Source organism: Oncorhynchus nerka, linkage group LG4 (genome assembly GCF_034236695.1).
Source record: "Oncorhynchus nerka isolate Pitt River linkage group LG4, Oner_Uvic_2.0, whole genome shotgun sequence".
NCBI classification, from domain to species: domain Eukaryota; kingdom Metazoa; phylum Chordata; class Actinopteri; order Salmoniformes; family Salmonidae; genus Oncorhynchus; species Oncorhynchus nerka.
Genome location: NC_088399.1, coordinates 17212282 through 17455778, shown reverse-complemented (window position 1 = coordinate 17455778; position 243497 = coordinate 17212282). Strand labels below are relative to the sequence as shown.

The 243497-nt window shown below is 44.1% G+C and overlaps 8 protein-coding genes across 22 annotated transcripts in view; 5 read left to right on the top strand and 3 right to left on the bottom strand.

Annotated features, from left to right (window-relative positions):
- Nucleotides 1-1129: 1129 nt before the first annotated feature.
- LOC115115531 (uncharacterized) lies at nt 1130-20043 on the top strand. The gene is made up of 9 exons (XM_029644010.2): nt 1130-1381; nt 2263-2441; nt 14811-14915; nt 15058-15207; nt 15427-15666; nt 17077-17452; nt 17658-17899; nt 18261-18436; nt 18706-20043. The coding sequence occupies exons 1-9, from the start codon at nt 1261-1263 to the stop codon at nt 19589-19591; spliced, it is 2475 nt and encodes an 824-aa protein (XP_029499870.1). The 5' UTR covers nt 1130-1260; the 3' UTR covers nt 19592-20043.
- Nucleotides 20044-31875: 11832 nt separating this feature from the next.
- Nucleotides 31876-60635, top strand: LOC115115532 (volume-regulated anion channel subunit LRRC8A). The gene is made up of 3 exons (XM_029644011.2): nt 31876-32099; nt 46306-48427; nt 54923-60635. The coding sequence occupies exons 2-3, from the start codon at nt 46316-46318 to the stop codon at nt 55196-55198; spliced, it is 2388 nt and encodes a 795-aa protein (XP_029499871.1). The 5' UTR covers nt 31876-32099; nt 46306-46315; the 3' UTR covers nt 55199-60635.
- Nucleotides 60636-70395: 9760 nt separating this feature from the next.
- phyhd1 (phytanoyl-CoA dioxygenase domain containing 1) lies at nt 70396-79638 on the top strand. Its single transcript, XM_029644023.2, has 11 exons — nt 70396-70525; nt 70986-71144; nt 72844-72919; nt 73036-73083; nt 73215-73270; nt 73487-73549; nt 73646-73667; nt 73786-73914; nt 74109-74225; nt 74655-74781; nt 79493-79638. The coding sequence occupies exons 1-11, from the start codon at nt 70493-70495 to the stop codon at nt 79539-79541; spliced, it is 879 nt and encodes a 292-aa protein (XP_029499883.1). The 5' UTR covers nt 70396-70492; the 3' UTR covers nt 79542-79638.
- A 308-nt stretch (nt 79639-79946) lies between these two features.
- dolk (dolichol kinase) lies at nt 79947-85120 on the bottom strand. Of its 2 annotated transcripts, none has more exons than XM_029644021.2 (2): nt 85040-85120; nt 79947-84207 (listed from the first exon to the last, which is right to left on the bottom strand). In XM_029644021.2, exon 2 carries the CDS (start codon nt 84045-84047, stop codon nt 82476-82478), a length of 1572 nt encoding a protein of 523 aa, XP_029499881.1. In that variant the 5' UTR covers nt 84048-84207; nt 85040-85120; the 3' UTR covers nt 79947-82475. The 2 variants fall into 2 exon arrangements, with proteins under 2 accessions (XP_029499881.1, XP_029499880.1); XM_029644020.2 differs by lacking the exon at nt 85040-85120 and adding an exon at nt 84315-84505.
- A 43-nt stretch (nt 85121-85163) lies between these two features.
- On the top strand, nt 85164-104725 carry nup188 (nucleoporin 188). The gene is made up of 42 exons (XM_029644019.2): nt 85164-85378; nt 86063-86117; nt 86233-86306; nt 86403-86487; nt 88246-88326; nt 88683-88727; nt 88851-88943; nt 89300-89419; nt 91160-91371; nt 91753-91867; nt 92048-92248; nt 92586-92675; nt 92853-92918; nt 93031-93150; nt 93241-93367; nt 93508-93663; nt 93864-93990; nt 94169-94256; nt 94999-95075; nt 95170-95284; nt 95604-95724; nt 95933-95999; nt 96253-96378; nt 96825-97065; nt 97387-97593; nt 97777-97946; nt 98324-98461; nt 99550-99748; nt 99944-100021; nt 100103-100188; nt 100378-100523; nt 100645-100823; nt 101250-101450; nt 101594-101686; nt 101940-102092; nt 102191-102328; nt 102482-102556; nt 102686-102901; nt 103112-103243; nt 103361-103431; nt 103512-103641; nt 103800-104725. Exons 1-42 carry the CDS (start codon nt 85353-85355, stop codon nt 103965-103967), a joined length of 5208 nt encoding a protein of 1735 aa, XP_029499879.1. The 5' UTR covers nt 85164-85352; the 3' UTR covers nt 103968-104725.
- Nucleotides 103275-176609, bottom strand: cdk5rap2 (CDK5 regulatory subunit associated protein 2). Of its 7 annotated transcripts, none has more exons than XM_029644015.2 (50): nt 176451-176609; nt 169312-169376; nt 168059-168123; nt 166804-166914; nt 160146-160222; nt 159323-159446; nt 158843-159015; nt 158247-158454; nt 152231-152365; nt 147829-147948; nt 147542-147634; nt 146978-147196; nt 145935-146105; nt 144859-144969; nt 144469-144606; nt 143991-144170; nt 143614-143808; nt 143261-143452; nt 142832-142964; nt 142538-142680; nt 141954-142070; nt 141487-141630; nt 140916-141028; nt 140374-140516; nt 135823-135972; nt 135403-135509; nt 135032-135151; nt 133255-133359; nt 132805-133028; nt 132254-132689; nt 130508-132155; nt 129818-129931; nt 128947-129095; nt 128372-128754; nt 127802-128034; nt 126285-126336; nt 124641-124837; nt 122502-122897; nt 122234-122359; nt 121986-122099; nt 121587-121776; nt 112476-112597; nt 112170-112382; nt 110893-110955; nt 108513-108787; nt 108164-108307; nt 107567-107705; nt 105973-106019; nt 105782-105836; nt 103275-105289 (listed from the first exon to the last, which is right to left on the bottom strand). In XM_029644015.2, the coding sequence occupies exons 1-50, from the start codon at nt 176501-176503 to the stop codon at nt 105153-105155; spliced, it is 9162 nt and encodes a 3053-aa protein (XP_029499875.2). In that variant the 5' UTR covers nt 176504-176609; the 3' UTR covers nt 103275-105152. The 7 variants fall into 7 exon arrangements, with proteins under 7 accessions (XP_029499875.2, XP_029499877.2, XP_029499878.2 ...); XM_029644017.2 differs by lacking the exon at nt 176451-176609 and adding an exon at nt 171281-171428; XM_029644018.2 differs by lacking the exons at nt 169312-169376; nt 176451-176609 and adding an exon at nt 168871-168895.
- Nucleotides 176610-226088: 49479 nt separating this feature from the next.
- LOC115115538 (tumor necrosis factor ligand superfamily member 15) lies at nt 226089-228574 on the top strand. The gene is made up of 4 exons (XM_029644024.2): nt 226089-226715; nt 226845-226887; nt 227020-227061; nt 227484-228574. Exons 1-4 carry the CDS (start codon nt 226509-226511, stop codon nt 227912-227914), a joined length of 723 nt encoding a protein of 240 aa, XP_029499884.1. The 5' UTR covers nt 226089-226508; the 3' UTR covers nt 227915-228574.
- Nucleotides 228575-239325: 10751 nt separating this feature from the next.
- sh3glb2b (SH3-domain GRB2-like endophilin B2b) overlaps nt 239326-243497 on the bottom strand; it is a 69837-nt gene continuing 65665 nt past the window's right edge. For all 8 annotated transcript variants that reach the window (XM_065017279.1, XM_065017280.1, XM_065017281.1 and 5 more), the window contains one exon: nt 239326-240932. In XM_065017279.1, the coding sequence (XP_064873351.1) occupies nt 240825-240932 (108 nt within the window). In that variant the 3' untranslated portion in view covers nt 239326-240824. The remainder of the gene's footprint in view (nt 240933-243497) is intronic.

Sequence of the window (243497 nt, the reverse complement as noted above, 5' to 3'; positions counted from 1 at the left end):
AAATACAATGTAGACATTGTTAATGTTGTAAATGACTATTGTAGCTGGAAACTGCAGATTTATAGAATATCTACGTAGGCGTACAAAGGCCCATTATCAGCAACCATCACTCCTGTGTTCCAATGGCATGTTGTGTTAGCTAATCCAAGTTTCTCATTTTAAAAGGCTATTCTTGTTCTGAGAAATTAAGGCTATTCCACGTGAGAAATTGCCAAGAAACTGAAGATCTTGTAATACTCCCTTCACAGAATAGCGCAAACTGGCCCTAACCAGAATAGAAAGAGTGGGAGGCCCTGGTGCACAACTGAGCAAGAGGACAAGTATATTATTGTCTAGGTTGAGAAACAGATGCCTCACAAGTCCTCAACTGGCAGCTTCATTAAATAGTACCCGCAAAACACCAGTCTCAACATCAACAGTAAAGAGGCGACTCCGGGATGCTGGCCATCTAGGCAGAGTTGCAAAGAAAAATCCATATCTCAGACTGGCCAATAAAAAGAAAATATTAATTTGGGCAAAAGAACAGACACTGGACAGAGGAAGATTGGACAAAAGTTTTACGGAAAGACTAACCTAAGTTTGAGGTGTTTGGATGACAAAGAACATTTGTGAGACAATGAAAGGATGCTGGAAGAGTGCTTGACGCCATCTGTCAAGCATGGTGGAGGCAATGTCATGGTCTGGGGGTGCTTTGGTGGTGGAAAAGTGGGAGATTTGTACAGGGTAAAAAGGATCTTGAAGATGGAGAGCTATCACTACATTTTGCAACTGTTCGAATCCAGGCTGCATCACATCCAGCCGTGATTGTGAGTCCCATAGGGCGGAGCATTGTAAAATAAGAATTTGTTCTTAACCGACTTGCCTCGTTAAACAAATGTGCCATTTACAACTTTTTATTTCTTTTTTTAAATCAAAGACATATATAAATCTTTGGTGGAAAGCATAGAGATAAATAAGCACTCAGCTTTATATCTGTGCCATTATAGCGACAGCATGACCATGCGAAAATGGCTTGTTGGCCTCTTATCATTCTCGATGGTAAAAACACGTCCGCGGGTCTAAAGGCGTCTCGCGCCGAACTGCGCATTGACGTCTCAAACCACAAACCCCGGCCTGATCGGTCTCGCAAACGTTACCAGAAGCCTCGCGATGTTGTACCTCTGGGTTTAGAAACTCTGTGCTGGTACTTAGCTAGCTAGCTACATTATTTGAATGTTTACATGACTGTTTCTCTGCGTTGGTAACAGATAATAATCAAAAATGAGCAACGAAGCTGTCTTTGAAACAATTGAAGAGGTCAATAAGCATATCTCACACGTCGAAGAGTCAACCTGTGTGAAATATATTTCTTACCGTGTGGACAAGCGCTTCAATGACCAAGGTAAGCTAGCTAGCAAGCTAAAGAGCGTCACATATATAACAATGAGACAGACATTTCACCGGATGTATATATGTGATGCATCCTGTTGGCGTTTACTCTCTACCAAATATGGTGATGAGAGGAATCCCAGTGGCCGGCAGTGAGAGAAGATGGAGCGAGATGGATTTTCGCCCAAATTCTGCAAATTTTCTCATCGATGAAACATTTGATCTTTATACAGTTCTTTCAGAAGTATAATCTGTAACAGAGTGGACTGTGTTTTGTAGACTTCACCCTTTGCCAACGTTTAAAAAATATACGTTGTTTAGGAGTACAAGGGTACTTCACAGAGTAGTCGTTCCCTAAATGAGATATGCAAATCAATGCGCCAATAGGATCTCAGTAGCTCGTGCTTGGCTCTGCCCACCTCCTTGCTTCTTCTGCTCACTATGATTCATTTGCTCCTATTGGAAACGACAGGCTCTAGTCTATCTTGGGTTAGTTATAAAAAATCTTTGAGTGTTCTGGAGCAAACTTGCATTGATCAAGCTACTGCTATCTTTTAGCCCTTCTATACTATTTAGCTACTGATACTACTATACTAAGTAACTATTGATTGATTATTATTCTTATGTAGCTAGTGATGTATATTATGCAAACTACTGGGGTGTGTTCATTAGTCAGAAACCGTTTACTCCATACATAAAATGTTTTGCAAAATAAAACAAGTTTCTATATGACAAATTCAGGTAGGTCCCTCCCTGTTTTGTTCTGTTTGCTCTGTAAGCTTAGGTTGGTACCTAGACTGTAAACGATTTCCATTGCAAAACGGGTTGCAACAGAATCCGACTAATGAATACACCCCTGGACTCATGGCTCTTTCAATGTGTTCTGCTAAACAGGTTGGAAACCACAGGACCACAAGAACAGGCTATACTGGGAATGGAAGTACGGCAAGGGTACTCCCTGTATCCCCTTTGACGGTGTACCGTTTGTGTTCATCGGACACAAGCTAATGGGATGCCACAGGGGCCGGGCAAAGTGTGGAATCAAGAAGAGGCAGGAACTTCAGGATCAAAGGGTGCTAATATCTATGATATTCTGAAACGCCTTTTAAGTGTTCCATGTAAATGATTAGGACGTATTGTGCATCTGAACCTGGATCAAATTCATTAGGACACATCATAGCAAAACTTTTCAAAACATTGTGCAACGGAAAAAGGAAAGGAGCTTTTCTTATTGGAGTTCAGGTTGTCCCACCTTATTTCAGTACATTTTCTTCCATATGGTGCCTAATCAAATAACATTTTATTGGTCAAATACACATATTTAGCAGATGTTATTGCAGGTGTAGAAAATGCTTGTGTTCCTAGCTCCAACAGTGCAGTAATATTTAACAACAATATGCACAAATCTAAAAGTAAAAGCATGGAATTAAGAAATATATAAATATTAGGACAAGCAATGTCGGAGTCCGGAGTGTGTGTGTGTGTGTATACACTTCCATTCAAAAGTTTGAGGTCACTTAGATATGTCCTTGGTTTTGAAAGAAAATCACTTTTTTGGCCATTAAAATAACATCAAATTGATCATAAATACAGTGTAGACATTGTTAATGCTGTAAATGACTATTGTAGCTGGAAACGGCAGATTTTTTAAATGGAATATCTACATAGGCGTACAGAGGCCAATTATCAGCAACCACCACTCCTGGTTTCCAATGGGACATTGTGTTAGCTAATCCAAGTGTATAATTTTAAAAGGCTAGTTGATCATTAGAAAACCCTTTTGCAGTTATGTTAGCACAGCTGAAAACTGTTGTCCTGATTAAAGAAGCAATAAAACTGGCCTTTAGACTAGTTAGGTATCTGGAGCATCAGCATTTGTGGGTTCGATTACAGGCTTAAAATGGCCAGAAACAAAGACAAAGAACTTTCATCTGAAACTCGTCCGTCTATTCTTGTTCTGAGAAATGAAGGCTATTCCATGCGAGAAATTGCCAAGAAACTGAAGATCTCGTACAACACTGTGTACTACTCCCTTCACAGAACAGAGCAAAGTGGCAATAACCAGAATAGAAAGAGGAGTGGGAGGCCCCGGTGCACAAGTGAACAAGAGGACAAGTACATTAGAGCGTTTAGTTTGAGAAACCGATGCCTCACAAGTCCTTAACTGGCTGCTTCATTAAATAGTACCCGCAAAACACCAGTCTCAACATCAACAGTGAAGAGGCGACACCGGGATGCTAACCTTCTAGGCAGAGTTCCTCTTTTCTTTTTATTGGCCTATTCTGAGATATGGCTTTTTCTTAACAACTCTGCCTAGATGGCCAGCATCCCAGAGTCGCCTCTTCACTGTTGACGTTGAGACTGGTGTTTTGCGGGTACTATTAAAAATCTGCTGTTTCCAGCTACAATAGTCATTTACAACATTAACAATGTCTACACTATATTCTGATCAATTTGATGTTATTTTAATTGACAAAAACATGTTTTTCCTCCAACAACAAGGACATTTCTAAGTGACACCAAACATGTGTGTGTGTGTATATATACAGTGGGGCAAAAAAGTATTTAGTCAGACACCAATTGTGCAAGTTCTCCCACTTAAAAAGATGAGAGAGGCCTGTAATTTTCATCATAGGTACACTTCAACTATGACAGACAAAATGAGAAAAAAAATCCAGAAAATCACATTGTAGGATTTTTAATTAATTTATGTGCAAATTATGGTGGAAAATAAGTATTTGGTCAATAACAAAAGTTTTTCTCTTTGTTATATACCCTTTGTTGGCAATGACAGAGGTCAAACGTTTTCTGTAAGTCTTCACAAGGTTTTCACACATTGTTGCTGGTATTTTGGCCCATTCCTCCATGTAGATCTCCTCTAGAGCAGTGATGTTTTGGGGCTGTTGCTGGGCAACACAGACTTTCAACTCCCTCCAAAGATTTTCTATGGGGTTGTTATGACTTCTATGAAGGGTGAGTGGAGGAGTCAATCGCAGAGAGCAGGTAATTCCGTACGTGGATCTTTTATTCCAAAGACAGCGGAGACACGGACACGCAAAACACAAGGGCGCATGAAACAACCCGTCCTAAATACACAGGACCAAATCTGTCTGGAAAAATAGAGATCACGCTAGTACACCAACACCAATAAACAGAGAACAAGTCCGCACAATACCCAGTGGGCCTAGTGCCCTTAAATAGCCTACAAACAAAACTAACTCAAAACAGGTGTAACCAATTAGACCCAATTAACAGAAACAAAAGGAAAGGGAATCGATGGCAGCTAGTAGGCCAGCGACGACGACTGCCGAGCGCCGCCCGAACAGGAAGAGGCACCATCTTCGGCAGGATTCGTGACAGGGGTTGAGATCTGGAGACTGGCATGGCCACTCCAGGACCTTGAAATGCTTCTTACGAAGCCACTCCTTCGTTGCCCGGGCGGTGTGTTTGGGATCATTGTCATGCTGAAAGACCCAGCCACGTTTCATCTTCAATGCCCTTGCTGATGGAATCTCACGATACATGGCCCCATTCATTCTTTCCTTTACACGGATCAGTCGTCCTGGTCCCTTTGCAGAAAAACAGCCCCAAAGCAAGATGTTTCCACCCCCATGCTTCACAGTAGGTATAGTGTTCTTTGGATGCAACTCCGCATTCTTTATCCTCCAAACACGACGAGTTGAGTTTTTACCAAAAAAGTTATATTTTGGTTTCATCTGACCATATGACATTCTCCCAATCTTCTTCTGGATCATCCAAATGCTCTCTAGCAAACTTCAGATGGGACTGGACATGTACTGGCTTAAACAGGGGGACACGTCTGGCACTGCAGGATTTGAGTCCCTGGCGGCGTAGTGTGTTACTGATGGTAGGCTTTGTTAGTTTGGTCCCAGCTCTCTGCAGGTCATTCACTAGGTCCCCCCGTGTGGTTCTGGGATTTTTGCTCACCGTTCTTGTGATCATTTTGACCCCACGGGGTGAGATCTTGCGTGGAGCCCCAGATCGAGGGAGATTATCAGTGGTCTTGTATGTCTTCCATTTCCTAATAATTGCTCCCACAGTTGATTTCTTCGAACCAAGCTGCTTACCTATTGCAGATTCAGTCTTCCCAGCCTTTGACAGCTCTTTGGTCTTGGCCATAGTGGAGTATGGAGTGTGACTGTTTGAGGTTGTGGACAGGATTCTTTTATACTGATAAGAAGTTCAAACAGGTGCCATTAATACAGGTAACGAGTGGAGGACAGAGGAGCCTCTTAATTAAAGAAGTAGTTACAGGTCTGCGAGAGCCAGAAATCTTGCTTGTTTGAAGGTGACCAAATACTTATTTTCCACCTTAATTTGCAAATAAATATATTAAAAATCCTACAATATGATTTTCTGGATTTTTTTTTTCATTTTGTCTGCCATAGTTGAAGTGTACCTATGATGAAAATTACAGGCCTCTCTCATCTTTTTAAGTGGGAGAACTTGCACAATTGGTGGCTGACTAAATACTTTTTTGCCCCACTGTATATATATATACTGCTAAATGACTTAAATGTAAATGTTAAATGTATATATATATATATATATATATATATATATATATTGTGGCAAACCTCTTCAAGGTTAGGAGCGTTTGTCACAAACTAAGTGGTAAACTGTCACCAAATCACCCAAGAATGAGAGTTCTTTCGAACAGGACAGTACCTGTGTGTTTGTCCTGGTCCACCCAGGCCGTAGGCGAGGTCAAGGATAGCAGGGTTCGGTACACGAATCGGGTTCTCGGTAGGTCCAGGTCCAAACGCCAACAGGTAAATCCAAAACAATCCAGCTCATACACGGTAAATCCAGCCAATCTCTATAGTCTCTTTCTCTATTGTTCATAGCTCCTTCCAGCACTCTCTCTCCCTCTTCCTGGTTTTTCTTGACCCTTTATCTGTGAGTCGGCTCCACCTTCTGAGGGTTCCCCTTGCTTCTGGGACTTGTAGTTTTGGCGGTCGGCCATTTTGTGATCTGTAGTTCTGACAGGGGTGGCCATTTTAGTGATCGGGCAGAGCCCGTTTATTAGTTCTGCTCTCACATATCTGCCACTTATAACTCGACCCCCTTCTTTGCCACATATCTCTCCCCCCTAGATCCGACCTAGGTCGGGCTACCGCAGCAAAATATGCATGCATGCGGGATAACCCATCCGCGTTTCCCATTTCCTTCCCTGCTCTGTGTTTCAAGTCAAAATGAAACGGTTGGAGACTCAAAAACCACCGCATCACCCGAGCGTTCTTCTCTTTAGCCCTATGCATCCAGGTGAGTGGGGCATGGTCACTGATGAGGGTGAAGTGGCGCCCCAGCAGGTAGTACTTCAGGCTTTCTAGAGCCCACTTTACTGCCAGCGCCTCTTTCTCAACGACTGAGTAGTTGGTTTCCCGTGGTTCCAGCTTCCTGCTTAAAAACAGGATGGGGTGTTCCACCCCTTCTACCTCTTGGGATAGCACTGCTCCCAAGCCGACCTCTGAGGCATCCGTCTGAACCACAAACTCTTTCTCAAAGTCTGGTACCACCAGCACTGGATTACAGCAGAGAGCCTCCTGTAATGTCCTAAATGCTTTGGTGGCCCTTTCATCCCATTTGACCATGTTTGGCCCTCTGGCTCTAGTCATGTCGGTAAGTGGGGCGGCCACTGTGGCATAACTTGGGATGAACTTCCGGTAGTAACCGGTCAGCCCTAGGAAGGCTCGAACCTGCTTCTTATTTACTGGTTTCGGCCATTCTCTAATTGCCTTCACCTTCTTATGTTGGGGTTTGATTAACCCTCTTCCCACAGTGTATCCCAGGTACTCTGTTTCCTCTAACCCACATAACACTTGGCAGGGTTTGCTGTGAGCCCTGCCTTTCTAAGGGCATCTAACACTGCCTGTACCCGGGGTAAGTGGGATTCCCAATCTGGGCTGTAGATCCCCACGTCATCTAAATAAGCTGCGGCGTATGCTTTGTGCGGTTTTAGGACTTTGTCCATGAGCCGTTGAAAGGTGGCTGGGGCCCCGTGTAAGCCGAATGGCATGACGGTGTATTGAAACAAACCGTCAGGTGTTGCAAAGGCTGTCTTTTCTTTGGCCCTGGGGTCAGAGGAATTTGCCAGTACCCTTTTGTCAGATCAAGGGTCGTAATGTACCGAGCATGACCGATTTTCTCCAGTAGTTCATCTACTCGGGGCATGGGGTAGGCATCAAACTTCGAGATTTCATTTACCTTCCGAAAGTCGTTACAGAACCGCAAAGACCCATCGGGCTTGGAGACCATCACAATTGGGCTAGACCACTCACTATGTGACTCTTCGACCACTCCAGCTGTCAACATTTTCTCAGTCTCTGCTCTAATCGCGGCCCGTCGAGCCTCGGGTACCCGATATGGCCTCATACTCACTTTTCTCCCTGGTAGGGAAACGATATCATGAGCCGTAACCTCAGTTCGGCCAGGTACCTCTGAAAACACATCTCTGTTTTTCTGGATCAGGGTCTTTACTTCCTGTACTTGCGCTGGGGACAGAGTGGGTGAAATATTTACTTCGGCTGTCTCCTGAATGTGTGTGGGGTATGTGACCATTAGTGTTTCTCTCTCTCTCCATGCTTTTAACAGGTTTATGTGATAAATCTGTTCCTGGGGCCGTCGACCTGGCTGTCGGATCCGATAATTGACCTCTCCTATTCTCTCCAGTACTTCATATGGTCCTTTCCATGTGGCTAGTAGTTTACACTCTACCGTGGGGATCAGCACTAACACCTTATCTCCCGGTTGAAATTCCCTCAGGGTAGCCTGCCGGTTATAAGTGTGCCGCTGGTGTTCCTGTGTTTGTCTCATGTGCTCTCTGACGATGGGCATGACTGTGGCTATCCTATCTTGCATTTCCGTGACGTGCTCTATGACACTAGTATACGGGGTGGATTGGTGCTCCCAGGTTTCCCGGGCGATGTCTAAGATTCCCCGGGATGCCTCCCATATACCAGCTCAAGGGAGAAAACCCCAGCGAGGCTTGAGGAACCTCTCTAATGGCAAACATCAGATACGGCAACATGCAATCCCAGTTTTTCCCATCCTTATCGATTACCTTCCTGAGCATTGACTTCAGGGTTCGGTTGAATCTCTCAACCAGCCCGTCCGTCTGAGGATGGTAAACCGATGTCCTCAACTGTTTCACCTGCCACAGTTTACAAGGTCCGCCATAAGGCGGGACATAAAGGGGGTCCCCTGGTCGGTAAGGATCTCCTTTGGAACCCCTACCCTGGTGAACAAGAGCACTAATTCCTTTGCGATATTTTTGGAAGTCATCGTCCGAAGGGGAATGGCTTCTGGGTAGCGAGTGGCATAATCTAGAATGACCAGAATGTATTGGTGCCCTCTGGCGGATTTGGGTAGTGGGCCCACTAAATCCATCGCTATCCTCTCAAATGGCGTTTCGATTATGGGGAGTGGCACTAACGGGCTTCTAAAAGCTGGTCGGGGAGCTGTTAACTGGCACTCCGGGCACTCTCCACAATGCCGAGCCACTTCAGCTTGAATTCCTGGCCAGTAAAACCTCCTTACAATCCGGTCTCGGGTTTTATCGATACCAAGGTGTCCACCCAGAATGTGCCCATGAGCTAGATCCAGTACTGTCCTCCGGTACCAGTGGGAACCAACAACTGTTCCACCACATCAACCCCTATTTTCGAGACTCTGTACACCAAACCCTTTTTCATGATGAAGTGGGGAAAACTATTAGGCATCATCCCAACATTTATGGGAGTACCATCTACGACCTGCACATCTGCTCTGGCTTGCTGCAGCGTTGGATCCTGGTTTTGGGCCGTCCCAAAATTAGTCAAGGACCCTGCCAGGTCTGCTGGTTCTAGATCGTCGTCCTCTGGATTCAGATCGACCCCAGCCCCACTAGTACTGGGCTGTTCGTTATCAGCGAGGTTTGCCACTTCATCCTCCTCCTCCCCTACTAGCACCTGTGATGTTGTCCCCTGGGAGACCTCTTTTCTTGGCTTTGGTTGAAGGCCCCATGCTTCTTCCTGCTTGGTCAGGGTTGTTGGCTTCTCAAATATGCCATTCTTGTGGCCTAACCGCAAAGTTAGGAAAGTCTCGACCCAATATTACATCATATGGCATCTTTGGGACCACGCCGACCTCATAATCCAGCAGACCGTCCTCTGTTTGTATGCTCACTAAGGCCGTGGGGTACAGACGGGTATCCCCATGAATGCATGTAACACTGATATCCTGTCTTGTATCCAGTTTATGATTCGGCACTAGGCCTGCAACGACCAGGGTTAGCATACTGCCGGAATCCAGCAGTGCTTCAACCTCTTTCCCTTCAACCTTCACCCTGCACATATGTTTGTTTCTTGATCTTTCAAGTACAGTGGTTACAACAGGACATGCATACCGTATATCATCTTCATTTTCACCAAGGTTACATTGCATTGGCTCTTCTTTAATAGGGCAGTAGGCTGCAATATGTCCTGGTTGATTACAATTGTAACAGATAATAGGGGTTCGGGGGGAGACCCCTCGACCCCAGTCCCGGTTTCCGTTTTCCCTTAGTGTCTTGGCCTGATTCTGATTCTTTCCTCATGGCCCCACGCTGCTCTCTTCCCCTCTAAATGTTGGGACAGCCTTACCCCGTTCGCTGGTTCGCCCATGCCTGGGGAACGGGAATCTTTCCTCCTGTGCCTGCTCAGCTGTTCTTGCCGTACAATACCGTTCAACCAGGCCCACGAGGTGGTCGGCGGAAAGTACCTCGTTCTGGCCAACCCATCGTCTCACTTCTTGGGGTAGACCTCGATGAAACTGGTTGAGTACGATGGTCTCGACAATCTCGGCGGATGACCGGGTCTCTGGTCGCAACCATTTCCGTGCCAGGTGAATCAAGTCGAACATCTGTGTTCGTGGGGGTTGTCCCGGTCGGTAAGACCACTGGTGGAAGCGATGTGCCCTCACGGTATCAGTCACTCCCAGTCTAGTCAGGATCTCTCCCTTTAGTTTATCGTAATCCTGTGCATCTTTCAACTCCAGGTCGAAATACGCTTTTGAGCGTCCCCTGCCAGGTATGGTGCCAGAAGCCCTGCCCATTCTTCTTTCGGCCACTTCTCCCTCTCTGCCGTCCTTTCGAAGGTGGTAAGATATGCTTCCACATCATCCTGCGCTGTCATTTTTTGAAGAAAATGATTGGCCCTCCTTTGGGTATTTGCAGCTGGTAATTGAGCCCCAATTTGGTCCGCTAGCCCCTTTAGGCCTTCTCTTAACTCCCGGGTGTTTCTCTCTTGCTCTTCTGTGAGCAGCTGGTTGGTGCGGTGCTGGATCTGTAACGTGTCCTGATACATTCGCATTGCATCCTGATGAACTATTTGTTGAGCTCTAGTTGCCTCTTGTTGGGCGGCCGCTTGTAACAGGGCCTGTATGGCTCCCTCCATACTCATTTTCCTGAAAAACTGTCCTAACCAAACAAAGCCAAAACAAAAAAAAACCTGACTCCCCTTTGGAGTGCTAACTGAACATTTTTTTTTTTTTTCTTCTACCTAACCAGTGATATGTTAGTCCATGCCTGCATCCTCCACCACGTGTGGCAAACCTCTTCAAGGTTAGGAGCGTTTGTCACAAACTAAGTGGTAAACTGTCACCAAATCACCCAAGAATGAGAGTTCTTTCGAACAGGACAGTACCTGTGTGTTTGTCCTGGTCCACCCAGGCCGTAGGCGAGGTCAAGGATAGCAGGGTTCGGTACACGAATCGGGTTCTCGGTAGGTCCAGGTCCAAACGCCAACAGGTAAGTCCAAAACAATCCAGCTCATACACGGTAAATCCAGCCAATCTCTATAGTCTCTTTCTCTATTGTTCATAGCTCCTTCCAGCACTCTCTCTCCCTCTTCCTGGTTTTTCTTGACCCTTTATCTGTGAGTCGGCTCCACCTTCTGAGGGTTCCCCTTGCTTCTGGGACTTGTAGTTTTGGCGGTCGGCCATTTTGTGATCTGTAGTTCTGACAGGGGTGGCCATTTTAGTGATCGGGCAGAGCCCGTTTATTAGTTCTGCTCTCACATATCTGCCACTTATCACTCGACCCCCTTCTTTGCCACAATATATATATATATATATATATATATATAGTACCAGTCAAAAGTTTGAAAACACCTACTCATTCAAGGGTTTTGCTTTAGCTTGTAGAATAATAGTGAAGACATCAAACCTATGAAATAACACGTTGAATCATGTAGTAACCAAAAAAGTGATAAACAAATCAAAATATATTTTATATTGGTAATTCTTCAAAGTAGCCACCCTTTCCCTTGATGACGGCTTTGCACACTCTTGGCATTCATGAGGACTGCCACAAGAAAGGAAGACCCAGAGTTACCTCTGCTGCAGAGGATAACATTTTCAGAGTTACTAGCCTCAAACAGAGATCAAAAGACACATCTCAACATCAACTGTTCAGAGGAGACTGCGTGAATCAGGCCTTCGTGGTCGAATTGCTTCAAAGAAACCACTACTAAAGGACACCAATTAGAAGAGACTTGCTTGGGCCAAGAAACACAAGCAATGGACATTAGACCTGTGGAAATCTGTCCTTTGGTCTGATGAGTCCAAATTTGTGATTTTTGAGAGTAGTAGTTGGTGAACGGATGATCTCCGCATGTGTGGTTCCCACTGTGAAGCATGGAGGAGGAGGTGTGATGGTGTGGGGGTGCTTTGGTGACACTGTCTGTGATTTATTTATCATTCAAGGCACACTTAACCAGCATGGCTACCACAGCATTCTGCAGCGATACGCCATCCCATCTGATTTGCGCTTAGTGGGACTATCATCTGTTTTTCAACAGGAAATTACCCAACACACCTCCAGGCTGTATAAGGGCTATTTGACCAAGAAGGAGAGTGATGGAGTGCTGCATCAGATGACTTGCCCTCCACAATCCTCCGACCTCAACCCAATTGAGATGGTTTGGGATGAGTTGGAACACAGAATGAAGGAAAATCAGCCAACAAGTGCTCAGCATATGTGGGAACTCCTTCAAGACTGTTGGAAAAGCATTCCAGGTGAAGTTGGTTGAGAGAATGCCAAGAGTGTGCAAAGCTATCATCAAGGCAAAGGGTGACAACTTTGAAGAACCTCAAATATAAACTATATTTTGATTTATTTAACACCTTTTTGGTTACTACATGATTCCATATGTGTTATTTCATAGTTTTGAAGTCTTCACTATTGTTCTACATGGTAGAAAATAGCAAAAATAAAGAAAAACCCTGGAATGAGTAGGTGTGTCCAAACTTTTCACTGGTACTGTGTGTGTGCGTGTGCGTGTGTGTGTGATGTATAGACATTATGGACAGTATGTGGATAGAATATTTAGTTTGTAGAATACATAGGATAGAATAGTGTATATATACAGCAAAAGTTGAATAGGATGGCATTGACTAGAATACAGTATATGAAAAGAAAAGAAACGTACTCTCACTGTCAACTGCGTTTATTTTCAGCAAACTTAACTTGTGTAAATATTTGTATGAACATAACAAATAACAACTGAGACATAAACTGAAGTTCCACAGACATGTGACTAACAGAAATTGAATAATGTGTCCCTGAACAAAGGGGGGTCAAAATCAAAAGTAACAGTCAGTATCTGGTGTGGCCACCAGCTGCATTAAGTACCACAGTGCATCTCCTCCTCATGGACTGCACCAGATATGCCAGTTCTTGCTGTAAGATGTTACCCCACTATTCCACCAAGGCACCTGCAAGTTCCCGGACATTTCTGGGGGGAATGACCCTAGCCTTCACCCTCCGATCCAACAGGTCCCAGACATGCTCAATGGGATTGAGATCCGGGCTCTTCGCTGGCCATGGCAGAACACTGACATTCCTGTCTTGTAGGAAATCACGCACAGAACGAGCAGTATAGCTGGTGGCTTTGTCATGCTGGAGGGTCATATCAGGATGAGCCTGCAGGAAGAGTACCACATGAGGGAGGAGGATGTCTTCCCTGTAACACACAGCATTGAGATTGCCTGCAATGACCACAAGCTCAGTCCGATGATGCTGTGACACACAGCATGATGCTGTGAATCGATCCTGCTCCAGAGTACAGGCCTCGGTGTAACGCTCATTCCTTCGACGATAAACGCGAATCCGACTCTCACCCCTGGTGAGGCAAAACCGCGACTCGTCAGTGAAGAGCACTTTTTGCCAGTCCTGTCTGGTCCAGCGATGGTGGGTTTGTGCCCATAGGCAACGTTGTTGCCGGTGATGTCTGGTGAGGACCTGCCTTACAACAGGCCTACAAGCCCTCAGTCCAGCCTCTCTCAGCCTATTGTGGACAGTCTGAGCACTGATGGAGGGATTGTGCGTTCCTGGTGTAACTCGGGCAGTTGTTGCAATCCTGTACCTGTCCCACAGGTGTGATGTTCGGATGTACCGATCCTGTGCAGGTGTTGTTACACGTGGTCCGCCACTGCGAGGATGATCAGCTGTCCGTCCTTTCTCCCTGTAGCGATGTCTTAGGCGCCTCACAGTACGGACATTCTAAATTATTGCCCTGGCCACATCTGCAGTCCTCATGCCTCCTTGCAGCATGCCTAAGCCACGTTCATGCACATGCGCAGGGACCCTGGGCATCTTTCTTTTAGTGTTTTTCAGAGTCAGTAGAAAGGCCTCTTTAGTGTCCCAAGTTTTCATAACTGTGACCTTTATTGCCTACCGCCTGTAAGCTGTTAGTGTCGTAATGACCGTTCCACAGGTGCATGTTCATTAATTGTTTATGGTTCATTGAACAAGCATGGCAAACAGTGTTTAAACCCTTTACAATGAAGATCTGTGAAGTTATTTGGATTTTTACAAATTATCTTTGAAAGACAGGGTCCTGAAAAAGGGATGTTTCTTTTTCAAATCAAAATCAAATCAAATTTATTTATATAGCCCTTCGTACATCAGCTGATATCTCAAAGTGCTGTACAGAAACCCAGCCTAAAACCCCAAACAGCAAGCAATGCAGGTGTAGAAGCTGAGTTTACATATGAAATGAGTAAAACAGCATTTAAACATTATTAGTGACCAGTGTTCCATTATTAAAGTGACCAGTAATTCCATGTCTATGAACATAGGACAGCAGCCTCTAAGGTGCAGGGTTGAGTAACCGGGTGGTAGCTGGCTAGTGACAGTGACAGGTCAGGGTACTGGGTGGAGGCCGGCTAGTGATCGCTATTTAACAGTCTGATGGCCTTAAGATAGAAGCTGTTTTTCAGTCTCTCGGTACTGACCTCGCCTTCTGGATGATAGCGGGGTGAACATGCCGTGGCTCGGGTGGTTGTGGTCCTTGATGATAATGAATATGACCCTGGTTTCATCAATGCTTCAAGGTAGTTGTTGGGTTCACAACCAATCTCAACAATTCCATTCTCACCTGCCACTCATTTTGGTCTTTCAGGCAAAAGATGGCAAGGAAAAAAGAAACCTGTTGCTGAAAACCAAGAAAGTAGCATGCCCTGCTGTGTTCACAATCAGCCGCATTGTGAAGTTCCCTGGATTCAAGGTACGGGTGAAACTGTGTTTATGTTTATATATGTTTATTATGTAACTCCAGTGCACCACAGTCAACATTAGAATGTACATCAGACTAATATACATAATTATATCTGTGTGTGTGTGTGTGCGCTCGCTCCATACTGCATCAGTTGGAGAAGGACACATCACGGTTGAGGAGGGTCATGTCTATTTCCATCAAACAAGCTCTCCAGACAGACCCAGCCTCAGTGCAGTGGAAGATACAGTATTTCCTCAAAATACCCCGTGTCACTGACCACAAGGGCCATCCTATTGGAAAGGTATTACTATGTTATTACTATACTATGACCATGGGATCTATTGCATTGGACTCTCTTTAGGCTACATAATTAGTATCTGTATGTCTGTTCGGTACACAGATGTAATAAAACCTTGATGTCTTAAAATTCCCTGTGGAATGCAAGTATCTGACCCTGTAACAGTAGTTAGGGGTATTTTCTCCCTACTTAAAAAAAGCCACTCTCTCCTCGTTCCCTCAGGGTGCAGATCAGATGGACGACAGGGTCAAAGGTTACATCCGAGCGTTGGTGCAGCAGGGGGTGAGGAAGGTGAAGGAGGTAAAGAACCAGATGGTCCAGTACGTGCGGACGGAGCTGTTCCAAGACACGACCCCGCCGCCGCTGAGGCGCTTCTTCCCCACAGAGAAAACCATCCATGCCGTCATGGCTCAGGTCATCGCGGAGGAACACTACAGTAAAATAGACCTGGTCAACCTGCTGGTGAGAAGGCTGTGCTGCACTATCATTCCCACCTATTCATCAGATATTTGGATTGTCTTCTGAGATAAGGCCATTGGGGCTGGTGGTGTTAGCTGTATGTTTTCACTGCAATTCATTAACAATTTGTATGCATGTCACCCACCCTCTTTGAAACACTTGTTTAAAGGGGCATTTTACTCACTATTGTTTCATTAGTCTTTTTGATATAGTCCCAAAACATTCTGCATGTTAACATTCATGCTTTCAGTATATATTGCTTTCAGTGTCCTGATGCCCAAAATCAAGGATAAACCGACAGTTGTGCAGAGCACATGAGGCATTTATACGTTATATTCTTCTAGAATCAATGGGTAAAGAATTGAAGAATTGAAATGACAATTGAATAGCTTCCCAAGTCTGTAGCTTTCAGTTTGGATGATTGTGTGTCAGTGCCTGTTTCTGTGCATGATAGAAAGACTTGACAAGGCTTTATCATACAATTCAGGAACGCACATGCAGAGTTTTCCACGGATTCAAGAAAAATGAAAATTCACATCTTTGTGGTGCGTTATCCTTACATGGGAAGAGCAGAAAGCCACTGAAAATGTTTGTCATCAGCCCAGATCCTGGAGTCTTTCCAGAGACTCCTTTCTCCACCAACAAAGGTTGTGTTTACTAATTGATCTTTACACATCAGATCTTTTTCAGAACTGATCTGATTGGTCAAAAGACCTGTCTAAACGCAGTCACTGAATTGGATACATAGTCATTGCCTCCATTGCGATTGTATTTATATTTTAGTAATTTAGCAGACGTTCTCATCCAGAGTTACTTACATGAGCAATTAGGGTAAAGTGCCTTGCTCAAAGGGCACAGACAGATTTTTCACCTAGTCGGCTGATTCTAACCGGCAACCTTTCTATTACTGGCCCAACGTTCTTAACCGCTAGGCTACCTGCCACCCTACTTGTTGACAGTAGATGCTGGCCATTATTATTTAAATCTACAACAACTGGGTTGAGTGGTGTCATTCTCTCGGACCCCAACACTCTCTCCCGGAGCCCATTCCCCAGACAGAACAGCAACACCAGCAGAGCTAAAGCACCCCTCATTCTGGAACTGCTTTTTAGAAAGTATGTAGTCTGAAACTTCTACACACTTGGTGTGGTGAATTAATACATGTGTGTGATGTAACAGAGCACAGATAAATATTACTCCATAACACGTCATTGGGGTTGGTTAAGTTCATGGGAATATCACTGCTGTGGTTTAGAATAAGACAGACATGTTATAGCAAAAGTCAAGGTGCACAACCATATATAAAGCTCACGCTGGCGCAAAAGGAGTTTGGTTAGCACTGAAATAATTGAAAGGACGCAAAAGTTTCACCTCAGCTATTAATCATAACAACCCCCCCCCCCCCCCTCTTAGACCTTGGCAGAGAATTGGAAGGCAGAAGCTCCTAGAATCAACTTCCTGCTTAGGGTTCAATCAGAGAGCGAGAACCTGTTGCTCTGCTACCAGACGGACTGGCAGCGGCGGCTGCTTCGGCAGTATGGCAAGGAGGTGTGCTTCCTGGACGCGGCCTATAAGAGGACGCGCTTCCCCCTGCCACTCTTCTTCCTGTGCGTGCGCACCAATGTGAGCGTGGCACCGGTGGGCCTGTTTGTCGTGCAGTCGAGGAGCGCCGAAGCCTTGGGGGAGGCGCTGGGGGTGTTCAGGCAGTGGAACCGGGGCTGGAGCCCAGCCTACATCCTCACTGAACACTGCCCTGTGGAGATGAAGGCGGTGGAGGCAGCATTCACAGGTGAACAGTGGTGAGGTTTTAATGTTAGCTATGAGGTGGGAAAAGCAAGTTAGCTTCATACTGTGCTCTCAGCACTGTTGGCTGTGAGTTTCAGGATTTTCTTTTGAAAAGACCTGTTGGTCAAGAAAATGTTTAATCTGTTACAATCTCTAAATACTAGAACATTAGGGGGTTAGAATATGCTAATTTCTCATTCCAATCTCAGGTGCTCAGGCAGTCTTCAGCGATCACCTGCGGGAGAGGACCTGGACCAAGTGGCTGAGCAACCGGTCCCGAGCCATCACCAACCAGGAGGGGATATTTGATATGATGAAGGCCATCGCTGGTGCCCTTACCAGAGAGCAACACCAGGGGGCAGTAGAACTACTACAGCAGAGCCCCATCTGGTTGGAAAAGAGACAACTTTTCAAGAACTGGTTCACTAACAAGTGGCTGTCAGAGGAGAAGGTTTGTAGTGCACATGTCAATTACTGAAATCATAGGGGCAATGGGGTCAGGTCCTGGACCTGCTGTGTCATAACCTGCGTATTAATGAAGGTCAGGGTGGTTAGACAGAAAGCAGATCTCAGACCTGTGCTTAGAGGTGCTTTCATCCTGAAGCAGACAGCATGTTTAAACCACACCTACTGTATGTAGACAATCTGTAGAAGTAGCAGTAGCAAGTGTGTTATGTTTTTGCTAGCTGAATCCGTGATACAGTATCTAGCTATAGATCCATAATATGCTAGCTATAGGTCCATAATGTGCATCCTAGTCTAATGATGGCGCATACAGAGTTAGCTACATGCTCTTGTTTTTGTTCATTCAGAGATGGGCGAACGCTGTGAGGGTTGATATTGTCAACTTTGTGTCTATGGTGAACGGAGGTCTGGAAATGCAGAGCGACTTTTTCACACATAATAACATGAAGGTCCATAAAAAAGACACCCTGAGCCAAATGCTACAGTTTCTTGTTGATGACTACTTCCCACAGATGCACCAAAGGTAAGTTCGTTTTAGAATAGGATTCAATGTCATTTAGAATAGTATTCACTGTCAAAAGTGATCTTCTGTTGAGATATCTGCAAAATTTATGCCATACACCATATAATTTACAGTGCTTATCTTCTGCATTGGGGTTAAGATGTAGGATGTGGACTCATCTTGACATTTGACTACTTTTGTAAACTTTTATTTTGGAGTGTAATTCCCCTTTAATGTAAGTGTTTTGATGTTTGGTCAGTCAAAACCTGCTACACTCCCTGAATCTCCAGGTACACAGACCTCAACAGCCAGTCCTCTGGCGAGTACAACCTCAACCCCACTGTGCCTCCGTTCCTGTGGCATCGCCCTTGGAGTGTGGTGGCCCTGGTGATGGACAACATGTCCGCGGCCCTGCAAGACCCCGACATCGTGGTGGAGCAGGCCAGCGACACCGCCGACGGCACCTTCCGGGTGAAGAGTCGGGCAGAGACCACGGCAGCGCGGTCCTACGCGGTCAGCTTCGGTTCAGAGTCCACCTGGCCCTCCTGTGAGTGTGAGGTGTGGAGGGACCAGCGCCTGCCCTGTGAACACTTCTGTCACGTCTTCAGGTCTGAGCCTAATTGGACCTGGGAGCACCTGTGTCCCAAATACAGGGACCACCCTCTGCTCACGCTGCATTCACAGACCACTCACACCACAACAGAGGAGATAGAGGAAGCCCTCAATGGTCTAATGCATCTCTCCCCAGCTTCCCCAGTCTCTCTTCAGTGGGATGGGCCTGAAGAAACAGTGCCACTGGTGCAAACTCCTCAAACTCCACAGTTACAACTGCATAGTATACAAACACAGTGGGTGGCCCCACAGGCTTCACAGGGTCTGCGGGAGAGGGAGGAACTGCAAAAGGAGGAACTGCAGAGGGAGTGTGTGGCCAAACTCAAATCCATCATGGAGAATGTGAGCGGGATCAACGACATTGACCACCTACAGGAGCTCAGGCAGAAACTGGACGTTCTCCAGGCTCAGAGTGAGGCCATGCTGGTTCAGAAGGACGCTAGCGTCAAAACAGTTACCACCCCCACGGGGAAGAGAAAAAGGGCAGGGGTGGAGATTATCGTGGCCATGCCCAAACGCATCAAAGTGCTCTCCCGGGTTGATGTAGAAAATGTTCAGAAATAGCTTTCTTCTAAAGAGGGAAAATAAAGTACTGTATTAATCAGGTTGTCGCTCTTATTTCTTGGGTGATGTACAAATAACTCTTTGTTAGGATGTTATCACGTATCCAGTTCTAGAAAGTGTTTGGCTGCTTGATCACAAGGGTCAGCTTGATGTAAGATGCTGCGCACGTTCACAAACCTTTCCATAACAAATTAATAAATTAGTTATATTGCACAGTCCAAACTATTTAGAAATTAGCCAAGTATCTCAACTCCATGCTGATTTCTTCTGCGGAGTTGAGTGGAGCCTAGAGTTTTTGGAGTAAACCTCCAACCTTCTTCGACTCGCTGTATAATCGATACTTCAAAATTGTAAATTCTTAAACCCTTACCGTGTATCTATTTTTTTTCCTCTCTGGCTTTCTTTGTTTGCTGAAATCCATACCTTTTAAATAAAAAGTTAATCAAATACAACCACTGACTGTTTCCTCATTGAAATTCATTTGGCATATTTGCTATGTGAGTTGCTATGTTAGAGCAACAGCCAGTGGCATCATGCCCATAGGGGGCAAAAAAAGCACGTGCCCCCTCAGATTTTTCCATTTGATTTATTTTTATTAAAAACGAAACTTCAGTTTTAAGCCCACGCTTTATCCTAATTATTTATAAAAAAAGATCTGTCAGTGAGTGGTATTTTGCATCGGCAGCACACTGAATGGACCAGGCAAAGAGTACCACCAATGTGTTGAAGGAAACGATGTACAACTGGCGACTGTGTCAGTGTGCATGTGCCCGATGGACAAGGACATCCCGGCCGGCCAAACCATCCCCGAACCCGGACAATGCTAGGTCAATTGTGCGTTGTCTCAGTCCGGGACACAGTCCGGGATCGAACCCGGATCTGTAGTGACTCCTCAAACACTGCAATGCCTTAGACCGCTGCACCACTCGGGAGGCCAATTTCCTGGTGATTTCACAGCCTTTAATGTCCAACAACGAAATAAATATATATTTACTGTATATATATATATATATATATATATATATATATATATATATGTACACAATAAGAGTCAAAAGTTTGGACACACTGACTCATTCAAGAGTTTATTTTTTATTTGTACTATTTTCTACATCGGCGCCACCGATCCCTTTTTCCTTTTCATTTAGTCTTATTGGTTGCACCTGTTTCGTTTCTTTATTTATGTCTATTTAAACCTGTTAGGTCCGCCTATGTTTGTGCGGGATTGTTACTTTGTTGGTTGTGGATGTGTTTTCGTGTTTGTTTTCTCCAGACTGTTTGGTCCTGTGTTTGGGCTGGTCTGTTTTATGCGCCCTGTATTTTGGCATAACCGACTCAACCTACCACTCCTAGTAAACTCTGACAGAATATATCAAAGCTATGAAATAACACACATGGTATCATGTAACCACAAAAGTGTTAAACAAAACAAAATATATTTTATATTTGACATTATTCAAAGTAGCCACCCTTTGCCTTGATGACAGCTTTGCACACTCTTGGCATTCTCTCAAATAGCTTCACCTGGAATGCTTTTCCAACAGTCTTGAAGGAGTTCCCACAGATGCTGAGCAGTTGTTGGCTGATTTTCCTTCACTCTGCGGTCCAACTCATCCCAAACCATCTCAATTGGGTTTAGGTCAGGGGATTGTGGAGGCCATCTGATGCAGCACAGGTAGTCACCTGGAATGCATTTCAATTAACAGGTGTGCCTTGTTAAACGTTAATTTGTGGAATTTATTTCCTTCTTAATGCATTTGAGACAATCAGTTGTGTTGTGACAAGGTAGGGTTGGTATACAGAAGATAGCCCTATTTGGTAAAAGACCATGTCCATATTATGGTAAGAACAGCTCAAATAAGCAAAGAGAAACGACAGTCCATCATTACTTTAAGATATGGTCAGTCAATCCGGAAAATGTCAAGAACTTTGAACGTTTCTTCAAGGGCAGTTGCAAAAACCATCAAGTGCTATGATGAAACTGGCTCTCATGAGGACCGCCACAGGAAAGAAAGACCCAGAGTTACCTCTGCTGCAGAGGATAAGTTCATTAGAGTTACCAGCCTCAGAAATTGCAGCGCAAATAAATGCTTCACAGAGTTCAAGTAACAGACACATCTCAACATCCACTGTTTAGAGGAGATTGCGTGAATCCGTCCTTCATGGTTGAATTGCTGCAAAGAAAACACTACTAAAGGACACCAATGAGAAAAAGAGACTTGATTGGGTCTATAAACATGAGCAATGGACATTAGACCGGTGGAAATCTGTCCTTTAGTCTGATGAGTCCAAATGTGAGATTTTTGGTTCTAACCCGTGTCCTTGTGAGAAGCAGAGCAGATGAACGGATGATCTCTGCATGTGTGGTTCCCATTGTGAAGCATGAAGGTGGAGGTGTGATGGTGTGTGAGTGCTCTGCTGGTGACACTGTCAGTGATTTATTGGGATTCCCAATCACGGTCGGATGTGATACAGCCTGGATTCGAACAATGGACTGTAGTGACGCCTCTTGCACTGAGATGCAGTGCCTTAGACCACTGCGTCCGTGTGTGTTAACTATTTAACTGTACTAGAACACTTGAAAGGCTGCAAAAATGTTTAATATCGGTTATTGGTATCGCTTTCTTTGTCAAGGAAAATATTGGATATCAGTATCGGCCAAAAATGTCATATCGGTGCATCCCTAGTACGTACATATCCCAACCAGAAGCCATGGATTACAAGCAACATCTGCATCAAGCTAAAGGCTAGAGCTGCCACTTTCAAGGAGCGGGAAACTATTCTGGACACTTATAAGAAATCCCACTACGAACCATCAAACAGGCAAAGTGTCAATTACAGGATTAAGATTGAATCCTAAAGAGAAACCCAGCCGCCAGTTTCCCAGTGATGCAAGCCTACCAGATGAGCTAAATGCCTTTTATGCTCGCTTCGGGGCAAGCAACACTGACGCATGCATGAGAGCACCAGCTGTTCCAGACGACTGTGTGATAACGCTCTTGGTAGCCGATGTGAGCAAGACCTTTAAAACAGGTCAACATTCACAAAGCCGCAGGCCGTGACAGATTACCAGGATGTGTACTCAAAGCATGCGTGGACCAACTGGCAAGTGTCTTCTGACATTTTCAACCTCTCCCTGACCGAGTCTGTAATACCTACATGTTTCAAGCAGACAACCATAGTCCCTGTGCCCAAGGAAGCGAAGGTAACCTGCCTAAATTATTACCGCGCCGTAGCACTCACGTCGGTAGCCATGAAGTGTTTTGAAACGCTGGTCATGGCTCACATCAACAACCTCATCCTGGATACCCTAGACCCACTCCAATTCGCATACCCCAACAGATCCACAGATGACGCAATCACACTCTACACTGTTTTTTCATACCTGGACAAAAAGAAAACCTATGTGAGAATACTGTTCATTAACTACAGCTCAGCGTTAAACACCATAATGCCCACAAAGCTCATCACTAAACTAAGGACGCTGGGACTAAACACCTCCCTCTGCAACTGGATTCTGGACTTCCTAACGGGCCTTCCCCAGGTGGTAAGGGTAGGCAACACCACATCTGCCACGGTGATCCTCAACACTGGAGCCCCTCAGGGGTGCATGCTTCACTGTTGGCGTTGAGACTGGTGTTTGTGGGTACTATTTAATGAAGCTGCCTGTTGAGGACTTGTGAGGCGTCTGTTTCAGAAACTAGACACTAATGTACTCGTCCTCTTGCTCAGTTGTGCACCGGGGCCTCCCACTTCTCTTTCTATTCTGGTTAAAGCTCATTTGCGCTGTTCTGTGAAGGGAGTTGTACACAGCGTTGTACGATATCTTCAGTTTCTTGGCAATTTCTCGCATGGAATAGCTTTAATTTCTCAGAACAGACTGATGAGTTTCAGAAGAAAGGGCTTTGTTTCTGGCCATTTTGAGCCTGTAATCCAACCCACAAATGCTGATGCTCCAGATACTCAACTAGTCTAAAGAAGGCCAGTTTTATTGCTTCTTTAATCATCACAGCTGAAAATTGTTCTAACATAATTGCAAAAGGGTTTTCTAATGATCAGTTAGCCTTTTAAAATGATAAACTTGGATTAGCTAACACAACGTACCATTGGAACACAGGAGCGATGGTTGCTGATAATGGGCCTTTGTACGCCTACGTAGATATTCCATTCAAACTCAGCCGTTTCAAGCTACGAGAATAATTTACAACATTAACAATGTCTACACTGTATTTCTGATCAATTTTATGTTATTTTAATGGACAAAAATGTGCTTTTCTTTCAAAAACAAGGACATTTCTAAGTGACCCCAAACTTTTGAACGGTAGTGTACTTAATATATATATAAACACACTACCGTTCAAAAGTTAACACCCAATTGCCTTGTGTAAAAAAATTATTGCCGTCTTTCACTCAATAACCTTTAGCTGCAATGACTGCAAACAAATGCTTCCTGTAGTTGTTGATCAGTCTCTCACATTGCTGTGGAGTACTATTGTCCCACTCTTGCATGCAGAACTGCTTTAACTCAGCGATATTTGTGAGTTTTCAATCATGAACTGCTTGTTTCAAGTCCTGCCACAACATCTCAATTGGGATTAGGTCTGGACTTTTTGTGGGTTTTTAAGCATGAACTGCTCGTTTCACGTCCTGCCACAACATCTGTTGTTCAACTATTGTTCTATGCACAGATGATTCAAAAGTATAACTTTTTGGACGACATGGGTACGCCTATTGGGGAACCCTGGTGTAGAGTGACACACATCGTCTGATTTTATTTTAGCTGCTGGTGATGGACAGGAGGAGGTATGTATGTAAATTAATTTGATCAAGCTATGAGCCTAATAATTCCTTCTTGATAAATAGAAAAAAGAAAAAAGAAATCTCTGTAATACTAGCCTCCAAGAAATGTTATGAAGTTGGACATTCATAGATAGCGAATTCAAATTCACTGAATTCATTGATATTATCCACTGTGGAATTCATAGACATTTTCCACTGGGAAATTCATAGATAGAGCTATGCAAAGATTGACAGACTGGCAATAAATAGATCCACAATTGATAAAAAAATTATTTCTTATTCTTGGGTTATGATACTACACTGAACAAAAATACAGGGGCGTAACTTTCACTGGGGACAGGGGGACATGACCCCCCCCCCCCACCCCCACATTCTGAAATTGCATTTTTGCCCCCTTCAGTTATATTATAATACAAAATGCAGCCTCCGTGTGCTTTCGGACCAAGTGGATGCATCAGAGCTGTCGGGTAGGCTGTTTTACGGTTTCAGCAGGCTGGATTTAGGACCACACGGACACCACAGAGCGTGGGGACAGGCTGTGTTAAGGGAAAGCTTCTGAAAGCCTGGCGTATAGGACCAGCATGGGAGAGATGATCAGAGGCAGCTGCTGTCTGTCGCTCATTTTCTCAGAGTTGTAAGCAGAGCAGAGCAGAAACTGCCAACTCTTTAGTCGACTGATCTAGCTGGAAAGGTAACTGTTGTTTGAAAGTTTAAAGTATTTATTCCTAGTGCTGAGCTAGTAGTGTATGTAACTGTCATGTTACGTTCGCTAATGTTTCATCCCCTCTCGACTGAATTGAATGAACTACTAGCAGCTAGGTAGCTAGCTAGTAGCTACCACGACCAGTTCAGTACTAGCTAGCCTCTAGCTCTCTGTCAGGTAGCAGTATCTAACAGCTGTAGTGTGTATGGTAATGTTTTGTATCCTTTGTTTGTCCCGTTTCAACAGAAGTACATTTGTTAATGTACCATTAGTTAGCTAGCTCACTAAATTTAGCTATTAGTTTTGTCTCAATTACCCTAGACTTGAATCAAACGATGAAACCAGCGGCCAAACCATTGAAAACTGATATAATTTTTTATTAGTCAGTATAGCAGCGTAATGTTATTGATCTGTCCTTTTCCCTAGCTAATTCCCTACTTTTCACACTGAGATTGTATAAACAGCTTTACATGCTTCACTGTCATGGTGCATAGTCAGTACACAACACTACTCTGACACATGCCAGATGGATCAGGTGGTGACAGAGGTACCTGCAGGGTCAGACAGCCAGGGAAGACCAGTCTATGGAGCTCAGGTGAATTTTGTAGTATGTTATAACAAACAGTGAATGGATACAAAGTTCCATCGTGAGTTGATGGGTATACCTACAGTAGCTACAGTACAGCAGTTTAAAGCTACAGTCTGGGATCTGGGAATAATGGGCATTTCAATTATTGAACTATTTCTATTCTTGGATAATATAATGTATAAATGTACACGAAGTTAATTATTTGTCTTGTCTCCTCTGAGAAGGATCAGATGGGGGGGTCTCATCAGGGTCAGGCAGCCAGGGAAGAACAGTCTGTATCCCTTGATACATTTTGGAAATCAACTTGAGGTTAAAGGCTTTTCTCGATGGTACAAAACATGTAAAACAAAATTTTGAGGAAGACCTGGGAGACGTTATTGATGAAGAATGGATACAGATATGTTAGAATGCCCAGTCATGTTCATATAATCTCAGGCATAAATTACTGCAGTTTAAGACCATCCATAGAACATACTACAGTGGTTTGCGAAAGTATTCACCCCCCTTGGAATTGTTCTATATTGTTGCCTTACAACCTGGAATTCAAATTCCTTTCAGAACAGGTGTATATATACTGAGATCACATGACAGATCATGTAACACTTAGATTGCACACAGGTGAACTTTATTTAACTACTTATGTGACTTCTGAAGGTAATTGGTTGCACCAGATCTTATTTAGGGACATCATAGCAAAGAGGGTGAATACATATGCACGCACCACTTTTCCGTTTATTTATAAATAAATAAAAATGGACTACTTTGTGTATGTCCATTACATGAAATCCAATTAAAAAATATATTTAAATTACAGGTTGTAATGCAACAAAATAGGAAAAATGCCAAGGGGGTGAATACTTTTGCAAGGCACTGTACATGCCAGTGAAACTGAATATCATGCACTCAAAAAATGAAATGAATGCAGGTGTAAAACACAAAAGGGGACATATTTGCATATGTTACGGTCTTGTGAAGGCTGGCTGAATTCTGACAAAGAGTATGTTCTTTTATTCCAGCATGTCTACATATTCTCACTTCTCCCTATTTTTGTTTTCTTGGAAATGTTAATACTGGAGACTTATCAAAAGAAATTGTGTAACCTAGCATTTATAGCAGCTAAGAATTGCATTGCATTAATTGGAAGGTTGGTTATCCTTCCACAATGGATGGAATAAATGTCAAGTTATGTATCACTAGATTTGATTTATTACAAGATTAAGGGCACACTGTACAACTTCAATAAGGTCTGGATGCCTTATATGGAACACTGCACGACAAAGGAGTCTGTATTGAAAACATGCCCACGTCATAGGAGATATCTTTTTAGGCAATCCCTGCTGAGCTGCTTAGACCTGGCCCTGGGAGTCTGCTGTGCTGTTGGATGTCACTCTGGCCTTTGCCTAACACACCTGAAACCAATAATGAATGTTTCACTAAGATCCTATAGCTGTGTGGGGTGTGTTGGGTTGGGGCGCTGCAGGGCCGTGGACCCCTAGGGGCAGGGCGGGGTGACCCAGCTATATTGTGTGCAAGTAAAAAGACCTTTACAGTACTATTAGGCCTATGATATAAATGATATGGAGGATTTACTGTTTCTGTGTGTCAATGGGTAGGTTTATGTGTTTTTATTAAACTGTTGTTTCCAAAACGCTTGAGACATGAAAAAAAGATGGGAAGGAAGTTGCTGGGGAAAGAGTTGAGTTACTGACTAGACTGGTGGGGGTCGGGCGTGCAGGCGGCTCGGACCGGGTGAAATTTGATATAGAGGTTGTCTTAATAAAGACAATCAAAAGTTTTCTTTGTACTTTAAATTTAAGAGTTGTTCATTTGTTAGGCAATTGGTTAAAGGTGAAACACAATATTGATTAATGAATTATTATAGATCTAGTTCAGACTTATCAATCACTTAAACATATTTAATAATGATCTCTAACTTAGCTTGATGACTGGGCATTTTTGTTTACTTTTTGTTGTTCTAAATAGAGACAGCTAGAAGGGCCATGGGTCATATTAGATTGTGTAGGAATGAAGGAAATAAGCTTTAGATGCCCCAAAAAACAAGAGGACCCCCTGCCAAATTAAGTCTCCCCATTTCTAAAAACCAAAGTTGCGCATCTGAAAAAATATAAATGCAACATGTAAAGGGTTGGTCCCATGTTTCATGAGCTGAAATAAAAGATCCTCAATGTTCCATATTGTTCAGATGTCTCCAGTTTTGAGGGAGCACGCAACTGGCATGCTAACTGCAGGAATGTCCACAAGATCTGCTGCCAGAGAATTGAATGTTAATTTCTCTACTATAAGGCGTCTCCAATGTCATTGGCAGTATGTCCAACCGGCCTCACAACCGCAGGCCACGTGTAACTATGCCAGCCAAGGACCTCCACATCTAGCTTCTTCACCTACAAGATCATCTGAGACCAGCCACCCGTACAGCTGATGAAACTGTGGGTTTTGCACAACCGAAGAATTTCTTCACAAACTGTCAGAAACAGTCTCAGGGAAGCTCATCTGAGTGCTCGTCGTCCTGACCAGGGACTTGAACTGACTGCTGTTCAACGTCGTAACCGACTTCAGTGGGCAAGTGCTCACTTTTGATGACCACTGGCATGCTGGAGAATGGCCACTGGCATCCAGGTTTCAACTGTCCCGGGCAAATGGCAGACAGTGTGTATGTCATCATGTGGGGGAGTGGTTTGCTGATGTCAACATTGTGAACAGAGTTCTCCATGGTGGCAGGGGGGTTATGGTATGGGCATGCATAAGCTAAAGATAAACACAATTGCATTTTATCGATGGCAATTTGAATGAACAGAGTTGCCGTGATGATCCTGAGGCCCATTGTCATGTCATTAATTTACTGCCATCACATGTTTTCAGATTGCAATAAATAGCTGTCCTCGTCACCCCCCTCATCCATCCGCATGTACTTCGTGCCCCCTCTCGGAATAATGTGCATGACGCCCCTGGCAACAGCATGGAGGAAAAATGTGCTTGTATTTGATTGTTTTATTAAAAATTATGGATTTCAGCTAACAAAGAAAGGCATGCAACAACAGAGGAGAAAAATAGGTAGGTCCACGGTAAGGTTTAAACAAGTATTGACTGCACAGAGGAGGTTCACTCCAAATACTGTAGTCTCCACTCAGTTCAGATACGTGGCTATTTAGAAATCAGATAATAAGCACATTAGCTTGCTCAGCCTGATTGTCATGAATAATTGGCATCATCAATAACTTTAATCAACGCATTTCCCTTCCAGTGAATTATAAGCTTTATTACTACAGCTTTTCAGGGAGCATGTGAATGGGCGCGTTCAAGCGGATAACTTTTGTCAAGTCGGTGACAATTGTTACATGCTGACCAGACCTGACACGGTCGCAAAATACATTTTGAAATCCATGTTATTCAATTATTGCGCCAACGAGCGTCTGCGATGCCAAGGGCTAAAATAGAACACCCTTTCTATTTCTGACACAGAAATTTATTTGGTCCCCCTACACCAAACTCGATCACGACACGCAGGTTAAAATATCAAACAAACTCTGAACCAATGACATTAATTTGGGGACAGGTCGAAAAGCATTAAACATGTATGGCAATTTAGCTAGTTAGCTTGCACTTGCTAGCTAATTTGTCCTACTTAGCTAACTTGCTGTTGCTAGCTAATTTGTCCTGGGATATAAACATTGAGCTGTTATTTTAGCTGAAATGCACAATGTCTTCTGCTTTTTCATCTTTGAACTTATATGGTGATTGGCATCTACACTTTTACCACGACAACCGGCAAAACATTTTGTCTTTCAATCACCCACGTGGGTATAACCAATGAGGAGATGGCACGTGGGTACCTGCTTCTATAAACCAATGAGGAGATGGGAGAGGCAGGAATTTCAGCGCGATCTGCGTCACAAATAGAAAGGAGTTCTATTTTAGCCCTTGGCATCGCAGACGCTCGCGAGCAGTGTGGGTGCTATAATTGAATAACATGGATTTCTAAATGTATTTTGCGATGCTCGCGCACGCGACGTGTCTGGTCTGGTCAGCATGTTACACGGAACCCAAACCAGTTGTGCGCGTGCGCCATCGTGCATTAATTTATTTTGTCCCCCTATACCAAACGTGATCACGACACGCAGGTTAAAATAGCAAAACCAACTCTGAAACAACGACATTATTCTGGGGACAGGTTGAAAAGCATTAAACATGTATGGCAATTTAGATAGTTAGCTTGCACTTGCTAGCTAATTTGTCCTATTTAGCTAGCTTGCTGTTGCTAGCTAATTTGTCCTATTTAGCTAGCTTGCTGTTGCTAGCTAATTTGTCCTATTTAGCTAGCTTGCTGTTGCTAGCTAATTTGTCCTGGGATATAAACATTGAGTTGTTATTTTACCTGAAATGCACAAGCTTCTCTACTCCACCAATTAATCCACACATAAAACGGCCAACCGAATAATTTCTAGTCATCTCTCCTCCTTCCAGGCTTTTTCATCTTTGAATTTATATGGTGATTGGCATCTAAACTTTCATTGTATTACCAGGACTACCGGCAAAACAGTTAATCTTTCAATCACCCACGTGGGTATAACCAATGAGAAGATGGCACGTGGGTACCTGCTTCTATAAACCATTGAGGAGATGGGAGAGGCAGGACTTTCAGCACGATCTGCGTCAGAAATAGAAAGGGTGTTCTATTTTAGCCCTTGGCATCGCAGAAGGTTGTTGGCGCGCGCGAGCGAGCAGTGTGTGTGCAATATTTGAATAACATGGATTTCAAAATGTATTTTGCTACGCTCGCGACGTGTCTGGTCTGGTCAGCATGTAACACGGAACCCAAACCGGCTGCGCACGTGCGCTATTGTGCATAAATTTATTCCCCCCCCCACACCAAACACGATCACGACACGCAGGTTAAAATATCAAAACAAACTCTGAACCAATGACATTAATTTGGGGACAGGTCGAAAAGCATTAAACATGTATGGCAATTTAGCTAGTTAGCTTGCACTTGCTAGCTAACGTTAATTTGTTCTATTTAGCTAGCTTGCTGTTGCTAGCTAATTTGTCCTGGGATATATACATTGAGCTGTTATTTTACCTGAAATGCACAAGGACCTGTAGTATCTGGGATCTACATCTGTTTATATTAGTTACTGTGCTGTTACTAAGCAGTAATGCATTACGGCAGTGTTACGTTACTACACCTAATAGGAAATGCACATGCGCACTGGAATGCCGGGAACTGTAGAGCACGAGGGGTTTTTGACTAAACGACAACTAACTGTACTCCCGTCTCCTGCCTGGTCATTTCTCCACAACACAAATATTACAGTGGCGACGAGGTGATTAAACTACATAAACGGACATTGCTTGAAGGGAAGAATGTTGCGTGAGTAATGAAACTCAAAATAATTATGTAATTCGTCAGTTATTTTTTATTTTCTTTCGCCAGAAGAGTAGGCTAAGCACTGCTAGCACTGCTAGTACAGTATTCAGGAGCTGCCAAGTAGCAAGACTATTGGAGTCCAGAATAGCGACACTCCCCTCTGGTGGTTAAATAAAATAAACTGTCATTGAACCCATTGAAATTAGGCGATCTCAGTGGAGAAATATTGTCAAGGAAAAAAAAAAAAGGAAGAAGGGACGTACATTAATACAAATGAGTGCAGTGAATTAAGTAATTGCAGAAACTTCTGAAGTGAAGAAGTAGATGAATATTCAGAAAATTAAGGAATATAAGGAAACTGAACAATTAACTGTGAAAATGGCAACCATTGGTCGAGTACCAGAGTTTGAGGCTACAAAAGAGGATTTTGATTCCTATTTGGAGCGTTTTGAGCGTTGGCTGGCTGCAAATGAAATCAAAGATGGAAAGAAAGCAGACGTATTTCTCAGTGTTTCTAGTCATCTCTTCTCCTTCCAGGCTTTTTCATCTTTGAATTTATATGGTGATCCATCTAAACTTTCATTGTATTACCATGACAACCGGCAACAAAGTTCGTCTTTCAATCACCCATGTGGATATAACCAATGAGGAGATGCAAGTGGGTACCTGCTTCTATAAATCAATGAGGATATGACTTTCAGCAGATCTGCGTCAGAAATAGGAACGACTCCTATTTTAGCAGTGTGGGTGCAATAATAGAATCACATGGATTTCTAAATTTATTTTGCGACGCACGCAACGTGTCGGGTCTGGTCAGCATGTAAGACTTACCTCTCAAACGAGCCCAGTGGAAACCCTCTGGTACCATGTTATTATGATCCAACTTCCTGGGTGTAGACAGCTGCCTCTCCCGAGTATTTTCTGTTGCTGCGAATGGTGTGTGAACGTAAATATGTCCATTCTGTGAAACATTAAGAAATGTATCACTTATGTGCGGAAGAGGCGAACGACCGTTATTGTAACAAATTAGGTGAGTACAAACTTTAAAATGCTACATTACGACAGTCCATATCGCAGCATGTTCATAGCGAAATATCGACTCTTGTGTATATACATCGTTTCTGCCGCCCTAGGAGAGACAAAAAATGTGCCACCCTCCCCCGCAAAACTAGAATAGTGTAGCCTACCGTGTGGCCCGCAATGGAATTTTATGTCTACACATCAATGTAGTAGGCCTATCGTTTAAGTCGGCAGCTTCATTGGCTTTATTAGTCCTGATTTCCGTGACTAATTATTTTGGCTTTGAATATCAACTACCCAACTTTATCAGGATTTATCCTGAGAAACCATGAAATCAATGTACACATCAATTTACACAGCGAGACATGCATAAGTATTTTTTTCTCTCGCTATGATGCAGTTCCTCAAGAATTGATAAATAGGTCTACAAACCTGAAATCACTGATTAACATGACAATTTAGCACACGGGGCGAATTTCCTGGACAGTTTAGCCGTTGTGAGAGTCCTGATTTATCTATTTTTAATTCCAGATATTGTCAATTTTACTTTGATTTGTCCTGTTTTTTTTAGGATAGGCCAATATTGTTTGGTAACATGTCATATTCACAACTAAGCGCATTTGTATTGATTGGGCGCCGTTTAGGTTAGGCTATTTGATCTGATTAACGTGCATGATGTAAAACGTTTATCTCATGATATTGTGATTAAATGTAATTCTCCAGCCAGTAGGCTACAGAAAACGATACTCTTCTACCGTAGGCTAGTAGGGGTTTTCAAACTTTTTGGGGCCGGGGACCCCTTTTGTGTTGACGAATTCATAAACCTCATAATCAGCACAACTCGAGTGAGAAAGAAATAGCATACAGGGAAGGGAGTGCATCGCCGGAAGAACCAAGTATATCAGGCCCTGGGAAAAACATTTTTAAAGGCCAGCTTCGAGGCATTAGAGAGAAATTGTTGGTTTTCAAGCAAATGTCCTGCAATTCTACACATTTTGCCATGAAGCAGAGAGAATTTTGCCATTTCAAAGCCTAAAGTAACTGTCCAGTGTTCCATGAAATATGACCTATAATTAGTTATACTATGAGTGAAATAGTATTCCGCACAAAAAAATGCAAATAAGTATGATACAAAAATTTTATTTTCTGTTTTGGAATGGTGTGGGTGTACCCCAACAACATAATGGTGTGAGCATATATCAGTCATTCAAAATATTCATGCAGGTAGACTGCTGATTGGCCAGCATCCTCCTCAATTAGGAAATGGAAAGCATTTTTGAAAAAGTATGTTTGAGATAAGTTAGAGATGTAAAAATAATAATTCTCCAATTTATGATTTGACCACTAAGTATAGGATGAGTCAACAACATTGTTTGAGTTAATAGAACATGAACTTTTAAGTGAGATTTTCACTGGACAGTTACCTTAAATTACAGTGCATTATGTATATATAAAATTAAAATAAATACTTTTGGGAATACAGAAAGTATTGTGTTAAAATGTATAACTGGGGGAGTACTGTGGATTCCAATATCCCTGTGAGCCTCACAGGCCCATGTTTCCCATGGTTAAGAACATAAATTGTAGATTAATAATATTGTATTACTAAACTTATTCCATGGATCCCTTGGCCTGAATTTGTTTAATCTGTTAGTAACCTTCATTTGAAATTTATTTTTTATTTTGAGATATATTTTGAGATCTGTCCACAGACCCCCTGCAGTACATTGTCCTCGGACCCCACTTTGAGAACCCCTGGGCTATTGGCTACATGATTTATGTTTTGATACTTTTTTTTTTTTACATTGGTGGAGCACAGTACAGTGGTGCTTCTCTCCAACAGCATCCTGGAGAGGCATGCAGGAATGGACAATATTTGACAAAGTTGGTACTGCTTATCATGGGGTGGCATCAGCGTTCACCTAGAGAAACTTGCTAGTATTCATGTGAATATTCTAAAATCTGCATTAAACAAATGAGCATTTTCCTACCAGAGTTTAGCCCTGCTGCTGTTATTCCTTACTTCGTTTGTCATTTGCTGCACAGCCGGTAATACACTTGTGTGACCGGTTCATACATAAAAGATCCTCCATTCAGGCTGCAAAGGCGTCGGTTTCTTTCCTTACCTCGATTTAATGGCCATTCGGTTGGGAAAAAAATTCTGAAAAATATGTGTACTGTCTTTATTAAAACAAAATGTTCCACCACCATGTTAGGGTGGCTAATGGTACTTCCTGATGTTGCCCTAGGTTGAAGATAACAAAATAATTAGTGTTCGAAAATAAACAATTCATTGGACCAGTGCCGGACTTAAAAACTAAGTGAATGTTAGCAGTACAGAAAGTTCACCATCAAAGTGGAAAATAAACACAATCATAGTGAATTTCAGCGAACTACTCAACAAACTCGTACCATACCTGTTTTATTCATTTAACATTTTTTCAAAATCATCTACAGCCACTTTATTACTTGCTTTTCCGACCGCCGGTCATTTTTTAAATGCTAATCCTGTAGAATTTTATTTTACCTTTATTTAACTAGGCAAGTCAGTTAAGAACAAATTCTTATTTTCAATGACGGCCTAGGAACAGTGGGTTAACTGCCTTGTTCAGGGGCAGAACGATAGATTTGTACCTTGTCAGCGCAGGGATTCGAACTTCCAACCTTTCGTCTGCTAGTCCAACACTGTAACCACTAGGCTACCCTAGTGCCAGAAGCTGTTTATGACTTCAAGCCTATCAACTCCCGAGATTAGGCTGGTGTAACCGATGTGAAATGGCAAGCTAGTTAGCGGGGTGCGCGCTAATAGCGTTTCAAACGTCACTCGCTCTGAGCCTTCTAGTAGTTGTTCCCCTTGCTCTGCATGGGTAACGCTGCTTCGAGGGTGGCTGTTGTCGTTGTGTTCCTGGTTCGAGCCCAGGTAGGAGCGAGGAGAGGGACGGAAGCTATACTGTTACACTGGCAATACTAAAGTGCCTATAAGAACATCCAATAGTCAAAGGTTAATGAAATACAAATGGTATAGAGAGAAATAGTCCTATAATAACTACAACCTAAAACTTTTTACCTGGGAATATTGAAGACTCATGTTAAAAGGAACCACCAGCTTTCATATGTTCTCATGTTCTGAGCAAGGAACTTAAACGTTAGCTTTCTTAGATAGCATATATTGCACTTTTACTTTCTTCAACACTTAGTTTTTGCATTATTTAAACCAAATTGTACATGTTTCATTATCTATTTGAGGCTAAATTGATTGTATTGATATATTATATTAAGTTAAAATGTTAATGTGTTAATTCAGTATTGTTGTACTTGTCATTATTACAAATACAAATGTTAAAAATTGGCAGATTAATCGGTATCGGCTTTTTTTGGTCCTCCAATTGTCGGTATCGGTGTTGAAAACTAGAGGTCGACCGATTTATGATTTAAGTTTCTACAGTACCTTCCTAAACTTGAATACTAACCCAATTCTATGTCAGGCAACTGTCAGGGAAACTTTGAAATGCAGTTGCAGTTCTATTAGACATTCTTGGAGTTTAATTAAGTAGGTGTGCCAGGGGACCAGACAGATGGACAGAGAGGAGGGATATTGGGTGTACTGTTGTTGGGCAGATTTCCATATCTTTTATACTGTCTGAACCTGAACAGACAGGACACATCTAGTTTACTCTGACCCACACGGGCAAACAGAAATGATTTATCAAGCTGCTATATAATGATCTGAGTGACGTACCTTTAAAGTGTCAGATCTGTCTGATAGTACTCACTGTGAAGCTACTGTACGTGAACTGAAAGGCTGTGTGACAGGGTGTTTGAGTCACCCGGGCTCGCACACAGTATCAGTAATTTATGCGCTCTGACGCAAACGTAGAAGTCTATGACTGGAAATATGAGAACTAAAACATCACTTTCTAGGCAACTTGATTTTGAGATTTTAAAAAATAAGAGTAGAGTGAAACAGACTAGTTTTTGTTCGTCTCAGTGTTTTAACTAGATTTACTTCTCACAAACTGGCAGTTGCTGCATGAGCGGGCAGTGATCCAAAGAGAGAGAGAGGCAGACTTAAGATGGCTACATGGCTCAGGCTCCTGCCTGGCATACTGATTTGGACTGGATGAGCCTCTGTTAGCGTCCATCAACCACATTGCATGGGGAGGGGCAGATGGAGAGTGGGAGAGACAGAACTGAAGAAGTTATAAACTAATATCTACACCACATCTGACCTCAAGCATACAAAGAGGAAACAGGAAATGTCTTATTGCGAGGGTTATCTAATCAGCAGTATCACGGGCTCTGCTGAGGGTGGGCACTCTAAGCTTCAGTATATTCAGTTTTGGGATATTTTCATGAAGTAGCGTATCTGGGTTAAACAGCAGTGTTTCCCCTATATGCATTTATGCCGCTGCTAAATCGTGGCAGCCACAGATTTGGTTGTGTATGCAGTTTTTATACAGTACCAGTCACAAGTTTGGACACCTACTCATTCAAGGGTTTTTATTTTATTTTTTACTATTTTCTAAAATGTAGAATAATAGTGAAGACATCAAAACTATGAAATAACACATGGAATCACATAGTAACCAAAAAAGTGTTAAACAATGTCTAATATAAAATATATTTTGAATTCTTCAAAGTAGCCACCCTTTGCCTTGATGACAGCTTTGCACACTCTTTGCATTCTCTCAGCCAGCTTCATGAGGTAGTCACCTGGAATGCATTTCAATTAACAGGTGTGCCTTGTTCAAAGTTAATTTGTAGAATTTCTTTCCTTAATGTATTTGAGCCAATCAGTTGTGTTGTGACAAGGTAGGGGGGTATACAGAAGATAGCCCTATTTGGTAAAAGACCAAGTCCATATTATGGCAAGAACAGCTCAAATAAACAGAGAAGCAACAGTCCATCATTACTTTAATACATGAAGGTCAGTCAATCCGGAAAATTAAGAACTTTCGAAAGCTTCTTTAAGCTAATGTGCAAAAACCTTCAATCGCTATGATGAAACTGGCTCTCATGAGAACTGCCACAGGAAAGGAAGACCAAGAGTTACCTCTGCTGCAGAGGATAAGTTCATTAGAGCTACCAGCCTCAGAAATTGCAGTCCAAATAAATGCTTCACAGAGTTCAAGTATCAGACACATCTCAACATCAACAGTTCAGAAGAGACTGCGTGAATCAGTCCTTCATGGTTGAATTGCTGCAAAGAAACCAGTACTAAAGGACACCAATAATAAGAAGACTTGCTTGGGCCAAGAAACATGAGCAACATACATTAAACCGGTGGAAATCTGTCCTTTGCTCTGAGTCCAAATGTGAGATTTTGTGTCTTTGTGAGACGCAGAGTAGGTAAACGGATGATCTCCATATGTGTGGTTCCCACCGTGAAGCATGGAGGAGGTGTGGGGTTGCTTTGCTGGTGACACTGTCTGATTATTATTTAGTGTTCAAGGCATGCTAAACCAGTGTGGCTACCACAGCATTCCAACAAGTACTCAGCACTTGAGCATGAAGCTCATGAAGCTGGTTGAGAGAATGCCAAGTGTGCAAAGGGTGGCTACTGTGAAGAATCTCAAATATAAAATATACACTGCTCAAAAAAATTAAAGGGAACACTTAAACAACACAATGTAATTTCAAGTCAATCACACTTCTGTGAAATCAAACTGTCCACTTAGGAAGCAACACTGATTGACAATACATTTCACATGCTGTTGTGCAAATGGAATAGACAACAGGTGGAAATTATAGGCAATTAGCAAGACACCCCCAATAAAGGAGTGGTTCTGCAGTTGGGGACCACAGACCACTTCTCAGTTCCTATGCTTCCTGGCTGATGTTTTGGTCACTTTTGGATACTGGCGGTGCTTTCACTCTAGCGGTAGCATGAGACAGAGTCTACAACCCACACAAGTGGCTCAGGTAGTGCAGCTCATCCAGGATGGCACATCAATGCGAGATGTGGCAAGAAGGTTTGCTGTGTCTGTCAGCGTAATGTCCAGAGCATGGAGGTGCTACCAGGAGACAGGCCAGTACATCAGGAGACGTGGAGGAGGCCGTAGGAGGGCAACAACCCAGCAACAGGACCGCTACCTCCGCCTTTGTGCAAGGAGGAGCAGGAGGAGCACTGCCGGTGCCCTGCAAAATTACCTCCAGCAGGCCACAAATGTGCATGTGTCTGCTCAAACGGTCAGAAACAGTCTCTATGAGGGTGGTATGAGGGCCCGATGTCCACAGGTGGGGGTTGTGCTTACAGCCCAACACCGTGCAGGACGTTTGGCATTTGCCAGAGAACACCAAGATTGGCAAATTCGCCACTGGCGCCCTGTGCTCTTCACAGATGAAAGCAGGTTCACACTGAACACATGTGACAGACGTGACAGAGTCTGGAGACGCCGTGGAGAACTTTCTGCTGCCTACAACATCCTCCAGCATGATCGGTTTGGCGGTGGGTCAGTCATGGTGGGGGGTGGCATTTCTTTGGGGGGCCGCACAGCCCTCCATGTGCTCGCCAGAGGTAGCCTGACTGCCATTAGGTACCGAGATGAGATCCTCAGACCCCTTGTGAGACCATATGCTGGTGCGGTTAGCCCTGGGTTCCTCCTAATGCAAGACAATGCTAGACCTCATGTGGCTGGAGTGTGTCAGCAGTTCTTGCAAGAGGAAGGCATTGATGCTATGGACTGGCCCGTCCGTTCCCCAGACCTGAATCCAATTGAGCACATCTGGGACATCATGTCTCGCTCCATCCACCAACGCCACGTTGCACCACAGACTGTCCAGGAGTTGGCGGATACTTTAGTCCAGGTCTGAGAGGAGATCCCTCAGGAGACCATCCGCCACTTCATCAGGAGCATGCCCAGGCGTTGTAGGGAGGTCATACAGGCACGTGGAGATCACACACACTACTGAGCCTCATTTTGACTTGTTTTAAGGACATTACATCAAAGTTGGATCAGCCTGTAGTGTGGTTTTCCACTTTAATTTTGAGTGTGACTACAAATCCAGACCTCCATGGATTGATAAATTTGATTTCCATTGATAATTTTTGTGTGATTTTGTCAGCACATTCAACTATGTAAAGAAAAAAGTATTTAATAAGAATATTTTATTCATTCAGATCTAGGATGTGTTATTTTAGTGTTCCCTTTATTTTTTTGAGCAGTGTATTTTGGTATAACACTTTAAAAATATATATATATATTTTTTTTTAATGAGTAGGTGTGTCAACTTTTGACTGGTACTGTACATCTTGTTGAGTGCGGTCTTAGTGCTAGCATCGGGTTGTGGTGGTAAATAGTAGAGGTTGACTGATTTAGATTTTTTTATATTTTTAAATTAGGGCCGATTTCAAGGTTTCATAACAATCGGTAATCTGCATTTTTGGACACCGATTATGGCTGATTACATTGCATTCCACGAGAACTGCGTGGCAGGCTGACCACCTGTTACACGAGTGCAGCAAGGAGCCAAGGTAAGTTGCTAGCTAGCTATAAACTGTTTTTTATAAGATAAATATTCACATAATCACTCGTTAACTACACATGGTTGATGATATTACTAGGTTAAGTAGCGTGTCCTGCGTTGCATATAATCAAGGTGGTCGGTGCCTGTTAATTTATCATCGAATCGCAGCCTACTTCGCCAAACGGGGGATGATTTAACAAAAGCACATTTGCGGAAAAAGCACGAACGTACCTAACCTTAAACATCAATGCCCTTCTTAAAATCTATACACAGAAGTATCTTTTTTTTTTTTAAACCTGCATATTTAGTTAAAATAAATTAATGTTAGCAGGCAATATTAACTAGGGAAATTGTGTCACTTGTCTTGCGTTCATTGCACGCAGAGTCAGGGTATATGCAACAGTTTGGGCCGCTTGGCTCATTGCGAACTAATTTGCCAGAATCTTACGTAATTATGACATAACATTGAAGGTTGTACAATGTAACAGCAATATTTAGACTTAGGGTTGCCACCCGTTCGATAAAATATGGAATGGTTACGTATTTCACTGAAAGAATAAACGTTTTGTTTTCTAAATTATAGTTTCCGGATTCGACCATATTAATTACCAAAGGCTCGGTGTTTCTGTGTTTATTATAATTATAATTAAGTCAATGATTTGATATCTGATAGAGCAGTCTGACTGAGCGGTGGTAGGCAGCAGCAGGCTCGTAAGCATTCCTTCAAACTTCACTGCATTTGCCAGCAGCTCTTAGCAATGCTTGAATCGCAGCGCTGTTTATGACTTCAAGCCTATCAACTCCTGAAATTAGGCTGCCAATACTAAAGTGCCTATTAGAACATCCAATGGGCAAAGGTATATGAAATACAAATGGTATTGTGAGAAATGGTCAACGTGTCATAATTCCTGTAATGACTACAACCTAAAATTTCTTAACTGGGAATATTGAACCACCAGATTTCATATGTTCTGAGCAAGGAACTTAAATGTTGGCTTTTTAACATGGCACATATTTCATTTTTAGTTTCTTCTCCAAGACTGTTTTTGCATTATTTAAATCAAATTGAACATTTCATTATTTATTTGAGGCTAAATTGATTTTTTAAATTTATTATATTAAGTTAAAATAAGTGTTTAATTTTTCATTCAGTATTTTTGTAATTGTCATTATTACAAATATATATTTGTAATAACCAAATATGATTTTTCAACGCCGTTACCGATTTATTGGAGGACAAAAAAAAAACAATGCCGATTGTTAATCGGCCGATCGATTAATCAGTATCGGCTTTTTTTTGGGGGGGGGGGTCCTCCAGTAATCGGTATCGGTGTTGAAAAATCATAATCGGTCGACCTCCTAGAGAGCTTATAAAAATATAGATAAACTCTCTTGGTGAATAGTGTGGTCTACAGCTTATCATGAGATACTCTACCTCAGGCGTGCAAAACCTTGAGACTTCCTTAATATTAGATTTTGTGCACCAGCTGTTATTAACGAAGACACAGACCGCTGCCACTTGTCTTATCGGAAGCCGCTGTTTTATCTTGCCGATGCACAGAAAACCTAGCCAGCTGTATGTTATCCATATCGTCGTTCAGCAACGATTCTGTGAAACATAAGATATTACAGTTTTTATGTCCCTTTGGTAGGATAGTCTTGATCGGCGCTCATCTAGTTTATTAGCCAATGATTGCACTTTGGCTAATAGTACGGAAGGAAGAGACGGGTTACCCACTCGCAGTCGGATTCTTACAAGGCACCCTGACTTAGGTCCCCTATATATCCTTCTCTTCACTTGACCTTGTCAAGTGTGTAAATACTTCATGTCCAACTCGTTAAAGGAAAAAAATCTTTGTCCAGTATGAGGAGACTAGTCGTTGTTCTGATATCCAGAAACATGTACAAAACAAGTTACAAATAACGTGAAAAAACACAATAGCACAATTGGTTATGAGCTCGTAAAACAACATCCATCTCCTCCGGCGCCATTAGATGGCATAAGAACAAGGCTTAACAAGATTTAATCCCTCAATTTCTTTAAGTCACTGAGCAAATTTCAGGTCTGCTGAGTGCAAACTTGAACATTGTGAAATTTCTGTGCAACTTCCGGCGCATGTTTACTGTGAACACTGAGGCTATATCCGTTTTAAGTGGTCAAGTAAGCTACCGTGGCTATTTGATTATAATGTAGGCCTGCCAGCGTGGCCTACCATCAAAAACTATGGAGAACTCCTGAGTGGCGCAGTGGTCTAAGGCTGGCTTTCGGGTTAAGCGGGCATTGTATCAAGAAGCAGTGCGGCTTGTTTGGGTTGTGTTTCGGAGGACGCACAGCTCTCGATCTTTGCCTCTCCTGAGTCCTTACGGGAGTTGCAGCGATGGGACAAGACTGTGACTACCAATTAGATACCACGAAATTGAGGTAGAAAAATAAATAAAAAACTATGGAGAAAATGCATCCCATTTTAACATTGAAATAGGTGTTGTATGGGTCAGCCTACAGTAGCGGCCAATGTGTGGTGTTCAATGTAGGCCTACAGTCCATGAGTCTTAACTTAAAAAACATGCAGGGCTTGACATTAACCTGTTTATCCACTTGCCCTTCAGACAAGGAAGTGACTGAAATAGTTGTTTGACGCAAGAAACCACTTTACAAAATAAAATGCGTCATTATTACCATACCCTTGTTCCAGAGAATCAAACCAATTATTCTACCCTCTGCCAACTGGTTACTTAGCTTATTCAAGCCTGGCTCAAAATACTGCCCCTTTAAGACACAAAAAGCTATTTTACCTGACTTGCTTTTTAAAGATGTCTAGAAATATACATGTTTTGTGCTCTTGTAGGAAGCAATTACTCCCCTGTTGCTGACTACAAATAATCTAAAGTTGGGCTAATAACTCACTAACTTGCAAAGGATATGACCAGAATTACACATGTGCACACGTCGCTACATGTAGCTCTCACTTTGATCTCAAAACAAGCACATTGACTCACGACCAGTCATGCTGTAAAAGCAGTCTAGTTCAAAGTGAATGGCACATCCATATGGCAATGGTCAATTTGCATATACAGTGCATTCAGAAAGTATTCAGACCCCTTGACTTTTTCCACATTACGTTACAACCTTATTCTAAAATTGATTCAATTGTTTTATTTTTTCTCAATCTACACACAATACCCCATAATGACAAAGTGAAAACAGTATTTTTAGATTTTTTTTGCAAATGTAATAACAAATAAGACCTTTTCATAAGTATTCAGACCCTTTGCTATGAGACTTGAAATTGAGCTCTGGTTCATCCTGTTTCCATTGATCATCCTTGATGTTTCTACAACTTGTTTGGAGTCCACCTGTGGTAAATTAAATTGCTTGGACATGATTTGGAAAGGCACACACCTGTCTATATAAGGTCCCACAGTTGACAGCGCATGTCAGAGCAAAAACCAAGCCATGAGGTCGAAGGAATTGTCAGTAGAGCTCTGAGACAGGATTGTGTCAAGGCACAGATCTGGGGAAGGGTACCAAAACATTTCTGCAGCATTGAAGGTCCCCAAGAACACAGTGGCCTCCATTATTCTTCAATTGAAGAAGTTTGGAACCACCAAGACTCTTCCAAGAGCTGGCCGCCCGGCCAAACTGAGCAATCTGGGGAGAAGGGCCTTGTTCAGGGAGGTGACTCAGAAACCGATGGTCACTCTGACAGAGCTCCAGACTTCCTCTGTGGAGATGGTTGTCCTTCTGGTTCTCCAATCTCTGCAGCACACCACCAATCAGGCCTTTTTATGGCAGAGTGGCCAGACGTAAGCCACTTCTCAGTAAAAGGCACATGACAACCCGCATGGAGTTGACCAAAAAAGCACCTAAAAGCGCACTCCGACCATGAGAAACAACCTGACACAATCCGTACAGTGAAGCATAGTGTTGACAGCATCATGCTGTGGGGATGTTTTTCAGCGATAGGGACTGGGAGACTCAGGATCGAGGGAAAGATGAATGAAACAAAGTACAGAGATCCTTGAAAACCTGCCCCAGGGCGCTGAGGACCTCAGACTGGGGCTAAGGTTCACCTTCCAACAGGACAATGACCCTAAGCACACAGCCAAGACACTGCAGGAGTGGCTTTGGGACACGTTTCAATGTCCTTGAGTAGCCCAGCCAGAGCCTGGACTTGAACCCGTTCGAACATCTCTGGAGAGACCTGAAAATGGCTGTGCAGTGACGCTCCCCATCCAACCTGACAGAGCTTGAGGGATCTGCAGAGAAGAATGGGGGAAACTCCCCAAATACAGGTGTGCCAAGCTTGTAGCGGCAAGTGGTTAGAGCGTTGGACTAGTAACCGAAAGGTTGCAAGTTCGAATCCCCGAGCTGACAAGGTACAAATCTGTCGTTCTGCCCCTGAACAGGCAGTTAACCCACTAGGCCGTCATTGAAATAAGAATGTGTTCTAAACTGACTTGCCTAGTTAAATAAAGGTAAAATTAAAAAAAATACCCTAGAAAACATGAAGCTGTAATCGCTGCCAAAGGTTCTTCAACAAAGTACTGAGTAAAGGGTCTGAATACTTACGTGAATGTAATATTTACATTTCTCAACTTGTTTTTCCTTTGTCATTATTGGGTATTGTGTATAGATTTTTTTTTTTTTGGGGGGGGGACTATTTAATACATTTTAGAATAAGGCTGTAACGTATCAAAATATGGAAAAAGTCCAGGTCTGAACACTTTCCGAATACACTGTAGGCCTAATGCAGCTCTGATTTGGTTATGGTGCACCGGTCTGTGTAGAGTACAGGCCTGAGTCGTGCCTGTCAATGCAATAGAATCCTACCCCGATGTGTTCTGCCTACCGCAAAATCTCTTGCATAGTTATTTTTTGTTTTGGTATGTTGCCTTGGAAGGGGTTAAATATTGCGTTGATTCTATCACAATTCCCTCAGTAAAGAAACGTTGATAGTTAAAACTAACGGGGAAAACTCTAAAGTTGAGTGAAGTTCAATCTTGTGCTTTTCTGCACGGGCTGATATTTCTTCTGTGCGGCAGTCCCAGGGGAGATGCACGCCCACGCACAGCTTAGAGGGAGCATTGAACACAGGGCATAAGCCTTGGCAAAATGTGTGTAATTGCAGGAAATTTGCTTTAAAACACCAAAATGTCATCTCTGCGGCCGAGAGGCGGGCCCCTAAAACTGTGCCATTGGCCACGCCCCTAACGCTGCTTAAAAAAATACTAGGGGAAACACTGAAACGGTACAGATGCAGAGGACTTTGTACTTGACTGGTTCATCTCCCAAGGAATGTCCTATTAAATGGGTGGTTTTCCCCATACACCGTAGTAGTAGGGCAATTCCACAGTCACAGAATTTGTTTAACTTTTTAAATCAATGGTCTCAACGTAAATATGTTACCGTGGAATTGGCAAGTAGTAGTAAATTCTCAGGCCTGAAAGTTTTCCTGACCAGAAAAAAATGCAAGTCCTTAGTAATAGGCTATAACTACAGCCAAGAGTTTTTCCTGGTCAAATCACTTGATCAGAAAAAACTCCTGGCCCCAACAATGTCCTAATAAATGGGTTGTTTTCCTGTTTCTCAGAGATCACTGGTGGTGATAGACTAATGCTGAGCTAGACATAACAGGTTAAACACCATGCCTTTTCTGGCAAAACAACTTTGCAGCCATGATCATGGATTCCTCTTTGGTTTTATTATAATCTGTGACATTTTGCTGTTGCCCCATTGAATACCATAATTAAACCTTGCGCATTGAGTAATGTTTCTTCAGAACGTAAACAAGAAGAAACATGTTCACTCTTGCAGCGAGTCACTGTTTTCATAATGGACTTTTAAATGTCAAAGTTCAGGAAAGCTCTCCTTCCTTACAATGTCAAGTCCTCCTACATGATGTGTTGTCCTTTTTTATTACTTTGATTTCACATTGTTGTGAGGTGTCTTTTCACAGAACATTGATTCAGAGATGTTACTAACTTTAGTGTGTTAATGCGTTCTGTGCCCCTCTGTATCCAGCTTGCTCTGCATTCGCTGAGCCACATGGTGTTCTGTCTGCTCACAGGATGTCTGCGTTGTCCCTGATGAGTAGCAGACTCTCCATAGCTGGGAAACATAATAACTGCTTTCCCTGCACCAACCTGGCAACCCACAGACATAATGCCCCTAGTCATCTGGGAATGGGTACAGAGTTCTGATCATATTTCCCATAATAAGCTTCCTAGGGTTTTGCATTCTGATATAAATAAGATGTTGGGTTACAGATGAGAAAATATAATAATTGAAGCAATTGTGGAGTTGTTGTATTAGATATAGTTTAATGTAAAGAATGGTCTGTGTTTGAGGCACAGGTAACTGATTTGGTTCTGGGTGCTGAGATTAGCTGACTCACAACATTGTAAAGGAAGTCACATTTAATATACATAGGTCTGTGGTTTAGTTCACTGGAACTGGAATAAAGTAACCACACACAGGCAGTCGGGTTTGTTTAGCTGTCTGCACTTGTGCTGAAAAATCAGTGGTTGAAGAAAGCTTATAAGTTCTTTGAACGCACGCTGACATGACGTGTCTCCCCACGAGTATCTGATGAGCAGGTTCTGTGGTTCGATGAGCTATGTTTGTAGTTCAAGATAAAGCATGTTGGAGAAAACCTGTAAATATTTTGCTCTATTGAACTTTGAAATATACTTGTGGCAATGTGAATGTCTTGTATTACATTTAGTCTCTCTTCTTTCCCTCTCCATAGGTAAACCATCATGATCCCCATCACAGAGCTCCGGTACTTTGTTGACACCCAGCCGGCGTACCGCATCCTGAAGCCATGGTGGGACGTCTTCACAGACTACATCTCCATCGTCATGCTCATGATCGCAGTGTTCGGGGGCACGCTGCAGGTCACCCAGGACAAGATGATTTGCCTGCCCTGCAAGTGGGTGGTCAACAAGTCCTGTGAGTACCTCAATGTGAGCTTCCCAGACCCATTTGCCTCTGAGCCCAAAGGCATCAAGTACGAACTGGATCGGCACCAGTACAACTACATTGACGCGGTCTGCTACGAGAACAAGCTGCACTGGTTTGCCAAGTACTTCCCCTACCTGGTGCTACTGCACACCCTCATCTTCCTGGCCTGCAGTAACTTCTGGTTCAAGTTCCCCCGGACTAGCTCCAAATTAGAGCACTTTGTGTCCATCCTGCTCAAGTGTTTTGACTCGCCCTGGACAACCAGGGCTCTGTCCGAGACGGTAGTGGAGGAAAGCGACCCCAAGCCCCTGGGGAAGATGAACGGTTTGGTGGACAAGAAGGCATCTTGTGTCAGCGAGGATGTGGAGGCCAGCATTCCTATGCTCCAAAGGACTAGGTCCCGCATCGAACAGGGCATAGTGGACCGCTCCGACACCGGCGTCCTGGACAAGAAGGAAGGCGAGCAGGCCAAAGCTCTGTTTGAGAAGGTGAAGAAGTTCCGGATGCACGTTGAAGAAGGGGACATCGTTTACCGGCTCTACATCCGCCAGACCATCATCAAAGTCGTCAAGTTCATCCTGATCATCTGCTACACGGCCTACTATGTGCACTACATCAAGTTCAGTGTGATCTGCAAGGTGGACATTGAGAAGCTGACAGGCTATAGGATGTACCACTGTGCTCACCCCCTGGCCACCCTCTTCAAGATCCTGGCCTGTTTCTATATCAGCCTGGTGGGGATTTACGGTCTCATCTGCATGTACACCCTCTGCTGGATGCTCAGCCGTTCCCTCAAGCGCTACTCTTTTGAGTCGATCCGTGAGGAGAGCCATTACAGCGACATACCCGATGTGAAGAATGACTTTGCCTTCATGCTGCACATGATTGACCAGTATGACCCGCTCTACTCCAAACGGTTTGCCGTTTTCCTATCGGAGGTGAGTGAGAACAAACTGCGTCAGCTGAACCTCAACAACGAGTGGACGCTGGACAAGCTGAGGCAACGCATCACCAAGAACTCCCAGGAGAAACTGGAGCTGCACCTGTTCATGCTTAGCGGAATCCCTGACACAGTGTTTGACCTCCTAGAACTGGAGGTGCTCAAGCTGGAGCTCATCCCTGATGTCACTATCCCCCCCATCATTGCCCAGCTGGTCAGCCTGAGAGAGATGTGGCTCTACCACACACCAGCCAAAATCGAGGCCCCAGCTTTGGCCTTCCTGAGGGAGAACCTGAAGTCCCTCCACATCAAGTTCACAGACATCAAGGAGATCCCTCTGTGGATCTACAGCCTGAAGAACCTGAGTGAGCTGCACCTCACAGGGAACCTGAGCGCAGAGAACAACCGCTTCATCGTAATCGACGGGCTACGGGAGCTCAAGAGGCTCAAAGTGCTCCGTCTGAAGAGCAACCTGACCAAGCTGCCTCAGGTGGTGACGGACGTCGGGGTCCACCTCCAAAAGCTGTCCATTAACAACGAGGGCACCAAGCTAATGGTGCTCAACAGCCTGAAGAAGATGATGAACCTTACAGAGCTGGAGCTGTTGCGCTGTGACCTGGAACGAATCCCGCACTCTATCTTCAGCCTGCACAACCTGCAGGAGATCGACCTGAAGGACAACAATCTCAAGACCATCGAGGAGATCATCAGCTTCCAGCATCTGCACCGGCTAGTAAGCCTGAAGCTGTGGTACAACCAGATCGCCTACATACCCATCCAGATCGGCACCTTGACAAACATGGAGAGGCTCTACCTAAACCGCAACAAGATTGAGAAGATCCCGGGCCAGCTCTTCTACTGCCGCAAACTGCGCTTCCTGGACCTGAGTCACAACAACCTGACCAGTATACATGCCGATGTGGGCTTCCTCCAGAACCTGCAGTACTTTGCTGTGACGGCCAACAGGGTGAGTAGAGATCTAGTATTTGAGTGTCCCTGAGAAAATGTTAGCTAAACACCAGTGGCGGCTGCGGAGGAGAGAACGGCTCGTAATAATGGCTGAAATGGAGCGAATGGCATTAAACACATTGGAACCACGTTTGATGTAATTGATACCATTTCACGTATTCCACTTCAGCCATTACCACGAGCACTTTCTCCCCAATTAAGGTGCCACCTGCCTCCTGTGCTATACACCTAGAACTTTCTTCTTTCCTCTATCTAGCTATTTCATGGTCAGGTCAAATGGTCACCAAACACTTGTTAAGGCCTTTATCTGTGTGTCACAGGAACATTTTAGACATTTTTCTTGAAACACCCTTCTTTCTTCCTTCCTCTTTCACATGTGAATGGGGTCAAAGGTCACACTGGGTAACAGGAAGGTAGGGGTTAGCATTATGAAGACTGTTATGTTGGGGTTAATGGCCCTAGGGTTGTTCCACCTCAAAGCACAAGAAAGAGGATTTTGAAACCCACCATCTGAGATTGAGCTGAAATTGTCTGTAGTTAAACAGATAAGATTAGGCATTCCTGAAACATTGTGTTGAAATATAATTTGATCTATGTGAAATTAAGCTAATTGATTGCACCCAAATTGTCTAATTTAACTTATTGGATTTATATAATCGTCAATAAATATAGTACCTAACATCCGATTTGGACCATAATTCTTTCTAACAATGAGTGAGACCAATAACAATAACATGGTGAAAAGCCACCCATGGACCACAATAGCTTTTGCTTATGTGGTCACAATTCAAGCCAGTCAGTCATCCATGAAAGCAATTCAGTTTGTCCTTCTCTTATCCTTAATCTGTGTCCAGGAAACAGCCCCTCTGTGTGTGGTTTATCCCCTTCAAAAAAAAGGTCTATTAGTTAGACCATTCCTGGTAAATCCAGCAGTTCTAATGACTTCAATGTTATGGTCTCTAATGGTCTTTAATGGTAAACAACCCAAACATACAGTGGCAGTGTCCAAATGTTTTTATTTATTTTTTTATTTCACCTTTCTTTAACCAGGTAGGCTAGTTGAGAACAAGTTCTCATTTGCAACTGCGAGCTGGCCAAGATAAAGCATAGCAGTGTGAACAGACAACACAGAGTTACACATGGAGTAAACAATTAACAAGTCAATAATACAGTAGAAAAAAGGAGAGTCTATATACATTGTGTGCAAAAGGCATGAGGAGGTAGGCGAATAATTACAATTTTGCAGATTAACACTGGAGTGATAAATGATCAGATGGTCATGTACAGGTAGAGATATTGGTGTGCAAAAGAGCAGAAAAGAAAAATAAATAAAAACAGTATGGGGATGAGGTAGGTAAAAATGGGTGGGCTATTTACCGATAGACTATGTACAGCGGCAGCGATCGGTTAGCTGCTCAGATAGCAGATGTTTGAAGTTGGTGAGGGAGATAAAAGTCTCCCATACTCCATACTAGCCACAAAATATTATGCAATTTTTAAAAATAGTATGTCCAATTTATAAAATAGTACTCGAATGTGTCATCTAATGCACTATTGCGTTGACTCCTGCCATTCGTTCATTTTGGTACAGTGCATCAATTTATCAGCTGTTGTAAAACACTTGAGTCGGAAAAGACGAGTGATTTCCACTAGATCAAACCCTGAAATTAGTATATGCAGTTTAAGTATGTAGTACGCTACTATGGGTGTTCATTCAATCAATCAAATGTATTTATAAATCCCTTTTTACATCAGCCGATGTCACAGTGCTATACAGAAACCCAGCCTAAAACCCCAAATAGGAAGCAATGCAAATCTTAGCACGGTGGCTAAGAAAAACTCCCTAGAAAGGCTGGAACCTAGGAAGAATCCTAGAGAGGAACCAGGCTCTGAGGGGTGGCCAGTCCTCTTCTGGCTGTGCCGGGATGAGATTATGACAGTACATGGCCAAGATGTTCAAACGTTCATAATGACCAGCAGGGTCAAATTATTATTATTATCATCATCACAGTGGTTGTAGAGGGTGCAACAGGTCAGCACCTCAGGAGTAAATGTCAGCTGGCTTTTCATAGCCGAGCATTCAGGGGTCGAGGGGTTGAGTCAAAAATGGCATGTCCGGTGAACAGGTCAGGGCTCCATAGCCAGAACAGTTGATACTGGAGCAACAGCACGACCAGCTGGACTGGGGACAGCAACGAGTCATCAGGCGGTGTCTGAGGCACGGTCCCAAGGTTCAGGACCTCTGGGGGAGAGAGGGAGAATTAGAGGGAGCATACTTAAATTCACACAGGACACCGGATAAGACGGGAGAAATACTCCAGACATAAGACTGAGCCCCCTGACCCCCCCCCCCCCCAACACAAACTATTGCAGCATCAATACTGGAGGCTGAGATAGGAGGGGTCGGGAGACACTGTGGCCCCATCTGCTGATACCTCTGGACCGGGCCTATCAGGCAGGATATAACCCCACCCACTTTTCCAAAGCACAGCCCCCACACCACTAGAGGGATATCTTCAACCACCAACTTATTACCCTAAAACCAGGCTGAGTATAGCTCACAAAGATCGTTCCCACGGCATAAACCTGAGTAGGGCGCCAAACCCGGACAGGAAGATCACGTCAGTGACTCAAGTGACTCACCCCTCCTAGGGACGGCATGGAAGAGCACCAGTAAGCCAGTGACTCAGCCCCCGTAATAGGGTCCGAGGCAGAGAATCCCAGTGGAGAGAAGGGAACTGGCCAGGCAGAGACCGCAAGGGAGGTTCGTTGCTCCAGTGCCTTTCCGTTCACCTTCACACCCCTGGGCCAGACTACACTCAATCATAGGACCTACTGAAGAGATGAGTCTTCAGTAAAGACTTAAAGGTTGAGACTGAGACTGCGTCTCTCGCATGGATAGGCAGACCATTCCATAAAAATGTTGCTCTTTAGGAGAAAGCCCTGCCTCCAGCTGTTTGTTTAGAAATTCTAGGGACAATAAGGAGGCCTGCGTCTTGTGAACGTAGCATATGTGTAGGTATGTATGGCTGGACCAAATCCGAGAGGATAGGTAGGATCAAGCCCATTTAATGCTTTGTAGGTTAGCAGTAAACCTTTAAATCAGCCCTAGCCTTTACAGGAAGCCAGTATAGAGGTTAGCACTGGATTAAAATGATCCGTTTTTGGTTCTAGTTAAGATTCTAGCAGCCGTGTTTAGCACTAACTAAAGTTTTAGTGCTTTATCCGGGTAGGTGCAAAGTAGAGCATTGCAGTTGTCTAGAAGTGACAAAAGCATGGATGAACTTTTCTGCATCATTTTTGGACAGAAAGTTCCTGATTTTTGCAATGTCACGTAGATGGAAAAAAGCTGTCCTTGAAACAGTTTTGATATGTTCGTCAAAAGAGAGATCAGGGTCCATAGTAACGCCGAGGTCCTTCAGTTTTATTTGAGACGACTGTACAACCATCAAGATTAATTGTCAGATCCAACAGAAGATCTCTTTGTTTCTTGGGACCTAGAACGAGCATCTCTGTTTTGTCTGAGTTTTTAAAAGTAAAACATTTGCCGCCATCAACCTTATGTCTGAAACACAGGCTTTCAGGGAGGGCCATTTTGGGGCTTCACCATGTTTCATTGAAATGTTCAGCTGTGTATCATCCGCATAGCAGTGAAAGTTAACATTGTTTCGAATGACATCACCAAGAGGTAAAATGTATAGTGAAAACAATAGTGTTCCTAAAACGGAACCTTGAGGAAGACCAAAACTTATTTGATTTGTCAGAGGATAAACCATCCACAGAGACAAACTGATTTCTTTCCGACAGATAAGATCTAAACCATCCCAGAACTTGTCCTTGTAGACCAATTTGGGTTTCCAATCTCTCCAAAAGAATGTCATGGTCGATTGGTGTCAAAAGCAGCACTACGGTCTAGGAGCATGAGGACATGGCCACAGTTTTTTTGTAATGGTGTTGTATTTAATGGTAAATGTCACTAATCACTGCCTTGCAGTGCCTTGCAGACTGCCTTGCAGTGGTTCATAATTGTATTATTTTATTAGGTTTGTCGCAACAGTTTTAGTCACTAGCCCATTCCTCCATCACAGTTTTGGGCTTGGAGGAAAAGTCTAAATATGGAATTTGCACCATCGGGATAGCCATCTCATAAAGCTGCCATTTGTTAAACTGTTCAAGGAGAGTTGGCTTGAAGCATTAGGTTGCTAGAAGGACAAACTGAATTGCTTTCATGGAGGACTGTCTTGACTTGGGAGTGATCACACAATGTATTTTCATCATGAGCAAAAGCTATTGGTTTTCTACCCAAGGTTGCAAATTATTTTTTTTGTAGTCGATGCATTTAAAAACTCAAGAGCCCATCAAAATTGATAAAATGGTGTAGCAGGAACAGCAGCATCTATTGGGCAAAACATGGTACTTTCAGAGTAATATATGGTAAATATTGACTAAGTGACTTTTAATGGCAAATTTTCCATAAAGGCCGGAAAAACATCAGATTCACAGGGAATATATTACATAGGATGAAGAAACAATATTCCAAGCCGCAGCTCCATACTACTTGTCAGACATAGAGACCTAATGACCTTGTGTACCTATTGTAGAGTTGTGTAGTAGACTGGAATGTCTACATAGTCTGTGCCATTGAGATAAACTGGTCACTTGAATAGTTCAATATTCTGAAAAGTAATCGCCTATCCTGCTAATAATGTTTCAAATGAGTTAAAATAGGGGAAACTGCTGGACCTACTACACACAGTTGGTTAACTGAGACAATGTGCCAGAGTTCTAAAAGTATTGACAAGCAGTTATATTATGCTAATGAGTTTGTCCCTGGGGTGATTTTCATGGCAAACTGTTTTCATTCTGTATTATTTTGGTTTTATATGTACTATTCCCCACCCTGTTAGATGCAATTCATCTTCGTTAAGCAGATGGCTGGAAAAGGTTTAGTGTGTCCTGTACAGAATACCTCCGGGAGATGCAATCTTACAAACAATTCACAAAACTCCCGACTGAGTCTGAGATCATTAACATGAACTTTGACTTATGTGAATTCTTGTCTGAGTGCTGACGAGAATAATGTAAGTGTAGGCTAACTCTTGTAAATGAAAGTGTAACAATTTAGTGGAATGTATCATGTAAAATATAGTTTGTGTAATATCATATGTAAATACATTATAGGATTTCATATATTTTAATCATGTACATGTGAAGTGACTCCGCTATAGCAATGGCCATTTTGTGTTTTTGCATTGGCCGATTTGTGCATTTTGCATCAACGACACTCTGACCATTGTGACTTCCTGTACAGACAGGCTGACTTCAGTCTCCTTACAATGAATTTGCTTGATTTTGGTGGACATTGTCTAATGCTGAGCCAGTTCATTAACTGAACACACCGTTCATCCAATACATTTAAGAATCAAGTTTAGTGTGAAAAATAAGGCCTTACAAGGAATTCTGGGAGGTTATACAACATGTTCCCTATTGTGTACTGGTGGTCATCTGCTGTGTGAGGAATCCAATGGTTTGAGTAAACAATACTATTATGTTTTTTTAGTTTTACTGCACTCACTCATATATGTAGTTCCATACTGAGAATAGGCCACAAACAGGGTGGTATGCTGCTCAAAATAGCCCCGTTTACAAGGAACCCCTCTGGTGTGTTCTGTGTTTTTACGCCCTTCTCCAGAGTCTTCTCTTTGCCATTAGTACATTATCGACCCAAATGAGTTGTGAAATTTGTAAAACGTTATTCCCAGGTGGGCCCCTAACGAGGACCCGACGCTCACCACTGTACTCCAATGTTCTAAAGTGTTCTAGGTTTTTGTTTTTCTCTTGAAGAACAATGCCTGGATAGCTCCAGCTGCCTTCTTCACTGTTTTGAAGCTAAGAAAAGCATTTGTAATTTGAAAGGCTATTTTAAGTTCGGTGAATCAGCTTACTCTGATTTATATTTTGGCTTAAATTAACAGCATCTATGTAAAATGCACTCATTGTGCTGTTGCCTCAACAGATGACTGAACTATTAATAACAGGTGTTGGTGTGAGCATAAGTAATTATACAAATATGTATGGTACTCGAAGACTGTGACTGTATGTCTGTACCTCTATGGCTCGATTGGCTCCCTTCTTTAGGGCAGAGTGCCTAGGTTTGTTTCTGATTGGCTTAAAGTCCTATGGGCTGGTGTGACTGTGTTTCGATTGGGTAGCTACGGTTGGAACAGTATGTACTGAACTCTCCTTTCTTCTCTCTTTTGCCAAGTCTGTTCTTGAGAACATAGTTGTTCACTGGGGAGGAGTTCAACTTTAAGCACCTTTCACAGCCTAAAGCAAGAAACAGTATGCCTGTTTAAACCATACACTATAGTATGCATAACCTATGCACAAATACAATTCAATTATATTTTATGAAGTCAAAAACAGACAAATGAAACATCTCTCCTATTTCAACATTCATCCTCACTCTGATCTCCCTCCTTGTCACTGTCAGATCGAGTCGCTCCCGCCGGAGCTGTTCCAGTGCAAGAAGCTGCGCACCCTGAACCTGGGCAACAACTGCCTGCATACTCTACCATCGCGCTTCGGCGAGCTGACGGGCCTGACCCAGCTGGAGCTGCGGGGTAACCGTCTGGAGTGCCTGCCCGTGGAGCTGGGGGAGTGCAGGCAGTTGAAGAGGAGCGGCCTGGTGGTGGAGGAGGACCTGTTCAAGACACTGCCCACAGAGGTCAAAGAACAGTTGTGGAGGGCCGACAAGGAGCTGGTCTGAGGAGAGAGTCCAGAGAGAGGGAGCCTAGAGAGGAGGAAAGCGGGAGAGAGGATTGGGCAGTGGAGGCTGATGTCACTTTCAATTGGAGGCCATTCTCAAATGTCTCCCTCCTTCCAGCCTCCACTAGTATGGGGTAGGAGAAAGGGGGGAGATGTGTCTGTATTGCTGGACACGCATCCAGAGAAGGATGGTTGGTTGGTTGTTGTCTTGGCTCTCCTGGCTAAATTAGTCTTTTTTAGGGTAACTGGTAGGACTGCCACAATTACAGTATAACCGTGTAACCGATGAAGACAGTCACAACCATTTAAAAAAATAAACATTTGGCTGAATAACCACAATGCAGCAGCATCAGCACACAGAAATAGAACAGTCTAGGAAAATCTAATCTTGGTAATTTGACTGGTAAATTTGTAGATACACTTGCAATGGCTGCCTGATATTGTGACGTAATAATTTCCATGGTAATGTAGAATGTTCACTCAAATTATGTTAACTAATGTAGCTCATGCAATGTATTTTTTTGTAATATGAGTTGATTGAATCAAATCGCAGCACAAATTACTTCCTGCTTTTAAACTATGGGTACACTGTCAATAGCCACCACTCCACCCATTATGCCATAATTTACTTGAATTGGGATGCCTGTTCTATTCATTATATTTCTATGGCAGCACATGCAGTCTGGAGGAGAGGAGAAAATGTAAATCTACCAAAAAAAAAATATATTTTTTTCTATTCAAACATTTATTACGGTGACCGCGGTAATTTGGTTGGCCAATTACCATTATCCAAAATTCCATGACCATCACATCCCTAGTCACAAGGTCACAAGATGTTTATTAACAGACTAACCAGATGGAGACCTCTCCTCTCCAACTTTGTGGTTCTTTTCCCCCTTTTTCTTCTATGAAATGATGTGCAAAGTCGATCGTTGTCGAATGCTGATTAGGAGAGAATGAGAGACAGAAATGAAATGCTTGTGAGATTGAGGAGTTTGTTTGTTTGTACGGAGTCATCTCAGTATGGGTCAAGGTTGTCAAACTCATTTTGCTCTGGGGGCGGCATTTGGTCTTTGAGGTCAATCCTCCCGGACTGTCTAGCTTCCATTATCATTTCTACACCGTTTCCATTTGGTTTTAGTAATTTTAAACTATATTGAGTATGTTTCCCCACCAAAAGGAAAACAATATTTATATATATATTTTTTTTTTCTCGAACAACTGACAGGTATGTTTTGACATTTCTGGTATAGACAGTGGCCACAGAAGGACTACATAAAATAGTTGGTGTGAAAGGTTCATGTAGCCTACAAAGCAATATATGTGTGTGCTCTGTTTTCCATCTTCACTTGGAAGTATACAGTCCACTAGTCTGTTTATCCAAACGCCAGTGAGAGGACGCAGGATCTGACTGGTTAATGTAACTCTATGGCCGATGTAACCAAAGCAGGGCCCTGTTTTATTAGGCACCAAATAGTGGGAAATGGACTGAAACTACCTGGACTTGTCCAAAAATAACACACATTTTTGTTTTCTGCAACACATTTAAAAATGTTTGTTACCGTGTGCCCTAATGAAAACAACCCAGATATTTGCACTCCAAAACAGTGACCGTGGATACATCATTGGCTTATACAGAACACATTTGTGAGGTATATTCTGCATGAATATCGAAGAGATACTTTTTTATTGAATGGACTTGGAGTAGACAACATTAGAGGTCAATTGCCACCAAAGGTGATTCCTTTAAGACCAGCCAGGCAACTCTTGTTACTTATATGGCCTTCCCTTTCTGGTGCTGTAATGTCCCACGCTGTGTCATTACAACCATGTTCATGATTTTGCTAAATATGCAGACAAATGTATAGCTTATAATGTTGTACATTTATGTTTCAAGAATTTACATGGTATTATTATTCTTACCAGCTGTTCCAAGTTATTTTCAAAGGAGAGGGAAGCCTCACTTTGGAGGAAAGTGAGCTGAATTCATCTTTACAATGTAATAACTACATACATAACTGCCCTTTTTGCAAGGTTACCAATGGGTGTTTTGAGTCCAGCTCTGTTCTGAAAAGGCCTCAGTCTTGGATTTGTTAGTAAAGGCTAGACCCCAGCTCTAAAAGGCTGGAGCAACGCTCACAGAGTAAGAGTGCATCAGAGAAGAACAAGCAATCCCAGAGCAGAGGCTCGCTGGTCGAGACTTGGGTGGTTGAATACAGACCTACTTTAATGTTGAAGTATTATTCTCTGACATGTTCCAAACTTTTTTAAACATTTAAAAACTGCAAACAGGTACACCCCAGGTCATTCCTTAAACGGGCTGTTATGATTGATGTGGTTGAGCTATCATAACAAACTGTTTTGAGAGTACCATAGGACTATCTCAGGGCTTCACTGGAGAGCTCATTGATTCACAGCTTTAATGTGGCACAGATTTGAAGGGGTAAATATGGAAACAGTTAGCGCTGACTGAATCGGAGAAGAAAATTGAGATTCTGATAATAGAACAGGATAATATATTTCAGAATATATTGTTGTGTATATAATTGCTGTCACTCTTTAAAAGCCATATAGTGTCATAAAGAATCATGTAAGCCTCTTTCAGTTCAGCTGATGTAGTGGTTACATGCTATTCTTCTGTATCACGTCTAACTCTAAAAATGTATTGTTTTTACACTGAACTATTTGTATCTAACCAGATCTAATGCTCCAGCTTTTTTATCTTTTTCCATAGTCCTCCCCAACAAATTAAAAACCTGTTTTTATCCTGACCCGTACTTGTACTGACCTTCAACACAGTGGGAACACTGTCACTTCCCTTAATCACAAGATTAGGCATTCCCCCCTAAAAAGCACATAGAGATTTCAAACTTCTATTTCACAACCCCCCCCCCCCCCTCCAGTATGTCACCATGGAGGAAACAGGTGGAGGGTGAGGTCAGCAAAGTGTTTACAGAGCAGTGGAACTAGGAAGTGTGGTAACATTTTATTTGGATAGTCAATCTGTATATGTTCTACAGACTAAGTTCCATTTCAGCTAACGATCTGCTAGCCCTAACCAATTACATTATATTTTAGTCATTTAGCAGAGGCTCTTATCCAGATCTACATACAGGAGCAAATAGGGTTAAGTGCCTTACTCAAGGGCACATCAACAGATTTTTCACCTAGTCTGCTTGGGGATTCAAACCAGCGACTGGTCCAACGCTCTTAACTGCTAGGCTACCTGCCGCTCTAACCTTAACCCTTAACTTAGACCTAACTGTAACCGTCGCAAGCAGTTGCTTATCAACAAAGTGTGACCGGAAGTGTGTTTGACCCACAGAAAAGGCTTCCCCCGATTTTTAAGTCACTGTATCAACGGTTTCTGTTCGGCTCAAGGTACATGTTGCATGGTCTAGGGTCAGATTGCAGTACCCTCATTATGAGCTTAGTCATTAGGTAATTTAATAATATCTGATCCTGTGGTTGGAGACAACTTCTACTGTACATACCCCCCCATCTGTATAGGACTGTGCCAGTATGTTCGGTACTGTAAGTAGTCATGCCATGGTCACAACAGTTGATCGCAAGGGTAGCAGGTAGCCAAGCGGTTAGATCTGGAGGCGAAAGAAACGCACACCTTTTTAGGTGAGGTGCTGGCCAGCGGAGTGGAACACTTCAAGGCGAGGAGCTCAGATGCAAACATATTTGTCCAGCGTTTTGACAGACAAGCTGTCTTCATCAGGAGATAATGTAGCATCTGTATAGGACTGTGCCAGTATGTTATGGTACTGTAGGTAGTCATGCCATGGTCACAACAGTTGACTGCAAGGGTAGCAGGTAGCCAAGCGGTTGAGCATTGGGCCAGTAACTGGAAGGTCACTGGTTTGAAGACCTGAGCCGACAAGGTGAAAAATCTGTCTGTGCCCTTGAACAAGGCACTTAACCCTAGAGTGCTCCAGAGGCACCATATTACTATGGCTGACCCTGTAAAACAACACCTTTCACTGCACACATCCTATCTTTATTTTATCATCCCATCAGCAATGTGACTGTTGTGAATGTTATTTTACATGTATGCATCCCAACATTCCTTTTATTTAATGTGTTTTCTCAGACTGGTCAGAAATGGTGTTCAGTGGTCGAGCTATGCAACGCTTGCCTTATTTCAACAGTCCTCCTGTGCATCCAGTGTGGGTGGAGCGCCCTCCTGCGGGAGGTCTGAGTAACAGAGGAAAGTGTTCACTGTCATTTTCTCCATTTGTTTTGTAATGTAAAATAAAAAATGCTGTAAGGTTATGTGTATTACCATCAAAATATTAGAATTGTCTGACTCTTAATGGCCAGTCATTTAACCACATTGTGTATCATTTGGGTAGCATACCAAAACTGTCGAAGCAGCATTGATGCTTCTCATGATTATGTATTTAACCTAGAAACGATTCCCCAAAACAGGTCAACTCTTATTGTATATGCATAAATAGGCAAACTACCTACTTTTTAATAGGGGGTTCATGATACTACACTATTGTTTATGATAGAGTTAAAAAGTTGGTCTAAAAAAACCACAGCCTATGGAAACCGTTCAGGGAGTCCGAGAAAGGCTTCTTATTACATATTGCACTTGGCTGAGTTGATAACAGCCAAGTTATCACCTAACTAATGCCATCTTTATTCATTGTGTATTCATTCATCGTGTTATTTTTCCCTCTGCGATGTTATGAAGGGTCGTAAGTAAGCATTTCACTGTTAGTCTACACCTGTTTTTATGAAGCATGTGACAAATACAATTTAGTTTTGTGATATCTCCGTAGCATTAACAATTGGCATGGCCATGGCATGCTCTCTCAATATTGGGTAGGGCTATGGAAATGCACATTCTGTCAAACAATGCTTTTTATTTCTTATAAGCCATGCTTTGGGTGGTCAACAGGACAATGATACATATTTCTGTCAGCCAACTGAATGAGATCAGTTGGTACAAGCCTGTATCGATCTTTCTTTGATGTTTTGCTGGCTGGCATTGTAAGGGCCCTGATGTGTGCTGGCTTTTGTTCCTGTCAGGTTTTGGTTCCTTTCCATCTGCTTGGACAGTCTGGTCAACATCTCAACCCACACATTTCATGCCAGGTTCACATACTGTACGCCACCCACATTGGGCGGCACTATAATGTTGCTCTTGTTTCATTTAAGTGTAAAAACCTGGACCTGTCAAGTTAATGGGCAAATGACAATCTGTATCTCTTCTACATCAGTGTTGCCCATGTAATGATAGGTTTTCACTTCGTTGCCAAAATGAGTGAACACTGGCTTTCTTAGTGGAGAAATGAATGCCCCAGACTCTTGTAACAATGGAATAATTGAGCCTTGACAACACCACAACAGTTGCTTTACTGTGCCTTTTTTTTTTCTTTTTTTTTTACCATTCTGATATAAATTATAAAGTAAGACACTTATCACTGCCTCCATGTATTTATTTCCATTAATGACTTGCCTGCTGATATCAACCCCAATTCAAAACAATTGTCAATGGAGAATCTCCATTCAAAGTACCTTTTTAGTCCAGAACTATAGGCCTAATCTAGGAAACCAGCCTTTAAAATCTCAGCAACAGCCGATGTACAACAATTTTAAAGAATGCCCACTATCCAGTTCAAGCGTTTGGAGTGGATGGCTGTTTGAATGTTAAATAACGAGAGAGAGGCATTGATGCGATTAACCAGTCTTGTTCAGTACATCACAACACATCCGGGTATCGCAAGCACCCTGGTAAAACACAAGAGTTGCAGTAATGAACATTTACCAACAGATGGCATCACTGTGCCATCTTACACCCATAACATCTTCCATTTAATAAAATAGGACAGGAGGTGTCAATTCACTAACAAAACAAACCTAGTAACAATTTCCAACATTAAGTATTTTTTATTTTAGTATTATTATAATTTTTTTCTCAGGTAACACCACATTTTGATATTCTCTTCCGCAGCGTGAAAAGACAGGGGGCTTGTCTGGGAGGACTGCGGGTTCCCACACAGGCATGTCACCTGAATGTCTAAGGGGAGAATTGATGGGCGAGGGAGTGGCGACCTGTGATCCCCTGGCTCTTTGCCCAGTGCCTCAGGCCCCATGTGACTTGCTGGGGTTCTGTCTTTTGTCATGCGACCCCTTTGGCCATCAGGGTTCTGAGTAGGTGCTGGCTCAGCAATCTGAAGGTCAACCCTGTTACGATGGTACAGTGATCCATTCACTTCGACCAAGTAGGAGCGTGGTGCCACTTTCTGTACACAGGATCTGAGTCTCCAGAGGCCTGTCCGGTTCCCTGGTAGTGGCTTCATTCGCACCGTTTCACCCACCCTGAGCTCAGGTAAGTCTTTTGCTGATTTGTCGTAGATGAATTTGGAAACCTGTCTTTTGTGACGTAGCTTCACCAGCACGTCTGTCACCACACATGGCTCCAGAAGAGTGCTGGCTACTGGCAGAGCTGCTTTTAAGCGCCGTGCCATGAGGCGCTGTGCCGGGCTGCTATCCATGCCTTCTGTCGGGGTATTGCGCCACTGCAGGATTGCTTTCCAGGCATCTTTGCCCTCTCGCAGAGCCTTTTTGCAGAGGTTCTTTGCGATTTTTACTGCGGACCCCGCCTTCCCATTAGCTTTTGGGTGTCGTGGTGATGAAGTGACGTGCTCGAATTCCCAAAATTTGCTGCAGGATGGGAACTCAACTCCGGAGAATTGGGGTCCATTGTCTGAAATTACCCTATCTGGCTGGCCATAGCGGGCAAACTGAGCCTTGCAGCGTTTGATCGTTGTCTCTGCTGAGAAGTCGGGGAGGAGGTCAATCTCCCAAAAGTCTGAGTAATGATCGACTACCAGCAGAAAGTCTTTGCCACTGTACTGGAAGATATCTAGACTTACTATCTGCCAGGGGCGCATCGGTAGCTCGTGGGACATCATCATCTCTCTCTGTTGCTCAATGGCATATTCATTGCAGACTGTGCATTTACTGACCGTCTTTGATTTCACTCTGCATTCCTGGCCAATACAGTGTGTCACGTGCTTGTCTGTAACAGGCCTCACCTCCTATGTGACTTGTGCACGTGCGCCAACATCTCAGGGCGCAGAGACCGGGGAATAACGACTCTCCGACACTTGAATATTACTCCGTTTTGAACACTGAGCTCCTCTTTGACTGGCCAATATTCTCTGACGGCTAAAGCAGTTTCTTCCCTGCAGTCGGGCCAGCCCATCAGAATCACAGACCTCAATGCCTGGAGTTGCTCGTCCCTGTCTGTGTGCTGTCTGATAAGGCGCTGGTCCGTAACATTGAGGTAGTCAGCCTGGTTGATGTGTTCAACATCCACTTGCTCTGTTTGCAAGCTGCACACTGCGTGTTGTTCATGCATGGAGCGTGTGTGAGTACCTGATGCAGTAGCCCTGCTGAGCGTGTCACTCACATACATCTCTGGCCCTGGCTTATACACCACCTCGAGGTTGTAGTTTTGTAGGGCCAGTAGCATGCTCTGCAGTCGTTTTGGGGCATTCAGAAGAGGCTTGCAGAATATAGCAATTAGGGGCTTGTGATCTGTCTCTGCGGTAATATTGTCGCGACCGTACAGGTAGTGGTGGAATGCAAACACAATTCTGAGGCACTCCTTCTCTATCTGGGCATAGTTCTGCTCTGTTGGGGTGAGTGCCCTAGAGGCGAATGCCACAGGCTGGCCCTCCTGCATGAGGCAACAGCCAAGTCCATACTGGCTTGAGTCACTCTGAATCGTGACAGATTTTGACACATTGTAGTATCGCAGTACAGGTGTCTGGGTGACCAGTTTTATTTCCCTCACCGCTGCGTCATGTTTTGGGAGCCAATGCCAGATGGTGTCCTTGTCCATGAGCCTCCTTAGTGGCTCACACACTTCAGAGAGCCGCAGTAGGAATTTGGCCAGGTAGGTGACGAATCCGACGAAGCGCTGCACTCCCTTCACGTCAGATGGGTGGGGCATTTCCAAGACAGCCTTCACTTTTTCAGGATCCGCCTTCAATCCGGTGGAGAACAAGATGTGCCCATGAAAGCGGACCTCTGGCACTTTAAACTGAAGCTTTTTTATGCTTAGCCTTAGCTTGACCTGTCTGCATCAGGGCCAGCAGCTTGGCGTCATGGTCACATTCTGCCTCCTCATCACTGTCCCCACAGCCCACTACGAGGATGTCATCTGCTATGGGTTCCACACCACTGAGTCCCATCAACAGCTCATGCTGTTTCCGCTGATACACCTCTGGAGCCACAGCGACACCAAACGGAAGCTTCAACCACCTCTTCCTGCCCCAGGGTGTCCAAAAGGTGGTCATGTAGCTGCTGGGCTCGTCAAGCTTGCACTGCAGGAAGGCATCTCTGGCATCCACGAGTGTGAAGACTCTGGCCTTTGGGAGCTTGTAAAGAACATCCTCCAACGTGGGCATAAAAATGTAATGTGAACGTCGCAGAGCCCGGTTGAGGTGTTTAGGATCAATGCATATCCGTAGCTTGTCTGGTTTCTTGACGATAATCATATTACTTATCCAGTCTGTAGGCTCGGTGACGGATATGATGTGGCCATCTGCTTCGTATTTGTCTAGCTGAGCCTTCGTAGCTGTTTTCATGGCCACTGGTACATTGCGGGGTGCACACTGGACAGGCTGGATTGCTGCGTCCAACTCAAAGTGGACTTCCCCGGGAACTGACTCGACCGGTGCGTTGAAGACATCATGGTACTTGCTTAGGAGTGTCTCCTTGCTCAGGGGGCCAGCCTGGACTTGTCTATAATGTTAAGATCAGCTGGGATGGTGAAGTTAATAAGCCCAAGGCGCTCGCATGTAGAACCTGACAGTAATGGCTGTTGACTAGCCTCAACTATTTCAAACTCAAGGGTGTATTTCACAAAACACAGGCCTAAAGAGGTCATGAACTGGCCTGAATACAGTTTCAGCTTGGTGCTACTCTGTGTGAGTTTGTCTCTGGGCGCGAGCCTCCTTTTGTCTTTAAGGCTCATAATGTTGCATGTGGCCCCTGAATCTAGCTGGCATTGCTGTGGTTTATTATTAAGTAGCAGAGTGACAAACCACTTTTGTCCTTTTGCCCTCACTGCCCCTATGCACTTGCTAGTATATACATCCTCTGTGCTGTCGTTCCCTTCATCTGTGTTTGTTTCCATGGAGTGTACTTTACCCTCCTTTCTCTTGCTTTTCATGCAGACCCTTGCGAAGTGATTAGCTGTACCACAGGATTTGCATATTTTTTCCATAGGCTGGGCAGTGTTCTTTTCCTCGTCCATGAGAAATGCCACAATATCGGCATGTATTGGGGTTGTCTACTGCAGAGTTGGCTGTAGTATTAGCATTAGCTGTGGCAAAGGGGAATTTTGTTACTGGCTGCCTGAATGTAGCATTGACATTGTCCATATGTTGCCTTTCTAGCTCCATGGACCTTATCCGTATATCAGTAAACTCTGCTGCACGGCATGTCTCCACTGCCAAGGCCAGCGTCAGGTCACGTTCTCTCAGCAAACGTCTACGGGTGCCCTCATCAGTTATGCCAAGCACAATCTTATCTCTGATCAGTTCATCTCTTAAAGCACCATAGTCAGTGATAAAGCTGTCAATGGACTCCCCATCCTCCTGTTTGTAACGACCGAAAACATAACGCTCGTAGATGACGTAAAGTAATGTTCAAGAGCATCAAGAATAGCTATAGCGTTACCTTGCTGAGCTGCTGTTAGGTTCAGGTTGTGTTTGTATACGTGTCGGCATTCAGTTCCCATTATAGTCCTCAAAGTGGCAGCCACTACCTCATCGTCCTTTTCCAGAAGTCCCGTTGCTAGCGCATAGTCCTCCCATTCACCTCTAAACGTATCCCAGTTCGTGCTCCAATCCCCGCTGAGCTTCATAACGGCGGGAGCGGGAATGTTCGCTGCCATGTCTAACAACACTGAAGCTAACTAGCAAACTTTTTTTATTTTTATTTGACCTTTATTTAACCAGGCAAGTCAGTTAAGAACACATTCTTATTTTCAATGACGGCCTGGGAACAGTGGGTTAACTGCCTGTTCAGGGTCAGAACGACAGATTTGTACCTTGTCAGCTCGGGGGTTTGAACTCGCAACCTTCCGGTTACTAGTCCAACGCTCTAACCACTAGGCTACCCTGCCGCCCACTCTAGCGAAGGCCAATTCCGGGCAAAATTTTACACAAATAAGCATTTGTTTGGTAAACCAGAACAGGTGACTCTAATTTGCGGAAAGCATGGTTAGTTATCCGACTCTGACACCATGTTTGAATGTTAAATCCAAGATGGCGTAGCAGTCAGACGTCTTGTCGTGTCGTGTCCCTTGTATATATAGTTTTTTTTACATATTTTTCTTCGCATATCTTTTAAAACATTTTGCTAAACCTCAACTTCTAAATACTCTCCTGCAACCCGCTCACCCAATGTAGCTATTTTTTCTAAAGTATTTATATTTACTTAGGATCCGGAACCCCTCAACTGAAGCTAGCCAGCTAACTACCAGCTATCAGTCAGCAAACCATTGCTAGCGGTCTTCAGCTAACCGGTCATCAGCTAACCTTTAGCTCGGAAAGCTCTCGCCAGTTCGAACAACGCGACTCTAACCAGAGCATAACGGACCTATTATTTTTTTATCCCCGGATTCCCACCGGATTCCCACTGCAAACGGAACATTTTCAGCTGGATCTTCACAACTAGCTAACTAGCTAACCGCAACCCCGGATGATTACTCCTGGCTAGCGTTTCCACCCACTTAGCTTGAAGCTAGCCCGGCCAGAGCTCCTGTGCTACCACCGAAGCATACTCCTGGGCTACAATATCCGGACCCACGACCGGTCTATCGATGTCACCGCATGAAGAGGCATAAACAGACTCACCCCATCGCGACGCCCCCCAAAGGCTAACTTTCTAGCCCTTGCTATCTCCTTGCTTGCTAATTCGGCCTGCTAACTGCTAGCTTGTTTAGCCCCGGTTCGCTAACTGCTACCTTGTTTAGCCCCGGTCCGCTAACTGCTACCTTGTTTAGCCCCGGCCTACTAACATTCTGAATCGCCGCGTCCCAAACACTCACTGGACCCATATTTACTTTCAATCTCTTTTCGATTTTTAATTTGTTTATACCTTATCACCTGCCTAGTCAACGCCATTTTACCTGCTGTTGTTGTGCTAGCTGATTAGCTGTTGTTGTCTCACCTACTGTTTTAGCTAGCTCTCCCAATTCAACACCTTACTGTATGCCTCGCTGTATGTCTCAAATGTCAATATGCCTTGTATACTGTTGTTCAGGTTAGTTATCATTGTTTTAGTTTACAATGGAGCCCCTAGTTCCACTCTTCATACCCCTGATACCTCCTTTGTCCCACCTCCCACACATGCGGTGACCTCACCCATTACAACCAGCATGTCCAGTGATACAACCTCTCTCATCATCACCCAGTGCCTGGGCTTACCTCCGGTGTACCCGCACCCCACCATACCCCTGTCTGCGCATTATGCCCTGAATATATTCTACCATGCCCAAAAATCTGCTCCTTTTATTCTCTGTCCCCAACGCTCTAGGCGACCAGTTTTGATAGCCTTTAGCCGCACCCTCATTCTACTCCTCCTCTGTTCCGCGGGTGATGTGGAGGTAAACCCAGGCCCTGCATGTCCCTAGGCACCCTCATTTGTTGACTTCTGTGATCGAAAAAGCCTTGGTTTCATGCATGTCAACATCAGAAGCCTCCTCCCTAAGTTTGTTTTACTCACTGCTTTAGCACACTCTGCTAACCCTGATGTCCTTGCCGTGTCTGAATCCTGGCTCAGGAAGGCCACCAAAAATTCTGAGATTTCCATACCCAACTATAACATTTTCCGTCAAGATAGAACTGCCAAAGGGGGAGGAGTTGCAGTCTACTGCAGAGATAGCCTGCAAAGTAATGTCATACTTTCAGATCAAATCAAATCGTATTTGTCACATACACATGGTTAGCAGATGTTAGTGCGAGTGTAGCGAAATGCTTGTGCTTCTAGTTCCATACCCAAACAGTTCGAACTACTAATTTTGAAAATTACTCTCTCCAGAAATAAGTCTCTCACTGTTGCCGCCTGCTTACCGAACCCCCTCAGCTCCCAGCTGTGCCCTGGACACCATTTGTGAATTGATCGCCCCCCATCTAGCTTCAGAGTTTGTTCTGTTAGGTGACCTAAACTGGGATATGCTTAACACCCCGGCAGTCCTACAATCTAAGCTAGATGCCCTCAATCTCACACAAATCATCAAGGAACCCACCAGGTACAACCCTAAATCTGTAAACAAGGGCACCCTCATAGATGTCATCCTGACCAACTGGCCCTCCAAATACACCTCCACTGTCTTCAACCAGGATCTCAGCGATTACTGCCTCATTGCCTGTATCCGCTACGGAGCCGCAGTCAAACGACCACCCCTCATCACTGTCAAACGCTCCCTAAAACACTTCTGTGAGCAGGCCTTTCTAATCGACCTGGCCCAGGTATCCTGGAAGGACATTGACCTCATCCCGTCAGTTGAGGATGCCTGGTCATTCTTTAAAAGTAACTTCCTCACCATTTTAGATAAGCATGCTCCGTTCAAAAAATGCAGAACTAAGAACAGATATAGCCCTTGGTTCACTCCAGACCTGACTGCCCTCGACCAGCACAAAAACATCCTGTGGCGGACTGCAATAGCATCGAATAGTCCCCGCGATATGCAACTGTTCAGGGAACCAATACACGCAGTCAGTCAGGAAAGCTAAGGCCAGCTTCTTCAGGCAGAAGTTTGCATCCTGTAGCTCCAACTCCAAAAAGTTCTGGGACACTGTGAAGTCCATGGAGAACAAGAGCACCTCCTCCCAGCTGCCCACTGCACTGAGGCTAAGTAACACAGTAACCACCGATAAACCCATGATTATCGAAAACTTCAATAAGCATTTCTCAACGGCTGGCCATGCCTTCCGCCTGGCTACTCCAACCTCGGCCAACAGCTCTGCCCTCCCCGCAGCTACTCGCCCAAGCCTCTCCAGGTTCTCCTTTACCCAAATCCAGATAGCAGATGTTCTGAAAGAGCTGCAAAACATGGACCCGTACAAATCAGCTGGGCTTGACAATCTGGACCCTCTATTTCTGAAACTATCCGCCGCCATTGTCGCAACCCCTATTACCAGCCTGTTCAACCTCTCTTTCATATCGTCTGAGATCCCCAAGGATTGGAAAGCTGCCGCAGTCATCCCCCTCTTCAAAGGGGGAGACACCCTGGACCCAAACTGTTACAGACCTATATCCATCCTGCCCTGCCTATCTAAGGTCTTCGAAAGCCAAGTCAACAAACAGGTCACTGACCATCTCGAATCCCACCGTACCTTCTCCGCTGTGCAATCTGGTTTCCGAGCCGGTCCCTGGTGCACCTCAGCCACGCTCAAGGTACTAAACAATATCATAACCGCCATTGATAAAAGACAGTACTGTGCAGCCGTCTTCATCGACCTTGCCAAGGCTTTCGACTCTGTCAATCACCATATTCTTATCGGCAGACTCAGTAGCCTCGGTTTTTCGGATGACTGCCTTGCCTGGTTCACCAATTACTTTGCAGACAGAGTTCAGTGTGTCAAATCGGAGGGCATGCTGTCCGGTCCTCTGGCAGTCTCTATGGGGGTGCCACAGGGTTCAATTCTCGGGCCGACCCTTTTCTCTGTAAATATCAATGATGTTGCTCTTGCTGCGGGCGATTCCCTGATCCACCTCTACGCAGATGACACCATTCTATATACTTCCGGCCCGTCCTTGGACACTGTGCTATCTAACCTCCAAACGAGCTTCAATGCCATACAGCACTCCTTCCGTGGCCTCCAGCTGCTCTTAAACGCTAGTAAAACCAAATGCATGCTTTTCAACCGTTCGCTGCCTGCACCCGCACGCCCGACTAGCATCACCACCCTGGATGGTTCCGACCTTGAATATGTGGACATCTATAAGTACCTAGGTGTCTGGCTAGACTGTAAACTCTCCTTCCAGACTCATATCAAACATCTCCAATCGAAAATCAAGAGTCGGCTTTCTATTCCGCAACAAAGCCTCCTTCACTCACACCGCCAAACTTACTCTAGTAAAACTGACTATCCTACCGATCCTCGACTTCGGCGATGTCATCTACAAAATTGCTTCCAACACTCTACTCAGCAAACTGGATGCAGTTTATCACAGTGCCATCCGTTTTGTCACTAAAGCACCTTATACCACCCACCACTGCGACTTGTATGCTCTAGTCAGCTGGCCCTCGCTACATATTCGTCGCCAGACCCACTGGCTCCAGGTCATCTACAAGTCCATGCTAGGTAAAGCTCCACCTTATCTCAGTTCACTGGTCACGATGGCAACACCCATCCGTAGCACGCGCTCCAGCAGGTGTATCTCACTGATCATCCCTAAAGCCAACACCTCATTTGGCCGCCTTTCGTTCCAGTTCTCTGCTGCCTGTGACTGGAACGAATTGCAAAAATCGCTGAAGTTGGAGACTTATCTCCCTCACCAACTTCAAACATCTGCTATCTGAGCAGCTAACCGATCGCTGCAGCTGTACATAGTCTATCGGTGAATAGCCCACCCATTTTTACCTACCTCAGCCCCATACTGTTTTTATTTATTTACTTTTCTGCTCTTTTGCACACCAATATCTCTACATGTACATGACCATCTGATCATTTATCACTCCAGTGTTAATCTGCAAAATTGTAATTATTCGCCTACTTCCTCATGCCTTTTGCACACAATGTATACAGACTCCCCTTTTTTTCTACTGTGTTATTGACTTGTTAATTGTTTGTTCACACTGCTATGCTTTATCTTGGCCAGGTCGCAGTTGCAAATGAGAACTTGTTCTCAACTAGCCTACCTGGTTAAATAAAGGTGAAATAAAAATAAATAAATAAATGACGAGATTGATGCGAGTAACCAGTCTTGTTCAGTACATCACAATACATCCGCGTATCTCAAGCACCCCGGTAAAACACAAGAGTTGCAGTAATGAACATTTACCAACAGATGGCCTCACTGTGCCAATTTACAACCATAACAATGGCGTTTTGGGGATGAATTATTGCAGATACTGTTAGGCCTTGGTCCCGAGCAGCAGCATCGAAATGGTTAACATCGAAAATCCTATTACTTAACTACTGTTACATTTTAATCGAGTTGGACGTCTACATCACGTGGTACTTCTAAGCAGAGACCAGGAGAACCCGGTTAAATTGGATACGGAGCTTAATTTGGAGTTTTCAGCATGGACTTTCTAACAGATCAAGATGCGAAAAAGGTAAGCCTAAAATATTTATAATTATTTTGTATTGTATTTACTGTCATCCTTCGTAGTCATGGCTCTCATAGCGATGGCTATCGTCACTTATATAATTTCAGTAAATCCGTTACTTATCCTGTAGGCTGCACAGATATGAGAAGCATTTAATTTTTAGGCTACATTTTGTACAACAATGTGACATTTTTGTCCATACAGTGAAAATGCAACTTGCATGCCCGTGATTCAAGTGATTTACAACGTAGCACATGCAGCCTACTCACTGAATTCATTGTAGACCATCAGCGACCCTTACATAACTTCAACTGCTGCCAAGACCTCGGCTACAATTCTAATTAAAAAACGAAACTAACGTAAACACATTTTGTGAAAATCCAAGTAACAGCCAAAAAATGTATTTCTATAGGACTCTAGTGTGCATATACTGTGGTGGTGAATACTTTCTGGACCTTTTCAACAGTACTACGAGGACGGGTACCTGGTCCTGGACGGGCTCCTCAGCCCGGCGGAGTGTGATGAGCTCCGGCTGAGGATGGGAGAGATCGTGGACCGGATGGACGTTCCAGAACATTGTCGGATCCAGTTCTCCACTAATCACGACGAGCAGTTGAAAACACAGGTTAACATCCCACTGTGCAAAACTAGTTGATTCAACGTCACTTCCACGTTATTTCAAGAAAAACATTAAATGTGTTGACATTGAATCAACTTGGAAAACTGATTTCGATTTGCAAAAAGTAATCAATGTAAGGGACATTTTTTCTCACCCAACTTTTAACCTAAATCCAGTGAAAGGATTCGTGTTGAATTCACATTAGTTGACAACTCAACCAAATGTAAATCAAAACGAGATGTTGAGCTGACATCTGTGCCTGGTGGGATTGCACAGGAATTGATTGAATTGGTTTGCTTTCTGCACCATTTGACCCAACCATGTGTCTTCTCCATGCCTACCTATTAAAATGATAAAGATGCAGGTAAGGTTCTTTATTCCCTCCTATGCATTTCCTCCCTCTAGAATTATCTTTATAATAATTCCTTTGCCAATGTTCATGTGTGACCCTGCTGTCACCTGTGTAACATTATCGCATTCCACACTGCCCTTCCCCACCTGGACAAAATGAGCACCTATGTGAGAATGCTGTTCATTGACTTCAGCGTTCAACAACACATTTGCCACGCTGATCCTCAACACGGGGCCCCCTCAGCGGTGTGTGCTTAGTCCCCTCCTGTAATCCATGTTCACCCACGACTGCATGGCCAAGCACGACTCCAACATCATTAAGTTTGCTGACGACACAACAGTGGTTGGCCTGATCACCGACAACGATGAGACAGCCTATAGGAAAGAGGCCAGAGACCTGGCAGTGTGGTACCAGGACAACAACCTTTCCCTCAACGTGAGCAAGACAAAGGAGCTGATCGTGGACTACAGGAAAAGGAGGGCCGAATACGCCCCCATTCACATCGGCGGTGCTGTAGTGGAGTGGGTTGAGAGTTTCAAGTTCCTTGGTGTCCACATCACCAAGAAACTATCATGGTCCAAACACACCAAGACATTCGTGAAGAGGGCACGACAACACATTTTCCCCCTCAGGAGGCTGAAAAGATTTGGCATGGGTCCCCAGAACCTCAAAAGGTTCTACAGCTGCACCATTGAACATCCTGATTGGTTGCATCACCGCCTGGTATGGCAACTGCTCGGCAGCAGACCGTAAGGCACTACAGAGGGTAGTGCGTACGGCCCAGTACATCATTGGGGCGAAGCTTCCTGCCATCCAGGACCTATATACTAGGGGGTGTCAGAGGAAGGGCCAAAAAATTGTCAGTGACTCCGGTCACCCTAGTCATACACTGTTTTCTCTGCTAGCGGTACCGGAGTGCCAAGTCTAGGTCCAGAAGGCTCCTTAACAGTTTCTACCCCCAAGCCATAAGACTGCTGAACAATTAATCAAAAGGCCACCTGGACTATTTACATTGACACCCTCCCCCTTTGTTTTTACACTGCTGCTACTCACTGTTTTATCTATGCATAGTCATTTTACCCCTACCTACATGTACAAATGACCTCGACTAACCTATACCCCCGCACATTGACTCGGTACCCCCTGTATATAGCCACGTTATTTTGTTACTTTTTATTTTATTGTTTACTTTAGTTTATTTAGTAAATATTATTTAGTAAATCTTGAACTGCATCATTGGTTAAAGGCTTGTAAGTAAGCATTTCACAGTAAGGTCTACACCTGTTGTATTTGGCAAAAAAAAAAAGTGATTTGATCTTATAGCTGGAATACCTTATCCTTATCTATCTGCAGGGAAACGCTGACTACTTCATCACCAGTGGAGATAAGATCCGCTTCTTCTTTGAGAAAGGAGTTTTTGATGATAAAGGTGAGGCCTTATTATGAATCAAGGTTAATCTCTCATCTCACTGAAATGTGAAGCAATATAGAATGTGTTGGATTTATTTGACATTGATTGACAGCTAAGTGTCACTTGCTTTATAGGAGATTTCACCGTGCCAAAAGAACGCTCTCTCAACAAAATTGGACATGGTGAGTTTCAAATCTTTGATTAGATGTGGTGCTTATCTTTCAAAAGTTTTGCCAAATTTTGCCAAGATCTATCAGATAGATTTAGTATCCAGTAATCTACAGTATTCATGATCCATTTTCATCTCCAATAGCACTCCATGCCTATGAGCCTTTATACAAAACTGCCACTCATTCACCCAAGATTCAGGTGAGAATTCCTTCAGAAGCTAGTCAGTAAAGGACACAACAGAAACTGTTACAGTTAGACTAACACTGAATAATACAGACCAAACTCTTATCTGTATTTTTTTGAAACTGCACTGTTGGTTAAGGGGCTCATAAGTAAGCATTTCACTGTAATACCTGTTGTATTCGGCACATGTGACTTATAAAATTTGATTTGATTGCTCTGTTTGTCTCCCAGGGTATAGCCAAGAAGCTTGGTCTGAAGAGTCCTGTGATTTTGCAAAGCATGTACATTTTCAAGGTAGAGTGCACACCAGCTTTTTACCTTTCACTAGTCTGACTGTTTCTTTAGAAAGTGTGGTAACTGGTTCTGACATTACTCGGTTGTGTTTTTCAGCAACCAGGCATCGGTGGAGAAGGTAATAAAATGACTGAAACAACTGTTTACGAATACTGTAGAGTTTCTGTGTCTGTGATTTTGTGTGTGTGTGTGTGTATTTTGAACCCCATATGGCACTTTGCCTGCTTGTTTGTCAGTGACACCCCACCAAGATGCTACATTCCTCCACACGGAGCCCCTGGGCAGGGTGATGGGCGTGTGGATCGCCCTGGAGGATGCCACCCTGGACAATGGCTGCTTGTGGTTCATCCCCGGCTCACACAACAGTAAGGCACTAATGATGACCTTTGACCCATATTAAAAGTCCATTCATTATTCATTGGTGCTGAGACACGGGACTGGTTATTTATCTCTGAGATTGAGACTGCCTTCATCAGTCTCAACCAGGTTTTGAATAACAGGGGTGCCCCCCTAAGGAGTCAGCATGCATTTCAAACCATGATCTCCCCCTTCCCTCTAGATGGTATCACCCGACGTATGGTTCGGACCCCGGAAGGCACTTATCCCCTGACAGACTTTGTTGGGAGAGAGGCAACCTATGACGATAAGCTGTTCATACCTGCACCTGTCAAAAAAGGTATGTGGCTCATTTCTACTGCTAACTGTCAACTGGCCTGTAATGGTGGGTCGCATAATATTTACATAAAATAAACCAAAGTCTGCCTCGCTTTTGACATCAGGGACACTGACCTCAAAAGGGTTGGTTAATAACTGCAAAACAGACCTCAGTTTGTAGTGTCTGCACTGTTGTCTTTTCCACTGTGTGAGAGGGAGCAGGGTGGAGTGGGGGTCAAAGGGTACTGAGTGGTACAGACCGAAGCACACAGCCAGTTAACACTTCATTGACTTTTGAGTCTTTAGTAACCGTTAAAGCTGAGTTACAATCAGAAAGTATCAACATGCACAGTTGACTTGAAAACTGGTCTGTCAGGTTCATGACTGTTCCGTAGAGAAACATTGATAGCAGGTTAGTAAGTAACTGTCTATCTATTTTGTCTCTGCTCAGGTGGGGTGGTGCTGATCGAGGGAAAGGTTGTCCATAAAAGTGAGCAGAACGCGTCAGAAAAATCACGCCATGTCTACACTTTCCACATCATGGAGTCTCAGGAGACAAAATGGAACCCTGAGAACTGGTGAGTGTATGACAATGTTCTCTTCCTATGAAGTCAAACACACATAATCCAGGAAAATAGGTAATAGTCAATGCTCAATTAGGAACTGGGTGGTTCGAACCCTGAATTTCTTATTGGCTGACAGCCGTGGTATATCAGCCCATATACAATGCATTCGGAAAGTATTCAGACCCCTTGACTTTTCCACATTTTTCTACATTACAGCCTTATTCTAAAATGGATTAAATCGTTTTTTCCCCCCTCATCAATTTACACATACTACCACATAATGATACATCAAAAACAGGTTTTTGCAAGTGTATTAAAAATAAACTTAAATATTACATTTACCGTAATTTCTGGACTATTAAGCGCACCTGAATATAAACCGCACCCACTGAATTATTTAAAAAATATGTATTTTGTACATAAATAAGCCGCACACGTCTATAAGCCGCAGTTGCCTACCGGTACATTGAAACAAATGAACTTTACACAGCCTTCAAACGAAACACGGCTTGTAACAAAAATAAATAGGATTTAACGAAACACGGCTTGTAACAAAAATTAAACAGTAGCCTACCAAGAAAGTCATTGGTCACTATCTTCCTCCTCCTGTGCACTGAAACCACTGAAGTCATCTCCTTTGGTGTCGGAGTTGAATAGCCTCAGAATTGCTTCATCCGATGTTGGATCGTTTTCATTGTCGCTCTCGTCACTTTCATCCGGAGGCAAATTCCCCGCTGAGCTCATGCTGCCCCTTCAACACGCAGCAGTCCAGCCTTTCGAAACCCGTTGATGATAGTGGATTTTTTGATAATGCTCCACGCTGTCAGGACCCACTGGCAGACTTGACCATAAGTTGCTCTTCGCATGCGGCCCGTTTTAGTGAAGGATTTCTCCCCACTTGTCATCCAAGCCTCCCACTGAACACGGAGCGCCACCTTAAATGCACGATTTACACTGATGTCGAGTGGCTGCAAATACTTTGGGGCATCTGCTTTTCTTCCCTCTGAAAGCTTTTGTTGTCTTTTTGCACTGAGTCAGTTCCTCACGCTGCTGTTTCCAACATCTTATCATCGACTCATTAAGGCCAAGCTCCCGTGCAGCAGCTCTATTTCCTTTTCCAACAGCCAGATCGATCGCCTTCAACTTGAAAGCTGCATCATATGCTTTTCTCCATGTCTTTGCCATGATGAGGGTGACAAAATTACTACCGTAATCAAAATGATTGGATGTTTGAGCGCGCTCGATTTACGTCACATTATGTGACGGTGCTCAGTTTTTTGGCTGCATGAATCTTGTGAAAGCGGGGGAAAATCCATAAATTAGCCGCGTCATTGTATAAACCGCAAGGTTCAAAGTGTGGGAATAAAGTAGCGGTCTATAGTCCGGAAATTACGGTACATAAGTATTCAGACCCTTTACTCAGTACTTTGTTGAAGCACCATTGACAGCGATTACAGCCTTGAGTTTTCTTGGATAAGATGCTACAAGCTTGGTACACCAGTATTTGGGGAGGTTCTCCCATTCTTCTCTGCAGATCCTCTCAAGGTCTGTCAGGTTGGATGGGTAGTGTCACTGCACAGCTATTTTCAGGTCTCTCCAGAGATGTTCGATCAGGTTCAAGTCCGGGCTCTGGATGGGCCTCTCAAGGACATTCAGAGACTTGTCCCGAAGCCACTCTTGCGTTGTCTGGGCTGTGTGCTTTGGGCTGTTGTCCTGTTGGAAGGTGAACTGTCGTCCCAGTCTGAGAACCTGCTCCAGAGCACTCAGGACTTCATCAAGGATCTCTCTGTACTTTGTTCCAGGCATCTTTCCCTTGATCCTGAGTCTCCCAGTCCCTGCCGCTGAAAAACATCCCCACAGCATGATGCTGCCACCACCATGCTTCACCTTAGGGATGGTGCCAGGTTTCTTCCAGACGTGATGCTTGGCATTCAGGCCAAATAGTTCAATCTTGGTTTCATCAGACCAGATCATCTTGTTTCTAATGGTCTGAGAGTCCCTTAGGTGCCTTTTGGCAATCTCCATGCAGGCTGTCATGTGCCTTTTACTGTGGAGTGGCTTACTTCTGACCACTCTACCATAAAAGCCTGATTGGTGGAGTGCTGCAGAGATGTTGTCCTTCTGGAAGGTTCTCCCATCTCCACAGAGGAACTCTGGAGCTCTTGTCAGAGTGACCATCGGGTTCTTGGACACCTCCCTGACCAAGGCCATTTCTCTCTATTGCTCAGTTTGACCAGGCGGCCAGCTCTAGGAAGAGTCTTGGTGGTTCCAAACTTCTTCAATTGAAGAATAATGGAGGCCACTTTGTTCTTGGGGACCTTCAATGCTGCAGACATTTTTTGGTCCCCTTCCCCAGATCTGTGCCTCGACACAATCCTGTCTTGGAGCTCTACTGACAATTCCTTCGACCTCATGGCTTGGTTTTTGCTCTGACACGCCCTGTCAACTGTGGGACCTTACATAGACAGGTGGGTGCCTTTCCAAATCATGTCCAATCAATTGAATTTACCACACGTGGACTCCAATCAAGTTGTAAAAACATCTCAAGGATGATATATTCCATTTTAGAATAAGGCTGTAATGTGGAAAAAGTGAAGGGGTCTGAATACTTTCCAAATGCACTGTATACCACGGGTAGGACAAAGCATTTATTTTTACTGCTCTAATTACATTGGTAACCAGTTTATAATAGCAATAAGGCACCTCGGGGGTTTGTGGTATATGACCAGGCACTCAGCGTTGCATCGTACATAAGAACAGCCCTTAGCCGGGGTATATTGGCCATAGACCACACCCCCCCGGGCCTTATTGCTTAATTATAAACTGGGTGGTTTGAGCCCTGAATTCTGAATGGCTGAAGGCTACGGCACATCATAACGTATACCACAGGTATGACAAAATATTTAGTTTTACGGCTCTAATTACATTGGTAGCCAGTTTATAATAGCAATAGGGCTCCTCTGGGGTTTGTGATATGGCCAATATACCACGGCTAAGGGCTGTGTCCAGGCACTCCGCGTTGCATGTAAGAACAGCCCTTAGCCGTGGTACACTGCTCAAAAAAATAAAGGGAACACTAAAATAACACATCCTAGATCTGAATGAATGAAATATTCTTATTAAATACTTTTTTCTTTACATAGTTGAATGTGCTGACAACAAAATCACACACAAATTATCAATGGAAATCAAATTTATCAACCCATGGAGGTCTGGATTTGGAGTCACACTCAAAATTAAAGTGGAAAACCACACTACAGGCTGATCCAACTTTGATGTAATGTCCTTAAAACAAGTCAAAATGAGGCTCAGTAGTGTGTGTGATCGTTGGTGGATGGAGCGAGACATGATGTCCCAGATGTGCTCAATTGGATTCAGGTCTGGGGAACGGGCGGGCCAGTCCATAGCACCAATGCCTTCCTCTTGCAGGAACTGCTGACACGCTCCAGCCACATGAGGTTTAGCATTGTCTTGCATTAGGAGGAACCCTGGGCCAACCGCACCAGCATATGGTCTTACAAGGGGTCTGAGGATCTAATTTCGGTACCTAATGGCAGTCAGGCTACCTCTGGCGAGCACATGGAGGGCTGTGCGGCTCCCCAAAGAAATGCCACCCCACACCATGACTGACCCACCGCCAAACCGGTCATGCTGGAGGATGTTGCAGGCAGCAGAACGTTCTCCACGGCGTCTCCAGACTGTCACGTCTGTCACATGTGCTCAGTGTGAACCTGCTTTCCTCTGTGAAGAGCACAGGGCGCCAGTGGCGAATTTGCCAATCTTGGTGTTCTCTGGCAAATGCCAAATGTCCTGCACGGTGTTGGGCTGTAAGCACAACCCCCACCTGTGGACGTCAGGCCCTCATACCACCCTCATGGAGTCTGTTTCTGACCATTTGAGCAGACACATGCACATTTGTGGCCTGCTGGAGGTCATTTTGCAGGGCTCTGGCAGTGCTCCTCCTGCTCCTCCTTGCACAAAGGCGGAGGTAGCGGTCCTGCTGCTGGGTTGTTTCCCTCCTACGGCCTCCTCCACGTCTCCTGATGTACTGGCCTGTCTCCTGGTAGCGCCTCCAGGCTCTGGACACTACGCTGACAGACACAGCAAACCTTCTTGCCACAGCTCGCATTGATGTACCATCCTGGATGAGCTGCATTACCTGAGCCACTTGTCTGGGTTGTAGACTCCGTCTCATGCTACCACTAGAGTGAAAGCACCGCCAGCATTCAAAAGTGACCAAAACATCAGCCAGGAAGCATAGGAACTGAGAAGTGGTCTGTGGTTATCACCTGCAGAACCACTCCTTTATTGGGGGTATCTTGCTAATTGCCTGTAATTTCCACCTGTTGTCTATTCCTTTTGCACAACAGCATGTGACATGTATTGTCAATCAGTGTTTCTTCCTACGTGGACAGTTTGATTTCACAGAAGTGTGATTGACTTGGAGTTACATTGTGTTGTTTAAGTGTTCCCTTTAATTTTTTGAGCAGTGTATATTGGCCATATACCACATCACCTCGGACCTTATTATTTAAATGTACACCTTTTTATTGGTTAGTGAGTGTTCCAAATGGATCTTCTTCAGGTCTTTCACAGAATAGCACACATATGAGACATTGGCGTCACGCTGTACACTTCTGATACATTGAAATAAATACAGTAAGAGATCAGGGGGTTATAAGAAGGTGTTGAGGTAAAGGTGTTCCTCACTCTTTTTTGACAGGTTACAGCCCACAGAGGACCTTCCTTTCCCTGCCCTGTACACCAAGTAATCCTGGTTCACTCTGTCTGCCACTACACTGAATGGATGGACAGAGGCAGACACCTTCACTTGTCCCTAGAGAAGATTAGTAAAAACAATTATCAGAATTGGGCTGCCTGTGTGTGTGCACGTGCTTCAGGGTATTAGTCAGAAGACATGTAGTTAGGCTTTATAAGATTAGTGAACATTTAGTAGTAGCACACTGAAGTGAGCAGTGTTTGTGTGTAGAACAGTTAATTCAAATCACGTGTTTTAGCAGTTAATCTCATTCAGATTCCCTTAAGTATCCAATTTATCTTCTCTCTGATCAGAAACAGGTTTGCCTCATCAAGGTATGTCTTCCTGATAGATCAATGTGAGACATTATGCCCACAAATATACCCTGCTATCTCTGGATGAAAAACAGACAAACATCTAGCATAAAAGGCCTTTAATGATGCAACAATCTGCCATGCAATACAAGTGCTTCCTGTCAAAGGCAAGAACAAGCTCATAAATTATCATTACGGATTATTGGAAAAGGCAACAAACAAAATACTACTTATTTATTACAGATTCATCAAATACTGTCAGTTCCATGCTGAGAAAACAAGTAAACAAACATTATAAAAAGAGAAGGTCTCTCCAGAATGCACAGTAAACTGGAGGAAGGGGAATTGGAGCCTGGCTGTACCAGACTCAATGTGCACTCTATGGTTTGAGTGCCAATTTCGGTCTAGTTTAACTAGGTTATGGGAACGCAGAGGCTCCTATGGACCACAGGAGGTTGGTGGTACCTTATTTGGGGAGGATGGGCTTCTGGTAATGGCTGGAGCGGATTGGTATCAAATACATGGTCTCCATGTGTTTGATGCCATTACATTCGCTGCATTCCAGGCATTGATTCATCATCCCCTCAGCAGCCTCCACTGCTATGGACAGTTGTAGTTTAACGTGACGTCTGACTCAGAGGCGTTTACACAGGCAGATCAATTCTGATAACAAGCTGATCTGATTGGTCAAGACTAATTAGTGGAAAAAGATCAGAAAAATTGGGCTGCCTGTCTAAACACAGCCAGATAGCGAAAGATACATCTACAGATAACTAGTATAGCATCTCAATGTTAGCTGATTTAATTTTAAAAGGGTACATGTAGTTACTTTCATTACACCATAAATACATACCTTCCTGCAGCGTATAAACACTATCAGGAAATGAATTTAATCACTTCAAAATTTAACAAAACATGAATTCAATATGTTCATGACATGTGGCCCTGTTATATCATCTCTACAATTTATTTCCAATATACAAATCAGATTTTGGGGGGGATGAAGGTTAAGGAAATTCATGTATATTTTGGAGAGGGTCCTATCAAAACACCCGGATAAAAGACAAAGGATTCATAGAAAACTGAAAAGACATTGTAGGGTAATTTCTGTATACAAGTTACAGTAAAGGATTTCAAAATGTTTAATGTCATGCTATAGTGTATAAACTGCTGCCATATTGAAGAATCAACCAGTCTACTTCAACACAAACCATGCTGTCAGCTAGAGTATTTACAGTACTAGGTAATGTGTGATACAAAATATACTTCTTTAAGGCAAATATGTCCCGCAATCAGTCCGTAATATTGCCACAACAAGAAATGCAAATAAATTATAGTCCGATGAAATTGTAACAACAAAAAAATGCTCTGAAAAACAAATGATCAAATTATGTTCTTCAAAAGGCTGTACAAAGGTAGCTTTCCTTTAGCAAAAAAAAGAAGCCCATCACAATTTGTTAAAACGTGCCATTAACCAGTGTCTGCCATGACTGCTGATCAGGGAAACTTAATTCCAGCTAAAATACATTTTGTCCAATGTACTGAACTCCATCTCCTGTTGTATAATTAAGTAGTTTGGGATTTCAGCGTGTTACAGTGACTCAGGGACATTCATCCTCTGTCCCTCAGGAATCCCCCACCTCCATCAAGACAGAGCTGGGTCATATTCACTAATAATAATAATAATAATAATATGGGTGCTTCTATTTGTCCTATTTTACACATGTACACGTGTTAATACGCATGTGTGAATTGGAAATGTATTATTTTCTTGCATATCCCAACTCTGAGACACCTTTGCAGAGTGGGGTCGTGGCCAGGGTCAGCCATTATCAACAGTAGTTAGGCACCAAACAGAAAACAGACTGAAACAAGGCGGGACTACCCCAAACTTGTCCAATGAGGAATGCTCGTTTTCATTTTCCGTTGCCAAACATTTTGCTACGGTGTGCCCTAATGAATACGACCCTGCTCTCAAACAAAATTATTTAACCTCCCTTATCCTCACCAAGCAACTGATATGAAAAAACCCCACAAAAAAACAGTAGTGTGTATTTTGAACCAACTTGATGTATTCTAGCTGAACATCACTGAGTCTATTGTCATGCTGTTGTCCCACAAAATGAAGAGCAAAATCTAGAGTGTATGTTCCGTCTTCATGTATTTCTCATAATGTATACAAGCTCATTCCCTAGCTAGCAGTGCTATCAGATTGTACTTCATCCTTCTTTGTGCCAGCCATATTGATTTTCCCACACACGGTCATGTTAGTGGAGAGATTATCAATGCAACATCAATATAACAGATCATAACTTTTACTCTCACAAAGCAACAAAACAAAACAATCCTCAGTCATCCAATGAGGATTTCCATACATTCCCTTAGACGTTAAAATTCAGAAATGACATTGGTTAGCCTTTCCACTCTGACCTCTGGTCAAGAGGTCACCGTGTGGCTGTGTTTAAGTGCATCTGCTCAGCCGCTGATCAGACTGAGGAGACCAACTGATCTACAAATCGCCTTGCATCCTAAACGGATACTCACTATGATTTGGAGATCTGTCAGTCTGCCGCCGCCGACTGCAAGGTAGTCGATCTCAAACATGACCTGTGTGCGGTGCTCCACGGGGGTCATCAGAGCAGCAGCAGGATGAAGAGGTAAAGCGGCAGCAGCAGGTTGTCTATCTGCGAGGTGTAGGCCTCCAGCATGGCTACCATGGTGATGGAGCCCACGATCCATGAGTAGGTGGAGTTCAGATTGATGGTGGGGTCGAATATGAGGAAGATAGCCACAGCGATGATCTGGGCAAATACCGACGTGGCTGTGCCCTCCACTGTCTTCTTGGTGCCCGGCCAGCGGATCTCGCCCATGCTGCTGCCAAACACCGACGCCACTGTGTCCCCCACACCTACCGCCAGCACCCCGGCGTAGGGCACCAGGCCCCCCGCCCCGGGCAGGATGCCTTTGGGGGCGCAGGGCCCCGGGAACAGCCAGATAGGCAGGGACATGCCCAGGAGGAGGTAGATGTGGGTGAGGATGAGAGGTCCAGAGTCACGCTCGTCCAGGAACAGGGTGAGTAACTGACGGAGGAGTTGACCCAGCGGGCGGATGCGGAAGTAGCGCACATACTCCAGGAGCAGGAAGGCCCCCAGGCAGCCCACGGACGCCACGTGTAGGAGCTGGCGGTCATACACCAGGCCTGGGACGAAGGTGGCTACTACAATGAGGTGGAAGTACTTTCTGACTACCGTAGAGGCCTGGTGCTTCTTGGAGCCTGACTGGCGCTGGTAGTTCTGGTGCAGCACAACCAGGGTGGCCAGTGTGGCCAACAGCACCCAGTACCCCAGCAGGCACAGACGCTTGTCGTTCAGAGTCACAAAGTCCAGCAGCCACATGATGGGGTGGCGGCGGATGAGGAGGGAGAGCCAGGGCATGAGGATCCCCAGGCCCAGCACAGCCGTCATCATGTGGAAGAAGAGCGACGACACCCAGGTCTCAGACTCCATGAAGCAGAAGAGCAGGGCGAAAAACACCCCTAGGAGAAGAGATCCTACCACCACCACGGGCAGGAAGTAGTGGACAGGCTCTCCTTTGACCTCAGCCATGTTGAGTGAGCGCTTTATGAGCTGGTTGACGATGAAGCTGATGCCCCCGACGATGAGGAGGGCCTCGCCGGGCGTGAAGCAGCGCGGTAGCAGGTAGAGCACGATCAGACTCAGGTAGACGAATATCAGCAGCACCTCCAGAACCTCAATCACCTCCGACACCGTTAGGGTCTGCTTCACTGTGTACAGGATGGCACTGCTCGCCACACCCGCAATCACGCATGTGTTGGTGGGCACGGGCCTTGTGATGCCCAGCGCGAGGAGCGACAGGAACAGTGCCAGCATCATGCCTGTCACTGTGACCACCATGGAGAAACGCTCAAAGTAGACGTTCCCCGAGGCGGCGCACTTCTCCCGCAGCGCCACACCCAGCAGGGGCATCACCATGACGGCTGGGACGATGCCGCTGTTGGCTGACAGGCGCCACTGAAAGACGGCGTTGCCATTACGGAGCAGGCGGTCCCACTTGTGCTGCACGTAGAAGGCCTGGATGACCAGGGCCACGCAGCACCAGGAGTGCTGGTTCCACACGGCCATGTGGACACACATCACCACAGAGAAGACCACTGCAGACTCCACCAGTACCGGGTTGGTCTGCATGGTTGCAATCGGGGGAGAAGACAGGGAGGGAGGGCGGTTCACGGCAGAGGACTCCAGCTCGAACACAAATCTCTTTTTTAAAAGGTCTGTCAATTCCTTTCTGCGGCACACATCATGGTTAGTTCTTATTTTAGTCCACAATCTTAGGCCTGTCCTGTATCTGTGAAGACAAAGTATCAAAATGGCTGAAGCAAAATACGATTTAATGAGAATCAAAACGTTGAATATATTAGAAAAATTAAACCATTGTTTTCCCATTACACTCACACGTATTTCAAAAGATCCACACCCCACATCGACTGTTGAAATAGCACTGAACCTTGGCCCACTGACTAATGCCGCGTTCAGTCGCCAGTCGAATTAGGAAACTCGGAAATGTCCGACATGCTAACTGGTTAAACATCACACGTGTATAACTACAACTGGAAATTTTCTAGATTCGACTAGTATGTGAAGTATGTGAACGCGGCATAATGCCCATGACCGATTGCCACACTTAGCATTAACTGTCATGTAGCTAAAAGTGATCATGACTAATAATTGCTATGGATGAATTATTTACCAGAAATTGTACTAGACAGTAAAGTCTAGAGATGACAATACAAAAGGGCAAGTCTAGACAAGTAGAAATGCCTTAACTCCAACCTTTTTCTCATACAAGAGGTGGTGAGGGTTAAAATTATTTATACGGTATCTTTAAAACGAACTATTTATGGTAACAAGGGTTAATTCATGATCATTCGAGATATCAAATAGCTTTTTGGCTTTATGCATTTGCACTGCTACATAACGTGGCCTTGCTACAGATCCCTCTCACTGTAGTGAGAAATGCTTGAATGCAATTTCAGCCGATGCAGCGACCCCGCATTCTAGTTAACGTTAGCAAAAATTAATCTGACAAATGTACAGAGTTGAGTTCTCGTTCAGATAGCCGGTATTCGACCATTAAACGGTTATTTAAAATGAATTGAAAGCATCACAAATAGACTTACCCGGTAAATACTGCACATAGGATAAATGAGTAAAGCGATATCTGATCTTTCGACTATTATATTCTGCCCAATCAGCTGGCGTTCCTCATACCCAGTAGGAGGTGGCCATATTGACAGCCATGTCACGTGGTACAAGAAACCTTTATTTATGGAGCACGATGTGCGATATTTTCTTATTATATATTTAATTTAATGGGAATGGTAAATGTTTGGTATTTATATACATTTAAAATCATAACTATAACCATAACATCTACAGGTCACGTGATGGGGTCCATGTCGCAGACAAGTTACGTCACGTTGCAGGGAGAAGATGGCGGACTCGGAGATGTATGTGAGGTAACTAAATGAAATACAACTTATGTATACTTTGACCATTATAGCGTTCAAATTCATGAGTAAAGTTTAACATATGCTTTAATTTAGAAATTGTACTTAAATTTGTACAGCAATGTGAAAGCTTCCCTTGGAGGGAACTAGTTGCTAGTAGTAGCAAGCTGCTAGCTCGTTAACATGCTTGCTAAATACATTTGAATGGCATGATAGCGCGGTCTGTTACACAGTTCCAAACGCATGACGACAGCAGCATGCATCAACGAGACGTGAACTAGCAAGCTTAGTTAGCTTACAACTGGCATTTGTCTGGGAATACACTTTCAGACATGTATTCGTCATAAAAACATTTACTTGATAATTTAGCTAGCTAACTAACTCAACATAACGTTAATGCTGGTTTTGCGTATTAAACTGGTACAGCTAATTAGCTACCTAGTCAGCTTGAGGGAGTTGACAGCTGGTTCACAATAACAAACATCATAGCACACTTGTTATTAGTTAGCCTTGTTCTAACTGTGGCCACTCACTGCACTTTTATGAAGTTACGTTTTAATAGCTATATGTCTAACTTAAACCATATTTGCCGTTATGCCACTAAAGCCATAACTCCGATTTGAACAGTTAACTATGAGTTTAACCACCTGAAAAGACTATCTAGGGAACTATGGGATTGTTTTGCTTTTGCAGGAGCAGCCGAGAGTTATGGACTATCTTACTGGGGAGATCTGCATTGAGGGAACCGGTATGTAGCCTTTATTTCCTCACCTATCATATATTTTATATTTCAAAAAAGTCTGACAATGTCTGCCACTGTGCTTTTTTCCCTTCAATATTACATCCATCCTTGATGGATGAAGGCTCAAATAGAGGAAGAACTAGATCGAAATTGGGAACGATTACTTCAAGGGCTGTGTTACTACAAAACACCCAGGTATGCTGTGCAATCTAACTATTTATATGATCCAATACGAAATAGTTAAGCTTGTCGATAGACCAAATTATGTTTGACATTTTTTCCTTGTTTTAGTTCATCAGCGGCGGAAAAACTGAAAGCGGACAAAGGTGTGGCCCAACCATTGAAGGATTTTGGTCTGAGGATCAGTAAACTGTTGGTAAGGAATGCTGAAATGATCTGACGGGATAGTGAATGAAGTTAGATATACTGATACTATATAGTGTAATGATGCATGGCAAGAACGGGTATTATTTTGAATACTACAGTGGCTTGTGAAAGTATTCACCCCTTTGGCATTTTTCCAATGTTGTTGCCTTACACCCTGGAATTAAAATTCATTTTTGGGGGGTTTGTATCATTTGATTTACACATGTTTACCACTGAAGATGCAAATTATTTTTTGTGCAACAAAACAATAATTAAGACAAAAACAGAACTTGAGCATGCATAACTATTCACCCCCCCAAAGTCAATACTTTGTAGAGCCACCTTTTACAGCTGCAAATCTCCTGGGGTATGTCTCTATATGCTCGGCACATCTAGCCACTGGGATTTTTGCCCATTCTTCAATGAAAAACTGCTCCAGCTCCTTCAAGTTGGATGGGTTCCGCTGGTGTACAGCAATCTTTAAGTCATACCACATTCTCAATTGGATTGAGGTCTGGGCTTTGACTAGGCCATTCCAAGACATTTAAATGTTTCCTCTTAAACCACTCGAATGTTGCTTTAGCAGTATGCTCAGGGTCATTGTCGTGCTGTAAGGTGAACCTCTGTTCCAGTCTCAAATCTCGTGAAGACTGAAACGGGTTTCCCTCAAGAATCTCACTGTATTTAGCGCCATCCATCATTCCTTAAATTCTGACTAGTTTCCCAGTCCCTGATGGAAAAACATACCCACAGCATGATGCTGCCACCACCATGCTTCACTGTGGGGATGGTGTTCTCAGGGTGATGAGGTGTTGGGTTTGCGCCAGACAGTGTTTTCATTGATGGCCAAAAAGCTCAATTTGTCTCATCTGACCAGAGTACCTTCTTTCATATATTTGGGGAGTCTCCCACATGCCTTTTGGGAAACGCCAAATGTGTTCTCTTATTTTTTCTGGCCACTCTTCCTTGAAGCCCAGCTCTGTGGAGTGTACGGCTTAAAGTGGTCCTATGGTCAGATACTCCATTAGCCGCTGTGGAACTTTGCAGCTCCTTCAGGGTTATCTTTGGTCTCTTTGTTGCCTCTGATTAATGTCGTCCTTGCCTGGTCTTTGAGTTTGTGGGCAGCCCTCTCTTGGCAGGTTTGTGGTGCCATATTCTTTAAAAATTTTAATAAAGGATTTAATGGTGCTCCGTGGGATCTTCAAAGTTTCTGATATTTTTTTATAACCCAACCTTGATCTGTACTTCTCCACAACTTTGTCCCTGACCTGTTTGGAGACCTCCTTGGTCTTCATAGTGGTATTGCAGACTCTGGGGCCTTTCAGAACTGGTGTGTGTATATACTGAGATCATGTGACACTTAGATTGCACACAGGAGGACTTTATTTAACTAATTATGTGTCTTATGAAGGCAATTGGTTGCACCAGATCTTATTTAGGGGCTTTATAGCAAATACATATGCACGCACCACTTTAACTTAATAAAATTGAAACAAGTACATTTGTACACTTCACCAATTTGGACTATTTTGTCTATGTCCATTACATGAAATCAAAATAAAAATCTATTTCAATTACAGGTTCTAATGCAACAAACTAGGAAAAATGCCATGGGGGGTGAATACTTTTGCAAGGCACTGTATATAGTGTAATGATGCATGGAGACACAACACCAATTAACTTGAATACAGTATATGAACAGGGTATGATTAACAGTTGTAATTCCTTTCCTTTGTGGAATTTATTAACACACTTCTTTTTTTCCCAGGGTCTGGATCAACAGCAGAGTGTACAGATTTTACAATGTTACCTTCAAGAAGATTACAGAGGGACCCGCAACACACTGAAGGTAGTCTCGCTATCTCGCTCTCTCTTGCTCTGTGTGTAGTGATACTAGATTCAGAAAAAATATCAGATAACTGACAATATTTACTACTAAATATTGTCAGTCTAGACATGTTTATTTATTTATTTTTACCTTTATTTAACTAGGCAAGTCTGTTAAGAACATTCTTATTTTCATTGATGGCCTTAGGAACACTGAACACTGCCTTGTTCAGGGGCAGAACGACATATTTTTACCTTGTCAGCTATGGGATTTGACCTTGCAACCTTTCGGTTACTAGTCCAATGCTGCCCCATGAACCTTGACTAGAGAACCTGCCCCATGAACCTTGACTAGAGATATCTTATCTGCCCTCATAGGATGTTCTGCAGGATGAGAGACCGAGCCAAGCCCTACTTCTGAAGGTTAGTACAAGCTCCCAAAAGCTACCTAAGTTTGCTGGAATTCTATTTCACCAGCTCATAAAGCATAATCAGGTCAATTGATAGGCTTATACACTGATTCTTTGAGTGTGTGTCTGTGTTCAGATCGCTGACTATTACTACGAGGAGCGTGTGTGTCATCTGCGATGCGTCCTCCTCCTGCTGACGTACTTTCAGGATGAGCGACACCCTTACAGGGTAAGGAGCTCCCTTCTGTCTGCTAGGACTTACACTGTGGTCCAATGTTACACTAGACCCATCTGTATGTATGTGTATGGGTAAGCTCATTTGCTGGTAAGCTCATTTGATGCTAATACAGTACAGGCCAATGTTCCTGATTGGCTATTTGTAGTAGCTATGATCTTTTACAGTGTATCTAACACATTGTAACCTGTGTTTACATTTATTGATACCAATTATGGGAAATAACAGTGAAGCATACAATGGGACAGGTTACAAATAGTACAGTTTAGACATGGAAGTGTGTAAACATTTAAAAAAAGGAATGACAACATTGAATCAATTGTTGTTGTTTTTTTTTGCTTTGGGTGCAGGTGGAGTACTCCAACTGTGTGAACAAGCTGGAAAAGGACCTGGTCAACAACTACCAGAAGCAGTTTGAGACCCTGTTCAAAGCTGAATCCCCGACATGGGAGACGCATGGCAACCTCATGGTTAGAACTACATTCTTTACTACCCTATTCCAAGTTAGACATTGAGTTTAGGATTTGATTGACTCCTCATTGCTTGAAGTAAATATGGGTATCTCAAACTCTCCATAAGTTCTTATCGTAATGTTTTCAACATTATCTTGTGGAAATGTTTTCCACCTTCAGTACCAGTCAAAAGTTTGGACACCTTCTCATTCAAGGGTTTTTCTTTGTTTTTACTATTTTATACATTGTAGAATAATAGTGAAGACAATCAAAACAATGAAATAACATGTGGAATCATGTAGTAACCCAAAAAGTGTTAAACAAATCCAAATATATTTGAGATTCTTCAAAGTAGCCACCCATCTGCCTTGATTACAGCTTCGCACTCTTGGCATTCTCTCAACCAGCAGCACCTGGAATGCTTTTCCAACAGTCTTGAAGGAGTTTCTACATATGCTGAGCACTTGTTGGCTGTTTTTCCTTCGCTCTGCGGTTTAACTCATCTCAAACCATCTCAATTGGTTTGAGGTCGGGTGATTTGTGGAGGCCAGGTCATCTGATGCAGCACTGTATCACTCAGCTTCTTGGTCAAATAGCCCTTACACAGCCTGGAGGTGTGTTGGGTCATTGTCCTTTTGAAAAACAAATGATTGTCCTACTAAGCGCAAACCAGATGGGATGGTGTATTGCTGCAGAATGCTGAGGTAGCCATGCTGATTAAGTGTACCTTTTTGAATTCTTATTAAATAACCGACAGTGTCACCTCCAACGCACCATCACACCTCCTCCATGCTTCATGGAGATCATCCGTTCACCTGCTCTGCGTCTCACAAAGGCACAGTGGTTTGAACCAAAAATCTCAAATTTGGACTCATCAGACCAAAGGACAGATTTCCACCGGTTTAATGTCTATTGCTCGTGTTTCTTGGCACAATCAAGTCTGTTCTTCTTATTGGTGTCCTTTAGTAGTGGTTTCTTTACAGCAATTCAACCATGAAGGCCTGATTTACGCGGTCTCCTGAACAGTTGATGTTGATGGGTCTGTTACTTGAACTCTGGAGCATTTATTTGGGCTGCAATCTGAGGTGCAGTTAACTCTAATGAACTTATCTCCTGCAGCAGAGGTAACTCTGGGTCTTCCTTTCCTGTGGCGGTCCTCATGAGTGCGAGTTTCATCATAGCCCTTGATGGTTTTTGCGACTGGACTTGAAGAAATGTTCAAGTTATTGAAGTTTTCCGGGTATACTTTAAGACATGAAGGTCAGTCATGTCGGACTGTCGTTTCTCTTTGCTTATTTGAGCTGTTCTTGCCATAATATGGACTTGATATTTTACACCTACCTTGTCACAACACAACTCATTGGCTCAAATGCATTAAGAAGGAAAGAAATTCCACAAATGAACCTTTAACAAGGCACACCTGTTAAGTGAAATGCATTCCAGGTGACTACCTCATGAAGCTGGTTGAGAGAATGCCAAACCTCTCTGCCATTTGTTTAACACTTGTTTGGTTACTATATGATTCCATAAGTGTTATTTCATAGTTTTGATGTTTTCACTATTATTCTACAATGTAGAAAATATTAAAACTAAAGAAAAACCCTGGAATCAGTAGGTGTGTCCAAACTTTTGACTGGTGTTGTATTTAAACCAGATGCTGCTTTTCTCCAGGAAATCAAAGGTTTTTATCAGTTATATATTGTATCTTATTTTTATTATGTGCATCTTTCTTAATCAATCATGTTTCTCTCTGGTCAGACGGAGAGGCAGGTGTCCCGCTGGTTCCTGCAGTGTCTGAGGGAGCAGTCCCTGCTGCTGGAGATCCTGTTCCTGTACTATGCCTACTTTGAGATGGGTCCCGGAGACCTGCTCAGCTTCACCAAGATGTTCAAGGAGCAGGGCTTCGGCCTTCGCCAGACCAACAGACACCTGGTAGACAAGAGCATGGATGCCCTGGTTGACCGCATCGGGTCAGTCACAGCACTAATACACTGGAGTGGATGGAAATATTCATATAGCTAGCTACTTCTTGTTGGCCTCTATATTGATCTGGGGTTAGGGACATGGCCTACATTTTAGAAGATGGCAAGCTACATTTGTTTCCTTTAGCAATTAATTTGTAAACAGAATGGCAGAGCATTAGCGAATACACTGTATTGGATGTAAATCTACATAGCCAGCTAGCTACTTCCTAATGGCATCTTTATTGGTCAGACAGATGTAAGTTACATTTTCAGGATAATTGCTACATTTGTTGCTTTGGCTTGGGCAAGGGATTCAGTTTAATTAAAGAACAATAATCTTTTCTAAAGATATTCCCTCTTGTTAATTTCTCTCCTTCTGTCTTGCAGGTACTTCAGCTGTCTGATCCTAGTGGAAGGCATGGACATAGACTTCCTCCACAAGTGTGCCCTAGAGGACCGCACGGAGCAGCACCAGTTCTCCAACACCCCTGCCATCAGCAGGGTAAACACTGAGCACCTTTACATGTACTGTTGGAATTGACGTGTATACACTCCAGTTTTGTTATCAGAATGAGCTAGTTCAGATTGAAATGTTCTGGAAGTAGTAGTTTTGATGATCAGTTCGATGGGGGAATACTTTGCAATTGACCAAGAAGTGACTCTCATTATTGTCAACCACCAGGAGATGGACCAGATGCTGCTGACTTTTGGTGACATCCCTCACCACGGGCCAGTGCTGCTGGCCTGGGTCCTGCTGAGACACACCCTGAGCCCAGATGAGTCCAGCCCCGTCATCAGACGCATCGGGAACACCTCCCTACAACTGGGGGTGTTTCAGTACCTCACCACCATGCTGCAGGGTCTGGGAGGCACTGGGAATAATGTAAGAACACACACATTAAAATAAAAATACACACACAACGAAATGCTCACCTAGCACAACACGCACAACCTGCAAGAATTATTCACACAATGTTTCAGAAATATTCTGCTTTCATTTTTTTGTATTTATTGAACATTTATTTAACTAGGTAAGTCAGTTAAGAACAAATTCTTATTTTCAATGATGGCCTAGGAACAGTTGGTTTAACTGCCTTGTTCAGGGGCAGAATAACCGATGTTTACCTTGTCAGCTCGGGGATTCAATCCAGCAACCTTTCGGTTACTGGCCCAATGCTCTAACCACACCTGCCGCCATGTTATGTTTTCTCCTCCCACAGTGCACAGCCAGTACAGCCAGGATGTGTATCTACGGCCTCCTCTCCTTTGTCATTACCTCCTTTGAAGAGGAGACGCTGGGCAGCCAACAGGTACCAGGCCTTGCTATCGCACATTGAGGCTCAGACAAGTAACGATAATGTTGAGTTGTAGCACAGACTGATCAGTGATATCACAGATTCATGACTTAAGAATTCTGCATAGTTTCACATTCCTAATGATGCTGATAAATAATATCACAGATTAATGATTGAATGCCCCCCCCATAGCATCTAATAAATGCAGCGTGTGAAGTCCTCTCTGCGCCCAGTCTGGCTGAGCTCTTCTGGGAAACGGTGAGGAGAAATTAATTAAACCGATTCTGATTCGTGAAGGATGTGAAATCACTCCAAGAATATGTCTCTAGCTAAATTTCCTAATATATGGCTTTTTGAATGCTTTTCCCAGAAGCCCACTATGGGATTGGGAATGATCCTGGATAGCGCAATGGGAATGTTCCCACACAAGACTGGTATGCTGTTGCAGCTCCTTACTGCGCTCCTGTCAGATAAGTCCACTGCAAAGAAGGTATTGATTACACACACCGTTCTGCTGGTCTGTGGTTACACTTGATTAATGTGTCTGTGGTTACACTTGATTCATGTGTCTGTGTGTTAGGTGTACATTTTCCTGGACAAGATGTCGTTCTACACCGAGGTCTACAAAACAAAGCCCAATGACGTCATCTCTAGAGACGACGAGACACTGTGGAGGAGACAAGCACCAAAACTCCTCTACCCTCTCGGTGTGTTTAGGCTGCTTGTTAGAATAAACGGACTAATTTGTGCACATTAGTATTTTTGTGACGTTATAGTCTTTAAGTAATTGTCTTTCATTACATTTCTTCAAATATTTCTGATTGAGATCTCTCCCTCTGTCCTTCAGGCCTGGGCCAGACTAACCTGCGGATGCCTCAGGGTGTGCTCGGTCAGGTGGCTGTGGGGGAGCAGGGCTACGTGGTGCGCTGGGACTACTCCTACAGTGCCTGGATCCTGTTCACCTGTGAGATAGAGATGCTGCTCCACGTTGTCTCTACTGCAGGTAACTAGATAAATACAGGCACATTTACAGACCCACACATATACTTACACAGGTCAAGTCATACTATATACCCAAATGCAACCTCAAACATACAGTACACACACACTCAAATAATTTCTCTATCAGCAGAGATCCTTCAATACAATAGTTTTTGTTTCAGTGTATGTGAATATGTGTGTGTGATTCTCTTCCTGGTCCAGATGTGATCTTGCACTGTGAGCGTGTGAAGCCCATCCTGGACCTGGTCCATAAGATGATCAGCACAGACTGGACCGTGTCTGACTGTCTGCTGCCCCTCACCTCACGCATCTACATGTTACTGCAGAGGTGAGATGCAACACACACATCTCTTTATCACTCTGTCATGGACAGTAATCATATATTTCACATGGAATAATGATAAGCTTGTTTGGGCTCCCTTCAAAGTTGATTTGTAAGTATTTTGTATTTGTTGGTACTTTGTATTCATGGATTATTTGAGAATATTGCGGTGTCTTTGAGTTAGGTTGACGTCAGTCATCAACCCTCCAGTGGATGTGATAGCGTCCTGTGCAAACTGCCTCATCGTCCTGGCTGCTAGGATGCCTGGCAAGGTGGGTTACAGATGGTCTGGTAGAGCAGGTTTTCCCAAACGCAGTCCTGAGGCTTCCCCTGGGTGCACGTTTTGGTTTTTGCCCTAGAACGACACGGCTGATTTGAAATAATCAAAGCTTGATGGTGAGTTGGTTATTTGAGTCCGTTGTGTAGGGGGGCCCAGGACCGAGTTTTTTGAAACCCTGCTCTACGCGGCTCTGAGGGGCCTCATAGCCTCCAACAGACTTAAAGGACGTGTGCAGTCAAAAACATTATTTACTGTGTGTTTTATATATATTTCTCATGTCATTGCTTACATGTAAGCATAAATAAGACCTTATAGATGCCAAGTCTTGGTCATGATATGGTTTCAGTTTTGAAAATAAGGCCTTTTTTATTGTAAGAGGTGTTTGAAAAGACCACCTGAAATGTCATCCTGTTTTGGTTGGATGGAGTTTTGGCCTGCCTGGTGATATCACTAGGTGGTACATTTTGTTAATAGACCAATAGGAAAGAGTTCCAAACCTCTCTGCCAATAAAAGCTGTTTTCAGTTATCCCCTCCTAACCACTCCCAGATAATAAAATACAATTATTGCTTGAGAAATTGCTCTTTGATAAGAAGCTATTTTCGATCATTTCATTGAAAACAATCACAGGTACTTAATTGTTAACAAGAAATTATTTGATATTGAGATAAAAATGGGACCTTTACCATTTCTTAATGTGTGTGTATTGTTATGCCCCCTCTACTTTCTGAGTAGGTTTGGTCCAGCTTGCACCACACTGGTTTTCTGCCCTTCGCCTCCTCCCCTCTGACCAATATGGCACAGTCCATCAGGTAGGTTGTGTCACACCATATCATATTAACGGAGGGGGGTCTTTGAGGGGTCTTGTTTCGTCATAGTTAATATTATGTATTCGTATATATCCAGTGCTGAGGGGATGAAGGCAGGTAACTACGGCAACCTGCTGGTCCTGATTGAGCAGCCCAGAGGGGAGTACGCTGTGACCATCGCCTTCCTGCGCCTCGTCACCACCCTGGTCAAGGTATCTCGCTCTCTCTATTCTATTAACAGTCTAGTAATGGCTCATCAACCCCCCAAAAAATAGCTGACATCTATCCCATCTCAACGTCTTTCTTTTACATGGGGCATTACATAGCCGTTTCAAGTAAATCTGTTTTTAAAGGGGCAAAATAAAATAAGCATACAGACAAGACAAAAACAGACAATACATTATCATAACACTTCTCCACTCCTCAATCTCCACAAAGGTCTTGTGTTTAGGGGCTAGGAGTTTATTTGGCATTGAGCGGCTGGCTGACTATCAGTAGTTGTAAATTACTGTGTGTCCCTCCTGCCCTCAGGGCCAGCTGGGCAGCACCCAGGACAAGGGCCTCATCCCCTGTGTGCTGCTGGTGCTGAAGGAGATGCTGCCCACCTACCACAAGTGGCGCTACAACACCCACGGAGTCAGAGAGAGGATTGGTGAGTACCTTCACAAGTCTATGGTGGTCAACTACATCAGTGATATCCCTTTTAGAATATGTGCAGTGTCTGTCTGAAATTGGACTCTGTTGCCGTTTTATAGTGCAATACTTTTGACCAGGGCCCACAGTTGAGGGTGGCCTTAGCCGTATTGAAAGGGCTGGCTGTAAAACTACTGTCAGACTGAAAAACATTCTGAATCCTCTAGGTTGTCTGATCCTGGAGTTGGTCCATGCCATCCTGAACCTCAGTCCAGAGGGAGAGGCTAGTGGCAGGTAGGGCTGTTGTGCATATCAAAACAACATTCCTTATTCTACCTAAAGACATTACATCATTAAGAAACTAAATGCTTCTTATCCGTCTGAATTGCTGGTTATTGAATTTGGGAATGAGTAAAACGCACATCTGAATAGTGCGTTGCAGACTGACAAGACTCTGTAGACCCAGATGGAGCCTAACCTCATAGTATTACTATCAAACAGAAAAGGATTGGTGTCATATTTTAACCTTTCTCTATCTCTCCCCCAGCACGCCAACCCTCCAGTCTCTGTGTATCTACAGTCTGGCTAACACCGAGGCTGGCCAGGCGGTGGTTAATATCATGGGGGTGGGAGTGGACACCATAGACGTGGTCCTGGCTGCTCAGCCCAGCAGGTAACGTGTCACTCTACACCTTGGCGTGTCTACAGCTGACCACTCTGCTACACCAGTGGTCTTTGTATCATAGTGTCTCAGGAGGGGGAGACCGGTTCAGAACATTGCATGTAGATAGAAAAGCAGGTGATATAGAGTTGCCACAGCTTTCTTTTTTTTAAATAGTGGGGCAGTCCCACTCAAGTATTTTTTTATTGGAGAGGACAGAAGTACAGAGGAAAGATGGAGCGTTTTCTGAAATTCAGTGGGACGGATTGAAATCCATGCTGCAGTGGTAATATGTGCTTCGGAGGCAGCAGCTTAGATCTCTTGACTACCCTAGACCACTTACAATGAATTCTGTTTATATAACTGAATAAGTACATTGGCCCCATTGTATGTTCTATTGTTTGTGAATTGGAAACTGATTTCCATGTCAATTTAAACTTTTCTGTGTCTCCCTCTAGTGGTGGCTCGGAGGGCCCAGGTCAAATCCTTATCCAGACGGTCAAGCTGGCCTTCTCCGTCACCAACAACGTGATCCGCCTCAAGCCACCGTCGAGTGCCGTTTCGCCCCTGGAGCAGGCGCTGACGCAGCACGGTGGCCACGGCAGCAACCTAATTGCCGTGCTTGCCAAGTACATCTACCACAAACACGACCCGGCCCTACCGCGCCTCGCCATCCAGCTGCTCAAGAGGCTCGCCACGGTAACTCAACACACATTGCACATATGATGATCAGAGCAATCAACTAAGGTAGTGAAAATCCCAACGTAGTTCTAGCAGCATCATAAGTTACACTTGCCACATTCTCTGTTGGCTAGTGTTTGGAGGTTAGCAAGCAAAAACATGAATCAATCAAATGTATTGAGTATTTATACATCACCAGTTGTTACAGGGCTTAAAAGTAGAGAGCAAGAGAACGCAGTGAGACACTGTTGAAGTAGATGTTCCCATTTCTGTTGACAAGGCTACAGTACTAGTCTCTCAAGATCTTGTGTAATATTTACGTAACCTTCTGGTTTCCAGGTGGCTCCGATGTCTGTGTACGCCTGCCTGGGCGGTGACGCGGCTGCCATCAGGGATGCCTTTCTGACTCGGCTACAGAGCAGGACGGAGGACATGAGGATCAAGGTGATGATCCTGGAGTTCCTCACCGTGGCTGTGGAGACCCAGCCAGGCCTCATCGAGCTCTTCCTCAACCTGGAGGTCAAGGACGGCGCAGAGGGGTCAAAGGTGAGAGCTGGGCGAAGCAGGCAGTCTAAGCGTAGGACAGGAACATGTTAGGACTTAGACTTGTGTGTTGATGTTTAATACGTATAGTTAAGTTTTCTCTTTTGAGTTTCTGAATCTTTATACCAGACTCAGTTCAGTAATTTAATAGACAAGTCTTTCTTCTTTTCTCTCTCTCCCTCCCAGGAGTTTTTGCTGGGTGAGTGGAGCTGTCTGCAGGTTGTGTTGGACCTGATTGACTCCAGGCAGCAGGGGAAGTATTGGTGTCCCCCCCTGCTGCACCGCGCCGCCCTGGCCTTCCTCCACGCCCTGTGGCAGGACCGACGGGATAGCGCAATCTCTGTCCTACGCACCAAGTGAGTGAGCTGACACTGCACGGGCACACTTAACACAGCCAGAGATACACGGTTGAACATGCATGTACACACACACCAACATGAGAGATAATGCCGTAACATTGTTTTTGTGTGTTTCAAGTGATTTCATGTAAAACCTCATGGCACAACGTCTCTCCCCCTTGTTACCTACTTTTGGTGTGCATGTATTGACATGTATGTGTAACTGACAGATGCACACACATTACATGTTTTTGTTTTTATATGTATGTAAATTATGTCTCATGTCCTTTTACATTATCTGTCAGACCCCAGTAAGACTAAGTGGCGCCATCGTTGTTGGCTGATGGGCATCCTAATAAATGTATGTATTAAATCTATGACGTTTCCTCCCACAGAGAGAGGTTTTGGGAAAACCTGACCACGCCTTTGTTTGGAACCCTACCCGCCCCCTCAGACATCACTGAGCCTTGTGTTCTGGAGACCTGTGCCTTCGTCATGAAAATCATCGGCCTTGAGATCTACTATGTAGTCAGGTAACTAGGCTACATGTTTCTATAGCTACATACAGCAATTCAAGCCAGTATATTTGGTGGATTGAGTTGTTACTGGTATCAATGTCTTTATCTACTGAACTGCATATGATATGTGTCAAGCTGTCTGCATTATTCTGTGTGTAAATCCGGGACACTCCATTTAATTGTTATGTATTAATTTGTGGATGTCCATCATCCATTTTGCATGACATATTACAAATTACAATTCGTATACTGTGTTGCGAATTTGCTAAACTTACAATTTGTTGCTAATGTTGGCTAGGTGGCTAACATGAGCTAGCTGGCTAACGTTAGCTAGGTTAGGGGTTAAGGTTAGGGCTTTATTTTTATTTAACCATTTAAGTAGGAAAGTCCGTTAAGAACAAATTCTTATTTACAATGACTGCCAACACCGGCCAAACCCTAACCCAGACGACGCTGGGCCAATTGTGCGCCGCCCTATGGGACTCCCAATAACGGCCGGTTGTGATACAGCCAGGATTCGAACCAGGGTGTCTGTAGTGACGCCTCTAGCACTGAGATGCAGTGCCTTTGACCACTGCGCCACTCGGAAGCCAACTGGAGAATATATTGGGTTAATGTTTGGCGTTAGGTTAAAGGGTTAGCCAACATGCTAAGTAGTTGCAAAGTAGCTAAAAAAAGTATCTGAGAAGTTGTTAATTAGCTAAAATGCTGAAGTTGTCCGTGATGAGATTCAGGGACACAACCTTTTGGGTTGCTAGACATTCGCGTTATTTGCCACCCCGACCAACCACCCTCCTTTCGGTTTTGTCTTATGTATCCATGACAAACGTAACATATCATACTAATTTGAGTGTCCCTGATTTCCATTTATTATGTTATGTCTAGTCTGAGACCAGGCTGGTGTGAATTGATGATGCGAAATGCTTAACAAATTCCTGTGACAATAAATTAATAAAATATACATTGAGATATGAGATTGACTTGAGTTGAAATGTTTTAAATGTAATTGATAGATCAGACACGATTCCCTATTCTACCTGACAGACATTCATATCTGTTCCACACAGTATACTTCTATCTGAATGGCCCTCTCTTTTCCCCAGTGGCTCTCTGGAGCGTTCTCTGAAGGATGCACTGCAGAAGTTCTCCAGCGGGCGGCGCTACGAGTACTGGTCCCAGTATGTTAAGTCCCTGGTGGTCCACGTGGCAGAGACGGAGGAGGAAGAGGGCGTGCACTCGTTCTCCGAGACCCAGATGGTCATCTCAGCCTGGCGGATGCTGCTCATCCTCTCCACCAGTCATGTATGTCACACACCACTCCATTCACCACTGTGGCATTTAAAAAAATTCACTAGAATTCTGTCAAAACACGGCATAGGAATTCCATGATGAATACATGCATAAACAATACCCCATAAATATATGGGAGGTAAAAAGAAAGATACCATGCCGATCACTGTGGTTGGTTGATTCATTGATGTTTTCTGATGGTTACAGTCGGATGTGATGCAGTTAAAGGAGGACTCTGCCAGACTTAAGCTCTTCATGGACGTGCTGGATGGGACCAAAGCTGCTGTGAGTTAGTCACCATGACAACTGCTCTCATCTCTGTCTTCTTCTCACTCATTAGCTATCACCTCCCCCCTCTCTCTCTAGTTGCTGGTGCCCATGTCTGTGCCCTGTCTACGTCTGGGATCCATGATGGCTACTCTTCTGCTGATCCTGCTTAAACAGTGGAGAAGGTTTGTGTGTGTGCCCACATGCGTGAATTGATGTACATTTTGTCCACACATGTTGAAATATCAGGATAATGAAAATCATCTCAAAGCTGTTCTAATTCAGTGAGGTAGTACATTGGTTGTTAATAATCAAACTCTTTCTGCACGTCTTAGCACTAACACCTTTGTTGTCTGTCCTGTTTACCCCTGCAGTGTGGTGGCCACGGCCCCTGATGTACTGGCCCCCCTTTCTCTGATCCTGGAGAGTGTCCTGCAGGCCGACCAGCAGCTGATGGAGAGTACCAAGGCCAAGGTGTTCTCTGCCCTCATCTCTGCACTTCAGATACAGGGACTCAATGGTGAGGGGGACTAATCGCTGTGTATGCAACTCAATATTAGGAAGATGTTCTTAATGTTTTGTACACTCATTGCAAATGACTTGTCGAGTACTCTAACAGTATTGCTCATTACATTGATCAGGTGGGGAGATCTCCCAACTGCCCCAGCTGCTGCTGTGTGTGTGTGAGACGGTGCAGGACGAGGCGCTGGCACTGATTGACAGCACTCGTCACGCGGCTCAGGTGAGGGACATCCCGGATGACAAAGACAGCATGGAGACTGACGCCGTCCGCAGCTTCCAGAAGGACCAGAGAGACGGGGTGAGTCACACACCGCCGGCAATTTAGAATGAGATTAACTTTATTATTCACGTAATGTGGACATTTCTCTTCAGCTTAACTGCATAAAAACAGACCTTAAGCAACACTAGAATAATTGTACTCTTCTAAACACACACAGTGCATAAATGTTGCTCCAAGTGTTTTGAAAAAGGGCACATCCAACCAAATAATAAGCTGCAATGAATTACCTCTGCATGTGCTGAATAAATTCTAATCTTTGATCACGGTCAGGGCAGATCAGCATGTCTGTTGTGGATCATCTCTAGCTTTGGTTTATGTAAAGCAAGAGTGGAATCAGAAGTTTTGATTTAAAGAGATTTGCATGATTTCTTGGTAATTCATTGAGTGATGAGGCGATTCATATTCACACCCCTTTCGCTCTCCCTCTTCATCTCTCTGTCTCAGGTGTGTGTGCTGGCCTTACACCTGGCCAAGGAGCTGTGTCGTGCCGACGAGGACGGGGAACACTGGGTTCTAGTGATGAGGAAGATTCCTGCTCTCCACTCTATTCTCAGCGCTCTAGAACTCAGCCTGCGCTCCAAACAGAACCTCTACTTCACCGAGGCTGCCCTGCACCTGCTGCTCACGCTAGCCCGCACACCACAGGTCCACACACACACACTACTACATTGCCTAATCATTTACTAAGACAGATATTAGACATGATTTCTAATGCATAAACCAAAATAACTAAATGCTTTATCAACCACATTAGTAATAAAGGATATTTCATCCCTCCTGTCCTCCAGGGTGCAGCAGCAGTAGCCGGGGCCGGCGTCATCCAGAGTATCTGTCTCCCTCTGCTCAGTGTCTACGAAGTGCCCTCTAACGGAGCCTCACAGGTAACACACAAGCACAACATTGTATGCCCCAAAGGGCACCCTATTCCCTGAAAAGTACACTACGTTTGACCAGGGCTCATATGTCTGGTCGAAAGTAGGGCACCACGTAGGTTATAGGGTGCCATTTGGAACGCATACTAAACCGATCATTAATTGACACTGCATTGAAGAATTGTTGTAGTGTTATTTTAACGTTAGGCGCTCGTGCTCTCTGTGGTATTATAACGTTAGTTTCTCTTCCTGACCTGGTCAGAGTTTCTCCCGTAAGTCCCAGGATGCTCCCTGCTGGCCGGGGGTGTACCGCCTCTCTATGTCCCTCATGGAGATCTTGCTCAAGACGCTGCGCTACAACTTCATCAACGAGGCCCTCGACTTTGTCGGAGTGCACCAGGAACGCATACTGCAGGTGTGTGTGTGTTCCTGTCTGTGAATTGTCATCTGTGTGTACACCATCTCTTCTTTTCTGTATATGGATCCTAAAGCCTCTTTCTCTGTTTCTGTCAGTGCCTGAATGCGGTGCGGACGGTCCAGAGTCTGGTGTGTCTGGATGAGGCTGACCACACAGTGGGCTTCCTGCTGCAGCTGTCCAGCTTCTGTAAGGAGTGGCAGTTCCATCTGCCCCATCTGCTCCGAGATGTACAGGTCAGTCAGCACTGAGCATCACCAAATGTACACTTCAACTCTAATAATGAATGAAATGCCCTGTTGATTGTGATTGTTTTATTTTTCCCCAAAGTATATATTTTTGGCTTACAGCAATAAAAACTTGGGTTTTTAATTTTTGTCAACCTGCAGATCAATCTGTGTTACCTGTGCCAGACGTGCACCTACCTCCTCCATAGCAGGAACATGCTTCATCACTACCTCCAGGTCAGACAGACATTACCATGTTGTTACTGGGATTATAAAGTCAAATTTGTTTTAACCGGTTGAATTAATGTCTAGAGAACTCTCATTATTTCCATTTATTTTACCGGATGTCTTGTCATTGTCCCCCAGGCTAAGAATGGGGAGGCGCTGCCCTCCGGCCCCCGTGCCCAGAGAGATCCTCAGACCCCCTCCAAAGCTGCAGCCGAAGGAGGGGGCGGGGAGAGGGAGGAGGCGGAGCAGAAGGCCCTGCTGGCAGTGCAATGCAGCCTGCTGAAGATCCTCAGTAAGACTCTGGCCACGCTGCAGCACTTCACCCCTGACTGCTGTCAGATAATACTGGACCAGGTGAGAATAACACTGTCTCTAAAAACTCTATCTGCACTGTTTGAACCGTGACTCGTATCATACCCACGACTCCATTAGCTCAATCTTCTAACAACTTACCAAACACTCACATCCTGCACCATCAGCTTCTACATAAAGAATGTGTTTGAACTGCCTTTTAGAGTTGAAATGTGTTAGCATATATTCACTGACTGAGATTGTGTGTGACAGTGTATGGACCTGGCAGAGTACAGGACCTTGTTTGTGCTGAGCTTCACCACCTCGGCCTTTGACGCTGACGTGGCGCCCTCTTTTGGAACCCTACTGGCAACCATCAACGTGGCCCTAAGCATGCTGGGAGAGGTGGTCCCCCTCCAATAATTTCAAATCATGATGACATTGAAATTATTTTATTTCTTGCAAATGAGGAAATATAAATTGTACTGTACATTTGACTTTCTGTGTTCTGTCCGTATTTAGGTAGAGAAGAAGGAGCCAGCCTCTCTGAGTGTGGCCTCCCTGGCCTCGTCAGAGGAAACCCAAGCCCTCAAGTAAGGAGACAGAGAGAAAGTTGTTCTCACTGGCGGTAATATTGGTCATTTCTAACCGGTATGTGTGACTGTCCTTCCAGGTCTCTGCTGATGTTCACCATGGAGAACTGTTTCTACGTGCTCATCTCCCAGGCCGTCCGCTGTCTGAAGGACCCCAGCATCGCCCCCAGAGACAAACAGAGACTCAAACAGGAGCTTGGCTCTGAACTGGTAAGTCATTCTCTTCATTCAAACTCAAAGCATCATTAAAGTACCACCAGACTAGTTCTTTGCCATTCCACTCTAGTCCCGTCTTGTTTCTAGTAGCCTGCAATTTATTTAAAAAAAAGCTATTTTAATATACTATGTGATGCCTGTCTCCCCTCCAGAGCACCCTCCTCTCCAGCCTGTCCCGTCACTTCCGCCGTGGCGCCCCCTCGTCCCCGGCCAGCAGCCTGCTGCCATCTCCCCAGCCCCCAGGCGCTAAGGCCAGCCACGAGGGTCAGGAGCCTTTCATCCAGCTGGTGCAGGCCTTCGTACGCCACATACAGAGGTAGACCCACCACGTGGAGTGTACGACTAGGGCCAGGATGTTTTCCTGTTAAGAAGTTATGGGCCTGAAAAACTCTTGTCACACATGGCTATCGTATTCACGGCACCGTAACCATTCTCTTCTGAATTATACTTTTCACGGTGCAACAGTGTCGGTTCATTCTTTTCAGTTGAAGTGATATTTGTCAAGCCAGTCACCTTTCGAATCTGCTGTACAAAGTCCTGACGTGCCAGATTCTAACAATCGGGCTTTGGGTGTTCAGAAAATGCTCCCATACACATGGGTCATACCTCCAATTTGTCATGCTTATAGCCTACTATATACCTCAGTGGGAATGTCAAAACAGAGGATACAGCTGCTTACAAGGGCTAGCTAAAAAAAAAAGTCCATTGAGAGACTGTAGACATTTACCTCTAAAGGAATCAGTAGTAACAGATCTTGGTGCTATTGAACATCTGTCTTGTTGACAGTGTCCAGTCTTTCCCCCGGCCTAGTTTTATAGGCCATTTCTGACAACAGACCTTTTGGTATCGAAAAATCAAACCCGTATATCAAATTGTGACGCCACATTTAATCAATTTATACATTTGTAATGAGCTGCCTAGTTGCTGTTTTCTATATTATTTAGACTTTTCTAACGCTTGGACTGAGGGATGTTTTCTCCTTTTAAAAATGTTGCTTGGATTTTCTGACTTTTCATTTGTGCATCACGTACTGCTACATTAAAACATGTTTGCTAATAAAATACCTAGTAGAACATGGCATTTTGATTGTGTCTTCATGTATAGTTAATGTTTTGAGGACATTACACTCTGAAGCCCAGGACAATATACAATTGACAGGGAAAGACATCCATTGTATAAAAAGGATATTACAATCTTAAGAAATTACATTTACAAGAGGGATAGAATGTTACATTTCCTTTTACAACTTTTGTACCGAACATAGGCAAGTGTGCAAGTACAGTCTTATTTGCATAGCTCAGGGTAAGGTTACTCAACAAGCAGACAGTATTAGAGCAGGGGCACATCTCAATAGTGAGATGTAAAGTGCCTACCTGTCCCTTTTCCTTAATTTGAACAGATTAGGGGAAAACCAGTAATGCTTTTGCTAAACTGTATAACATATCAGTGCAGACAAAGGAAAGGTGACGAGAGGAAGGCACCGTAGACTTATTGGATCGGCAGCTCTAGTAGCTGCAGTGGGATGAGGAGTCACACTGAATCCCCAGAGGAGAGGAACAGTATCTGCTGGCAGGGCTGAGGACACTCACTCCCTTGGAGGATCCTGAAGGACCGATGGTCACTGACCATTGACCGGAACCTCCTGTAGAGGCAAGGATAGGTCAGTTAACCAAACCTAAAAACACATGCAATGTCCTAACAATAGCTGATCAATGTCTCTTTTCATTATGATCCATGCAGAGTTTTCAAATTGAGGTCTGAAAATCCAGTGGAATGCCCCTATAATTCCAACTGATCAATATTTTTGTGGTAAATCTTAGACAACAGAACATGCAATATGAATCCAAAAGACCAACCAGAGAAACAACCGAGCCAGCATGGGCCTGAGAATGACCAGCATGCATTTGGGCCAGGTGGGTCCGGTGCTTCTTTTCATGCAACACTAAGGCTGCACACCTGATTTTAAGGCAGTTCACGGAGATTGCAGCAATGTCGGCTCAAGCATCATTATTAATTTTAATAGTGAAGTACAGTGCAAGCAAACCAAGTCATAAAAGCTATGGAACAAATCAAGTCACAGAACAAACCAAGTCATGCATCAGAACACTCAAACTCTGTCCCCTTACACACTTACCTTCCTCTGGTCCTCCAGACAGGCCTTTCAGCCCAAAGACGGTATAATAATTTGTCTGAGATTTGCCCACATTTTTAGACAGAGTGAGAAGAAAGACCGATAAGAGATGGCACATTAGAGAGAAAAGGCTAAGGAGTTGGTCTGACAGACAATACTGGTTGGTGTCTGTCTAAACTGATTCTTTGACTCACCTCTAGATTCCCTCTGGCCTTCTTCAACACTCCATGGGTTAACGACACTGGTTTGAAAGAATAACAAATCATGTCAATTCAAATGTTTGGATCTGCTTCCACACCTGCATTGCTTGCTGTTTGGGGTTTTAGGCATAGCACTGAAACTTATGTAAGAAGGGCTTTATAACTAAATTTGATTGATGTCAATCAAATGCATTAATTATTCTCAGAATAGGATCTGAATAAGTTACTGAACTAAAATAAACGCTACATGTAAAGTGTTGGTCCCATGTTTCATGAGATGAAATAAAAGATCCTAGACATTTTACATATGCACAAAAAGCTTATTCACATCCCTGTTAGTGAGCATTTCTCATTTGCTAAGATACTCCATCCACCTGACAGGTGTGGCATATTAAACAGTATGATCATTACACAGGTGCTGGGGACCATAAAAGGCCACTAAAATGTGCATTTGTGTCACACAATTGTCTCAAGTTGAGGGAGTGTACAATTGGCATGCTGACTGCAGGAATGTCCACCAGAGCTGTTGCCAGAGAACTGAATGTTAATTTATCTACCATAAGCCACCTCCAACGTCATTTTAGAGAATTTGGCAGTACGTCCAACCGGCCTCACTACCGCAGACCACGTGTAACCACACCAGGCCAGGACCTCCACATCCGGCTTCTTCACCTGCGGGATAGTCTGAGACCAGTCACCTGGATAGCTGACGAAACTGGGTTTGCACAACCGAAGAGCTTCTCAGGGAAGCTCATCTGCGTGATCGTCGTCCTCACCAGAGTCCTAACCAACTTCAGTGGGCAAATGCTCACCTTTGACGGCCACTGGCACGCAGGAGAAGTGTGCTTTTCATTGAATCCTGGTTTCAACTACTGGGCAGATGGCATGTGTGGGCGAGCGGTTTGCTGATGTGAACGTTGTGAACAGAGTGCCCCATGGTGGCGGTGGGGTTATGGTATGGGCAGGCATAAGCTACAGACAACAAACACAATTGCATTTCAATGCAGAGATACCGTGATGAGATCCCGAGGCCCATTGTCGTGCCATTCATCCGCCGTCAGCACCTCATGTTTCAGCATGATAATGCACGGCACCATGTTGCAAGGATCTGTACACAATTCCTGGAAGCTGAAAATGTCCCAGTTCTTCCATGGTCTGCATATTCACCAGACATGTTACCACTGAGCATGTTTGGGATGCTCTCAATTGACGTGTAAGACAGCGTTTTCCAGTTCCAGCCAATATCCAGCAACTTCGCACAGCGATTGAAGAGTGGGACAACATTCCCCAGGCCACAATAAACAGCCTGATTAACTTTATGCGAAGGAGATGTCGCACTGAATAAGGCAAATGGTGGTCACACCAGATACGGACTGGTTTTCTGATCCACGCCCCTACTTTTTTTTCCCTTTTAAGGTATCTGACCCACAGATGCACATCTGTATTCCCAGGGGGCCTTTAATACATTTATTTCAATTGACTAATTTCCTTATGAACTAACTCAGTAAAATCTTTGAAATTGTTTATTTGCTTAAGTATAATATGAAAGTGTTGCATTGATTCTCAAGCATGTGAAGTGAGTTCTTACGCTGGTCAATAATGACCCTCTCCATGCCCTCTTTGAGCTGGTTGGTGGTCCGCAGCCGTTTGACTGCACCGCTCAGCATCCGCTCCTGCTGGGACAGACGGCTCTTCAGACTAGCTATCTCATTCTTCAACAGCTCATCCTGGGAAAGGGAAGGGTGGAGGGAGGAATAGTTGTTACTTCATGACTGAGTCACCCACAACATTTACACTGGTCTTATCAGTACCCCCAATTAGTATGGAGTATGACGTCACAATCAGTCAAACGTAAACACGACAGACACCCTGGAGACACATAGCCAGCAAACATTATGCATGCAGTCTCCTTAACTGATAAGGTGTCTCCACTGTTGACTTTTTAACCTTTGACATCTCCCCTTTCCACACATTGTCCAATTGCATCATTCTAATTACATGTTTGTGTGGATAGTATTAATATATCTATTTATAATTTGTGGGAAAAATGTGTGTGCTTATGTAGAGAGTCTTGTTTGTGTGTGCACAGAAGACTGAGTTGCGAGGATGTGTGTATAACTGGTGTGTGTGTGTGAGAGAGAGTGAGCAATTGTGTGTGTGTGTGTGCGTGCGCAAGTGTGTGTACCTGCTGGTTGCTGGTTGTGGTCACAGTGCCAGAGGGCAGGGATACCCTCCAGACCAGTTTGAGCAGCTGGCCAGCCTCCTCCAGGACCTGCTGCATAGTGTTCACACTGCTGGACAGAGCCTTCAGGTGACCCTGCTCCACCACCTGGACAATAACACAGAACACTGGCTTAACATTTGAACACTCACAATAAATTGCTGTAATAATTCATTATATGAATGATTTTCAAATACTACATGCACATTATAAATACTAAAGGTAGTTGGCTGGACTTCACCTGAGCAGGAAACAGGAAAGTCTGACATGTATTAAACAAGGGAATGTGCTCATAAGAGACTGTTGTATTTACCCTGTTGTCAGTCCCCTGCTGGCTGAGTGTGCAGACACACTCCTGCAGGTGTGTGTCCATGGTGCGGGTGAGCCTCCTTCCCTCCGAGATCTGCTTCCGCAGGGCATTGTGGTCCTCGATAAGACCCAGGATGTGGCGCCCTTGGCGGTTGGCCCACAGGCGGTGGCCGGGCACCAAGCGGGATGGAGGGGGAGCCGAGCCAGAGATACTGTCCCCAGAACTGTTACTACACTGTGACACAGCGTCCATCTCCGACTGGGCTTGATGCTTCAGATCTGGCAGAGAGAACACACAAATAAATATACATACATACATATATATATACAGTGGGGCAAAAAAGTATTTAGTCAGCCACCAATTGTGCAAGTTCTCCCACTTAAAAAGATGAGGCCTGTAATTTTCATCATAGGTACACTTCAACTATGACAGACAAAATGAGAAAAAAAATCCAGAAAATCACTTTTCTGTAAGTCTTCACAAGGTTTTCACACAATGTTGCTGGTATTTTGGCCCATTCCTCCATGCAGATCTCCTCTAGAGCAGTGATGTTTTGGGGCTGTTGCTGGGCAACACGGACTTTCAACTCCCTCCAAAGATTTTCTATGGGGTTGAGATCTGGAGACTGGCTAGGCCACTCCAGGACCTTGAAATGCTTCTTACGAAGCCACTCCTTTGTTGCCCGGGCGGTGTGTTTGTGATCGTTGTCATGCTGAAAGACCCAGCCACGTTTCATCTTCAATGCCCTTGCTGATGGAAGGAGGTTTTCACTCAAAATCTCACGATACATGGCCCCATTCATTCTTTCCTTTACACAGATCAGTCGTCCTGGTCCCTTTGCAGAAAAACAGCCCCAAAGCATGATGTTTCCACCCCCATGCTTCACAGTAGGTATGGTGTTCTTTGAATGCAACTCAGCATTCTTTGTCCTCCAAACACGACGAGTTTTTACCAAAAAGTTATATTTTGGTTTCATCTGACCATATGACATTCTCCCAATCTTCTTCTGGATCATCCAAATGCTCTCTAGCAAACTTCAGATGGGACTGGACATGTACTGGCTTAAACAGGGGGACACGTCTGGCACTGCAGGATGTGAGTCCCTGGCGGCGTAGTGTGTTACTGATGGTAGGCTTTGTTACTTTGGTCCCAGCTCTCTGCAGGTCATTCACTAGGTCCCCCTGTGTGGTTCTGCGATTTTTGCTCACCGTTCTTCTGATAATTTTGACCCCACGGGGTGAGATCTTGTGTGGAGCCCCAGATCGAGGGAGATTATCAGTGGTCTTGTATGTCTTCCATTTCCTAATAATTGCTCCCACAGTTGACAAAAATAGAGCTTTTTGGTCTAAACTCCACTCGCTGTGTTTGGAGGAAGAAGAAGTACAACCCCAAGAACACCATCCTAACCGTGAAGCATAGAGGTGGAAACATCCTTCTTTGGGGATGCTTTTCTGCAAAGGGGACAGGACGACTGCACCGTATTGAGGGGAGGATGGATGGGGCCATGTATCGCGAGATCTTGGCCAACAACCTCTTTCCCTCAGTAAGAGCATTGAAGATGGATTGTGGCTGGGTCTTCCAGCATGACAACGACTCGAAACGCACAGCCAGGGCAACTAAGGAGTGGCTCCGTAAGAAGCATCTCAAGGTCCTGGAGTGGCCTATCCTGTCTCCAGACCTGATCCCAATAGAACATCTTTGGAGGGAGCTGAAAGTCCGTATTGCCCAGCGACAGCCCCGAAACCTGAAGGATCTGGAGAAGGTCTGTATGGAGAAGTGGGCCAAAATCCCTGCTGCAGTGTGTGCAAACCTGGTCAAGAACTACAGGAAACGTATGATCTCTGTAATTGCAAACAAAGGTTTTTGTACCAAATATTAAGTTCTGCTTTTCTGATGTATCAAATACTTATGTCATGCAATAAAATGCTAATTAATTCCTTAAAAAAATCATACACTGTGATTTTCTGGATTTTTGTGTTAGATTCTGTCTCTCACAGTTGAAGTGTACCTATAATAAAAATTATAGACCTCTACATGCTTTGTAAGTAGGAAAACTTGCAAAATCGGCAGTGTATCAAATACTTGTTCTCCCCACTGTGTGTGTGTGTATATATATATATATATATATATACACACACACACACCACAGTACAACCCCATATATATATATATACACACACACACACACACCACAGTACAACCCCATATATATATATACAAACATACACCGTTAATGACTGACAACTGACACAGACGTACATTGATGTTGTACACAGTTACTCACCTCTAACTTATTGACATACAAATGTGACATTTGTTGTGGTGAACCTACAGGCCAGTAACATACAGTACATTGTGGATTGGATGTGCTGTGGGTTCTCACCGTGAGAGGAGGAGTGGCGGGGAGGATCACAGCCTTCACAACCAGGAGACCTGCCTGTAACCTCTGGAACACACAAATGTTTATGCCACGGGACTTTATGGTTGAATATGGGTGTGCATGCTTTCAGTGAGAGAGCGAGTACATATATATCCTACCTGACGTGGGTAGTACATGATAGTGTGTATGGATTTCTACCTCTATATTACACACACTACATGACCCAAAGTATGTGGGAACCTGCCCGTCGAACATCTCCTTCCAAAATCATTGGCATTAATAAGGACCTGGTCCCCCCTATGCTGCTATAACAGCCTCCACTCTTCTGGGAAGGCTTTCCACTAGATGTTGGAACAATGCTACTGGGACATTAGTGAGGTCAGGCACTGATGTTGACCGATTAGGCCTGGCTCGCAGTTGTTGTTCCAATTCATCCCATAGGTGTTTGATGGGGTTGAGGTCAGGGCTGTGTGCAGGCCAGTCAAGTTCTTCCACACCGATTGCGACAAACCATTTCTGTATGGACCTCGCTTTGTGCACGGGGGCATTGTCCTGTTGAAACAGGAAAGGGCCTTCCCCAAACTGTTGCCACAAAGTTGGGAGCACCGAATCATCTAGAATGTCATTAAGATTTCCCTTCACTGGAACTAAGGGGCCTAGCCCGAACCATTAAAAACAGCCCGACCATTATTCCTCCCATCAATCATTACAGTTGGCACTGTTGTTTATGCATTGGTACAGGTAGCATTCTCCTGGCATACGCCAAACCCAGATTCGTCCGTCGGACTGCCAGATGGTGAAGCGCGATTCATCACTCTAGAGAACGTGTTTCCACTGCTCCAGAGTCCAATGGCGGCGAGCTTTACACCACTCCAGCCGACACTTGGCATTGAGCATGGTGATCTTTGGCTTGTATGATTTTGGATTCACAAGAATATAATAATTAAGGATATAATTATCCTTAATCATGGTAGCATTCATATTAATGTAGAAGTGTTATTTAAATTCTTATTTACAATACAAGTGAATCCAAAATGACACAATACATCATTTAACATTAATTTCTCTGACAAAACATTTATATTGGGCACATCTAGAAAAAGTGCTGTTCTTTCTTAAAGAGTTCTCTTGATATGGATAAAAAAAATACCCTAAAATTAAAGCTGACAGTCTGCACTTTAACCTCAGTCATGGTTTCATTTCAAATCCAAAGTGCTGAGTACAGAGCCAAAACAACAAAATTGATGTCACTGTCCCAATACTTCTGGAGCTCACTGTACCTGAAGTAGCCAGTAGATAGTTGATATTGATGGTATCTGGGCGGTTGGGACCTCTGAGCAGCTGTTCCTCCAGTTTCTGCCTCAGGGACGTGTTGGTCTGGATGCTCCTCTCCAGCTGCAGCCTCAGGTGGCGGATCTCTGACAGCAGCTCCCCCAGGTCCACTTGGTTCGACCCAGACCCTGAACCAGACTGTTGGGCTGTACCACTGGACTCTAGAGAGGGAATGTCAGAAACAACTAAGCGACAGGTGTGTGTGTGTGTGCGTGCGCTTGTAGGACACTACCTGTGTGCTTGTAGGACACTACCTGTGTGCTTGTGTGTCCCAGTTTTGATCTGTTCGTAGACCTGCAGCTCCACACGTAGAGACTGCAGGAGGTGTTGACTGTCTGACAGCTGCTGTCTCTGCATCTTCACCTCACACTGCAACCTAGAGGAACACACGCTTAGGACGGGTATACAAGCAAGTTGCACACACCCTGACACACAGTATAGTGAATTGGGGATACCTAGTCAGTTGTACAACTGAAATGTGTCTTCCGTATTTAACCCAACCCCTCCGAATCAGAGCTGCGGGGGGCTGCCATAATCGACATCCACGTCTTCAACGCCTGGGGAACAGTGAGTTAACTCCCTTGCTCAGGGGCAGTGTTACGTTCCCCAGTTTATGTATTGTAGTTTGTATATTTGCATGTGTTTATTTTAGGAAATGGCTTCCTGAAATCCCTCAAGCAGCTGATTGGTCGACTCCATGGCTAATTGGAGAGCTGACCCCGCCCCCTCGTCAAGACTCAGCTGTCTCCAATTACCCATTCAATCTGAAGCTATATAATAGCCAGTGTTCTGTTCAGGAGAGAGAGATTTTCTGGGAGGTCATTGCAGAGAGATTTTGATAGAGGTGGATTTTGCTGGGAGTTCATTGCTGGGAAGTTGGTATATTTTGTGAGTTTGTTGCTCAGATAGAGCTTATTTGATGTCATTTGTTTCTTAGTTTGTTTGTGAAATTGTTTAATATTCTGTTTCATTTGTTCCCAGGGGGAGAAGGGGAAGGCACCTAGGGAGTGCTTAGGCAAGAGGCCCGCGGGCATACATATACCCGTAACATATTCGCTGTCTAGGCACACTAGGTAAGACCTGGGCGGACCACCCCCTGTATTTTGGTTAGGGCACCAGGTGGTGCTAAATTAGGTAAGTAGTGGGTAGGCAGGTAAGATAGGAGAGGGGGGGACTTTGAGATTTACTTTCTTTGCTTTGGTTCCGTCCAGCCCCTTTTCCCCATATTACCGTGTAAAGGAATAAAGTCCTTGTAAACGGTACCACATTCTGTCTGTTGTCATTCTTACTTGCACCTACAGTCCATACCTTTTTCACTTCACAGAGAGTTTAGTTGTAGCAGGGTGTTGCGTTCCCTCTTCATAGAGGCGTGCGTAACAGGCAGAAAGATAGATTTTTACCTTGTCAGCGTGGGATTCGATCCAGCAACGGTTCGGTTACTGGCCCAACGCTCTAACCACTAGGCTATCTGCCACCCCAGTAGCAACCCTACTCTGCACCAGTGACTGTAACATGTCACATCTACACTAGAGGTTGGCCGATTAATTAGGGCCGATTTCAAGTTTTCATAAAAACCGGAAATCTGTATTTTTAGACACCGATTTGGACAAAAATGTTTTATATATTTTTTACACCTTTATTTAACTAGGCAAGTCAGTTAAGAACACATTCTTATTTTCAATGGCCTAGGAACGGTGGGTTAACTGCCTTGTTCAGGGGCAGAACGACCTTTTTACCTTGTCAGCTCGGGGATTCAATTTTGCAACCTTACGGTTAACTAGTCCAATGCTCTAACCACCTGATTACATTGCACTCCACGAGGAGCCTGCCTGTTACGCCAAGGTAAGTTGCTAGCTAGCATTAAACTTATCTTATAAAAATCAATCAATCATAATCACTAGTTAACTACACATGGTTGATGATATTACTAGTTTATCTGACGTGTCCTGCATTGCATATAATCGATGCAGTGCGCATTTGCGAAAAAGGACTGTCGTTGCTCCAACGTGTCCCTAACCATAAACATCAATGCCTTTCTTAAAATCAATACAAAAGTATATATTTTTAAACCTGCATATTTAGTTAATATTGCCTGCTAACATGAATGTCAAAATGATGTCACTTCTCTTGCAACAGAGTCAGGGTATATGCAGCAGTTTGGGCCGCCTGGCTCGTTGCCATTTCTTTCTAACAAAGACAGCCAACTTCGCCAAAAGGGGGATGATTTAACAAAAGCGCATTTGCAAAAAAAGTACAATCGTTGCACGACTGTACCTAACCATAAACATCAATGCACAGAAGTATATATTTTTAAACATGCATATCTAGCTAAAAGAAATCCAGGTTAGCAGGCAATCGTAACCAGGTGAAATTGTGTCACTTTTCTTGCGTTCATTGCACGCAGAGTCAGGGTATATGCAACAGTTTGGGCCGCCTGGCTCGTTGCGAACTAATTTTCCAGAATTTTACGACATAACATTGACATAATTATGACATAAGATTGAAGGTTGTGCAATGTTACAGGAATATTTAGACTTATTTCACTGAAAGAATAAACGTTTTGTTTTTGAGATGATAGTTTCCGGATTCTACCATATTAATGACCTAAGACTCGTATTTCTGTGTGTTATTATATTATAATTAAGTCTATGATTTGATATTTGATAGAGCAGTCTGACTGAGTGATGGTAGGCACCAGCAGGCTCGTAAGCATTCATTCAAACAGCACTTTCGTGCATTTTCCAGCAGCTCGTCGCTGTGCTTCAAGCATTGAGCTGTTTATGACTTCAACCCTATCAACTCCCGAGATTAGGCTGGTGTAACCGATGTGAAATGGCTGGCTAGTTAGCGGGTGCGAGCTAATAGCGTTTCAAACGTCACTCGTTCTGAGACTTGGGAGTAGTTGTTCCCCTTGCTCTGCATGGGTAACGCTGCTTCGAGGGTGGCTGTTGAGGTGTTCCTGGTTCGAGCCCAGGTAGGAGCGAGGAGAGGGACGGAAGCTATACTGTTACACTGGCAATACTAAAGTGCCTATAAGAACATCCAATAGTCAAAGGTATATGAAATACAAATCGTATAGAGAGAAATAGTCCTATAATTCCTATAATAACTACAACCTAAAACCTCTTACCTGGGAATATTGAAGACTCATGTTAAAAGGAACCACCAGCTTTCATATGTTCTCATGTTCAGAGCAAGGAACTAAAACGTTAGCTTTCTTACATGGCACATATTGCCATTTACTTTCAACACTTTGTTTTTGCATTATTTTAATCAAATTGAACATGTTTCATTATTTATTTGAGGCTAAATTGATTTTATTGATGTATTATATTAAGTTAAAATAAGTGTTCATTCAGTATTGTTGTAATTGTCATTATTACAAAAAGAAAATTGTCAGATTAATCGGTATTGGCTTTTTATGGTCCTCCAATAAATCGGTATCGACGTTGAAAAATCATAATCGGTCGACCTCTAATCTACACTGCATTAGCGGACACAGAGACCAGTCACAGTATACACTGACAAAATCAGCACTTCAATCTTGCCATGCAACTTGAAAGTACACAAATTAACCAATGTCATGACATTGTACGTTCATCATTACCATAACCAACACATTACACATCATTACTGACAACACCATTATACTCTGCAACCTGAGAACACAAACACACTAATGTGGAATCCCTTACATCTGTGGTTCCCAAACTTTTTATAGTCCCATACCCCTTCAAACATTTAACCTCCAGCTACGTACCCCCTCTAGATAATTTTGTGCCCAATAGAAATGAACAGAAATGCACCAGGGTCACCACACTCAAATATTGTTTTTGCCATCATTGTAAGCCTGCCACACGCACACTATACAATACATTTATTAAACATAAGAATGAGTTTTTGTTACCAACCGGCTCGTGGGAAGTGACAAAGAGCTCTTATAGGACCAGGGCACAAATAATAATCAATAATCTTGCTCTTTATTTAGCCATCTTACATTTAAAACCTTATTTGTTCATCAATAATTGTGCTTGAAAGGATGCACTCTGCAATGTTGGGTTGTATTGGGAGTCGCAATCAAATCATTTTCCACACAGTCTGTGCCTGTATTTAGTTTCATGCTAGTGAGGGCTGAGAATCCACTGTGACATAGGTACGTGGTTGCAAAGGGCATCAGTGTCTTAACAGTGTGATTTGTCAAAGCAGAAAACTCTGAGTGCAGCTCAATCCAGAATGTAGCAGTGGCTTCTGATTAAATACCATTTACACAGAACCGCTTGTTGCAATTTAGATGAGTCTCTCTTGTTCAGATATCGGTAAGTGGACTGGAGGCAGGGCATGAAAGGGATAACAAATCCAGTTGTTTGTTTCGGAAATGACCTGCGTAATTGCGCACCCAGCTCACTCAGGTGCTTTGCTATATCACAAGGTTGAGTTAATTTGTACACAAAAAAATCATACAATGCTGGAAAGACCTGTGTGTTGTCCTTGTTAATGCAGACAGAAAAAAGCTCCAACTTCTTTAATCATAGCCTCAATTTTGTCCTGCACATTGATTATAGTTGGAGAGTCCCTGTAATCCTAGATTCAGATCATTCAGGCAAGAAAATAGGCCAGTCGTGTGAGAAACCCGTCATCATGCAAGTGGTCAGACAAGTGAAAATTATGGACAGTAAAGAAAACTTTAAGCTCGTCTCTCAATTAAAAAAAAAAAAAGTGTCAATAATTTTCCCCTTGACAACCAGCGCACTTCTGTATGTTGTAAAAGCGTAACATGGTCGCTGCCCATATCATTGCATAATGCAGAAAATACACAAGAGTTCAGGGGCCTTGCTTTAAAAAAGTTAACCATTTTCATTGTAGTGTCCAAAACGTTTTTCAAGATGTCAGGCATTCCCTTGGCAGCAAGAGCCTCTCAGTGGATGCTGCAGTGTACACAAGTGGAGTCGGGAGCAACTGCTTGCACGCACGTTACCACTCCACGATGTCTCCCTGTCATGGCTTTTGCACCATCAGTACAGACACCAACACATCTTGACCACCAAAGTCCATTTAATGTCACAAAGCTGTCCAGTGCTTTAAAAAAGATCCTCTCATGTTGTCCTGGTTTCCAGAAGAGGATGTCTTCCTTAATTGACCCTCCATAACTATAACAGACATATACCAGGAGCTGTGCCAGGCCCGCCACGTCTGTTGACTTGTCCAGCTGTAACGCATATAATTCACTGATTGTTTCAAAACATCTCCTGCCATGTCACTGATGCGTCGTGAAAGTGTTTGATGAAGACATTGTCTGTATAGTTTTTTTTGGCCTTTTTTTCCCAGCCATATCCGCGGCAGCAGGAAGAATGAAGTCCTCCACAATAGTATGGGGCTTGCCTGTCCAAGCCACTCGGTATCTCACCATAAGACGCTTCTAGCCCTTCTTATTAATGGTATCTGTTGCTTTTATACATGTCTTACTACTCGAAAGTCGTCTTTATTCTCGCTCAAAAAATGTCCGTGGCTTATTTTTTTCAATTGGTCATGTTTAGTTTATAAATGTCTGCGCAAGATCGAAAGTTTCCCGCGAGAGAGTAACAGTTAATGTGATTGGATGTTAATTATTTGACTAGGGTACCTGTATTTGACTTTTTTTGTTTGTTATTTAGCTGAACTGTAGATGGTTAAAAAAATAAATAATTGGGAGTGAAACGAGGGTACACAGGAGAAGAAAAACAAAACCCACCCAAATGTATAGCCCTGTTGGAAAATATAAATGTAATGTTTGAAAAATGTGAAGAAAAAATGCATACCCCAGTTTGGGAATACCTGGCTTACATGACCTTGGTGACCCATGACCTTGGTCTCCCAGTGACACAGTTGAGTGAGGATGACACCCAATACCAGGAGTCTACTTCTCCACAGCAGTATCACCTCTCCTCTCCCTTTCCACCTGGGGTTTGTATGTGTATGTTTAGTATGGTGTACCCTGTGTGACTGTGTGTTTATGCATCCTGTGTGTATGTATTTAGGAGTTTGTATTTGTATTTATTATGGATCCCCATTAGCTGCTGCTTCGGCAGCAGCTACTCTTCCTGGGGTCCAGCAAAATTAAGGCAGCTCATACAATTTTTAAAATATTACAATACATTCACATATTTCACAACATACTGTGTGCCCTCAGGCCCTACTCCCACCACTACAGTACTAAATCCATGTGTATGTGTGTATATAGTGCGTATGTTATCGTGTGTGTGTGTATGCATGCGTCTGTGCCTATGTTTGTGTTGCTTCACAGTCCCCGCTGTTCCATCAGGTGTTATTTTAAAATCTTTTTATTTCTATTTTTTTTATTTTATTTTAAATCAAATGTTACTACTTGCGTCAGTTACTTGATGTAGTACTGTGTGCCTCCCATAGTCCCATAGTCTGTTCTGGACTTTGGGACTGTGAAGAGACCTCATTGCATGTCTTCTGGGGTATTCATGGGTGTCCGAGCTGTGTGCCAGTAGTTTAGACAGACAGCTCGATGCATTCAACATGCAATACCGCTCATAAATACAAGTAGTGATGAAGTCACTCTCCTCCACTTTGAGCCAAGATAGATTGACATGCATATTATTAATATTAGCTCTCTGTGTATATCCAATTGCAATTTTCTGTGGCACCTGACCACACGACTGAACAGTAGTCAAGGTGCGACAAAGGCCTGTAGGACGTGCCTTGTTGATAGTGTTGTTAAGGCAGAGTATCGCTTTATTATGGACAGACTTTTCCCAAACTTCGCTACAACTGAATCAATATGTTTTGACCATGGCAGTTTACAATCTAGGGTTACTCCAAGCAGTTTAGTCATCTCAACTTGCTCAATTTCCACATTATTTATTTATTTATCATAAGTTTTAGTTGAGGTTTAGGGTTTAGTGAGTGTTTTGTTCCAAATACAATGCTTTTAGTTTTAGAAATATTTAGAGCGAACTCCTTGGCACCCACTCTGAAACTAACTGCAGCTCTTTAAGTGTTGCAGTCATTTCAGTAACTGTGGTAGCTGACGTGTATAGTGTTGAGTCATCCGCATACATAGACACTCTGGCTTTACTGAAAGTCAGTGGCATGTTGTTTGTAAAAATTGAAAAAGCAAAGGGGCCTAAACAGCTACCCTGGGGAATTCCCGATTCTAACTGGATTATATTTTATAGGCTTCCATTAAACAACACCCTATGTGTTCGGTTAGACCAGTAACTCTTTATCCACATTATAGCAGGGGGGGTAAAGCCATAACACATACGTTTTTCCAGCAGCATACTACGATCGATAATGTCAAAAGCTGCACTGAAATCTAACAGCCCCCACAATAATTGTATCATCAATTTCTCTCAGCCAATCATTAGTCATTTGTTTAAGTGCTGTGCTCGTTGAGTGTCCTTCCCTATAAGCGTGCTGAACGTCTGTTGTCAATTTGTTTACTGTGAAATAGCATTGTATCGGGTCCCAAAAATAATCCAGAAGTTTACTAAGGGTTGGTAACAGGCTGATTGGTTGGCTATTTGAGCCAGTAAATGTGGCTTACCATTCTTGGGTAGCGGAATGACTAACTTCCCTCCAGGCCTGAGGGCACACACTTTCTAGTAGGCTTAAATTGGAGATGTGGCAAATAGGAGTGGCAATATCATCTGTTATTATCCTCAGTAATTTTCCATCCAGATTGTCAGACCCCGGTGGCTTGTCATTGTTGATAGACAACAATCATTTTTTCACCTCTTCCATACTGACTTTACAGAATTCAAAAGTACAATTCTTATCTTTCATAATTTGGTCTGATATACTTGGATGTGTAGTGTCTGTGTTTGTTGCTGGCATGTCACCCCTAAGTTTGCTTATCTTGCCAATGAAAAAAATCATTAAAGTAGTTTGCAATATCAGTGGGCTTTGATGAATGAGCTGATTCAATGAACGATGGAGCCGAGTTGGATTTCCCCCCCAAGATTTAATTTAAGGTGCCCGTAGCTTTTTACTATCATTCTTTATATAATTGATCTTTGTTTCATAGTATAGTTTATATTTATTTAGTTTAGTCACGCTATTTCTTAATTTGCAGTACGTTTTCCAATCAGTTGGGCTGCCAGACTTATTTCCATACCTTTTACCTCATCCCTCTCAACCTTACAATCTTTCAATTCCTCATCAATCCAATGGGATTTAACAGTCATGTTCTTAATGGGTGTTTGCTTATTAGTAACGGGAATAAGCTATTTCATAAATGTGTAAAGTTCTGCTTCTGGTTGCTCCTCATTGTGTCATGTATTGTTGTCTCTACCTTCTTGCCCTTTGTGCTGTTGTCTGTACATTGTTTTGTTCTACTACCATGTTGTGTTGCTACAAAGTTGTTATGTTGCTACCATGTTGTGTCGTGGAAGATTCAGAATTTGTTGGTAACATATGTAAGATGTTTTATATTCATCTAATGTGTGTAAGTTACTTCTCATCAGAATGGTATTTTTGTATAATACTGTGGCGGGTTGCAGTTATCTGTTCTATGTCAAGACTAAGTTGCATGGGCCGCTGAGAGGGGAGAGGTCAAAGTGTCATCATGTGTAAACATATCTTTTACTCCCTACCTTTTTCTAGTGGGGAAAGGAGGGTGGCAGTGTCTGGAATCATTCTATGCTCCCTCTAATGTTGTTTCTATCTTAATCTATAGTCTCATTCTCCTCTCCGTGAGCTTGTCCAGGTTTGGTTGTATTCAGGGTTGGTTGTATCTAAATGACAATTTGATATATGCCTGTTGATATGGAGGATTGGTTTATGGTTCTGGGGTTTGAGAAAGGAGACAAAGCTGAACAATGAATTATGTCTATGCTCTCTGACTATGTGTGATCTTTGCTATAAAGGATCCCATTTTGCCATTGTGGGGGGACTCTCAACTTCTCATTAGAGATACTGAACTGTTGAAAGTCAAAATACTATAGAGCTTATAGAATTAAAGATGGACTTTTATAACTAACTCTGACTTGTGTGTGTGGTTTGCTCCCATGATTTGGTAAATAGAGGAAATTTCCACGACATTTGTCATGTGCTGCTGCCTTGCTATGTTGTGGTCTTAGGTCTCTCTTTATGTAGTGTTGGGTTGTCTCTCTTGTTGTGATGTGTGTTTTGTCCTACATTGATATTGCATGTATTTATTTATTTTAATCCCAGGCCCCGTCCCTGCAGAAAGCTTTTTGGTTGGCCGTCATTGTAATTAAGAATTTGTTCTTAACTGACTTGCCTGGTTAAATTAAGGTTAAATAAAATTACACACCACAGACCAGGAAACATTCTTTACATCAACATATGAATCACTACAAACGTGCGTGTCCTGTGTGTGTGTTTCTGTATATTACCTGTGGATCTCCTGGCGGCTGTAGTGCAGTGTGTCCTGGAGGTGGGTGTGTTCCAGGATGCTCCTGTCCAGGCGGTCCTGAAGACGTGTGTGTTCCTGTCTCAGGACCTCACACTCCTTCCTGCTCTGCTCCAGCTTGGCCGTCCGTCTGGCCAGCGCCTCACGCAGCTTCTCGTTCTCCTTCTGCTTGTCTGGAGAGATCATAATAATATTTAAATAAAATATTAATAGGATAGACAACAAAATGGGCTATTATTCTCCCTCTGCTATATTGGGGACATTTTGTGGCTCAGTTGGTAAGAGCATGAGCCTAGCAATGCCCAGGTTGTGGGATCAATCAATTCAGGAATCACAAACACACTAGTATGTGGGGAAAGCGGCTACTCATTTTTTTTTTTACCTCTGGAGCCCAGGTTGAGCTGCTCCTTCAGGGCCTGGTTCTGTCCCCAGAGGAACCGCAGCTCACTGGTCAGCTGGCCCTGCTCCTCCGTACCGTGGATGAAGATGTTGGTGGCTGCAAAGTTCATTATTGAGGAGGAAGTCAAACACAATATACTCTGTGTGTATCCATTGTATATCCATCTCAGCCAGTCAGTGTGACTCTATGCAAATATGAACATAGAGAGAGCGAGGTAGAGGTGTGTGTACCTGGGTCTCTCTCCACCTCACCCAGTCTTCTCTCCAGCTGTTCTCTGAGCCGGTCATTGTTGTAGATGGTCTCCTCCAGACGCTGTCTCAGGGCTCTGATCTCCAACAGGTGTTCTGCTAACAGGTCTGACAACAATGTCAGTCAAAATACACACACAGTTTTCTAACCTTGTGAGGACAAGATCCAATGAGAATACCATTAGGAACAACTACAGGCCTATAATCCCCATTCAGACGTGACGATCACCACCCACTCCCGGCTCTGTACCTGGGTTCATGCTGCATAGCTGGGCAGTGTCCTGCTGTGAAGCTGGGTGTCCCTCTCCCCTCTGGTCCTCCCTGTTCTGTGGTGACCCCCCAGCCTGTCCTTGGCTCTGCCCCAGCCCCTCTCCCTGGGTGTGTAGTGGTGTGGAGATCCCCTGGACCAGGATAGAGCGGTGGAGGTCCAGCTCGCAGCGCAGCGTGGCGTTAAGCTCCTCGCTGCTCCTCAGCTGCTCCACCAGGCGCCCATTCTCCCTCTGCAGGCCCTGGAGCTGCCTGGCTCTCCATTTATGTCCAGAAACTACCTCAGGGCCAGACACACCCCCATCCTTAGCCACGCCCCCATCCTGCTGGGCTGCAGACTCTGGAGCCGACGTTGAGCTCCCGTTGGACTCTTTCATTCCTTGATGGATGAAGTATAGGATTAGAGGAAATTTGAACAAGTTGTTTACAACATTTTCTTTGTGCGATGTAGCCTAAACATTTCTCAAACAAAATCCTAGAGAGAAAAAGTATAATGTCAGTCCACACAATATCCCTATGTACCCATGCATTCATCTTTGGTAGCATCAAGTGCCATTTTCCACCGTCCTCGAATTATGTCATTTGGTTCCATTTTCTCCTCCTTTACATCCATGGTATCAGAGTTGGCCTTGCTACCTACACTGACTGGCTGAATGACAGCTCTGATGGTTAGCCTTGCTACCTACACTGACTGGCTGAATGACAGCTCTGATGGTTAGCCTTGCTACCTACACTGACTGGCTGAATGACAGCTCTGATGGTTAGCCTTGCTACCTACACTGACTGGCTGAATGACAGCTCTGATGGTTAGCCTTGCTACCTACACTGACTGGCTAAATGACAGCTCTGATGGTTAGCCTTGCTACCTACACTGACTGGCTAAATGACAGCTCTGATGGTTAGCCTTGCTACCTACACTGACTGGCTAAATGACAGCTCTGATGGTTAGCCTTGCTACCTACACTGACTGGCTAAATGACAGCTCTGATGGTTAGCCTTGCTACCTACACTGACTGGCTAAATGACAGCTCTGATGGTTAGCCTTGCTACCTACACTGACTGGCTAAATGACAGCTCTGATGGTTAGCCTAGCCTCTTCAAACTAATACTATAGAATGCTCCCCGTTAGCTTAGTCTCCATGCACAGCAAACTCGTCACCAAATGAGCCTCCGCTAAGTTAGCCTAGCCTATGAACACTTCGCCCAACACTCAGGAGCCCTATGAGTAAAAAAGTGCAACACGCTAGCATCTGCAGTGCCGCAGGACTAAGCTAAAAGAGAGTTCTTCAGTAGCACTCCACTCCTCTGTCCTCCCACAACCCATCATCTATCTTTATAATATCCCTCGTTGTCCACACTCAAAGCCAAACACAATTTGAAGATTAAACCAGATAGGTGGTACTACTAAATAATGCAGTTTCAAGTGGAGAGAGAGGGGAGGGGATGGAGGCGGGAGAAAAGAGTAATGGGTGTAACCAGACACCCGTACTGCCCTTGGCTGGCCCTCTTTGTCCTTTCGAAATCCCTGACTGGTCCACAATGGGCCTGAGTGGAAAATAAGTACCATTAGACTGACTGGGATTCAAAGGCAATCTCAACGCCACGGACCCGGCTGGGCCGCCAGAGGGGAACAATATCCATATTTAATGGAGAGCTAAAAGTTAATCCGGCACCAGCCCAGAATAGCTTAACACTGCACTACTCACATACCACACCTGGTTCGTATTCATTAGGCACCGAATGGAAGAAAACTATCTGAAACTGGAGGGACTAGTAGTGCTCATTTTCATTTTCCATTGCAACAAAGTTTTAAAATGTTTTCCATTTTGTACTGAATGAGACCCTGGCAAAAAACTTAGAAGAAGGAGAGACTCGGGGACAGTGACCGGACCTGGGTGACATTCAAAGAGTGGCTTCTCTTTAACATGGACTTTTCTCTGCTTCCCTGCACCCGATAGCAAGTCTCTGAACAACTGACAACTCTTGAAATTGTCAATTTCATACAACCTTGATGACAATCTGAAAACTGTCTGGGTTTTCAGCTACACGTGGCATAATACAACAGCATTAAGTTATTTTGTCTGTTCAGCATGTCATAACTAGTAGCTTGATGATCTCTTACCATGATAGGCCTGGTTGCCATGGAGTTTGCTACAGGCTGGCAGGGTGGGGCTGTTGTGGTAGGAGGCTGTGGCCTGGTTAGAGACCCTGTCCGACAGGTCTGAGTCTGAGCTGTGGTGGATGCTAGGAGTTTGGCCTCGCAGCTGAATCTGTAGACTCTGGACCAGACGGGTCTTCTCCTGTAACTCTTTAGACAGCCTGACAGAGGAAATAAGAGAGAGAGCGGGCGAGAGAGAGAGAGGGAGAGTTACAGCAGGTTATAAGGCCACGGGGGGAGGCCGCTTCCACAGTCTGAAGTAGTCTGAAACAAAGTCCAAAATAGTGAAAAAACACTTAAAAATCAGTCGGAAAGAGGGGGGTGAATGCCACAGAGAAAAGTGTTTCTTTCACATGACTGTAGATGTCTGTCAAGAGAACAGCTACAAGAACAGCAAACTCAGAAAAAAAACACACAGAGGACCCAAAACACAACATACCAAGAGCAAAACACCTACCATCTAGAAAGGGTCTATTTTGACAGGTTTCGAAACATTCCAAAAGAAATTACCAGCTGAAGGAAGACATTTCGAAAGAGTCATAAGTCAAGAAGAGTTCACAGCAAACTCATGCTTCCAACCTCGCAGAATCCCTCTTGGTGACCGGCCACTCACAAATCTAGCTGCTCCCTGGCACACTCGGCCAAACTCTGGTTCTGTTGGCCCAGAAAGCAGACCTGCTGCTGCAGCAGCTCCCTCTCGCCCTCTAGCTGCAGCCGCAAGTAGTCTATCCCCTGCTGCAGCAGCTCCCTCTCGCCCTCTAGCTGCAGCCGCAAGTAGTCTATCCCCTGCTGCAGCAGCTCCCTCTCGCCCTCTAGCTGCAGCCGCAAGTAGTCTATCCCCTGCTGCAGCAGCTCCCTCTCGCCCTCTAGCTGCAGCCGCAAGTAGTCTATCCCCTGCTGCAGCAGCTCCCTCTCGCCCTCTAGCTGCAGCCGCAAGTAGTCTATCCCCTGCTGCAGCAGCTCCCTCTCGCCCTCTAGCTGCAGCCGCAAGTAGTCTATCCCCTGCTGCAGCAGCTCCCTCTCGCCCTCTAGCTGCAGCAGCTCCCTCTCGCCCTCTAGCTGCAGCCGCAAGTAGTCTATCCCCTGCTGCAGCCTGGTAGCGTCACTTTCGCCCTGGGTGTGCAGGTACTGCAACTCCTGATTGAGTACGGTGTGGCTGTCCAGTAATAATGTTAAGAGACAATATTCCTTTAAAATGTTGACACAACCACACACTGTTGAGTAAGACAGCTGTAAGCCTATGGGTGTCCGTGAAATGTGAGTGTTTTAAGCAGCTGAGGTAGAAGAAACGTTGGACTCTCTTGGGGAGGCATGTAGCCTAGTGGTTAGAGCGTTGGACTAGTAACTGAAAGGTTGCAAGATGGAATCCCCGAGCTGAAGGTAAAAATCTGTCGTTCTGCCCCTGAACAACCCACTGTTCCTAGGCCGTTATTGAAAATAAGAAATAAAGGTCAAATAAAACATTTTACAGATCAGTGACAGTCAGGGCTGTCTAAGAAGGTCAATAGAACTTGGTTGGCTGGAAAACATACATCTCATATAAAAAGGCTCCATTAGTGATGGAGGGTGTTTGTGTGGTACAGGAGGGACACACACACACACACACACCTTTGCGCCAGCTCCAGTGCTGCCCCGTCCTCGTTATCCAGTTGAGCGTCTCCTAGAGACAGGGAGAGGGATGGTGAAAGGCTTGTCTCTTTCAGTCTATCACACCTCACTCTCTTCTATTTCAGTCCCCTCCTAACCTCTTCAGGTAGACTATGTGCTGTGTCCTTATGGTGATTACACCCCCCCATGATATCTAAATGATCGTTTTAGCTAAATAGTGTTCATTTACAAACAATGGGAGTAAAACAAGCTCATATTTTTGGTTCTGATGTGGTACGACAGTTAAACTAAGCTCATGAGCCAGTTCTAAGTTATATTCTTCAACAATCAATGTGTACATATAATTACATTTTTAAAAATGTATGTAGCACTAGCAATTGCAGATTGCTTCTTTAAAATAGCTTTGTTTATTTAACTAACACAGCTGCTATTCAGAAGCCACCTTACACTTGACAACATTTTGGGCTGGGCGGTTTGGGTTTTTACTTTACCTTCTATACCGGTATTTGAATGTTTGGTTTGTTAAACGTGATATGCCAAGTGTAATGTCCATTTTTATAGTTTACTTGGCTACTGGAGTCATCTTGCGCCGCTCCTTCTCTCCGTGCCACTTTCCACACAGACCTAGCCATGCCCCCTTTCACACTTGCGTTCAGTCTGCATGGTCAATGCAGCACATGCAACAATGCTGTTTTCCCTTCGCTTCCACTAGCGTTCTATAATGACACTATCAGTTTGTTTCTTACATCAGCAAACAGCTAGTTTGTCTTTTCTTAACTAAGTTGCCCTAAATCTTGTTAGCCTCTAATGCTAACAGCTAGCTAATAAATGTACTGAGTAGGAGCAAACGTAGCTAGCTAATACAGCCTGATAATACCAGTGACGGTGTAGACCATAAGGAATTTGAAATTATTTATACTTTTACTTTTAATACTTAAGCATATTTAAAACCAAATACTTTGTATTTTACTCTAGTATTTTACTGGGTGACTTTCACTTTTACTTGAGTCATTTTCTATTAACATATCTTAACTTTTACTCAAGTACCGTAAAATATCAGCATAACGTTTTTTTGTTGTTGTTTGTTTTTAAATACCGTGATATAATATTTTGCCCATATCGCCCAGCCCTAACCTGTATTCCTAACCTGTATTCTCGTGCTTGCCAAGTGGTGAGAGGCCTGTGTGTGGGGTTTCTGGTATTGGATGATGTGTGGTTTGGCTAGAATGTTTATTACACTACAAAAGTAGTGCAACTTTGATCTTTCATTTTAGGAAAATGAGACCCTCACAGATGTTCGCAATCCCAACATCGCATCTCTGCATTGGTGAGTAAGTTATGAAAGTATATACAATTTCAGAATGGGTAGGTGAATGGAGCATCTCAGAACAGTCTCAATAGACTCCATTCTGTAGAGGCCATATGCTCTTTAAGAGTCCTTAGTACATGTTTGTATAGCTGCTTTTAAAATCCTATTACTATCATCAATGTCTACATACAATGTTTGTTGTGCTTACCTTTCTCCAGCCGGCCCTCTAGCCTCTCCAGGACGCCTAGGCTCTTGTCCAGCTGCTCTCGGAACACCTCTCCCACGTAGTAGTCCACGTCGCTGGCCTGTAGTAGCTCCTCGAAGGCCTGCGACAGCTCCTCCAGCTGCATCCGATGAAGTGCCCCCAGGCCCCGGCTCTCCTGGATCTGACGACGCAGCTGGGACAGTTCCCTCGCCTGCGACTGGACCAGGGAGTCGATCCTATAGAGAACAGATGAGATTATTAAAAATACTTTTTAACCAAACAGAGAGGTTTAGTGGTGATGACAATAGCTAGATTACTAGACAGATTTATCAGAAATTTCTAAACAAATACACTGCAGAGCTGACCCCACAAATTAGACCCTAGGGCTCTCTGGTTAAATGAAGGTGAAAAATAAATTTTTAAAAACTCAACAAACATTAATTTGGGTCCATAATAATACAATGAAATACAGAGGAAACTGAAGAGTCATTCAGAGTTCAACTTTTTACCCTGTAAAAAAAACATCCGTAGTACTTTATAATGAAGAAAGTTAAGAAACAACTACTTAGCAACCTGGCAGGTGAGGCTGATCGACTCCGCTGCTGGGCCTGCAACAGCTGCTCGCTCATACTCCTGTTAACGCTCCTCTCCCTCTCCAGCTCCATGCTCATACTCTTCATCTTCTCCTTCGTCACCTCCCCCTCTCCCTCCAGGCTCCTTTCCTCCTCCCCCCTCTCGGAGCCCGTGTGACCTCCCGTGGCAGTGTGGGAGTCAGATGTGGCGGTCAACAGTTCGCTGGACAGGGAGGCGCGGCGGCGTAGCATGGTCTGCAGGTGGAGGATGACCTGGTGTTGGCTCTCTAGCTGGGTCTTCAGCTCCCTCACCTGGGCCTGGAGCTGGGCTGGGTCTTCACACAGACCGTAGGAGTCAAACGTCTGGAGGCTCTTCAGACTCACCTAGTGAGAGATGAGGGATGGGGAGGAGAAAGAGAGATAGAACAAGAAAGCACAAAAGTGAGGGAGGATAAAGAGAATGAAAGAGAAAGCACAAAGGTGAGGGATTAAGAGAGACAATACAATCAAACCAAAACACAGGACGAGGACAATGTCCAATAAAAATGTGAAAAGCAGTAACTAGGGCGGCAGTACCTTGGGGGAGCTGAGAGTGGGGGAGCTGGGGTAGGAGGCACTGGAGGCCGTGTCAAGGTTCTCTGTGGAGGAGAACGAGGGCTCCTCCTGGTCCTGCTTCAGCAGGCAGGGTAGGCTGCTGTTAGCACTGCCAGGGACAAGCTGCATATCTGGAGGGATCATCGCCAACCACACACACAAAAGGATCAAACAGGGGTCTATAGTATATACCTAAAACAAGCAAGTCTGACGAAGATGGTACAATGTGAAAGAGGGTCGGTTTTGTGCTGATGTTTTACAGTTGACTGTGGTCAAATAAGGAGGAGTTAGTGTCCCATTGAGCAAACCATTCCAGAGTACAACAACCAGAGTGCACACATGCAGGAGAGAGACAGGCAGCGAGAGACAGACAGGCAGAGACACAGGTGTGCTGTACAAGTCAGTGCCCTGGTTAAACCACATAGGAGAAGGTGTGACTATCAGACCCATACAACACAGTGGTGTTATCACCACAATGTTCCAGCCCAGTGTTCATTCCCCATGCAGTCTTTAGGGCTGAGTCTCAATAGTCTAAAGTTGCTTCCTCTCCTTTTCTCCTTACCTCTATCTGCACTGACCTGAAAACACAGGCTAGAGAAAAATGGTGGATGCCCGGGAGCTGCTTTCACCTGTCCAGTCCTTTTTATGTCAGAGCAGATGAAGGAGAGGAAAGGAAGCCACTTTAGACTATCGAGAACGCACCCGGACGATGTGTGACTATCAGACCAGAAAAGCACAGTGGTGTTATTATCAAACAGTCTTACAGCCCAGTGTTTTCATTCCTCATGCAGCAGACGCCACTCCACCACTGTGATTATTAGTGTCCACTCGACAGACAGACATGGTCGTCTACCTGTGCTACTGCTCTCCTCCCTATCCACCTCGGCCTCACTCTTGCCACTGGTTTCGTAACCCAGGTCTTGCAGGTCCACCTGCACGCCCTTGTCTTCCTGCTCCAGAGGGGGCGCTAGAGGCAACACCCAGGCAGGCAGGGATTAACAAGAGAAGGTTCAGATTCTCTCTCTTTCGGCTTGATCAGATGCCGAGGGTGTGATGTCATCATTGCATTTGGATTGTGTCGTCAAACGTTAACATTTGATGTAACAATTGAATCACACAGGCAGTAGTTTAATTCTACACAGAGCCAGTCACTGTCATTCGTTGTCATGCTACGCGAAGCTCCCTTTAGTGCATCAATAACAGTAACCGAAAGGCTTGGCTGTCATGCTCGACACACCAGTACATGCACTTCTTGCAATAGAGGTCTATGTGCATTTATAAAAACACAGCTCAGCAAAGTGCAGGTTGCACATATTCCTCTAAGAACGTATGTCAAGACAAACATTTTCAAACAAAAAGCTGATTCCAAATTCCTGACGTTGTGTTGTTCTGTCTAGATCTGTGCTTTAAATGAATCTTTAAAAACAAAGTAGCCAACAGATCCGGCTCCAAGGGCCATATAAGAAATAGTAGGAAGGTATGTCATTTTTAAATGTATGTATGAATCTTATCAACAATTTCACCTCAATTATTGTTCCCTTACCTCTCTGTGTTGCTACATGACTGGTCTTCTTGGAGGAGTTCTGCAGAGCTATGATGGACTGAGCCGTGGCCAGCTTCTCCTCCAGGCTCTTACAGGCCCTCTTCCTCTCCTTCAAAGCCTTCTGAAGGCTTTCCAGCTGGGCCTGGACATCTTGTGGTGGTACCCAAGCTCCAGGCTCCATCGTCTTGGCTTCCCTCTCCCTGCGTCCCTTCTCCTCCTGCAGGTCGTAGAAGGCCTTCTGGAGGAGGCAGATGTTATGGTGGAGCTCTAGGGGAGAGGGGGTTTCAGCCCCAGGGGTGGTGTGTCGTGTGGGGTTCTCACTGGTCTGTTGGTGGGTGGGTTCAGTGGAGCCCAGGTCGTCCAATGCTTCTCTCTCCTGTAGAGTTCTCTGTAGTCTGTCTAGCTGATGTTGTAAGTCAGAGCTGGTTTGAGCTGCTCTGGTCGTGGTAGAGGTGCTAGTGCTCGTGTTGGTACAGTGAGCTGTGAGTGAGCCTATGGCCGACTCGGCTGCTCTGAGACACTCGGAGAGATGCTTGGCAACCTGCTCAGATCCTAAGCTGCTCTTCACATCGGATGCAAACTTGCTTCTTCCATGATGTTTTCCCCAACCTCTCTGTTCCTTTGTTTCATTCCCTCTCGGAATCTCATTCAGGTCTTCTTCTGGCTGCCTGCCGTAAATTCCCTCCAGGCCTGCGGGGGCAGTGTTGGCAGTGCCCTGCTGTGCTGCGACAGCCTCCTCAGCTGACCTCAGCCTCTCCTGCAGCTCGACGTTCAGCCGGCTCTGCTCCCACAGCGCCTCCTGCAGGGAGTCCGCTTGCTGCTGCAGCTCTGCGTTGAGGCCCAGGGGGTACCCCGAAGGCCTTGGAACTGAGGTTTTCTGGGCTAGAGGGTCAAGAGAAGCACTGACTTGCCGTAAGGCCGCCTCCAGCCTCGCGCACAGCTCCTGGGGGTCCAAATGACCGTCCAGGGCGTTGGCGGATGACGAGGTGCCGGGGAGTGAGGCAATGGCCACCTCGACCATATTGAGGCACTCCACCAGCTGGGTGTTGAGTCTCTCTTTCTCCTCAAGGGCTTTCTGGAGCTCAATGCACTGTCTCTGGAGTTTGTACTCTGAACCAGAGCCTAGTACTCCACCCTGGCTGTTTCTGTCCAGATTGCAGGCTGTAAGATAAGTGATGGTGGACTCGGCAGCCTGCAGGGCTTCCATATAATGACAGTTGAGCCGGTCTTTCTCCCGGAGCTGGGCTTGAAGTTCGTCCCACTCGGCCATCTGCTCCTCCAGACGGTCTATCAGCTGCTCCTTGTCCTGGCACTCCTGGTGGAGGAGCTCCAACTGAGATAGGAGTTCGGCGTCGGTGGGGGCCTGAGCTCGGAGGAACTCCGTCTCCAGGCCCTGTCTGATAGTCCCCCTAGTGGTGCTGCTATGGTTAGAGCCTGGGCTGCAGTGCTGGGTGGCTCTAGGAGAGCTGTGGGAGTCAGAGTCTGACGTTTGCTGGTCATGGTGGTGGTCCAGGCCTAGTTGATGTAGTACGTCTCCTCTCAGATGTTCAGAGAACTCGTCTGACGCCTGGTTTACCGACTCCCTGCTGCCAGCAGTGTCTGTTTTGTTGTGTCTCACGGGGACGGGCAGGCGAGATTTGACACCAGCCTGCAATACAGAAACAAACAGCAGAGCAGGAATATTAAAATGTGTGCAAGTCTCCTCTTTACTTCATGTTTCTTTCTCATTTCAATGACAGTACTTACCCCATGTCTTGCGATGCGATATGAATGTCCCTTGGCAGGCTGTGTGTGGCTGTTCCCCTGTGTGGCATGACCCTGTGCTTTCCCCCTCTCTTCTCCTTCAAGCAGTTTCTCTCTACCATGAGCTCCTCCCTCCTGCTCCAAACGCAGCCTCTCCATCTCCTGGGTCATCGTCACCATCATGTCCGGCTGACTATCCGACAGGGTCTCTACGTCCACCACCGCTTCAGTCCTCTCCAGCTGCTCCTTCAGCAACTGGATAATCTTGCGGTGACCTTTTGCCTCTGACCTCAGCCTCTCCAATGTCTTGCGGAGGTCGCCCTGTGCGTCGCCGATGTCGCCCAAGGTGTCGGCGCTCTCCTTGGACTCCTTGGATTTCTCCTCCTTTAATTGACCCCTCAGGTCCACATTCTCTGACCGCAAACTCTGTAGCTCCTCCCTAAACACACATAATTATTAGTGGAAAAGCACAATCGCTTTCATCCTCCTCCTTATGAAAATGTACCCACCCCCCTTAAAGCACAGGAATTAGATAGAAGATGAAGGTGACTCACCTGAGGTGGTTGACTGATAAGGCCCCACAGTCAGACAGAAGAGAACAAAGCTGCTCCCAGTTTCTGTCCCTCTCCACCTCTCCCTGCTGGCTGCTCTGTGACTGGCTCTCACTGGTGGCTTTGGAAGACCAGGGAGGCCATATCCCTCTCTGGATCTGGGCCAGGGTACTGCTCACAGTCACATCAGCAGATTGGTGGCCGTCATTCAGCCTTCCATCTACCACCTGAAAGGGAATTTTTCCAGAGTGTTTGAGAAGTACTGTACGTGGTATGGTGCATAATGCTCAATGTATACTTTCTCACGTCAAAATTCCAAGGAACTCCTCAGATTAGGAAAAACATACCCACAACACATATTTAATGTGCTCTAATTGCTATGGTTCTTTAGGATGCATAAAAGAACTCAACATGTATTTTCCTTATCACCCATCTTTAATCAGCCCTGCCTACCTGTCCAAGGCCGCTGTCCGTCTGGCTCCCTCTGTCCTGGCCAGAGTCACTGTGGACTCTGTCACTGTGCGGTGACTTTTTTTCCTGTCTCCGCTCTAGATGCTGCTATAGTAATGGGATGGGAGGCGTATGTGACACATGGCTTTGTAACGGAAAAAAAAATGCAATGAGGGAACAGAATTCATAAGACAACACAGCACCACAGCAAAGGCAGAATGGCGTGACAGCGACGTGTCTTAATGTGGCATGGGGTAAGAAAAGACTGTTTCATGGGACACATAAGAAAGAACAGGGACGGAGTTAGGAGGGGTGGAAAGAGATGGTAAATTCTGTATACTACAGAGACATAATGCATTAGTTAAGAGGTAAAACAGATATAGGACACAGTACTGCAGATGTAAAAGTGTTTGGTAAGGAGACAGAACAAACTAACATGCATCAGTGAGGGTTCAGGGTCAAAGGTTAGATCAGTAAGAGGTTAGGGGGGAGGATTAGAATGAAGCTGTGCCCAGGGCTCTAAATTAAAATGTGCCACATGAAATGTAGGAGCACCAGAATATATTTATTGATTGAGATACAGCCTGTATTGGGCCTGGATGCATTCTAGCTGCTTTTAAAGCACATATTGCCCTAGAAACTAATATGTAATGCTGTAAATATGTTTATTATAAAAGCTAAAATGTTGATCCGAATACCGGTCAATGAATTGTCATTTGTGGAATATTAGATTTCTACAAAGCACTATTTTCCCATTGAAATGCATTACTTTGAACATTTTAAACAGTCTCTTTAAAAATGTCAGGTTTGTGATGAAGACATGCAAGAGATCTGTAGTTCCTTCATTGCTGTGATCATTGATCTCCTGAAGAAGATATCCCCGTTCCTTTCCTTCTGTGCCACCAGATGTTTGGATATACTGCTGAAGTTACCTGGTTGTTAGCTAGTTAGTCAAAGGGCTAACATGCTTGAACAAAGTGTAAACAAATGGTAGAGGCTCGACACGCAAGTACTTTTTGCGCGGCCCACGAAATGGTTTTTGAATGTAAAATGTGATCCCAGCGTCCCACTGAAATGTGGGTGAGTAATTTTGACCTGGTTGGGCTAGAAGCCAGACGTTTTCGCTGTAGTAAATGGTACAACCATGGCGCTAATGAATCTGCACTCGTGTGTATCTCTTAGATTTTTTTCATAGTCGCACAGTGCTCCTAAAATGAAACTCATGGTCTCACAGCAAAATATTTATTTATTTCTCGCACTTTAAAGCTGTGTCCAGAGCATCAGGAAGCACTACCTCTGGTCTGCATTCAGTAGGTTTTTACATTCTGGAACGTTCAATTGAATGGAAACGGTGCTGTACTGAATAACCAGTAAAACAAATGGGTAGGGTTTGGGGAACGCTGTCAGTATGGCTAATGCCCTTTAAATAGGTCACTCATTTCTTCAAGCCACACCTCGCCACACCCAGCAAATAGGAGCAAACATACGGGTCTGTTCAAGAACATTAGTGAAATATGTTGTTCAGTATAAACCGTTCCGCAACGTAGCAAACATTCAAGCAAACTGAACACACCTCTGAATTCCAAATCGACCACTAGCACTAAGCACAAGAGCCTACATATAGATCTACATGGATCTGTCAGTTAGAAACAATACAGTAATAACTTAACCTTCCTCTCTGATAGAATTTCCACCATATTAAATGCACTTTTCCAATCATTTATGATCGACAGAAGTGCCAAGGTGACTGTCAAATGGGTTGATTTGAAATTGGACATACCTCTTTCCCAGAGCTGCTTTGTGATAGGTTGTGGTCTGAGCCCTCAGTCAATGAGAGCGTCCTCTGCAGGTCCTCATTCACAGCCAGCAGTCTACTGACATAGTCCTGCAGCTCCATCACCTACAGGAGATACAATGACGTTAGCAACTCATCAGTAGTGATGTACACCTTGCATTAACCACTAGCATTGGATACTTAGAAACAATAAATACTGTTTCCCTCCAGTTTAGCTCGTCGGCTCGATGCCAGAATAAAACTACATTATTTAAAGGAAAGAGGTATGATAATGTAAAAATAAAATAACATTAAGTATGATCATGTATGAATCAAATATGACATATGAAGTATAATGCAGTGAAGTAAAAGCTGACCTTCTGTCGGAGCTCCTCTACAGACAGATGGTCCAGGCCCTCCCCCTCTCCTACACAGATACTCATGTAGGACGTCTGGTCAGCCATGAAACTACCCAGGGTGTCAGCTGGAACAGAGGAGTTACTTACTACCAATATACAGACTGCACTTTAACTTCAGGTATGCGCCACTTTATATTTAAAAGGAACACTCATTTAAGTCTGAGACTGACTAACACCAAGGAACCCAGACTCTGGATAAGAGCGTCTGCTAAATGACTTAAATGTAATGTAAATGAACCCAGGGTTGTGCACTCTAAAGAGACCCTGCATTTCAAGCTTCTCCTCGAGTTTCCCATCCCGGCTCTACTGTCCTTGTCAATGTGCTGAGACATCGTCAGGGCTTGTGATGATGCAATAGCACAGTATTCTGGTTCTCACCGGTGTCATTGGTGGCACCCACCCCTCCCCCGCGGTTCTTGATGACTCCGAGGCGGGCCTGCAGGGAGGCGTTCCAGCGCTGGGTGTCCTCCAGCTGATGCCTGACACTCTGCAGCTCCCTGGGGTCAACGTGGCCCTGGCCCTCGCGCCCTGCAGAGACATGATTGGGTTAGAGAGACGGAGGACCAGGGTGTTCTTTAGGCACTAACGTAGCAGGCGTAAAAGAAAACGACTGAGCAGAGTTCCCACACCCAGTTTTAGGTGGAAAAGGAAGCTAGGTTGAATTAGCTGTATTCATGTAAACCGGATACATCCGGTAGTTGGCAACTCTGCTAAGGGTGTTTAGGCACCAAACGGAAGAATAAGGACTAAAACAGGCAGGGACTGCCTGGACTTTACAACATCTTAAAACGTTTTTCTACGATGTGTGCTAATGAATACACCGCAGATGTTTTTACAATGTGTCCCATCTTAAAGCAATGTGAATGTTCTTGGTCCACTAACCGAGTCTTTATTTAACTGCAAAGAGTGACTGGCTGCAACCCACCAACCCATGATTCCTAGTTCGAGAGACCAAGACAAGATGAATAAAACACTATCTACTGAATCTACTCTCAGAAAGGTGGGGTGAAACACTTGAAAAAGTAAGAAATATGCTCACTGTTTGCTACTCCAAAATGTGATCTTTAGTAAAGCTTCGGTTCTTTCTTGTATGTTGGGTCACCACACTTCATTTAAGATCACCTCTGGGAGCAACACACATTAGCTTCTGCCCTTTCCAGTTCCTATGTTACGTTTGGAAGTGTATATTTAGTTTGTGTTTATCAAGATCACATAATCGAGCATGAATAGAAACCTTATGCACAGGTGAACTATGCATAGAACAGAAATATCAACACTCAACAGCCTGGGGTTTGGGTCACTGCATGTAGTTACATAAGGAAAGAGTCCATGGAATAACGCGTCAAGTGCATCCATGTTGTTTACATTCTATTATACACAAAGGTTCATTCAAATCATTCTATATGCGGTACTGAATTCAACCACCTAGATTGGAATACTCAGTGAATATCTAACATTAGGAACACCTTCCTAATATTGAGTTGCACCCCTCCCTTTTGCCCTCAGAACATAGACTCTACAAGATGTCGGAGCGTTCCACAGGGATGCAGCCCATGTTGACTCTAACGCTTCCCACATTTGTGTCAAGTTGCCTGGATGTCCTTTGGGTGATGGACCATTCTTGATACACACGGAAAACTGTTGAGCGTGAAAAGCACAGCAGCGTTGCCGTTCTTGACACAAACCGGTCAACTGGCACCTACTAACATACCCTGTTCAAAGGCACTTAAATATTTGGTCTTGCCCATTCACCCTCTGAATGGCACACACACAATCCATGTCTAAAGGCTTGAACACCCTTCTTTAACCCGCCTCCTCCCCTTCATCTACAGACTGACTTAAAGTGGATTTAACATCAACAAAAGGATCATCCAGGTGAAAAACCTGTATTTACCTGTTCAGTCTCATGGACAGAGCAGGTGTTCTTAATGTTTTGTACATTCAGTGTACGTACAAGTCACTCTTACAATGTATCCAATTTCAGTTTGTGTAGTTGTTGCTTTAGCTTTCTGTAACTTTATAGCAAGTACGGTCTGCATATGTAGGTGCATATCATGTCATGATTGCAAGGTGTCCCAATATCATTTCCATTCTAGAATGCCCTTCTAGCCAATAAGAAATTATTCATCACTGCTGTGGTATAAAATATAAATAATGGACAAAATAAAATGTATCCTATACTGAACAAAAATATAAACCCAATAAGTAAAGTGTTGGTCCCATGTTTCATAAGCTGAAATAAAAGACCCCAGAAATGTTCCATATACACAAAAAGCTTATTCATCTCAAATTGAGCACAAATTTGTTTACATTGCTGTTAGTGAGCATTTCTCCTTTGCCAATATAATCCATCCATCTGACAGGTGTATCAAGAAGCTGATTAAACAGCATGACCATTGCACAGGTGCACCTTGTGCTGGGGACAATAAAAGGCCACTAAAACATGCAGTTTTGTCACAACACAAGGTCACAGATGTCTCAAGTTGAGGGAGTGTGCAATTGGCATGCTGACTACAGGAATGTCCACCAGAGCTGTTGCCAGATAAGTGAATGTTAATTTCTCTACCATAAGCCACGTGTTGTTTTATAGAATTTGGCAGTACGTCCAACTGGCCTCACAACCACAGACCAAGTGTAGAGTGTCGTGTGGGCAGTTTGATGATTTCAACGGTGTGTACCGAGTGCCCCATGGTGGTGGTGGGGTTACGGTATGGGCAGGCATTTGCTACGGACAACGAAAACAATTGTATTTTATCGATGGCAATGCGAATGCACCATGACAAGATCCTGAGGCCCATTTTTTGTGACCAACAGATGCATATCTGTATCCCAGTCATGTGAAATCCATAGATTAGGGCCTAATTCATTCATTTAAATTGACTGATTTCCTCATATGAACTGTAACCCCGTCAAATCAATGAAATTGTTTGTATTTCTTTCTGTATTTTATATTTAACTAGGCATGTCAGTTAAGAACAAATTCTTATTTACAATAACGCCTAGGAACAGTGGGTTAACTGCCTTGTTCATGGGTAGAACGACAGATTTTTACCTTGTCAGCTTGGGGATTCGATCTAGCAGCCTTTCGGTTACTGAGCCAACGCTCTAACCACTAGGCTACCTGCCGCCCTGTATAAATATAAAGCCACTATAAAGAGCAATTCCCTCTACCGAGCAGCATTGAATACGAGCCCAAGGCATCTTACCTATATTTATATAGCTGGCTCTCTTTATAGGGGAGGAATGGTATGAACTGGAAGGCAGATGGGCGCACGCACACACACAGGCTGCACCATAGATGAATAAATCAGGTTCAGACGGTCACACCTATACAGAGCTCTCTCACTGGCACCTGGCCTCATCAATCAAGGTTCTATGTTGGTATGTGTCCTAACACTGCTGCCACTGAAGCCTTGCACTACTAAACAGTGACATTCCATCACTCTATGTCGTTGAATTCAGTTCAGCATGTAGGATGATTTTATCGACCTGTTTATGTTTTGTAAACAACTTGGGTAATATGCTTGAAACGAATGCACGCTTCTCAAGCAAGTGCACACTTTGGAAGAAGGGTAGAGAACAGGGAAGCAGCCACAGAGAGGTTTGCTCTGTAACTGCCCCAACCCTGTAGGCTGTAATTGAAACAGCTTACAGATGGCTTGATAAGAGTGTGTGGGTACTAACTGCTATGTTTCTAATAGAGCAGACATTGGATAAGTGACAATGATTTCATGTGATATGCGAGTGAAGTAATGCAAGGAGACAGACAGATTTTTAATGGATAAACAAAAGTAGAAGATAAGCAAATGAGTAACGAGCTGTAAGTGAGGAAGACAGACGGACAGAAGATAAGTGAGTAAAGGTGAGCTGTAAGTGAGGAAGACAGACGGACAGAAACACATGCATTATGTTTTATTGTGCAGAGTAGCTCAACCAGGACAAAGGAAATGACTTTCCAGGTGAGAGGATGAGTTTATAGGAGGTGCCAGTGGGGACATTAACAGATTAGAGAAAAAAAAACGTAGGCCATTGCGGTCTTGTTTTAGACATGCAGATGCTAATGATGAAGATGACAGTGAACAGAAGACAGCAAACAGATGAAAAAATGACCAGGTGGACAGCAGGCGTGGCAACACCAGGCAGTGTTAGAACATGTAGCGACCAAACTGACCATGGTTGATAGCATGCATGCATGTGTGTACCTCTCTCTCTTTCTAAGATGGTACTTTAATAGGAAGTTATACGATGAATAAAATGTTAGTGTTGAACATTTTAAATAATATAGTTGGTCCCTACTTCCTCAACTCAATATAGACATTGTTCCTTCAGCTTCAGCCAGCTGTCTAGTTCAGGAAACAAAGGATCAGAACCCCCTCCTCCCTCTCATTCTTTCCTCCCCCGTCCTCTGTGCCCTTCCTAGTTCCATCTCTCTAGTCTCCCCCTCCTCTGTGCCCTTCCTAGTTCCATCTCTCTAGTCTCCCCTCCTCTGTGCCCTTCCTAGTTCCATCTCTCTAGTCTCCCCCCCTCCTCTGTGCCCTTCCTAGTTCCATCTCTCTCTAGTCTCCCCCTCCTCTGTGCCCTTCCTAGTTCCATCTCTCTAGTCTCCCCTCCTCTGTGCCCTTCCTAGTTCCATCTCTCTAGTCTCCCTCTCTGTGCCCTCCTCTGTGCCCTTCCTAGTTCCATCTCTCTAGTCTCCCCTCCTCTGTGCCCTTCCTAGTTCCATCTCTCTAGTCTCCCCCTCCTCTGTGCCCTTCCTAGTTCCATCTCTCTAGTCTCCCCCTCCTCTGTGCCCTTCCTAGTTCCATCTCTCTAGTCTCCCCCTCCTCTGTGCCCTTCCTAGTTCCATCTCTCTAGTCTCCCCCTCCTCTGTGCCCTTCCTAGTTCCATCTCTCTAGTCTCCCCCTCCTCTTCTGTGTACTACTACTGCACCTTCTTTTGAGAGCTTGGTTCTGGCGATCTCTCTTTCCAGGTCTTCTCTGAGCTCCTCGTTGCTCCGGATCCCTTCTTCCAGCTGCTGTCTGAGGAGCGTCACCGCTGTCAGCTCCATCTGGAGGGCGTGAAGACGCTGGGCACTGCAAAACACACAATGTATGAATTACTATTCCACATATACACACACAAGTAGACAAATCTAATTGTATGTGTCACATGCTTCATAAACAGGTGTAGACCAACAGTGAAATTCTTACTTGTGGACCCTTCTCAACTATACAGAAAATTATTTTAAAATAATAGAAAAATAACAACATGAGGAATAAATGAGTGACACAATGAGTAACGATAACGTGGCTATGTACACGGTGTACCAGTAGACAATATTTGTCTATGGAGACACCGGGTATTGCAACAAAAAAAGAAACCCCTTTGAATGCCACACCAACCAAAGCATATAAAAAAGGACTTTGGTAAGGCTATTTCAATTACATGGCAATATGTGGAATTAATCCAATCTGTGATAATCGTCCAGATACCTGTCCTGTTCTTTGACGGTGCGAACCAAGCTGGAGTAGAGCTGCTGCTCGGCCCTCAGGGCACGGTTCAAAGAGCGGTGCTCCACCTGCAGGTCAGCCAACAAGGGCAGGACCTGGGGAGGTAGGGGGGCACAGGTCAAAGGTCAGATGCCACTCAATCAGTTGCTATACAAGGGTCATATTCATTGTGCATGCAATGGGAGTTGTTTTAAAACGTTTCGAAATGGAAAATGAGTGATCGTTATTGGACAGGTCCAGGTAGTCCCGCCATGTGTCAGTCAGTTTTGGTGCCTAATGAACAGGACCCAGGTCACGGTGGGTTTATTCTCATGCTGGACTGTTTTTGACATGCAGACCAAAGAGTTAGCCTTTTCAAATTGTGACTTTGTGTTGTTGAACACTTTATTTTCACACAATTAAACCAGACATCACAAAAAGGTTGTGACTTTATTGATTTTTGATGTAACACTCGACTATGGTACATTCAGACATGGCCATTCTTCTGAAGATAGATGGCACACTACAGCTCATAAATACGTTTCAGGCAGGGCTTGCTTTTGCGTGGTGCTACCTCTTGTTGGCTGTCACCACCGATGATGGTCCTCTCCCGCTGAGGGAGGCCAGGGAGCGAGTGCGCCACCCCGGCTTCAGCAGCCTGATCCTGGGGCTCCTTGGTCTGACTGTCCCCTCGCTGTCCCAGACGCTGGTGGAGGTCCTGTCAGCATATACAAAGCAGAGAAACTCTGACGTCAAACTAGTTAAAGCAAATGAAAAAAGTGCCCTGTATTGAAGTGAAAGTATCGCTCAGATGTGTTCATTTCCTTTTGGAATTTACAATGACTGCAATATATTATTTATAACTGAGCCATGCTTAAGAGGTAGTACAGGTGGTGATGGCCAAAATCAGTTCAAGGACAGCCAGGTTAACCCTGTGCAAGCTACCTATGAAACCAGATGGCACCAGGTAACCTCCTGAGCCTGCTTGAGTGTGTGTAGATTAGTAGCCGTGTGTGAGGAGACCACTGGCCATCCACTCACGTTTATAATCTCGTCCTTGGTCTCCAGGGTGGTGGTGAGGGAGTCTATGCTGGCCGCCTGGCCCTCGATACGCCCCTCCAGCTCAGACAACACTGACTGGAGATCAGCCTGGGACATCTGGAACAAGAGAACAATGGGATAGAATGAAGACATTGACCCAAGGTCCATTTGATATTATCCACCTAATAGTCAGGATTTAGACTTGTGGAGGGTAATCTAATGATTCTGATCTGTACCCAGAGGTTATTTTTTTACCAAGAGCAACAACAGCAACAAAATGTTAACGCAATGACAAACCAACAAAGGATCATCAGTCAAAAATAGTGTATTCTTTGACCAGAGTAAAAGGGAAAGGGGGATACCTAGTCAGTTGCACAACTGAATGCAATCAACCGAAACGCGTCTTCCGCATTTAACCCGACTCCTCTGAATCAGAGGTCAGGCGGGGGTGCTTTAAATCGACACCCATGTCATCGGCGCCCGGGAAGCAGTTGTTGTTGGGGGTAACTGCCTTGCTCAAGGGCAGAACGGCAGATTTTTGCCGGCTCAGGGATTTGAATCAGCTGCAGTATGACTGTTCTCACCTTGAGCTCATTCTCCCTCTTCAGAGACTTGTTGAGAGCCTCAGTCTTCTGAGCCAACTCCTTCTTCAGGATGACCACTGTCTTCTTGATGAGAGGGACCTTCTCCATGCTGTCTTCATTGTTGTTCCTCTTGGAGAGGTCACCTACAGAGGGAACAAAACCAGTAGAGGACATTAGTGGGGTTAGGGTGTTGGTGGACAAAGACAGTTTGTACTTCGGCCAACTGCGGTTTTGTTCATTGGTATGTCAAACTGTTCAGCACAGCTTGCAGCTTTAAGAGGTAAAGCCTCTCACCTTCCCTCTCCTCCAGTCTCTCCTGCAGCAACTGGATTGTCTGTCTGAGCTCCAGCACCTGGGACGGTGCAGGTTCCTTCTGCCTTAACTCAGCCAGGAACTGGTCCCTCTCCCGGCCGCGCTCCAGAAGTTTCTGGCAGAGGAAATCAAAAGCTAAACACACCGGCTCTCATAACCTTGCCATTAACTTTATTCAACGTTGTTCTACCAAGACAAATCAAGGATGGCCAATGTGCAGGTTTTGTTCAAGCCCAACATTAACAAAACTATATATATTTGTTAAACGTTTTACTTGTGAGGTGCGTTAGAGCTGGGCAGGAGCATAATGCTGCACATATTGTAGCCAGCCATGATTTAAATCCTAAACTATCAAAAACACAAAATAGTAGTGTACTCTGCACCTATCCAAATAACTCTGTCCAAACTCACAATGATGATGGATTCCTTCTCGGTCAGCAGGGCCCTGAGCTTGGCCATCTCCAGGTAACCCTCCTGTGTTGCAGTGGAACTAAGTTTCTCAGCGGAGGCCAGCTGCTGCTGCCGGGTACACAGCTGTCGCCTCAGCTCCTCGATCTCCTGGATGCGCTCAGACAGTGTCCTGTTATAATGCTCCGCTGACTCCTGGAGGGAGAGAAAACATGAGAGATCATAAACACTAACCCTCCTGTAAAAATATTACAAGGTTAAGACAAATAGAATGAGAGTGTGGATGTGGTTAGACAGAGACTTTCTCATCACAATAAATCATCCAGTAAAAGTGCCTCCAGTGTGCATATGTGTACCTTGAGAAGCTGGTCCTTGCTGCCGATTGTGGCCAGCAGGCCCTCCACGGCGCTCTCGTTGTCCGCCACCAGCCTCTCACGGGCCTTGACCGCGTCCACCAGCATGGCCTCTGCCACCTTTAACCTCTGACCCATCTGCTCTGCAAGGTCACGGGCCTGAGACTGGGACTGGCTCAGCAGGGCACTTGCCATCGCCTACACACACAGACAGAGGCAGAGGAAGACCGAACAAAAGAAAGACAGCGTGTTTGGTGAATGATGTCACTGTTTTGTGAGTATTGATGCCTGTGTTAAAAGAGTCTTTAAGTTCAGGTAATATTTTGTGTGTGTCAGCTAGTAATACATGGGATTTACTTTCTCCTTATGAGTCTTCCTACCTCCATGTCCTTGGTCTTGCCCTCCAGGGACAGCTGCAGCTGACTGATGATGGAGTCCTTCTCCCTGCAGGCTCGGTTCAGGTTGTCCTCCACATCCTGCTTGGCACGCTGCAAGTTCTTCATAGTGTTGGCAAGGTGCTGCAGCTCCACGTCCTTCTCCTTGATCAACGTGTCAAAACTCTGCAGGGAGCAATGGAGAGTGAGAGACCAGTGTTGTAGACTCTCCATTCAATATGATGTTTACCCTAGCAGTCCTTGCAACAACTCCATATAGGAGGTAGTGTGTGACTTAATTCAATATGATATGCAGGGTTGGTGTCAATTCCATTTCAATTCAGTCAATTTAGTAAGTAAATTGAAAATTCAATTCTCCTCAATGAGGGAAATTGGAGGAGTTTACATTTTTGTTGACTAACTAAACTGACTGAATTGAAATGGAATTGACTCCAATGCTGGTGGGGTGATCATGGTCCCTTACGTTGATGGTGTCCTCATTGTGAGACAGCAGGTTGTTGAGTCTCTCCAGGTCCCTCTCCTTCTCCCTGAGTGACAGACGCAGCTGGTGGATCTCGTTGTCTTTCTCTTCTAGAGCTGAAAACTTCTCATCCAGCGCTTGCTGTGGAGGAGCCATACGGAATATTGAAATTAAGACCAGAGGCATACAATGTTCATCAGATCAGAGCGAGAGAGATTGTCACGAACAGGATGTCAATCTTCCTTTTTAATGACGTTGTTCATTAAATCATTCCATTTCCAAAGTACACTTTGGCAATATGTACATTTTCACATCATGCCAATAAAGCAATTGAACAGAGAGAGAGAGCGAGCGAGAAATATTTGACATTTCAAACATTGATAGAAAGCCCACCTCCAGAGCCTTTTCTTTTTCTTTCAGTCGTTCTCGCAGCTTTGACAGCATAGTGTCACTTTCCTCAGGACTTCTGCTCTGCTCCATGTCTCTCATCATGTTCATGTACTCCTGATAGAGGGAGAATAGAGAGAGAGGAGGCAGACAGAGAAAAGGGGGAAAAAAGCAACAGCAAGAGAAAGAACAAGATCGAATAGAGGGACAGAAAGAAAAAAAGAACAAACAGTTTTTCCCAGTTCCCGTGCTACATTTTTACATTTGAGTCATTTAGCAGACACCTCTTATCCAGTGACTTATAGTGGAGCGCATACATTTTCATATATACACACTACCGTTCAGAAGTTTGGGGTCACTTAAAAATGTCCTTGTTTTGAAAGAAAAGCACATTTTTTTACCATTAAAATACCATCAACTTGATCAGAAATACAGTGTAGAGATTGTTAATGTTGTAAATGATTCTTGTAGCTGAAAACGGCAGATTTTTTTAATGGAATATGTACATAGGCGTACAGAGGCCCATTATCAGCAACCATCACTTCTGTGTTCCAATGGTACATTGTGTTAGCTAATCCAAGTTTAGCATTTTAAAAGGATAATTGATCATTAGAAAACCCTTTTGCATTATTTTAGCACAGCTGAATTATGTTAAGCACAGCTGAATTATGTTAGCACAGCTGAAAACTGCTGTGCTGATTAAAATAAGTAATAAAACTGGCATTTTTTAGACTAGTTGAGTATCTGGAGCATCAGCGTTTCTGGATTCGATTACAGGCTCAAAATGGCCAGAAGCAAAATCTTTCTTCTGAAACTCGTCAGTCTATTCTTGTTCTGAGAAATGAAGACTATTCCATGCGAGAAAATGCCAAGAAACTGAAGATCTCATACAACGCTGTGTACTACTCCCTTCACAGAATTGCTAGTATGGTGCTAGTACACCATATTTACCTAGTTCCATAGAAAAGGAATATATAGAACAGGCCTCACTAAATTGCTAGTGTTTGATACTCTAAACCACCTTCTATAGATTATATTTCTATGGTTTCACTTTTAGTTTCTCAAGCTCTCAGACTATCTACCTGTAGCTGCTGCTCCTTGTCGGCCAGGCAGGTGGTAAGGCGCTGGATGGTGACCTCGTGACTCTGCAGCCTCCTCTTTGTCTGCTCCAGCTGCTCCTGGTACTGCTGCTCCAGACTGCTTTCCCTCTCGCCCAGCTCCCCGTTAAGCTTCTTTAGCTGGTTCTGCATCTCCTGCATGGCGTAGAGTTTACCCAGTAAGCACAATACATTGAAAATACGTCTTTTCAACGTCTTCTCAACCAAAAAGGGTCAAGAGTTCATTCCTTGTTGGGTCATGTGGTTTAGCAAAAGCCCAGAAAATAAGTTGCCCTCAACTTTAGGGAAAATGGATGGCTTTGGGGAATATATTCTGCCTTCTATTATGCGCGGGTAAAACCACATAGTTACATGGTAGTAAAACAAGCAGCCATAGTAAACCTACAGAATGGGTTAAATAGGACAGCTTCTATACCTGCTCCCAGCTTGCCCATATCAAAGCTTTTCCACACAACGAAGTAGGACTGGGCAATATGGCAAAAATATCATATCACAGTATTTTCTCATTTTTGACACTTCTGAATAACAAAAGTACTAAATATGCTTCATGTAGTAGTGCATGACCCTAGGATGGCAACAAATGAATCCTAAGTGGTTTTATTAAATGGGCTTTCTCCATTCTGATTGCATTGCTTTATACTGTTCAACCAAACTTACACCAAAAATAATAGGACAAACTGAGTGGTCTTATTAGTAGAACATTGCATAGGAATCTAAAGATTCTAACTCTGGTACTCAACCAACGGTTGCCATTTGCAGAGTTATTTGTTGAATTCCAACACTCACTTCCAGCATTCTAATACATTTCTTAATTTCCTTCATTTATTTGTTATTATTTACACACTGCTACAAATCACAATAAAATCTCAGTTTCGAATCGCAAAACAGATAGAATCTTGAGAAACACAATAGATATATTATCAGCACCTAAGTATCGTGATAATACCATATCGTTAGGTCCCTGGCAATTCCCAGGAAAACAATAGATATTCCTCCTGTGGCCTTACATTAAGAGCTTTGTCCCCCTTCTTCCTCTGCTGCTGCAGCTCCTCTAGCTCCTGCTCCAGCTGCTCCTTGGCCTGCTGCAGATCAGCCAGCTCCTGCTCCCTCCTGCCCAGGGAGCGCTGCAGCTTCTGCGCCTCCAGCCGCTTGGTGTGGTGCTCGCCCTGGAGCTGGGACAGCTCCGCCTGCTTCTCCATCAGCAGAGACTGGTGCTCTTCCGCACCCTGGCGGGAAAGCATGAATATGGATAGAGTTAGAGAAGCAGGAGACTTATTTTTGTATTTTGAGTGCATGTGTGTGCAACCCAGAAGCCTGTATTGATGTGACCTCTGGCAAACACGCACAGATAGACATTACAGCCCTAAAGCAGAGTAGATACACACACTGCAGCTGCCTGCCAGATTTCACAATACCTTAAACGGTGTTTCGCGAATAACATCACATGACATAGCACTTCCATGCCCGACTGCGCAGTGAATGACGTAGCACACAGCCATTGGTTGATGCATGCAGCACGACTGATGTATTGGGCCTGGAACGCAGCCAATGCTGTGTCTGATCTGACTTGCCTGGTATTTCTGGAGCTGGGCTTTGTGCGCTGCCTCCCTGGCTTTGGCTAATGCCTCGTCCCTGTCCTCAATCTCATGGCACAGCTCTTCAATCTGGAACACACAGACGTGTTGGTGTGACAATGTTACATAAGCCCTCAGTCTGCGCAGCACAGAGATGGCATAGCATATGAGGCGATATATTTTTTAGTGGGCAACAATAGTTGGTTACAGCAGTATTTTATCAGATAAGGTTATCATCCATATCAACATTTATTACAGTGTGAATATTATCTAATCAACCGCACCTCTTTTTCCTTTTCTTTGAGCACCAGACTGAGTCCCTGGATGGTTTTGTCTCGTTTCAGAGCGTTCTTCTTCTCCGAGCCCAGCTCGTTCTCAGTCTCCTCCAACTTACCAGACAGTACCTGTTCAAAAAATAAATAACAAGTGGTCACTTGTGGTCCTCTATAGCTAAGGTTGTGAGAGAATGGCACTTGCTGTCCTCTATAGCTAAGGTTGTGAGAGAATGGCACTTGCTGTCCTCTATAGCTAAGGTTGTGAGAGAATGGCACTTGCTGTCCTCTATAGCTAAGGTTGTGAGAGAATGGCACTTGCTGTCCTCTATAGCTAAGGTTGTGAGAGAATGGCACTTGCTGTCCTCTATAGCTAAGGTTGTGAGAGAATGGCACTTGCTTCGCCAAGATTCTGGGTTTGATTCCCAGGGCCACTCATATGTAAAATGTATGCACACATGACTGACAGTCCCTTTAGATAAAAGCATCTGCTAAACTGCATATAATTAAGTAGCCAAAACAAGAGACAGTAAATTCATCTTCCTCCAACGTGTTCGATTAATCACAATGGTACATTTTGAATCCACCCTAAAATATATGTGCTCCTACCCCATAGCCATTTCTGTAGAACATGAAAGGATAGCCTAGCTGTATTCATTTCAAAATAGTGAAAATTCCATGGTGAAAACATTTACCGGTATGTATGTATATTTTCACTATTATTCTACACTGTAAAAAATATTTTAAAAATTAAGAAAAACCCTGGAATGCGTAGGGGAGTCCAAACATTTGACTAGTACTGTGTGTGTAGATATATATATACACTGCTCAAAAAAATAAAGGGAACACTTAAACAACACAATGTAATTTCAAGTCAATCACACTTCTGTGAAATCAAACTGTCCACTTAGGAAGCAACACTGATTGACAATACATTTCACATGCTGTTGTGCAAATGGAATAGACAACAGGTGGAAATTATAGGCAATTAGCAATAAAAGAGTGGTTCTGCAGGTGGTGACCACAGACCACTTCTCAGTTCCCTGGCTGATGTTTTGGTCACTTTTGAATGCTGGCGGTGCTTTCACTCTAGTGGTAGCATGAGACGGAGTCTACAACCCACACAAGTGGCTCAGGTAGTGCAGCTCATCCAGGATGGAACATCAATGCGAGCTGTGGAAAGAAGGTTTGCTGTGTCTGTCAGCGTAGTGTCCAGAGCATGGAGGCGCTACCAGGAGACAGGCCAGTACATCAGGAGACGTGGAGGAGGGCAACAACCCAGCAGCAGGACCGCTACCTCCGTCTTTGTGCAAGGAGGAGCACTGCCAGAGCCCTGCAAAATGACCTCCAGCAGGCCACAAATGTGCATGTGTCTGCTCAAACGGTCAGAAACAGACTCCATGAGGGTGGTCTGAGGGCCCGACGTCCACAGGTGGGGGTTGTGCTTTACAGCCCAACACCGTGCAGGACGTTTGGCATTTGCCAGAGAACACCAAGATTGGCAAATTCGCCACTGGTGCCCTGTGCTCTTCACAGATGAAAGCAGGTTCACACGGAGCACGTGACAGAGTCTGGAGACGCCGTGGAGAACGTTCTGCTGCCTGCAACATCCTCCAGCATGACCGGTTTGGCGGTGGGTCAGCCATCCATGTGCTCGCCAGAGGTAGCCTGACTGCCATTAGGTACCGAGATGAGATCCTCAGACCCCTTGTGAGACCATATGCTGGTGCGGTTGGCCCTGGGTTCCTCCTAATGCAAGACAATGCTAGACCTCATGTGGCTGGAGTGTGTCAGCAGTTCCTGCAAGAGGAAGGCATTGATGCTATGGACTGGCCCGCCCGTTCCCCAATTGAGCACATCTGGGACATCATGTCTCGTTCCATCCACCAACGCCACGTTGCACCACAGACTGTCCAGGAGTTGGCGGATGCTTTAGTCCAGGTCTGGGAGGAGATCCCTCAGGAGACCATCCGCCACCTCATCAGGAGCATGCCCAGGCATTGTAGGGAGGTCATACAGGCACGTGGAGGCCACACACACACACACACTACTGAGCTTCATTTTGACTTGTTTTAAGGACATTACATCAAAGTTGGATCAGCCTGTAGTGTAGTTTTCCACTTTAATTTTGAGTGTGACTCCAAATCCAGACCTGCATGGGTTGATAAATTTGATTTCCATTGATAATTTTTGTGTGATTTTGTTGTCAGCACATTCAACTATGTAAAGAAAAAAGTATTCAATAAGAATATTTCATTCATTCAGATCTAGGATGTGTTATTTTAGTGTTCCCTTTATTTTTTTGAGCAGTATATATAGATATATATATAGATGAGGTCGACCGATTATGATTTTTCAACGCCGATATCGATACTGATTATTGGAGGACCAAAAAAAGCCAATACAATTTTATTTATTTATAATAATGACAATAACAAAACTGAATTAACTTAATATAATACATCAATAAAATCAATTTAGCCTCAAATAAATAATGAAACATGTTCAATTTGGTTTAAATAATGCAAAAACAAAGTGTTGGAGAAGAAAGTGCAATATGTGCTATGTAAAAAGGCTAACGTTTTAGTTCCTTGCTCAGAACATGAGAACATATGAAAGCCGGTGGTTCCTTTTAACATGAGTCTTCAATATTCCCAGGTAAGAAGTTTTAGGTTGTAGTTATTATAGGAATTATAGGACTATTTCTCTCTATACCATTTGTATTTCATTAACCTTTGACTATTGGATGTTTTTATAGGCACTTGAGTATTGCCAGTGTAACAGTATAGCTTCCGTCCCTCTCCTCGCTCCTACCTGGGCTCGAACCAGGAACACCTCAACAACAGCCACCCTCAAAGCAGCGTTACCCATGCAGAGCAAGGGGAACAATTACTCCAAGTCTCAGAGCAAATGATGTTTGAAACGCTATTAGCGCGGACACCGCTAACTAGCTAGCCATTTCACATCGGTTACACCAGCCTAATCTCGGGAGTTGTTAGGCTTGAAGTCATAAACAGCGCAATTCTTGAAGCACAGCGAAGAGCTGCTGGAAAACGCACGAAAGTGCTGTTTGAATGAATGCTTATGAGCCTGCTGGTGCCTACCACCGCTCAGACTGCTCTATCAGATATCAAATCATTGACTTAATTATAATAACACACAGAAACACGAGGCTTAGGTCATTAATATGGTCGAATCCGTAAACTATCATTTCGAAAACAAAACGTTTATTCTTTCAGTGAAATACGGAACCGTTCTGTATTTTATCTAACGGGTGGCATCCCTAAGTCTAAATATTGCTGCTACATTGTACAACCTTCAATGTTATGTCATACTTACGTAAAATTCTGGCAAATTAGTTCGCAATGAGCCAGGCGGCCCAAACTGTTGCATATACCCTACCCTGACTCTGCGTGCAATGAACGCAAGAAAAGTGACACAATTTCACCAGGTTAATATTGCCTGCAAACCTGGATTTCTTTTAGCTAAATATGCAAGTTTAAAAATATATACTTCTGTGTATTGATTTTAAGAAAGGCATTGATGTTTATGGTTAGGTACAGTCGTGCAACGATTGTACTTTTTTCGCAAATGCGCTTTTGTTAAATCATCCCCCGTTTGGCAAAGTTGGCTGTCTTTTTTAGGAAGAAATAGTCTTCACACACTTCGCAACGAGCCAGGCGGCCCAAACTGCTGCATATACCGTGATTCTATTGCAAGAGAAGTGACACAATTTCCCTAGTTATAAGAAATTCATGTTAGCAGGCAATATTAACTAAATATGCAGGTTTAAAATATATACTTCTGTGTATTGATTTTAAGAAAGGCATTGATGTTTATGGTTAGGTACACATTGGAGCAACGACAGTTATTTTTCGCAAATGTGCACTGCATCGATTATATGCAACGCAGGACACGCTAGATAAACTAGTAATATCATCAACCATGTGTAGTTAACTAGTGATTATGATTGATTGATTGATTTTTATAAGATAAGTTTAATGCTAGCTAGCAACTTACCTTGGCTTCTTACTGCATTCGCGTAACAGGCAGGCTCCTCGTGGAGTGCAATGTAAGGCAGGTGGTTAGAGCGTTGGACTAGTTAACCGTATGTTTGCAAGATCGAATCCCCGAGCTTACAAGGTAAAAATCTGTCGTTCTGCCCCTGAACAAGGCAGTTAACCCACTGTTCCTTGGCTGTCATTGAAAATAAGAATGTGTTCTTAACTGACTTGCCTAGTTAAATAAAGGTGTAAAAAATATTTTAAAACGGCAAAATCGGTTTGTTATGAAAACTTGAAATCGGCCCTAATTAAAATTGGCTATTGCGATTAATTGATCGACCTCTAATAAATATATTTATCAAATAACAAAAACTATTTGCTACCCATTTTCTTCCCTCCCCCCAAATCACCTTGTTGTTATTCTGGATGTCCTCCAGGGTCTTGGAGAGGTTCTGGTTCATTGCTCTGAACTGGTTCATCTCCTCATTCAGCTGCCTCTGGGCTGTCTCCAGCCTGCTCACCTCATTCAGCTGCTCAGTGAAACCCTGGGGAAGGGAAACAGAATTCTGGGAAATTAGTCAAAGAGAATGAGTTGGCTAAGAAAGGAAAATAGGACATCAAAGGGGAAGGAAAAACAGACTTCTGGGAAATTAGTCAAAGAGAATGAGTTGGCTAAGAAAGGAAAATAGGACATCAAAGGGGAAGGGAAACAGAATTCTGGGAAATTAGTCAAAGAGAATGAGTTGGCTAAGAAAGGAAAATAGGACATCAAAGGGGAAGGGAAACAGAATTCTGGGAAATTAGTCAAAGAGAATGAGTTGGCTAAGAAAGGAAAATAGGACATCAAAGGGGAAGGGAAACATAATTCTGGGAAATTAGTCAAAGAGAATGAGTTGGCTAAGAAAGGAAAATAGGACATCAAAGGGGAAGGGAAACAGAATTCTGGGAAATTAGTCAAAGAGAATGAGTTGGCTAAGAAAGGAAAATAGGACATCAAAGGGGAAGGGAAAACTGCCACAGGGGCAGAGAACACCTGTGAATCCATTTTATTCATACATTTATTCACGTATACTTTATTTCCCATTAACAAAAATGGATGCTTTTACTGCGACGATATCCAACCTCACAACTGGTAGATCATTTTTAGTCAAATAATTATCCAAATTCAGTCTAAAGCTACATTTCCATGGCCTTCCAAGTTCTCTACAGAGGATCGGTCTGAGGTGAGAGGACTGGACTACCTCAGCTCTGAGAGGAATGTAACCATCATTAAACTCCTCTGTGAGGTCCTGGAGCGACTTCCACTCAGCCTCTCTCCGTCTGCGTCGGGCTCCAGGGGGGAGTGGCTGTCCCACCATGGGCTTCCTCCGCAGAACGGGGATGCGGCTCCCGGGGGTCCCTGGGATTGGTTGTCTGGGGATGGAGCGCAGCAGCTGCAGCAGGTCGGAGATGGGAGGCTGGGCTGGGGAATGCCCTCTCTGGTTTCTGGTGGTAGTATGGCCCACTGAAGGAGAGCATTCACTCACTGATATCTTTGACTCTCTGCAGGGTCTCTGTGACAGGGGGCCCAGGGGTTCTGTCTGATGAGGGTGGTCAGGGTTCAGGGACTGAAGCGAGGCTGAGCGGAACCTGGAACTGGGGGATGAGAGGGTTCCTTTGCGGTAGACCAGGTCCTGGTACATCATGCTCCGGGAGCGGAGCCCAGAGTTCTTCTCCGGGCAGGGATCCCCACCAGACTGCACCCTCCTGTGGGCTGAGCTTGACCGACCTGCGGCTCCCACTGGACCACCCAGGAGGTCCATACTCACAGAGCGCCTCACCCGCCCATCCCCTCCATCTTCCTTCCTCTGCCCTTCTGACGTAAACTGATCTCCCCCGCACTCATCGGGACTTCCACCTTTAGAGGACCTCCAGAGGGGGGTCATAATGGTGCTCACCTCCCCCACGTCGGGCCTCTCCGGCAGGGGGTTGTGGCGTCCATAGACGTGGGCCACACACTGCTTCAGATTCTCTCTTTCCTGCTGCAACCGCTGCACTTGGGCAGCATGCTCCTCCTGCAGCCTGCCGATCTGTACGTCGCACTGCACTATGCGCTCCAGCGTGAACACGCACTTGCCGCACAGGAACTCTGATGCTTGGCCGTCGGGGTCGCGGTCGACCAGGCGCCCCAGCACGTGGGACAGGATGACCTGAAGCTGCCGTTTGCCTGACGGGTTGAAGATCCAGCGGCACTGGCTGCCAATGAGGCGTAATCTGCATACGCGGCATGGGTCCTTCATGGTGATGACTAGAGATGATGGTTCGGTCCAACAGAGAAACGCACTCAGATAGGCTCTGTGTATAAACACTCCAATCTCCCGCAGTCGTCAGCTTGCCAGCCATGGCACAGAGAAAATACTCTCTCCATTTCTGTGACAGGAACAGTGCAGTAAACTCACAGTTCAGTCCAACACTCAAAAATGCTCCTTACAGATCCTAAACACAAAAAACTCTCCGCTTTCCCATGGTCGTCAGTCTGCCAGCCATGGCATACAGCAGACTCTCCCGCTCTGATTGAAGAGGAGAGACTGACAAAGCTCTTCCTGGTGAGAGCAGCGTAAGCGTTAAGCCCCATCTTCTAATCCCTCCTCCGCTGTCCCACACATTCAATCAGACCAAATCCCCTGGACTGGACCCGCGGTGATCTCCTGTGTTACGGCTGACTGCTGGCCTCGTAATCCAGCCCCATCTGAACCCAGGACTATCTACTCATCCTGGCTGCCCCAACAAGGACAGCAGGGCCTGGGCGGGCTCTAAATCTACACAGGTGAGGTGACATTGACCAGGGGCTGGTTAAGGTGTGTTGGTCTCCTTGGCAAGGCTAAGGTAAATCTGATTTAAGATTAAGAGATGGCCTCACCTGGTCCTCAATGCCACCACCTGCCTCACCTCAGAAAACATGATAGAGCTACAGTGATGAACTGCCTGGCCCCTTAGACCTCTACGTGTGTGTGGCTCTCTGATACACACTACTGACCTAACAACCCAGAGACTGGACTCCTTTTACCCAGCTTTACCCCTTTTACACCATGTAATCTGACAGACAGCCCAGACAGAATCCAATAGAAAGCTATAGGGGTTGTGGTTTTTAATATAAAGTTAGTCCATAAATAACCCTAAGGGCAACTCTCTCCTGCCGGGATACTAATCCTGTATTAACACAGAAACCTGGGCCAAGAGAGCGGAGGAAAAATGGGCACTGACAGCTTCCCCTACTGTCTGACAGGACAAAATAATAATACTATATTTGTCCATCTTGCAGATGAAATCCATCTTTTGATCTGCTATCAACAGTACTTAATTTGAGCCGGATCCTGACGGAACTGGATCTGGCACCTCTCAATTTTGGACTGTTTCGTTCCGCAACCCATTTGCCAGGAGGCGGTACCTCTCGTGGCACGAAAAAGTATTCACCATATGCAATGTAAAAATTCTAATCACAGGTCATTCAATTTAGCCTCCTCTGTAATTCTCCTGCTCCCTAAAAAAAAATAGAATATCAATTATTTTCACATTCCAACACCTGATTAGTGTTGGGCTGACCCGGGTTTATGGTTTGCACAACATTGTAGTCTAGAATGATATTAACTTTCTAGGATCCCTCTCCGCTCTAATAGACATGAGCCCGCAACTGATCTCTCCAGCGTTGCACTTCATCTATTTCCTTATAGAATCATAGCGGCGGGAAGGGTGCTGCAGGTGCCGCAACTCCTCTGATAAATTGAAATACAAATTGTCAAAAGTTACAGAATTACTGCTTTCCGTTCGGGAAAAGAAATGTAATAATTTGGAATACTACATCAGGAGTAGGCCTATAATTTAGCCACAGAGGATCAATAGCTTTTTCTTCTTCATAGCCTAGCTGTGGATGGTGTGTAGTCCAATCACAAGACATGCCTACAGCTGGGAACGCAAGGCAAATCTGTCAGCGAACGGCATGCAGCCAAAACAGGCCTTTCGCAATATTTCATATGCAATCGTGGGAAAACACCGGTTGGAAAGCAAATGGAAAGAAGAAGACTAATCTGTCTGTAGGCTACCAAATATGTTATCAACTTGCAAATAGGCCTATTGATCGAACAGTATTGTTTACAAAGTAAAAAATAATAAGAGAGAGAGGCTCCTGGCACGAGCGCATCAGCCATCACCGTTGAGTGAGCTGTGCATCATTGGGTGAGTCAGTGAAACAGGAAAGCTTTATCAGGACTAATTTCCTCCTCATAAATGTACAATATTAGTCTTTCCACACACCTAGGCTAATGATGGGGGGAAAATTAATTCAGATGCCACCCGGTTACTCATCCCTGCACCTTAGAGGCCCCATGTACATAGATGTGGAACACTGGTCACTTTAACAACGTTCACATACGGTTTTACCCAGCAGTAGTCAAGTCCATACTATTCAACCATTGCTGTACATACACTATCCACGTATTCTTCAGATATAGTATATATATTCTATCCCCATACTGACAATACATGACACTTAATCTCCAGATTCCAACATTGCGCATCCTAATATATTTCTTAATTCCATTATTTTACTTTGGATTTGTGCATATTATGTATTGTTAGATATTACTGCACTGTTGGAGCCAGGAACACAAGCATTTAGTTAGATATTACTGCACTGTTGGAGCTAGGAACACAAGCATTTAGTTAGATATTACTGCACTGTTGGAGCTAGGAACACAAGCATTTAGTTAGATATTACTGCACTGTTGGAGCCAGGAACACAAGCATTTAGTTAGATATTACTGCACTGTTGGAGCTAGAAACACAAGCATTTAGTTAGATATTACTGCACTGTTGGAGCTAGAAACACAAGCATTTAGTTAGATATTACTGCACTGTTGGAGCTAGGAACACAAGCATTTAGTTAGATATTACTGCACTGTTGGAGCTAGGAACACAAGCATTTAGTTAGATATTACTGCACTGTTGGAGCCAGGAACACAAGCATTTAGTTAGATATTACTGCACTGTTGGAGCTAGGAACACAAGCATTTAGTTAGATATTACTGCACTGTTGGAGCTAGGAACACAAGCATTTAGTTAGATATTACTGCACTGTTGGAGCTAGGAACACAAGCATTTAGTTAGATATTACTGCACTGTTGGAGCTAGGAACACAAGCATCTAATTACACTCGCAATGACATCTGCTAAACATGCGTATGCAACAAATAACATTTGATTTAGGTAATTTAGCAGACGCTCTTATCCAGCGCGACTGACAGTCAGTGCATTCAACTTATTGTAGCTAGTTAAGACAACCATACATCCCAATCATTTTACATCATTTAGGTTAATAAAGTAGACAGATTCTAGCAGTAGATTATAGTGTTAGCTTGCAAATGGTTGAGAAGAATAGAACAGACATCTGACAACTCTACTTCTCTCCCTGGGGAACCAATGACGTCAGCTTCCTCTGTTGATGGCAACTTCTATAAACCACAAAGCTCTTGCCTGCCACAACAAAGCAGAACAGACACAGAGAAACCAACAGAAACCAACAGCACTGTAAAGAACATAAGAGGAGGTATACAGACGTAAAAAGGGCAACACAATAGACAATTTCAGAATGCATTTCCTCTCATGGAGCAGATTCAGAGTCTAACCGCCTGACAGATTGTGTCTGTTCCATGTCGCACACAGAGAGATATGGCCAGAGGACATGTGTGTGAGTGTGCATACACTTGAATTACATGAATGCAGGAGACAGCTAAGAGAGGGTAGCTAATGCCTGGTGGGCACACCGTGACCTGTCACTAAAATAAAAGAGACGCCACAGAATTAGACAACAAAAGGAGTGTCATACAACCCAACAAAACAGACAATCACAAGCAAGTACACTCTAGTTGGACACTCAGAGGTCAGAGAAGTCTAAAACGCATTAGTGTATGCACTGTCAGACACTATTGGAAGATGTCCCCACGTCCTGTCTCCTCCTCAAAACCCATTGGAGGAAAAGGTCAGAGGGGAGAGACCACTGGCTTTCTCATCCAATGAGGAAGAAGATGCGAGGGGTATGCATTATTTAGATCTTCCCTATGGCCCCATCCAGAAACTACCTCAACCGGCTCATACCCCCTTAGGCACTTGTTCTGAGAGTCTGGCTCCTTCTCAATACATATTTTCTTGATTCCTGGCACTCTCTCCTCACTTTGTTCTCAAAATGCACTGGAGCAGGAGGGAATGGACCTTGGGCTTTTTCCTCCAATACGGTCGAGAAGGAGCCTAGGCAATACTGGATGGGAAGGAATCATAGATTCCGGGGTGGTCTGTCATCACATGATGTAAGAGGGTAAAGTTGGTAGATTGAGATATTAAGCTGATATGCGTTAGGTAATATGGCGACAGAAATCAAGAAAGAAAGAAAAAACACCTGATGGTCCTTCTCCATCCTGTCCTTCTCACGGCCCAGCTCAGCCCTCAGAGTCTGCAGTTCCTGGTCTTTCTGGCCAATGAGAGCAGAGAGTTGTAGGGTGTGCTCTGTGGTTGGTGTGTCCGTCCCGTGGTCTTTGCCAGTACTTTGTAGTTGTTGGATCACAGCTTCCTGGTTCATCACAGATATCCTCAGTTGATCTATGACACTGGAGGGACAAAAAGTAGGATACGTTATGTTTACATTATCAAAACATTTATCCCCATTATAAACAAAAGACATATTGTCCTTACATTTAGGTGCCATTGGATAACACAAAAGTATTAGGTTTCATACTCAAGGCAGGTGAAATGGAAGAGACAGAGTACATCAGAGCTACATAATCATCTAATTTCTCCATGATCAACAGGTTGGTGTCAGTGTAGAATATCACAGCAGATATGAAATTAAAAGTACATGGGCTGCAATTGAAATGGAACCCTATTCCCTATATAGTGAACTACTTTTGAACGGCACCATATAGGGAATAGGGAGCCATTTCGGACACAGCCTAGATTTTACACTTTGTTGAAAAACCCCTTTGTATCGGTCCTTACCCGTTTTTCTCCTGTAGAGCCTGCTGCAGGTCGTGGCTGGGAACATGGATGGGGGTGAAGGTTCCCGACGGGCCCAGGGTCAAGAGCTGCTTCTCCATACCAATGCTTCTCACCTTCTCCTGTTCAGCAATGGCGGCCATCTTGTCGACTTCCTTCTCGGCCGCTCTCAGACCCTGACATGGAAGAGAAAATTGATGGGAATGTTCCAAGACTAGTCACTGACCTTTTCCAATCATGTGCCTTTTCATTACCACCTAACTTTGACTAAAGTCTCTTAGATACATGGTAAGACCAGTGGAGGCTGCTGAGGGGAGGACGGCTCATAATAATGGCTGGAACGGAGCAAATGGAAACCATGTGTTTGATATATTTGATACCATTCCGCTGGTTCCGCCATTACCACAAGCCCGTCCTCCCAAATTAAGGTGCTCTGTATTCAGTGTTCATATTAGTGCAGTAATGCCGTAGCCCAGTGCTCACCTGCTCCAGCTCAGCGATGCGCTTGTTGAGAGTGTCTCGGAGTGCATCCATCTCTCTGTGGGCTCGCTCTCTCACACGCAGGGAGTCACCAGACTCTCTACCTGCCAGGCTCTCCAACGCTTTCCTGATAACAAGACAGGAGTGATCAAAGTTTATTTATTTATTATTTGGATTTTCAATATTTGACAGAATAAACTAAAGTTATTTGACAAGTAAAGGGCAAAAATACACAACTGGCCCCCTAACACACACTTGGATCAATGACAGTCAATGTTTACCAACTAATGAACTAGTGATTAATCAAAGAGTGAAAAGTGAGTCAGGACTATTGATGACCGATGGCGTCAGCCGCAGTCTGTACTCGCAGACCGATGGCGTCAGCCGCAGTCTGTACTCGCAGACCGATGGCGCCAGCCGCAGTCTGTACTCGCAGACCGATGGCGCCAGCCGCAGTCTGTACTCGCAGACCGATGGCGCCAGCCGCAGTCTGTACTCGCAGACCGATGGCGCCAGCCGCAGTCTGTACTCGCAGACCGATGGCGCCAGCCGCAGTCTGTACTCGCAGACCGATGGCGCCAGCCGCAGTCTGTACTCGCAGACCGATGGCGTCAGCCGCAGTCTGTACTCGCAGACCGATGGCGTCAGCCGCAGTCTGTACTCGCAGACCGATGGCGTCAGCCGCAGTCTGTACTCGCAGACCGATGGCGTCAGTAGTCGGTACTCACAGACCGATGGCGTCAGTAGTCGGTACTCACAGAGATAGCATCAGTAGTCAGTAGCATCAGTAGTCAGTACTCAAACAGTATCAGTAGGCTGTACTCACGATGCAGACACCAGTAGCTCATGCTTCTCTGCCAGATCTCTCTTCATAGACTCCACCTCCACCTTCAGCTCAATGTTCTGAGGAGGACAATCATTCAGTCAAATTCCATTCACTTTAACACAGATATTTTACATGAAAAAACCTGGCACACCGTAGCTTAGCTCCAATAGTTAATTCCTGCATTGTATTTTGTTTGGAGTGGTTCCTAAAGCACTCCAAGTATGGTCTGAGAATATGTTGAGTATGGTCCTCAACTGCATACTTCAACAATGTAATTCGCTTTGGCACTGGAAGCTATGTGTTCATATCGTAACAATGAGTAGGTGTGTACTCAATAACAGGCGGATCATCGTAAAAATAGAATACAGAAATAAATTAAGACAATATGTTTCTATGACGAAGACAACAGACTTGTCTCTGAGATCAGTAGACTAAATGTGAGATATGTCAGTTGTGCATTTAGTAAAGTAGTGAGACTGGTCTGAGATCAGTGGGCTAGTCTCACTACTTTACTAAATACTCATCTACCATGTCTTAGGGTTCTCTCCAAAGAATATAAGAGTGGCGCTGCTCCACCTTGTGGGTCTCCCACTGCCGTACGCAGCAGCAGCACCACCTTGTGGGTCTCCCACTGCCGTACGCAGCAGCAGCACCACCTTGTGGGTCTCCCACTGCCGTACGCAGCAGCAGCACCACCTTGTGGGTCTCCCACTGCCGTACGCAGCAGCAGCACCACCTTGTTTAAAAATCCTTTGGAGAACCTGGTGTCTTACATTTAGCCCACTGATCTCAGACCAAACTCTGGTGGGGGTTAGCTGTGTTTTTGGGTGGAACTCGGGCTGGAAGATATGGACAAAATATCATGTCAATATTTTTCACATTTTTGACGACATTTTATGTTTTGGAATAATAATAAAAATTTCTAAAATATGCTTTCCAAGTAGTTCATGACCCCAGGGTGGCAACACACACATTATAGGCTTTCTCCACTTATACTGATCAATCCAACTCCAAACAAAAGTAATGGCCAGCATTTTCCTGCACTTTTATTATCATTTCGACACTGTGCCACGCAGTATGATGAGGCAAAAAAATCTAGGCCTAGTTCATTTGTGAACTGTTGGAGTTATGATATATAATGACTATTCTAATTCTATAGATGAAATATAGTGGGCAGCACAGGAGGTTGGTGGCACTTTAATTGGAGAGGACAGCCTTTTGGTAAGTGGAATGAGCGGAGTAAGTGGAATGGTATCAAATATGTCAAGACACATGGTTTCCTTGTGTTTGATGCCATTCCATTTGCTCCGTTCCAGCAATTATTCATGACTCTATTCATATCCCCGGAGAAAAAGCAGCCATCCTTCCTTCAGCAGCCTCCACTGGTGGGCAGCACCTTGAATACATTGTTGTTTGACACGACAACAAATGAATATATCACGGAGGAATTATTGACAGGGTAGGAACCAGTGTTGATCAGAGAGCGTCAATCTAGCTGCACATTTGAATTCACGGGCAATAAAGACAAAACACCATGTTAAAAAATGATTTTAGATCCTGAACTAAATTTTGAATGACACATTAGGAATGTGACCAAAATAGCTTTTTCCCACCTGAAACACTGCCATGCTTTGATTACAAGCAGGCTTGACTACTGTAATGCTCTCCTGTCTTGTCTGCCCAAGAAAGCCATTGGTCAACTGCAAAACATTCAGAATGCTTAAGCACAGGTACTGACCAGGACCAGACAAAGAGCACACATTACACCGATTTTAAGGTCTCTGCACGGGCTGCCTATGAGTTTAAGAATTAATTTGGAGATTATTCTATCGTTTTTTTAAACAATCCACAATTGTGCACACCAATACATGTCAGACATGCTTTTAAGTGATGTACCCAGTAGGTCCCTCAAGTCCTCTGGCACAAAGTCTAGGACCAAGAGGCATGGCAAGGCAGCCTTTATGCCCCAGCCTCTGGAACAGCCTGTTAGAGAACCTGAGGGGGGGCAGACACCGTGGATATATTAAAGAGAGATCTTAAAACATATTTTTTATCTTTGCTTTTCCTTAGGGAACTTTAGTTGTTTAGTTTGTGTTGTTCTTTAGTTGTTTTATAGTAAATATTTCAGCTTTTGTTTTTTTTGTTTATTAGTTTTTTCTGTAAAGCACATTCCATGTTTGAAATGTGCTGTAGAAATAAAGCTCATTTGAGTCAGTGTTTCCATGGGGCCCTAATTAGATGTTACATTACATGTTGTTTTCTTACTTCATGTAGCTAGCTAGCCAAAATATTCATGCTTCACCTATTCCTCTCTGATAAGATACCGTTGCACAAACATGCTTATCTAGGCCTACACCAGCATTGGTACCAGGCAGTATTAGCTAGCTAGGTTTGCTGACTCGTATTACATTTATCAAGCTAAATAGCCAGCTAACTAGTGATTAGCATTAGCGGCTAACAAATTATTTTAGCAACAACTTGCTAAGACTAACTAGCAGACAGTAGTTTGCAGACAGTAAAATAAACTAATAGTGTAATTCTAGAATGCTTGTGGAAAGCAGCATGTCACCAACATCTTGTTGCATCCACCTGACCATGCAGAGTGAACAGGAAGAAAGTGCTTGTAACTCCGTGGTCGAGTGACAGGGGGAATGGCTTGTAACTCCGTGGTCGAGCAACTAATCTCTCCTTGAGTGACAGGGGGAATGGCTTGTAACTCCGTGGTCGAGCAACTAATCTCTCCTTGAGTGACAGAGGGAATGGCTTGGTGTGTTTAGTGGCATGCAGGAGGAGAGAGAGAGAGATGACTAAAGTATCAAACAGAGTAAACTAAAAAAAAATGGACCAAATAAGCGGATTTGTTAAGTTCCGGATCACATTTAACAAACCAAACATTGAAATACCATTATAGAGGGTAAAGTAAAAACTCAAACCAGTCCATACATCAATACCGGTATATAACGGTATATAATAAGACGTTTTCGTCTTTTGAGCTTCTAGTCATGAAATCTATGCAGCCTACTCAATCCCTTATTATAGCTACTGTTTACAGGCCTCCTGGGCCATATACAGCGTTCCTCACTGAATTCCCTGAATTGCTATCGGACCTTGTAGTCATAGCAGATAATATTCTAATCTTTGGTGACTTTAATATTCACATGGAAAAGTCCACAGACCCACTCCAAAAGGCTTTCGGAGCCATCATCGACTCAGTGGGTTTTGTCCAACATGTCTCTGGACCCACTCACTGTCACAGTCATACGCTGGACCTAGTTTTGTCCCATGGAATAAATGTTGTGGATCTTAATGTTTTTCCTCATAATCCTGGACTATCGGACCACTCTTTTATTACGTTTGCAATTGCAACAAATAATCTGCTCAGACCCCAACCAAGGAACATCAAAAGTCGTGCTATAAATTCACAGACAACACAAAGATTCCTTGATGTCCTTCCAGACTCCCTCTGTCTACCCAAGGATGCCAGAGGACAAAAATCAGTTAACCACCTAGCTGAGGAACTCAATGTAACCTTGCGCAATACCCTAGATGCAGTTGCACCCCTAAAAACTAAAAACATTTCTCATAAGAAACTAGCTCCCTGGTACACAGAAAATACCCGAGCTCTGAAGCAAGCTTCCAGAAAATTGGAACGGAAATGGCGCCACACCAAACTGGAAGTCTTCCGACTAGCTTGGAAAGACAGTACCGTGCAGTACCGAAGAGCCCTTACTGCTGCTCGATCATCCTATTTTTCTAACTTAATTGAGGAAAATAAGAACAATCCGAAATTCCTTTTTGATACTGTCGCAAAGCTAACTAAAAAGCAGCATTCCCCAAGAGAGGATGACTTTCACTTTAGCAGTGATAAATTCATGAACTTCTTTGAGGAAAATATTATGATTATTAGAAAGCAAATTACGGACTCCTCTTTAAATCTGCGTATTCCTTCAAAGCTCAGTTGTCCTGAGTCTGCACAACTCTCCCAGGACCTAGGATCAAGAGAGACGCTCAAGTGTTTTAGTACTATATCTCTTGACACAATGATGAAAATAATCATGGCCTCTAAACCTTCAAGCTGCATACTGGACCCTATTCCAACTAAACTACTGAAAGAGCTGCTTCCTGTGCTTGGCCCTCCTATGTTGAACATAATAAACGGCTCTCTATCCACCGGATGTGTACCAAACTCACTAAAAGTGGCAGTAATAAAGCCTCTCTTGAAAAAGCCAAACCTTGATCCAGAAAATATAAAAAACTATCGGCCTATATCGAAACTTCCATTCCTCTAAAAATTTTTAGAAAAGGCTGTTGCGCAGCAACTTACTGCCTTCCTGAAGACAAACAATGTATACGAAATGCTTCAGTCTGGTTTTAGACCCCATCATAGCACTGAGACGGCACTTGTGAAGGTGGTAAATGACCTTTTAATGGCATCGGACCGAGGCTCTGCATCTGTCCTCGTGCTCCTAGACCTTAGTGCTGCTTTTGATACCATCGATCACCACATTCTTTTGGAGAGATTGGAAACCCAAATTGGTCTACACGGACATGTTCTGGCCTGGTTTAGATCTTATCTGTCGGAAAGATATCAGTTTGTCTCTGTGAATGGTTTGTCCTCTGACAAATCAACTGCAAATTTCGGTGTTCCTCAAGGTTCCGTTTTAGGACCACTATTGTTTTCACTATATATTTTACCTCTTGGGGATGTTATTCGAAAACATAATGTTAACTTTCACTGCTATGCGGATGACACACAGCTGTACATTTCAATGAAACATGGTGAAGCCCCAAAATTGCCCTTGCTAGAAGCATGTGTTTCAGACATAAGGAAGTGGATGGCTGCAAACTTTCTATTTTTAAACTCGGACAAAACAGAGATGCTTGTTCTAGGTCCCAAGAAACAAAGAGATCTTCTGTTGAATCTGACAATTAATCTTAATGGTTGTACAGTCGTCTCAAATAAAACTGTGAAGGACCTCGGCGTTACTCTTTTGAAGAACATATCAAGACCATTTCAAGGACAGCTTTTTTCCATCTACGTAACATTGCAAAAATCAGAAACTTTCTGTCCAAAAATGACGCAGAAAAATGTATCCATGCTTTTGTCACTTCTAGGTTAGACTACTGCAATGCTCTACTTTCCGGCTACCCGGATAAAGCACTAATTAAACTTCAGTTGGTGCTAAATACGGCTGCTAGAATCCTGACTAGAACCAAATAATTTGATCATATTACTCCAGTGCTAGCCTCTCTACACTGGCTTCCTGTCAAAGCAAGGGCTGATTTCAAGGTTTTGCGACGCAGGCCTCCTAATTGTCCCTAGAATTTCTAAGCAAACAGCTGGAGGCAGGGCTTTCTCCTATAGAGCTCCATTTTTATGGAACGGTCTGCCTACCCATGTCAGAGACGCAAACTCGGTCTCAACATTTAAGTCTTTACTGAAGACTCATCTCTTCAGTGGGTCATATGATTGAGTGTAGTCTGGCCCAGGAGTGGGAAGGTGAACGGAAAGGCTCTGGAGCAACGAACCGCCCTTGCCGTCTCTGCCTGGCCGGTTCCCCTCTTTCCACTGGGATTCTCTGCCTCTAATCCTATTACAGGGGCTGAGTCACTGGCTTACTGGGGCTCTCTCATGCCGTCCCTGGAAGGGGTGCGTCACCTGAGTGGGTTGATTCACTGATGTGGTCATCCTGTCTGGGTTGGCGCCCCCCCTTGGGTTGTGCCATGGCGGAGATCTTTGTGGGCTATACTCAGCCTTGTCTCAGGATGGTAAGTTGGTGGTTGAAGATATCCCTCTAGTGGTGTGGGGGCTGTGCTTTGGCAAAGTGGGTGGGGTTATATCCTTCCTGTTTGGCCCTGTCCGGGGGTGTCCTCGGATGGGGCCACAGTGTCTCCTGACCCCTCCTGTCTCAGCCTCCAGTATTTATGCTGCAGTAGTTTATGTGTTGGGGGGCTAGGGTCAGTTTGTTATATCTGGAGTACTTCTCCTGTCCTATTCGGTGTCCTGTGTGAATCTAAGTGTGCGTTCTCTAATTCTCTCCTTCTCTCTTTCTTTCTCTCTCTCGGAGGACCTGAGCCCTAGGACCATGCCCCAGGACTACCTGACATGATGACTCCTTGCTGTCCCCAGTCCACCTGGCCGTGCTGCTGCTCCAGTTTCAACTGTTCTGCCTTATTATTATACGACCATGCTGGTCATTTATGAACATTTGAACATCTTGGCCATGTTCTGTTATAATCTCCACCCGGCACAGCCAGAAGAGGACTGGCCACCCCACATAGCCGGGTTCCTCTCTAGGTTTCGGCCTTTCTAGGGAGTTTTTCCTAGCCACCGTGCTTCTACACCTGCATTGCTTGCTGTTTGGGGTTTTAGGCTGGGTTTCTGTACAGCACTTTGAGATATCAGCTGATGTACGAAGGGCTATATAAATAAATTTGATTTGATTTTGATTTGATAATAAAATACAGTATACCGCACAGCCCTAGGTGGAACAATGGCCTGTTGTATTCATGGCTGCTGGGGCCATGTGGTCATCGTTCCTAATTATGAATGAAATATTATATTATTATATTATATGAGTCACATATTACATTATCATGGCATCATGACGGGTGTGAATGACGTAACACATGACCACACACCCCTCTACACACACACCGTTTTGTATATGTCCTCTGTGGAGTCGTCGCATTTCTGCTGCATGCGCTCCTCCATGAAGTAAATACGCAGCTTCAGGTTGAAGTTCTCCTTCTTCAGAGTCATGATTTGCTGAGAATAGAAGGAGAAGAAAATAAATACAGACTTATGTAACCTCGGACTTCATTTGATTAGAAAAGGAGACACTGACGGACAATGAAAACTAAAAGTTATGACCATTAAAGCTACTACCTTCTTGAAAATCAGACCATTCTATAACCATCCTATGTATAACTGCCTATACAGTCTATAACAAGGCTACTGCAAATACAGTAAATGAGGTCAAAATAACATAGCAGCTGAGCAATTTATCCCCGGAGAAAAAGCAGTCATTTCACATGGTCCAGTAGAGAAGCACACACACAGAGAGACAGAAAGAGAGAAAGAGGACGGGGGGGTGGGGGTAGTGTAATAAGCCATGTTTGAGACAGTTTTTGTGGTCTGGGAAAGGGGAGAGGTATTCAGCTTCGGCAGACTGTGCATCACTGTGCTACAGGGCCTTTAACTGCACACATCTGGAGCAGGAGATGGAGTCCAGATGACCACTCTACCAACATCTAATCATCAAGCATAGCGAGAAAAGAGAAATCGGAGTAAAGCACTGAATTTCAGCAGGCTTCCCCTACTGTAGGCCCCCCCCCCCATGCTTGGAACAAGGCTAAGTGGTTGTCGTCTTCTCCTTCGTTTGGCTAAACACTGGATCAGGCTTATTAAAAACCATAATATCCGACATGTCTGTCGCTGATACTGGGATAAGGCCTACAATGCATGCTGCAGTGGTCTGTATTTCCATTCAATGGTTTACCATGAAATGATTACCATTTTAAATGGAACATATTAGGATAAATAACTAGTTTGAGACAATGCTGGTTAGAGTCTCAGAGGATCCTTTTTATTTAACTTGGCAAGTCAGTTAAGAGCAAATTCTTATTTACAAAGACGGCCTTCACCGGCCAAACCTTAAAGATGCTGGGCCAATTGTGCGCCACCCTTTGGGACTCCCAATTACGGCCAGTTGTGATACAGCCTGGAATTGAACCAGGGTCTGTAGTGACACCACTAGCACTTAGATGCAGTGCCTTAGACCGCTGAGCCATTTGGGATCCTGACACATGAACAGCCCTCTTGAAATTGTATCTACAATGGTTGGAGACCTTGTCAGGTAAGGCAGAAAAAAATCTCCATAAAAGGGATTGAAGTGATGAAAATTCCTCACATTCTCGTAGTCTTTTAGGGTGAGAGCGGTCTTGACGGGGGACATCTTATCTGGAAACGTAGGGGCTGTAAAAGAACAAGCGGGAGAATTGACATTAGTTCAGTTCACATACAGTAATGACCATAGAAATAAGAATGAATAGAAAGGTTGTCTACGTTCAAGTCAATGATGGCATAATGGGTGAACTGGCAGCCATTTTGAGTGTACTCATGCCATGAAGTAAAAGGAGGAAGGAAGTGCACCCTGTGCTGTAATTGGTTGAGTCAGCTTAACTTACATGACAAAAAATACATTCCACTGCATGAGCGATATCAGTTAGCATCATTTGAATTAATATTCTACATTAACAATCAGTTGACAGAACATTCCAAAATACCCTGGAAATTATTGAGTCCCAATACCAGGCAGCCATTGCAAGTGTACCCATGAATTTGCCAGTCAATTGCCAGGGTTAGAGCTTTCAAGCCCGTTCTATTCATATGATAATGACATAGTTCATCTTAAAACCTTTGGTACAGTACCAAGCTTTTATTCTGAAAAACACCAGGGTAAATCATAGTGATGATAAGCACACTCACACACAGATCAGAGGTGAAATAGACTGAGTGTTATCTTGGAAAGCTGCACCGTTTAGCACTCCAGTGAGCCAAGCCAACCAGACTGACTGACTGACTCCACCACTGCTCATATAACACTAAATAAATCAACAGCACATTTTTATACTACACTAATAACCTGATCACAGCCCCACTGCTTAACATGGTAACTATCACTCTTCAGTTTTACAGTTTATTTTGCTTCTCAAAAATTACCAGCGGACATGTTCAATCTCATATTCAGTTGGGTAGTTAAGCGTCCCAGAGAAGAGTCCAGTCTGCAGCTTGGAGTCACGGTGGCGTGTCAGCTACAGGCTGCAAAGAGACGCTATAATTGTCTCAGGTGTCTGGTTACCTAGAAGTTTAGCACAGCTGAGCCTGACACGGAATGCCCTGCTAAAAAGGTGTCTGGATCAGCTGGCAAAAAAGAAAATGCAGATTCGTACCTGGAGTCAGTAAATCTATTGATTGTAAAAGCAAGTTGCTCTGCACATACTCTGTGATTGTTTGTTCAACAGAAAATAACTCCATACAAAATCAAGCGGATGGTGAAACCATTTAGGGGTAGTATTCTCTCACTCTCAAAGTCACAACACTCAAGGGTAGGTAACCTAGGTAGTGGTACCCTAGAGGAGCACACGGAAGCACGTACTGTACCTGTCATGTTGTCCATGGAGAAATCCCCGACGTCTATGGAGTCTGGGAGTTTGGACATGCTACAGCTGGAGACAAAAATGAATCCATTAGGGAAAGAAACAAACAGCCAATCTGAGTCTGGATCCAACATGTGAACTCAACATTGTAGGTAATAGGCTGTAACACACAGCCAAAGTATCAGTCAATACCACAATCAAAACTACAGAAATCCTCCTCTCTAGCACAGCCAATGCAAAATTGTACAATCAAATACACTGCAAAAAGATTTAAAAAATACAAATACAAAAAAATGTCCTGATGTAGTTTAGGCATTACTCATGCTTGGCTCGCCTGTTCCCTAGCCCCTAAGGAAGCTCCATAAATAGCAGGAGAATTAGTCTCTGGTTCTTGTGATTCATTATGACAGTGCAATGCTTCTCTCCCAGGTCACTGTTTAGGTTATTCCTCAGTGTGCCACGCAGAGTAGACTGGACTGGAGAAGACCATGTGCCAATGGAAGGCTGACTCTCAGGTCCAGAGCACAGGGTACAGACTTAAGAGGGCTTTCATTGCTAAACAAACAGCTACTGTGGACCTGCTCAGCCAAACATCGCTCAGACAAGAAGGGAACACCGTGGAGTCACACAGTCAGACACGCAACACAATGCACACATCTGGACAAGGCTGATGACATTGGGGAAATAATAAGATTGCGATGAAAACAGTGCTGTCAAAGCCAGTGATGGGGAAGCTTTGCTACCACTAAGCTAAGCTCACAACTAACCAATATTAAGATAGCTGCCCCTACAATCAGCACCAACATCTCTCAGGCCTTCCTAACCCAAGTGAATATTACCCAACAATTCAGAGAGAGAAACCATGTCTAATCCACTGTTAACATGTCTACACTCTCTCAGCCATTTAAGCTGCCCTGACTTTTGGCTCTAACAATATGACCAGCTGTGTATGACTTCCTTCCCTCTCTTCCCCTGGCAGTGGCGCTGATCCCAGAGCCCAGCAAAAACTCATGTCCACAGCAGTGGTATGGTCTACTCATCCTGGGTGCCTACTGCCCAGGAGCAAGATTGTATAATACTTGTCAACAGGTTTGAATAAGACAGACAAATTACAAGTATTAACCACAGGGCACTCACAAACTCAGTCACAGCAGCAATGACGCAAACAACTCAGGGACAACACCACAGCAGAGAACAGACCCAGATATTAACAGGATGGTTCAGTTTTGATATGACAACACTGGCAGGAATCACCACACAGACAGACCCAGCCTTTGCCTGTCACTGAGCACTATTTAACCACAAAGTCAGTGCTTACCAAAAGTAGGAGGACTAACGGGCTGGCATAGGATATAGCTATGATGTCGTCTTGTTCACTGTGTGATAGGTGTGTGTGACATGTACACAGTTATAGCTCAGTGTCTATGAAAACAAAGCATTGTAGAGTAACAGTACCAATGACTTGACACATGCCAACTCTTCAACTCAGCGTACTATGAGCCGGAATGAGGTGGCCAGTAAACATCGACTTCCTCTTTGTACATTTTCATTTTCCTGTTTAGCATTCCAATACCAGTTACAAAGCCTAATATTACATAACGAGTAAGAATAGTTGTAGAGATCTTTGCTCTGGAGTAACCAAATTGCACTTTTTAATGGCTGATTTAAATGAGTCAGGTTTCAGAATGAAGTCATTTACACCACTCCTGTTGCTTATGTCTTGAACTACTGTGGAGACTTACCACCTGGATGATCCCATTCAACACACGCACCCACCTTATTTATTGGTGGGATACATAGTTAAACAATTCTCTGGAACACATCGACGCTCACGCAGCTACTATTTTAACCTTGGCCAGGAGTCTAAGGATAGCAATATGTCCAACAAATTACAACTAAAACAAAACAAGTAGGTTAATCTACAACTAGACTCTCTCTAGCTTACAATGGGGTAAAATGAGAGGCTCACCTACCAATATTAGATGGTGACTCACTTCATGGCAAGCATACAGGAAGAAAAAAATATCCATATTGGCTAGCCTAAACATTACATAGTTGCAAGGAAGAAGCAATTTCACAAACACATGCGTGGTTTCCGCTTTTCACGTGGACTCTCCGAAAATGATTAGATTTTGCTGATTTGTTGTGACAGGGAACGACTCAGCCACATGTGAAGTCATCATCCGTAGTGTTTAAAAATAGACTAGTATCACAAGCGCAGACAGCAATAAACCACATGACCGTGCCAGTAAATCCATGACCAACTGTACTCAATAGAGCTAGCTAGTGCAGCTAAATATGAAAGAACAAATGGGCTAGTTTGCCTGACAGACTGATACCTCTTGTAACAGTCGGAGGTTAACGTCATACATTTGTTTGGAAATGTTCTCTACCCAAGCCAGAATGTTGACTATAATATAATAGCTCTGGTGTAGAATTCTGCAGTCAGCATGCCAATTGCACACTCCCTCAAAACTAGAGGTCGACCGATTAATCGGAACGGCCGATTATTTAGGGCCGATTTCAAGTTTTCATAACAATCGGTAATCTGCATTTTTGGACACCGATTGCGGGCGATTACATTGCACTCCACGAGGAGACTGTATGGCAGGCTGACTGCCTGGTACCGAGTGCAGCAAGAAGCCAAGGTAAGTTACTAGCTAGCATTAAACTCATCTTATAAAAAAACAATCAATCTTAACATAATCACTAGTTTAATACACATTGTTGATAATATTACTAGTTCATCTAGGGGTTTCAGGTGTCTCCGGAAGGTGGTGATTGACGCCAGGACAGCGGAGTCAATCACCACCTTCCGGAGACACCTGAAACCCCACCTCTTTAAGGAATACCTAGGATAGGATAAAGTAATCCTTCTCCCCCCCCCCTTAAAAGACCTAGATGCACTATTGTAAAGTGGCTGTTCCACTGGATGTCATAAGGTGAAAGCACCAATTTGTAAGTCGCTCTGGATAAGAGCGTCTGCTAAATGACTTAAATGTAAATGTAAATCTAGCTTGTCCTGCGTTGCATATAATCGATGAGGTGCCATTTAATTTCGCATCGAATCACAGCCTACTTCGCCAAACTAGTGATGATTTAACAAGCGCATTTGCAAAAAAAGGCACTGTCGTTGCACCAATGTGTACCTAACCATAAACATCAATGCCTTTCCTTAAAATCAATACACAAGTATATATTTTTAAACCTGCATATTTAGTAAATATTGCCTGCTAACATGAATAACTAGGGAAATTGTGTCACTTCTCTTGCGTTCCGTGCAAGCAGTCAGGGTATATGCAGCAGTTTGGGCCGCCTGGCTCGTTGCGAACTGTGTGAAGACCATTTATTCCGAACAAAGACCGTAATTAATTTTCCAGAATTGCACATAATTATGACATAACATTGAAGGTTGTGCAATGTAACAGAAAAATTTAGACTTAGGGATGCCACCCGTTAGATAAAATACGGAACGGTTCCGTATTTCACTGAAAGAATAAACATTTTGTTTTTGAAATTATAGTTTCCGGATTTGACCATATTAATGACCTATGGCTTGTATTTCTGTGTGTTATTATGTTATAACTAAGTCTATGATTTGATATCTGATAGAGCAGTCTGAGCGGTGGTAGGCAGCAGCAGGCTCGTAAGCATTCATTCAAACAGCACTTTTGTGCATTTGCCAGCAGCTCTTTGCTGTGCTTCAAGCATTGTAGTGTTTATGACTTCAAGCCTATCAACTCCAGAGATTAGGCTGGTGTAACTGATGTGAAATGGCTAGCTAATTAGCGGGGTGCACGCTAATAGCGGTTCAATCGGTGACGTCACTCGCTCTGAGACCTTGAAGTAGTTGTTCCCCTTGCTCTGCAAGCGCCGCGGCTTTTGTGGAGCGATAGGTAACGATGCTTCGAGGGTGGCTGTTGTCGATGTGTTCCTGGTTCGAGCCCAGGTAGGAGCGAGGAGAGGGACGGAAGCTATACTGTTACACTAGCAATACTAAAGTGCCTATAAGAACATTCAATAGTCAAAGGTATATGAAATACAAATGGTATAGAGAGAAATAGTCCTATAACAACATAAAACTTCTTACCTGGGAATATTGAAGACTCATGTTAAAAGGAACCACCAGCTTTCATATGTTCTCATGTTCTGAGCAAGGAACTTAAACGTTAGCTTTTTTTACATGGCACATATTGCACTTTTACTTTCTTCTCCAACACTTTGTTTTTGCATTATTTAAACCAAATTGAACATGTTTCATTATTTATTTGAGGCTAAATTGATTTTATTGATGTATTATATTAAGTTAAAATAAGTGTTCACGGGTCCTCCCAGGTGGCGCAGTGGTTAAGGGCGCTGTACTGCAGCGCCAGCTGTGCCACCAGAGGCTCTGTCGCAACCGGCCGCGACCGGGAGGTCCGTGGGGAGACGCACAATTTGCCTAGCGTCGTCCGGGTTAGGGAGGGCTTGGCCGGTAGGGATATCCTTGTCTCATCGCGCACCAGTGACTCCTGTGGCGGGCCGGGTGCAGTGCACGCTAACCAAGGTTGCCAGGTGCACTGTGTTTCCTCCGACACATTGGTGCGGCTGGCTTCTGGGTTGGATGCGCGCTGTGTTAAGAAGCAGTGCGGCTTGGTTAGGTTGTGTATCGGAGGGTTAAAATTCAACAACAAATTATTATTTTTAAAATGACAAAATAAGTCTTCAGTCAGTATTGTTATAACTGTCATTATTACAAATAAATACATTTTTAAAAATTGGCCGATTTATCGGCATCAGCTTTTTTGGTCCTCCAAAACTCGGTATCGGCGTTGAAAAATCATAAAATCGGTCAACCTCTACTTGAGACATCTGTGACACAACTACACATTTTTGTGGCCTTTTATTGTCCTCAGCACAAGGTGCACTTGTGTGATGATCATGCTGTTTAATCAGCTTCTTGTCAGGTGGATGCACTATCTTGGCAAAGGAGAAATGCACACTAACAGGGATGTAAACACAATTGACATGCAGGAATGTCCACCAAAGCTGTTGCCAGAGAATACAGTGTTTTTCTACCATAAGCTGCCTCCAAAGTCATTTTAGAGAATTTGTCAATATGTCCAACCAGCCTCACAATCACATGTAACCACACCAGCCCAGGACCTCCACATCTGGCTTCTTCACCTGCCTGATAATCTAATATTTCTGTCTGTAATAAAGCCCTTTTGTGGGCAAAAACTAATTCTGATTGGCTCGGCCTGGCTCCCAAGTGTAGGCTTATGCCCTCCCAGGCCCACCCACGGCTGCGACCCTGCCCAGTCCTGTGAAATCCATAGACTAGAGCCTAATACATTTATTTCATTTATTTTTATTTAAGTATAGTTATCCTAGAGATAAACTTTATGTCCCAAAAACCATGCATAAACACAGTGAATATAATGTATGTATAATGCCTACCTGTTAAGAGTAACTTGCCAACCAGGGTAATACGCCTTTACTTCTCAGAGATACCACTTCATGACCCACCCTCCCCCCTCAACACTTTCCCTGGTTGCCACTACTCATGATCAACTAAAAATATTATGTTTTATACAAGTTATTTTGAGGTAGAGTGGCATTGTACCCCAAGTTACCCAACAATTGACATGTGTTACGTTTAGCCCCATTCTCCCCTATGCACTTACTGCTAATTGCAAAGCTGTAAAGTGCATAACCATGCTACTGCTAAAAACTCCGTTTAAAATGGTTCAGTTCGTGCAGATTTAGGAGTTGAAAAATAAAGTAAGAATCGAAAGCTGGAATCCCTTTTTTTAACAAAGGCCATTAAAACTGCTGTTCTGGCGATTGCAAGAACTGTTGTGCATTGACTGTCAGAATCCATTTTTTCCTCCCTATGGCTCACATAACTAGAATAGGCAACGAGAGGAATATTTATCTTGCATAGAACACACACGCCGATTCGGGTAAATAGATAATCTATTCTATTATGGGGTTTTCCGATTTTTCTATGAATTAGTCGTTTTGTTTGACCAGGAAAAGTAAACGTGGACAGTTCTACCATCTTCAAAGTGCGCCTAAGCAGAAATATTTAATGTTCCATTTTTTTAATTATTGTTGCCTGGCGGCAATTATTTTGCCTTGGCGGCGCACCACAGCACATGGAACCGGAAAACACTGGTCAGTGCGCGTGCATGTTCTTCCGTCTTGTGCACGTGCTTCAGGTGATTAGCAAACAAATCGTGATAGCCACACAGAGACCAGTGTTTAACTCGTTTTAAAAATACTTTCCTGTGGATATGTTGTCTAATTTAAACCCACAAAAAGTCCAAATTAGCGGACAACAGGTAGAGTAAGTTCTGATTCAATTTAATTATACATTCGCGTCAGAGGAGACGTATTGGATCTCGTCACTACAAATGAACGTGACTTGTCAAGGGACAGCATAGGAACGTAGGGGTTAGTTAGTTATGCGAATTCACAATAATCAACTGCCTTGGTTGTTAAGTTAGTTAACATTAACTATCTATTAATAACAGACAACAGGTGTAGACCATTAGTGAAATGCTTACTTGCGGGTTAATTTCCAACAATGCAGTTAAAAATAAATGACACGAGGAATAACGAAGTAGAAATTGAGGTAGCTAGCTATGTAAAGTGACTAGGTAACAGGAAAGATAAGACCGTAGCAGCATCATATGTTGTGAGTCGTCAGTATGCACATGTTGGGGTGTCAGATTCCTGTGTGCATAGTCAGCAGGCAGTCCGGGTGGTCATTTGACTAGCTATTTAGTAGTATTGTTTAGAATATTTGGTTTGAATGGATGTTAATGACAGTGGCAACAACCGAGGCTAACTAGCGTTACTAGCCAGATAACCAGCAACCATAAGATTTGTAACAACTAAGTTAACGGAAACACGTTAGCTAGCTTGTGCAAAGTCAAGTGAGTTAAAATACGTGGGAAACTAACGCTAGCTATTAGTTGCAGCCCTATTGTCTTACCAGTCAAACAAATACCACAGACCACTTGAGCTAGGTAGCTTTAACCATAGTAAGATAATAACGTTTTATCAACACCAATTTTGAACTAACTTTAGTTGAATGACGTTAGCTAGAAATGCTAGCGAGGTAGATTTAACGTTATTGGCAGGCAAATCGCGTACCTTCCATTGATGTCAAAGGGAAGCGTCTGATCATCTCCAACGACGGAATCCATCCTGAAATGGTATTCCCTTTTAATTTATATCAATATTTACGAGTAAACCTCAACATGAAGCGGGTATAAAATTCAAAGCAGCCGTTACTACCGCCATTTTGATTTAACGTCATTATGGGTGTATTAATTATGTCTTGCAACGGAAGCCGTTTAACATTTTAAATAACCAAACGAACCGATGAGGGACGTACTTGAATTTGTCCAATGGAAACTCTGGTTTTCGTTGGAAAACGTTTTCGTTTGGAGTAAACGTTTTCTGTTGCAGAACTTTTGCAACAGAATAGGTGTAATGAATACACCCCAATGCCACCTAGTGTGCAACCTTGGACATTCTAGGGTGGAGCCCAAAAGCAGGCGCGCAGTGTCCGATTGGTCAAAATAAATACACTTTTCCTAATGATTGGTCGGGAGGCTCATGGAAAAATGTAGTGTGTGTATGAAGCTGGCCTAGTAGTTAGGTACGCAAATACTCGGAAAATGAAACCATTGTTTTTATTTTAAAACTAAGAAAAATAATGAGTTAACAATTATTGCTTACATTATATTTGACCATGGATGGACACTTTTTCATAATGATACCACCAGTGAAATAACGCTTATTATGGCTTTGTCGTCTGCTCCCTTACAAAACATGTCATGTGGTAGTGTTATCACAAACTGTTTTAAAATATTGATCTATTTCCCTTGTGGTAGCTAAATTTATTCAAAATGTTCACATTTTAGGTTTTACTAATCTCATATTCTAATGTTGTGACATTTGATGCCTCCACAGATTATAGCTGACTATGGTGGTTGCCTGTCATGAGTGGGGGAGTTTTGTCATGATGGTTTTACCTGGGTTCATAGCACCCTCTGCTGACCATCTATAGCAGTGGTTTTCAACCCTGGTTCTCGGGACCCAAAGGGGTGCCCATTTTTGTTTTTGCCCTCGCACTACACACCTCATCAGGATTTGAATCAGATGTGTAGTGCTAGGGCAAACACAAAAATGTGCACCCCTTTGGATCCCCAGGACCCGGATTGAGAACCACTGATGGGAATGCTTGCTTCTTTAATTACAGATACAAAGCAAACCTGATTCGAATGATCACCAAATCGTCAAGTCCATTAGTTCTGGAATACATGAAACAAAATGTGGACTGCTAGGTTACTGGTACTTCAGCAGTGATCTTAGTGGACTTGGTCAATCAGGTCACTTTAGGGCAGGGGTGTCCAACATACTGCCTGTGTAAAATGACTAAAGCCAAATTGAAACTGTAGAAATTATACTAGACATTCAGGGAGCTTTTAAAAAAACAAATTATGAATTTGTTTTTCCCCTCATCAATCTACACACAATACCCCATAATGACAAAGCAAAAACAGGTTTAGACATTTTTGCAAATGTATTGAACATTTAAAAAAAACTTTGCACATTTACATAAGTATTCAGACCCGATAGTCAGGATTTTGTTGAATCACCTTTGAAAGTGATTATAGCCTCAAGTCTTATTGGGTATGACGCTACAACCTTTGCACGCCTATATTATTTGGGGAGTTTCTCCCATTCTTTGCAGATCTTCTCAAGCTCTGTCAGGTTGGAGGGGGAGTGTCGCTACACAGCAATTTGAGGTCTCTCCAGAGATGTTCCGGGCTCTGGCTGGGCCCCTCAAGGACATTCAGAGACTTGTCCCGAAGCCACTCCTGCGTTGTCTTGGCTGTGTGCTTAGGGTCATTGTTCTGTTGGAGCTTCACCCCAGGCTGAGGTCCTGAGTGCTCTGGAGGAGGTTTTCATCAAGGATCTTTGTACTTTGCTCTGTTCACCTTTCCCTCAATCATGACTAGTCTCCCAGTTCCAGCCGCTGAAGAACATCCACACAGTATGATAATACCACCACCATGCTTCACCGTAGGGATGGTGCCAGGTTTCCTCTAGACGTGATGCTTGGCATTCAGGCCAAATAGTTAAATATTGGTTTCATCAGACCAGAGGATCTTGTTTCTCATGGTCTGAGAGTCTTTAGGTGCCTTTTGGCAAACTCCAAGTGGGCTGTCATGTGCCTTTTACTGATTGATGGAGTGCTGCAGAGATGGTTGTTCTTCTGGAAGGTTCTCCCTTCTCAGAGGAATTCTGGAGCTCTGTCAGAGTGACCATCAGGTTCTTGGTCACCTCCCTGACTAAGGCCCTTCCCCCCGATTGCTCAGTTTGGCCGGGTGGCCAGTTCTAGGAATTGAATACATTCTTAATATACCTTTATTTAACTAGGCAAGTCAGTTAAGAACAAATTCTTATTTTCAATGATGGCCTAGGAACAGTGGGTTAACTGCCTTGTTCAGTGGCAGAACGACAGATTTTTACCTTGTCAGCTCGGAGATTCGATCTTGCAACCTTTCAGTTACTGGCCCAACACTCTAACCACTCTAGGCTAACTGCCACCCCAAAGAAGCAACAGGTTCAAGGGACCAAGCCGTTCCACATTTCTTGATCATTATATTACTCAGGTGATTCAAATACAACAGTCGATCATTAATGAATTAAACCCTAAAGCAGGGGTGTCTTAACTCATTTTGTCCCGGGTCCGCATTCGGTCGCACTGTGTATTATACAGTGCATTCGGAAAGTATTCAAACCCCTTGACTTTTTACACTTTGTTACATTACAGCCTTATTCTGAAATTGACAAAAACATGTGTTTTTCCTCAATCTGCACACAGTACTGATAATGACAAAGCGAAAACAGGTTTTTAGAAAATGTGCTAATTTATTAAAAATAAAACACAGAAATACCTTATTTAAATAAGTATTCAGATCCTTTGTTATGAGACTCGATATTGAGCTCCATTGATCCTCCTTGAGATGTTTCTACAACTTGTTTGGAGTCCACCTGTGGTAAATTCAATTGATTGGACATGATTTGGAAAGGCACACACCTGTCTATATAAGGTCCCATAGTTGACAGTGCATGTCAGAGCAAAAACCAAGCCGTGAGGTCGAAGGAATTCCGCAGAGTTCCGAGATAGGATTGTGTCGAGGAACAGATTGGGGGAAGGGTACCAGAACATTTCTGCAGCATTGAAGGTCCCCAAGTACACAGTGGCATCCTTCTTTCTTAAATGGAAGAAGTTTGGGACGACCAAGACACTTCTACATGGGCTCCCAAGTGGCCCAGCAGTCTAAGACACTGCATCTCAGTGGTAGAGGCGTCACTACAGACCCTGGTTAGATTCCAGGCTGTATCACAACCGGCTGTGATTGGGAGTCCCATAGGGCGGAGCACAATTGTCCCAGCGTCGTCCAGGTTAGGGTTTGGCCGGGGTAGGCCGTCATTGTAAATAAGTATTTGTTCTTAACTGACTTGCCTAGTTAAATAAAGGTTCAATAAAATAAAAAATCTACCTCCTATTTACAGTTCAAGACAGAAGTTTACATACACTTAGGTTGGAGTCATTAAAACTAATTTTTCAACCACTCCACAAATTTCTTGTTAACAAACTACAGTTTTGGCAAGTCGGTTAGGACATCTACTTTGTGCATGACACAAGTAGTTTTTCCAACTATTGTTTACAGACAGATTGTTTCACAAAAAATTCACTGTATCACAATTCCAGTGGGGCAGAAGTTTACATACACTAAGTTGACTGCCTTTATACAGCTTGGAAAATTCCAGAAAATGATGTCATGGCTTTAGAAGCTTCTGATAGGCTAATTGACATAATTGGAGTCAATTGGAGCTGTACCTGTGGATGTATTTCAAAGCCTACCTTCAAACTCAGTACCCCTTTGCTTGACATCATGGGAAAATAAAAATAAATCAGCCAAGACCTCAGAAAAAATAGTAGACCTCCACAAGTCTGGATCATCCTTGGGAGCAATTTCCAAACACCTGAAGGTACCACGTTCATCTGTACAAACAATGGTACGCAAGTATAAACACCATGGGACCACACAGCCGTCATACCGCTCAGGAAGAAGTCGTGTTCTGTCTCCTAGAGATTAGCGTACTTTGGTGCGAAAAGAGCAAATCAATCCCAGAACGACCGCAAAGGACCTTGTGAAGATGCTGGAGGAAACGGGTACAAAAGTATCTATATCCACAGTAAAACAAGTCTTATATTGACATAACCTGAAAGGCCGCTCAGCAAGGAAGAAGCCACTGCTACAAAACCGCCATAAAAGAACAGACTACGGTTTGCAACTGCACATGGGGACAAAGATCGTACTTTTTGGAGAAATGTCCTCTGGTCTGATGAAACAAAAATAGAACTGTTTGGCCATAATGACCATCATTATGTTTGGAGGAAAAAGGGGGACGCTTGCAAGCCGAAGAACACCATCCCAACCGTGAAGCACGGGTGTGGCAGCATCATGTTGTGGGGGTGCTTTGCTGCAGGAGGGACTGGTGCACTTCACAAAATGGATGGCATCAAGGGGAGGAAAATGATGTGGATATATTGAAGCAACATCTCAAGACATCAGTCAGGAAGTTAAAGCTTGGTCACAAATGGGTCTTCCAAATGGACAATGACCCCAAGCATAATTCCAAAGTTGTGGCAAAATGGCTTAAGGACAAAAAAGTTAAGGTATTGGAGTGGCCATCACAAAGCCTTAACCTCAATAGAACATTTGTGGGCAGAACTGAAAAAGTGTGTGCAGAGCAAGGAGGCCTACAAACCTGACTCAGTTACACCAGCTCTGTCAGGAGGAATGGGCCAAAATTCACCCAACTTATTGTGGGAAGCTTGTGGAAGGCTACCCAAAACATTTGACCCAAGTTAAACAATTTAAAGGCAATGCTACCAAATACTAACTGAGTGTATGTAAATTTCTGACCCACTGGGAATGTGATGAAAGAAATAAAAGCTGAAATAAATTATTCTCTATTATTCTGACATTTCACATTCTTAAAATAAAGTGGTGATCCTAAGTGACCTAGAACAGGGAATTTTTACTAGGATTAAATGTCAGGAATTGTGAAAAACTTAGTTTAAATGTATTTGGCTAAGATGTATGTAAACTTCTGACTTCAACTGTAAGTATATGATTTTCCCTCCCTCTTCCTAGCCTGGGTACCAGTCTGTTTCTGCTATTAAGGAGTGGATTGATAATTCAAAACAGACGGGTACCCAGGCTACCCCTCACCCTCTGTTACCAACTTAATGCACACTGTGTTCACCATGCTCCTCTCGCCTTGCTCAGTTCAGCACAAGCCACTTTTTCATCTAATTAAAATTAGTGGGTCGCCATTGCTTGTAGGCTGACAGACGGAACATGACAAACTCGATCAGGCACTTCTCAGTGTTTTGCGTGCGCGCTGAGCGAAGAATGCTTACAGACGTTCATTATGGATGGCAATGTTGTCCAAGTAGACGGCCAGTCCAGGGACCCCTCCAAGGATGATGGATATTATTTTCTGGAAATATCTGGGAACCGAACTGAGACCAAAAGGCGTTATCGTGTAGTGGAATGGATTATTCCCCGGATGAGTCACAAATGCTGGTAGGTTCCTCCCTACTCTCTGGGTGTAGGGGATCTTGACGAAGGTCCACCTTTGGAAACTCAACCGTAGCCGACTATCTGCTCTGTTAATTCTGTTTTAGGGTAAGTGTTATCATTCCATCTACAACAGCCAGTGACTAAGACATTCAGAGGAAGTGAGTCAGAGGAAAAAGCAGGAGACAGGGCGCAAGATTCCGCAGAAGGAAGAGAAGTGGGGCATATATGACATTTTTTATCCTTAGGTTGTAGATCACCTTTAATATTGCAGATAGTGTAGATTGTGGCTTTCCAATCCCACATATATATTTTAGTAAATATATACAGTACCAGTCAAAAGTTTGGACACACCTACTCATCCAAGGGTTTTTCTTTATTTTTACTATTTTCTACATTGTAGAATAATAGGGAAGACATCAAAACTATGAAATAACACATGGAATCAGGTACTGGGAACAGGCACTTCTATTAACCAAAAAAAGTGTCGTGGAGAATCGTCTCAGAAATATAACACTCTTACAAGAACTTGTGAATTCAATATACATTTTAATACAAAGTAGCAAAACTGAGCCCTTCAATGGAAGGACCTTATCACAAAGATAACAGGGCCGAGCCCATCCATGGAAAGAGACTAAATTCTCATATTACAGAGTCCTGCCTTTATAGGATTCTGTCATTGCATTACGTATAGAGTCCCCTCCCTCTATATATGAAAATAGCTTCCCTTGACCTTTCTCCATTATTTTCTTCTCATCTCAGAGCTTGCTCGTTCACTCCCACTAACGCCCATATCTGCTTTTGGTTAGGTTATAATGATGGTAGACCTCTTTCCATGTTCTAAAAATAATGTATGCACTGCATGCTTATGTTTTACGTGTTAGTCATCAGTTATCTTGCTTCCATCTTTCTTCCTGTATCCTGCTGACCATAGTACGTCCAGCTGTCATAAATGTACGTATGGTCTTGGTTAATGTACTCTTTGGACTAATAACCAGCGTTGGACTAATAACCAAAGGTTGCAAGTTCAACTCCCCGAGCTGACAAGGTACAAATCTGTCGTTCTGCCCCTGAACAGGCAGTTAACCCACTGTTCCTAGGCCGTCATTGAAAATAAGAATTTGTTCTTAACTGACTTGCCTAGTTAAATAAAGGTCCAATTAAAAATTTAAAAATTAAATTTGGCGAGCTTAACCAGGAGCTGCAGGGACCTTGGACAGTGCCGGTCCTGGCTGATGACAGTTTCTCCGGACAATCTCGCAAACAGGTGGCCACCCAACTATAGCAGGTAATAGTTTAAATGTTGCATAGTTGAAAATGTTTGTGTAAATTGCTTCAGGGATTCTTTCTCAGCAGGGGAAAGGTGTCACATAGGTCTCTCTTTAAATTCCTAAAAATCCAGTAAGCTTTTGAATTCAGTAAATTGCATTCATGCTTGACTTTTGGGGGTTGTTAAATGTAAATGTATAGGTACATTTGTAAGGACTAAGTATGAAGAGGCAGGTAGACCTTGCTGGAGTCGGGTGTTTAGCGGAGGGGGCTTGCATTTGCTCTGGTCAAACCGTTTGAACGGACCCACGTGTGGGGCCCGATTGGTGCGTTTGTTTGCTCTCTCTGGCTGAACTGCCTGGCCTGGTGTGGGGCTGCTGCTGCCTGCCCATATGGTCAGAAACAAATCAATAAGTAGGTAGAAAAGTCCACGAATACCGCCCTGTCACGTTCTGACCTTAGTTCCTTTGTTTTGTCTTTGTTTATATGGTCAGGGCGTGAGTTGGGTGGGCAGTCTGTTTGTTTTTCTATGTTGGTTTTTGAGGTCGGCCTAGTATGGTTCTCAAGCAGAGGCAGCTGTCAATTGTTGTCCCTGATTGAGAATCATACTTAGGTAGCCTGGGTTTCAGTTTTGGGTTGTGGGTGTTTGTCTTCCGTGTCAGTGTTTGTCGCCACACAGGACTGTTTTGTTTCTTCACGTTTATTATTTTGTTCCAGTGTTCCGTTGTGTTTTTTGAAAAAATCAATATGGACACTTACCACGCTGCGTTTTGGTCCTCCGATCCTTCTCGCTTCTCCTCCTCAGAAGAGGAGGTTGAGGTTCGTTACAGAAACACCCACCACAAAAGGACCAAGCAGCGTGGTAACGGGCAGCAGCAGCGATTGCAGGACTCATGGACTTGGGAGGAGATTCTGGAAGGCAAGGGACCATGGGCACAGGCTGGAGAATATCGCCGCCCCAAGGCTGAGCTGGAGGCAGCGAAAGCTGAGAGCACCGGACAGGTGGGAGACTCCGGCAGCTCCGGAGTGAAGGGCGATTCTGGCATCGCCGCCGTGACAGGCAGCTCTGGCACCTCCTGGCTGACTGACGGCTCTGGCAGCTCCTGGCTGACTGACTGCTCTGGCAGCTCCTGGCTGACTGACGGCTCTGGCAGCTCCTGGCTGACTGACGGCTCTGGCAGCTCCTGGCTGACTGACTGCTCTGGCAGCTCCTGGCTGACTGACGGCTCTGGCAGCTCCTGGCTGACTGGCGGCTCTGGCAGCTCCTGGCTGACTGGCGGCTCTGGCAGCTCCGGACAGACTGGCGGCTCTGGCAGCTCAGGACAGACGGGGAGACTCTGGCAGCTCAGGACAGACGGGAGTCTCTGGCAGCGCTGGAGAGGAGGAAGGCTCTGACCACACTGGACAGGCGGGGGCACCTGTAGGGAGAAGACGGAGAGACAGCCTGGTGCGGGGGGCTGCCACCGGAGGGCTGGTACATGGAGGTGGCATCGGACAGACCGGACCGTGAAGGCGCACTGGAGCTCTTGAGCACCAAGCCTGCCCAACCTTACCTGGTTGAATGCTCCCTGTAGCCAGGCCAGTGCGGCGAGGTGGAATAGCCCGCACTGGGCTGTGCTGGCGAACCGGGGACACCATGCGTAAGGCTGGTGCCATGTACACCGGCCCGAGGAGACTCACTGGAGACCAGATACATAGAGCCGGCTTCATGGCACCTGGCTCGATGCCCACTCTAGCCCGGCCGATACGAGGAGCTGGAATGTACCGCACCGGGCTATGCACACGTACCGGAGACACCGTGCGCTCCACCGCATAACACGGTGCCTGCCCGGTCCCGCTCTCTCTCCGGTAAGCACGGGAAGTTGGCGCAGGTCTCCTACCTGACTTCGCCACACTCCCCGTGTGCCCCCCCCAATACATTTTTGGGGCTGCCTCTCGGGCTTCCTTCCGCGCCGCCGTGCTGACTCCATTCGCCGGTATCCCTCCTCACACTGCTCCAGAGAATCCCAGACAGGCTCCGGCACTCTCCCTGGGTCGACCGACCACCTGTCTATCTCCTCCCAAGTAGTGACATAGTCCAGATCTCGCTCCCATGTCCAGGAGTCCTGCGATCGCTGCTGCTGCCCGTTACCACGCTGCTTGGTCCTATTGTGGTGGGTGGTTCTGTAACGCTTGTTGTCTGGGGAAGGAGAGGAGGACCAATGCGCAGCGTGGTAAGTGTTCATATTTTAAATATTTTAATGAACACTGAAAACAAAACAATAAACAACCAACGAACAGTCCTGTAAGGTGCAACACAACACTAAACATAAAATAACCACCCACAAAACACAATGGAAAACAGGCTACCTAAATATGGTTCTCAATCAGAGACAACGATTGACCAGCTGCCCCTGATTGAGAACCATACCAGGCCAAACACAGAAATAGAAAATCATAGACAAACTAACGTAGACAACCCACCCAACTCACGCCCTGACCATACTAAAACAAAAGACAAAACAAAGGAACTAAGGTCAGAACATGAAACTATTTTCCAAGGTAGCGCTACCCACTTCCCCAGAGAATGGTTATGGTATTTGTGCCTATTAATTGGTCACGGCACTTAATACCTTGTATTATAACCTATACTATAGTGTCTGCAAATGTATTACTGGAGAATACGGTTGACTTAATGTCTTATTCCAGTACTGCGCCTCATATCACTGTTGTTGATAACCCACATTACCAAAATTATTCACACTTGTCTTCCTATTTTCACATAATCTTTCATGGTTCCCCCTCCCCATAGGGCATAAACCAACCTCTCTCCATATTGCTACTACATGTAACTCAAACAGTGTTTGAATATTTAATTTTTCCTTATTTTTTATAGATTTTTTAACTCACTAGCTTCTAGAACTCTCGTCTTCCTAAACCTCACTAGCTTCTAGAACTCTCGTCTTCCTAAAACTCACTAGCTTCTAGAACTCTCGTCTTCCTAAACCTCACTAGCTTCTAGAACTCTCGTCTTCCTAAAATTCACTAGCTTCTAGAACTCTCGTCTTCCTAAACTTCACTAGCTTCTAGAACTCTCGTCTTCCTAAAACTCACTAGCTTCTAGAACTCTCGTTTTACAAAACTCACTGCAGCTGGGATTTTTGTCCCTTTTATAGATCTCGCAGGGGAATACCCCCACTAGGGACCTATCCTAATACGGAACCTACCCTGCACTGTATTGTCATCTCCTGGATCTCGCAGAGGAAAACCTCCACTCGGGATCTATCCTTGAAGGAACCCACCCTACACCTGTTTTTTACCTGGATCTCGCAGAGGAAAACCTCCACTCGGGATCTATCCTTATGAAACCTACCCTACACCAGATATTTACAAACGGTCGTTACAAAATGGGCCTACCGAATAAACTCAGGCTCTCTAGGTCAGCATCCTATAATTGTTCAGCCTACGATTCTCATCTCCCCAAGATGTCAAAATGAGTGGAAACGTGTAGGAACTGTGCCTACCTTGTATGTTGCCAGCTCCTGCTCCACTGATCTGGACTCTCTGGTTTGACTACAAATCGTGGTGAGCCCTGCTCGCAGCTCCAACTGTTAGGTTCTAATTCTCAGAGTAAAACACTCAACGGACATTATGAAAGCTTAACCAAGTGTATTCTTCCCAGAGGATCAATACAGCTGCATTAGACAAAACATGTTTCCACCACCACAAGTATATATACTTCAATTTAGGAACTCCTCCTTCTCTCCAATCCTTACATCTATTATGGTTCAACAGGAAGATGAAGTAATTGGGTAATAAACCATAATTTCTCCCTTAAGGGGATCTGACAACAAACTCCTCATTTTCCTAATCCACAGATGTCCACCTGTATCTACAGCAATCCTGTGACTTCCTCCCATCCACCCAGCACATTCCAAAGCCATCTGGCTCCTACAGATAACCATTAACTTCCGATGTAGATACCAGTCTCTAGGATAGCAATGTTCCAAGTTTAACTCAGAATCCAACAGAGTTATCAGCATACTTATGATGGTGGTAGTCATCCATACATACAAAAAAGGAACTGTGTCATGGGTGTGACTAATTGCCCTCATTGTCAAGACAGTATCCTCTTGGGTAATTGAACTGATCATGTGACTTTGATGTGCGTATTTAAATCCCCCTCTTTATGTGTTCTAGGCAGCAGCCCACAGGAAAATATGCAGTCCAGAGACATGGAGTCACGTTGGTAGAGAGCATGTGGCAGTATTTAGGGGAGAGTACGTGGCTACTGAGGATTGTGAAACAGTTAAAAGAAAATGGTTGTCTACTAGCTGGGCCACACCACATCCTGTTCCTCAATGGCTGCATTCCAAACATGTAAAAGACACATCCTCAGCCCTCAAGTTAAGTACTTCTAATGACATATCATGACGTTTGATGAGTTGACACTTACAGGGCGAGGGAAGAATGAATTCATTTGAAATGGATCACTCTTGCCTGGAAATTTGGCACTCGTTCGTCCCACAGTTGTGTTTTCAGTCATCATGGAACCACCGGTAGCTGTTTTGTGTGTATTATATGCGCTACAGTCAATTATGATTGCATTAATGCATTTCATATCTTGGCTAGAAGACAATGCGTGTGCAGACATCAAGTGTTAACCATCCGACTATATCAGGTAATTTGAAAATCACAATGTACAAGTGTGATAGCAGAGAAAGTTGTATGTGCTAGCTAAACAAAAACATAATTACTTTTAAGATACGTGTTTTTGTCGTCATGTGCATTAGTAGAACAATTTCAAACTTATTTACATTTGTTTTTACTTACACTTGTATGTTGATGTTGGTTTTATTAAGGCCCCGGAATGAACAGAATTGCACACTCACACACTTGATCACAAACGAGGGCTGAGTGGCTATCGTTGCCAACTTCCCTTGCTTGGCTAATTGTTTGGACCGACGTCAAAGATTGCTGCGGGGATTCCCCCAAGGGCATAAGGCAAGGGTAAGTGTAGGAGAGTGTGTCTTTTATGTGTTTGAAACGCAGCCATTGTGTATTTTTTATTTGTTTGTTGATTCAAATCAAATGTATTTATATAGCCCTTCGTACATCAGCTGATATCTCAAAGTGCTGTACAGAAACCCAGCCTAAAACCCCAAACAGCAAGCAATGCAGGTGTTGAAGCACGTTGGCTAGGAAAAACTCCCTAGAAAGGCCAAAACCTAGGAAGAAACCTAGAGAGGAAAGAACGGCATGAAAGAGCACCAGTAAGCCAGGGACTCAGCCCCTGTAAGGGGTTAGGGTTAGAGGCAGAGAATCACAGTGGAAAGAGGGGAACCGGCCAGGCAGAGACAGCAAGGGCAGTTCGTTGCTCCAGAGCCTTTCCGTTCACCTTCACACTCCTGGGCCAGACTACACTCAATCATATGACCCACTGAAGAGATGAGTCTTCAGTAAAGACTTAAAGGTTGAGACCGAGTTTGCATCTCTCACATGGGTAGGCAGACCATTCCATAAAAATGGAGCTCTATAGGAGAAAGCCTTGCCTACAGAAATTCTAGGGACAATTAGGAGGCCTGCGACTTGTGACCGTAGCGTACGTGTAGGTATGTACGGCAGGACCAAATCAGAGAGAGAGAGAGAGATTATTCATTTTTAACTTGCATGGCTTTCAAATGTGTTCCTGAGCCAGAATGGCCACTGTAACTGAAATAAGGACAAGTACATTCTGAAACTAATGGAAACCCTGTCTTATATTTATTACATCTTTGAAAATTGCCTTTGTGTTTGTTCTCTACTTCACTCTGCCTGCTCAATCTAGCTCCAAACAACCCTGACACATTTTCATTCCTATGACATTTGACATAGCTTCAGCAGGATCAGTTTTAAAGTATGGAGACAGTTTTGTTTTGTTATGTGTTGCTGTTGTGCTTGCTCTCTTGTGGGTACCCAAATAAGCAGTGGTGTAAAAATACTTGAAAGTACTGCTTAAGTCATTTTGGGGGGTTTCTGTACTTTACTAATTATATTTTTGCAAACTTTTACTTTTTCTCCACTACACTCCTAAATAAAATAATGTACTTTTTACTCCATACATTTTTGCTGACACCCAAAAGTACATTTTGAAAGGAAAATTATCCAATTCTCACACATCCCTACTGCCTCTGATCTGGCGTGTTGGAGTGTGCCCCTGGCTATCTGCCAATAAAAATGTTTTTTTTAAATGATGCCATCTGTTTTGCTTAATATAAGGAATTTGAAATGGTTTATACTTTTACTTTTGATACTTAAGTACATTTTAGCAATTCCATTTACTTTAAATTTTTAAGTATATTTAAAACCAAATACTTTTAGACTTTTACTCAAGTAGTATTTTATAAGGTCACTTTTACTTGAGTAATTTTCTATTAAGGTATCTTTACTTTTACTCAAGTATGACAATTGAGTACTTTTTCCACCACTGCAAATCAGGTCCTAATGTCTCCATTGGTGGTCCTGGGAGTGGCTGGGGCAGAAGACTGAGCTTCCCTTGCTAGTCTTGAGGGAGACCCAGCGTGACCGCTCAGTGATTGAGTGGTACAGCTGGGGCAACCGGGGTGGGGAGTGCAGGAAGCACCTTGCGGATGCTTCCTGCAGGATTCAAAGGATTCAAAATAAAATACAAGTATATGAAAACACTGTCAGCTTTTAAATCGAGGTCTTTAGTTCAGGTTTCGGTGTTCGACAGCGTTCAAAAACAACAAACATACGTTGCGCTCTGATGACGTCAGTTAGTTAGTTGATGCAGTTGATGTTGGAGTCATGCCTGGCCGTGCAGTCATGAGTGAACAGGAAGTACAGTAGGGGACTGAGCACGCACCCCTGAGGGAACCCGTGTTGAGGATCAGTATGGCGGATGTATTGTTACCTACCCTTACCACCTGGAGGGCTGGCCCGTCAGGAAGTCCAGGATCCAGTTCCAGAGGGAGGTGTTTAGTCCCAGGGTCTTTAGCTTATTGATGAGCTTTGAGGGCACTTTGGGGTTAAGCGCTGAGCTGTAGTCAATGAATAGCATTCTCACATAGGTGTTCCTTTTGTACAGGTGGGAAAGGGCGGTGTGGAGTGCAATAGAGATTGCATCATCTGTGGATCTGTTGGGGCAGTATGCAAATTGGAGTGGGTCAAGGGTTTCTGGGATAGTGGTGTTGATGTGAGCCATTTTGGAAGATTTGGACAGCTAGAGAGAAGGAGAACTCAAAAGCCCGCTAGCGGGACACCTGTCAATAAATATCCAGTGAAATTGGAGGGCGTGCAATTCAAATAAATAATCGTAATATTAAACATTCATGAACATACAAGTATCGTATATCATTTAAAATGTTATATTCTTGTTAATCTCACTGTGCTGTCTGATTTACAATAGGCTTTACAGCGAAAGCATACCATGCGATTGTCTGAGGACAGCGCTCCACGTCAACATATTTTTCAACCAGCACAGGCTTCACAAAATCACAAATAGCGATTAAATAAATCACTTACTTTGATAATCTTCCTCTGTTTGCAATCCCAAGGGTCCCAGCTACAACAAGAATTGTCGTTTTGTAAGATAAAATCCTTCTTTATATCCCAAAAAGTCTGTTTAGTTGGCACCATTGATTTCAGTAATCCACTCTTTCAACATGCAGACAAAAGAGTCCAAAAAGCTAATGCTAAACTTCATCCAAACAAGTAAAACAATGTTTCTATTAAATCCTCAGGTATCCTAAAATGTAAATAAACTATCATATTTCATACGGAAAGTAGTATGTTATACAGGAAAGTAACATTAGTAAGTGCGGGCCTTCTTCCACGCGTGCCGAAAGACTGATATTGTTCCGGTGCTCTCTTGACCAAACTCCAAATTCTTGCTCGTTTTTCAAAAAACAACCCTGAAACCTTGAATAAAGACTGTTGACATCTAGTGGAAGCCATATGAATTGCAATCTGGGAGCCGGAATTACATAGGACCCATAGCTTTCCATTGTAAGAGCCTGGGACCACAAAAAATAAAATCGGATTGTTTTTTCTTCAGATTTTCGCCTACCATATCAAGTCTGTTATAGTCTCAGACATTATTTTAACAGTTTTAGAAAAATCTAAGAAGTGTTTTCTATCCATTGCTACCAATTATATGCATATCCTGGCTTCTGGGCCTGAGTAACAGGCAGTTTACTTTGGGCACGTCAGTCAGGTGGAAATTCAGGAAACTAGGCCCTATCCCTAACCAGTTTTTAAAGTAGTAAACTGTGTGGGACTTTCTATGGGTTAAGGAAGGATCAAATTATTATGTCTGGGTCATCAAGAGCGGCAGGGTAGCCTAGTGGTTAGAGCGTTGGACTAGTAACCACAAGGTTGCAAGTTCAAACCCCCGAGCTGACAAGGTACAAATCTGTCGTTCTGCCCCTGAACAGGCAGTTAACTGTTCCTAGGCCACTGTTCCTAGGCCGTCATTGAAAATAAGAATTTGTTCTTAACTGACTTGCCTGGTTAAATAAAGGTAAAATAAAATAAATAAAAAGAGGGATCAGCCAATGAATTATACTTGTGAGTAAACAGAATTATTAGAAGAAAATCGACTACTTCAAGATAGAGATTGCCTCAATGGTGCTGCCGGTGCGCTCACAGATGCTATGGAACATGTGTATAGATGATATCTATGTGTATAGATCTATGTGTATAGATGATATCTATACAGTTGTACTTGGTCTTGACTCGGTCTAGGACAGTGAGGACTCGTAATTTCTTCCCCTAGACCAGTGGAGTATAAAACTCATAATTATCAGCTTCCTTCGATTGAGTCAGCGCATAAAAACCGCCTCACCAGGCCAAATATATTGACTCCTTTCTTGAAACATTAATATCTTAACCGCCTTATCTATTACATGTTTGCGGAGTGCGAACCTATACTGTACCTACACACGTATCTACCTACACGGTTAATATTCTGGAAAAAAAAGTATATATATATATATATATTTAAAAAAATAAAAAAATCCAGAATATTAACCGTGTAGGTAGATACGTGTGTAGGTGTATACATAGATATATATATATATATATATATATATATAAACTCAGCAACAAAAAGAAATGTCCCTTTTTCAGGACCCTGTCTTTCAAAGATCATTTGTAAAAATCCAAATAACTTTTGATTTCTACTGACTCTACTGATATATATATATATAGTTGAAGTCGGAAGTTTACATGCACTTAGTTTGGAGTCATTAAAACTCGTTTTTCAACCACTCCACAAATTTCTTGTTAACAAACTATAGTTTTGGCAAGTTGATTAGGAGATCTACTTTGTGCACGACATAAGTAATTTTTCCAACAATTTGTATACAGACAGATTATTTCACTTAAAATTCACTATATCACAATTCCAGTGGGTCAGAAGTTTACATACACTAAGTTGACTGTGCCTTTAACTTCTTATGGCTGCAGGGGCAGTAATTGAGTAGCTTGGATGAAAGATGCCCAGAGTAAACGGCCTGCTCCTCAGTCTCAGTTGCTAATATATGCATATTATTATTAGTATGGGATAGTATTGAAGTTTCTAAAACTGTTTGAATGATGTCTGTGAGTATAACAGAACTCACATGACAGGCAAAAACCTGAAAATAAATCCAAACAGGAAGTGAGAAATCTGAGGTTGGTCGATTTTCAACCCAGGCCCTATTGAATTCACAGTGGAACATGAATGAAGTTGCACTTCCTAGGGCTTCCACTAGATGTCAACCATCTTTAGAAACTTGAATGAGGCTTCTACTGTGTTGTGGGACTGAATAAGAGCTGAATGAGTCAGGTTACTGGCAGAGAGCCATTTCCTGGTCACGCGCATTCCACATGATATCGACCTGCATTCCATTGCTCCTCTAGACACAAAGGAATTCTCTGGTTGGAACTTTATTGAAGATTTATGATAAAAACATCCTAATGATTGATTCTATACCTAGTTTGAAATGTTTCTTCGACCTGTAATATAACTTTTTGAAGTTTTTGTCCGAAGTAATGCTCGACCTGCACGAGCGTTTGGATATGTGTACCTAACGCGCTAACAAAAGTACCTACTTGGACAAAAATAACAGATTGTTACGTTCCCCAGTTTATGTATTGTAGTTTGTATATTTGCATGTGTTTATTTCAGGAAATGGCTTCCTGAAATCCCTCAAGCAGCTGATTAGTCGACTCCATGGCTAATTGGAGAGCTGACCCCGCCCCCTCGTCAAGACTCAGCTGTCTCCAATTACCCATTCAATCTGAAGCTATATAAAAGCCAGTGTTCTGTTCAGGAGAGAGAGATTTTGCTAGAGGGAGATTTTGCTGGGAGTTGGTATGTTTTGTGAGTTTGTTGCTCAGATAGAGCTTATTTTGATGTCCTTTGTTTCTTAGTTTGTTTGTGAAATGGTTTAATATTCTGTTTCATTTGTTCCCAGGGGGGAAGGGGAAGGCACCTAGGGAGTGCTTAGGCAAGAGGCCCGCGGGCATACATATACCCGTAGCATATTCGCTGTCTAGGCACACTAGGTAAGACCTGGGCGGACCACCCCCTGTATTTTGGTTAGGGCACCAGGTGGTGCTAAATTAGGTAAGTAGTGGGTAGGCAGGTAAGATAGGAGAGGGGGGGTTTTGAGATTTACTTTCTTTGCTTTGTTTCCGTCCAGCCCCTTTTCCCCATATTACCGTGTAAAGGAATAAAGTCCTTGTAAACAGTACCACATTCTGCCTGTTGTCATTCTTACTTGCACCTACAGTCCATACCTCGTTCACTTCACGGAGAGTTTAGTTGTAGCAGGGTGTTGCGTTCCCTCTTCATAGAGGCGTGCGTAACACAGATATTATCGAACAAATCAAGCATTTATTGTGGAACTGCGATTCCTGAGAGTGCATTCTGATGAAGATCAAAGGGAATATTTGTGTTTTCTGTTGACTCCAACATGGCGGCTAATTTTATTATTTTTCTGAGCGCCGTCTCAGAATATTGCATGGTTTGCTTTTTCTGTAAAGTTTTTTTAAAATCTGACACAGCGGTTGCATTAAGGAGAGGTATATCTATAATTTCATGTGTATAACTTGTATTATCTACATTTGAGTATTTCTGTTGAATCGATGTGGCTATGCAAAATCACTGGATGTTTTTGGAACTAGTGAACATAACGCCAATGTAAACTCAGATTTTTATATAAATATGAACTTTATCAAACAAAACATACATGTATTGTGTTACATGAAGTCCTATGAGTGTCATCTGATGAAGATCAAAGGTTAGTGATTCATTTTCTCTCTATTTGTGCTTTTTGTGACTCCTCTTTGGCTGGAAAAATGACAGTTTTTCTTTGGGTTGATGGTGACCTAACAATCGTTTGTGGTGCTTTCACTGTAAAGCCTATGTGAAATTGGACACTGGTGGGATTAACAACAATATTACCTTTAAAACGGTATAAGATACATGTATGTTTGAGGAATTTTAATTATGAGCTTTCTGTTTTTGAATTTGGCGCCCTGCACTTTCACTGGCTGTTGTCATATCATCCCGTTAACGGGATTGCAGCCCTAACAGCTTGGAAAATTCCAGAAATTGTCATGACTTTAGAAGCTTCTGATAGGCTCATTTAAATCAATTGTAGGTGTACCTGTGGATGTATTTCAAGGCCTACCTTCAAATTCAAAGAAATCAGCCAAGACTTCAGAAAAAAAGTGTGGTTCATCTTTGGGAGCAATTTCCAAACGCCTGAAGGGACTGTGTTCATCTGTACAAACAATAGTACGCAAGTATAATCACCATGGGACCATGGAGCCATCATACCGCTCAGGAAGGAGATGCGTTCTGTCTCCTAGAGATGAATGTATTTTGGCGCAAAATGTGCAAATCAATCCCAGAACAACAGCAAAGGACCTTGTGAAGATGCTGGAGGAAACAGGTACAAAAGTATCTATATCCACAGTAAAACAAGTCCTATATCGACATAACCTGAAATGCCGCTCAGCAAGGAAGGAGCCAATGCTCCAAAACCACCATAAAAAAGACATTACGGTTTGCAACTGCACATGGGGACAAAGATCGTACTTTTTGGAGAAATGTCCTCTGGTCTGATGAAACAAAAATAGAACTGTTTGGCCATAATGACCACCGTTATGTTTGGAGGAAAAAGGGGGAGGCTTGCAAGCCGAAGAACACCATGCCAACCATGAAGCACAGGGGGTGGGTGCATCATGTTGTGGGGATGCTTTGCTGCAGGAGGGAATGGTGCACTTCACAAAAAGGAAAATTATGCGGATATGTTGAAGCAACGTCTCAACATACTTAAGCCATACAAAATGGCTTAAGGACAACAAAGTCAAGGTATGGGAGTGGCCATAAAGTCCTAACCTCAATCCTATATCAAATTTGTGGGCAGAACTGAAAGTGTGTTTGAGCAAGGAGGCCTACAAATCTGACTCAGTTACACCAGCTCTGCCTGGAGGAATGGGCCAAAATTCACCCAATTTATTGTGGGAAGCTTGTGGAAGGCTACCTGAAACATTTGACCGAAGTTAATTTAAAGGCAATGCTACCAAATAGTAATTGAGCGTTTGTAAACTTCTGACCCACTAGGAACGTAATGAAAGAAATAAATCATTCTCTCTACTATTATTCTCACATTTCACATTCTTAATATATAGTGGTGATCCTAACTGACCTAAGACATGTAATTTATACTAGGATTAAATGTCAGGAATTGTGAAAAACTGAGTTTAAAAGTATTTGGCTAAGGTGTATGTAAACTTCTGACTTCAACTGTGTATATATATATTGTGGCAGGCCAGGGGGTTTGGTCAAGACGTTCACACAGATCAGAAATGGACAGAGTATGATTACCTCGGTTTCAAGGGTGTTTAATAAATCAAAAAGAAAAGGATAGGTCTCCGCCATGAGACCCTCTCCGGTATACCGTCTCCTGGGCTCCAGGTCTTGCTGTCTCCTGGGCTCCAGGTCTTGCTGTCTCCTGGGCTCCAGGTCTTGCTGTCTCCTGGGCTCCAGGTCTTGCTGTCTCCTGGGCTCCAGGTCTTGCTGTCTCCTGGGCTCCAGGTCTTGCTGTATCCTGTCGGATACAGCAAGGTAACCGTCTCCATGGAAATCCTCTCCTGTGTGCTGCCCTTCTGGCAGCTTTATGGGGCTTGTACAGCTGGTGGACAATCAGCCCTTGATTACTCACAAACTCCTCAATCAGCCCCAATTAGTGCTGGGTGGAGAGCCCGTCGAGACCTGGCATGTCCAGCAGATGGAGCCATCACCTGGTGATGTATACTCCGTCTGTCACCAGGCCTCCACGAGTCTCCCCCTGGTGACCTGCTGTACGTGTGTGTGTGTGATGGCTCCCGAGCGAGTGGCGCAGCGCTATAAGGCACTGCATCTCGGTGCAAGAGGATTTACTACAGTCCCTGGTTCGAATTCTGGCTGTATCACATCCAACCGTGAAACAGAACTTTTGCACTCAACGAACAGAACTTTTGCACTCAACATTCCGGTCGCATTTCGCTTCGCTCCACAGGTAGTATCACATTTTTCATTTCATTACAGTACAACGGCTTGATTTGTTTGATCGTAGCTAGCTACATAGCTAGCTACATAGCCGTCTTTGTATCATAGATAATTGTGTAATTATCGTATTTCGTCGTCCTAACGCAGTCTACACTGCCCTGCAGCTAGCCAGCTAGCTAACGTCCACCGTTAGCTAGTCCACCGTCTACCGATTAGCAGCACAACTATTACACTCAACTGAACGACTTGATTAGTGTAGTGTTAGCTAGCTACATAGTTGTCTTTGCTGTCTTCGTACCCAAGATAATTGTGTAGTTTTATGTCGTCCTTAACATAGGAGACTCTGCTAGCTAGCCAACAGCTAGCCAACGTCTACCGAACAGAACTTCTGCACTCAACATTCCGGTCGCATTTCGCTTCGCTCCACAGGTAGTATCACATTTTTCATTTCATTACAGTACAACGGCTTGATTTGTTTGATCGTAGCTAGCTACATAGCTAGCTACATAGCCGTCTTTGTATCAAAGATAATTGTGTAGTCTAGAGCGATTTCCTAGGTTAGCTAGCCAGCTATTGTCGTTCTTTTAACGCAACGTAACGTAATCAACACTGCTAGCTAGCCAGCTAGCCCCGAATAGCAGCACAGTAGAAACTATTACACTCAACGGAACGACTTGATTAGTGTAGTGTCAACAACGCAGCCAATGCCAGCTAGCCTACATAGTCAACAACGCAGCCTCTGCCAGCTAGCCTACTTCAGCAGTACTGTATCATTTTAATCATTTTAGTCAATAAGATTCTTGCTACGTAAGCTTAACTTTCTGAACACTCGTGACGTGTAGTCCACTTGTCATTCCAATTTCCTTTGCATTAGCGTAGCCTCTTGTGTAGCCTGTCAACTATGTGTCTGTCTATCCCTGTTCTCTCCTCTCTGCACAGACCATACAAACGCTCCACACCGCGTGGCCGCGGCCACCTAATCTGGTGGTCCCAGCGCGCACGACCCACGTGGAGTTCCAGGTCTCCGGTAGCCTCTGGAACTGCCGATCTGCGGCCAACAAGGCAGAGTTCATCTCCGCCTATGTCTCCCTCCAGTCCCTCGACTTCTTGGCACTGACGGAAACATGGATCACCACAGACAACACTGCTACTCCTACTGCTCTCTCTTCGTCTGCCCACGTGTTCTCGCACACCCCGAGAGCTTCTGGTCAGCGGGGTGGTGGCACCGGGATCCTCATCTCTCCCAAGTGGTCATTCTCTCTTTCTCCCCTTACCCATCTGTCTATCGCCTCCTTTGAATTCCATGCTGTCACAGTTACCAGCCCTTTCAAGCTTAACATCCTTATCATTTATCGCCCTCCAGGTTCCTCGGAGAGTTCATCAATGAGCTTGATGCCTTGATAAGCTCCTTTCCTGAGGACGGCTCACCTCTCACAGTTCTGGGCGACTTTAACCTCCCCACGCCTACCTTTGACTCATTCCTCTCTGCCTCCTTCTTTCCACTCCTCTCCTCTTTTGACCTCACCCTCTCACCTTCCCCCTACTCACAAGGCAGGAAATACGCTCGACCTCATCTTTACTAGATGCTGTTCTTCCACTAACCTCGTTGCAACTCCCCTCCAAGTCTCCGACCACTACCTTGTATCCTTTTCCCTCTCGCTCTCATCCAACACTTCCCACACTGCCCCTACTCGGATGGTATCGCGCCGTCCCAACCTTCGCTCTCTCTCCCCCGCTACTCTCTCCTCTTCCATCCTATCATCTCTTCCCTCTGCTCAAACCTTCTCCAACCTATCTCCTGATTCTGCCTCCTCAACGCTCCTCTCCTCCCTTTCTGCATCCTTTGACTCTCTATGTCCCCTATCCTCCAGGCCGGCTCGGTCCTCCCCTCCCGCTCCGTGGCTCGACGACTCATTGCGAGCTCACAGAACAGGGCTCCGGGCAGCCGAGCGGAAATGGAGGAAAACTCGCCTCCCTGCGGACCTGACATCCTTTCACTCCCTCCTCTCTACATTTTCCTCTTCTCTCTCTGCTGCTAAAGCCACTTTCTACCACTCTAAATTCCAAGCATCTGCCTCTAACCCTAGGAAGCTCTTTGCAACCTTCTCCTCCCTCCTGAATCCTCCTCCCCCTCCCCCTCCTCCCTCTCTGCAGATGACTTCGTCAACCATTTTGAAAAGAAGGTCGACGACATCCGATCCTCGTTTGCTAAGTCAAACGACACCGCTGGTTCTGCTCACACTGCCCTACCCTGTGCTCTGACCTCTTTCTCCCTCTCTCTCCAGATGAAATCTCGCGTCTTGTGACGGCCGGCCGCCCAACAACCTGCCCGCTTGACCCTATCCCCTCCTCTCTTCTCCAGACCATTTCCGGAGACCTTCTCCCTTACCTCACCTCGCTCATCAACTCATCCCTGACCGCTGGCTACGTCCCTTCCGTCTTCAAGAGAGCGAGAGTTGCACCCCTTCTGAAAAACCTACACTCGATCCCTCCGATGTCAACAACTACAGACCAGTATCCCTTCTTTCTTTTCTCTCCAAAACTCTTGAACGTGCCGTCCTTGGCCAGCTCTCCCGCTATCTCTCTCAGAATGACCTTCTTGATCCTAATCAGTCAGGTTTCAAGACTAGTCATTCAACTGAGACTGCTCTTCTCTGTATCACGGAGGCGCTCCGCACTGCTAAAGCTAACTCTCTCTCCTCTGCTCTCATCCTTCTAGACCTATCGGCTGCCTTCGATACTGTGAACCATCAGATCCTCCTCTCCACCCTCTCCGAGTTGGGCATCTCCGGCGCGGCCCACGCTTGATTGCGTCCTACCTGACAGGTCGCTCCTACCAGGTGGCGTGGCGAGAATCCGTCTCCACACCACGTGCTCTCACCACTGGTGTCCCCAGGGCTCTGTTCTAGGCCCTCTCCTATTCTCGCTATACACCAAGTCACTTGGCTCTGTCATAACCTCACATGGTCTCTCCTATCATTGCTATGCAGACGACACACAATTAATCTTCTCCTTTCCCCCTTCTGATGACCAGGTGGCGAATCGCATCTCTGCATGTCTGGCAGACATATCCGTGTGGATGACGGATCACCACCTCAAGCTGAACCTCGGCAAGACGGAGCTGCTCTTCCTCCCGGGAAGGACTGCCCGTTCCATGATCTCGCCATCACGGTTGACAACTCCATTGTGTCCTCCTCCCAGAGCGCTAAGAACCTTGGCGTGATCCTGGACAACACCCTGTCGTTCTCAACTAACATCAAGGCGGTGGCCCGTTCCTGTAGGTTCATGCTCTACAACATCCGCAGAGTACGACCCTGCCTCACACAGGAAGCGGCGCAGGTCCTAATCCAGGCACTTGTCATCTCCCGTCTGGATTACTGCAACTCGCTGTTGGCTGGGCTCCCTGCCTGTGCCATTAAACCCCTACAACTAATCCAGAACGCCGCAGCCCGTCTGGTGTTCAACCTTCCCAAGTTCTCTCACGTCACCCCGCTCCTCCGCTCCCTCCACTGGCTTCCAGTTGAAGCTCGCATCCGCTACAAGACCATGGTGCTTGCCTACGGAGCTGTGAGGGGAACGGCACCTCAGTACCTCCAGGCTCTGATCAGGCCCTACACCCAAACAAGGCACTGCGTTCATCCACCTCTGGCCTGCTCGCCTCCCTACCACTGAGGAAGTACAGTTCCCGCTCAGCCCAGTCAAAACTGTTCGCTGCTCTGGCCCCCCCAATGGTGGAACAAACTCCCTCACGACGCCAGGACAGCGGAGTCAATCACCACCTTCCGGAGACACCTGAAACCCCACCTCTTTAAGGAATACCTAGGATAGGATAAAGTAATCCCTCTCACCCCCCCTCCCCCTGAAAAGATTTAGATGCACTACTGTTCCACTGGAGGTCATAAGGTGAATGCACCAATTTGTAAGTCGCTCTGGATAAGAGCGTCTGCTAAATGACTTAAATGTTAAATGTAAATTGGGAGTGCCATAGGGCGGCGCACAATTGGCCCAGTGTCTTCCGGGTTTGGCGGGGTAAGCCGTCATTGTGAATAAGAATTTGTTCTTAAATTAAATAAAGGTTACACACACACAAACACCACACTGACCAAAAAGTTATTTTGTTGGCATTTACATATGTCCCCATTACCAGTAAAACATAATCAAAACCTATTTCTGTCACTTACATGATGTGCTGTTTTGTTGATCATTTGTTCATTCGTTTAATTCTCAACCAGGATTTCTATGGAACGCCGTTTGTGTCTTTGCTATGGAACGCCGTTTGGGTCTTTGCTATGGAACGCCGTTTGGGTCTTTGCGTGTCAAAAAATATGCTATTTAATACTATTTGACGTGTCAAATAAGCTTGTTAACCAATCAAGACCTGAATATGACTACACGTCACATAATAATTTAATGCGTTCATTCATTTTTTGTGTAGTTACTACACATTGATTACACTAGCACTCGTATTTCATATGTCACAATGATTCATCGATATGTATACTATGATGCTGGTAAAGTTGTCTCGTGCAGCTACAGTGCTGATCATTAAAAAAAGCTAAACACAGCAAAACGACAATCTGTTTCAGTAGCTATATAGTTAGCTAGCTAACTATATAGCTAGGTGTCATCATCTAAAATAATTGATCATTTATAAGACAGTTCTTATTTGATTAGCCACAATAAGAATTAGCCACAATAGTGGACTTTGCAGTTAGCCTTCAAAATAAAAGTATGGCACAATTCAACTCTTTGTCTTCATTTGCATCACTTTTATTTTATTTTTATTTCACCTTTATTTAATCAGGTAGGTCAGTTGAGAACAATTTCTCATTTACAACTGCGACCTGGCCAAGATAAAGCAAAGCAGTGCGACAAAAAACAACAACACAGAGTTACACATGGGATAAACAAAAGTACAGTCAATAACACAATAAAAAAAATCTATATACAGTGTGTACAAATGGCGTAAGGCAATAAATAGCCATCGTAGTGAAGTAATTACAATTTTGCAAATTAACACGGGAGTGATAGATGTGCAGATGATGATGTGCAAGAAGAAATACTGGTATGCAAAAGAGCAAAAAAAGTCAATAAAAACAATATGGGGATGAGGTAGGTAGTTGGATGGGCTATTTACAGTTTGGCTGTGTATAGCTGCAGCGATCGGTAAGCTGCTCAGATAGCTGATGCTTAAAGTTAGTGAGTGAGATAGCCTCCAACACTCGACTCAGCAAAAATCGCTGAAGTTGGAGACCTATCTTGTAAATGACATCGCCGAAGTCGAGGATCGGTAGGATTGTCAGTTTCTTCGAGGGTATGTTTGGCAGCGTGAGTGAAGGAGGCTTTGTTGTGAAATAGGAAGCCGATTCTAGATTTAGTTTTGGATTGGAGATGCTTAATATGAGTCTGGAAGGAGAGTTTACAGTCTCGCCAGACACCTAGGTATTTGTAGTTGTCCACATATTCTAAGTCAGAACCATCCAGAGTAGTGATGCTGGGCGGGTGTGAGTGGGTGCGGGCAGCGATTGGTTGAAAAGCATGCATTTAGTTTTACTAGCGTTTAAGAGCAGTTGGAGGCCACTGAAGGAGTATTGTATGGCATTGAAGCTCGATTGGAGGTTTGTTATTAACACAGTGTCCAAAGAAGGGCCAGATGTATACAGAATGGTGTCGTCTGAGTAGCTGCGGGTGATTCATTGATCCACCTCAAGAGCAACATCATTGATATATACAGAGAAAAGAGTCATCCCGAGAATTGAACCCTGTGGTACCCCCATAGAGACTGCCAGAGGTCCGGACAACAGGCCCTCCGATTTGACACACTGAACTCTATCTGAGAAGTAGTTGGTGAACCAGGCGAGGCAGTCATTTGAGAAACCAAGGCTGTTGAGTCTGCCGATAAGAATACGGTGATTGACAGAGTCGAAAGCCTTGGCCAGGTCAATGAAGACGGCTGCACAGTACTGTCTTTTATCGATGGTGGTTATGATATCGTTTAGCACCTTGAGCGTGGCTGAGGTGCACCCATGACCAGCTCGGAAACCGAATTGAACAGCGGAGAAGGTATGGTGGGATTCAAAATGGTCAGTGATCTGTTTATTAACATGGCTTTTGAAGACTTTAGAAAGGCAGGGCAGGAAGGATATAGGTTTGTAACAGTTTGGGTTTAGAGTGTCACCCCCCTTGAAGAGGGGGATGACCGCGGCAGCTTTCCACTCTTTAGGAATCTCGGACGATATGAAAGAGAGGTTGAACAGACTAGTAATAGGGGTTGCAAAAATGGCGGCGGATAATTTTAGAAAGAGAGGGTCCAGATTGTCTTGCCCAGCTGATTTGTACGTGTCCAGGTTTTGCAGCTCTTTCAGAACATCTGCTGTCCTGATTTGGGTGAAGGAGAAGCTGGGGAGGCTTGGGAAAATAGCTGCAGGGGTTGCGGAGCTGTTGGCCAGGGTTGGGGTAGCCAGGAGGAAAGCATGGCCAGTCGTAGAAATGCTTATTGAAATTCTCGATTATCATGGATTTATCGGTAGTGACAGTGTTTCCTAGCCTCAGTGCAGTGGGCAGCTGGGAGGAGGTGCTCTTATTCTCCATGTACTTTACAGTGTCTCAAAACTTTTTGGAGTGAGAGCTTCAGGATGCAAATTTCTGTTTGAAAAAGCTAGCCTTTGCTTTCCTAACTAACTGTGTGTATTGGTTCCTGACTTCCCTGAAAAGTTGCATATCGTGGGGACTATTCCATGCTAGTGCAGTACGCCACAGGATGTTTTTGTGCTGTTTTTTGGTCAGACAGGTCTGGAGTGAACCAAGGGCTATATCTGTTCTTAGTTCTACATTTTTTGAAAGGGGCATGCTTATTTAAGATGGTGAGGAAATTATTTTTGAATAACAACCTCTACAGACGGGATGAGGTCAATATCAGATCCATCAGATCCTCCTCTCCACCCTCTCCGAGTTGGGCATCTCCGGCGCGGCCCACGCTTGGATTGCGTCCTACCTGACAGGTCGCTCCTACCAGGTGGCGTGGCGAGAATCCGTCTCCACACCACGTGCTCTCACCACTGGTGTCCCCCAGGGCTCTGTTCTAGGCCCTCTCCTATTCTCGCTATACACCAAGTCACTTGGCTCTGTCATAACCTCACATGGTCTCTCCTATCATTGCTATGCAGACGACACACAATTAATCTTCTCCTTTCCCCCTTCTGATGACCAGGTGGCGAATCGCATCTCTGCATGTCTGGCAGACATATCCGTGTGGATGACGGATCACCACCTCAAGCTGAACCTCGGCAAGACGGAGCTGCTCTTCCTCCCGGGGAAGGACTGCCCGTTCCATGATCTCGCCATCACGGTTGACAACTCCATTGTGTCCTCCTCCCAGAGCGCTAAGAACCTTGGCGTGATCCTGGACAACACCCTGTCGTTCTCAACTAACATCAAGGCGGTGGCCCGTTCCTGTAGGTTCATGCTCTACAACATCCGCAGAGTACGACCCTGCCTCACACAGGAAGCGGCGCAGGTCCTAATCCAGGCACTTGTCATCTCCCGTCTGGATTACTGCAACTCGCTGTTGGCTGGGCTCCCTGCCTGTGCCATTAAACCCCTACAACTAATCCAGAACGCCGCAGCCCGTCTGGTGTTCAACCTTCCCAAGTTCTCTCACGTCACCCCGCTCCTCCGCTCCCTCCACTGGCTTCCAGTTGAAGCTCGCATCCGCTACAAGACCATGGTGCTTGCCTACGGAGCTGTGAGGGGAACGGCACCTCAGTACCTCCAGGCTCTGATCAGGCCCTACACCCAAACAAGGGCACTGCGTTCATCCACCTCTGGCCTGCTCGCCTCCCTACCACTGAGGAAGTACAGTTCCCGCTCAGCCCAGTCAAAACTGTTCGCTGCTCTGGCCCCCCAATGGTGGAACAAACTCCCTCACGACGCCAGGACAGCGGAGTCAATCACCACCTTCCGGAGACACCTGAAACCCCACCTCTTTAAGGAATACCTAGGATAGGATAAAGTAATCCCTCTCACCCCCTCCCCTGAAAAGATTTAGATGCACTACTGTTCCACTGGAGGTCATAAGGTGAATGCACCAATTTGTAAGTCGCTCTGGATAAGAGCGTCTGCTAAATGACTTAAATGTTAAATGTAAATTGGGAGTGCCATAGGGCGGCGCACAATTGGCCCAGTGTCTTCCGGGTTTGGCGGGGTAAGCCGTCATTGTGAATAAGAATTTGTTCTTAAATTAAATAAAGGTTACACACACACAAACACCACACTGACCAAAAAGTTATTTTGTTGGCATTTACATATGTCCCCATTACCAGTAAAACATAATCAAAACCTATTTCTGTCACTTACATGATGTGCTGTTTTGTTGATCATTTGTTCATTCGTTTAATTCTCAACCAGGATTTCTATGGAACGCCGTTTGTGTCTTTGCTATGGAACGCCGTTTGGGTCTTTGCTATGGAACGCCGTTTGGGTCTTTGCGTGTCAAAAAATATGCTATTTAATACTATTTGACGTGTCAAATAAGCTTGTTAACCAATCAAGACCTGAATATGACTACACGTCACATAATAATTTAATGCGTTCATTCATTTTTTGTGTAGTTACTACACATTGATTACACTAGCACTCGTATTTCATATGTCACAATGATTCATCGATATGTATACTATGATGCTGGTAAAGTTGTCTCGTGCAGCTACAGTGCTGATCATTAAAAAAAGCTAAACACAGCAAAACGACAATCTGTTTCAGTAGCTATATAGTTAGCTAGCTAACTATATAGCTAGGTGTCATCATCTAAAATAATTGATCATTTATAAGACAGTTCTTATTTGATTAGCCACAATAAGAATTAGCCACAATAGTGGACTTTGCAGTTAGCCTTCAAAATAAAAGTATGGCACAATTCAACTCTTTGTCTTCATTTGCATCACTTTTATTTTATTTTTATTTCACCTTTATTTAATCAGGTAGGTCAGTTGAGAACAATTTCTCATTTACAACTGCGACCTGGCCAAGATAAAGCAAAGCAGTGCGACAAAAAACAACAACACAGAGTTACACATGGGATAAACAAAAGTACAGTCAATAACACAATAAAAAAAATCTATATACAGTGTGTACAAATGGCGTAAGGCAATAAATAGGCCATCGTAGTGAAGTAATTACAATTTTGCAAATTAACACGGGAGTGATAGATGTGCAGATGATGATGTGCAAGAAGAAATACTGGTATGCAAAAGAGCAAAAAAAGTCAATAAAAACAATATGGGGATGAGGTAGGTAGTTGGATGGGCTATTTACAGTTTGGCTGTGTATAGCTGCAGCGATCGGTAAGCTGCTCAGATAGCTGATGCTTAAAGTTAGTGAGTGAGATAGCCTCCAACACTCGACTCAGCAAAAATCGCTGAAGTTGGAGACCTATCTTGTAAATGACATCGCCGAAGTCGAGGATCGGTAGGATTGTCAGTTTCTTCGAGGGTATGTTTGGCAGCGTGAGTGAAGGAGGCTTTGTTGTGAAATAGGAAGCCGATTCTAGATTTAGTTTTGGATTGGAGATGCTTAATATGAGTCTGGAAGGAGAGTTTACAGTCTCGCCAGACACCTAGGTATTTGTAGTTGTCCACATATTCTAAGTCAGAACCATCCAGAGTAGTGATGCTGGGCGGGTGTGAGTGGGTGCGGGCAGCGATTGGTTGAAAAGCATGCATTTAGTTTTACTAGCGTTTAAGAGCAGTTGGAGGCCACTGAAGGAGTATTGTATGGCATTGAAGCTCGATTGGAGGTTTGTTATTAACACAGTGTCCAAAGAAGGGCCAGATGTATACAGAATGGTGTCGTCTGAGTAGCTGCGGGTGATTCATTGATCCACCTCAAGAGCAACATCATTGATATATACAGAGAAAAGAGTCATCCCGAGAATTGAACCCTGTGGTACCCCCATAGAGACTGCCAGAGGTCCGGACAACAGGCCCTCCGATTTGACACACTGAACTCTATCTGAGAAGTAGTTGGTGAACCAGGCGAGGCAGTCATTTGAGAAACCAAGGCTGTTGAGTCTGCCGATAAGAATACGGTGATTGACAGAGTCGAAAGCCTTGGCCAGGTCAATGAAGACGGCTGCACAGTACTGTCTTTTATCGATGGTGGTTATGATATCGTTTAGCACCTTGAGCGTGGCTGAGGTGCACCCATGACCAGCTCGGAAACCGAATTGAACAGCGGAGAAGGTATGGTGGGATTCAAAATGGTCAGTGATCTGTTTATTAACATGGCTTTTGAAGACTTTAGAAAGGCAGGGCAGGAAGGATATAGGTTTGTAACAGTTTGGGTTTAGAGTGTCACCCCCTTGAAGAGGGGATGACGCGGCAGCTTTCCACTCTTTAGGAATCTCGAACGATATGAAAGAGAGGTTGAACAGACTAGTAATAGGGGTTGCAAAAATGGCGGCGGATAATTTTAGAAAGAGAGGGTCCAGATTGTCTTGCCCAGCTGATTTGTACGTGTCCAGGTTTTGCAGCTCTTTCAGAACATCTGCTGTCCTGATTTGGGTGAAGGAGAAGCTGGGGAGGCTTGGGAAAATAGCTGCAGGGGTTGCGGAGCTGTTGGCCAGGGTTGGGGTAGCCAGGAGGAAAGCATGGCCAGTCGTAGAAATGCTTATTGAAATTCTCGATTATCATGGATTTATCGGTAGTGACAGTGTTTCCTAGCCTCAGTGCAGTGGGCAGCTGGGAGGAGGTGCTCTTATTCTCCATGTACTTTACAGTGTCTCAAAACTTTTTGGAGTGAGAGCTTCAGGATGCAAATTTCTGTTTGAAAAAGCTAGCCTTTGCTTTCCTAACTAACTGTGTGTATTGGTTCCTGACTTCCCTGAAAAGTTGCATATCGTGGGGACTATTCCATGCTAGTGCAGTACGCCACAGGATGTTTTTGTGCTGTTTTTTGGTCAGACAGGTCTGGAGTGAACCAAGGGCTATATCTGTTCTTAGTTCTACATTTTTTGAAAGGGGCATGCTTATTTAAGATGGTGAGGAAATTATTTTTGAATAACAACCTCTACAGACGGGATGAGGTCAATATCCTTCCAGGATACCCGGGCCAGGTCGATTAGAAAGGCCTGCTCGCAGAAGTGTTTCGGGGAGCGTTTGACAGTGATGAGGGCTGGTCATTTGACCGCGGACCCATAACGGATGCAGGGAATGAGGCAGTGACCGCTGAGATCCTGATTGAAAACAGCAGAGGTGTATTTGGAGGGCAAGTTGGTCAGGATAATATCTATGAGGGTGCCCATGTTTGCGGATTTAGGGTTGTACCTGGTGGGTTCCTTGATCATTTGTGTGAGATTGAGGGCATCTAGCTTAGATTGTAGGATGGCCGGGGTGTTAAGCATACCCCAGTTTAGGTCACCAAACATAACGAACTCTGAAGATAGATGGGGGGCAATCAATACACATATGGTGTCCAGGGCACAGCTGGGAGCTGAGTGGGGTCTATAAAAGGCGGCAACAGTGAGAGACTTATTTCTGGAGAGATTAACTTTTTTAATTAGAAGCTCGAAATGTTTGGGCATAGACCTGGAAAGTATGACAGAATTGCAGTAGATTGCAACTCCTCCCCCTTTGGCAGTTCTATCTTGACGGAAAATGTAGTTGGGGATGGAAATCTCAAAATTTTTGGTTGCCTTCCTAAGCCAGGATTCAGACATGGCAAGGACATCAAGGTTGGCGGAGTGTGCTAAAGCAGTGAGTAAAACAAACTTAGGGTGGAGGCTTCTGATGTTAACATGCATGAAACCAAGGCTTTTACGGTTACAGAAGTCAACAAATGAGAGCGCCTGGGGGCACACAGGGCCTGGGTTAACCTCTCCATCACCTGAGGAACAGGGGAGGAGTAGGATGAGGGTACAGCTAAAGGCTATCAAAACTGGTCATCTAGTGCATTGGGGACAGAGAATAAAAGGATCAGATTTCTGGGCGTGGTAGGATAGATTCAGGGCATAATTTACAGATGGGTATGGTAGGGTGTGGGTACAGTGGAGGTAAACATAGGCATTGAGTGATGATAAGAGAGCTTGCATCTCTGGAGGCACTAGTTATGCTAGGTGAGGTCACCGTATGTGTGGGAGGTGGAACAAAAGAGCTATCTGAGGCAAGTTGAGTGGGACTAGAGGCTCCGCAGTAAAATAAAACAATGATAACTACCCTAAACAATAGTATACAAGGCATATTGACATTAGAGAGAGACATTAAGCTGACAGTGACATACTTTTATTTTGAAGGCAAACCACAAATTCCACTATTGTGCCTAATTCTTATTGTGGCTAGCTTCACAACACATAAACCGGTCCGGTCAAGACTCACTAGCCAGATGAAGCTAGCTGGTTACTTATAACGTTAGCTTTGGGCAACAGTTTTAAGTAGCTGGCTAGCTATTTATTTTCATGAACTGAAGAGCAATTTCAATAGGCGAATAACAAATGGTTAATAGCTAATACTTACTCACAAAGATTCCTAAATCATTGCTAAGAATAATGAAAATGACTGCAGTTTCTACTGGTCATTGTTTTCAGGCTGGTTGTATTGGTGTTAGCTAGGAACCAAGCTAAAGCTAACTACCCCAGAAGTTGCAGTCGAACAAATGATGCTTTATTACCAACTTCGGTATTGTAAATACATTGTTCGTGGCCGGTGTTTGCTTGCAATGAATTCCATTACCTTGGCTTTAATGGATTTCACCTCTGAGTTGTCTCGCTGAAATGTTGTTACTCTTTTAAATGACTGCTTGACTTGTTGACTGCTTGATCCACACAGCAGACATTGTGGGCTAGTTGCACATATAGCACAAAGTTTTATGTGGCGTCATTACGTCATGTACAGTGGGGCAAAAAAGTATTTAGTCAGCCACCAATTGTGCAAGTTCTCCCACTTAAAAAGATGAGAGAGGCCTGTAATTTTCATCATAGGTACACTTCAACTATGACAGACAAAATTAGATTTTTTTTCTCCAGAATATCACATTGTAGGATTTTTTATGAATTTATTTGCAAATTATGGTGGAAAATAAGTATTTGGTCAATAACAAAAATGTATCTCAATACTTTGTTATATACCCTTTGTTGGCAATGACAGAGGTCAAACGTTTTCTGTAAGTCTTCACAAGGTTTTCACACACTGTTGCTGGTATTTTGGCCCATTCTTCCATGCAGATCTCCTCTAGAGCAGTGATGTTTTGGGGCTGTTGCTGGGCAACACGGACGTTCAACACCCTCCAAAGATTTTCAATGGGGTTGAGATCTGGAGACTGGCTAGGCCACTCCAGGACCTTGAAATGCTTCTTACGAAGCCACTCCTTCGTTACCTGGGCGGTGTGTTCGGGATCATTGTCATGCTGAAAGACCCAGCCACGTTTCATCTTCAATGCCCTTGCTGATGGAAGGAGGTTTTCACTCAAAATCTCACGATACTTGGCCACATTCATTCTTTCCTTTACACGGATCAGTCGTCCTGGTCCCTTTGCAGAAAAACAGCCCCAAAGCATGATGTTTCCATCCCCATGCTTCACTAGGTATGGTGTTCTTTGGATGCAACTCAGCATTCTTTGTCCTCCAAACACGACGAGTTGAGTTTTTACCAAAAAGTTTTATTTTGGTTTCATCTGACCATATGACATTCTCCCAATTTTCTTCTGGATCATCCAAATGCTCTCTAGCAAACTTCAGACAGGCCTGGACATGTATTGGCTTAACCAGGGGGACACGTCTGGCACTGCAGGATTTGAGTCCCTGGCGGCGTAGTGTGTTACTGATGGTAGGCTTTGTTACTTTGGTCCCAGCTCTCTGCAGGTCATTCACTAGGTCCCCCCATGTGGTTCTGGGATTTTTGCTCACCGTTCTTGTGATCATTTTGACCCCACGGGGTAAGATCTTGCGTGGAGCCCCAGATCGAGGGAGATTATCAGTGGTCTTGTATGTCCTAATAATTGCTCCCACATTTGATTTCTTCAAACCAAGCTGCTTACCTATTTCAGATTCAGTCTTCCCAGCCTGGTGCAGGTCTACAATTTTGTTTCTGGTGTCCTTTGACAGCTCTTTGGTCTTGGCCATAGTGGAGTTTGGAGTGTGACTGTTTGAGGTTGTGGACAGGTGTCTTTTATACTGAAAACAAGTTCAAACAGGTGCCATTAATACAGGTAACGAGTGGAGGACAGAGGAGCCTCTTAATTTTTAAAAATTTTACCTTTATTTAACCAGGCAAGTCAGTTAAGAACAAATTCTTATTTTCAATGACGGCCTGGGAACAGTGGGTTAACTGCCTGTTCAGGGGCAGAACGACAGATTTGTACCTTGTCAGCTCAGGGGTTTGAACTCGCAACCTTCCGGTTACTAGTCCAACGCTCTAACCACTAGGCTACCCTGCCGCCCTAAAGAAGAAGTTACTGTGAGAGCCAGAAATCTTGCTTGTTTGTAGGTGAGCAAATACTTATTTTCCAACATAATTTGCAAATAAATTCATTAAAAATCCTACAATGTGATTTTCTGGATTTTTTTTCTACTTTTGTCTGTCATAGTTGAAGTGTACCTATGATGAAAATTACAGACCTCTCTCATCTTTTTAAGTGGGAGAACTTGCACAATTGGTGGCTGACTAAATACTTTTTTGCCCCACTGTACCTACGTTATGTAGGTATGCACGTCAGCTTTGACATTGGTTTTCCACATCGGCGTTAAACTAGACATCGGCCGATACCGATGTTTGCATTTTTAGCTAATATTGTCCGATTCCGATATGTTCACCGATTTATATCGTGCATCCCTACTTTAAATGCAACAATGTTTCACACACATTATCTTCAAAGAGAAAACATGGACCCCCCTTTATCCACTTTGTTACATTACAGCCTTGGGGGGGGGGGGGGGGTTGGACTTGGAGGGCTGGTGGCCCGGCGGTTGGGAGCTTGGGCCGGTGACTGATGGGTCGCTGGTTCGGGTCCCTGTTTTTGACTTTGTGGGAGATCTGTCGACATGCCATTGAGCAGGGTGTTGACCCTGGTTGCTTCTGTGTGTCACTCTGGATGGGAGTCTGTTAGATGACTAATGTGATGTAGATGTTGAGCGTAGATGTTGAGCGTCTTCACTGCAAGTAGATTGTATATTTTATATATTCAATAAAAAAAAATGTAACAAGCCATGAGATCGAAGGAATTGCTTGTAGAGGTTCGAGACAGGATTGTGAGGCAGAGATCTGGGGAAGGGTACCAAAAAATGTATGTAGCATCGAAGGTCCCCAAGAACATGGTGGTCTCCATCATTCTTACATAGAAGAAGTTTGGAACCACCAAGACTCTTCCTAGAGCTGGCTGTCCAGCCAAACTGAGCAATTAGGGGAGAAGGGCCTTGGTCAGGGAGGTGACCAAGAACCCAATGGTCACACTGACAGAGCTCCAGAGTTCCTCTGCGGAGATGGGAGGACCTTCCAGAAGGACAACCATCTCTGCAGCACTCCACCAATCAGACCTTTATGGGACAGTGGCCAGACGGAAGCCACTCCTCAGTAAAAGGCACATGTCAGCTTGTTTGGAGTTTGCTAAAAGGCACCTAATGGAATCTCAGACCATGAGAAACAATATTCTAGTAGTGGAATTTTCCCTGAAAATAAAAGTCCCTCTTTGAAAGTGACACAAATGGTTACAAGTGGTGGAATCATGCCATATTTATTGTGGAGAAATTAAATGGGGTATCAGTCTATTCGGTGACACCCACAGAACACAATTGTGAAGAGTTTACGCAAATATTACCGTTTTAGCTCTTATTTCAAGACTTTGTGGGAAATCACTTCCCCAGTCAGCCTATTGTGCATATTGACATTCATATTGCACTGTACCGCCTTACCTAAGGGTTGGAGATCAATGAAATGGGGTATCAGTCTACTCAGTACCCAAGTGCTTTTTCCCCAAAGTCCCCCTCAGAGTTATCAGACTCCAAAACATACACATTGTATTGTTTTTCCTCTGGAATAGTGTTCAATGCACATTGTAGGTTGACTGGTACAATAAATGTGGCTCATTTCACAGTGGTTTCAGAGTCCCGCAATAAGAGCTAAAAAGCTAATGTTCTGTGGGTGTCACTGAGTAGACTGATGCCCGTGTCATTGATCCACAATCCATAGGTAAGACTGCACAGTGAAATATGTACCGTTGGTCTCCAATGCAATTCTAAAGTCTAATACATCCACAGTGTGATTTCAACAGATTTTTGTCAAATGAACAAATTATTATACTTTGTTACATCTATATAACATTCCGTTTAGCATGATCTTTTCTATTATAGCACTTTTTGTATTAATTTGCATAACTTTCAATGAGATGCTTTTATTTTGAAGTCGAACTGCAAATTCCACTATTGTGGCTAATCCTTATTGTGTCTAGCTTCACTTAGGTGGGTCTGACCATCATTTATAAAATAACTGTTTTATAAATTAGGGGATTTTAGATTATATCGTGTGCTATGTTTTTGGGGAAGAACATTGTTTGCATCCATCAGCTAGCTTGCTTTTTTGTATGACCAGCACTGTCCCAAAGCTTGGGGATGTGTGTCTGCGCTCAAGTGTGACAGCAGGCAGGTGTGCGAGACAACTTTACCAGCATCATGGCATAGGTATCGGTGAATCGCTGTGGCATATGAAATACGAGTGATGGTGTAATCGATGTGAAATAACTACTAATGAACGTGTTAAATTATGTGATGTGCAGTCATATTTATGTCCTGATTAGTCTGCAAGCTTATTTGACACACAAAGACGAGAATGGCGCTCAAAACCTGGCTACGCAGCTTGTTGACGCGCGCGAGCAGTTTGGAAGAAATTGAAGGCTGAAGCGCAAGAGGCGAAAGAAGACGCAGAGATCCAAGTAGACTGCCTCCCCCTACAACACCATGGCTGTGACCCTTCTGGACACAACACGGGACCAAAGATCTCATGTTCAAAGTCTGATCCGGGCTGTGCCATCCATGCCAATGAGAGGCTGCAAAGAGACAGTGATACTGTTGTCTTGGTCAAGAGACTCTCTACTCTTCTACCAAACCTACCCTACTCCATTGTTTTTTGTTTATACTTTCCCAATAAAGTTTTTGTTTATAAAAATAAAAAAACGTTTGGAAGAAATTATTGAATAACATGCATGTCTACATTTATTTTGCAACGCTTGCCAGCGGTGTGGTCAGCATGTAACATGCATACGTCCGCATGTTGATTTTGTCCATCCACACCAGATGTGATCAGGACACGCAGGTTGAAATATCAAAACAAACTCTGAACCAACTATATTAATTTGGGGACAGGTGGAAAAGTATTAAACATTAATGGCAATATAACTACCTTGCTTGCTGTTGATAGCTAATTTGTCCTGGGATATAAACTTTGGTTTGATGTTTTACCTGAAATGCACAAGGTCCTCTACTCTGACAATTAATCCACGGATAAAAGGGTTACCCAAGTTTTTCTAGTAATCTCTCCCCCTTCAGGCTTCTTCTTCTTCTTTGTACTTTATATGGCGGTTGGCAACCAACTTTAAGGTGCATTACCACCATCAATTGGACTGGAGTGTAGAACTAAGTTAATCTTTCAATCACCCACATGGGTATATGCCTCTAAAAACCAATGAGGAGATGGCACGTGGGTATATGCCTCTAAAAACCAATAAGGAGATGGCGCGTGGGTATATGCTGCTAAAAACCGACGGGGGAGGAGGGACTTGCAGCGCGTCACAAATAGAACCAAGTTCTATTTTTAGCGCCTGATGCGGGCAGCAATCAAAACTGTGCGTTAGAAGGAAGACATTCTCCTCCCTCATGTGGTACCCTTCCTGCAGGCTCATCCTGACATGACCCTCCAACATGACAATGCCACAAGCAATACTGCTCGTTCTGTATACTGCATGTTCTGATTTCCTGCAAGACAAGAATGTCTCACGCCCTGACTTTAGATATCTCTGTATTCTATATATTTTGGTTAGGTCAGGGTGTGACTAGGGTAGGTACTCTAGGGTTTTTTGTATGTCTAGGGTTTTGTATGTCTAGGTTTTTTTTTATCTATGTTGGCCTGATATGGTTCCCAATCAGAGACAGCTGTTTATTGTTGTCTCTGATTGGGGATCAAATTTAGGCAGGCCTTTTCCCCACTTTCTGGTGTGGGATCCTGTCTATGTGTATTTGCCTGTTAGCACTATATTGTATAGCTTCACGTTTCGTTTGTTATTTTGTTAGGTGTACATTCTTTTAATAAAGAGAATGTACGCATACCACGCTGCGCCTTGGTCTCCTTCATACGACGAACGTGACAGAATGTCAGTGTTCTGCCATGGCCAGCGAAGAGCCCGGATCTCAAACCCATTGAGCACGTCTGGGACCTGTTGGATTGGAGGGTGAGGGCTAGGATCATTCCCCCAGAAATGTCCGGGAACTTGCAGATGCCTTGGTGGAAGAGGGGAGTAACATCTCACAGCAAGAACTGGCAAATCTGGTGCAGTCTATGAGGAGATGCACTGCAGTACTTAATGCAGCTGGTGGCCACACCAGATACTGACTGTTACTTTTGATTTTGATTCCCCCCTTTGTTCAGGGACACATTATTCCATTTTTGTTAGTCACATGTCTGTGGAACTTGTTTAGTTTATGTCTCAGTTGTTGAATCTTGTCATCTTCATACAAATATTTACACATGTTAAGTTTGCTGAAAATAAACGCAGTTGACAGTGAGAGGACGTTTCTTTTTTTGCTGAGTTTATAACTGTGGCTCCTTCCACCTTCAAAGAATAGGCAAGACAGCCAATAATGGAGAATAGTAAGACACTTCATTATTTCTATAACCATGATATATTTTTTGTCCTCGTGTGTCTGTGCATGTTTTTCAATATAAAGTACAGCCACTTAGTGTGGACACCAAGTGAGGCCACACACAGATTCCTGTTGAACATGGTATCTTTAACTACATTACTTTCTCAAAAAGTCTTCCTCCAATTCATCCCTCTCTTTCCTTTTCCCTAAATCTGCTAGGTGATATCAGCTGTGTTGGTGAACCCCTCCCACATCTGAACTGGCTACATAGAGGGAACAGCATAATCAGAGGTGAAAGGTCACTTGGTTGGGTCAAGTATTATTAGAGATGCTTTATATTTAAATACAGATTGATGTAGTTGTCCCAGAGTTAATGATCCAAGGTCAGATTTGCATTTCACTTCCTGATGATTATGACTGACAGTGTTAGAATTTTAAAAAGCACAAGGCTTAAACATGATCTCTCTCTCTCTCTCTCTCTCTCTCTCCATCTGTCTCTTGTCTGCAGGTATGTTTTACATTACATTACATTACATTTAAGTCATTTAGCAGACGCTCTTATCCAGAGCGACTTACAAATTGGTGCGTTCACCTTATGACATCCAGTGGAACAGCCACTTTACAATAGTGCATCTAAATCTTTTAAGGGGGGTGAGAAGGATTACTTTATCCTATCCTAGGTATTCCTTAAAGAGGTGGGGTTTCAGGTGTCTCCGGAAGGTGGTGATTGGTGGATGAACGCAGTGCCCTTGTTTGGGTGTAGGGCCTGATCAGAGCCTGGAGGTACTGAGGTGCCGTTCCCCTCACAGCTCCGTAGGCAAGCACCATGGTCTTGTAGCGGATGCGAGCTTCAACTGGAAGCCAGTTTTGATGTGAGAGAGGATGCCAACCCCCAGTTCCATCATCGCCACCTCACCCGCTCTTAAAACTTCTTATGGGCAGGTGGGACGGTAGCGTCCCACCTGGCCAACATCCAGTGAAATTGCAGAGCGTGAAATTCAAACTACAGAATTATAAATATTTAACTTTCATAATATCACAAGTGTAATATATCAACATAAAGCTTAACTTCTTGTTAATCCAGCCGCTGTGTCAGATTTCAAAAAGGCTTTACAGCGAAAGCACACCATGCGATTATCTGAGGACAGCGCCCCGCATACAAAAGCATGAAAAACATATTTCAACCAGGCAGGTGCGCCACGAAAGTCAGAAATAGCATTATTATAAATGCCTCACCTTTGATGATCTTCTTCTGTTGGCACTCCAAAAGGTCCCAGATAAATCACAAAGGGTAATTTTGTTCGATAATTTCCTTCTTTATATACATAAAAACTCAGTTTAGCTGGCGTGCTTCAGTCAATAATCCACCCATTTTCCCTCCATCAAAATGCATACAAATTAATCCACAAACATTACTAATAAACTTTTCCAAACAAGTCAAACAATGTTTATAATCAAACCTTAGGTACCCTAATACGTACATAAATTAACAAATTTAAGACGGAGAATCGTTATTGTCCTTACCTGTAGAAAAAATACCGAAGAACACGTTCTCTTCCACGCACTTGGAAACACTTCAGCCAAAATGAGAACCACCTAGAAAAACTACAATTTCTGGCTCATTTTTCCAAAACCAGCATGAAACTCTTTCTAAAGACTGTTGACATCTAGTGGAAGGAACTGCAATCTGGGAGGTAATTCCATTGATTTTCCCATAGACAGCCATTTCAATGAGTGCTGAGCTCAAAAAAAAACATTCCGGATGGATTCTCCTCGGGTTTTCTGTTAAACTCACAGACATTATTTTAACAGTTTTGGAAACTTTAGAGTGTTTTCTATCCAATACTAGCAATTATATGCATATTCTAGCTTCTGGTCCTGAGTAACAGGCAGTTTACTTTGGGCACACTTTTCATCCGGACTTGAAAATATTGCACCCTACCCAAGAGAGGTTAAGATAACCTTCGGGCCGACTGGGAGCCCAAGGCTGGTTAGGAGACACCACTAGAGACAGTATTATATACTTGTGATGAACAGAGAATATTAGTGTAGCACTGTGATTCATTAATTATATTCTGTCTTCCCTGCTCCCCTGTTCTTACCTTTTTCCCTTTCTGTCTTTTACTCCTCCCTCACCACCACCTCTTTCTTCCTCTGTTTTTATAATGCACACCAGATGTGTCATGTATTGTCATGTTATGTCTTGTTCCTGTTCTTTCTCTTCACTTCGTTTCCCCCTGCTGGTCGTATTAGGTTACCTTCTCTCCCTTTCCTTCCCCCAGCTGTTCCTCATCTCCTCTAACTACCTCGTTTACTCTCTCCCACCTGTTCCCTTTTTTCCCTCTGATTAGGTCTCTATTTCTCTCTCTGTTTCTGCTTCTGTCTTTGTCAGATTCTCGTTTGCTTCACCCTTGTCCCGTCCTGTCGTAATCTGCCTCTTCATCAGATGCTACGTGTGATCAGGTACCTCTGTCCTCTACAACCCGCGCCTACCCGGAGAGACCAGCAGTCTGTTGCCGCTAACCCTGCTATTCTCCTCTGCTGCTAGAAGGGGACTCTCCTGTAAAGATCAGAGGACTTTATGATTTATTTGTCGCCCTCTCTGCGGGTTGTCTATTTTGTCAACCGATACATCTGAAGAGGATTTATGTCTTCCCTGTGTTTGGACATTAAAAGACTCTGTTTCTGTTAAACCGCTTTTGGGTCCTCACTCACCTGCATAACAAGATGTGCATTGATGTACAAATTGAACTTGTATTTATAATATTGTATTACAATTATAATATTTATAATGCATGTATTATGTATTTATACACTTGGATAATTAACTTCTTTAAATAAAGCGTTTCACATTCTCTACTGGTTGAAATTAAGTCTCATTTGATTAAATACTACACTAATTCTGTGTTTATCAGATCATTGCAGATTAAAGAAATTAGATATTGAGATGAACTGGTTTTAGAGTATTTACATGATGCATAGGAAGTGTAGTGTACTGTTTTTTAAAATTATATTTCTGTATATATGAATGACAAATAAGCCATTAACTAGTTATATCATGTTTCTAGTCTATTTCATAGTTACAGTGTGTAACCATTGATGTCCCAGGAACAAGATTGGTAAACACTATTGAAGTGCATAATTCCAATACATACATGCAGACACAGCATCATTCAAAGACTGGAATTTGATACTCCTGTTATTGGATATGACTGAAAAATAATCTCAAAGACATTCATAACTGAACTGCACCTTTATTTGTGAAGGTAGAATACATGATCAGTGAATATATTAAATGTACAGGCTACAATGTGGGGATCCCATACATGTATATACAGAGGTGGGACCAAGTCATTGTTTTACAAGTAAGTCATTGTTTTACAAGTAAGTCTCAAGTGTTCGCACACGAGTCCCAAATCAAGACAGGCAAGTCCGAGTCAAGTCAAGACCGACAAGTCTCAAGTCCTAAACTTGGAGTTTTGAGTCCTAAACAAGTCATAATGTGCTCTTCACCAAATGTAATACCATTTCATATTTTTAACAAGAGTAATTGTATATTACATTTACACAAATCATGAATGCTTTTAAAAATATATATATTTATTACTTTCCAAATAAACTTTATAATTCCATGGAAATACATGTGTAGCCATGAGAAAGACCCCCATAGCGATTGACTATTGAGGATCGCTAAGAGACGCAATCGGGCGATGTGGGCTTGTACACAAATCAAATCAAATGTATTTATATAGCCCTTCGTACATCAGTTGATAATCTCAAAGTGCTGTACAGAAACGCAGCCTAAAACCCCAAACAGCAAGCAATGCAGATGTAGAAGCACGGTGGCTAGGAAAAACTCCCTAGAAAGGCCAAAACCTAGGAAGAAACCTAGGGGGAAACCTAGAAAGGCCAAAACCTAGGAAGAAACCTAGTGGGGCGCCAACCCAGACACCATCGCCAAACCTTAACACACACACATCCTCTGTGTGTGGTTACAGGAGGCCAACATATGTCAATGTTTATAGGAACAGCAGTAACATCAGGCAGGATTTATCAACTGCCTAGCCAGTTGTGGAGCAATGTTCACGTTCTCACACTGACTGACGGTGTGGAACGTTACTTTAGCCTACATGCTACACTAGCAAAGATATAAAAAATTATATAGCTGTCGGCTGTATTAGTCGTGACTTACCGTTCTTTGTGCAGCTTCAAATGTCGACCAAAGTTGGAAGTTGTTGCGCCTACGTCTGTAATTTTCTTTGCGCATGTTTTGCAAGTTGCAATCCGGTATTTTGTTGATACAGAGTAGTCTTTATATCCGAAAATAATAATTTTGGGTATCATCTTTCCAAGGGCTCCATCTGAATTCACCCTTTTTTAATAGTGTAGCGACCCGCACAGACAGCTGTGTGTTATGTGTTAGGCTAGGAGGTGGTTGTGTTGTACTGACCAGTACCCGGTGTTCGCGGGGTCCGACATGTCAATCAACCTGCTATCTGCCAATCACGGGAATGCCTGGAATGTTCTGATGCCGGGCATCCTGGTGGTTGGCGGAGTGGCGTGGAGGGGGGTTGGGCAGGGGGGTGGAGCATTGGAAGTTAAGACCAGGTTCAGCTTTTGTTCTCTCTCTTACGTCTGGGCTTCACAAGAGAAGGTCACGATTGGCTTGTGGGTTATCTGTCATCTTTTTGGCGTGTGCTATGGCCCAAACAGTAGCCTGTGTAAAGTTGGTTTAATAAACCGTCAATTCGCAAACTCAAGCCTCTGTCTGGACAATTGTTCATTTATGATCTAGTCAGGTCATTACATTGGTGTCAGAAGTAAAAACGTTGATACAAGTTAGCCAGCTAGCTAGCTGACTTATGTGGCTAGCTACCGTAGGTGAGAACGGGGATTGAAAATGCTTCGAGGGAATCCGAAAGTGAAGGTGGAGGTAGGGGACGATTATGGCCAAGGAGGTGCGTGTGAATGGACGTCGGGGGTTCTGTCTGAGGAAATCGCCAGGGCGTCGGAGCGCAGAGGCCGCTTGAGGGAGGACGTTAAGAGCGATGGCGGATGAAGCGGGCATGAGTGCTTCGTCGACTGTATTTCGCGCGGATTCTGGTGGGCGGACCGAAGTGGTGACGTCGACGCGGCGTGACGAGGAATCTGGGGCCCAGGATGTAAACAAACATGGCGGCGCCCAGTTCCCGGCTGCGTCCGTATCTGTTAAGACCCCGAAGTATTCCGGTAAGGCGGATTGGGAAGCTTTTCATGCTCAGTTTGAACTGTTAGCTCATTTTAGGGGGTGGTCGGATGAAGAAAGGGCACTGCAGTTGGCTTTATGCCTCACGGATGAAGCTCTGGCCTGTTTGATATTGATTAGCCCCGAGGACAGGCATGATTATGGTGCTTTAGTGGGAGCACTGAGGAGGCGCTATGGACAGTGTGTACAGCCCGGGCTACTGCGCTCCGAACTGAGTAATAGACGCAGGCGGCCTGGAGAGCCTCTACGGGTGCTAGCTAATGACATTGAGAGCCTCTCTCGGCGGGCATATGCTCACATGCCCCCTCCGTGCAGAGCGAGCTAGCACGGGACCAGTTCATACAGGCGCTCTCTCCTACGGAGCTGCGCATACAGACCCAGCTGGCTCATCCTGAGTCATTGCAGACAGCCTTGGAGATGGCTTTGGAGAGGAGCTGGTGTGGGCTGGGGCTTCAGCTGGGGCTTTGGTGGGGGTGCAGGGAGACACACCCTCTGTGCGAGCTGGGGGGCAGAGCAGCCCGGAGCCGGAAAAGCCTGCTTGGGTGGCCGAAATGACAAAACTCATTCGTGCTGTGTCGCTACAGGCGGAACGAAACACACGCCCTGGTCCCAGGGTCTGCTGGGGTTGTGGCCAGCCAGGCCATCTGCGCCGAGATTGCCCCATGTCCCCCAGAGCTCAGGGAAACGGCTCGGGGTCCGCATAGACCGGGTAGTGCGGACCCCTGGCTTTCTATCCCAACCACCATCATCTTCAGGAGGAGCCCACCGGCACAGACGGGGAAGCAAGGCTCCACTTCCCCAGAAGCAGACGAGGGCAAGCGGATGGAGCCTGTTGTTGTGGTGGGCCGGACCTGTGTTGGGGACTTTTGTCATGTCCCTGTCACTGTGGAGGGGGTGCCCTGCTCCGCCCTGGTGGACACTGGGTCCACAGTAACCCTGGTGAGGCCAGATATTGTGCCAGGTTGGACTCAGTGTGAGCCTACAACTGTGCAGCTCCGCACAGTCACAGGTGAGCTGGCACCCATGAAAGGGAAGGGAATAATGACTCTGACAGTAGGGGCAGGACTGTGCGTCATCCTGTGTGGGTGGCGGCTGTGCAGGACCCTTGTATCCTGGGGTTGGACTTTCTTAGGAGCACAGGCTGCCAGTTAGACCTAAATAGGGGCACACTGAGCTTCCAGGGAGGGACGGAAGTCACCATGGCCCCCTAATGTCACATTCACTCAACCCAACAAACCCTTTACTCCAACAGTTAAAGCAGCAGAGACTCATGGCTGCGCCCCTCCCCCACAGCTGTGTGTGACTTTTCCCCAGTCCCCCTGTCACCTACGGCGGTGTGTTACATTCCCCAGCTACCTCCATGACACAGCCCTCTGTGAGCCCGGGCCGCACCCCCAGCCCAGCTACCCCAGATGGGAGAGGAGAGGACACTGTCTGCAGTGAGGGAGATATGGGGAGGAACTGTGTTGGTCTTGACCCCGAGCAGCAGGAACGGTTGTGGCAGTTGCTGTTTGAATTCAGAGACAGCTTTGCGTTGAGTGAGGAAGAGGTGGGTCAGACTCATCTGGTGCAGCATGAGATCGACACAGGTGATGCTCGACCCATCAAGATGCGTCCCCGCCGTATCCCGCTGGCACGCCAGGAGGCGGCAGACAAGGCTGTGTTGGAGATGCAGCGGGCAGACTTCATTGAGCCCTCAGACAGCCCCTGGGCGGCGCCAGTCGTCATGGTTCCGAAGAAGGGGGCAAGCTGAGGTTCTGTGCGGACTACAGGCGGCTGAATGAGGTAACCAGGAAGGACTCATACCCCATACCACGTATCGATGAGTCGCTGGACCTGGTTAGGGGTCCTCCTGGTTCTCCTCACTAGACCTCCGCAGTGGCTACTGGCAGGTGCCCCTCTCCCCAGAGGCCAGAGCCAAAACTGCGTTCTCCACTAACAGAGGACACTGGCAGTTCAAGGTCCTGTGCTTTGGCCTGTGCAACGCTCCAGCTACTTTTGAGCGTTTGATGGACAGGGTGCTGGATGGCATCCCCGACAGCAGTGTCTGGTATACCTCGATGACATCCTGGCCCATGGCAGCTCCTTCCAGTCAGCCCTGGGGCGCTACGGCGTGTGCTGGAGAGGGTGGCTGCCGCAGGTCTGAAGCTCCACCCCGAGAAGTGCCACTTCATGAGGAGAGAGGTGTCCTTCTTGGGCCACCGAGTGGGGAAGGAGGGGATCAGCACCATGGAGGACAAGGTAGGGGCTGTCAGAGACTGGCCCACCCCCACCGACCAGCGTCAGCTGAAGAGCTTCCTGGGCCTGGCCTCGTACTACAGGAGGTTTGTACGGGGCTTCTCAAGCGTTGCTGCTCCACTGAACCGCCTGCTGCCGAAGGACAAGGCTTTCACTTGGACAGTGGAGTGTGAGGAGGCGTTCAACACCCTCAAACGTGCACTGATCGAGGCCCCGTGCTCGCCCCCTGACCTCACCTTGCCCTTTATCCTGGACACAGACGCGAGCAATGTGGGCATGGGTGGGGTGCTGGCCCAGGTGGGGCCAGAGGGGGAGAGAGTGGTGGCGTACTTCAGCAAAACATTTGACAAACATGAGCGCCGCTACTGTGTCACCCGGCGGGAGCTCTTGGCTGTTGTGGCTTCCGTCAAACACTTCAAGTACTACCTGGGTGGTCTGCCCTTTACTGTAAGGACTGACCACTCTGCTCTCCAGTGGCTCATGTCTTTCAGAGAGCCAGAGGGGCAGGTGGCACGCTGGTTGGAGGAGCTTCAGCCGTATGACTTCACGGTGGTGCACAGGGCAGGGGCACGCCACTCCAACGCCGACGCCATGTCCCGTCGGCCCTGTACTGCAGACGGCTGCCGCCACTGTGAACGGAGAGAGGGACGGGAGAGAGAGCTGCGGGCAGAGGAGGGTGTCTGTGCCACAGTGTGTCAGGCGAGCGGGCCTGTCTGCTGTGAGCTGCAGACTGTCGACGTGGCTGAATGGCGGCAGCAGCAGGGACGGGACACAGACCTACAGCCAGTGCTACAGTGGGTAGAGGCGCAGGTGAGGCCACCATGGGAAGAGGTGACAGCGCTCTCACTCGCGACCAAAGGGTTGTGGTCGAAGTTTGAGAGACTGCGGCTGGCTGATGGCGTGCTACAGCGGGCATGGAAGGAGTCAGCTACGGGAGAGGAGAGGTGGCAGGTGGTGGTCCCAAAAGCATTGCGGGAGGCTGTGCTCCAGAGTACTCATGGGGGTGGGGACTGGACACTTTGGGGTCACAAAAACACTGCGCCGTCTCCGTCAGGGCTTCTACTGGGGGCAGCACAAGAGGGATGTGGAGGACTTTTGTCGCCGCTGTGACAACTGCACAGCGAGAAAGGGCCCCCAGGCCGCTCTCATGCTCAGCTCCAACAGTTCCCAGTGGGGGCTCCCATGGAGAGGGTGGGAGTGGATGTAGTTGGGCCGTTCCCCACCACAGACAGTGGAAACCGCTGGGTGCTCACGGCCATGGACTATTTCACAAAATGGCCCGAGGCCTATGCTCTGCCTGACCAGGAGGCAGAGACCATCGTCGACGCCCTGACAGCGGGGATGTTCAGCAGGTTTGGAGCTGCAGAGTCCATCCACAGCGACCAAGGTAGAAACTTTGAGTCCCGTGTGTTCGCCACCATGTGTGAGAGGCTGGGTATGCACAAGACCCGCACTACTCCTCTCCATCCTCAAAGTGATGGCCTTGTGGAGCGCTTCAACAAAACGCTTGGACAGCAGCTGGCCATCGTCTCTTCCAAACACCAGCGTGACTGGGACAAGCACCTGCCTATGGTCCTCATGGCATGCCGCTCCGCCGTCCAAGACTCCACCTCCTGCACGCCTGCCCTCCTCATGCTGGGGAGAGAGATCCGCACCCCTGCGGAGATGGCGTTTGGTCGGCCCCTGGATAGCCCTCATGTTCCTCCGGGGCCGGAGTATGCCCGGAGACTCCAGGACCGCCTGGAGACAGCCCACACCTTCGCCAGAGAGCAGCTGGTGAATGCAGGTGTGAGGCAGAAAAGGAACTATGACGTGCACACCCGGGGAAGGCACTTTGTGGCTGGGGAGCTGGTCTGGGTCTACAGCCCCCTAAGGAAAAAGGCAGATGCCCCAAGTTGGACAGTCACTGGGTGGGACCCTGCAGTGTCCTGGAGAGGGTAGGGGAGGTTGTGTACGGGTGCAGCTTCCTCCCAGGGGAGAAAGGTGGCACTGCACCGGGACAGGTTAGCCCCATACAGAGGGGCCTCTTCTCCCCAAACCCCAGGAACCCCCACAATTCCCCTCTCTGGCAATGACATTCTCCAGGCACCCACCCTCAGGTGCCGTAGAAAAGGCTCCAGACAGCCCACTCCCCCTGTCTCCCCCCGTGTCACCGCGTGGTTCCCCAGAGCCACGGACTGTATTACCCGTTCCCGCTTCCTTGTCCCCCATATCCCTGCCTTCATCCCCTGGTTCCCAGAGGGGCACTCTGCGACCATCACGGCCACGCAGGCAAAGGAGACCTCCGGGTCGCTTCAGAGACTTTGTTTGTTCCCTCGGGGACGAGGGACTTTGTGGTGGGGGGGCTGTGTAGCGACCCGCACAGACAGCTGGGTGTTATGTGTTAGGCTAGGAGGTGGTTGTGTTGTACTGACCAGTACCCGGTGTTTGCGGGGTCCGACATGTCAATCAACCTGCTATCTGCCAATCACGGGAATGCCTGGAATGTTCTGATGCCGGGCATCCTGGTGGTTGGCGGAGTGGCGTGGAGGGGGGTTGGGCAGGGGGGTGGAGCATTGGAATTTAAGACCAGGTTCAGCTTTTGTTCTCTCTCTTACGTCTGGGCTTCACAAGAGAAGGTCACGATTGGCTTGTGGGTTATCTGTCATCTTTTTGGCGTGTGCTACGGCCCAAACAGTAGCCTGTGTAAAGTTGGTTTAATAAACCGTCAATTCGCAAACTCAAGCCTCTGTCTGGACAATTGTTCATTTATGATCTAGTCAGGTCATTACAATAGCAATTTTTATATCTGGGCTTGGGGAGGGTATCAAGTCAGTTAGAGTCAAAAGGCTCAAGTCCAAGTTAAGTCACGAGTTATTGATGCTAAAGTCAAAGTTGAGTTGCAAGTCATCATATTTGTGACTCGTGTATATAGGACTTGCATCCTTGGCACAAAGTTATATTACATTCGACTCAATCAATAGGCTTCATTAATGTCATTCAGACTGTTTTGAAGTTGATACAACTGGTTATGATAGCTGAGGTTCATAGCTAGGCTCTGAACTAATATGTATATCAAACGCTTAGGATCCATAGACAGATCGGCTACATAGCTAGCTACGCATCCATAGGCATACAGATATTTTTTTATCAGGAAACTCTCCATTAATAGAAGATAAAAGAGCGTAATTTATCTTTTGTCTACATTGAACTGCCTTAATTTGTGCATGATAAACTACCTTTACATCCACAGCTCTGTCGATTAATTTGAGAGTGGTCATTTATAGCAGCATGAGGGGTAGTCTGACTGGGGATTTTCCCGGGGCACATGTGCAGGGAAAGGCACTGACAGCCGAGTCGCGTAGGCGGTAGCAGAACTATAAAATCGGATGTATTTCAATAAGAAGATAAAACGTTACTTTAGACTTCGTAGTGGTGGTTTGATATGGATACGTGCGCAAGGAACAGCGAGATTCCTCACGATACGTTGATTTCAATGGCGCAGCAAGAGTCTGTTGTGCTTTTGCTCAAACACTGTCAAGAAATGAAGCGACAGGAGAGTCGCTTGCGTCTTGTCACGTTAGTCTTGGTTCTGGGTTGTGCAGCTGTACTTGTCTTTATGCAGCGTGTGAATAGAGACTGTAATGAGAAGGTAAGCAATGCGACATCCATATGTTTTTAACGGGGCACAGAGATGCCGGAGAGCTTTAGCATTGGATTTTAATGGAGCTTTAACTTTCATTACTGTGGGTGACCATTAATAATTAACTTGTGTTTGTAGGATTCATTCAAACATGCAGAATACTCACGACAGCAAGCTATAGGTATGTAACTATTTCGTATGATATGTCTTCCATAGTACATTACTTTGATTTTATGATTTAAGCCTCGAGAAGCGCGTCTATCAGCAGCGTAATGCAAGCATGCGCTGATCGTTGTTTTCTTTTTCCTACCAGATCGTCAAGGACAGAACCTGAAGCCAAACGCTCACCTGACAAGTATGTCTTAGTAAAGCGTGTTTATATATGTATATGCATGCATGTGAATGGACCGGATGTGTGGGTTTGCAACTTTGTAAGAAAAAGTTTGCTGATTTATACCAATTCTTCTTGTTATACAATTGTATTATCTCATGTAGCCTAGATGTGCCTTTATGGTTCTCTTTTAGGAACCACATGCTTTTTGGATATCACTGAGAAATCCCTAGTGTATGGGTATGGTGTTATTCACATGCCTAATCAAACGTACTGTTTAGTTTGCAATTAGGCTATAGTGTGCACATTGAGCTGTGGTAATATTGTGCAAGGGCATCAGTCAGGAATCTTGGCTTTTTGTGTGTTGAATATCAAGTGGATATATTTCCAGAATCACGATCATTTATATATTTCCTCTGATCCTCTCCATCTTCTCCTACCTCCAGCATCATCAAGGTGCAACTCCGTGCCTGAAGATTACATCCAATGGGAACACAAGAAAACAGGCTTGGTGCACATGCAAAATTTCACCTATGATGAGAAGAAGTATGCTCTGGTTGTCCCTCAGGGAGGCCAATACTTTGTCTACGTAGGGGTCAACTTTCGAATGCCGCATAAAGACAAGGTATCTGGCGAGATCCATTTTCTTAGCCTGAAAGTCCTGAAATTCTCCAATAGATACCCAGATAATTGCTCTATCATGGAAGTCAAGGATAGCATACCAGATAATAGGAGAGGAGCGAGGACTGTGTACACGGGACAGGTGGTTGCTCTGGAGGAAGGGGACCTCCTGAGGGTGTCCATTAATGAAGACAATTATGAACTGATTGACTGTTCAGCAGAGACTACCATGTATTTTGGTGCTTTTCTCCTCTAGACAAGGAGAACATGTCTATTCCAAAAATATGCAGTCTGTGTGGATTTATATTATTTATTTCCATGCTTACTTTTAGTAGGACCAGTGCATGTTTCAAGGCACATTTTCAAATCCTTGTGGATACAATGCTCCTGTAACATGCAGGTATTAGTTAAGGCTTTCCTTCTGATAAAGCTGACCTTATTTCAGGGTGGCAGGTAGCCTAGTGGTAGGGCATTGGACTAGTAACCGAAAGGTTGCTAGATCAAATCCCCAAGCTGTCAAGGTCAAAATCTGTTGTTCTGCCCCTGAACAAGGCAGTTAAACCCACTGTTCCTAGGCCATCATTGTAAATAAGAATTTGCTAAGCTGACTTGCCGTGTTAAATAAATGTATTCATACGTTCATTTCATAGTATGTACTGTTTGCTACACATTTCCTTTCTTGATCATGATTAATCAATAATTGTTGTTAAATTAAATAACTTATTATGATTTTATAAAGTGGAGTCAATTCCTAACTCAAAATGTTGCCTAATTCTTTAACGCATGAGTTTTGTGCAAGAGTCAACGTAGGATTTGACGCTTGGGCTACAGCCGCTACAGACATATGACGTTTTTATTTTTGTGTCCCTCAAAAACGCAAGTAAATTATTTTCAGACGAGTTGCATACACATCTCTGTTGTCCATCACCTGTCAATGGATTACTCCCATACAAACCCATTGGCTCAATTAGCAATTTTCTAACACAAGATCTTTGTGTGGCCGTAGCCCTAGGGAAAGGTATTAAACTCCCTTTACTGTATGTTATTCTGCCTGGAAGCAGAATGTAATTTTGTAATTTGGGTGAATTATCCCTTACATTTACATTTAAGTCATTTAGCAGACGCTCTTATCCAGAGCGACTTACAAATTGGTGCATTCACCTTATGACATCCAGTGGAACAGCCACTTTACAATAGTGCATCTAAATCTTTTAAGGGGGTGGGGGGTGAGAAGGATTACTTTATCCTATCCTAGGTATTCCTTAAAGAGGTGGGGTTTCAGGTGTCTCCGGAAGGTGGTGATTGACTCCGCTGTCCTGGCGTCGTGAGGGAGTTTGTTCCACCATTGGGGGGCCAGAGCAGCGAACAGTTTTGACTGGGCTGAGCGGGAACTGTACTTCCTCAGTGGTAGGGAGGCGAGCAGGCCAGAGGTGGATGAACGCAGTGCCCTTGTTTGGGTGTAGGGCCTGATCAGAGCCTGGAGGTACTGAGGTGCCGTTCCCCTCACAGCTCCGTAGGCAAGCACCATGGTCTTGTAGCGGATGCGAGCTTCAACTGGAAGCCAGTGGAGAGAGCGGAGGAGCGGGGTGACGTGAGAGAACTTGGGAAGGTTCAACACCAGACGGGCTGCGGCGTTCTGGATGAGTTGTAGGGGTTTAATGGCACAGGCAGGGAGCCCAGCCAACAGCGAGTTGCAGTAATCCAGACGGGAGATGACAAGTGCCTGGATTAGGACCTGCGCCGCTTCCTGTGTGAGGCAGGGTCGTACTCTGCGGATGTTGTAGAGCATGAACCTACAGGAACGGGCCACCGTCTTGATGTTATTTGAGAACGACAGGGTGTTGTCCAGGATCACGCCAAGGTTCTTAGCGCTCTGGGAGGAGGACACAATGGAGTTGTCAACCGTGATGGCGAGATCATGGAACGGGCAGTCCTTCCCCGGGAGGAAGAGCAGCTCCGTCTTGCCGAGGTTCAGCTTGAGGTGGTGATCCGTCATCCACACTGATATGTCTGCCAGACATGCAGAGATGTGATTAAATATGTTACCAAGTAAACACTTTATATTGACCTTTCTGTGAATAAAGTATTTAATTTCTGTAAATAACAAATTTCTACTTTGGGATTCTTCTTTGAATGAAAGAGAAACCTGAGGCAAAGCAGTGAAAGTTGGATAGATGACAATTGAACTCTTCCTGTGCGTGGGTTCCTAAGTGTGAATCCTGGCCTGAAAAGGTTGTGTCATCATCCCTGGAAGTTTTCCATTTCTTAGTCAGTGGATGTGTGTAATGGAAAGATGTTTCTACACTGCAGTTAAATGGATGACTCATTCCCCTCTGATCTTAAACATAATGAATCACTCCACATGGTTTACCTAACTAATGAGGGGTATATTAGAAAGCATGATCAACAAGTTAGCCAGCAAACTTTGATAAGCAACCAGAAATAACTATAGATTTTCTGGTTAATTAAAACAGCTAAACTTCGGTATGTGTTTTTGGTTGTTGAAACAATTAGACTATGCCCATTTCAAGCTTATCTTTAAAGTTATATCAGAATATTTAGGCAAGTTAGCTGGCAAACTCCTTTATCCTGCTTTGTAGTATACCCCTCTGGTCTCCCCTTCATGATAAGCTATTGCTACATCCATTTTTGGACTTTTAAATTAGTGATATATACCCATTGAATATAACGGTTGAGTGTTCGAATCTCATCACGGACAACCTTATCATTTTAGCTAATTAACAACTACTTACTACTTTTTAGTTACTTTGCAACTGCTTAACATGTTAGCTAAACCTTTCCCCAACTCTAACCTTAACCCTTAACCTATCTCCTAAGCCTAACCTTAATCTAACTAACGTTAATTGGAATTCGTAACATATCATATGCTTTGCAAGTTCATAACGTAATGTATGAAATGTAATTCATAACATATCATATGAAATGGATGATGGACATCCACAAATGAATGCATAGCTTACCAAACATAACACATACTAATTGGAGTGTCCCGGATTTATGTTTACTATGTTATGCCAATGACTGGAACGAACTGCAAAAATCCCTGAAGCTGGAGACTCATATCTCCCTCACTAGCTTTAAGCACCAGCTATCAGAGCAGCTCACAGATCACTGCACCTGTACATAGCCCAACTATCTACCTACCTCATCCCCATACAGTATTTATTTATCTTGCTCCTTTGCACCCCAGTATCTCTACTTACACATTCATCTTCTGCACATCTACCATTCCAGTGTTTAATTGCTATATTGTAATTACTTTGCCACCATGGCCTATTTATTGCCTTAACTCCCTTATCTTAGCTCATTTTCACTCACTGTATATAGACTTTTTGTTGTATTTTGTTCTACTGTTTTATTGACTATGTTTAGTTTATTCCGTGTGTAACTCTGTGTTGTTGTATGTGTCGAATTGCTATGCTTTATTTTGGCCAGGTCGCAGTTGCAAATTTGTTCTCAAACTTGTTCTCAACTAGCCTACCTAGTTAAATAAAGGTTCATTTTTTTTAAAACACTGCCACAGGGATTTTGGCCCACTCCTCCATATAGACCTTCTCCAGATCCTTCAGGTTTCGGGCTGTCGCTGGGCAATACGGACTTTCAACTCCCTCCAAAGATTTTCTATTGGGTTCAGGTCTGGAGACTGGCTAGGCCACTCCAATACCTTGAGATTCTTCTTACGGAGCCACTCCTTAGTTGCCCTGGCTGTGCGTTTCGAGTCGTTGTCATGCTGGAAGACCCAGCCACGACCCATCTTCAATGCTCTTACTGAGGGAAGGACGTTGTTGGCCAAGATCTCGCGATACATGGCCCCATCCATCCTCCCCTCAATACGGTGCAGTTGTCCTGTCCCCTTTGCAGAAAAGCATCCCCAAAGAATGATGTTTCCACCTCCATGCTTCACGGTTGGGATGGTGTTCTTGGGGTTGTACTCATCCTTCTTCTTCCTCCAAACATGGTGAATGGAGTTTAGACCAAAAAGCTCTATTTTTGTCTCATCAGACTACATGACCTTCTCCCATTCCTCCTCTGGATCATCCAGATGGTCATTGGCAAACTTCAGACGGGCCTGGACATGCGCTGGCTTGAGCAGGGGGACCTTGCGTGCGCTGCAGGATTTTAATCCATGACGACGTAGTGTGTTGCTTATGGTTTTCTTTGAGACTGTGGTCCCAGCTCTCTTCAGGTCAGGTCCTGTCGTGTAGTTCTGGGCTGATCCCTCACCTTCTTCATGATCATTGATGCCCCACAAGGTGAGATCTCACATGAAGCCCCAGACCGAGGGTGATTGACCATCATCTTGACCTTCTTCCATTTTCTAATAATTGCGCCAACAGTTGTTGCCTTCTCACCAAGCTGCTTGCCTATTGTCCTGTAGCCCATCCCAGCCTTGTGCAGGTCTACAATTTTATCCCTGATGTCCTTACACAGCTCTCTGGTCTTGGCCATTGTGGAGAGGTTGGAGTCTGTTTGATTGAGTGTGTGGACAGGTGTATTTTATACAGGTAACGAGTTCAAACAGGTGCAGTTAATACAGGTAACGAGTGGAGAATAGGAGGGCTTCTTAAAGAAAAACGAACAGGTCTGTGAGAGCCGGAATTCTTACTGGTTGGTAGTTGATCAAATACTTATGTCATGCAATAAAATGCTAATTAATTACTTAAAAATCATACAATGTGATTTTCTGGATTTTTGTTTTAGATTCCGTCTCTCACAGTTGAAGTGTACCTATGATAAAAATTACAGACCTGTACATGCATTGTAAGTGGGAAAACCTGCAAAATCGTCAGTGTATCAAATAGTATTTCTCCCACTGTATCTATCTGTATATTTCACTTTAATAATAACTCTGTATGTCAAAAGGGAATTTGAACTAATGACATCACTTGTACAATGGAAATACAAACAGCACTTGTCGTTCCAAACGTGAATCTTAACTACACCCTAAGGAACAGTTGAAGTGGACAACGTCAGAGGTGATTGTTATTAATGGTCGTAGAGTGATGGAAAAATACTGTTTAATTAACTTAGCCACAGTTGTCCAAAGGAAGTGACAGTTGGCTCACATCTGACCATCATACCTTTCCCAGTGTTAAACAATTAACGCGAAAGGCAAATGAAGAGCCTTGCTATTAAAAATAACCCAGTGTGGCTATAATAGGGTTGCGTTGGTGAAGACACGCTGGTGGACATGTATGTCTGCCTGTATCTATAATGTCTGCCTGTGTCTCTACTCCAGCATGGAAAAGGGTGTTCCCCTCTGGTGTACAGCACACTAGGTCGCTACAGACAACGTCATCTCTTAATTCTCATCAATCATTGCTGACATAACGGTTTGATATATGGACAGTTAAGAATGTCAACAGCACCTTGTGACTATTAGTCTATAGCGAAAGCTTGACCAACAACTTTCTGCAATAACACTGCAACTCAATGCCGTCAATGACAGTTGGCTTAAGATCTCAGGGAAGGTGATATCACTGATGTACTCTAGCCAACACGCTATTGTTTCACCTCCACTACATTAACCGCCCTTTGACGTCCTCCTATTCCTCTGAACCTCAGCGGCCGGGCAGGGTCTTATTGTTGCTCTTTTTTATTCTTCTTTATGTATTCAGGGGACAACAACATTGAGAGCATGGTCTTATTCCAAAGGGTGTCCTGATCTCAACAATACAATGTAAAACAAAACAACATTATTTATGAAAAACATTTACAGTCCATAGCTACTAGGTCCTCAATTAACACCCTTAACTGCCAGAGTGGCACCAGAACATCTAATTGTAATGAGTCCTGCAAATTGTTCCAGCAGTGAGGGGCATTAAAACTACATACGGATTTACCTAATTCGTTGGGGACCTGAGGTACCTCAAGAGTTAACCAACCCTATTTTTATACTTCAACAATGAAGATAGGTAAATAGGAAGCTTGTGTAGTAGAGCTTTGTAAACAAAAAGGGAATAGTGACGTGATCTACAGGACTTTAATGAGGACTAACCAACCTTTTGATACAGGATGCAGTAACGAGTATTAAAATGGTCACCTGTGATAAAGCGAAGGGCGCTATGGTAGACGGCATCCAAAGGTTTAAGAGTAGTGGCTGCTGCATTCTGGTCAATTGTGTCACCATAGTCAAGAACTGGCAGGAAAGTTGACTGTACAATCTGCTTCCTGCTGTTCAGGGAGAGGCAATACTTATTTCTAAAAAAAGAAGCCCACTTTAAATCATAGTTTTTTAAGTTGCTCATCAGTATGTTTTTTAAAAGTTAAATCCTTGTCAATCCAAAAGCCCAGATATTCATAGACTGGAACCCAACCGATTGGAGATCCATTCAATTAATAAATAGGTAATCCATCAACAATTTTGCCAGAATTAGAAAACAACATATATTTAGTCTTGACCACTGTCGTAATGTTGGTACAAAGCTCTACTACACAAGCTTCCTATTTACCTAATGTTGGTATCATTAATGTGACGACTGCTGTTAATCAAATAATGAACTATGTTTATAATTACGTGATTAAATTAACTCAGTAGCCTGGGGCACCATGGGTAAAGTTTGTTTTAATGAGTTACCATTTCCCAAATTAACTCAAAGAATATCAGAATATCGATTTTACAGCAGTCACTAATTAATTTATTTCCTCTACAGTCTCATCCTGAACGTCGCATAATCCGTGAATCTGCACAAACCCGAGTCTCACTAAATCATTCCATACCACACCAATTGAGTTGGTTACTTATTTACTAACAAGCTAAATTATAATATAAGATACACATACACAAACACACAGTCTAGGCTATTGATTAGAACTTAGTACAATGAAACAGGTCCCTAGTGGGCCAACACAATATGATACCTGTTACACAAAATGGGAATTTAGAAAGAAAGATTGCACGAGAGAAAAGCACACTTGGATACATGTATTAACTTTGCTTAGTTTAGCCCTAACACCTTGCCCCGAACTGTCGCTCTTATGGGTCAGAATATAATGAAATAATTACTCGTCGAAGGTCTCCGTTGGGGTCTCTCTTAGTGGACTGAGTTCCCGCCTTCTCCTCTAATGGCGGCACCTCTTTTGTCACCGGGTGTAAATATTTGATTGTTCACACGATGTCAGTGTCCTTTCTCTTCGTGGTCTGTTTCCTCGCCCTCGTTCTGTAAGAGGGTTCTTCTGAGGAAGGCTAATCAGCCATGTAAATTGTTCCAGCGTGGGAATGAAAGCAGTGTAGACACAATATTCCTTGGAGAGAATAACGGGGTGGTCCTGCTTGAATTCACCTTATTAGATACAGATACAGCTACTCAACCGTAGCATTGATTGTTAAGAGGTTTCTTTGTCATCTTCAACCCCGTGTTGCGTTTTGGGGTTGCGACTAATCGTAGACCTTGCCTGCAGCGTGTGGTCATCTAGTCTGAATTGTAAATTCTTAACTCACAAGTTTTATACCGTCGGGTCAGAAAGGGATGTTTCTGTCTTCATGGCAAGTTCTCTGGGGTGTATCTAGTTAAGAGGCAAGCTATCACAATGTACTTTGATCTCATTAGACAACTCAATTTCACAGTTCACTTTTACAAAAACATTCTCTTTGATATGGACATTTTCCACACAATGCACGGTATGCAAACATCAGGTACATTTTATGAAAACTCTTCAAGTTACAATGTTTTCATTTTAACATGGTCATTTAACATTTAATAACATAACATCTATCGTTATTACCACCATTTTGGCTAATGAAATCTATTGTCTCAAAGTCCATTTAGTGCATGTTACTGTTCTGAGGTAGATTCTCCATAGGCCCACACAAACATTCCAATCCTCCACACTGAGAGGACAAAGGATTCGTCTGCTGCCCATTTACAATGGGTGTGAGGTGTCCCCCCCTTCATTTCTCAGAACAAGAAAAGACATGAGTTTCAGAAGAAAGTTCTTTGTTTCTGGCCATTTTGAACCTGTAATCGAACCCACAAATGCTGATGCCCCAGATACTCAACTAGTCTAAAGAAGGCCAGTTGTATTGCTTCTTTAATCAGGACAACAGTTTTTAGTTGTGCTAACATAATTGCAAAAGGGTTTTCTAATGATCAATTAGCCTTTTAAATTGATAAATATGAATTAGCTAACACAATGTGCCATTGGAACACAGGAGTGACGGTTGCTGATAATGGGCCTCCGTACGCCCATGTAGATATTCCATTAAACATCAGCCGTTTCCAGCTACAACAGTCATTTACAACATCAACAATGTCTACACTGTATTTCCGATCAATTTGATGTTATTTGAATGGACAAAAAACTTGCTTTTCTTTCAAAAACAAGGACATTTCTAAGTGACCCCAAACTTTTGAACGGTAGTGTAGTTGTGTGGTTGTGGTCAGTAATTGTGGTCAGTAGTTGTGTGGTCACTAGTTGTGTGGTCAATAGTTGTGTGGTTGTGGTCAGAAGTTGTGTGGTTGTGGTCAGTAGTTATGGGGTCAGTAGTTGTGTGGTCACTAGTTGTGTGGTCAATAGTTGTGTGGTTGTGGTCAGAAGTTGTGTGGTTGTGGTCAGTAGTCATGGGGTCAGTAGTTGTGTGGTTGTGGTCAGTAGTCATGGGGTCAGTAGTTGTGTGGTTGTGGTCAGAAGTTGTGTGGTTGTGGTCAGTAGTCATGGGGTCAGTAGTTGTGTGGTCAATAGTTGTGTGGTTGTGGTCAGAAGTTGTGTGGTTGTGGTCAGTAGTCATGGGGTCAGTAGTTGTGTTTTTTATTATTTTTTATTATATGTAGTTCTGTCCTTGAGCTGTTCTTGTCTATTAATGTTCTGTATTATGTCATTCTGTATTATGTTTCATGTTTTGTGTTGATCCCAGGAAGAGTAGCTGCTGCTTTTGCAACAGCTTACGGGGATCCAAATAAAATAAAAATAAAAATACCAAACACAATCTAAAACATGTCTGTAGCACATGAACTACAGCCAACATTTTTTTCTCTCAATCCCCAGTATTCCACAAGGGAATGCAGGGAAGTTCTTGCCTGTACATTAGCTTGTTTGCACAACAGTTGGCAGGACTAGCCCAGACATGAGTAATGTGGGGGCGAAGTGAAATTGCTCTGACCTTTTTGGAATCTTGAGGAAAGACGGATGTTTATGATGAAAGAGTTTGAGTGAGAGGGATTCTCTCTAGGGTATGGCAAATGGTTCTGAAATAGAAATCCATTGGTTTTGAGTGACGCAAAGAGAGGAAACCTGACAGAAAAAAACAAGTTTTAACACCATCAGCCAGTGATGCACTGCTGATATGTGGGTGTTATGAGGGCTGATTATATTGCATGAATATTTAAAAAATCTGACTGATACTTTACAGGCTGGCAGTGTGGTGCAGATAAAAATGGAGTGATGTACTCGTGCCTTTTAGAGTTGGTTAAAATGTGGGCTGCAGTTGTAGGTTTTTAATAGTGGAGTATGTCTGTGCTTAAGGATGACATAGCCAAGGCCAGGGTAGCATGTATAAGGAAAATAAAAGGGGTTCTACCACAGAACCGTGAGGAATGTCAAATTCAACCTTGGAATATTCCAATGACTAGTTACCCAGCTGAACTAATTAATAGTGCTCATAGAGGTATGATTTAAACCAGTTAAGAACCTGTCTTCGCAGAACAACTAAGCCTTCTGGTCTCTTAATAAGAATAGTATGATCAATAGTGTAAAAGGGAGAACTTAGTTCTAAAAGAATGAGAATAGAGACATGACCACAGTCTTAGGACAACAGTAGATCATGTAATACCTTGACAAGTGCAGTGTCAGTGCTGTGACATGCTCTAAAACCAGACTGGAAGGTTTCAGAGATACTGTTTGAATTTTTAAAAAATGTTATCTACTGGGCTACATTCTTCTCTAGTATGTTGGAAAGGTGATTGAGGTTTGGTTTCTTTAAACATGGTTTAATTACAGACCATTTAAAGAACTCAGGAACTACAGTTGAAGTCGGAAGTTTACATACACCTTAGCCAACTACATTTAAACTCAGTTTTTCACAATTCCTGACTTTTAATCCTAGTAAAAATTCCCTATCTTAGGTCAGTTAGGAACACCACTTTATTTTAAGAATGTGAAATGTCAGAATAATAGTAGAGAGAATGATTTATTTCAGCTTTTATTTCTTTCATCACATTCCCAGTGGGTCAGAAGTTTACATACACCCAATTAGTATTTGGTAGCATTGCCTTTAAATTGTTTAACTTGGGTCAAACGTTTTGGGTAGCCTTCCACAAGCTTCCCACAATAAGTTGGGTGAATTTTGGCCCATTCCTCCTGACAGAACTGTTGTAACTGAGTCAGGGTTGTAGGCCTACCTGCTCGCACATGCTTTTTCAGTTCTGCCCACACATTTTCTATATGATTGAGGTCAGGGCTTTGTGACGGCCACTGCAATACCTTGACTTTGTTGTCCTTAATCCATTTTGCCACAACTTTGGAAGTATGCTTGGGGTCATTGTCCATTTGGAAGACCCATTTGCGATCAAGCTTTAACTTCCTGATTGATGTCTTGAGATGTTGCTTCAATATATCTACAATTTTCCTCCCTCATGATATCATCTATTTTGTGAAGTGCCCCAGTCCTTCCTGGAGCAAAGCACCCCCACAACATGACGCTGCCACCCCTGTGCTTCACGGTTGGGATGCTGTTCTTCGACTTTCAAGCCTCCCCCTTTTTCCTCCAAACATAACGATGGTCATTATGGCCAAGCTTTGTCAGACCATTGGTTAAGTAATAGTCGCATTGTACCACATGGTCTGAATCTTAGACTAACAGGACAGGTACTTTATATAATTATGCAAAACAGGTCTGTCACTTTAAGGTCCTGACTGGGGAAGGACTTTGAACTTACTGTTTTAAAAAGAGATAAGAACCACACACACACAAGCTCAGACTCAGTTTATACATAAGGATTCATTCAAGTTCAATCAAACGGATTTCTTTTCAACCATTGGTGGATTTGTCTGTGAGTAAATCTGAAGTTTTCTTCTATAGACCGAAGTGTTTCTGACATTTAATGCCCGGTGACCCTCTATCCAAAAATGATCAATATTCAACTACAATCCTATAGGCCACTTCAGTCCCGGGACTCAATCCGATCAGTAGTAGATCAGTTTTCTATGATATTTAAAGCTAATTTCTGATTGAGACGATATATACAGCATTTACCATGAACACAGTCTCCACAAATGTGATTGCATTGCCTTTAAAAAGGTGCACATCAGACAAAACACGATCAGATTGAATCCTGGCATAGGGAATTATCGTAAAGCCAAAAGCTTTAAATTATGTTGTCTTAAAGCTACAATCCACATTTGGTGAGGTAGCTGCACAGAGTGCCTTCAGAGAACCACATCAGTCTATCCCTATGTGTTACCCTGTCTGTGTGTAACTCTGTGGCTGCATTAATTCCTCAAACCAGGAAAGGTTCCAGTGAGTCACAGATCATCCCACTCTGTCTTTCAAAAACATTACATGTGACCTAGGTTGGTCTAGCGGTCTAAGCCCCTGCAACATGGGTTTGACTCTGGTCCACTGCTATTTCAGTACACTCGTTCCTACATCTATCCAATAAACACAAAATATGAGAGGAGTGGAACTGCATCATCACAAAAAAAACAATGTTGAAATGTAACATTTTATTCAGTTGTACAATGTCATAAATGAAAAGTTGTTTTGTTTTAATGTGTCAGATTATCCAGTGCTTATTTTTTATCAGTTTAAACAAGCTGTTGTTAATTTTCTACAAGTTCCATTCATACAATAATAATACAACAGCATATTGGTAACACTGACAGGAGGAAATGTTGAGGGGTTCAGGGAGAGATGGCGACCCACACAGGGGTAAAGGGAGATCAGGGAGGAAAGGAAACCACAGGTCTGAACTTATTACATACAACTACACCCATTTCAAAACATCTACAAATTCAAAAAGACAAACATTAAGACCTGATAGCTAGTAAAACACACCCAAACTCGACAAACATCAGCAACCAGAGTGGATAAACAAAAACAACAATGACACGCAAACATCAACAACGGATCAACCCACTGAGAGAGCAACTCAATACTTTGATTTGCATAAACCTTTGTTAGTTTAATAACGTTACCATGGTTTTGTCCTTTTCCTCACAAATAGGGCAAGATAGGGGAACACTCGTAAAAAAGTAAAACAGTGATACCTAAGAAATAAAAGCCACGTAAATACAGTACGTACATAAACCGAATGCAACCAGTCAGAAAACATAAGAACTGAAATTCAACTATTCCTCTCGTCTTTCATCACCTGTTTATGACTCAGCCAATATGAGTCACCTTCTGTTAGCATACTGTACAGCAGTCTCTTTCTTTCAAGATTCATTTTTTATGTTGTGATAGCCAATGGCTAATAACACCTTGGAGAGATAAATATTTGCGTCACTCTGGATGATGTTTGCATTACAGGCCTACAGCTGGGGGATTTTACAGGCGGTTTTACTTTTTCCCCCCATGGCTTTGAAATGTCCAAGTAATGGTGACTAACTATGACTAAATTAGCTTGGTTGAAAAACGAAATAAAACAAGAAGGACCTTTCCTCTATATATTGAGAGTTCAAACCCGGTCTATTATATACACTATATACCCAGATATGCCTCCTTATTCGAGCGGCTCCTGTCATTTCTCAATGAGAAAGAAAGAGAGCGTGCAAGGTGGATGGATTCCAAATAGCTAGTGGGAAAAGAGCAACTATAGAGCTAGAATATAGACTATTCACTATTTTTACAACTGTTCCCCTTCTGATGCGCTATATATCCACTCATTTAGCTTTTGAATCCTTTTGCATATGCGTTTGAATTGGCCAGAGACCAAAGTAAGTGTGTTGCGCACCATGAGACAGCAGACGCTGCTGAGGGGAAGACGGCTCATAAAAATGGTTGGAATGGAGTAAATGGAATGGCATCTTTCCATGTTTGATACCATTCTACTTATTCCACTCCAGCCATTACCACAAGCCCGTCCTCCTCATTAAGGTGCCACCAACCTCCTGTGCCATGTGACCATAGAGTAGAGGCATGTGTACGTATGCGAGCGTGCGTTTCAGGACGTGTGTGTACGTGTGTGTGTGTCCCTACGTGGGTCCATCTAGCTCAGCAACTCCAGGTAGGTGACGGGCACCTTGCCCTTCTGGTTGCCCCGCTCACCCACGAGCCAGTCTGGGTCCATGCCTGGCACTGTGTAGACAGTGATGAGCTGAAACAGAGCGGGCATCACATCAGAGGGGTAATACTACAAAGTAGAATCAAGTCGTTAGCCAGCTAACTTGCCTAAATATTCTGAAATAACTTTTTTATTACTTAGCTTGAGAAGCTTGAAAATGGCATGGTCTAATTGACTCACAAACCAAAAGCACCCGTTTAGACCTTTATTTATATATATATATTTTTTTACCCCTTTTTTCTCCCCAATTGGTAGTAGTTACAGTCTTGTCTCATTGCTGCAACTCCCATACGGACTTGGGAGAGGCGAAGGTCGAGAGCCATGTGTTTCGGAGGACGGTACCCGGAAGCCAGCCACACCAATGTGTCAGAGGAAACACCGTACACCTGGCGACCTGGTCAGCGGGCACTGCGCCCGGCCCGCCACAGGAGTCAATAGTGTGCGATGAGACAAGGATATCCCTACCGGCCAAACCCTCCCTAACAACGCTGGGCCAATTGTACGTCACCCCATGGGCCTCCCGGTCGCAGCCGGCTGCGACAGAGCTTGGGCTCAAACCCAGAATCTCTGGTGGCACAGCTAGCACTGCGATGCAGTGCCTTAGACCACTGGGTGAACCTGCTTTGTAGTATAACCCTCAGGCCTGGGCAAGGCCTCATGTGCACACACTTACAACAAATCACTCACCAACACACAACTCCTTAGATCTCATATGCTACAGAGATCGACAGGGTTGTAACGAGTTCAGGGTTTTCATATGTTCTTATAGAATTGAAATCACATTCATTTGTTTTCTGAAACAATTCAATTTCCATTAAAAGGGCAATCAGCAGTTCGAACAATAACAAAGTGAACACCCCACCACAGATTTGGTAAACAGCTGAGGGATGGGGCTGGAGAAATGTAACCACTCCCAAACTCATGGACAGAGCTATAGATACAAGGACAGACCATCCATGATATAACACTTATAGTTTTAACTAGGATTTAAGGTTATAGTGTTTGTTTACAAAATAGTAAAACAAGCTTATATTTTAGGTTCTGATGAGCAGGCTCATTTGGCATCGATAAGTGAAATTCTTCAAGAATCAATGGGTATAGAGTACCAGTCAAAAGTGTGGACACACTCATTCCTGGGTTTTTCTTTATTTGTACTATTTTCTACATTGTAGAATAATAGTGAGTAGATCAAAACTATGAAATAACACATATGGAATCATGTAGTAACTAAAAAAATAGTTAAATCAAAATATATTTTATATTTGAGATTCTTCAAAGTAGCCACCCTTTGCCTTGATGACAGCTTTGCACTCTTGGCATTGTGTTTGTTTACAGTGAGCTTCAACAGTGAGCTATAACTAGTGGCAATATTTCTACACACCCCACTTTGCCATACCCTAGGGTTTAACAACAGTCTGAGTGCACTGAACGATACAGATGCACTGTAACCATGTGCCAATGTACAGTTGAAGTCGGAAGTTTACATACACTAAGGTACATACACTCCAAAAAATGTCTTGTTAACAAACTACAGTTTTGGCAAGTCGGTTAGGACATCTACTTTGTGCATGACAAGTAATTTTTCCAACAATTGTTTACAGACAAATGATTTCACTTACAATTCACTGTATCACAATTCCAGTGGGTCAGAAGTTTACATACACTAAGTTGACTGTGCCTTTAATAAACAGCTTGGAAAATTCCAGAAAATGATATCATGGATTTAGAAGCTTCTGATAAATGGTGTCAATTAGCCTGAGTCAATTGGAGGTGTACCTGTGGATGTATTTCAAGGCCTACCTTCAAACTCAGTGCATCTTTGCTCGACATCATGGGAAAATCAAAAGAAATCATCCAAGATAGAAAAAAAATAGACCTGTGTAGACCTCCACAGTTCTCGTTCACCCTTGAGAGAAATTTCCAAACGCCTGAAGGTACCACGCTCATCTGTACAAACAATTGTACACTAGTATAAACACCATGGGACCCCGCAGCCGTCATAGCACTCAAGGAGACGCATTCGGTCTCCTAGAGATGAACGTACTTTGGTGTGAAAAGTGCAAATCAATCCCAGAAAAACAGCAAAGGACCTTGTGAAGATGCGGGAGGAAACAGGTACAAAAGTATCTATATCCACAGTAAAATGAGTCCGATATCTATCTAACCTGAAAGGCCGCTCAGCAAGGAAGAAGCCACTGCTCCAAAACCGCCATAAAAAAGCCAGACTACGGTTTGCAACTGCACATGGGGACAAAGATCGTACTTTTTGGAGAAATGTCCTCTGGTCTGATGAAACAAAAATATAACTGTTTGGCCATAATGACCATTGTTATGTTTGGAGGAAAAAGGGGAGGCTTGCAAGCCGAAGAACACCATCCCAACTGTGAAGCACAGGGGTTGCAGCATCATGTTGTGGGGGTGCTTTGCTGCAGGAGGGACTGGTGCACTTCACAAAATAGATGGCTTCATGAGGGAGGAAAATTAAGTGGATATATTGAAGCAACATCTCAAGACATCTGTCAGGAAGTTAAAGCTTGGTCGCAAATGGGTCTTCCAAATGGACAATGACCCCTAGTATAGTTCCAAAGTTGTGGCAAA

Bases quoted from the DNA above. Each gene is read 5' to 3' on its own strand.
- cdk5rap2 (XM_029644012.2), bottom strand. From the start codon at position 154,099: ATGAAGGACCCATGCCGCGTATGCAGATTACGCCTCATTGGCAGCCAG. The intron at 133,029-133,254 runs GTAGGCAGGGCT...ATTCCCTTTCAG, and splicing joins CGGACAGCGGCCTTGGACAG to GTGGTAGATGGAAGGCTGAA. The intron at 108,788-110,892 runs GTGAGAACCCAC...TCTCTCTGCCAG, and splicing joins CCGCCACTCCTCCTCTCACG to ATCTGAAGCATCAAGCCCAG.
- LOC115115538 (XM_029644024.2), top strand. From the start codon at position 226,509: ATGGATACGTGCGCAAGGAACAGCGAGATTCCTCACGATACGTTGATT. The intron at 226,716-226,844 runs GTAAGCAATGCG...TTGTGTTTGTAG, and splicing joins ATAGAGACTGTAATGAGAAG to GATTCATTCAAACATGCAGA. The intron at 227,062-227,483 runs GTATGTCTTAGT...TCCTACCTCCAG, and splicing joins GCCAAACGCTCACCTGACAA to CATCATCAAGGTGCAACTCC.
- phyhd1 (XM_029644023.2), top strand. From the start codon at position 70,493: ATGGACTTTCTAACAGATCAAGATGCGAAAAAG. The intron at 70,526-70,985 runs GTAAGCCTAAAA...CCTTTTCAACAG, and splicing joins CAGATCAAGATGCGAAAAAG to TACTACGAGGACGGGTACCT. The intron at 73,915-74,108 runs GTAAGGCACTAA...CCTTCCCTCTAG, and splicing joins CATCCCCGGCTCACACAACA to ATGGTATCACCCGACGTATG.
- LOC115115531 (XM_029644010.2), top strand. From the start codon at position 1,261: ATGAGCAACGAAGCTGTCTTTGAAACAATTGAAGAGGTCAATAAGCAT. The intron at 17,900-18,260 runs GTTTGTAGTGCA...TTGTTCATTCAG, and splicing joins AGTGGCTGTCAGAGGAGAAG to AGATGGGCGAACGCTGTGAG. The intron at 18,437-18,705 runs GTAAGTTCGTTT...CTGAATCTCCAG, and splicing joins TTCCCACAGATGCACCAAAG to GTACACAGACCTCAACAGCC.
- dolk (XM_029644020.2), bottom strand. From the start codon at position 84,343: ATGTGGGGTGTGGATCTTTTGAAATACGT. The intron at 84,208-84,314 runs GTGAGTGTAATG...TTGTCTTCACAG, and splicing joins GTGGATCTTTTGAAATACGT to ATACAGGACAGGCCTAAGAT.
- LOC115115532 (XM_029644011.2), top strand. From the start codon at position 46,316: ATGATCCCCATCACAGAGCTCCGGTACTTTGTTGACACCCAGCCGGCG. The intron at 48,428-54,922 runs GTGAGTAGAGAT...TGTCACTGTCAG, and splicing joins TTGCTGTGACGGCCAACAGG to ATCGAGTCGCTCCCGCCGGA.
- nup188 (XM_029644019.2), top strand. From the start codon at position 85,353: ATGGCGGACTCGGAGATGTATGTGAG. The intron at 86,488-88,245 runs GTAAGGAATGCT...TTTTTTTCCCAG, and splicing joins TGAGGATCAGTAAACTGTTG to GGTCTGGATCAACAGCAGAG. The intron at 93,991-94,168 runs GTGAGATGCAAC...TCTTTGAGTTAG, and splicing joins ATCTACATGTTACTGCAGAG to GTTGACGTCAGTCATCAACC.